The sequence below is a fragment of the Prionailurus bengalensis genome, chromosome A2, assembly GCF_016509475.1.
Source record: "Prionailurus bengalensis isolate Pbe53 chromosome A2, Fcat_Pben_1.1_paternal_pri, whole genome shotgun sequence".
Taxonomy (NCBI): Eukaryota; Metazoa; Chordata; class Mammalia; order Carnivora; family Felidae; genus Prionailurus; species Prionailurus bengalensis.
This window is the reverse complement of record NC_057348.1, coordinates 96,136,932-96,425,289: the sequence shown is the minus strand read 5'-3', so window position 1 is coordinate 96,425,289 and position 288,358 is coordinate 96,136,932. Positions and strand designations below refer to the sequence as shown.

At 36.9% G+C, this 288,358-nt stretch overlaps 1 protein-coding gene and 1 non-coding gene across 2 annotated transcripts; both read left to right on the top strand.

Moving 5' to 3' along the window:
• The first annotated feature begins 17,329 nt into the window (after nucleotides 1–17,329).
• Nucleotides 17,330–17,477, top strand: LOC122488890. Its single transcript, XR_006298780.1, has one exon. It is a non-coding gene; the product is annotated as a U4 spliceosomal RNA (small nuclear RNA).
• Nucleotides 17,478–122,045: 104,568 nt separating this feature from the next.
• CALCR (calcitonin receptor) lies at nucleotides 122,046–278,155 on the top strand. The gene is given in 14 exon segments (XM_043588866.1): nucleotides 122,046–122,256; nucleotides 216,442–216,522; nucleotides 223,370–223,526; nucleotides 225,420–225,530; nucleotides 231,957–232,069; nucleotides 234,929–235,024; nucleotides 241,949–241,989; nucleotides 243,105–243,231; nucleotides 259,493–259,646; nucleotides 264,999–265,059; nucleotides 265,166–265,232; nucleotides 267,574–267,792; nucleotides 268,486–268,527; nucleotides 276,096–278,155. Coding segments are annotated over 13 exon segments (1,497 nt in total). The 5' UTR covers nucleotides 122,046–122,256; nucleotides 216,442–216,471; the 3' UTR covers nucleotides 276,354–278,155.
• Nucleotides 278,156–288,358: the final 10,203 nt, after the last annotated feature.

The window sequence follows — 288,358 nt, the reverse complement described above, 5'->3', positions numbered from 1 at the left end:
GATTGAATTTTATTGTTTATCAATTTAAAATAAATTTTAATACCCCTCCTAAAATGTCTTCTTGAGTCATAAAATTGAATATATATTAATATATAGTGTTTCTTCCTAAGAGATTGAAAAATTCACTATCTTTAACCCGTTATTATTCTAACATTTCATATTACCAAAGAAAAGTAATAGGATTCTTGTCTTCCTATTATAAAGACATCCATGTGCCGAGCAGTGTTGCTAAAATAGTCTGTCAAAGGGATGGAGGGAGAAAAGAAGAGATGATATGTTTCTTGATAAATCTTTGCTGCTATATTTGTGGTTTTTCTGTAAGCAAGAGAGACTATCCTGGTAGTTTTCTGAATAGAGTTGTCTAACAAGAAGAATCAATGAAGCTATTGGCTGATTAATGAGCATGAAAACACAGAATGCTGCTATCTTTATTAACAGTGAAAAAGTGTAGACTTTAATAAATAGAGCAAAACACATATAGTGTGTACTCATTTTCTCTAGCCCTAACTCATTGTTCTCAGCCACCTACTTATATCTGCATAGTGATTAAAAATAAACTTTAATAAATAATACATAGGGGTTTTGGTGGGGTAGGAAATGAGGTTGTAATATTGTGGGATCAAATGGATTCAATCCTATAAGTAACATCTGATGTAATTAATGTTCATCTTTGAAACTGTCAGTGTCTCTGAGCCTAAGTCATTATCTACTTTACCCCCATCTGTTTCTATTTCTTTTATCCAAGAGAAGAAAATAAAATACCTTCATTTTAGGTGTGTTATGGATTTTATTAATTCCTCCCCAAAGTTACCAATGTTAATGGAACAGGCAACTCCATCAAGGTCTTAACCAGCTTGAAAGATACACATAAAATTATTTGGTCAAAAGAAAAATCATCAAAGTGAACACATACAAATCATATTCAACTGTTTCTCTACAATTAACATTCTGTTCTCAATCTCTTGCAACTCTTCTTTCCCCAAGCCCAGGTTCTATTGTTGTTGTGGCCATGGAAATACTAGGGATAAGAGGAATTGATAGAACAAAACTTAAAACTTAGAACATAGACTTTATATATAAGTATATATTCAAGTCTACAATATCTTTACTTTGTATCAGACCACTCTTGTTAACACAGTTACTCTAGAAACAAATATTATGATGACAAATTTTCTAAGTTGAATAATTTTCTGAGTACCTATGTTTTAAACTCTAAATTTAGTTTGATGAAGTAACATGAGGATTTATTAAAAGTTAACAACATGCTATTTTCTGCTTCTGTCTAATTCACTAAGAAGTGCCTGGAATATATTAAGAGTCCTGTTTATGATGAGTCCTGTTTAGCATCCAGAGCTAAAGGAGAGAAGATGTGTGGACCAGAAAGGAGGGAAACATAAGCTGCAATGGCCATGGGATAGGAGAGCAGATGAAGCCTTTAGGCCTAGGGGAAAACAGGGAGATTGGATAGCCAACCTAAAATCCAGTGTGCCCTACAGTGTTACCCTACCTTGAGTAAAAAACTCAAGTCTACAATTCCTTTGTCCCTCTACTCCTGAAATTACTGTTCACAACCTTCTTTCCCCAGCCTCCTCCTATCACAGATTCACTATCACCTCCCCTCACCACATAATTTTGTCCCCTCCCCTATCCAGTTCAATGTTTATGATAGTATACATTAAATGAAAAGATCAAATATTTGTCTATTAGAATAACATGTTTCTTTGATAGACAACTTTCAATAGGTTTCCCATAGAAACACTGTATTATTGCTATATTAATATAAAACTATATCATAGATATATTTAGACTTGGCTCCACCAAGAGATATAAATATCCTGTATAGTATTTTCCTCCAAAGAAAAATGTCTTCCAATTTCTGAACAATTAACAATCAAATTTTTGGAACCCTACCCATTGTTACAGTAGCTATTTCAGGTAGATATTTTTGTATCTAAGTTGTTTTCTTCATTACTGTAAATTTCTGGGCATGAGGGATAAAGGCTAAACCTTGTATTAGATTAGTAAGGAAGATATCAACTTTGTGCCATAAGCCAGGCTCTAGATAAAAGGCAATTAATCACCATCAATTGTTTATTACATACAAATTTGGCTGTGGTCTATGCTAGTCCCTTTCCTCTGGGAACTTAAAATCAAATACAGGCTATCTTAATAAAGCCTATAGAGGTCCATGAAACACATAAACTAAATAAGAAGTATTTATCAGTCAAAACATAAACTGATATAATGAGAGCTGATCTTCTCAGAATAATCCCTCAAGCACCCAAAAAGTTACAATGCATCCCCCTTGCAACAGTGAAGGGCTGAACCAGTGGCTCTCCCTGAAGCACTTAGCTTTGCCCACCTCCCAAATTGGGGAGGACTTTAATCTGTACCTACAGCACCAGGAACATCAAGGGTCCATTCCCAGTCATAACAATGCAACAGTGAGGTGAGTTTAACTCTGTTTTGACCCTCTCTCTATTCTATATAGTCATTCCAGACTTGGAATTTCACTTTCCATTTTGAAAATAAGGAATTCCTGGGGTGCCTGGGTGGCTCAGTTGGTTAAGCGTCCAACTTCAGCTCAGGTCATGATCTCATGGTTCGTGAGTTCAAGCCCTGCATCAGGCTCTGTGCTGACAGCTCAGAGCCTGGAGCCTGCTTTGGATTCTGTGTCTCCCTCTTTCTCTGCCCCTGCCCTGCTCATACTCTGTCTCTGTCTCTCAAAAAGTGAATAAACGTTAAAAAAAATTTTAAAATAAAATAAAGAAAATAAGGAATTCCTTCCATTGTGATATGTTGATTTGGTTAAAGGACATAAAGAAAATCAGGCCTCCCACAAATACATAATTGAAAAAGGGAGGAGTACTTCCGTAGCCTTTTTAAGATAAGTTGATACCCACCAAAACTTGATAAGTGGTACTGTCTTGAAGATTAGTTGCAATATGGAATCTAAAACTGTACCAATAAACTTATGTACTCTATCACATTAAACCCATTTGTCTATCTTAAATTTTGCATAGATCTTTTATTCATGCAAGCTTTGGTAACAGCACACATGGGTGATTTGGAAAATATTGGATCATTGAGTTATGCCGACCTTCTAAATACTGAAACATTTCACGGACGATATAAATACATTTCTTAATATCTCCAATAATCTTTTCAGTAAACTGTTTATGAATTGGGAAGCTGTCAAGTTCATGTTGGTAGATACAAATTTTCCAAAACTCTAATTCTCATTTAGAATGTCTAATTTTATCATTGGCAGTTTTCAGTAGTGTGCTATAGTGTGTGTTGTAGTTTGCAATAGTTTGTGAGACCCAATTATCTATGCTCAACTCTGTTCTGTGACATCAAGTTAGTAGTTTGAAATCAGCCATGCTGAGAGTTTTCACAGCACAGAAATTGGCTACCAATCTACAAAACTGGGATCTCTTTCTCTCACAGAGGGCTAGCTGTTGAACATTCATCAGGATATAACTGGTTGTTTTCCTTAAAGTGACAGGTTTACATTTTGTTGAAGATAAACTTTCTGCCAAATACCCTAAATTTGAATAATATTAGGTTGTCCGAAAGTTGTTATTAAAAAAAAGAAGTTTCATGAAAAAGTAATTCCTTCATCTTACAATTCAAACTATTGGGCAAATGCTTTTCCTCTGGACAATCAGGGTACTTTTTAGTACATGATATGCTTTATGCATATTTTCCCTCCTTTGAAACAAAATAATAAAAATTACATGTACTCAGTGTCAAAATGTAATAAAATTAATAATTTTTACTGCTTCATCAAAACATTCTTAAGGAGATGGAAGTTTTACCCACCTTGCTTTTCAATACTTAAGCAAATGTCAACATGGTGGAAAATGCAAGTAATATCTTAATATTTTTTTTGAAAATAGTTCTATGGCTTCTCTGAAAGCATCTCAGGATCTCCAGAATTCTACAGTATCTATGTTGAGCATCACTGAGCAAACTTTACTACCAATATACTATCACTTAAAAAGTCTAAAGAAGATAATGCCTAAACAAGGAAATATTGATATCAGATGATATCAGAGAAGAACTTAAGATGGAAGAAGGGGTTATGAAAAAATAAAATAAGACTGTGTTAAATGAAAGTAAATATGAAATTATAAGCTTGAAATAGTAATCATGTATATATTATACATGTATAATCATGTATATGTTGAGGGATTAAATAAGCAAAAGGGAATTATATAGCAAACTTTAATATATTATATATTCATGTGAATATGAATTCATATGAATATTCATGTGAATATGAATTCATATGAATCCAAATTCATATGAATATATATATTCATAATATATTATGAAAATAATATATTTAAAATTGTTGATTTGTTTTTTTTCTTTGACTTATTTTATTTTGCTTTTAAGTTTTTATTTAAATTCTAATTAGTTAACATACAGTGTTAACTAATTTCAGGTGTACAATACAGGTGTACAATACAGTGATTCAACATTTCCATACAACAGCAAGTGCTCATCACAGCAAGTGCACTCCTTCATCCCCATCACCTATTTTACCCATTCCCCACCCACCTCCTCTCTGGTAACAACCAGTTTGTTTTCTATAGTTAAGAGTGTGTTTCTTAATTTGCCTCCCTCTCTCTTTTTATTTTTCCTTTGCTCATTTGTTTTATTTCTTAAATTCCACATGTGAGTAAAATCACATGGTATTTGTCCTTCTCTGACTTACTTTGCTTAGCATAATACACTGTAGCTCCCTCCATGTTATTGCAAATGGCAAGATTTCATTCCTTTTTAAAGCTGAGCAATATTCCATTTACATATGTACCACATCTTCTTTATCCATTCATCAATCGATGGACACTTGCACTGCTTCCATAACTTGGCTATTGTAGATAATGCTGCTATAGACATCAGGGTCCATGTATCCTTTTGAACTAGCATTTTTATATTCTTTGGGTAAATACCTAGTAGTGCTATTGCTGGATCATAGGATAGTTCTATTTTTAACTTTTTGAGGAACCTCCATACTGTTTTCCAGAGTGACTGCATCAGTTTGCATTCCTACCAGCAGTGCAAGAGTGTTCCCCTTTCTCCACCTCCTCATCAACACCTGTTGTTTCTTCTGTTGTTGTTTAGCCATTCTAACAGGTATGGGGGTGGGGGGATATCTCATCATGGTCTTGATTTGCATTTCCCTGATGATCAATGATGTTGAGCATCTTTTCATGTGTCTATTGGCATCTGTATGTCTTCTTTGAAAAAAAGTCTATTCGTGTCTTCTGCCCATTTTTAGTTGGATTATTTGTTTTGGGGGTGTTCAGTTTTAGAAGTTCTTTATATATTTTGCCTGCTAGTGTTTTATCAGATATTTCATTTGCAAGCATCTCCTCCCATTCGATAGGCTGCCTTTTAGTTTTGTTGACTATTTCCTTTGCTGTGCAAAAGCTTTTTGTCTTGGTGAGTCCCAATAGTTGACTTTTGCTTTTTCCCTTGCCTCAGTAGACATATCTAGAAAGAAGTTGCTACAGCCAATGTCAAAGAGGTTATGGCTGTGTTCTCCTCTAGGATTTTTATAGTTTCAAGTCTCACAATTAGGTCTTTAATCCACTTGGAATTTATTTTTGTGTTTGCTGTGAGAAAATGGTGATCTAGTTTCATTATTTTGCATGTACCTGTCCAGTTTTCCCAGCATCATTTGTTGAAAAGACTAACTTTTTCTCCCATTGGATATTCTTTCCTGCTTTGTCAAAGATTAGTTGACCATATAGTTGTGGGTTAATTTCTGGGTTTTCTATTCTGTTCTATTGATCTATGTGTCTACTTTTTGTGTCAGCACCATACTGTTTTGATCAATACAGCTTTGTAATGGGACTTGAAGTTTGCAATTGTGATGCCTCCAGCTTTTTCTTTTTCAAGGTTGCTTTGGGAAATTGTTGATTTGTTTCAGAAAAGGAACAAGATATTAATTTAAACCATAGTAAGTTAAATATGAATGCTAAAATTTTCTAGGGAACCACTAAAATATTAGAAATAGTGTACACATCCTGCATTATACTTTGAATAGGCAAAAAACAAAAATTAAAAGAGAGAGTAAACTGAGAAAAGGGGACTGAAAAAGATCATAGCAATGTACCTAAGAAGTTTGTAATAAAAACTACTAAAAAATTCATAAACTTACCTTGTTAAAAGGGAAATATTGAGGATTTCTGCTTGTGTCTATGATAGATTAGTTTATAAAAACCAACCCTTCCATGGAGAATAATTGCTGGCTATAATAAAAATGAATAAACACCTATTTTAACACACCAGCGAGCAGCAAAGACACCCAGGGCTTAAGTAGCCCAGATTAGAGAGAATGGAGACATGCTAAGATGACCAAGATATTTTTTGCCCCTTTTCTCCTTGAAATATTTTGCCAGAAAGTAATTGTCAACCTAGAGATCTAGCAGAAAGCAGCAGCTTGAACCTTCAGGATACTCATAAGACTGAGGAGACAAATAGAATTTAATGCTACAAAGACAGTAAGAACTTGAGGGACCAAGATCCTGGAATTTAAGAAACTATAAAAAAAAAAAGCTGACATTCTGCATCGCTTTTCCTCTATTCTTCATAAGAGATCTAAAAGCTGAGAAACCAGTTCTCATGTGAAATTCTCCACCTTGACATCTATTTTCTTAAATATAGTAATCACAATTATTTTAAAGTTCATGTATGATATTTCCAAAACCTAGTTCACCTGTGCGTCTGTTTCTATTAACTGCTTTTCTTGTTTGTTTTTGATCACTTTTGTCACTTGGCTGGTCTCATACAATTTTATTTGAATACTGAGCACTGTGTATGTAATATTGTAGATTATCTGCTTGTTGCTCTTTTCCATCCAAGAGGATTTAATTTTCTTTTGTCAGTTAGTTAGAATAGGGCCACATCTTACTTCTGACAGAAACATTTGCATATTGTGAAAAGTTTTAATCAACAGAAATACTTAATTCTAAACTTCATATATCTAATAGCATAATTTAAAAAATATCAAACAAAAAATAAACAGAACAAGGAAAACAAATAATTCCACCGTTTAACAATCAGTAATTTATAGCTCAAGAAAACTAGTCCCAGTAAAAACAAAGACTGAACAAGAGGACTAAGTTTGAACTAATGAAAATTACAAACACTAAATCATGTGTAAGGAACTAGTACATGCTCCTTAAAAATATATTTTTTTAACTGAACCTAGAGCATTTACTAAAATGGCCGGGCTTGAGGCTGTTAGTCAAGTCTCAAAAAATGTCAATCCAACAGAGTATTTTCTTTTATCAGAATACAATTGAAACAGAAATCAATAACAAATATATCTTTAAAAACTACAAGTATTTGGACATTTTAAAACTTTCATAAATGATTCACAGGCAAGAAATGCATAAAAATTAGAAAAATATTCAGAGCTAAATAATGAGGAAAATAGAAAATCTCAATCTTCACATATCTAAAATGTGTGATGATTATTTTATATGTCATCTGGACTGGGCTAAAGGATGTTCAGATAGCTGGTAAAACATTACACCAGATGTGTCACTGAAGGTGTTTTCCAGAAGAGATTAAAGTTTGAATTGGTAAATTGGATAAAGCAGATAGCCCCCTCTACTATGAATGGATATCATCCAATCCATTCCTGACCTGAATAGAACAAAAAGGCAAAGAAAAGGTGAATTTGCTCTGTCTGCTTGATCTCAGTCATCCATATTCTACTGCTCTTGGATATCTGGTGCTTCTGGTTTTAGGGCTTTCAGACTCAAGATCACAAGAACTTATACCATCAACCCCTCCCCCAACACACACACAAACTTCTCAGGTTTCAGATTTACTGAGTGACACCTCTGACTTTCCTGGTTCTCTGCCTTACAGAGGCACTTATCCTGGGACTTTTCAGCCTCCATAATCAGGTGAATCAACTCTTTCCTAACATCTGTTATTCTGTTTCTCTAATATATTGTGGATTTCATCCAAAAAAATATGAGAAAGAAATTATACAGACTTCAATGCTCATGTAAAGGGGGAAAAAAAGGCTAAAAGTTAATGAAATAAGCTTCCAATTTAAGTTAGGAAACGCATAACAAAATAAACCAAAAGAAAGTAGAAAGAAGAAATAAATAAGACCTAATAAAATTAATGAAATAGAAAAAAAACATTAAATGAGTAAGATCAACAAAGCAAAAATCTCAAGCAATATTGATGAAGAAAAATAAAACACAAATAAAAATATTTAAAATGAAAAAGAGAATAAATTGTTACAGCAAAGATTTACAAAAGACAGTAAGAATACATTTGAAGTCTTAGATCAAAATACATTTCTAGGAAAAAATAAATATACTGAAATGAACTAAGCACAGAAGAGGAGAGCTCTTTTTTTAAAAAAAAAGTTTATTTATTCTGAGAGAGAGAGAGAGAAACCCTGCACACGTGTGGAGTTGGAGGATAGATGCAGAGAAAGAGAGAGAATCCTAAGCAGGCTCGATCTCAGGCACCCAGGAACCGTGAAATCATGACCCTGGACGAGATCAAGAGTCTGATGCTTAACCCATTAACCACCCAGGCACCCCAGAAAAGGAGAGTTCTAAAACATTTTTAAATATTGAATAAGTAGTTAGCATATACCCACAAATAAAATACCAGGTTCAGATGATTTTAAGGTGAATTCCAACCAAAATTCAAAGGCAGTTTTTTTCATTGTTACACAAAGTCTTCTAGAGGTTGTAAATGAAGGTACTTTTCACAACTCATTTTATTAGGTTAGTTAGCATTATCTATCAGAACTAGATAAAACTAGATCACAACCTTAAAAGAATAAAAAGATTACAAAAAAGGAATAAAAAAATTACAGACTAACCGCAATTGCGAACACAGATTTGAAGTCTAAATAAAATATATTAATAAATATAATTCATAAATGTGTTTTTTAAGCTGTATTTATTCCAGAAATGCAGATTTGAGCCAACCATAGAGAATCTACGTTATTCCTCACATTACATTATATGATCATCTCTATGGATTCAATTAAACATTTGTTTTTGTTAAAAATTCTTATCATACTAGGAATAGAATTTATTTCCTTAATCTGACAATGGATATCTTCAAAAAACCCAAAAACAAACAGGATATTGAATCAGAGCAAGATAAGTCTTGACACCACATCTAGTATTAGATGGCTCAAACGTACAGGAGAAGGCAGGTACCTATAAGGAATAGGAGGTAAGTAAAGCTAAATTATTTGTATTGATATCAATTGCCTACATGGAAACCTCAAAAGAATATATAGACAAACTATTAGAATTAATAGTAGAGTTCAGCAGGAGATTAGATATAAGATCAATATGTAAAAATCAATTACATTTTTATGCCAATAGCAAGGTATTAGAAAATGTAATTAAAACAAAAAATATGATTTTCAATAGCAACAAAGGCTATAAGGTATCTATGGTACCTAGGAATAAGCCTAACAAAAGATATTACAAGGACACTTCTGGAAGATATTAAAAACCTTGGGGAAAAAAAAAGGATAATCAGAGCATGGAGATGGAGCTGACAAAAGATGAGGCTGGGGATGTAGTCAGAACCAGATCATTATGGGATTTGGGGTCTTATTCAATGGTTGGAAATAATTCTGAGAGCAATGAGTATTCACTGAAAGAGTTTAAGTAAGGATAAACATGAACTGTCGGTCTGTAATGGTATGACTATATTGAAGAGGGTGATGTTTGGGATCGGAAAACAAACTAGGAGGCTTTTTGAGCTGTCCTGATGAGATTAAGGGTGATCCGAACTAGGCTGCCCAAAAGGCCCTTCCTGGTCTGGTCCTTACTGCCTCTCCAGCTTTATCCTTTATCAATGTCATCTTGTACTCCATGCTCTGTTAGTTCTTGCACCTTAATGAGCTCCACATGGTTTCTTCTACCTCCAGACCTGTTATGAAACCCTGTCTGCTGGGACACTTTCCAGACTACCTTTTCCTGACACTGGTCTGGGTAACAGTCATCTTTCAAATCTAAGCTTTGCTGCTATATCCAATTGAAAAACTTTCACTGCCCCTCCAAAGCTGAAGCAGTTTGTTCATACAATATTCTTTTCATACTTCGACTGTAACATCTGAAACAACGTATTTGAAATGGTCTCTTTATTCTGCCACCTCCCCTGTTGACTGAAAGCATCTCTAAGTCAGAAAGCTAAGTCTGATTCACCATTGTATATCTAGCAACTAACATACACGTGGGCTCAGAAAATATTTGCTGATGTGTGAGACTGAGAGACTGAGGTGGGGAGGGTGGGAGGGAGGGAAGGAAGGAAGGAAGGAAGGAAGGAAGGAAGGAAGGAAGGAAGGAAACCAGGCAAAAAGAAATTGTTTGATATTTCAAAAGGCCTTTTTCAGATCTCAAATAGAAGACTGGTGATAATTTTTTAGTGCCACTGCAAAATTTAATCCTGTCTGGAAAATGTAGCTAAAGTGGTATTTTGACCTGCACAATCTTAATCTTGGGTGGAAGAAGTGGTGGATATTGGCCTGAGTAAAGGTGCAAAGAAGAAGTTGGCAAACTATAACTGGTAGACTATAAATGGCCTTCTGTCTGCTTTGCAAATACAGTTATATTTGAATACCGTCACATTTATTCATTTATATATTGCCTACGACCACTTCCAGTTTACAACATCAGATGTTGTAATGTAGACCATATGCTCCACAATGTCTGAAATATTTACCACCTGGCTTTTTACAGAAAAACTTTGACAACTCCTGGTATAAACAGCCAGAGCTCAAATGATCAACTCAGAGATTCACAATTACAACTATCTCCTGATGACAGAATAACATAAAAAGAACCTCTGTTTTTTTTTTTCTCAAGTTCAGTCCTTGGTGTAGTGAATTGGTTCAGGCAAAGTGACAAAGCACCTTGAGGTAACAGATTACTTTGTAAAAAAAATTGACAGAAAGTGAGAGAGAAAACCACTGATGAGACTTAATAGTTGAATATCTTCCTGATATAGGAAAAGAAATCCTTTCTACTGATGTAAAATTGGGTGTCAGATGGAGTCATCATATCCAGCCTATGGTTTTCTCTTGTCATTTTAGAATATTTCTCATGCTTATGAAAAATAGGACTGGTAGTTCTAGAGGCTGCTTGATTTTTATTTTTAGAAAATACCTGATCTTGGCTGAGGCTACAGAACTCTTTTTATCAAAGTACTTCCTTTTACAAAGACTCAAAGAATATTTACCTTTTGTGGCTATGTCACATTTTAATCAACTACAGTCATTTCTCAAGGCAGGTTTCATTACATAAATATTTCCTTAAGAGATCTTGACTTAATTCAAATAAAAAGGCACTTTGAGGGGCGCCTGGGTGGCGCAGTCGGTTAAGCGTCCGACTTCAGCCAGGTCACGATCTCGCGGTCCGTGAGTTCGAGCCCCGCATCGGGCTCTGGGCTGATGGCTCAGAGCCTGGAGCCTGTTTCCGATTCTGTGTCTCCCTCTCTCTCTGCCTCTCCCCCGTTCATGCTCTGTCTCTCTCTGTCCCAAAAAAATAAATAAACGTTGAAAAAAAAAATTAAAAAAAAAAAAAAGGCACTTTGAGAATTTACATATTTTATTATGGCTATAAGTTACCATTTTTAAGAATTAATATAGAAGCCTAGGCTGATTTTAAGATCGGAAAAGTCACACTTAGTACTATTTATCAAAAATTGGAAAGTGATGACTCTAGAAATATGATACTGATTAGTTTTACTTGGATGCTTCAAAAAATAATTGAGCAAACCATCAATTAATCATTTTGCAGTTACATAAAAAATAACTCCCTGGAATAATAATTTTCATAGTTTTGTGATAAGCTATTCCTTTCAGCTGTCTTTCTAGAGCTACAAAATTATTTCTTTCAGTATTTCAACAAAAATGTTGGTATGTTTGGGGTGTTTTTTTTTTTAATGTTTATTTATTTATTTTGAGAGAGAGTGTGAGCAGAGGGAAGGGCAGAGAGAGAGGAAAGAGAGAATCCCACAGGGATTTGATCTCAGGAACCAACCGTGAGATCATGCCCTGAGCCAAAATCCAGAGTTGAAGCTTAATCCACTGAGCCATCCAGGTGCCCCAGTATGTTTGTTTTTTATTGGGCAGAATGTACTTCATTTGCACATGTATCTTTTTATATGCCTTAAGGTCTTCCTAAAAAGCTGTATATAAACAGAACTTATAGTAACATGTGTCAAGAATATATGACTCTTTTTTAATCTTAGAAATCCAGATTAAAATCCTAGTTCTTGTATTGTGTTTTAGGTGATTCCATGAGTTCTTTAATCTCTCTGAATTTTAGTTTCTTGTCTATAAAATGCGAATATTGATAGAATTTATCTCATAGAGTACTGTGAGGATTAAATGAGCTAATAAATGTAAAGCTATATCACATTGTCTTGAATATGAAAAATACTAAAAATATCTTAATATTATTATGCTACCTTCATTGGGAGAACTATCATATTTCAGCACCAGTAAAAGCTCTTTGGTAAAATCAGTTGTTATACCCATAAGCTTTCTCTTAGTTGACTGAGTTTTGGTTTTTGTGTTTGGTATTTAAGTTTTTTGTGTGTTTTGCTTTCTTGTTTTTAGTAAATTTGTGTTTCCTAGATGGATTTTCTTAAAGTGAGTAAGCTTTACCCAGCATTATTGGCAGACTGAGACTTGGACCATAATTACTTGGCATTAGCCTTTAATAGACATGGTGAACGTACATCACTCATGCCCCCAACCTCACTCTCCCACTTTGGGAAAGACATCATGAATCAATGACAACACTTCTTTTCCACCTGAGTTTTAAAACAAGTTCAAAATCCTCTCAATACATCACCCCTAGAAGATAAGAACAGTAGATCAAAGATAATATATGAGCTGAAATCTGGTTGGCATCCCTGATCTAGGAGATAGTGCCTACTAAACTCTCATTATCTGTATCCTTTATCCTCTAATACCTTCCATTACTTTCAGTTCTTCTCTTCCATGTCTATATTTTTATCTGCCTAAGTCTTGGGTTTACCAGTGATTGCCACTGACCCCATCATATCTAAAGTCCACTGCTAACACTGGCATTAAGATGTTGCTTATTGGATTTCTATATTACAACAAGCTGCCTAGAAAATCATAACTGCCCTTATACAGTTTACAGTCTACTAGATTACATAAACATTAATGAATTGTCACATTTAAAATCTTAAATTATAGTTGCATTAAGTATTAGGAAGAACAAATCTGTAAAAGAAGTCCTAACTAAATCTAGTGAGTCAGAAAGGGCTTCCCTAAGATAGTGATGTTTGTGCTGAGATGCAAAAGATGTATAGGACTTAAACAGCAAGTAGGAGTTAGTGAGAAGTAAAAATATTCCTGCTGAGATACCAGTATGAATGCAGATTTAGGGAGGAACTCAGTGTATTTAGAAAACTGACAAGGCCAGTGGTAGAAATGTGGGCTGAGGATGGGGGGGATATGGTTAGACAGGCAGGCAAGGGCTAAATCATTTAAGACCATTGGGAGTACATTAAGTATTTGTGACTTTGTGCTGCCTGGGTGGCTCAGTCTCTTAAGCATCTGACTGTGGCTCCAGTCATGATCTCGCAGTTCATGGGTTCGAGCCCCGCATCACGCTCTGTGCTGACAGTGTGAAGCCTGCTTCGAGTTTTTTGTCTCCCTCCCCTGCCCTTTCAAAAATAAATAAATATTAAAAAAAATTATTTGTGACTTCATCATAACAAGTTGAAAGCAATGAAAGGTTAACCAGGGGAACAACATGAGTAAGTTTGTGTTTTTAAATATTATTATTTAAAGATTATAAAGATTTTAAAGATTATTACTATCAAAACACTATTTAGTAGACTGATTATGTTGGCTAAGAATGCAGGCAGGAACTCCAAATGGGAGACTATTAGAGTAGCCCAAATAAGAAATTATATTAACAGATTATAGAAAGATATGGAGGAAGATGAAAGATATTTACGAGAGAAAATCAACAGGGCATTATATGTGACATATGATAGGTGAAGAAAAGGAAGATTATGGATGATACCTCAGTTTTCACTTATGGAATCAGGAGAATATGATGTCATTCACTAAGTTAAGAAACATTGCACAAGGATTAGGCTTGAGTGGAAGATGAGTTCAGTTCAGGCATATTTAGTTGACTATATATTTGAGGTGTTCAAGTGGTAATAAGCATGCAGTTGGAATGCTTATATCTGAAACTCTAGGAACTCTGACAAAGAGATAACTTTATTAGTCATTGACATATAAGGGTAATTTAAATTCTATGTGTGAAAATGATTTTCTACAAACAGCAAGTAGAAATTGGAAACAGAAATGGTCCCAAAATTCAGACTTGAGATCCCTGATATTGACAGGTCAGGTAAATGGAAAGAGGCCTATAGAAGAGGTGAAGTGTTTAAGGAATAGAAAGAGAACTCAAAAGGAAACCAGAAATATATAGTGTCATGGTGGTCCAGAAAAGACAGTGTTTCAGAAAAGAAAGTAAATTAAGACCATCAAATGCTACACTTGGTCTTAGCCAAAAGGCCGAGAAGCGGTAAGAACATCAAATGCTACTGAGGTAAATTAAAGTGAAGGTTTAGATTTAAACATGGAACTCACTGGGAGATCTTAAATGGGAGCTAACTGGGGTTGGAAACTAGAATAGCTGAAGGTTGTGTGATATGTGAGGAACTGGCCATGGGGAGCACCAAGAACAGAATTGTAGGAAGGAAGGAAGTTCAGGGAGTCTTGGTTTGTTTTTTCAGATGGGAAAGACTTGAACATATTCATACTCATGAGAAAGAGCCTATACAGTAGGAACATCTGAAAGTAAAGCTGAAATGTTTTTTCGTTTTTGAGAGAGAGACAGAGCACGAGCAGGGGAGGGGCAGAGAGAGGAGACACAGAAACTGAAGCAGCCTCCAGGCTTTGAGCTATCAGCACAGAGGCTGATGCGGGGCTCGAACTCACAAACCATGAGATCATGACCTGAACTGAAGTCAGACACTTGTGACTGAACCATCCAGGCACCCCTTGGAAGTACAGTTGAAAGGAGAGGTATTGGATAGCTAAAGGTTCCTGAAAAGGAAAAGGCCTGTGTGGAAGAGCCCAAGCAAAATTATAGAGAAACTGAAGCCTCTTCAAATTGGCAGAGATGGGGAGAGTGTTGGTGTGACCCTGCCTTCCCCTGTCAACAGGTATAAAGAGTTCTCCTCCTTAAAGCAATATAGCTTAGGCGCAAAGGCTATATAAAGGTTTACTTTATACAGATAGCTTTTATAAACCAGTACTTTCCTTTGGAGTTAAAAAGATATGCACCTTTGAAACTTGATTAGAGATAGAGATATTATGGAGGCAACTTAAACTGATTTCCTTGGGATGGAGAGAAAGAAAGATTATAAAACAAATTAATATTCACCTGAGCATAGGCATGGAATAGTATCACCCCACTGATTTTAGGAAAGCTGGGAGTCACATCATTACCTCTTAGCTACCATGCCAACACAGGACTGGCCTTAATGAGCACCACTGCATTGATGTGGATTTCACCAGCCCCTCATATCCTTTTTCCTATCTCATCTCAAAATAACTGACCACAGTATGTTTCAATTAGAAAAACCTTCAGTGATCTCACTACCAACTCATTTTCTGTAATAAAAATAGCCAGAAATTTAAGGACAAGAATAATAGGTTTTCACATAGTAATTCCAACACAGCCTCTGAAAAGAAAGTTCTCAAATATTTTGAATGCTAAGGACTTTTCTACTGTTTTCATGCAAAGGAATAAAGGTGAGACTTTCTACCTCCAAGAACCTGGCGACAGAAACTTCTCCCTTTTCCTTCTTCTGGAGTAAGTCTTCCTTCAATGTCTATTTAACACAAGAAAATGACATATTTAAACTACTTTACTACATTGTGGGGTATTCTCAGTAAGTAAATTAGGTATCTAACAGATAAGCAGTATCTCATTATTACATTCAGTCTGATGAAGTTAATGCATTAAATTAGGCTCTTAACTTGTCTTTGCTTTGGGCTTCAGTCTCTGGTCAGTTAAAACTCCTACCGATCCACTTACACATTTGTTCTTGATGGCTCAATCTTTGCTTCCTTCCCAGCTTGAGAGTGGTTGTTCAGTTACGTAGATCCTGACTTCTTAGTTCTATCCACTTGATTTCCAAGTAATTATAGATCTTTCTGCTTAGGTTGTTTACAAGTTACTTTTACCTTCATATTGAACTGTGGCTCTATGCATTCCCTAAGGAGTTATATACTCTCCATCCTCTCTATATATATTGCCTCTAATTTGAAAACTCAAATGCCTACAGAGACCCAGCAGGTATCATGGACAAGAGAACTGATTGAGGGGTAAGGCAAAAGAAGCCCAAGAGAGAGCAGAGAGAAAATGTCTCCTGTCTGTCTCTCTCATTTCTTGCAGGGCAAGCCTGAAAGCAAACTGCTTTGGCCATCTGGATTAGAATGACACCTATTTAAAGGAACTGTCTGAGAATGCTATCTGCCCAGAACTTTTAGAGTAACTTAGAGTCTCCAATGCAATGCAAAAACCCAGCTACTGGACCCAGCTACCTCATTTTCAGGAAACCTAGATTAAGCACTTGGGGTTATTTTCAGACAATCCTGTTCCTTGTATTATACCAGAGAAGTTCCACCTTCTTTCACTATAATTGGCCCCTTGAAAAGCAAATGTACATGTCGTATACAAATGTACAGACCCTAGGCACTTTACACATCCAAATCTCGTAATGAGATCTATGAAGTGCCAAGATAATTAAAATACACGTGCAATCTCCAAATTTCACCTATGAATTGTAGACTTTTCTTCTTGATAAACCTGCTAAAAATCCTATAGGCAAGTTATCAGATCTGAGTTTTAGGTTTTGACCTCCCTAAGTCTGCCTTGGGAATGGCAATGTGTGGTGGGCTGCTTCAAAGTCAGAAAGAGCCTTAATGGTACCCTAGTGACAGGTGGACATACCAGGTAGAAGTAGTACCTAGTATGCTTCCCCAGGAAAATATTCAGGACCTTAAAAAGGCAGTGGGGGACATTCTTCTAACAGAAATGTATGGTTCTAACCTTTTTTTGTTTTTGAGGGGCAACATGGTTCTTAAACTCAAAAAATCCAAAGATCATTTCTGGATCGTTTTCTATTGAAGTGGGCTCTGGATAAGATCCTTATGTGACTAAAACATTCTCCCATCCTGAGGCTCCTTTGTGGAACTCTTGAGCTCTGGACCAATTTATCAAAAGATGTGTTCTTCAGCTTTGCGCAGTGGCAGTATCGTAGCCAATGAGGTTTATACGAGGCGCGATTATTGCTAAAAGATGTGTTCTTCAGCTTCACAAACATCCTGCTCTGTCCTGAAAACCTCAGGGCAGGGGGGCGGGTTATGGTACTGGGCCATTTTTCAGGAGAAATAACTTCACACAGGATGGGAAGAGCCCAGTGTTGATGTTCTTCATATTATTGTGCATCAGAGTCATGTGAAAGGGTAAGTGATGGTAAATGTGCATTGGAGGTTGGCTGATTTTTCTTAGATTCATTTAATCAGTCAGAGATCCAAGAGAAAATGAATAGGATAACTTAGGATAATTTGATGAGAGTTTAATAAAAGACTTTTTTTTTTTTACAAAATATTGTCAGTATATAGGGAAACCAGAAGGGATAGTGCAGGACCCTGAGGCTAAGAAGGGCAAGGAGAATTTACCACCTTGAGCCTGAAGGCAGGCGAAGAAAAGGAACACTTGTTGGAATTAGGACAGAGCTAAGAAATGAGAGCCAGCTGTCAGAAGCTGAGACTTTAGAAGGAGAGACCTACCAAATCCCATAGAAAAGAGCTAGGGAAATAAATATCCTGACTTCACTTTCTCCCATGTCTCTCCTCCTTCCTTCTGGCCTCTTGCTTGTGCTACCAACGGGCAAAATCCAGTGTTCAATCTGAGTCCAGAAGACAAGGGCAGAGTATATCAGAGAATGGTGAAGAATGAATATGGAGAGGCAAGGAAAGATACCCAACAAACTCACCTACCTAGCAGGGGGAAAAGAAGTGAAGGATCAGTGAGGACCTACTACATATGAAGGGTCAGTGAGGACCAATACAACAAGGCTGGAATTATAATGCCCAAAAATGCTTCAGAGCATTGGCAATAAAATCAAAACTGCCAGAGCACATGGAACTACACATGACCTGCTTAGCCTTCTTCATACGAAAGGCTCCAGAAAACTGAGGTCTCCATTCCTTTTGCCTTTGCCAAATGGCCCTTCAGTTGACCACTTTGGTATTACCTGAACCGTACAAATCAGCACATATTAGTGACAGGTGTTTGATGGTACTTGGCTGTAAGAGGAATATCCAGAGGGAGTTGATTTCTTCACATTGATGACAGAAAAGAAAATCAGGTACACAGTGTGTGACTTTGTGACTATGGACAGTGACATATATTCTAATTTCTCTGTTTTGACATCATTCTTTTTCACCTATTATGCCACTGCTTACAAGTAATAATCAGTTGCACAACTTTATTCTTACATGAATGTTCAGTTTTCTAATTTTGAGGATCCTGGTTATTTTCAAGACATTTTCTCTTTCTTTTATTCTTTCTCTCCTCTACCTCTGGTGTTAAAAAGAAATGTTTCCTGAATTTCTGTCTTCAGAGAAAAATAGTGAGGGATGGGGCTGCCTAACCTTGGAAACTCTCAGAGCTTTCCTTTTCCATCTCATGACACCTCTCTTGTCTAACCTCTCAGAGTTCGCAGAAAATAAAATGACATAACAGATGAAGAACAACTTTTTTTCCCCTAACATTTTGTTTTATTCTTATGCCTCTTTACAGGTTTCTGTATTTTCTCACTATTTCTTTCAGGGAATTGGCTGGCTCCTATTTTATTTTTATTTGTAGGTGAAGAACTTATTTTAATATCTTATCTATTTGTATTGTGGTTAAAGAAAAGACCTACAAATATGAGCACATGTATGTGCTCACACATGTACATACAAACACACATTCACAGAGAAAAAATATGCAACCATTACTATTCTTTCTGACTGTTCGTGTATGAACGTTACTGGAAATGAAGCCAATGAATTCATATCTCGAAGCAATGGTGAGAAATAATGGCCCCTGACACCTTTAGGAGGAAAAAAATAATATAATTTGACAATAAATTCTCCTTAGGAAAGTAATGTTTTCTTTGAATTATTTTCTTAACTTTCTCTTCATGAAGGATCTAAGAGTACTTTGCTAAATACTGCTTTCCTTTGCACTACATAAAGTATAACCCTTTTAGAGAATTTTAAAGTTAATTTTCCACAATGCCCAAATTTAAAATATAAGTTACTTTGAATTGTAGAATTTCACTGTACATGTTATCTGTATAGTAATAGAAGAGAGTAATATACATTGAGTTCAATTTAATGATTACCAACTACAGTATTATTACATAGTTTACCTACACAAGTTAACTTTCATTAAAGACTGATATTTATAGGGGCGCCTGGGTGGCTCAGTCGGTTGCATGTCCAACTTCAGCTCGGGTCATGGTCCCACAGTTCATGAGTTCGAGACCCGCGTCAGACTCTGTGCTAACAAACAGCTCAGAGCCTGGAGCCTGCTTCAGATTCTGTATCTCTCTCTCTCTCCCCCTCCCCTGCTCATGCTCTGCCTCTCTCTGTCTCTCAAAAATAAATAAATGTTAAAAAAAAATTTAAAGGCTGATATTTATATTTTTATGCCGAATATATATACCTGAATCTTGAATACAGTGGCAAAGTACATCTTCCAAGGTCAGAAATTTCTCTACATAATAATATTTAGAGAGGCTCTTTAACTGGAACTCTTGTAGTCTACATCATCATTGAATACATATGCTGAAAAGATAACTATATTTGGTGTTCTCTACATTCAACACAGGCATAATTTTTATATAAAGTGATGTTTTGATGTCAAATTCCAATTCTTCCTCACCAGGGATTGGTGGAGCCCCTTGAGCAGTATACCTAAGAGCACGGTCACTTTTCTGAACAAATAAGGATTCCTTTTCATGTAGGCACTATTGACCTCCTCCTCATCTCTGTTAAGTCTGTCCTAGGATATGATCTTTTTATATCAGGTATCATTGCCATTTAGAATAAATTTTTAATCTTTGTTTATACACTTTCTTAAAGCTCACTTTCAGTATAGAAACTTTGTAACTTTCTTCCATTACATCCAAAATGTGTGCTTATGACCCATTACACTGACATTTTTTTTGTGTGATGAACAAATGCTGTTTTTCTCTTCTCTGCCCTGAATACTTTGTGTGCTAACCTATTTGAAAATTCCATGTTCTACTCAAAATTTCAAATATTTTATTGTAGGATCTAATTAAAAATTAGTCTCCACCTCACTTTCATCTTTACCAAATTGGTCAAAATTGTGAATGTCTTCTATTTGACACACAAACTCTTCTATAGTATCTCAGGGAAGTATTAGCATGTAAATTTTATATATTTAACATTAATATACATCAAACTGACAAATATGTGGAATAACAGCCTTCATTCCCTCTTTTGTATCCAAGGCCCAATGATCACAATATTTTTTCTGTTAGACCCAAATATCAACTCATCAGAGTTGTAAAATGAGACTTGTAAGTTATACTTACAATCCAGGTGGAATGGAAACACAGTCTGCCTTGAGAATATGACATTTGTGACAAGTATAACAAAAAATATTCCATGTTACTATAAATAGCATCTTGAGGGAAACAATTTGAAATAAAAATATGGGAAAGAATAATAGGAAGAAAAAGATTCACTTCTATTACCCCAATGGATCTGCTACAGAAGAAGACCACTTACTTCAGGCTAAAAATGCTATGTTAATTCAGTGTAATGAACCACCAATTTGGTCTAAAACTGCTTTGATTTAATGTGACTAAAGAAATATCATAGCTCATCACTCATTATGTCCAGAACTTAACATAGTACCTCATAGTGTATTTGTCAGTCATTTTTATCACTTCTGAGGTAATTGGTCTTCCTGCTTCCCTGATGACCACATGTTGTCAACTATAAACCAGTCCACTTCTTTTTTTTTAAGTTTATTTATTTATTTTTAAGAGAGAGAGAGAGGCAGAGGGAGAGAATCTCAAACAGACCCTATGCCATCAGTAAAGAGCCCAACGCAGTGCGCGAACCCACAAACTGTGAGATAATGACCTGAACCAAAATCAAGAGTCTGATGCTTAACCAACTGAGCCACGCAGGCACCTCTCTTCCATTTAATTAAACTTCTAATTAAACTATGACTTCTCCCAGAATTTAGAAACTCAAAGATCTAGGAGTCAGGAACTGGCCCAGAGATCTGTTGTGTCACAAACAAAAGGAAAGCATATTTTTCATTTAAAAATTATTGATTTCTTCATTAAATTGAGAAACTATGAAGGTTTTGTCACCACGTCAGCCACTTAAATGAAGTAGCTTATAACAAAGTGATATTACCAAAAACATCTAGAAGAGAAAGATAAAACACAAAAATTATGTGAATAGAAAGGAATTTCAAAAATATTAACTAATATCCTGAGATCTACTTTACTACTTAATCCTAAAAGTAAAACTCCAAATGATCAAACAGTTAATTGCATCCCAGAAAAGTAATTTTAATAATAGTGGTAGGAATAGAAAAGAATCTAGCATCCATCATGGTAAATTTCAAATTGGCATTTAAAGAAATGAAAATTATAAACCTACAAGTAGCTCAACTACACAAATACTTGAAAAGTAAAATAATAAAAAAATATGATAATTAATCAAAAGAAAACAAGGGTGGCGATATTAATGTCAGGCAAAGTAAAGTATAGATCAAGGAATATTACCAGGAATAGAAGAGGAGGTCATTTCATAATGATAAAGGAGTTGGTTCAACAAAATATAACAACTGTAAATATTTATGCACCTCATAAAATGCATAAAAATAAAGCAAAAACTAATAGAACCATAAGGAAAAATAGATCCACAATTACAGTTATGGCTATCAACCTTTTCCTAATAATTAATAGAATGAGGTGACTAAAATCAGTACCATATAAAAGACTCAGTTTGACTTAATTGACATAGAACATCCTACCCAATAACAGCTTAAAACACATTGAAAGTGTGCATGAAATATATACCAAATAGGCCATGTTCTAGGCCATAAAACATGTTCCAAAAATTTTTAAGTATTCATCTATGTTCTATAACTACAATGAAATTAAACTAGAACTCAGTACCAGAAAGAACACTGAAAAATACCCAACTATTTGGGAATTAAATAATACACCTTCAAATGTCTCATGGGTCAATGGGAAATCAAAATTTGGAAGTATTTCTGAACTGAATGAAAATGCAAACAAAACATATCACAATTTATGGGATGTCACTAAAACAGCACTTAGGGACTATATAGAATAAAGTTTCAAAACAATGACCACAACTTATACTATAGCAAATTAGAAAAAAGATGACCAAATAAAGTACAAAGTTAGCAGAAGAAAGAAAAAAAGAAAATAAAAATGGTAATCAATAAAATAGAAAATATAAAAATTATATAAATAATAAATGGAAGCAAAATCTGGCTCTTTAAGAATATAAATGAACTTTACAAACATCTATAAAGTTTAATTAGGAAAAATACTGAGAAGACACAATAAATAAGTGATATTAATACAGAGTCTGCAGTTATTCATTTTAAAAAAGGAAATACTGGGGTACCTGGTTGGCTCAGTTGGTTAAGTGTCTGGCTCTACTTTGGTTCAAGTCATGATCTCATGGTTTGTGAGTTCAAGCCCTGAACTGGGTTTTGTGCTAACAGTGGGGAGCCTGCTTGGGATTCTCTCTCTCTCCCTCTCTCTCTCTTCCCCTCTCCCACTCATGTTCTCTTTCTTTCTCAAAATAAATTTTTTTAAATAATAATAGATAAAAAAGTAAATATTAAAAACAACCTTATGTCAATAAATTCACCAAATTAGATGAAATAGACAAATACCTTGAAAATACAAACTACCAAAGCTCACTCACAAAGAAATAACCTAAGGGGTGCCTGGGTGGCTCAGTCAGTTGAGCATCCCATTTTGGCTCAGGTCATGATCTCTCACAGTTCATGGGTTCAAACCCGCGTCAGGCTGTGCTGACAACTCAGAGCATGGAGTATGCTTCAGATTCTGTGTGCCACCTCTCTCACTGTCCCTCCCCTGCTCAGGCGCTCTCTCTCCCTCTCTCTAAAAAATAAATATACACATTAAAAAAATTAAAATAAACCAAAGAAATAATGTAAATAGCCCTATACCTATAAAAGAAATTGGATTTGTAGTTTAAAATCTTCCTATAAAGGAAACTCCCAGCCCAGATGACTTTGCTGGTGAATTCTAATGAATATTTAAGAAATAAATAATATCTATTCTACACAAACTCTTTGATAAATTCAAGGAAGAGGAATATTTCCCTACTCATTCTAAGAGGCACAATTTACTCTGATAATCAAGAGCACACAAAGATTACACAAGTAAGAAACCTACAAACTAATAACCTGGATGAATACAGATGCAAAATCTAAACAAAAAGTTAGTAAATTGAGTTGTATAACATATGAAAATAGCAATACATCAGACCAAGTGTCATTTATCTGTGGAATGCAGAGTTGGTTTAACATTCAAAACTCAGTTAATGTAATTCATCATATTAACTAACTTAAAAAGAAAAACCATAGGGGCGCCTGGGTGGCGCAGTCGGTTAAGCGTCCGACTTCAGCCAGGTCACGATCTTGCGGTCCGTGAGTTCGAGCCCCGCGTCGGGCTCTGGGCTGACGGCTCAGAGCCTGGAGCCTGTTTCAGATTCTGTGTCTCCCTCTCTCTCTGCCCCTCCCCCGTTCATGCTCTGTCTCTCTCTGTCCCAAAAATAAATAAATGTTGAAAAAAAAAATTAAAAAAAAAAAAAAAAGAAAAACCATAGATAATTTCAATGGAAAATATCCACCTTATAGCCATAATAAAAACCTCCAGCAGTTAAGAAAAGAAGGGAACTTACTTATTCAGTCTGGTAAGAGGTATCTAAGAAAACCTTGCAGCTAACATCATACTTGATGTTTTTGCCCAGGATGAGGAATAAGACAAGAATGCTAGCTCTTGCCATTTTATTTAACACTGTGCTGGGGAGTCCAGCCAGTGTGATGACCACGAAATAGAAATAAAGGCTATCCAGACTGGAAAAGAAAAGGAAGGTGGTATTTATTCACAGACGACATGATCATCTATGCTGAAAACTTGGCAAGGATGAGGAGAAAGTAAAAGCTTCATTTACTGCTAATAGGAATATAAAATAAAAGTTTCTTTGAAAAACAGTTTGAAAGTTTCTCTAAAAGTTAAAAACAAACTCACCTATTATTAAGCAATTCCATTCCTAGGTATTTACCCAGGAAAAATGTAAGCATATGTCCAAAGACTTGCATGCAAATATTCCTAGCAGCATTACATATAACAGCCCCAAATAAGAAGCAATCCAGAGTTCATTAACTGGTGAATGGAAAAACAAAATGCATACCCCTACAGTGGAATATTATTCACCAATAAAAACAAACTATTGATATATACAACATGGATAAACCTCAAAACTATTATACGAAAAGAAAGAAGTTGTACATAAAATACTACATATTGTATGGCTCTACATTTACATGAAATGTTTAGAAAAGGCAAATCTACAGAAAGATGCCTGGGGCTAGGAGTGGGAGCCTTGATTAACTACAAACAGCCATGAGGAAACTTTTTGGAGGGATGGAAATATTCTAAAATTGTATCATGGTGATGGGTGCACAACTCTGTAAGTTTACTAAAAATTATTGAATTATATCGTTACAATGAGTGAATTTTATGGTATATAAGTTATACTTTAATACAACTGTGTTTTAAAAAAGCCAAAACCCAAAAGGGTTAGGAGTGCGAGGTTTAGATGAAATAGGCTTGCCAGTATATTTATAATTGTTGATGCTAGATGATGGACAATGTGGGTCCATTGTTCTATTCCTTTTACTTTTCTGTACATTTGAAATTTTTCAGATTAAAAAGTAAAACCAAAAAAAAAAGTAAATGATTAATATTTTGATCTATTGTGCAGCTTATTTCATACAGTTTGTGTGTTTTAGCATATGCTGTTCACACCCCTAAGTGCCCACATTCATTTTTAACCAATAGCTATGTTGACTTAAACTTCCTAACATTTCCTATTTAGGTCATTTATCATTCTTAATAAGTTGAAAGAGCCACTTTCAACTTCATTTCTCTCTTCAATTATAAATAAGCCAAATGCCTGATTTTCATTCATTTCAACATTCTTTTTCAATCAACTATGAGATTACTGAAGACTTGGGCACTGGACACTCCGTGCCAATGTCAAGAGAATGAAAACAAAGAAGCTGTTTTTCATATTGTTTCTAAGTTTCCTTCTTACTCTCGTTTTAGTCATTAACTAATAATTCTCTATGAAGTCATAATATGCCTTAAAGTAGTTTATATGTTTTTTCCATAAGAAAATTATAAACACTTGATGCTGCACTGGGAGTTCCTATGAACAAGTGTCTGGTTTCTCTCAGTTCTGCCAACATGGAGTGCCATCTTGAACAAGTAGTAATCTAACTTCTCTTTATCTGTGTCATCTCCTAGATGAGTATCACAATTCTTTGACTCTATTCCTCTTGCCTTGGAGATTGAATCCTAATCAATTTTTCTGGAGATATGACATTCATATCCAGGCTAAGTGTCACCATTTCTGAAGTCCTCCATGGTTTTTTTCTGCAATTAGAATTACTCATTCCTTCTGAATTTTAATAGGACTTTTATTAATATTCATCTTTAAATTTATCACACCGTGATTTGTATTATAAGAAGATGATTTCATGCCTATCTTTCCAGTGAGGATATAAACTCTTGGAAATATGTGACTTTGGACAAACTACATTCTGTTAATCTTTGAATCCCAAAGTTAGTATACTGATCTCTCAGAATGTTTGTTGAATTGAATTGGAGTTCATCTTGTCCAATGTTTACATTGGACAGATAAAGAAACTCAAGCTTAGACGAGGCAGTATTTCTTCACCTTTTCCACATCATGGCACAGGCAGAAAGTATTAACATTTACATAGTACACTCAGGTAATTGAATGAGGCTGCTCCAAGGAAGAAACTACTTCCCTGGAAGCTAAAGCAGCCCCAGGGATCCCACCCCCACCACCCTGCCTATCTCTGGACACTTCAAAGCCAAGCAGATCATGATCTCAACCTGGTTATAACCCACTCACAGTATACTTATGTGCCAAGGCCTATCAGGAGGCATAGAGGTTCTGGTTGTCTATCTCAAGGTCATGCAGCTTTCTAGCTTCAAATATTTTCCGTGTTCATCTGCAATTACATGTGCAATTAAATCTGGATAGCAATAAACTTATTACTGAATAGAACACTTTCTTTTTCATTCAGGTGGTGACCAACTTCTCCTGGCTTATTTCTATACAACACTGTGTGAACAAAATCATCTTAAGCTATGCTCTCCAAAATGCAAGTGGTATATTTTTGAACAAATACTGGGTTTTATCTTGTGTATCCCCAGATGCAATGGTTCTGTCCATTCTAGTTTCAGATCATGAACCCTTTACTTCATTAAAAAAGTAATAAATAAAAATGATCCTTTATGGTGGTGTTATATAAAGATGAATACTGTCCAGGCTGGATTCCTTTTTATACATTCATTATTACAATATATTTTTCTTACTTTAAAAGAAACTATAAATAAAATATTTTCTTGGGCCCTTAGGCACTGTGCCTAATGGAAAACTTGGCTCTGCCCAATCCATTAATGATTTCAGGCTTTGAAGTTCACCCACACAGGGACCCTTTAGTTAACCATCCCATGGGCTAATTTTCTGGGTGTCTCCAAGAGCAGAACAATTGGTCTTAGCAATGATTGGACAGAAAGGTAGCACAGTTGAATGTGTAAGCAAAGACTGAAATAATACATTCTAATAATCCCTACTTCATGGCATATTAATGTGTCCTTGGGTAAGTCCATTTAACTTAGCCTAATTACCTTTGTTTGTTCACTTAAAAATAACTCATGGAAGGCTAAATTGGAATACTTTGAATCATTATATAGGATTTCATATGGTGAATAAAGTTGCCTACCTGATTGCTACTGGGTTAACTGACATCTGTCACAGAAACTGAATACAAAATGTGAATTTACAGGCTGCATAGAATCTGATCTCTCATGCTTCCTAGTTCGTAATTATTTTCAACTGGAAAAGGCTCTCATGTTTTCCAGAGAGCGAGTGGCCCTGAATTAGTGTAAGGCATGATAAATCAAGAGGAACAGAGTAAGTGGATTAGTTCCTTGCTCTTAGTTGCAACCTGTAGACAGAAAACCCTTCTGTGCTTTTTCCTTTCCTGTGGCTTTTATTCAGAACTCTTTCTCATCAGCATGCCCAGGTGAAAATTTATGTTACGTGAGGATTTTCTTAGCTTTTTTTTTTTAATAGTTTATTGTCAAGTTAGCTAACATACAGTGTATACAGTGTAGTCTTGGCTTCAGTAGATTCCCTTGATTCATCACTTACATACAACACCCAGTGCTCATCCCAACAAGTGTCCTCCTCAATGCCCATCTCCCATTCTCCCTGTACCCCAAGCCCCCATCAACCCTCAGTTTGTACCCCAATATACTCTGTATTTAAGAGTCTCTTATGGTTTGCCTTGCTCTCTGTTTGTAACTTATTTTTCCTTCCCTTCCCCTGTGGTCTTCTGTTAAGTTTCTCAAATTCCACATATGAATGAAAACATATGCTGTCTGTCTTTTTCTGACTGACTTATTTCACTTAGCACAATACCCTCCAGTTCTATCCACATTATTGCAAATGGTGAGATTTCATTCTGTTTCATCACTGAGTAGTATTCCATCACTGTTTCATCACTGAATAGTATTTCATTGTGTGTGTATATATATGTATGTATATAAATGTATGTATATATTGTATATATACATACACCACATCTTCTTTATCCATTTCTCAGTTGATGGCCATTTGGGCTCTTTCCATACTTTGGCTATTACTGAAAGTGCTGCTATAAACATTGGGGTACATATGCCCCTATGAATCAGCACTCCTGTAGCCTTTGGATAAATCCCTAGTATTGCTATTGCTGGGTCGTAGAGTAGTTCTATTTTTAATTTTTTGAGGAATCTCCACACTGTTTTCCAGACTGGCTGCACCAGTTTGCATTCCCACCAGCAGTGCAAGAGTGTTCCCCTTTCTTCACATCCTCGCCAACATCTGTTGTTTCCTGAGTTGTTAATTTTAACCACTCTGACCACTGTGAGGTGGTATCTCAGTGTGGTTATGATTTGTATTTCCCAGATGATGAGTGATGTTGAGCATGTTTTCGTGTGTCTGCTAGCCATCTGGATGTCTTCTTTGGAAAAGTATCTACTCATGTCTTCTGCCCATTTCTTCACTGGATTATTTGTTTTTCGGGTGTTGACTTTGATAAGTTCTTTAGATTTTTGGATACTAACCCTTTATCTGATATGTCATTTGCAAATATCTTCTCCCATTCCGTTGGTTGCCTTTTAGTCTTGTTGATTGTTTCCTTTCCTGTGCAGAAGCTTTTTACCTTGATGAGGTCCCAGTAGTTCATTTTGCTTTTATTTTCCTTGCCTTTGGAGACATATCAAGTAAGAAGTTGCTGCAGCTGAAGTCGAAGAGGTTGTTGCCTGTTTTCTCCTCTAGGATTTTGATGGTTTCCTCTCTCACATTTAGGTCTTTCATCCATTTTGAATTTTTGTGTATGGTGTAAGAAAGTACTGCAGTTTATTCTTCTGCATATTGCTGCCCAGTTCTCCCAGCACCATTTGCTAAAGAGATTATCTTTGTTCCATTGGATACTCTTCCCTCCTTTTTCAAAGACTAGTTGGCCATACATTTGTGGGTCTATTTCTGGATTCTCTATTCTATTCCATTGGTCTATGTGTTTGGTTTTGTGCCAATACCATACTGTCTTGATGATTACAGCTTTGTAGTACAGGCTAAAGTCTGGGATTGTGATGCCTCCACCTTTGGTTTAGTAGTTTTCTGGTGCAGTCTTTCAGGTTTTCCATGTAGAGTGTCATGTCATCTGCAAAAAGTGAAAGTTTGACTTCTTTGCCAATTTGGATGCCTTTTATTTCATTTTGTTGTCTAATTGCTGAGGGCTAGGATTTCTCCCAACACTATGTTAAACAACAGTGGTAAGGGGCACCTGGGTGGCTCAGTCGGATAAGCTTCCAACTTCAGCTCAGGTCATGATCTCATAGTCCATGAGTTCGAGCCCCACATCGGGCTCTGTGCTGACAGTTCACAGTCTGGAGCCTGTTACGGATTCTGTCTCCCTCTCTCTCTGCCCCTCCCCTACTCACTTTCTGTCTCTCTTTCCCTCAAAAATAAATAAAAAATTTAAAAAATTAAAAAAAAAAACAATAGTGGTGAGAGTGGGCATCCCTGTCATGCTCCTGATCTCACGAGGAAAGCTCTCAATTTTTCCCCACTGAGGATGGTATTAGCAGTAGTCCTTTCATATATGGCTTTTATGATGTTAAGGTATGTTCCTTCTATACTGACTTTCTTGAGAGTTTTTATCAAGAAAGGATACTGTATTTTGTCAAAAGCTTTTTCTGCATCTATTGACAGGATCATATGGTTCTTATCCTTACTTCTATTAATGTGATGTGATGTATTACATTGATTGATTTCCAAATACTGAACCAGCCTTGCAGCCCAGGAATGAATCCCACTTGATAATGGTGAAAACTTCTTTTAATATACTGTTGAATTTGATTTGCTAATACCTTGTTGAGAACTTTTGCATCTATGTTCATCAGGGCTATTGGCCTGTAATTTTCCATTTTAGTGGGGTCTTTGTTTGGTTTGGGAATCAAGGTAATGCTGGCTTCATAGAATGAGTCCAGAAGCTTTCCTTCCATTTCTATTTTTTTGAACAGCTTAAGAAGAATAGGTATTAACTCTGCTTTACATGTCTGGTAGGATTCCACATGGCCCAGGACTCTTATTTGTTGGGAGAATTTTGATTACCAATTCAATTTCTCCACTGGTTATGGGTCTGTTCAAATTTTCTATTTCTTCCCGTTGGAGTTATGGTAGTGTGTGGGTGTCTAGGAATCCCTCTGGGATGCAACAAAGGCAGTCCTAAGAGGAAATTACATTGCATTCCAGGCCTATCTCAAGAAGCAAGAAAAATCCCAAATATAGAACCTAACCTCACACATAAAGGAACTAGAAACTCATCAACAAAAAATCCCAAAGCCAGCAGAAGAGGGCTATAATAAAGATTAGAGCAGAAATAAACAATGTAGAATCGAAACAAAAAACAAAAAACAAACAAACAAAAAGCAATAGGACAGATCAATGAAAATAAGAGCTGGTTTTTTGGAAAAAATCAACAAAATTGATAAGCCCCTAGCCAGACTTCTCAAAAAGAAAAGAGAGAGGCTCCAATTAGATGAAATCACGAATGAAATATGAGAGATCACAACCAACACCACAGAAATACAAACAATTATTAGAGAATACTATGAAAAATTATATGCCAACAAACCAGATTTTCTTACCTTCACTCAAATTCCATTCTGAAACATATTTCCAGGTGGGCTTAGATCTGATCAAATACTAAAAGTTTAGGCCCCAGATAGCTCTCTTTCTTGCATTCTTTGATATGCATAATAAGGTCAAATTACTGCTGCTAGTTTCATACATAAAGCACTAACCTCCACAAGGAATCTGATGATTACTAACTTTTACATCAGAAAGACTGAAGTATTTTATACCAGCATTTATCTCATTTATTTCAATAAATGAGCTGCTTTCCTTGGAGAATTCAGCACTCCTTCACTGTTGGGGTCTCAGAATGGGTGGTGTGGAATTAACGTTTTTTGTTTATGATAGAAAAATCTTAGTGACTTTTATAAGCCTTACATTTGTCAGAGATTGGGTGAATAAAATGTAGACAAAGGCATCCAATAGTTAAAGTTAAAAATGACAAGCACATTTATGATTCCTTTGGAAAAATCTGTTGCTTATACTATAATACTTAGCATTTTCAGTCTCTATTAGGATATTTACCATTTATTCAAAGTTTACTAAACATTGATAGTTTTAGAAATTTTTGAGGTTTAATCAAAATTACTGTGGTTATGAATATCTTAATTTCTGTCATTTTCTTTCTTGTATTCCAACTCCAGCCTCTAAGAGGCAATATTGGGAGCTACAGCAAAAAACAGGAGGCTGGATGCCATCCTCAGTTTACCTGACACCTTTGGTAAGTTATTCAGAAACACTGCAAAGCATTCTTGCTCCCCATATCATAATGTCCAGTGAGATTTTATTCCTAGTAGGTTTTAAATACCTGGAAGTAAAAGCCCTACATAAACACAAAGTGTCTGCATTTATATTTAGACTACATCATCATATATTCTTCATTTATTATTTCTTCTACTTGACTTTCATATATATTTCAGTGAGAGATTTGTATGGCACCTCATGGTATTTTAAAAATAAATATGCAAGAAAATACTGTATGGTTTACACTTCACTTTGTATTTGACTCATCAAGTCCTCAACTGAATTGATATGAGGTTCTACCCTTTTTTTGGTGATCAATTTTAGATGAGAAATGACAATAAAATCACCTTGGTCTCAGATGGAAGCCACAATTACCATTTCCTTCCTTATTGCACTTTCATTATGGCTACCTGTTCTCTAAAAATCTGTCAACATAACACCAAAATGTCATGAAAGAGAATACGACAGCTCTTTATTATTAGTTATTATTAGCTGTATCCCCATCCCCAACTCTTACAAATCTTATTAGTTGGTTGATTCCTCTACCCTTAATTTCATGTTTGGGTGGAGAAAAGATTATTGTATGTATTTTTCTTTTATTATTCTAACTACTTTCTTGTAATCCTAGTTTTAACATAGATTATATAATTGATTAGCTTTATGATATTTAAACAGACAACTAAGATTTCCTTCTCTCTCTTATCTCTTCGATTCTTCCTTAAGCAAATATGTTTATGTTGTTAATATAAACACTAATGTGCTAAGAAGTAAGTGTGGTGAATTTAATAATGGAAAAAACTCATGATGAGAGAATAAAAGAGATAATGCAGCAAGTTCCTTACTTTCTGAGGTCTGGTTTTTCAGATATGTGGGATTCGTATCTACCTTGTAGAATTGCTATGAAGATGAGAATGAATGTATTTAAATACCTAATTACAGTAACTGGACAGGATCAAGCCCTCAAAAATAGTAGCTCTGATTATCACATTTAGTAGTAGCATTATCAAAATCATTATTATTTCAGAGACCTTCTTAAGTAAATGAGTGAAATGAATCTCAGGGGAGATTGAAATGTGCCACCACCTGGCAAGTCTTCAGAGCCAAATTATGATTTGAGTACAATAAAATTTATGAAAGTCAAGAATCTTTGTAACTACATGTACCAGCCTTCTTTACTCCTGAGAAGTTCAGACATTTTTCCCAAGATTTTGGATACAATGAACAGAACTCTAAATATGGTGGTTTTTAAACAGTTAAAGCAATCACTCAATTACGATATCTTTTGGCCTTCTATTAAGGAAACTACAAGCAAGCATGTCACCTTGTCTTTTGTGCTTATTTTGTCTCCTTTATTTTTCATGAACTGCCTGGAGAAGGGCACTTTCAATTTTAGCCATTTATTATTCTGCAGTAATTTCTAAAACATTCATAGGAATACGTTTAAGAAACTGAATACAAGTGTGACTGAAGAAAGCAAGTAGGGTCATATCAGGACTCTTGGCTACGAGTGACAGAAACTCGAACAAGTTCTTATTTAAAAAAAAGATAATTTATTGGCTCTCTTAACTGGAAAATTTAAGAGCTGAATTTTGGAGTTGAGATTGTTATGGAAGAGAGAAAATTCTTATGGTGATTAAAAATGAGTATGAGAACCTGCATTAATATTGGAAAATAATTAGAAGCCAGTCAAAGTTTCTGCTGAAGAAAATAGGGTGGTCAAATTTAGAGGTATTTTTTTCAGTAAAGGAACAATGCATTTATTCAACAAGTAAAGATAATGCCCATGGCTGGACCATATCTGGTAGCCTTTCCACACAGACTTTCTGCCTTCTCCACCTTGCTACATGCATCAGGACTGATTCATATGAACTGGTCTTCCTTATCCTCTACTTTCTGATTTGTTCAACCAGTGTGAGGCACTGTCTGAAAGCCTGAGGGCAGAAGGAGAGCATTCAAGTCATTTACTCCTGCAGTTCCTCCCTCTCTGCCTTGGGTTGACTAAGGAAGGCTGTGTTCCTTGACCAAGACTTCAGCTTCTTTCAGATGGGTCTCTCCTACAGCGGGAAGTCTCAGAGGATTCCAATAAACATGTATTCCCTTTGTCCTCTCAAGCTTACAGGGGATGGCAGCTTTCTGCTTTTGCTAGCTTTTCAGTATTCTGCCATTCTTTATTGGTTTTCTTGAAACCTGGCTACATAATTGTTTAAAAAAAAAACAAACTGTTTTATTAAACTATTTTCAATAACCCTTTATGACTTTGTTATATTTTCCCTGCTGATTTCCTGTCTGATAAAGTAATTTATACCAGGCCTGGCCCCCGAAAAAGACCTTTTGTAAGTGGGTTGCTCTCCTTGGATGGATACACTAACCTTATTGTAAAGATGAGAGGATGGGCCTTATTGATCCCAATTCTTTATCTCTCTGCAACAGAATTGGGACAGCTGTACCCCTTGTCATGGACTCAAGGTGTGCAGAATAAACTTCCTCACCGCTTTATGAAAGTATATGATGCTTCAAAAGCATGGGCCATCGCTACTAAGGCCACAGTGGTTTTGTGGGTTACATGTTCATAATCTTAGATTGAAGATACCAGTATTACAGATCCTGCATATTCCCTCAAAGTTCAGGAAGTCTTTAATCTCTAGGAGACTTTAGCTAACAAAATCATTACTCCTAGATATCAGTTCAATAAAGCAAGAATTTTAAAAATTAAATGACTGTCTTTGCTCTATATGAAGAGCATCTAAGTATTCAAAACAAGATGAAATTTTCTGGCGGTCAATTATGTAGAAAAAAGTGAGTCACATTTCTCTGATAATGAGAGGAGAGTGATGTGAAGTAGGGAAGAGCCTAAAATCAGGCATAATGTCAACTTTGTTACAATCCTCACATTTATATTTAGTATAAATTTTATCAGGCAAAAACTTAATCTCTGTCATATCAGGTTATTATTTTATTTTATTTTTTAAAGTTTTGCTTCTTTTTTATTTTTTAATTTTTTTAATATGAAATTTATTGTCAAATTGGTTTCCATACAACATCCAGTGCTCATCCCAACAGATGCCCTCCTCAACGCCCATCACCCACTTTCCCCTCCCTCCCACCCCCCATCAACCCTCAGTTTATTCTCAGTTTTTAAGAGTCTTTTATAGTTTGCCTCCCTCCCTCTCTTTTTTTTTCTTCCGCTTCCCCTCCCCCATGGTCTTCTGTTAAGTTTCTCAGGATCCACATAAGAGTGAAAACATGGTATCTGTCTTTCCCTGTATGACTTATTTCACTTAGCATAACACTCTCCAGTTACATCCACATTGCTACAAAAAATGTTTCTTTATTTATTTATTTTGAGAGCGATCTGGCAAGCAAATGGAAAGGGGCAGAGAGATAGGGAGAGACAGAATCCCAAGCAGCCTCTGTACTCATAGGGTAAGGGGCTCAACGTGGGGCTCAATCTCATAAACAGTGAGATCATGACCTACGCCAAAATCAAGAGTCAGACACTCAACTTACTGAGTGTCTGAGTGACTGAGTTATTTTTTTTAACTGAGAATTTAAAGAACCTCTAAGTTTGCTTCTACCTTGTACACTTCAAATCTCTAAGACAGTTTTTAATTCTTTTTGAAATTTCTGCTCTCTCAGTAAAGAGGTCTTCCAAAGCCTCAGAAAGTTGGCGAAGTCAATCAGGACTTTAAACACAGTGTTCCAAGTAGGAAATGGAATATAAACACAGGCTGAGTATCTCAGTGACCTTTGAAATAGTGGCACCATGCTGGTTGCAAAGTAATATCATATCACAGCACTGTCAAGACCATGAAACAAGACATTTAAGGCTAAATGCCAACAAATGAAACAAATAATAAATTAAAAAAAGAAGAGCACTACTGAATAATCTGCACTGCATTCAATTCAGAATCCAAATGGAAAGTTTTGGTAGCTACAAACTTGTCACAAGCAATTCAACCTCATTCACAGAAGTATGAGCAGTCTATTGGCAGGACTGGAGAAAAACAAAACATTTCCTCTAGCATGCAAGTAGCTCCCAATATTGTTGGGAAACTCTGGGCTAACAGGGAAAAGACTACAAAAAACATGAAAAGTTAAGGGTCTTCATTTGCTAGAAAATGTGCCAACCTCCTTTATTAAAGGGAGATGGTTTGGTTAGGGCAAGTGTGCTGACCATCTGGGATCCATTAAGCCTGATCCTGAGGTGGATGCTTTCTTGCCCAAAGTTATAATGCATGGAGTTGGGCTACCAAAGGATTATAATGGGAAAGGGGGTTTGAAATGCTTATCAGGTGCCAAGATATAGAAAAAATGGGGGCCAGAGAACCACGAATATAGAAATGAAGAATGTTAGATTAAAATGGAGAAAATAGGAGAGAATGTGAACAAACTCTGGAGCTAGAAGGTCACTGCATGTGATAGACCCTGCCATCATATGTGTGCAGAACTCTGAGGTTAGGGGAAGGGATAAAGCAGTAAATATCACATCTTCCCACTGTCCAGGTTTTGAACAAGTTGAGAAATAAACTAATTCTGAATGGCAAATTATCACTTGTGTTAACCAGTGGCTAGATGGAGGACCTTTAGGTGGGATAGTGAAGTAGGATTGCCAATATTGGGCCCTGAATTAGCAGACAGGCACCCAGCTGCAAGCAATTCTAGACCAGTAAAGGCCTCCCTGCATTGTGGAAATTTGCCTAAGTAGTACTCACAGTGTGAAGAGTACAGAAGAACTTGTCTTGTTATAAGTAGGCTTGATCCCAGAGAGAGACAAATGGAGCTGAGCCAAGCCTATGTAGTTATCATACCCAAGTTTGTCACTCAGATAACTTACTCTACTTCCTCAGGGCAGAGTGAATAAAGGAGAGGAGAGAGATCTAGGTTATATTGATTGAGCTCCATCTACAGGAAGGAAACATTAGGAATAGGGGGAGGCACCTTTCCCACTGATAGGAAGTAACTGAGTTTGAATGAACTGGCTGGGGCCAATGTGGAAAGAGCTCAGAAAAATAGGGACATATCAGCCAGGGGAGGCAGAAGTCATAGTACTGTCTTCCAACACCTGGAAGGAAATAGTACCCATCCCAACCCAACCTCTAAGTAACTGAAACATTTTTAAGAACCTTGAAAACTGAGCCAAGGATGAAAGAAATTAACCCCAGAACTTTCATCTATGTATCCCCATAGCTATTGGGGCACCAACACTTCCCTGTAGTTGCTTGACACTTTATACTTTTCAAAATACTTCCACAAATTGTCATTTTGTTTATAACCATAATCATCCGTTTTGGAGAGGTTAGACTATTCATATTTTATAGAAAGGTACAGAGAACTAAAATGTCATTTTCTTGGAAGATATTTAGAAGAACTAAAACAAGAACATAGGTTTCCTAAAATTCTTATAACTAGAGTATGAAACTTCTGATTACTTGATGGTATAAGTAGCAGCTAACAAAGAAAACTAAGATATGTTTCTTAACATATTGGTCTTGGTCTCAGGGTATGAAAATTCAGATACCTAGAGTTTTAGACCAGGTCAAAGTTAGCAATAACCACCTTACATGGAAATCTTTGACCCATTCAGTCCATGAGGTAAAATATTACACAGTTTCATACGGAGGAAAAAAAGTTTTGTTTTTTGTAAACAAATCTATTAAAGATAGTTTTACAGATATTTTATTTCAGATTCCTTTTTTGCTAAACTCATGGTAATATAGAAAAATCTATATAACCATTCTTTTTAAAGGAAGAAGGACATTTGTGTGTAAGTCAGTCACTTACTTATGCTACATGAATAGTAAGTACTAGGCTCTATGCTAGGTGCTTATTTATACAAAGAAAAAAAAGGCTTGTCTAGTTGAGCATATTTAAGTCAGAGAAAAGGAAACATAGATCAATGCAATAAATTACTGCAGCTGAAATGATAAGGGGGTATAGAGCCTGCAATGGAAGCACAAAGAATAAAATAAACACAATTTATTTTAAAGTCTAAACTTTTAGAACTTTCCTTGGAGATTTTATATAATACATAAATTCTTTTCTACCAGAATTTTATCTTACAAATCTTATGGGAGCTGGGTTTACCCTACTTAGTTTGTAAATAAAGATGATTTATCTTTACCAACCATAAATATTTTGAGAAGAAAGTATAAATGATCGATATTAATTATAATTTCATGAATGATCACTTCAGCATTTCCCTGGTTATTACAGTATCAAGAAGCTGGGGATTAGGAGAGAAATACACTGGGATCCCAGAGCAGTTAGAATAATACAAGGACTGAATGATATGTTTCTGAGAGATACATGTTCCATTACCCTAGCTGAGAGTGACAAGTCCCTATAGAATCTCTGCACTGACCTGGCAATAAGCTAATAATTTAATGAATCCACAGGAAGAATCTACTTTTATGATTTTCTCTGTGCCTTCTAGGCTATTTTCACTGAAATGCAGGATGTCCCTAATCACATAGGATCCTATGGAAACAACTGATACTATGACAGAAATATTGAACTACCTTTCAAAAAACAAAATTTTTCTGGTACTTTCCACTCTTGCAAGACTCTTTATCTACGAAAACTTCTTTATAAAGGCTTATTCTGGATAGGAAAATGAGTCTGTGTTAGCTTGTCTAATGAAGCATTCTAAATCTCCCGTCAATTGAATAATTCATTCCATTCAAGCAGAGAAGATCCCATGTGGTCTTGTTTATCTTGTGATGGGAACATAAGCCATATTTATGACACAACTGTCCAGTTCTAAAGAACTCTGTTCTAAAAATATTCATCTCTGTCAATAGAGGACCCACCTTAGGGCACAATTATCCACAGTTTTATAAGGGCACTTTCATCATGATTCACTTTCTTGTCCAGTGGGTTTATACCCCACCTTTTTCTTTTTGAAATGAATAACCTGCCCAATTCTGTGTTTCTTAGAAACAACTGAGATATAAAAAGCAAGTAATTCATCTATTTGATTTCCTGAGTTTGGTAAAATTCTTGAGACAATCTTAGTCTTAGTGCTAACAAATATAAGGCAATGTAGGGGATGACACTGGCCCAGCCCCAGTGAGGTCACAAGTGATCCCACAAAGGCTGGTGGAGAAATATCTGTGGTAGAATGCATTCCTAGAAATGACAGGTCACTTGTCATACAGTTAGGACAGCATTAGGCTGTAGGTATAAAACTCTTGGTAGAAATGATTAGAAGCCTCAGAAAGGGCAGATAGAGAAGTAGAAGGAATTAAGTCACAGGTTTGATTTTGGGCATTCACGAACAGTTAGTCTCATAAGGTCAGATTTCACAGTACCCAAATAAAGGAACTTAATAAATAGGCAACAATCAGTGTTGGCTGATGATGAGAATAGGCTTTGAGGATAGAGCAAGCAGATAGAACAAGCCAACAGTAAAATTACTATAGGTAGTACTGAGTATACAGGTAGTATTGAGGTTAGCAGCGAGGGTTCCAGGAATGGAATTTCTGAGACAGGAGAGAGGAACTAGGAGGTCAACAAGTGTTACAGACTGGATGTACGTTTCCCCCCAAATTCATATATTGAAGGCATAATCCCTAGTGTGGCTGAATTTGGGGTAAGGAAGTAACTAAGATTAAATGAACTCATAGGGTAGAATCCTAATCCAACAGGATCAGTATCATAAGAAGAGACACCAGAGCTCATTCACACTTGCACTTATTCTCTCTCTCACTCCTTGTGCATACACAAAAAGGTGGTTGTCTCCAACTTAAGGAGAAAGCACTCACCAGACACCACCCTTACTGGCACATTGATCCTGGACTTCTCCAGAACTGTGAGAAAATAAGTTTCTATTGTTTAACCCAGCTAGGCTGTGGTATTTTGCTATGGCAGCCCAAGCAGACTAATGCGGCAGGCACTAGCAGGCCAAGAATTTTAGAAAGGGACTTAACATGATTTTAGGTTTAGTGAAACCTGTAAACTGAAGAATTTGATATTACTTTAGATTTTATACCTCTCAATAGGGTATAACCTGCAGGAGAGCAAGGACTTAGTCATTCACTATATCCTCCATTCACAGAACACAGCAGGTGCTTAAAAAATATTGGTTGAATGAATTTCACCTTACCAAAATTGGCCAGACATACAAAAAGGCCAATCGGAAACAAAAGCAGAGAATAAAATAGCTCTGAGTACAGCATTTTTCACATAAAAGACACTGGACTGATGTTGTACCCCAAACAGAGACAGTTGCAGAAGCCATTATAATGCCTTTTCCAAAGTTTCAGAATAAAAGTAATTCTCCAGACTACAAAACAAACTCCTCTGGGCCAATTTGGTTGTGTTTTGAAAGGCAAGAGATAGAAAATGCTGTTGATGAAAGGCAGGATGAACATAATGGACTTCATTTTTCCATTTTTCCAAGAAAATAACCACTGAGTGATCATGACCCAACACTGAAAAAAAAAGTGTGTGTGTTCTGCCTTCTCTGTATGTTTGTTTGTGTTTACATAACACATGTTTATGAAACACTTCATAATTTGCAGATTGTTTACTGATAAAGCAAAATGAAAAAAATACATATTATTAATATTGTGAATGCCATAGGCTATATGTACATGTAAAAGAATTTAATTTTTAAAAAAATTTTTTTTAACGTTTATTTATTTTTGAGACAGAGAGAGACAGAGCATGAACGGGGGAGGGTCAGAGAGAGGGAAACACAGAATCCAAAACAGGCTCCAGGCTCTGAGCTGTCAGCAAAGAGCCCAACGCAGGGCTTGAACTCACTGACCATGAGATCATGACCTGAGCCGAAGTCGGCCACTTAACCGGCTGAGCCACCCAGGCGCCCCCATGTAAAAGAATTTTATACAGAACTACAAGAGATAAGCAAATTCCACAATATAAACCCAATTTAAGCCACTATTTATGTCCTGTATACTTATATTCCATTAGTCAAAGCAAATCCTAAAGAGCAAGCCCAGAGTCAAGGAGCAACGACATTTTGCACACCAAGGAGCCATAGGGAGAAGGCACATGTGCAAGTGTATTATGGGGCAATAAAGTGTTGGAAACAATAATTCAGTTTAATACAATTGGTATTTTCTGACTTAATTTTTTTGAAAATCGTTATGATTAGTACTTATACTATAACAGTGTTATTTTACTTATTGTTGATTATTACAAATTAAACACATTTTAATAGTTACTTGGGGGAAAGAGGATTTCATTTTTTTTAAATATGTGGGAGTGTTATGTATATATTTCCAAATCAAGTCAATTGTTCATTACATGTTTTGTGCATACCTTCTCTTGCATCTCCTGAAGTGGCTTTTCTTCATCTTCTTCTAATACTTTAAAGACCAAAAGATTTCATTTCTGTATCATTGAATTTACCACTTTTATGGTAAATGATTTTTCTATTTTTTTAAGGTAGTTCTTCATTACAAAAATTACAAAAACAGTCTTCTATATAAATTTCTTTACAATAGCAGGCTTGCCTTTAACAAGCATATCTTTAAGTCATTCACCTGGGAATTTGGGGGGGCTATGATATGAGGTGGTAGTGGTCAAATTTTATATTTTTCCATATGAATTGCAATTGTACCAGTACCTTTTGTTGAAAAATCTGCATTTCTCCATGGATTTGTTATGCCATCTCCTCCATAGATCTAGTGCCCATTTACATGGGACATTTTTCTGGGCTATTTGTTTTGCCTATTGTTCTATTTCTTAAATATAATAATTTTGAGGGAAGATGGCGGCGTAGGAGGACGATTCTACCTACACCTGCCTAAATAACCCACAAAACCACCAGAAGACTAACAGAATGGAGTCTCCTGAGCCAAGTGCAGACGAGAGGCCCACGGAAGAGGGTAGGAAAGGCGGAGAGGCGGTGCGCGCTCCACGGACTGGCGGGAGGGAGCCAGGGCGAGGGGCAGCCCGCCGGTCAAGCAGAGCCCCCGAGTCTGGCTGCCAAAAGTGGAGGGGCCGGATGGAGTGTGTTCCAACAGCAAGAAGGACTTGACATCTGGAAGGTTATAAGCTAACAGCTCTGCTCGGAGAACGGGAGGGCTGGAGGACAACAACGGGAGGGAGAGTTGCTGAGCCCCGGACGACAGAGCTCAGCTTGGCGGGGAACAAAGGCGCTTGCCAGTGCCATCTCCCTCGCCCATCCCCCAGCCAAAATCCCAAAGGGAACCGGTTCCTGCCAGGGAACTTGCTTGCACCGTGCAAACACCCAATGCTGTGCTTCTGCGGATCCATCCTTCTGGCGGGTCTGACCCCCTCCTGGTGTCACAGGGCCCCTCCTGAAGAGGATCTCCGAAGGAAAAGCGAGCTGAGCCTGCCCCTCCTGCCCCTGTACACCTTGCCGATCCACCCCAGCTACTACGCCAGATCCCCAGCACCACAAGCCTGGCAGTGTGCAAGTAGCCCAGACGGGCCACGCCACCCCACAGTGAATCCCGCCCCTAGGAGAGGGGAAGAGAAGGCACACACCAGTCTGACTGTGGCCCCAGCTGTGGGCTGGGGGCAGACATCAGGTATGACTGCGGCCCCGCCCACCAACACAAGTTATTCAAGACAGCACAGGGGAAGTGCCCTGCAGTTCTGCACCACTCCAGGGACTATCCAAAATGACGAAATGGAAGAATTCCCCTCAGAAAAATGTCCAGGAAATAACAACAGCTAATGAACTGATCAAAAATGATTTAAACAATATAACAGAAAGTGAATTTAGAATAATAGTCATAAAATTAATCACTGGGCTTGAAAACAGTATAAAGGACAGCAGAGAATCTCTTGCTACAGAGATCAAGGGAATAAGGAACAGCCAGGAGAGCTAAAAAATGCTATCAATGAGCTGCAAAATAAAATGGAGACAACTACGGCTCAGATTGAAGAGGCAGAGGAGAGAATAGGTGAACTAGAAGATAAAATTATGGAAAAAGAAGAAGCTGAGAAAAAGAGATAAAAAAAATCCAGGAGTATGAGGGGAAAATTAGAGAACTAAGTGATGCACTAAAGAGAAATAATATACGCATAATTGGTATTCCAGAGGAGGAAGAGAGAGGGAAAGGTGCTGAAGGTGTACTTGAAGAAATAATAGCTGAGAACTTCCCGGATCTGGGGAAGGAAAAAGGCATTGAAATCCAAGAGGCACAGAGAACTCCCTTCAGACGTCACTTGAATCGATCTTCTGCACGACATATCATAGTGAAACTGGCAAAATACAAGGATAAAGAGAAAATTCTGAAAGCAGCTAGAGATAAACGTGCTCTAACATATAAAGGGAGACCTATAAGACTCGTGACCGATCTCTCTACTGAAACTTGGCAGGCCAGAAAGGAATGGCAGGAGATCTTCAATGTGATGAACAGAAAAAAATATGCAGCTGAGAATCCTTTATCCAGCAAGTCTGTCATTTAGATTAGAAGGAGAGATAAAGGTCTTCCCAAATAAACAAAAACTGAAGGAATTCGTCACCACTAAACTAGCCTTACAAGAGATCCTAAGGGGGATCCTGTGAGACAAAGTACCAGAGACATTGCTACAAGCATGAAACCTATGGACATCACAATGACTCTAAACCCATACCTTTCTATAATAACACTGAATGTAAATGGACTAAATGCACCAACCAAAAGACATAGGGTATCAGAATGGATAAAAAAACAAGACCCATCTATTTGCTATCTACAAGAGACTCATTTTAGACCTGAGGACACCTTCAAATTGAGAGTGAGGGGATGGAGAACTATTTATCATGTCACTGGAAGTCAAAAGAAAGCTGTAGTAGCCATACTTATATCAGACAAACTAGATTTTAAATTAAAGGCTGTAACAAGAGATGAAGAAGGGCATTATATAATAATCACAGGGTCTATCCATCAGGAAGAGCTAACAATTATAAATGTCTATGCGCCAAATACAGGAGCCCCCAAATATATAAAACAATTACTCACAAACATAAGCAACCTTATTGATAAGAATGTGGTAATTGCAGGGGACTTTAACACTCCACTTACAGAAATGGATAGATCATCTAGACACACGGTCAATAAAGAAACAAGGGCCCTGAATGATACATTGGATCAGATGGACTTGACAGATATATTTAGAACTCTGCATCCCAAAGCAACAGAATATACTTTCTTCTCAGGTGCACATGGAACATTCTCCAAGATAGATCACATACTGGGTCACAAAACAGCCCTTCGTAAGTATAAAAGACTTGAGATCATACCATGCATACTTTCAGACCACAGTGCTATGAAGCTTGAAATCAACCACAGGAAAAAGTCTGGACAACCTCCAAAAGCATGGAGGTTAAAGAACACCCTACTAAAGAATGAGTGGGTCAACCAGGCAATTAGAGAAGAAATTAAAAAATATATGGAAACAAATGAAAATGAAAATACAACAATCCAAATGCTTTGGGATACAGCAAAGGCAGTCCTGAGAGGAAAATACATTGCAATCCAGGCCTATCTCAAGAAACAAGAAAAATCCCAAATACAATATCTAACAGCACACCTAAAGGAAATAGAAGCAGAACAGCAAAGGCAGCCTAAATCCAGCAGAAGAGAAATAATAAAGATCAGAGCAGAAATAAACAATATAGAATCTAAAAAAACTGTAGAGCAGATCAACGAAACCAAGAGTTGGTTTTTTGAAAAAATAAACAAAATTGATAAACCTCCAGCCAGGCTTCTCAAAAAGAAAAGGGAGATGACCCAAATAGATAAAATCATGAATGAAAATGGAATTATTACAACAAATCCCTCAGAGATACAAGCAATTATCAGGGAATACTATGAAAAATTATATGCAAACAAACTGGACAACCTGGAAGAAATGGACAAATTCCTAAACACCCACATGCTTCCAAAACTTAATCAGGAGGAAATAGAAAGCTTGAACAGACCCATAACCAGCAAATAAATTGAATCAGTCATCAAAAATCTCCCAACAAATAAGAGTCCAGGACCAGATGGCTTCCCAGGGGAGTTCTACCAGACATTTAAAGCAGAGATAATACCTATCCTTCTCAAGCTATTCCAAAAAAAGAAAGGGAAGGAAAACTTCCAGACTCATTCTATGAAGCCAGTATTACTTTGATTTCTAAACAAGACAGAGACCCAGTAAAAAAAGAGAACTACAGACCAATATCCCTGATGAATATGGATGCAAAAATTCTAAATAAGATACTAGCAAATCGAATGCAACAGCATATAAAAAGAATTATTCACCATGATCAAGTGGGATTCATTCCTGGGATGCAGGGCTGGTTCAACATTCACAAATCAATCAACGTGATACATCACATTAATAAAAGAAAAGAGAAGAACCATATGATCCTGTCAATCGATGCAGAAAAGGCCTTTGACAAAATTCACCAAACTTTCTTAATAAAAACCCTCGAGAAAGTCGGGTAGAAAGAACGTACTTAAACATCATAAAAGCCATTTATGAAAATCCCACAGCTAACATCATCCTCAATGGGGAAATACTGAGAGCTTTTTCCCTGAGATCAGGAACACGACAGGGATGTCTACTCTCACCGCTGTTGTTTAACATAGTGTTGGAAGTTCTAGCATCAGCAATCAGACAACAAAAGGAAATCAAAGGCATCAAAATTGGCAAAGATGAAGTTAAGCTTTCACTTTTTGCAGATGACATGATATTATACATGGAAAATCCGATAGACTCCACCAGAAGTCTGCTAGAACTGATACATGAATTTAGCAAAGTTGCAGGATACAAAATCAATGTACAGAAATCGGTTGCATTCTTATACACTAATAATGAAGCAACTGAAAGACAAATAAAGAAACTGATCCCATTCACAATTGCACCAAGAAGCATGAAATACTGAGGAATAAATCTAACCAAAGATGTAAAAGATCTGTATGCTGAAAAGTATAGAAAGCTTATGAAGGAAATTGAAGAAGATATAAAGAAATGGAAAAACATTCCGTGCTCATGGATTGGAAGAATAAATATTGTCAAAATGTCAATACTACGCAAAGCTATCCACACATTCAATGCAATCCCAATCAAAATTGCACCAGCATTCTTCTCAAAACTAGAACAAGCAATCCTAAAATTTATATGGAACCACAAAAGGCCCCGAATAGCCAAAGGAATTTTGAAGAAGAAGACCAAAGCAGGACGCATCACAATCCCAGACTTTAGCCTCTACTACAAAGCTGTATCATCAAGACAGCATGGTATTGGCACAAAAACAGACACATAGACCAGTGGAATAGAATAGAAACCCCAGAACTAGACCCACAAACGTATGGCCAACTAATCTTTGACAAAGCAGGAAAGAACATCCGATGGAAAAAAGACAGTCTCTTTAACAAATGGTGCTGGGAGAACTGGACAGCAACATGCAGAAGGTTGAAACTAGACCACTTTCTCACACCATTCACAAAAATAAACTCAAAATGGATAAAGGGCCTGAATGTGAGACAGGAAACCATCAAAACCCTAGAGGAGAAAGCAGGAAAAGAACTCTCTGACCTCAGTCGTGGCAATTTCTTACTTGACACATCCCCAAAGGCAAGGGAATTAAAAGCAAAAATGAACTACTGGGACCTTATGAAGATAAAAAGCTTCTGCACAGCAAAGGAAACAACCAAAACTAAAAGGCAACCAATGGAATGGGAAAAGATATTTGCAAATGACATATCGGACAAAGGGCTAGTATCCAAAATCGATAAAGAGCTCACCAAACTCCATACCCAAAAAACAAATAACCCAGTGAAGAAATGGGCAGAAAACATGAATAGACACTTCTCTAAAGAAGACATCTGGATGGCCAACAGGCACATGAAAAGAATCTCAATGTCGCTCCTCATCAGGGAAATACAAATCAAAACCACACTCAGATATCACCTCACGCCAGTCAGAGTGGCCAAAATGAACAAATCAGGAGACTATAGATGCTGGAGAGGAGGTGGAGAAACGGGAACTCTTGCACTCTTGGTGGGAATGCAAATTGGTGCAGCCACTCTGGAAAACAGTGTGGAGGTTCCTCAAAAAATTAAAAATAGACCTACCCTATGACCCAGCAATAGCACTGCTAGGAATTTACCCAAGGGATACAGGAGTACTGATGCATAGGGGCACTTGTACCCCAATGTTCATAGCAGCACTCTCAACAATAGCCAAACTATGGAAACAGCCTACATGTCCATCAACTGATGAATGGATAAAGAAATTGTGGTTTATATACACAATAGAGTACTATGTGGCAATGAGAAAGAATGAAATATGGCCCTTTGTAGCAACACGGATGGAACTGGAGAGTGTTATGCTAAGTGAAATAAGCCATACAGAGAAAGACAGATACCATATGGTTTTACTCTTACGTGGATCCTGAGAAACTTAACAGAAACCCATGGGTGAGGGGAAGGAAAAAAAGAGGTCAGAGTGGGAGAGAGCCAAAGCATAAGAGACTCTTAAAAACTGAGAACAAACTGAGGGTTGATGGGGGGTGGGAGGGAGGGGAGGGTGGGTGATGGGTATTGAGGAGGGCACCTTTTGGGATGAGCACTGGGTGTTGTAATGGAAACCAACTTGACAATAAAATTCATATATTGAAAATAATAATAATAATAATTTTGATATCTAGTACAAGAAGTTCACCTACATTGGTGATAGGGAAACGTCACAAAATTCACTGTTCTTACTGAGATTCAACTGTTTTTCTTGAATACATGTCCCCAAATTGCTGCCCTTTAGTAAATTTCCAGAGTTCTGGTGAAGTGGATTATGAAAAATTTTGCTAGTATTCTACTGTTTTTGTAGACAAAGGGACTTCTGGAGGCCCTTACTCTGCCATTACTGCTGGCATCACTCTGATAAATAAATTTTTAAATATTGAATTTATATCCAACAATTTTGAATAACTCACCTACTAATCTTAACAATTTATCTATCAATACATTTGGAATGTCTATATGTACAATCATATTATTGGTGAATAGTGGCAATTTTATTTCATCTTTTGCATTCCTTATGTTTATTTTTTTTTCTCTTATGAGGACCTCTAATACAATGTTTAATAGAATAAAATAATCCCTTGTCTTGCTGACAATTTCAAAGCAAAACTTTCTGTTTGTGGTATTATGTATAATGTTGTTATAGATATTTTTATTTACATTAAAACCTCTACCAGATTAAGTAACTGCTCTTTTGCTCAGTTTTCTAAGATTTCTATGTTATATTAATACTGAGTTTATCTGCATGTATTGAAATGAAACTATAATCATTATTATCCTTTGAACTTTTAATGTGGTGAATCACACTGATTTTCTAATATTAAAACAAACTTTGATTTTTTAGACAAATCCAACATGGCTATAATTTCTTCTTTTTTTACATTTCTGGAGTATTTTTGCTAATATTTTGTGCAGAATTTTGCATCCCTTATTCATGATTGAAGTTGACCTGCAATCGTCCATCATCATTCTGTCCTTTTCAAATAGGGGTGGCATCAGTATTACACCAGACTTAATAAAGACTTGAGAAGTTTTTCACATTATCTGGAACATTTTGTGTAAACTGGAATGCCATCTTCCCTGAGAATTTTCATTCTGAGAAATTTCTCAGGAGAAATCCCTGAGAATTATTCACCTGAGAAATCACTGAATCCTGGATTCCCTTTGTGAAGCAATTTTTGATTGCTAGTCCAATTATTTAAATTCAAGTTCTTCATTTCTTCTTAGTTGGTTATGGTAGCTTATATTTCTCTACGAATTTATCCACTCTGTCTAAAATTTCAAATTTATAAGCATAATATTTTCCATAGAACATTGTTATAATTATTGACGTCTGTATCATTTATAATGATGCCACCTTTTTTATTCCTCATACTTGTGCCTCATACTTAAGTTAGGCTTTTTTCCCGAGAATCAACTTCTGTCCTTGCTGATATGTTCAACTGCAGTTTTATTTTTTATTTTATTAATTTGTCTTAATTTCCTTACTTTTACTAATTTTTAGTTATTATTCTAACATCATGAGGAAGATTTTAATTCTTTTAATACTATATGCACTAGAGGTTATTTTTCCTTTAAATACTACTCCTCAATGCATTTGAACATACATGTTTAAATTTATATGTTATCCAATATTTTGAGTAGTTTTCCAGCACAGATTTAATATGAATCACTTGGCCCACCATTTTGCCTAAAATAGAAACCAATACTCCTCTTTTATTGATGGAAACACTACATTGCTTCTGACTCATCCATTCTTAAAATTGTTTAAAAACATAGCATTCTCTCTTTCTCCAAATGGTTTTCATTTTTCCCAATGCCTATGATTTCAATAACTTACTATAGTCTATCTCTACTAAGTAATTAGCCCATTATATTTCTCTCATCCTACACAGTAGTCTTCCTTTCTGATCAATTTTATCCAGCAGCATGATCTTTGGCATCATTGCATAAAGGTCAGGAGATAATTTCCTTGTTCATATAAGTATCTTTAATATGTACAAATATTTTTGAATACTCACATCCAGAGTTTCAGTAATTCACATCATCTGTATTGTGAGACTTGATGTATTTAATTTTAAATATAGAGCTTCCTAGGTTTTCCTTCTTACTCAGATTTTTCAAATCACAAGCCATCATGCATGCTTACCTGAAAACCCAAAACAAAGCAATCGGAACAAATTTTAAAATCATTCTGAGCTAACAACACAATGAAATACAAATGACTTAAACTACCGAAAGCAACAGGACATTCATATGCTTATGATTTTAGTGATAGAAGAAGAATATGCCATATGAGAAGTAAAGAGAAACAGCTGAAATTTTAACAGTTGTATGTAGGCTAGTGTGACATACTAACATCCTAAGGAACCTCAGCTACAGACTGAATCTGTTAACACCTGCCATTTCCCTCAGATCTTCATGAAATATTCAGTAATACCAAATCCTGGGAATAGATAAGGGGAACTCAGGGAAATCCTCCTTAAGATGTGAGAAGTTTCCTGAATGTTCAAGGCAGCAACCTTCACAGGTGGGAGGTCAGGAAAAGGAAGATAAAAAAATACATATATATCAGTGGTACCTCACATTTTCAAATATCAAAGACTGGGGACACACCAGAAGTGTGGGAGAAACACATCCACAGCATTCTAGGTCTTCACAGAGTTGAGAGCAGCTGCTCTCTGCATGCCATGGTGAAACCTCGGGGCTCAATAAGATCTACCAAGGCCCAGAGAGCAAATGGGGTGATACTAGAAAGCAAGAACAAAACAAAAAATTCCACAGCTGTTCTAAACCCTAGCAGCTGGGATGTAAAGCAAAAAAAGATTTCCCACATTTACAAAAACTGGTAGCTCAATTGTAAAACAGGCCAATTTCCAGAATGTCACCATTGATCATATCCCAGATTGCCCTAAAGGAATGTCCTGATCTTAGGGTCAGATGTTTAAAGTCAATGGTGAAATAAATCAAAGCCACAGCAAAGCTGAGATCCAAATCATCTATAGATATTAATGATTTAGCCCACCTCTCTAGAAACCTGAAAGAAATAATGGGCCCATTCTGGAGGTAAATATGATTTACTTCTGTCTCTACGTATATTTTATACAAAATATCAGTATATAATAAAAAAGTATAGGGCACATGAAAAAGGAAGAAAATTAAACCATTATTCAAGAGAAGAAATAGTTCATAAATACAGGCCCAGAATTTTTCCAAGATGATGGAATTAATTGTTAGGGATTTTAAAAATACTTTTGATTCAAGTCCTATGGGATATAGTAAAAAAGGTAGATAGGATGTGTAAAGAGGTGGATAAATTAATCAGAGAGATGAAAGTTATAATTAAAGATAAATGGAAATATTCATGTTGAAAATTACTATGTGCAAAATGAAACATTTATTTAATGGATTTAACAGCAGAGAAAATCAGAAAACTTGAATGCAGATTATGTAAAGAGAATCCCAACTAAAACTCAACCATTTTTTTAAAGGGAACATAGCAAAATAATTACAAGTAATTGTGATCCCCCAAAAAGTGAAAGGATAAGGCAGAATAAACAGTTGAGATAATGGCTGAAAACTTTCAAAAACTGGTGACAGACATCAACCCATTGATTAAAAATTCTCAGTGCAGCAAACAGGATAAATACAAAGAAAATCAGCATAATCAAATTCCTGAAAATCAAAGGTAAAGAACAATTCTTAAAATTAGCCGTTAAGAAAAGGCTCAATATAAAAGAAGAAAAGAATATGAATGATGGATATCATTTTACCAGAAATGATACAGGTCAGATGACAATGGAATGATGTCTTTAAAGTACTAATTGAAAAAAAAAAAGATAAAATTGCCAAATGTAGAATTCTATCGCCTATGAAAACATTCTTTAACTATGAAAGCAGTATAAAGATGTTATCAAGGGGTACCTGGATGGCTCAGCTGGTTAAGCATCAGACTCTTGATTTCAGCTCAGGTCATGATTTCACAGTGCATGAGATGAATCCCCTCATTGGGCTTTGCACTGGCAGCATGGAATCTGCTTGGGATTCTTTCTCTCTCTCTCTCTCTCTCTCTCTCTCTCTCTCTCTCTCTCTCTTTCACTCTCTCTCTGTCCCTTCCTCACTCATGCTCTCTCCCTCTCTCTCTCTCAAAAATAAATAAATAGGGGGGCCTGGGTGGTTCAGTCAGTTAAGCATCCAACTTCGGCTCAGTTCATGATCTCACAGTTCCTGGGTTCAAGCTCCATGTCAGGCCCTGTGCTGACAGCTCAGAGCCTGGAGTCTCCTTCAAATTCTGTGTCTCCCTCTCTCTCTTCCCCTCTCCCACTCACATGATCTCTTTCTCTCTCTCAAAAATAAACATTAAATAAATAAATAAACTTAAAAAAAAAGATGTTATCAAGTTATCCAAGAACTAAGAAAATTTGTCTCCAGTAAATCCACATTCTTAAAAAAAAAAAAAAAAGGAAAGAAAGAAAAGAAAAGTAAAATAAGCGATTTAGGCTGAAAAGGATACCAGAGGAAATGCAAGGTCTTCAAGAAGGAATGAAAAGTAGCCAAAAGCATAGCTGAGTAAACATAAAACACTTTTAAAATTATCTTTCTTATATTTATTTTACATAATATTTATTCATTTTTTAAAGCCTTGATGCTTATTCAAAAATAGTGACAAAGATTTTTGGAGGTTAGAGTTTATGTAGAAGTAAATTATAATAATCCAAAAAAGAAAAAGTGGGGAAAATAAATAGAATCATACTATTATAATTTTTATAAGGTTCTTATTCATATCCTGATGTGGTACATTATTATTTAAAGTAGATTGTTACACTAAATGATTACTTTTGAAATTCTGAGATAAACCACTAAAATACAAAATACACATAATTAAAAACATCCATACAAGAGATAAAATGGGAATGAAAATGTTATTTGCCAAAAGAAGGCAAAAAAGGAGAAATAGAGAAACAAAATACAAATGAGATAAACAGGATACTTATCCCAACCATACTAATAATAAATGTAAATGGAATCACCATTCCAATTAAAAGACAGAGATTACTATGCTTAGGAGAAAAACAAGACCCTACTATATGCTGTTTACAAGAAATAAACTTTAAGTATAAGGGCACAGACTGGTTGAAAATAAAAGTATGGGGGCGCCTGGGTGGCGCAGTCGGTTGAGCGTCCGACTTCAGCCAGGTCACGATCTCACGGTCCGTGAGTTCGAGCCCCGCGTCGGGCTCTGGGCTGATGGCTCAGAGCCTGGAGCCTGTTTCTGATTCTGTGTCTCCCTCTCTCTCTGCCCCTCCCCCGTTCATGCTCTGTCTCTCTCTGTCCCCAAAAATAAATAAACGTTGAAAAAAAAAATTAAAAAAAAAAAAGTATGAAAAATACTCTCATGCAAACATTAGGCACAAGAATGCTCATATGACTGTACTACTTTCAGACAAAGCTATCTTCAAGACAAGAAAATTACTAGAAACAAAAATGGGCATTTGATAACAAACAATTTATCAAGAAAACATAAAATCCCAAACACCTAATTACAGCAGAGCTCCAAAATATATTAATCAAATATGACAAAACTTATGTAAGAAATAAATTCATAATCAAAGTGCAGAACTCTAGTAAACTTTTCTTAGTAAATATTAGAATAAGTAGACTAGAATAGTTAGTAAAAATATAGAAGATTTTTCCAAAAACTGTTAAACAATCTGACCCAGATTTGACAATTATAGAATACTACTCTCCATTGCAAACTCTACAACATGCATCTGGAACTTTCACTAAAACCATACAGTGGGTCTTAAATCAGTAAATATCAAGTAATTGTAATCTCACAGGGTACATTCTTAGACTACAACAGCTTTATATGCGAATTCAATAAATATATCTAGAAATATATTTATAATATATAGAAATTACACTTTTAATAAATAGAAATTATAATAAGTATGTATTTAAGTGACACATATTATTTAAAGTAATATTTAAGGAGCAAGTCCTAAAAACTAGTATTTCACTTGAAGAAACTGAAATAGAAAAATGAACCAAAAATAGTGAAAACTGAGAAACGGAAAGGTTGGTTTTCTGAAAAGATTAACCTAGGTAGAATGATTAAGAAAAAAATAGAAGAACTTCAAATTAGTATCAGAAATAAAAACATTAAAATGATAAATACATATTGTGGACAATAAAATAAAATCCAGATAAGTATAACACAACATCCAGCAAATAGATGGATTTCAAAAACATGTTAAATTAAAAAGCCAGGCATGGAAGAATATTTTCCAATAATTCCATTTAAATGAATTCTCTGGGCGCCTGGGTGGTTCAACTGGAAGAACATCCAACTTCGGCTCAGGTCATGATCTCATGGTTTGTGAGTTTGAACGGGGGTTAGGAGGGTTTGGGAGAAATGACTGAAAAGGTACATAAGAGAAATTTCTGGTGTGCTGGAAATGGCCTATATTTTGTTTTCTTTGGTGTTTACACAGGAGTATAAATTATTAAGCAATTAAGATATATGTATTTTATTCCTTGTTAACTTTACCTCAATTAAAAAAAAAAGGAGACCTTCCTTACTTGCATCCTAGTTTAGAAGAGAGACTGAACCCTGTCACTGCCTTACTTTTGATATCTTTATAATCCAATATTTCTCCTTTGCTTAGCTTTCTCTCAAGCCACTAGCCATATATATCCTCCCCAAATATGATTTTCCCTCTACAGAAGTTTTTCCCAAAGTTATTTGTACGTTCTGGAATACTATCCTCCTTGACCTATCTAAATTCTTCTGATTTCTCAAAGTTCAATTCTAACCCTCTTTGAGTCATGCCCATTTGTTCTTGCTGTTATTATTATTATGACTACTACTAATAATTATCACTTATTAGTATTTTACATGCTGTAACATGTATGTTTTACATGTTTAGTCACTTCTCCTAGCAATCATGAGAGATGTAATATTATCCACATCCCTATACAGTAAACTAATGGTCAAAAACAATTTGCAAAATATTGCAGAACAAGAAAGAAGCAGAGCCAAGAATGTCTAACTATGAGGACTGAACTCACAAGCCCATTGGACTACCTTCAATCATGTGCTTTCTTTTGGTCAGTACAAGTAAACACTTGAATATAGTGGGGCTTTTTTGTTGTTGCTGCTGTTCTCAAGAATAGTAACCAGGGCTATTGTTTCTCTAACTTCTCCTAAAATACTTAACATATTTGTAGTCACACACACAACTAGGGAAATAGTTGCTGACTGATTGAAAATGAAGTTATTGTCTCCAAAGTTCTGGGAGTAGATCTTTGACTAAGTAAATACAGAAAACAGCCACAATAATTATGGTTACAATAATGGGAGTTTTTGTTGATTTATGACTAAGCTGCTGCCAATACTATCACTTGGTTGGCATATCCTCCATAGGTTATACCATGATAATGATTAAAGCCAATCTCTTAAACATTAACATGAATATAGGATCATAGTTATTATCTATACAAATATTTGTTATTCATTAGAGCTATAATGAAAACATAGATAAATCATCGGGGTAGAAAGCTTTTAAGATAAAATTAAAGCTGGGGTGTTTCATTATACTTCCTTGTATTTAAAAAAAAAAAGTAACAAATGTTTCTTCTTGTAATTAGAGTTGGTTCTTGCCAAATTGGTTGAGTGGAAATCCCAGTCATCCTTTATTTCTTTGCTTAAAAGATAAATATTATCTTTCTGAATATCTCAAACTGTTCTTATTATCAGTGAATGCTCATTGTGTACAAGTTTTATCCACCCACCACTTCTCTTGTAATAAAAACTAATACATTTATTTGTCTTTCCCTTGCACTCTGACTTCCAAGTAGGCATGGCCACTGAGAGGCATACCAAAAGACTGGAGGCCAGGATAAAATCCAGAGTATTTCTATTCTTCTTCTCTTTCTATGTCTGGTGACATCTCTGGCAGGGGTCGCATATTTCCATCGTGTAGATTTCCACATGCCCCATGATTTTAATCCCTATAGAAAAATCTAGATTCTTGTCTCTGGTAATACCACCTACTCATCTTATGTCTCCAGCTCTAGGGTGGTGGTGCTATCCTGCTTTGTTAACCTTTACATTGCTTCACCTTCTGCTTTTTTGATATCTCAGTTTCTCTCTCTATTAAAAAAAAAAGTAAATAACCAGGTTGCATTAATTGTTCCCGCATTAAATCTCCCCTTTTGTGGGGCGCCTGGGTGGCGCAGTCGGTTAAGTGTCCGACTTCAGCCAGGTCACGATCTCGCGGTCCGTGAGTTCGAGCCCCGCGTCAGGCTCTGGGCTGATGGCTCGGAGCCTGGAGCCTGTTTCCGATTCTGTGTCTCCCTCTCTCTCTGCCCCTCCCCCGTTCATGCTCTATCTCTCTCTGTCCCCAAAATAAATAAATGTTGAAAAAAAAAATTTTTTTTAAATCTCCCCTTTTGAAAGACCTGGAGAGGTGTCTGTTTTCTTATTTGAACCTTGACTGACTGACACACACATTAACCATTCTCTTTAAAATGTGTATTACCTAGTACCTATATGTTATAGTAACACATTTCAAAAAATTCAAATGCAATAGCAAAAACTTCTCAGAAAACAAGTAAATAATTTATGAAAATCCTTTTATTTCCTGTCTTACTCATTCAAAATGTGATGACAGCAAATTAGTAGCAGCATGGAAGTCTGTCTCTATTCTTGTTGATAATACAAAGCTAAAAACCATACTCATGAACATGATAACACTAATTTCTCTGTTTTGCTGTTTCCTCCTTATATGAATTTGTTAGGTACACTTTAATTTCTGATTGGATTTCTTTAGGAACTTTAATTGGTATGTTTAACATAACAAATTATCGATTGATTATTAGCCAGAAGTCTTTCCTTAAATAAAATGAAATATACATATGTTTTATGTAGAGATGAAATTCAAAATAGGGCTTCAAAAGAGAAGTAGCCATACTTAGATGAATCAGGCTAATGCAGCATCTTTTTTTCCTATGGATTTATTAATAAATTAGCAAGCTCTGTTAATTTATGTAATTTTTTACAGCATGAATATATATTACTAAAATTTGTGCTTTTCTAAAATAATGTGTCATCGCTCTGTCTTGAGATAAGTCAGAATATATTTTGTTAAACCAAATGAAATTCAAGACTCAGTAGGTCTACTGTAGAACCATACCAAGAGGAGCCTTGACACAGATATCTGGAGCTACAATGAGTGATGTCTCTGTGTCATAGATATGTGACAATTCTTGGAAACCCAAAATTGAAGCTCCCTATATCAGCAATAGCAAATAAAAATGTTCTTTGTTTCTACTCTTCTGATATGAAGAGATGAGAGTAGCCACATTTCCCACCACAGCCAGCACATTCTCTGATAATCTGCCTAATGCACAGCAGCACTGTTAACCCAATAGCAAGTTAAATATCCACAAAGTGGGTCAGTGAAAAAAAGCCCTGAACCCACTGTTGCTATCTTTACTTGAACAACTCCATCGATGTCTTCTACTGACAACCCAAAAAAAGAAAGATAGCCTAACATGGACATAAGTGATGACTTGGAAAGAAGATTTAATGTCACTTAAGTAATGTGTGATCTTGGAAAACATACTTATCCTTTGGACCTGAGTTTATTCATCTATAGAGCAAAAAGTCTATAGCAGCTGAATTCCAAGTCCCTTTTACTTCTAATATCCTTCATTCTAGAATCTCCCATCTCCCTTTGTTTGAAATATTTTTTCCTTATTAACTGGCTAGATATATGCAAAGGAAAATAAGAATGAGACTCTCAAAGAGTTGTGCTATGGAAAAAACAAAATTGTGAGTATTTTGAAGAAGCCAGAACTAATATTAGTGGAAACACTAAAGGGATTTAAAAAAAAATGCTAAACCATGCAGAGAGAGAAATAGAGAGAGAGAGAGAGAGAGAGAGAGAGAGAGAGAGAGAGAGAGAGAGATTGAGAGAGGATATTGACTATAAGGAAATAAGGCTGAGTGGGGTGAGACTCAAAGTTGGTACTCAATTAGGGCACAAGCAAAAGGAAAAGCACCAAACAGAACCCAGTAAAAAGAAAGTAATAATTTTCTTGTGTCCTTTCTTAAGTACAAGGGGCAGTAAAGCTACCTACTTCATGTCAGTCTTCTGAGATAATGACAAATACATAAGATGATGACCTTTTATTTTTTTATATTTTCTTTATATTTTTTTAAAGTTTTTATTTAAATTCCAGTTAACATACACTGTAATATTAGTTTCAGGTGTACAATATAGTGATTCAACACTTCCATACAACACCCAGGGCTCAGGTACAAGTGCACTCCTTAATTCTATCACCTATTTATTATGTTAACTAACTGGAATTTAAATAGAAACTTAATTTTTTTTAAAAGACAATGACCTTTTAAACCAGAACCTACAGTGGCACAAACAACGTGGAATAGCTCCATTTCCTATTTAATAAGTATATACTCTTAGCCAGGGAGCATTTTCTTTTCTTTCCAGCCTAGTAGAAAGGAATTGCTTGAGCATCTCACAGTCAATCTCTAAAATATTTCCAGACTTTTCCCCCTCATTTTTTCATTTTATATCATTCCCAAGTAACTGGAAGTTAACCAGGGGGAAAATCCAATTTCTTATGTAGTTTCATTTAAAAACAGAAAACAGTTTATCAAGTTGAGTAGGTTCCTTTGTACGTTTTTACTCTATGAACAATTTATTCCTGAAGAGTAATTGAGAAGTAACTTGTGGGAAAGAATGTCACACAAAAAGATCTCTATATTTGGAGAGAAATTCACTTTGCAGTAGTGAGGGAAAATTGAGTTGCTCAGTATTTTGGTCAATGCACACAATTATAAAAAGTGTTATGGAAAAAACAAATAGCTTCTCAACTTTCTGGTACCAGTTCACTGTTTAATCTATAAAGTATTCTGTGTAACCTCAAAACTTTGGGGGTCTTATCTTCTCATCATACTATGGAGCAAGATACCCAGTTATTTTGTACATAAATGGAGGACTCAAGACTTTGAAAATAAAGTGGAGCTCCAAGATTCCAGTGGCAAAATGTGACTCTCACAGCATGTGACCATAAAGACCAAAGGAATTTTATATAGAATAAGTTATTATTTCCTCCCAAACCTCCCCCATCTCTTGACCGATCTACCAACCATGAATCTAGAAGAGAAAATGCCTGATCATTTAGAATCTGTCCCAGAAAGTTTGGAGTACTAACTAGTCCTGTAGGATCAGGGATTTTCGATGTTAGATACGATCATCAAAATAACAATTAAATATTTACATATTAAATATACTAAAATATAAAAATAACAAAAAAGCAACAATGATAGTTGTGTCATAATATCTAATACTTTAGAACTTACATATATTACCTAATTTAATTGTCACAACTTTCTTAAGTAGGTATTATTGTGGTACACATTTTATAAAAGAGGAAGGCAAGACTTGGAGAGATATATAGCACCTATGGGCATGGTTTACACTTTTTGGGGCTCACCCACTCTCATATTGCTAGATATTTTATCAATTATATTATACTGGAAATTATTTCATATGTTTAATGTTTTCTCTCAGAAGAAACGTTTCTGAGACTGTGGAACCAAGTTCTTCATTATTTCTTCATTCATTATTTTCAGAATAGTTTACAAAAATTTCTATACATGTTTATAGTGTTAAAATAATGCAAAATTTCCATTTCTGCTTTTTCAGCATATGTAATAAGTAGATGCTGTCTGAAAAGAGGTTGTGAGTTGTGCTGATAGTATATGAATAGAGATAAGCTGAATATATTCATAACTTAGTTACCAATCAGTTTATAACTCAACTGAAAGATACCAGCCATCATAGTGATTGACTTGTAAACCTCTTTGAGATATAACTCACATACCATACAACATGGTATGTTGTACTATTTAAAGTGTACAATTCAATATTTTTAGTATATTCACAGAATTATGCAATGATCTCAATCTATTTTAAAACATTTTGTCTTCCCCAAAAGAAATCCCATACCCATTAACAGTAAATAGCTGTTCCTCTCCAACCTCCCTCCTCTCCCTCCACCAGTCCTAAGCAACCACTATTTCACTTTATGTCTGTATAAATTTCCTATCCTGTACATTTCATATAAATGTAAATATGTAATCCATGATCTTTTATGACTGGATTTTCCTACTAAAAATATCGTAAAGATTCATCTATGTTGAATTATTGATTCACTATACTGTATACCTGAAACTAATATAACACTATAGATTAACTTACTGGTGTTTTAAAAATAAATAAATAAATAAATAAATAAATAAATAAATATTCATCTATGTTGTAACATGTATCAATACTTTCTTTTTATTGCAGAATAATATTCCATTGAATGGGTATACAACATTATATTTTCTCATTCACCAACTAATGGATATTTCAGTTGTTTCCACTTTTGACAATTATGAATTATGCTATTATAAATATTCTGTACAAAGTGACATAGGTTTTCATTTCTCTTGGATATATAACCAGGAGCAGAATTGCTAGGCTATATGGTAACTCTGTTTTTTAACTTTTTGAGGGACTGCCAAACTGTTTTTCATAGCAACTGCCATTTTACATTCCCATCAGCAACGTATGAGAACTTCAAATTCTTTATACCCTTGCCAAGAGTTATCATTATCTGTCTTTTTAATTAATGTAGCTGAGAATTTTTTCATATGCTTAATGGTCATTTATGTGTCTTCTTTGGAGAAATGTCTATTTAAATTTTTTGCCCATTTTAACAACTGCTATTTATTTTTTATTGAGGTAAAACTCACACAATATAAAATTAATCATTTCAAAGTGTATAGTTCAGTGTCATTTAGCACATTCATAATATAGTACAAGAATTATTTCTAATTCCCTCCCAAAAAGCAAATGTGTGACATAAATTATATTATTTGTATAAACTATGTAGACAAATTGGTACGGTATGTCTCAAGGCTCTAAGTGTGCAAAATATTCTTACCAGTCAGAGCATTTCATGAACTCAATTGAGAGTTGGCCGAAGGTCAATAATGAAAATAGGCCCTTCCTGGGAACATGCAAGAACTGAATAACAGCCCTGCTGGATTGATTCTTTCTCACACAATTATACACAAAATATATACATAATTCTTAAAACTCAATGATAAGGAAAAAAAAAAAACCTAATAAAAAGGGCAAAAAGCCCTAAACAAGCATTCAGTGAAGAAGATATATAAATGGCCAATAAGCACTGGAAAAGATGCTCATTATTTTTACTCATCATGGAAATGCAAATTAAACCACATGAGATACCACTAGACATGAAGAAAATAAAATAGAATTGAAAAGACTGACAATACCAAGTGTCAACTTGAATAAAGAACACTCTCAAGTCTCATATATTGCTGGTAGGATTGTAAAAAGGCACAGCCACTTTGGAAAATAGTTAATATACACTTAACATAACATTCAGCAATTCCTCTTTTAGTATTTACCCAAGAAAATTGAAATATATGCCAACACAAAGACTCAATTGTTCATAACAGGTTGTTCATAATAGCCCTAAACTGTCAACAATCCAAATATCCATCAACAGGTGAATAGGTTTACAAATTGTGGTATATTCTCACAAGGAAATCCTAGTCAGAAATGAAAAAGCTTGAACTTCAGATACAATACTGATACACACAACATCATAAATGAGTATTGAAAACACTCTGCTGAGCAAAAGAATCCAGCCATGACTGATAGTTTATGAAATTCTACAATAGGCAACCCGTCTATAATGTCAGATAAGATCAGTCATTGGCATCCTAAAGTTAAAGATGGGAGAGAAAGGTTGACTGAAAATACCAGAGAATTTTGAGAAGTAAAGAAAATGTTCTACCTTGATTAGAGTTATGGTTGTATACATTTGTCAAAACTTATCAAACAGAACCTTTAAAATGATTGTATTTTATGGTATGCAAATATATATACAAATACCTCACAAAACTAGATTTGTAAACAATGAAGCTGGGCCACTAGATTAATGCTTAATTCCATTTTACCACTTGTCTTCCAATTATATGAGTAAATGAATCTTCTTACTTTTAAACCAATTAGAATTGATCTTCTGTTACTTGATAGCATCTTTACTAATACATCTCATCAATTACTTAATATATAAACCTATTCATATAATCCCACTTTACCAATACATCTCATCAATCATTTAAGTAATATGTAAACGTATTCATATAATCCCATTATTTTATGTACAAAACTCATGTATATCAAACAATTCGGTTTTAAAAATAATTTTCATACACTTTCACAGTTTCAACTATATTTATACTTTAACCTACATTTTAACACATATTCAGTTCCTAACCAAAAATGATATCTCCTTTTAAAATTTAAAATTTTGCACTTTCTTTAAAAAATGGAATTTAGGGGTGCCTGGGTGGCTCAGTCGGTTAAGCGTCCGATTTCAGCTCAGGTCACGATCTCGCAGTCCGTGAGTTCAAGCCCCGCGTCGGGATCTGGGCTGATGGCTCAGAGCCTGGAACCTGCTTCCGATTCTGTGTCTCCCTCTCTCTCTGCCCCTCCCCTGTTCATGCTCTGTCTCTCTCTGTCTCAAAAATAAACGTTAAAAAATTTTTTTTAATAAAAATAAAAAAATAAAAAATGGAATTTAAACTAAATTAAAATCATTAATTGTTAAGTGGTATATATGTAAAATTTGCCTTTAAATAAATATTAGATACTTAACTAAAATATATATATATTATGAATTTCATGACATTCTGATCTGAAATTCTGTAATATTTTGACTTAAATATAAATATCCAAAAATATTAATTAAAAAAATTTCCAATATGTCAAAAAAGATTTTATATAGATAATGATGGATAGATGGATAAACAGAATTTTTTATGTTGATTTGTGGTATAGACAATGTAAATATTATGGAAAACATTACAGTCACAGGTTACTAAACATCACAGGTTACTACATTTAGTAGTTTTTTTCCCCCCTTCCTTGAATGCTAGTAAGTGATGAAATGACTAGAGCTCTCTCTTTTCACTCTTTCATCTAGTGCTCTTTGCTATCAATGACTAGCTTAAAGAAAGTAGTAAAATGACACACAAGATACAGATTGCATAATCAACCCAGGAATGATTCCCATATAAGGAGTGTCCATTTATTCCTAAATTGTTTTCTTCTTCTTTGTCTGCTTTTCCTCTGTATTTTTTCCCTAAAAACACTACACTGGAGAGTAGCAAAAAGACTGTCATTTTGTCACTTTATTTGGATCGGGTACCTACTTACATTTCAGCAATGTGTTAAACCACTTTGCAAACGAATCTTAGAAACTGCTTCTAAAGTGGTCCAATTTTAAGGGTGCCTGGGTGGCTCAGTCAGTTAAGCGTCCGACTTCAGCTCAGGTCATGATCTCACGGTTCGTGAGTTTGAACCCTGCATCAGGCTCTGTGCTGACAGCTCAGAGCCTGAAGCCTGCTTCAGAGTCTGCATCTCTGTCTCTCTCTGCCCCTCCCCTGCTCATTCCCTCTCTCTCTCTCTTTCAAAAATAAACATTAAAAAAAATAAATTTAAAGTGATCCAATTTTTATCTGAATAGCCATGGGATCATTTTATACTCTGGAATAAAAGTTGATTTTTTTTTCCTTTTTTATTAATTAATAGACTAAGCAGATACTCATGCCTGGCCAAACTAAGCTGCTTTATATTCTTCTTGTGTGATGCAGTAATGGTAATACTGAGTTCTAATTCAGTTGATTGGTATTATGAATTGAATTGTTTGTGTCTTCTCAAAATTCTTATGTTGAAAGCATAATGTCCAAGGTGAAAGTATTACAGAATTAGGAACTGGGGCCTTTGGAAGGAGATTAAATCTCTAAGAATGGAATAAGAGGCCTGACTGAGTTCCCTAGCCCTTCCGCCAGGTGAGGACACAGCTAGAAGCCAGCAGTATACAATCCAGAAGAGGGCCTTCACCAGGACCTGACCATCCCAACACTCTGATCTCAAATTGCCAACCTCCAGAATGGTGAGAAAGAAATTCCTGTTGTTTATAGTAAGCCACTCAGTCTGTGGTATTTTGTTACAGTGGCCAAACAAACGAAGACAGTTGGCATATTCCTACATCAATTCTCTCTTGCAGTGCTTTTGCAATAGAGCTCTCTACAAAAAGTCCATCTACACTAAATAAATAAATGAATTTGTTATTGCCCTATAATGTCTTTTTTCCCTTCAACAGGTGAAGGAAGAAAATTTTCTATATTCAGTAAAAACATGTTCTGAAATACAAGAATCTTACTAAATAAATATCTAATAAGTAGTACAGAACAATATGAGAAAATAGTGGTCAAAGCATGGGATTCCAAACCAGGCAGACTTGAGCTCAAAAGGGTTTTCCACTTAGCAGCAAAATTACCATGGAGACACTTAACCTCTCTAAGCTTTATTTCCCTAATCTATTAAATAGACAAATTAGAGTAATTATTAGGACAAAATTAAATTACAAATAAGAAAATGAAAATCTACTTAAGCAAAGTGAACAAAGTGACACATGTTAGTGTTCTATAAAAGATCACTTTTATTCTTAAAAATCACTGTTATTACTTGTATTATTTTTTCCAGGCCCTAATAATAACATTTTATTTTCATTATTTGCTAAACTATTGGAGCGCAAAGATAAGGCATCAGAAATGGTCTTGTGGGTTCACAGCCTACTGCAGAAACAAGACATGCTAATGGATGGTGAGAATATAGTGAGATTATCTCTGTCATGGTATGAAAAATGTGCCATGGTATTCCAAGGAAAAAATATATTATAGATTAGTTCTACCTCAGAGTAGGAGAAGGTGATAACTGTTTCAAAGATGACAGAAAAATTCTCATTACTGTTAGGACATTCAAGTTTCCTCATAAACTACCTGTATGGGTCTGTTAACATTTGAGTCTCCCATTTTCCACAATGACTACTTTAAACTTTATCCACCTCTCCTCACATTTATATTGTCTCCTCTCTACTCCACATCCTCAGCAGACAACAGGGCTTCATGGTTTTGGAGGAAATAGAAGCCATCAGGTTAGAATCCCATTAATTTCATTTTTCCTAATATGTGAATCTGTGTATACTAGAACCTAACAATACCCTTTCATTCCTGTCACACTGAAGGAACTTAACCTCCATGTGTACTTTGGATCTCATTTCCTTAGGAAACTGTTGCTGGATCCTTCAAGTTGGCTTTTAAATGTTAAGTGTCTCAAAAGAAAAGAAAGAAAGAAAGAAAGAAAGAAAAGAAAGAAAGAAAGAAAGAAAGAAAGAAAGAAAGAAAGAAAGAAAGAAAGAAAGAAAGAAAGAAAGAGAAAGGAAAAACAAACATCTCCAGCCACTTTCTGATTTTCTCCCCTTTACAACCGAACTTCTTTAAAGAGTTTTCTATGCTTAGTATTGCCTTTTCCTCACTCTCACTGTTCATCTTACTCTAGTCTGGTTTATGTCCCCATTGCTTCATAGAAATAGCTCTTTTAAAGGCAACCAATAAATTTCATTTGACTAATCCCAAGAGAAATATTTCTTACTTGACATCTGGGGAGCATGTGTAATATGCATGATGCTCTTTTCCTTGACACATTTGTTTTCTTGGCTTACAGGTCACAATGTTGCTTTTGTTTCCACAACTGATTACCTCCCTGTCTCCTGTGTGGGCTTACTGACCTCCACTTGACCATTAAATATTCAGATTCTTTAAGTTCCATCCTCTTCTCATGCCATAGTCACCATAAATGATGTCATCCATGCCCATGACTTTAATTACCACCAATATACCAATGAGCCCTATCCAACTGCAAACTTGGCATCTCCCATTAATTGTCTCAAAGGCACATCAAATTCTATACATCTAAAACCCAATTCATGTTCTCCACCGCTCACAACCACTTTATAATCTACTTAGCATGGTGGTGTTCCAATGTGTGACAAAGCATGAACAGTGATAAACCAAACACCTGCTTTAACTAACCCATTGTCCTTATCCCCCAATCTGTTACAAATCATACCTATTTTAGCTCCTGAATATCTCTTACTTTTGTTTTTCTCTATTTCCACTGCCACCCCCATAGTCCAAGCTACACTTTCTTCTCATTCCAATAACTATAATATCTTCTGTAGCCATTTTCTATTACCAAGTAACAAGTTATCATAGACTTAGTGTGTTGAAACACCACCAATCTATTAGTTCACAATTTTGTACATGAAAAGTCCAGGATAGGGCAAGAATAGATAGGTTCTCTGCTCATGGCATCAAAAAACTGAAATCAGGGTGTCAGGTAGGTTGAGTTCTTATCTGTGGGCTCCGAGGCGGGGGGGGGGGGGGGGAATCTACTTTGAAGCTCATTCTTGTTATTGGCAGAATTAAGTTCCTTGCAGTTATAGGACTGAGGTTCCTATTTCCTTGCTAGTGTCAGCCAGGGATTGCTCTCAGCTCCTTCATTCTTTTCCTTTCATCTTTAAGCCATCAATGGTACATAAAATCCTTCTTGTGCTTTGAATCTCTGACCTCCTCTTCTGCAACCTGCTGAAGAAAATTTCTGACTTTTAAGTGATTTTAAGTTCAGGTTGGACCCACACAGATAATCTACCTATTTAAGGTTAACATATTTGGGAACTTAATTCAAAATATCATCTAAATATCTTCATCTAAATAATTCATCTAAAATATCTTCAAAGGAGTATCAAGATTAGTATTTGACCGAACAACTAAGAGAAGGTATTTGGACACCAAGAACAAGAATCTTGAAGGCCATCTAAAATCCTGCCTACCATAGTTTCTATGCTTTTTATTATTCTCCTCTTACAGTTTACTTCAGCCAAAGTCATCATTCTATACCCCATACTTGACACTGAACACGCTCCATGGTTTGTTTGTTTATTTGTTTGCTTCTTTGGTTGGTTGTTTGGACGGGGTCATCTATGTAACATAAAATGGAAAGTAGAAATGTCTTTGAATAATTTTGATTAAAAAAGCATAATACAATTTACACACACATGGATGATAATCATCTAGCATAAGAGTCACCAGCAAGGAAGAATTGCATCAGGCCCAAACAAAATAGCCTCAAATATTAGACAACTCATTTTAGAATGACATGATAGTATAGGGCACTTGGGTGGCTCTGTTGGTGAAGTGCCCAACTCTTGATTTTGGCTTGGATCATGATCTCATGGTTCATGAATCTGAGTCCCATGTCAGGCTCTGTGCTGACAGTGTGGAACCTGCTTGTGATTCTCTCTCTCTCCCTCTCTCTCTCTCTCTCTCTCTCTCTCGGGAAAAAAAAAAAAACTTAAAAAGAATGACATGATAGTTCAATGATCTGAATTGTAAATCTAATTTGAGTATGTAAGTAGCCAGTCCTGGGAACCACCTTGGGAAACAGTTTATATAGACAATTCAGTGAAAGCTGAGTGGAAACCTGGTAGAATATATATATATATATATATATATAAAACAAAAAGAGGGCTGGGGTTTTGCAAAAATATAAAAATTCAAACATGCATATTAACAACTCTGTGATACTACAGATCTGTTACTTCTCTCACTGACACAGTTGCTTATGTCAGTGTAAGTAAATAATATATTCATTAGTTAAGCCATCAACCAATTGGTATGCTTGCAAAGACCACTTTTAAGATGAGAAAAAAATGGTTTACTTTCTTAGCAGGACAATTAATTGAAATGGAATTTTTGTGTTGTAGACAGCCAGTAGCTATATGGAATGGTTTTAATTGTTATGGTGACCAAGGACAGGAGGGCTGCCTGGCAAATGAGCTAGAAAATTTACTGTCAACAGAAGTAATGAAGTATGTATGTGCATAATATGGGAGGAACAACAAACAGCTTGTGATAAAATAGAAAACAACATGAAACTTGGGAGGCTAGAAAGGCATACTTGAAGTATATGGTGAAGAATCTCATTTTCCTTGACTACAGCAAAGGCTTTAGTATAGGCTGAAACTTGGGCAGCAGTGCAATGGTTTCAGAGATTCTCTATCTCTTAGCATGCAATAGCATCCTTTACAGAGGCTTCCTGGGTGCAGAAGGACATGCCATGGGGCCATGCTTTAGCAAAGAAACCACACCACTCTTTCTCTGCTCCACACTCATATTGCTTTACTTTTTTTTTTATGGGGGCAAGCTGAGCTAATCGTTGTAGAATTTGGGTCAAAATAAACTGCTTTGGCATCAAAACGTCCAATCTTAAGTGCTAGCTGCTCAGAAGAGTAGTATAAAAGCCAGGTGCCTACGCCTGGAGATACAGGCACTCTCTCCCACTGGGAATAGGAGACCTTAGTTCATTAGTTGAGTAAGCCAGAAAGATCATCTAAGATGCTAACAGAGAAATTCTGACTACATCTCCTCATACCATGCTAAAAGAAGTACTTTATTCTCCAGGTTGGGAGAAGCACTGGAGATTTTCCAAACAGATAACAGACATAATTGAGTCTGTGTTTAAAAAAATAACCAGCAACAACATGAGAGATAAATTTGGTAAGAGAATGTACACAAGACGTAGAGATACTACAAAATAAGCCAGACCATGAAATGGGCAAATATTCTGGAAAAAAAGAAGGATGGATTTTAGAGACATTCTAAATATCGAACAAAACTTTAACTTAGTCATCCTGATTTTCATTAAACCACTACTCAATCATCCAATCAGTATTCCCACATACACTCTTCTTGGATCTACACTTAGGCTTGTTGCTAGGACATTAATATCATTAACAACCCAAAGAATCTTCTGGAATTCTTCCACGCTTAATTCCTTAGACATCAACCTAGCCATGAAATATGCAAATAGAATATAGGTTTTATACAAAATAAACACTCAAGCAAAATATATATTAGTTAAAGCATTTCGAAAGCTGTATTTTTTTTAAATTTTTTATGTTTATTTTTGAGAGAGAGGGAGAGACAGAGCGTGAGCAGGGGAGGGACAGAGAGAGAGGGAGACACAGAATCCAAAGCAGGCTCCAGGCTCTGAGCTCTCAGCACAGAGCCCAACACGGGGCTCAAACTCACAAACCGCAAGATCATGACCTGAGCCGAAGTTGGATGCTCAGCTGACTGAGCCACCCAGGCGCCCCCAAAAGCTGTAAAGTATTAAACAAATGTAACAAATTCCTGATGCCTTATCTTCCCTAGGCAGATTCAACCCCACCTCTATCTGATCACCTAACCATGCAAATCTAGAGAATAAGATTAATCTACCCAGGGTCCTTTGACTTCCCTGAGTATCAGGATGGCCTTTCAGGTAGTCCAGAATATTGATCTTCATTGAATGATATTCCAACCTGGGATATTGTCCTTTGGTCATTTCTGCTTTCTCAGTAGCAAGAGACTGCTTACTCTTTCTGATCTATTGGTAGCCTCCTAATCTGCTGATAGAATCACAGATCATTCAATTCAATCCAAAGAATTTTTATTAAGCATTTACTATCTATGCAGCATGACATAGTAGACACAGTAGAAGAAGTCACAGTAACTGAGTGACTATTACTATCCCTAAGTAATCTCTAATCCAGTAAGGAAGATAGGCAATCAATTTAATGTACTGTCAAAAGTGAAAAAAATTAAAGTATATATAAAGTGCTATGGGGTATAAAGTAGATATCAAATTGTTAGCCTTTCTTTTCCGAATAGTAATTTTCCAGAAAGCCTTACCAAAAACTGACATCTGAATTTATTTCAGAGGCAATTCACACTGAAATAACATAAGTTGAAGAAAATAATGTAAGATCAGCTATTCCTAACATTATCAAAACCAAAATTTCCAAATATCTCTATATGAGAGTAGTTTTACTTTAATTTTACATTGTTTGGAAAACAGAATGACAAAAATTTTGCCTTTAGCTTTGTCAATATTTTACAAATTAAATTTTACATGTATCTATTAGGAAAAAATGCACTGCAAAAAAAGTCTTTTTAATGATTAAGGTATTTTCCTTTCATTTAATGGACATTTAAAATTAATTATTTTAATTTTACTAATCACAGGAGCATCTATTTATATTTGAAAAATCAAAGTACATGCATAAGAGCCACTTTCAGTTTAGAGAAAATATTTCATGCATTTAAGGATTTACATTTTCTTTGTTAACTCCAGTGACTTTACAGGCTCCCAGAGATTTGAAGTATATAACTTGAGAGTCACTGACCTCAGTGGCCTATAGTTCAGAAAAAGAATCAGAACCCTTTGGATCTCTGGGGCACTGAGAAAGAATTAGAAAGTGTATGGGAAGCTAGAATTGAATCAAGAACAATCATAGGTGTTTTATACTCAGGAAGTCTGTGTGACTGAGTTGTTGTATTTTTTTTCCCTTCATCTAAAGTAACATAAAATGTTAAAATTAGTGGGGACATTAACAATTTCCTTTCTTGGTTCTTCTTATTTTACAATGAGGAAACTGGAACTCAGAGAAGTCAAAATACTGCTAAGAGTTACTAGCCATATAATCAAAAGTATGACCTAGGTTGTTTTTTTTTTTTAATCTAAATATATTGTCTTATCCAATCCATTAAATTAAAGGAAAATACTATAATGATTAAAAAGATTGTAGTGCATTTTTTCCAGTAAATATATGTAAAGTTTAATTTGTGATTTATTGACCAAGCTAAAGGTAAATTTAAATGCTAATTATGTAGAAAAAACTGGTTATAAAGAATATAAAATCTATATTGATAATACTTTGCATACATATAAGTTTGTTTGGAAACTTGAAAACACAAATTGGTACATTATCCTTTCCAAGAATGGGAGCCCCAAATAAACCACAAACAAATTAAAGTTTGTTTCCTCCAAGAAAGATTTGTGTCTGAAAGATTTGTGAATTCACTGAGCATTTCAGGTCAGAATAATTATTCAGGAGAAGAAATATTGGACAGTACAGGGACTGACACTTCATCCCTATTTCTACAATAATTACTTGGCTTCATTTCCTAAAGTCTTAGATGAGGAGCTAATTTCCTGTCTGTTGTTCTGACTATAAATGAGATTGTCATTTGCTTCTGTTTAACTCTAATCAAAAGTAATAACCACTTAACTATGACTATTTAATCAAGTTTTGATCAAAATCACCTGTCACTGCCAATACCAATAATAGAATTTAAAATATATATTATATATGTATATTATACATACATTAGATAGATAGATAGAGAGAGAGAGAGAGAGAGAGAGAGAGAGAGAGAGAGAGATAGATTTATCCAGGATTCTATGTTGTGTTTCAAACAAGAAGTCCTACATTGTATTTCTTTAAAGAGCACTCATATGCTTTTACAGAATTGACCAATGGCAATTCTTTTTGTCACCAAGAGGCTAGTAATTCAAAGTTTAGGAGGGACAAGGCTTTTGCATCATGCAAAAGAGAAAGTTGGAACTGAGAACACTGCATAAAGATATGTCACTTGTTACAACACTGGGATGAGACTCTCCCTCCCCAATGCCATGAGACATTGGAACTATTGAATCAAGACTACAAAATAAGTATTTATTTTTTTTAATGTTTACTTGTTTTTGAGAGAGAGAGAGAGCAGGGGAGGGGCAGAGAGAGAGGGGGACAGAGGATTTGAAGTGGGCTCTATGCTGACAGCAGAGAGCCCAATGCAGGGCTCAGACTCATGGACCATGAGATCATGACCTGAGCCAAAGTCAGATGCATAACCAACAGAGCCACCCAGGTGCCCCTACAAAATAAATATTTAAAATAAAATTAAGATATAACTATTTGAAATAGAACAGAAAAAATGTAACAAAAATTATAAACATAATGAAAAGTTAAATCACAATAGGTACAGCTGACATAATAGTTATTAAATTAGAAACTAGATATTCAATTAGTCAGGTCTAGAAAATATTTTAAAAATTAGGAAATATAGAATGTATAAAGACAAAACCTATTATAAGTTAGTAAGAGTCCCACAAGGACTTGGCAGTGGGAAGAAAATGGCAGTGGAAAATAAACCAAAATAAAACAAAACAAAGCATAGCTTCATCAGGTAAAATTTCCAATAATCTTGAGTTTGGACCTGGAAAAGAAGATTATATAAAAGGGAAGTCATGGCAGTGTAAAAACTGAAGGCCAGAAAAAGCAAAATTCAGAGTATAAACTGCCCAAATCACTGCTAACTATAACACTATGAGAGATGGGATAGATCCCAAAGGAGACAGAGGAAAAGCTACAGAGACCACAAAAGGTATCTACTCTTGATTTAGGGCTACATACAAGAATGTCAACCAACTCCAAGCAAGATTTAAAAATAAAAATAAGAGCTCTTCTAGACACATCATACTCAAACCACTGATAGCCAAAAATAAAGGAAAATCTTAAAAGCAGGCACAGAAAAATGGTACATTATATGCAGAATAGCAATGTTTAAATAACATATAATTTATCAGAAGCTCTCAAAGACAAAAGACATTGAAATGACATATTTAAAGGCCTCAAGGAAAAAAGTTGTCAACTAATAATTTTATATCCAGGGAAGATAAACTCTAAGGATGAAAATGAAATGAATAAATTTTCATATAAATAAAAAATAGATTTTATAGCTCACAGAGTGTACTATAAGATATACTGAAGTAAAATAGTCTAGAAAGCAACTTGTGTGTACAGAAAAAAAAATAAACACAAATGGTAAAGATGTGAATATATATAAGTAAAGATACAAAAGATCAAATGACACCAAAAAACACAGAAACCTAAATAGTAGCTATGCGAGGAAATGGATGTGTTAACCTTCTTGTGGTAATCATTTTGCAATATATATGTATATCAAATTATCATGTTGTATATCTTAAACTTACACAATGTTATATGTCAATTATATTTCAATAAAGCTAGGGAAAAATAACCACATTAACCTAATTGCAAATTATTTAGGACTATGCTCAACAACTGAAAATGCATACTCTTTTCAAGTGCTCATAAAATGTACATGAAGATAGACCATACAATGGACCATAAAATAAATCTTAAAAATATTTTAAAAGATTAAAATTTTATACAATGTCTTCCCTGACCAAAATGGAATTAAATTACAAATCATGAAAATAATATATCTAGAAAAGTTCCAGATATCTAGAAATTGAACAATTTACATTTAAACAACTCATAGGTCAGAAAGAAATTACAAAGAAAATTAGAAAATATTTTGAACCATTGATAAAAGCACAACACATCAACATCTTTGGGATGCAGCTAAAGCAGTACTTAGAAGAAAATTTTAGTTATTAAATGCATATAGAAGAAAAGATCGCAAATCAATGACCTCTTCTCCACTAGAAACTAGTGAAAGAACAGCTAATTACACCAAAAGCAAACAGAAGGGAGAAAAAATAATAAACACAAAGGTAGAAACCAATGAAACTGAAAACAGAAAACTCATTAATAGAATCAATGAAACCAAAGTTTGTTCTTTAAAAAGAACAATTAGATTGAAGACCTCTATTAAGGCTTATCAGGAAAAAAGAAAACACAAATTATCTACCAGGCGTGAAAAAAAGGAAATCACTATAGATCTTGAGATGTTGTGAACAACTTTACACCAAGAAATAAATAAATGAACAAATCCCTTGAAAGCTTACTCAAGACAAAATACATAACCTTATAACCTGAATAAGTCTATACATATTAAAGAATGAAATCCATACCTGAAAACCTCACAAAGAAAATTTCAGGCCAAAAGAGGTTCACTGGTGAATTCTACAAAATATTTAAGGATGAAATATCAACTTTACATACCATCTTTCAGAAAACTGAATAGGAAGAAATATATCCCAACTTATTTTATGAGGTGAGATTTACTGTGATATCAAAAACAAGACAAAGATATCATAAGAAAAAATAACAATAGAACAATATCCCTCAAAAATATAAATGTAAAGAACAAATATAAAATACAAAAGTTCTTAGGAAAATTATAAAGGAACAGAGAGAATACAAATGAAAAGAAGCTGTTGGATTTCCAATTTCTACTGGAAGGAAGCAGGCTGATAAAATTATTCAGACACATGCACATGCTACCTTTCATAGAAAAGAAAATATGACTAAGAGGGTGAAACCAAGAATGGATTGAACAGAGCCAAGACCCTCCAGGCACAAATGAGAACTCAGGGGGCAGAGCAGAAACCCGTGAAGGATTATCTCTAAGTCTTTAAACCTAATCAAGGAACTGAGGCTAAAAAGTTGTCCTGGCCAAATTTCAGAACTGCATTGGATCAATGATTCCTTTTTATCTTCCATTTTTGCCCTTTCTGAATTGGAATGTCTATAACTATTAATGATACTCATCCCACAGTTGTATGCTGGGAATGTTGGGGTCATGTAAGTCTTCTCTGTAGTTTCACAGGTCCATAGACAAAGATTAATTATGCCCCAGGAGTTACACTTAATGGATTATACCCAAGAGCCTCATCTGCATATGATTTAGATGACTTAAATGTTGAGAGTTTGGCCTTTGTTGCTAATGAGATTTAGAAGAGATTCAGGATTTGAGCCAATGCTGTAATGGGGTGAGACTCTTAGAATTCTTAGGAGGCAATGAACGTATTATGCTTTTGGCAAGGGCTTGAATCTTTGGGGGCCAAATGGCAGAATTCTAGGATATCCCCCAAGAATTTCTACCCTCCCTGGTGTACATGCCCTGAATAATACTTGGGACCTTGAATATGATAGATTTTACTCCAGTGATTACATTATGTTATAGACAAACTTGACCTTAAGATAGGAAGATTATCCAGGTGGATAATCTGACCAAATCATATAAGCCATTAAAAGTAGAGTTTTTTTCAACTGGTCATAGAAGAGACGGTGAGGTTATCAAAGCATGAGAAGGATTTAAATTGTCATTGCTGGCTTGCAAATCAAGGTTATTAATATACCTTACCTGGATTGACAGAATATGGAAATGGGGGTGATAAAGAAGGAAGGGGAAGAAGGAAAATTATATGACCCAATTATATGTAAAAGTATGTGTTTGGGAGTATGAGTGAATGCACAAAAGATGAATTAAAAGATTAACTAAAATGTCAGCAGTAGTTATTTAGGGATGGTGAGATTTCGGGGGATCTTAACTTTCTCATATTTGTATATACCATTTGAATACTTTAGTGTAGAGATACATTACCTATTTAATACTGAATAAAATGGAACTGTTTTCACCATGAGGGGAATAAAATTTAAATATAATTGTTCAAAAGACAACGTACAAAACAGTGTGATATTACAAATAATAAAATAACATTGGAAGTAGAGAGGGGTTAAGATGAGAGACAGAGATTCTGTAAATAAATAAGAATAAAGTCAAACAACCAAAAGGAAAAAAAAAGGGCAAAGGCTAGGAGAAAAATTTTTCAGAAAAGCAAAAACTAATAGCAAATAAACATAGTGCAACATGCTGGTGATCACATAAATGCAAAATAAAACTACCATAAAATACAATTTCATACCTCCAGACTGGCAAAAAAAATAAATAAAAATAAAGTCTAATAATACCACATAGTTGATGAGACTATAGAATACAAACTCTCTTATGCATGTGTAGAGAAAGTGTAAGTTAAAGAACAATTAGGGGGTATCTGATAAATTTGAAGAAGCATTTCCTAGGATCTAGCAATTCTCTGTTAGAGGCCCTCACACATGTACACAAGGAGACATGTACACAAATGCCCATAGCAGCACTATTTGTCATGAAGACTAACTGTAAACAACCTACATGTTCTTGGGTTGAAGGCTGAATAAATAAGTTGCACTCTGCTCATCTATGTAAGAGTTGCATCAACATGGGTGAATCTCACAAAATTTAATTTGAATTAAAAAACAAGTTGTCAAAGGAAATATTGACCATGATACTGTTTATTATAAAACAGGCAGAATAACAATATATGTGGTAAAAACTTACATAAGAAGATAAACACTAAACTCTGGAGAATGACTGGAGAGGATAAATAGGAATGAAATCAGGATGGTATACATAGGGATTTCCAGAAATAGTTTCTTTAAAAATATATATTTTTATATCTATGTATATTTTATAGAGAGAAATATGACAAAATATTATGACTGACAAACCTGAGTGAAGGATAAATGATGATGATGAAGACAGAGAGCTCAATTTTTCATAATGTAGAAAATCTTGTAATACTACGAAAATGTATTCCAAACTTCTAATAATTTTTAAAATGGAAATACATTTAAAGTTATATAATGGCATATATTACTTGATAAAGCCTCACTTTATTTTACTAATTGAGGATAATCTATTATTACTGAACTGTCAAAGTTCTATTAGGGGTCATTTGTTTGATCATACTTTCACAAGGTATACGCTTAACAGTGGATCTATACTTAACAATTGATCAAACCAAGGCACATTTGAGCCAGTCATTTCAACTCTTTTCAAGATCAATACCAATCACTATAATATTGATTAGAGTACAAGGCTTGATATAGATTGTGAAGCTGGAGGAAAGGATTGGCTCAATCTGATTCCATAGCAAATACAGAAGTGGCCCAAGGGCTTAGGTGGATCCTGAGAAACTTAACAGAAACCCATGGGGGAGGGGAAGGAAAAAAAAAAAAAAAAGAGGTTAGAGTGGGAGAGAGCCAAAGCATAAGAGACTGTTAAAAACTGAGAACAAACTGAGGGTTGATGGGGGGTGGGAGGGAGGGGAGGGTGGGTGCTGGGTATTGAGGAGGGCACCTTTTGGGATGAGCACTGGGTGTTGTATGGAAACCAATTTGACAATAAACTTCATATATTGAAAAAAAAACAAATAAAGGTATAGGTAGGAAAAAAATTAATTAATTAAAAACACTAAAAAAGAAAACATGCAGAAGAAAATACATGATTTTCTAAAGTGCCTATATATCATTCCACTCTACTAGTAGAGAAAATAGTTCTAATAAGACCCATAAAACATATGCCCTAGTAAAATTATATATTTAATGTTAACATGAAAATATCTTCAAGTAAATAATGCCAGGTACATATGTGTTATGTACATGTAATTGTACACATGTAAAACATTTATAGAAAGATAAAAGAGGAAAGATAAAGATAAAAAAAGAAAAAGAAGTGGCCCAAGGGAAGTGAGACAGCAAAATCCTTCTAATGTATCAGATGAATTAAATTAATTTAGATTCCTATTCTTCAACTTTTTTTTAATCCTCTACTTCTAGGAAAAAGTTTTGGTTTTAATTCTGCCTTTATGGGGTCAAAAATGACTACATTATTCCTGAAGGTTTCCTGTACCCATTTTCCAAAGAGCAGTTCCAATCTATTTAGACAATACAATAACAGGGATGTAGGTTTCTATGCTGAATTAAGAACTGGAATGGGAATTCCAGAGAAGGAAATTTGGTAGACTCAGATAGTTGCATGCAAAGGTAGAAAACTGTAATATAGTGAAATTTTATAACATAAACCATAATATTACACTCTAATATATATCTTCTGGAAATCTGAAAGCTCTCATAATGAATAGATACTTTTAAATACCCCATGACATATGAAAATGTTTATTTCCATATGATTATGATTCATTACTAGAATTGGAATGCATCAACAATATAACTGTAATATGCAAAGGAAAAGACAGTGTGCTTTTATGGGCATTTTAAGTTCAATAAAGATATTACTTTTCGGACTTCTTTTATTATCTTCTTAAGCCAATCCCCATATTGCCACATGTAATTGTGGAATGCAGTATATTGGTAGTTAGCTAAGAAGAGTGAAATAACATAATCTGGGTATTCAAAGTAGCAGAATTCTGACTATCCAGCAAAGCAAATGCCTCTATTATTCTGCTTACAAGTAATGCCATCCAACTCAAATAACAGAGTTATACAAAATATCTGTTATTATATGAAGTATAGCAATCAGCCTTCAGAATAAAGAAGGGCAAAAGTCTTTTTGAAAACATCTTTTCACCCCCTAAGTAGGGGAAAGAGATACAATATCCCAACGGAGCTCTCACCAGCTAAGCCTCCGCACAGCAGTGTGGGAGAGGTAACCTGATCACGCCTGCGAAGGAAAAGATGTAGATCACATTATTCATGGATACCACCTGCTGGTAGACATGCGGCGTTGCTACACAGAGAAGGGCACAGAGGGGAAATACACACAGAAATGGAAAGACTAGATTATACCGAATAGAGAAAGAATATTTAGGAAAAAAAGTGATGAAATTGAGTAGGCTTTATAGCAAGCTGGTGACAACATCTCATTCCTTCAAGAACTTTTCTAACAAATTTCTGAGTTTTAACTTTGAAACATCTGTGACGTGTAGCAATTGGCTCTACTTTACAATTTTGTAACAACTAATAATTACACATAAATCTAAGATTTATAGGCTATTAATTCTTACATTGAGAGAAATGACTCTCAAAGGGGACTATTTTGCTCCCCTTGCTCCCACTGGGAAATTTGTCACTGTCTGAAGAAAATTGTTGTTTTCACAATGGGGGGGCAGGGGGAGGAGGGTATGCTGTGTTAATGACATCTAGTGACTGGAGGCCAGGGATACTGCTAAATGGGACAGCCCCCCACTACAACAAAGTACAATCCAGCCCAAAACAAAAACAGAGTCAAACTTGAGAAATCCTGACCTAAAGGAACCAATTCAAAAATTAAAATACAGAAAAAAAGCCTTCTGGCTTTTATTTTATTTAATAAACATTTACATAGTGCTTACTATGCATCCAGTGCTCTTCTAAAAGCTTTACAAGCATTAACATATTTTGTTATCATAACAATTCTAAGAGGTAAAGATTAATAGCCCCATTTCTAAAATGGGGAAACTGAAACACAAAGAGGTTAAATAGCTTGTGCAAGTCGTCATGACTAGCAAATGCTAGTTATAATTTGAATCTAGGGACCCTGGTTCCACAGTCCATTTCCTAAACTATGAAACTATGCTGATCACCTTTCAGTGGACATATTCTTTCAATACAAGAAGATGCCCAAAAATAGGTTGCCATTCCAATGATTTTCCTGCCCACCATCTTCTGCTATAACCTGATGAAGTCAATGTATTGTCAGTCACTGCAATCTTTGTATCCCTGTTTCAAGGAAGTAGGGTGGTATAGTGGGGGGTGGGGGAGGAAGTCCTCTGGGTTTTAAAATTTTAAAGATCTGAGTTCAAACTCTACCCCTATCCCTTAACTCTATAGCCTTCATCAACTTTCTAAACCTTAGTTTCCTTCCTGTAAAATAGAATTATTAGTACTTGCAGACTGTTTGCAAGAAATAGAATTATGTGCTATGCAAACACATAGAAGACTCTGATAGCCATAATCGCCAAAAAAAATGGTTAATATCATTATTTTTTCTATTTAATAGACCAGAATTCCTTACTAATATCCAACTGATTCCACATTCCCTTATATTTCTCTATCTCCCTGCCCATTCAAATCTGAATGTCTAATTCTAGAAAGATTTTGACACTCCTAGTATGTCCCACTAAATGAAGCTAATAATTGCATTTCCTTGCCTATGTAATAATTGAAGTCATTAAGAAGATGCATATAGAAGTACTGGTTTTGTCTTTCCAGTCTCTTGAACAAATATTTCTTTATTCACCTTGTTGCTATGTTGATTTCTTCATTTTAGCCAGTTCAGATACAAATTCATGTCTCTTATTCCTTTATCTGAAGCAAGACAGCTCTCTGGTCTCAGATAGTAAATAACATTATAAATGGTTCAATTTGTGTTTACAATGTCAAATATGACTCATTAGATTGCCACTGGTAGAAGACACACTCAAGCTAGCTTGGGAAGAAAAAGAGTTTATGTATGAATTCCTACCACTGGAAAGTTCAGAAATGTAGCTAAGCCCTGAGGTTTCAAGCGTGGTTAAACAGAGGACACTGCCTCTTTGGCCATCTCTCCGAACCTTATGTAAAGCCAGTAGGCTTTCTCTTTGGTTTCGTCAGAATGGACAGGATTATCAATGGTTACCCTTATCAATGTTGCCCACTTACAGACTAGTAGCTTTTGTTTTATTTTGCTTTGTTTTTTCTTGTTTTGTTTTGTTTTGTGACACTTCCTTACTATCTCTGGCTGGAACTTCCCTGACAGTCTTGGATTAGCCTGAATAGTTTATCACTGAACAATCAGTGGCCAGGCAGTCAGGTTACTTTGATTTGCCTGGCCTATGCCATGTTCCCTATCCTTCAATAGCCAGAAAGGGGAGAGCTTTCCTCACATGATGACAAAAAAGTTTCCAACAAGAAATAAAAGTTCCATCACTAGAGGAGATTGTAGACATATGCCGTCTACTATAGTGACCAAAGTATTCAAGCTTGGTTTATAAGGAAACAAGGTTTGGTTCTGTATTTTCATTTACTAAATTCCTAAATCAGGGTTATTTTTCATGTTCTCATTCTCTCGTCTTGAGAATTTATCTTGATCCAAAGGATCAAATGTTATAGAAGTACTTAAAGAGCATTACTGAGAAAAATATATTTAACCACTAGGACTGGGCTAACACTGACAGCAGGAACGGGAATGGTTGGTAACCTTGTTGCCTAGAACAGCATAGGATTTTTAAAATATAATGACAGGTAAAAGTTGTGTCCAGATGAGCAGTTGCCATCTGAGAAGTTTAGTAAGACAAGAGAAGAGCAAAATGAAATACCTGTGTTGGCAGGCATTAGTAATAAGACTAAACAAGTGCAAATACCCATCCCACCTCTACTTGACCATTTTCTAGAATCTGGCGGCGACAATGGCTATAGTAATAGAGGAAAATCTATAGTACAGAGAGCCAGGTTATAGAAGGAGGTTATAGAGAGAACTTTCTGTGACGTAACCCACAGGGTGGGTTAGGCGACATTCTTTCAACTTTCAACTTTTCCCCTTAAGGGAAGATATAATCACCAGCTTTTATTAATTAGCATAATAAATAAATGAATGACAATCCCTATTTGCAACAGTAAAGGAAAACTAGTCTTTCAAATTCTCTACTTTGACAATATCATCCTGGAGGCCTCCTTCCCCCCCCCCCACTCTATTTTCAAGATCTGAAAACTATTCTCCCACTCCCTATCCAATAACAGAATTAGAAGTGACTGAGGATGACTAACAACCCAGGCTAGAGGACAGACTTTTCAGAAGGAAACCAAAAAGTTAAAAATCACAGAGTAGCTCTAGGGGCTGACAGAAAGAAGGGTGATGAGGAGAATATAAAACTAATAATGCAAGCCAGAAGACAAGAGCATGGGGACAAGCTGAATATGTGAGAGAAACCACTTTTAAATATCCATCATCCTGTGACTTCTGTGTATGTTGGAATATGACATTTGAACCTGAAGTAGACTATTCTACTTAGGCATTTTCAGGATCCCCTGCACGTGTTAGCTAAGAGTAGGATGGTTTTGTGATGGATTTAGCCCCTCTCGAGGAAGCATAGATCTAGGGTAGGATGGTTTGTGATGGATTTAGCCCCTCTCGAGGTAGCATAGATCTAGGGTGACACATTCACTTAAGACAAGTTTATTGAAAACCTACTATACATATGCTAGGGTCTGTTTCAGCACCAGGAATATACAAATAATACAATACATTCCTTATAGAAGATAGTGACAGCTTCTTCAACAGTAGAATGAAAAAAAGAAAGAAGGGATGAGACAACAGAGAGAAGAGCATTTTGAAAGTAATACATGAACTCTATATTTTAGGAGCTGGGAAACTGGGAATATGTTAAATAAAGGACTCAAGTAATTAGAAATAGAATAAGACTTGTTGTAAATAGCTGTTTAAAATCTAAGAATAAAGCAGAAGCCCAGGTACTAGAACTAAAGAGCCAGGGTCAAATCAGAACTAACAATAAAACTGACTTGATCTTTAGTGCCCTAGGCACAGATCTATATTTTCTAAAGGCTATTCCCTGATAATACAGGGCATATCTCAGAACCTAAAGATGGAGATGGACCCACAGGTGATGATGATCATATACAAGAGGAATAAAGTTATAGAGACAGTTATTAAGAAGTTTCTTACAACTAGAGAATGAATAGATACCTATTCACTTGGGTTCTTCTTTGATACTTCTTATCTAGGATACCAAGAATTTTGAAATATTAGTCCTGGTGATCACAGGGGTGAAACCTGAAATTCTTCATCAAATTCCTATTTTTCTTAGAGCATTACTTGTAAAGCATTTCAATGGAATTAACACAAATGGCAGAGACTGTGTGTGTGTGTGTGTGTGTGTGTATGTATATATATATATATATATATATATATATATATATATATATGCCCTTTGTTGGTTCTGATGGCCCAGCTCAAAGTGACCTTCCTTAAGCATGAGAATTTTGTATTGCAGTTATTATTTATCCATATTTGCATAATTTGTGTTGTTATTATAAAGTTTACACCCCCCCCCCAAATACTTCAGGGGCAGCTATACACTATTTTATCATGCAGCTTTGGGTACTACTGAAACCCTGCCATATGCCACCAAGGAAACAGACTCAGTTTGAAAAGCTAAAGAAAATTATGTTTTGATGTCCAAGGGAATCTGTACAATGGCTACATTTGGATAATGTTACTACATGATGCTCCCCCTCTACCCTTTGCCCACCACATGATATGATCATTTTAAATATTCCTCAGAAGTTCATGTCACATACAGTTGTATTGGACACTGATTCTACTGGTTTAAACAAACTCCTTTTTTTTAAAAATTTTTTTTAACGTTTATTTATTTTCGAGACAGAGAGAGACAGAGCATGAATGGGGGAGGGTCAGAGAGAGGGAGACACAGAATCTGAAACAGGCTCCAGGCTCCAAGCTGTCAGCACAGAGCCCGATGCGGGGCTCGAACTCAAGGACAGTGAGGTCAAGCGTCGAAATACGACGCTTACCCGACTGAGCCACCCAGGCGGGCCTAAACAAACTCCTTCTTAAGAGGATTTTGAATCTATTTCGATAATAAGTAAACTCTTTTCTGTTAGAGTTACGCTACAAATTTAAGGCATAACTTCCAGGAAAATAAACAAAACCATCTTGTAATCCTGAAGGACACATGGTTCTACTGGGATAAATTTTATGAGGAATGCTTTGAGGAAAACGTGTGTTTTTGTCAATTATTAATTTATAAGATTGACTTACATTTTGTATCCCATACTGTTGAAAGAAGACTATAACTGATACTGTGTAACCTCAAGGCACTTTGCCTTCAGCTTCTAAATATACCACAATGCCTGAATTTCCCTGTCTTGTTTATAATAATGATTCCTTAAAAGCCAAGAGATAAGAAAACCATTTTGACAGATGCTGGGCTTTTTTGTAACAAATATTTAATGGAATGATCTCTCAAGGTGGTCTTACTTCTTGCAAAATTTGTCCTTCACTTTCTTGACTCTTTAAATTGGAGGCTAAGAGACAGCAATAGACCAATAATTCCCACAATTTCAAGTTTTGAAAAATTATGAAAATACATTATGCATGGCACACAGCTTACTTATTTCACTTATGAAACATATCTGTAACATTTCATGGAGTCAGTGTGATATACTTCTTTAATAATGCAATCATTTTATTATAAGTCTTGGTCATGGAGAAAGTTGGGACACAATACCCATAATATGATAAACTTCTCACAGACTGTCACAACACTTCCCTTATCCTATTTGTTTCAGAAATGAAGACGACCCTTCTGGTACAGATTCACAAGAAGCAAAGGTTAAGATTATAATTTTTCTCAAAATCCATTGAAGTTTCAGGTAGGAATTGGATACAACGTGCAGATGTAGGAGTTTCCTGTTCAAGATGGCTACGGAAGAGGATACGGAATTCACCTTCTCCTATGAACACACTGAATCTGCAACTACGCAAGGAACTACTTTTCTGAGAAAACAAACAAACAAACAAACTACTGACTGGCTGAGCCGCTCCTAGCATCAGGCAAAAGAGAGAAGGTTCATATCAAAGCAGGTAGGAGAGGCTGAGGCACAATCTCACCATAAACCCCAAGATCATTTGTACCATCCCCCCTACTTCCTATCCGAGACCCAGAGTGGGGAGAGAAACCCCACAACTTCTCACTGAGGTGCGAAAGGTTTTAATCCCACACCCGACACCCCCAACTTTTAAGACCTGCACGAGAGACCGGATCCCCCAAATATCTAGTTTTGAAAACCAACGGAGCTCGAGTCCACAAGACCCACTGGCCTATAAGTGACCTGGGCTCTTAAAGGGCCCGCACTCAGACTCACCGGCTTCAGGACCCGGTGTGTGAGCTGCCGATCCAGGGGTGCGCAGACTTTGTGGGGGAGAGGCTCATCTGCTTCTCTGGGAGCGTTGGCCTGAGGGTCAGACGTCTGATTTGTACACTTTGGGGGGGTCTGCCGGGTTGCTCTCCAGGGACAGAGGCTGGCGGGCGCCATTTTTGAGCTCTCCCTCCTCCTTACTCCAGCCTCGAGCATTCTCTTTTTTTTTTTTTAACCCCAGATTTTTTTTTTTTTCCTTTTCTCTCTCTGTCTCTCATTTTTTCTTTTTTCTTTTCTTGCAGTTGCCATCGCTAAGCTATGCCTCTGCCTCATTCCAGCCGGTGGGCGCCATTTTCATGCTCGCTGGCTTGCTGTCTCTGCCACATTCCAGAATGCCACTGTCCCTGGAGGGGAACTTTTATTCGCATCTCGTGTCGTGGTCTTTATGGTGCCCGCTGCGGCCCAGGGGATACCCGTTGCTCTCCTGGCTCTGATGGCCAGAGGGGGTTGTATTCCTAGGTCTCGCGGGACTGTAACCATCCGAGAGAAAGTTCTCGGCAGGCCACCACCCCCAGGGCACTGCACAGCCTGAAACACATCCCGTCTTTCTGTGGCAAAGGCCTTTCTTCGTGTCCTGGAGCTTTGGCCTAAGGATCAGGCTTCTGTTCTGAAACACACACTCCGCCCCCTTCAGAGCCTATGAGCGTAAATGTGGGGTGGGGGGGCACTGCGTCTTTAGGCTCTCTCTGCCTCCACGCAGCTTGCCGCTGTCTCCCAGCCCAGAGCTTATACACTGGCCTGGAGACCGGATTTTTATTTTTTACAACTACCGCCCAGGAATCCCTCTAGATCGCCTGGCACATCTGCTTGCAGTCGAACGGACTGTATACACTTGCATAATTTAAAGTTGCTGCCTGAGTGTCTGGCTTTGAACCACATACCATAATGTAGCGTATTAAAAACACTCTAAGAAAAATATCTTCCCCACTCTCATTAGCAGTCCTTGACTTCTTCATTTAGGCTACCCGCCAGTCCTTGTCCACATTCATTTTCAGAATATGTATTGACTTTAATCTTCTAATATTATAATTTTAAAGTACAATATTTGTCTTAGAAAAGATCTCTCAAAGAGCTATGCATAATTTTTACCAAACATGGCATTACTTTCTAATATATATGTCACGAATAACTATAAATATCATAGGTTACCCTCCTTCTGTGTCTGGTGCTCTCCTGCAATATTAAGTGGACTGACTTTGCTAATCAGTGCCCATCAAAATAAATATTTTATATTTATTTCTTGAATTCTGCTTATCAAACTTCACAGATATAGTCAGCGGTTTCCCGTGATATATTAAGAACAATTGTCTTTATGTGAAAACAAACAAATTTCTAACTTCAGAATCTCTGCATGTATTTCCCATAACATTTGAGGATCTTTTAAAATCTTTTAAGGGGTGCCTGGGTGGCTCAGTCGGTTAAGCATCCGACTTCGGTTAAGCGTCAGACTTGAGCTCAGGTCATTATCTCCCCATTTGTGGGTTTAAGACCCACATGGGGCTCTGTGCTGACAGCTCAGAGCCTGGAGCCTGCTTGGGATTCTGTATCTCCCTCTCTCTCTACCCCTCCCGTGCTCATACTCTCTCTCTCTCTCTCTCTCAAAAATAAACATTAAAAAAATAAATAAAATCTATTTTTAATCCTGTGATTAAAACTTTGCTGAGTATAGTATTAATACCTCTCCACAATAATTAAATCTAAAGTAACTTTGCTTTTTAAAACATACCACTAGCTCTTCCATTACTGTAGGCTTAATGATTGTAGTCTTAAGGTAACTTAAGGTAACATTAAAAATTTCTTTTAGTAAGCCATACCTGATACCTTTGTGAACATTTAATTTTTTTTTTTTTAACTTGGAGGCAGGGTAAGGGATTGGTGACTTCTGTGATCATTTGCATCAGATTAATTCTTCAAGTAAATGAATTAACCTTATCATTAAATTTTTTTAAAATGCACTTTGTGGTCTTGACTGTGTAAATTACACATACCACATTATAGCACCTTAGAAAACTCTAAATAAGAAAAATAATCTTCCACACTCACGCCAGCAACCCTTGACTTTTTCATTTGCACCATTCTCCACATCATTTTAGGAAGTCACAGAATGGTGAACCATGCAGGCTCTATGGCAGGAATATAAAGAAGTTATTTTTCATCATACCTCTTTGCATTATTCTGCCCAAACTTTATGAACACATCTTTTAATTTTTTTTTCTGAAGCTGTTTTTATTTATTTATTTGTTTGCTTATTTATTTATTTTTATTCTCAAGTTAGTTACCATGCAGTGTAGTTTTGGCTTTAGAAGTAGAACCCGGTCAGTGATTCATCTCCTACATATGACACCCATTGCTCTTCCTGAAAAGTGCCCTCCTTAATGCTTTTCACCTACTTAACCGCCCCCCTATCAACCCTCAGCTTGTTCTCTGCATTTAAGAGTCTCTTATGATTTACCTCCCTCTTTGTTTTCATCTTATTGTTTTTATTTAAAGAAATCTGTTGCCATTAATGAAGCTTACTTAGGACAGGTCCTCACCATTGGTTAATATCCATGCCCTCATCCAGTGTGTCTCATTTTTCCTGGTCCCGCATTTAATATCCTATTTAGATGTGTTTTTTTTAATAAGATGGTTTGGGGACAGAGTGCAGGGACAAACAGGACCAATGCCTTTTCAGTGATTGTCATTTTCCCCCTTATATTGTGAAGAAAAGTTCTTTGTTTAAAGGAAGTTAATTTCATCTTTCCTGATCTAGACTATATTGGAAGGGAAGGGAGAGTTATGAAGGAAGACAATTATTGTTATATTTATTTATTAGAGTAACCGTGATATCTGCTAATCCTTTCTAAGTTGAAAATCTATTTAGATTTTAAACAAGTTCAACAATAACTCTTTATGCCATCCTTAAAAAATTATACAGCAGACGTAAATATTCTAATATTCACAACAATCTAATGAGGTAGATACTATTATTAATCCCATTTTGCAGATAAGGAGGCTGAGGCAGAGAAGGTTAGACAATTTTCCCAATGCAAGCAATCTGGCTCCGCAGTCTATGGATTTAATCATTGCACATATTTTCTCTTTATATGATTAACATTGTCCACCTTATCCTCACATCTCACTTATACATCCACAGGACTTATTTTAGAATTTTCTAAAAATCTTGAGCTAAAAAAAATCAAAGATCATTTTCAGTATTCTAGACTTTAAAAAGAATTTCAGGCAAATGTGAGTCAACTTCCAAGTTTTTGAGACAAGATCAAGGAGATTGATCATGTATAGCATAGTGTTTTTCATTTAATTATAGTCCTATACATGGTTCAACAGACGAGGAATTAAACTAGAAGTGAGACGATCCAGCCCTAGCTTTGGTGCTGCCCCTGGATATCTGTGTTAGTTGAGATAAGTCACTTTATTTTTAAATTAGTTTTTTAATCTGATAAAAAAAATTCTGAACAAAAATATATGTTTTGCAGCTTTAGCTGGATCCAGTTTACCACTGGATTCAAATATTTTGATGATGAACACAGGTCTTTCCCAAGCACAATAAGATGCTGACGTCTCTCTTTACAGGCCAACTGCCAGCATTGTGTAGTACTGGAGAGTTTCCTTTGCCTTCTAACTTCCTGCCCTTCTTCCCTGGCCCCAATTTTCCATGGTCTTATGCTTGGTGAAGGTTATATCCACCTCAGGGTCATGTCTCTGAGTTCTGCTGTGCCCCCAGCCACCAGCAGCCTACTTCCTTGTACTTCCTTGCACTTGATAAGGGCTGCATGCACCTTGAGGCTTATCCCTTAGCCTTCTTTCCTGGTACCTAGCATTCACACACCATTGCTGTGTTTCTCTGAAGGTTCCATGGGAAAGAATTTGTGGCTATGTGTGGACTTGTTTTGTGACTGAGATTCTCAAAAATCTAAGTGCTCATTTCCATCTACATATAGCCATTAAAGTACATTTAAAATTTTGACTGTTTCTCCTTATCTTCATCTATATGAAGCTGCTCCCACCATGACCCTAGGGAGGACCCTAGGAGGACCCTAGGGAGGAGCAGGCATAGACATTTTCTCCCCTTAAAAGTGATAAATTACTTTCTGGAATTTAGCTCATTTGTATTTCTTTACATTTTCAGCTCTCTGAAGAGTTTCTGAAAGACTATAATTTTATAGTAGCTTACATGGCATGTTTTTGATATTAAGGATAGTAATGATGGTCTCTATCAATGGTCTACATCAGGAACTGATTTTGGATAGGAAAATTTTCCCTGCTATATATAGCATGACCTTGCTCCACAGTGCTGGGATGCAATTCTTCTATTGAGGCTCACTAGAGACTCCACTCATTACATAGTTTGACAGTATATCCCTGGTGCAAGACTATAAATTCTTGTTCATCTCAAGTGAACGTGAATGCTTCCAATCCACTTTTTTGATTGTGATTGTAAGAAACACTCCTATCAGATCAGCAGTCTCATACAATGTGCCAGAAACTGTACTGATCTAGTTTAATAAATATATCATATCTTGCATAGCAACTATAATGGGGGCTACCACTTTGTTAAGTTTTCAGAAGTGTACCATTATTCACCATGGTCCATTTTGGTTTCTGCAGAGGCAATATCTACATTCTTTATTTTTTTGCAAGGAGCACTAATCTCTGCCATTCTACCTAGGATGCTTCTGATTTACTATCTTGCATGAGGGGATGAGATTTCAGGGGCTTTCACATGGCCTTTCCTACTCTAATGGATATGATTCCAAAGGTCAAGGATTCAGTAGGGAAGTTCTATCAACTGCTAAATATATCCATCCTTTTAAGCACATAAATATTAGATAAATAACCACAGGTAGTTCAGTGGACGCAATGAATCCAACGTCAAATGGACTTAGGCCATGACTCTATTTTGCACATGGTCTCAGTACACTTTACTCAAACAAGAGAGTTGTCATAGCTTTGATGTGCTCCAGATGCAGTCTCTGAGACAAGGTGAATTGATTATATATTGCTGTGCAATAAAATATTAGCAGTTTAAAACAATAAGCATTTATTAGCTTACATAATTTCTGAGAGTCAGGAATGCCAAAGTGGCTTAGCTGTGTGATTCTAGGTTAGGACCTCTCAAAAGGTTGCAATCAATATGTTTGCTGGGACTGAAGTCATCTAAAAGCATGATTGGGCCAGAGGATCTGCTTCTGTGATGACTGATTCACATGGCTGTTTGTAGGAGACCTCAGCTCCTTGTCATATGGACCTCTCTATAGAGCTATTTGAGCATTCACATAACATGGCAGCTAGCTTCCTCCAGAACAAGTGATTAAAAGGAAGCAGTAAGGAGTACTTTTACCCCTACATACAACACATCATTTTAACTATATCTTATTAGTTAGAAACTAGTTACTAAGTCTAGGTGAATTAAGGGAGGGAATTTGGTTCCACCTCTTAGAAAAGGTGTTTAAGAGTTATGGAAATATTTTAAAACTGCTACAAAAGGATTTTAGCGGAAATAGTTTAATTGGAAGACAGTCCTAGGAAATGCCAAAAGAAGATAAGAAAGTGAGACAGAAATAGAGAAGGAAAAGATCCAATAAAGGGTGTATTATCAAGTAAGTTACCATTGTAGGCAACTGAAGTGTAACAACACTGAGAAACATATCTTAGAGTTTTCTTCCCCAAGGTGTGAGAGAACAGAGTATTTATACAACAACTCTCACCAATCATTGGTTGACACACATCATGTACGTTCACAATTCACATCCAGAACTAGTTACTGACCCCAATCAACTTTAAGGGAACAAAGTTGCCACGAAGTGCATTTCTGCCATCTTCCAAGAAGAGAAGCATCTGCCTGAAACAGAGGCTAACTGAATATCGGTGAACCTAACTGGTGATGACCACAGCTATTAAAGATCAAAGCCTAATCCTAAAGAAAGCAGGGCCCAGAGTTTTTGCCACACTGAAAGACTAGAGAGATAATGGCATTGTAGGGTTGATCCTGAGGGAAGCAGATAATAAAGTTTAAACTTGGAGTTCACAGGACCTGAGGGAAAAACATCAGATCTGGGTGTTTCCCTATCCCCCTGTCACCTCTATCAGTGAATCAGAGAATGCCTGATCCAACACCTACAGATTGATTATTATCATCCTAGCACTCACTACATGTTCCCCATATAATTAACCATACTATCTATTCATACCATTAAGTTATAGGGCCCTTAACCCACAGCTGCCTTCATTGCCAACAGAAGAAGCAATGCCTGCAACTGTACTGAGTCTCTACTGAACTCCCCAGGAATATGATACCTATTTTCTATAACCAAATGTACATCCTTGATAATTATAGAGGAAATGATATTAAGGAATGGAAGAGTCCTCAGCCATTGCACTTGGAAAGAACCAGAAAGTGAAGAAAAGTATCTCCATTTTTTGCCCCCTTTCTGCTAATCAGTATATCTGGTTAATGTGATTCCCCATTTCCCACACCACACTAGATATCTAAAAATGTAGCATATGGAGGAAGTACGTGTGTTAAGCTTCTAATAATTTCATTCATTTCCACTACTACTAGTAGAGTATCTTTCAAATGAAATGTGAAGATACAGGCCTTCTGTGATCATTAAAGATTTCATTACACTTTCCATGAGGTTGACATTGCTAACCCCAGTGCCTTGCTCAATTCAAATGAATGTAATTATATTTTGTCTCAGTTCACTTTTTTTGAATTTGTAATCTCAGAGGGAAAATTATTTCTTCTTTTCCACCCATTGGGCAATGATTTTGTGCATTTTTAGAGAGTTCCTATGTTTGTCAGTCACTTCAAATTTCACATAGAAGTCTTGACTTGTAACCAAGAGAAAAAGAAAATATGTAGAGCATTTCTTTAAAGAAGCCATAATTTAGCAGTGTTGCCAAATTGCGTCAACGTATTCAGCATTGGGTTTTTGTATGAATAGACATATATTACTAGCCTCCATTACCATAGAAATACTCATCAAAATACAGTCAAAGATAGCACATTTCTCTAATATGGGAAACTGGGAATATTAACCAAAGATCTAGCAGGTCCAGGGCACATATTCCTCTAATCAAAACAGAATTAAATCTTTGGAACAGAGTAATGGGACTAGACAGAAAACAGATTACTATTTTTTTAATTTTTTTTTTCAACGTTTATTTATTTTTGGGACAGAGAGAGACAGAGCATGAATGGGGGAGGGGCAGAGAGAGAGGGAGACACAGAATCGGAAACAGGCTCCAGGCTCTGAGCTGTCAGCCCAGAGTCCGACGCGGGGCTCGAACTCCCGGACCGTGAGATCGTGACCTGGCTGAAGTCGGACGCTTAACCGACTGCGCCACCCAGGCGCCCCTATTACTATTTTTTTAATTTATTTATTTTGAGAGAGAGAGAGACAGCACAAGTTGGGGGAGAGGGGCAAGAGAGAGAACCCCAAATAGGCTCCATGCTGTGAGTGCAGAGCCCGATATGGGGCTGAAGTGGGGCATGTGAGATCATGACCTGAGCCAAAACCAAGAGTCAGATGCTTAACCAACTGAGCCACCCAGGTGCCCTGAGAACAGATTATTTTTAACTACTTCATGACTTAACCTCAGAGTTTTTAGGTTTTGTCCAACTAGAAGTTTCCTAGAGACTTCTGAGAAAACAGAATTCATATTAGTCCATACTCTCCCTCATTTATTCCTCACACCATTATTTCATTTTAAATATTGTTCATCACAGTTAGGGATGATAATTCTGTGTCCTAGTTTATGACATACGGCATATAAAGGGGAGATAAGGAAGATAAGGAGATAAGGAATTTGAAGATTAGATTAACCACAGAAATTTTGCTTTCATCTGTCATTAAATTCATCTTTTGTTTACATTATATTGATAGGTATTCTCTTGTCTGCTTCCTGAAAACCCTCTCAAGACCAGAACTGCTTAGAAGTATAATTTGGTGACGTGTTTCTAAAATTGGCTCTAGAGCCCTTGTTGAAAATATTGTAAATATCCCTTGCATGGGTCAACTTCTTTTTTTTTTTAAGTTTGTAGTGAGTACATAGAAAGGGGAGATATTGGAAATATATAAGCATCACAGTCTGGGCTCTGACCAATCAGAATGGTTGTTATGACCAATGTTACACTGGTCACAATCAGTGCACCTATATCTGTACCATCTTCATGATCATGCAGTCTGAAGAGAGGGTTCACCAGTACAAATTGTTAGGATGTAGGAATAATAAAGAAGGCATATATAAATAGATAAAGATAGATATATAGATACAGATAAATATAGATAGATATATAGATATAGATAGATATAGATTTTAATATCTCAGCAAAGTTCATATAAATGTAGAATTAAAAAGAATAGTAACAGGGGCACCTGAGTAGCTCAGTCGGTTCAGCATCCAATTTCAGCTTAGGTCATGATTTCACGGTTTGTGAGTTTGGGCTCCACATCGGGCTCTCTGATGTCAGTACAGAACCTCCCTCTCTCTCTGCCTCTCCCCACTAGCTCTCTCTCTCAAAAATAAACATTAAGAAAAAATATTTTTTAAAAGTATAGTAACGTATTAAAATTCACATTCTCTTGCCAAAAAGAAACAGCGAAAGAAAAAATGTTTTATAATTATTAACATGGAAATAACATGGTCATCATTTCTAGTTCTCTTAAAATTTATGTTAAAAGACTTTATTTTGTATGCAATACATATACCAGTGAATTAATGTCCCATATCAGTAATCATTTCTCTATCAGATAACTGGATTTACATAGAGATGAGTTTCAGGTGAAAACTGATTTTGGTTTATTGCTAGCAATAGATAATTTGGTGAAGTCTCCAACTATGCAAAAGGGCCACCCATGATGAAAAGGACTCATTAATGCCTCCTGAATGGTGCATGAGAAGCTTAGTACTTCTGAAAAACTATCCAAATTTCAAAATAGAAAAAATAAGGTGACCCTGGAGGAATAAGATATATTTTCAAGTTATTTCAAAAGAATAAATGCCCTAAGCTTTCTTTTGTGTACTCAAAATAAAAAGAATACGTAGAATTTTTAAACCTTTACATTGGATAAAACAGGTCATAAGATTGCAAATAAAAAACGAACAAGAAATAAAAATGGTCACTTAGTAAACTCTAGGCAGTTTAAATTCTTGTTTGAGAAAGTAACCACAATTTCTCATTTGACCTTCCATCACTTTCAGTCATTCTCCAGACATATACAAGAAGAGAATATGCTTTGTCTAAAAGGGAATTTCACTTTGTGAGATCCTGAACAACTTATGCTATATTCGATAGGCATGTAGAAGACAGAATGTGTATATTCTGAGATAATGGAATATTTCATTTTCTTTCTTCCTTGGTAACTTTGATAGAACTCTGGTGTATCAAACTCTTTACAAACAGGAAACTAATATTTACAACACTCTTGCCACTTACGTATGTGTCTATCCAGCTAAGTAGACAATTGTTTTGAATCACTGAACCTTCATAAGGCATAACATTTATGGAATCATATTGCTATGAAATGCTATTTTTCGAGATTTTTTTTTACCACAACTCGGTAAAAAATACATTTTTCTCCATGGTCCAGTAAACATACACAGTGAAAGCTAATATTGTCTATTCTGTTGTAGTTGGGTCACTCTTAAGCTGCTATATTTTATATTTCAATTTTAATTGCTTGTTGTCAGTTAAGCGTCTGACTCTTGATTTTGGCTCAGGTTGTGATCTCAGGGTCGGGAGATTGGGCCCCCACATCAGGTTCTGTGCTGAGCTTGGGGCCTGCTCGGGATTCTCTCTCTCTCCCTCTGTCCCTCCCCCCCCCAAATTTAAAACAAAACAAACACTAATTTCTTGTCTAGACCTTACTAAATTGATATTGAAACCCATCTATGGCTTGTGTTCGTCGATTGGGGAAACACTGCTCTAAAGATCTCAAAATATTAGCTAGAAATTTGTTCTAAATGGGAAGAAATCAAGAAAAGGAGCTCTCTCATAGAGATGATGAATTCTCTTTAAAGAAAATCAAAAACAAAACACTCTTTCCTCTAAGATAATTTACGAGGCCAAGTGAGCTAGGTGTGTTTCAGGCACACGGACATGTCTAACTCTGTGCCATTTGACAATCTCTAAAGCTTGGTGGCAAAAGTCCAGAACACCACAATGTTGTGAGAACTCTACAGTACTACACTTGAATTCACCATGCGATTCCTCTTTATTGCTTCCACAGATGAAGTTATGCATTAAACACAGAAGGGCCAAAAGAAGCAATTGACTCTGCCTGGAAAAAGGCCATGAGGAAGAATAAGGGGAATCTTAAGGTCTGTGAAATGCCAGTATGAACCTGATATTGTGACATTATTATCAACATTGTGATATTAATGTCAGTGTCAAATAGGATGAGTGTTATAGATGGTTGATGAAGGCAAGATGAATCTCATAGTTCTATAAGCCTATCAGGACATACTTAGTACTATCTTTATGACAAAAAAGTATTTGGAGCATCTTTGTAGTGCCTAAAATTGGTTAGTATTTATTTAATTTGAATTTGCCTTTGCTTTTTTCTAATGTTCTACTCTATTCCAATACCACAAGTTCCTAGGCATGCTGCTGCTTCTGTTATATGTGTGTGTGTGTATTATTCTGTGTGTATTCTGTTATATGTGTGTGTGTGTGTATATTATTCTTAATTACAAATTAAATGTTATGGCCCCTGATGCCCTTCAAAAGAAAAAAACATGCACAGAAGACAGTGTTTTTCTTCTCTTCATAAAGAAAAGGCAACAAAACAGCATGATTAGATTTTACCCTCATTTGAAAATTTTTTTTTCTGGGAAAAATATGATTTGTAGGGTCAGTGTAAGGATTTGGTGGCATTGTTTATTTGATATTGTCCACTGTCTGGCATTATGCATTACCTGACTATGGATTACATTCTAGTAAAAAGGGAGTAGAGGGATCAACTTTTTAGAACTACATTATCCTTTTCAAGCTTTTTAAGTTTTCATGCATATTGAGGAGAGAGCTTTAGATCCCCAAAGGTTAAATGCACCCATATTAAATAAAGAGAGTCTCTTCTTTCTGGTAGGCTTAATGTAAAGAGAGGAAAGACCAAGAGACAAGAAAATTCAATAATATAAGCCATTCTGAATACAATGTGTCCAGTCATTCTAAACAAATACATTTGATACACATTCAAATTCTAATCAACTGAATACAGTTATGCGAATACCAGGATCATCTTGTTGCACAAAGTCTTATGCTCTCTTTGGCATAAACTAGGAAAGTATAAAAAAGAAGGCACATACACATAGATGAATAGGATATGAATGTACCCTCATCTCTCAGTAAGATACAGAAACCAGATCACTTTGCTGTTTTCTTAAGTCTTTTAGTACACTGTCTCTGTTAGAAATATGATTTACTTGCAATTAAAATTTTTATATCTAATAGGGTGTAATTTGGTCAAATCAACCCAAAGCACATTTTAAATAACTACTTATTCAACAAGTAACTTGATATTTATCTTATACCCTCTCTTATCTAAATTTTTATTAGCCATTTGAATGAAAGCTACTTATTTATTGTAATAATATTGGAATTAATCTGGATAAAAATATGTATTTAGATGTGAATTTATACCTTAAATATATGTATTCAATGGTGTATGTGTGTGTGACTTTCACTTTTTTTTAGTGTAAAATGAGCAATCTTTAAAGATATCATTAGCAATTCTAATATTGCTGAAGTTAAATCTTCTCAATAGTAATATTGAGAGTCTTAGAGTTAACTGGATATTGAAAACAAACTTAATTACTTTAGTCTTAAAAGAGTCCCTACATCATTTCTCACAAAGACATTGCAAGTCATGTGTGACTTAGTTCCAAATACTATAGGTCTATATTATTAATCTTTGAATGCCAGACCAAAAATTAGAATTAAAAATCTCCCAACAGCAAACCTTTATCTTTCATCATTAGCAAATATTTATGATATAAGCTTGGTAGAATATCTAAGTTTGCTACCTGTTAAAATAGTTTGCTTAAATTATAGAAGTTTTGCTCATTTCCTTAGACTATATAAAGTATACTCTTTATTAGTATCATAGGGCATCCATTGTATAAGAAACATTAATACACATGTGCCATTTGCTATAAATGATCCATCGTCAAGGAGCTCTGTTCAGACATTTCCATGTGGCCTCTAAGAAGGCCTGCTTTCTAAAATTCTGTCTTTCCTGGTTTGTCTTTCTTTGGGACTGAGAATGGAATTTCAGTGCACTGGAGTGGCAGATTCTGGGAAGATGGAGGCATTGACCAAATCAGCGCTCATAGCCTGCTTTGGCTCGAAGCTGTTTGGGTCCGTGGAGTTAGGAAAAAGGACTCCTTCACACAGCCCAGGCTAGAATTCTTAGATTTTGAGACAAAACTCTAGTTACTATAAAATAACACATTGCCTACTTTGTATCCTTTGTGTTTGGATTCCTTTTGGGAGCTGAACGGGGACTAGGGGGTGTTGGACTAAATGCTATGTTTAGCACTGAGCCCTAACACTATACATTATTCCAGTAAAACAGCAAGAACATGCCTAGGAAGAGACATTGGAGAACAAGTTACAATGTAGACAGATTCCTGTACCAGAAGTGGCTTGTTTTTAGACCTCAAAATGAAAGTATACTTTTCTAATATTAATAGCCTTGGGGATCCAGAAAATTCTGGGATTTTAGGTGTTAAACCATATAATAACTTTCTGTTTGAATGTCACTTGGAGGGAGTAGGCATGTGGCCAGGGCCAGAACTAAGATTTGCTTATGGGGAATACAGGGGACTTACTTTTAAGCCTCACACCAAAGGGGAAGCTGTTGTTCTTGTGATCCAAATCCCACAAGGAGTCAGCCAAACTCTTGCTAAATTCTCAATGGGTATTGAAGGTTGGAATTTGTTTCTAAGGTCAAGGTGGCTTCAGTCCAGACAAAGAACATTGGTTAGTGTGGAGGATTTTGTCAACCTGACTTATTTTGTTTTGGTTTCCCCTATTTGTTGATTTAAAAAAAAATAGTCCTGTGAACTTTCATATTTCCATATGGGAAGTCAGGTTGTGTTCCAATTAGAAAAGAAGATATAGTAGGGAAAAATATTGTGGTAAAATAAAAATGTTTTTTTCATTCATCCAACAAACATTAATTGAGCACCTAGTATGTGTTAAAGTAGAAAATCCATTCTCAGTCCAAGAGAGTTGAGATGAATTCAGGAAATGAGAAGACAGGAGTTTGGGAGACGTGAAGGAGTAGTGTTACAGCGTGAGGCAGATGATATAGTGCTTCTGATTTGGCCCTGAGGAGCCAGTCTCCTGGGGGAAGTATCTAGGAGCACCGATTTTGACGGCAGAGACTTGAGGCTTCTTCAGGCTTCCAAAAGATTGTAGGGAAGGGCAGACAATAGTACACTTTAATCTCTTATTGTGAGATTTCTCTCAAATATCTCTCAACATCTGGAAGATCGACAGCCTGGAAAAGCTGTAACTAAGGGACTATCTATATATTTTCTATGTTTCTGCAGTCTACTTTATTTCTTAAAATAATGTTAATGCTCTTTGACCTATCAACTTCAGTCAGGACCTAGATTTTAATATGCACTGGTGTGGGGAGATTCCTTTGCTTGGAGATTATTACTGTGTAAAAGAATCAGCATTTAAAGTATAAGTTGCTACTCTTAGATTTCAGGGTCTCATTGGATTCTGGGGATATTTACAGTTAAATCAGTGCTATAGTCTTGTGTTGTATTGACATTCTGGCACCTAAAAAAAAGTTAGACTGTATGAGAAACTGGTCATGTTAGTTAACTATCCCTACACAACAAACAACCCCCAAACAACTTTTATTTGATCGTGACCCTGGTTTGGGAATTTAGGCAGAGCTATCTGGGATGGCTTGTTTCTATTCCATGTGGTAGCAGCTGGGCTCATTCATGTGTCTGTGGTCAGTTGGCAGCTGGGCCAGACTCTGGCTGGTCCTGGATGGCCTCACTCACACGTATAGAAAGCAGTTGGCTTGGACTCTCAGCAGAGGTGCTTCAGTTCTTTCCTGCATGACCTCCTCATATGGCTAATTCAGACTTCCTCACTCAGTGGCTGGATTTCAAGGTGTGACGGCCCAATGCATAAATGCTCATCAAGCCTCGGCTTGTACCACATATGCTAATGTTTAATGGAACAAAGTAAGTCATGAGGACAACTCCAGAATAATATGGAAAGGAACACACATGGGCATGGTGGTTAGAGGCATGACTTATTGGGAGCCGTTAAAATAACAATATAATTATCACAGTTGTGGTGGGAATAATCCCTCTTCAGTGATGGCAAAGAACCCCTATTCGTTCTGTGCAAAATGACATGGGCTAAACACACACACACGCACATACACACACATTCACACATTCAGGTAAGCAAGAATCTTCTAGGTAGGGCTGAATAGAATAAGAAGAAATGTTGAAGAATAAAACTTTGAGTTATCATTCCATCGTGAGAAAAAGAGTGATCCATTTGTGAGCAAATTTCTCCTTAGCAGACAAATGTAGGAAAGTTCATTTGTCCTTACTTGTGGAAGTAGGCATTTTCTTAATAACTAAAGGAGTTTGATTGCATTATTTGGCCTATAGTATCTGTATCACAATGTATACCACTGTCTGGTGAATGTGACTGGATGGCAAGAAGAATTATTCAAAACAGGAAAGAGAAGAGATGGCCAATTCTTGATTTGATGTCACCTTAGAGTTAACCTAATGTTTTATCTTGACTGATTGCAGAAACTTCTCGAATTGCAAAAGATTTGAAGGTGTGGTGGTTTAAAATACGTACACATATTCTTTGATAGCCTTTCCTTCAAGTGACAGAGTTTTATTTCCCTCCTCTTTAGTCTGGGCTGGATTTAGTGACTCACTACTGATGAATGGCAGAAGTGACATTTTGCGATGTGCAAGATTAGGACATAAAAGACATTTTGTCTTTCTCCTCTTGGATCACACACTCTGAAGGAAGCAGCTGCCATGTCATAAGAACTCTCAAAGAGTTCTATAGAAAGGTCTATGTGGTGAGGGACTGGGCCTACAGCCAATAGCTATGTGAGGAGGCCATCATGGAAATGGATATCCCAACTCCAGCCAGAGCCTTCAAATGACTGTCACGCTGCCTGATAAGGTTGAGTGCAACCTTCTAAGAAACTCTGAACCAGAACTGCCTAGCTTAGACTTTCCCAGATTCCTATCTCCCAGAAACTGTGGGAGATAATAAATATTTGTTGTTTTAAAACTGGTAAATTTGGGGGTAATTTGTTATACAACAATAGAGTACAGAGAAGCTGAACTGCTTCTATCAGTAATCCCAGATGCACAAAAATTAGTGAAAGTGCTCAAGAAAATAACCACATGATGTAGGTAGGACTCACTGATGTTTGTTGACATCTTCCCCTAGGAGAGACCTTAGCTAATTATAGACTTGATCTTTAACTCCAGAAATGAACAGAAGAATGAACATACTGGCAGCATTTTTGGCTTATAGAGAAACTCCTCCTCAACCCCTCTCCTCCTTACTGTGCTTCAATGATGAATCAAACTTTGATGAAAAGTACTGTACCACCAAGAAAGTACATGTACTACACTGAATTTCTGGGGGAGGGAACACTGGTTAATAAATCTCGCACAGAGAGGGGTGGCCCCATTTAGATAATTCCCATGAGGCCGAGGCGGTGACAAGCCTGGGGCCACTGCCACAGAAAAGGGCCACACAATCTTTTTCTTTCTACTCTTTTTCTCTTGTATCCATAAGTCTGAGAGAAGTCCAGAACTTGTTTTCCTTCAAAATACAAACAAACAAACTCTAGCTATCTCTTTCTCTCTCCTCCCTCTGTTCTTCCTGCAAACTAGACTTGGGCTCTTGTTCCACCAGGAGAACACCTAGAATGGACTCCTTGGACTCCATTCTAGGCAACAGAGACAAATATCGATCTTTCATCTCTCATTCTCTCACTCTCTTTCTCGCTCTCTTTAACTGCTTTTTTCTCAAACACAAGCACAGGTGTTGCCATCAGTAGGAAGATCCTAGATTCCAACAGGGGTCTATCTTAAGGGGAAGTAGCCTACCATGCATGAGGAAAAAGAGCTTTTCTGTGAAGCCCAATCTACCTATTATAGCTTTACGTTGGGTTCTAAAGCAAAAACCCCAACCAAGAATGAAGCATTACTTTGCCTTCTTTCTGTGTATGTGTGTGTGTGTGTTTGTGTGTGTGTGTGTGTGTGTGTGTGTGTGTGTGTTTGTGTGTATTTTATGTGGGGGGAGGGGAGCTTTCAAGGAAAGAGGCAGAAGCAGGGGTTAGATGTTTGCTGGTTCTAAGTGACCAGGTCTTTAAAATTCACATACAACTAAGTGAAGTGTGGGAACTGTTTGTTTGCATTAATTGGGGGATCAAGTTAAGAAACAGAAACAGTGTCATCAGCCTAGACAATGTGGTTGTCAAATAGTCAGGCTAATAATGCTCTGTAAAATGTGAGGAAATACAGAATTATTCAAGCAGGAATTGGGCACTGTGAGACCAGGCAGTGTCAAGTTCAAAGTAAGGCACATTGGAAATAGCAATTTAACAACCTTTATCCCGATTTTGTAGTTTCCATACCCAACTCCTATTTTTTGAGGAGGCTGTTTTGCCTGAGTATGAACTGTGGAATTGGATCACAACTGATAAGCTGTGAAATAATTTAACCACTTGGAGAAAGAAGAATAAAAAAGACCTAGAGTTATCACTGTCATGACAGCTTAACAAAATCTTCTGTTTGGTGTGAAAAGAACTTTAAAAAGCAAAACTCTAGTCAGTCTAAAGTGAATATTATATATTAAAAGTATTCTTTGCATGTCTGGTATATGCTAAATTCATTATATGATTATCTCATTTAATTTTCATTAAAAATGATTGTGAGGGTAGCGCTATTATCATTCCTATTTTACAGATAAGGAAACCAAGGCTTAAAGAATTTAAATGTGTTGGTGATGATCACATGAAGAGTCAGGAGGCATATCTATGTACAGTGACCCCAGAATGTCCATTCCTAACCACCTCACTCGAATAGGAAAGAACCCTGAAAATACTGAAGTACTATTAAATACTGCCAGATTTCACTCATGGGAATACTTAAGACCTAATGATTTCAAAGGAGAAAAATGAAGAATACTTATTTACTAAGTCTTTTCCTGGCTACCAGCCTGGTAATATTAAGAGAGTCTGTCTGTCTCTCTCTCGATTTCTCTTATTGCTAACATCATAGATTATAGGAATTTCCACATTTTCTCTCTGACTCAAAGCGGGGCATCCAGGAGATATTCTTTGTGTAGCTCAAAATTGCTACCTTCTTCCACATTCAAAAAGGTCTCAGGTCACTGTGGTCATTGTCCTGACTAACATTTCCCAGCATCCAAGAAAAAATCTATACGCTGCACCCATCGTTGTTGTCCAGGGAAGCCGTTGTAAAATGCTCTTCTCTTACCTGCATCACTGAACAGATGGTTTTCCTATCCAGGTCAACTGTTCTGGTATTGAATCCACAAGATAACATTGCTCGGAGACCTCAGATTTGAGCAGGAATATCAGTGACATCTGCTGTTTGACTCAGTATTATTTCCTCCTTACTTTAGAACTCTGATATTGAGCCTGAGGGAGCTAGTTAGACAATCTTGAGTATCACCTCACCGTGACAAAATGAAAGTGTACTTTCTTCATGTCATGAAGATATTTCTTCCCTAAGCCTTATGATAATCAAGGAAAGTTGAGCAGGGCTGACTGTCAGCCTCCAGAATTGGTACTGGTTTTCTCAGGAACCAGGCTGCTTGGTACCTCATGAAAATGGCCCCTGGCAAGTCCACTAACCAACCCTCAGAACATGCCCAGATAAAACTGAATCTGCAAGAAACAGAGTTAGGGTATTATTCTAGCATTTCTGGATATGCTGTGAGAGACTCATCATACTCAGTCATGGGATGGCCAGTTTATTATATAACCTATTCAAGTGTCTACTTTTAAAATGCCTGCTCTACCTAGGTATCAAATAGTTTACGATAATATTGTTAAGTTTTTTTTTTTATGATTAAACCAAAAGCTCAATAATTCTATATAAATTACAATATTTATATTTAGGAAATCTTCCAATTTCATTTCACTACTAAAATATTTTAGGAAATTATAATATTGTCAATGTATTTGTGTGTCAATTAAAGTGTAAATATCATGCCAGTAGAGGACATGTCTAGTCATAGAAGCAGCCTTGATAAGATCTTGGTTCAGAAAGAAGCCACTAGAATGAGCCTTCTTTGTTACGCAAATAAGAGGTAATAACTAAGCATATTGCAAGGCAAGTTAGTGTGGGAAGAATGTAAAATAACCTTTTTTAAATTAATTCTGGCTGTCTTTTCTGACATCCCCAGTATGCACAGCTCACCAATGAGAAGAATGGACAACAAGCATAAGAAATATAACAGCCTTTGGGAAAGAAGAATTTGAGAACCTAACCTCTGCTCTCCAAGACTCAAATTAAGGAAATTAGCAGAACAGACTGAATTGCCCTCTCTGAGGTCCACTGGCAGAAATGGATTCTAAAGGTCCCCAAAAGGAGTGAACCCAGTGGGAAAGGGCAGTTTGGACTGTTGACATGGAACCTTGGGGTTCCCAGGAAATAGGCCAGGGCTGGTTATAGCACAGTGAGTCTGCAGCAGGAAGCCCTTTGGGATCCAACTAGCTTGCTTTAGGAAAAAATGGTTGAGCGTGTCAGTTATTCTAACTCAAGACCTCTCAGTACTGTGGTCACCACAGGGCTGGCAAGGGCATCTCTACAGAGTGGAACTAACATTCTCAGTCTTGCGTGTGACCTATCATGAACAGTGTCACGAGGTGCAACAAGAAGCAATAACAAGAGTAGACTCATGAACTTCCAGTTGTCTCTCAGTCTGGCATTTGAAAATAGGATTGAAATTTCACTCTATTAGAACTGAGTAAATCCTAAGGTTTTCAGGCAAATTTAATGTCAAACAATGCAAAAACACCTAATGTTCTTCCAGCAATTAAGAACTTTGGAAACATTAGCTATTAATTTAATTTATAATAGAATTATTTATACATATATCCCCCCAGTTGATGAAAAATACTTATATTGGCTTTTCTGCTTACCTGTCTTCCTGTCCCAGCTGCCTCACTCTTGTTCCTCAGAATCATCTCCCAAATGAACCACCTATACCCAAGTGTTTGCCTCAAGTTCTGCTTTGGAGAGAATATAAACTAAGACAAGGACTTTGAGAAGCATCAGTGAGATAAACAAATTCCGAAGAGGGACAAAAACTTGAGCAGGAGCAAAAAGTGGAATAGAGGATGCTACTAAAAGCATATAAGTAGACTGGCATGGCTCTAACACAGGCTTTGGAGTAATGCAATGGTGAAGAGTCCACTAGATAGAAAAATTTTGTGAGAACTCAGGCTAGAAAATTCCAAACTGTAGAGTGATTTCCATGTCAAGCTGAAGAGTTTGGACATGATTTTTTAAACATAATTATTCATAGCAGGTTTTTGAGTAGTGAAATGGCATGTTCAGATTATCTATTTCAGGAAGACAGTTACAACGGAAGTATGGAGGACAGAGAAAACTGGAGAAATAGAAAGACAAGTTAAGAGACTACCTCAGTGTCCCAGGTGAGAAAAAAAAATGAGGCATTGAACTAAGTTGTGGTGATAGAAGGGAAAAGGAGGGTAAATATTTGAGAGATATTTAAGAGATAGAATCAGCTGGAAGGTGGTATAATGTGATGGCTAATGGTGAAAACCCTTGAGTCCCAGGGCCCAAAGTTCAATCCTGTCTCCATCACTGCCCAGGTGTTGCTTGGGGCAGGATCTCAAACTTTCTAAGCCCTGGTTTCTTCATATGTAGTATAGGGATATTAATAGTAAATACCTAATACAGGTATTGAGTATTAATTGAAATAATGTTGAGTTCTTGGCACAGTGTCTGGCAGACCATCATCATCAACATCAACACCATCATTATCATTATCATCGTCACTGACTGACTATAGAAAGTTTAAAAAACACTCAAAAAGTTAATATTTCTCTTTGGTCAAAAGGACTAATTTTTTTTTTTTCAGAATGCGTTTTTGGAGCACTACATCAGCATAGTAAAATATAAAATGATTTCTGTCTATATCTCCTCCCAGAAAACCTTGAAGTCAAGTGTTATTATTCCAGCTGAGATTCATGTAAAAGTAATGACTTGCCTAAGGTTACACAGGCTACAAGTTGCAGGACCAAGATTTGAACCATGATCTCTTAATGCCAGTGGCATGTCTTTTTTTTTTTTTTTGGAGAGAGAGACAGAGAGACCGCATGCATGTGGGCAGGGAGAGGGGCAGGGGGGAGGGAGGGAGAGAGAGAGAGAGAGAAAGAGTTTGAGAGAGAATCCCAAGCAGGCTCCATGCTCAGTGCAGAGCCCAATGCAGGACTCGATCTCACAACCCTAAGATCATGACCTGAGCTGAAATCAAGAGTCAGATGCTCAACCAACTGATGCCCCTATTGTCATGTCTTGATCAACTAACCCAGATATGCCTCTGGGTACTAGCATGTACATGTTCTATAGGATATGTGAAGATAGGAGTTTCCCTTTCTATAGCAGTCATTTATGAAGAGCCTATTCTGTTACCAGAAAGTCTCCTAGAGGATCACTAGATAAGATACTGTACTTGTTCTGAAGACCACCACAGGGATCATTTGGATGGGAAGGATATTGAACAGCTACAATTTCTTGTGGTATCTTGGTTAATTTTCTCAGTAAGTCAGTGAGGTAAAGATGTTCATCATTATTTTCCAGATGAGGAAATCTAGGCTGAGAGAAATTGATCTACTTACCTATAATCACAAGAGCAAATGATAAAGCTGAGATGTGGACCTTGAGTTGCATGATTCTACATCTCATACTTTTTCAGAGTTTGAGATCTTAGAGATGTAGTGTTTCCAGGAAAATGCAAATTTTATTTATTTTTTTTTTCTGAAATTTATTGACAAATTGGTTTCCATACAACACCCAGTGCTCATCCCAAAAGGTGCCCTCCTCAATACCCATCACCCACCCTCTCCTCCCTCCCACCCCCCATCAACCCTCAGTTTGTTCTCAGTTTTTAACAGTCTCTTATGCTTTGGCTCTCTCCCATTCTAACCTCTTTTTTTTTTTTTTCCTTCCCCTCTCCCATGGGTTCCTGTTAAGTTTCTCAGGATCCACATAAGAGTGAGACCATATGGTATCTGTCTTTCTCTGTATGGCTTATTTCACTTAGCATCACACTCTCCAGTTCCATCCACGTTGCTACAAAAGGCCATATTTCATTTTTTTCTCATTGCCATGTAATATTCCATTGTGTATATAAACCACAATTTCTTTATCCATTCATCAGTTGATGGACATTTAGGCTCTTTCCATAATTTGGCTATTGTTGAGAGTGCTGCTATGAACATTGGGGTACAAGTGGCCCTATGCATCAGTGCTCCTGTATCCCTTGGATAAATTCCTAGCAGTGCTATTGCTGGGTCATAGGGTAGGTCTATTTTTAATTTTCTGAGGAACCTCCACACTGCTTTCCAGAGCGGCTGCACCAATTTGCATTCCCACCAACAGTGCAAGAGGGTTCCCGTTTCTCCACATCCTCTCCAGCATCTATAGTCTCCTGATTTGTTCATTTTGGCCACTCTGACTGGCGTGAGGTGATACCTGAGTGTGGTTTTGATTTGTATTTCCCTGATAAGGAGCGACGCTGAACATCTTTTCATGTGCCTGTTGGCCATCCGGATGTCTTCTTTAGAGAAGTGTCTATTTATGTTTTCTGCCCAGGAAAATGCAAATTTTAAAGATGCATTTAGATGAATAGAGACCAAAGCAGAGTAGAGACTGAGGACCTTGGAATTGAAGATACCAAAAATTGATGAAAGTAGATCAGAAAGTAGATGACGAAAGTCCAGAGGATAAAGGCAGAAGTTGTCATGGAAGTCAACTGACCTGGATCAAGCACTGGTTATTGAAAACATAGGGACAGGGTCTGTGTGACATAGGGTAGTGTATTCAATTAGAAGGTAGACAGGTTTGGCAAAGAGTTTTATAAGTGGATATTGTGATTTGAAAGAGGAATTATTTTTCTTGATGACAGGGTAATAACTTCCTAAAAAGTTAAGGATTTCTTGCCATGATACTTTTAACCAATCCTTTTTTCTTTTTTTTTCTTTAAATTTTTTTTCCAACGTTTATTTATTTTTGGGACAGAGAGAGACAAAGCATGAACGGGGGAGGGGCAGAGAGAGAGGGAGACACAGAATCGGAAACAAGCTCCAGGCTCGGAGCCATCAGCCCAGAGCCCGACGCGGGGCTCGAACTCACGGACCGCAAGATCGTGACCTGGCTGAAGTCGGACACTTAACCGACTGCGCCACCCAGGCGCCCCAACCAATCCTTTTTTCTGAAGTAAGTAATCTTACAGATTATACTGTACTGAATTTCTGCCATTGGGAAACAAGAACCTATATTGTTTTGTAAATTGAATTATTTTCTGAAAGCACTAATTTGGAGAACCATATACTACAAATTCATATAATTGGCTTGAAAATTAGTAATTTTCTTATATTTTATATTAAAATAACAGTGTGCTGGTACATTGACTGTGACAGCATTGCTAATTGTCTTCCTCCAAATCTATTCTTTCCATTCACCCTTCGTAACAGAACCCAATTCTTTTTGGGTTACAGCATTACTAGCTAAAAGATGACATGTTGCACATTTTCTTGTGAAAAAGTATTGCTCAAGTCAATGAGATGTGAGCAGAAGACTTGTGTCAGACTTCTGAGAAACTATAGGTTGCCTCTGAAGACTCTAAGGATGACAGAGTGGCAAGACAAAGGGAGATTAGATTGTTGATAATCCTGGAGTCACCACATGCCAGGGGCTCCTACCTCTAGACACCTCTAGAAGTGACGTAGGACTTTCCTTGTGTGTCAAGCTCCTATTCTTTTGGGTTTTCCCATTTTATATGACCAAATCTGATTCTAATCAATATAGGGCTAATTAAATCGAACCATCATCAACTTAAGTTGTCATTAAATGTTAGGTAATTTTACGTTAAAACTGAGGTAAATAATGAAAAGTAGATGATTCAAGCAATTAAAATTTATAAATGGAGTTTATAGCTGAGTTTGGTCCATGAGTATCAATATAATAATTATTTGAAAGCTGATCTAGGAGGAATGAGTCAAAGTTAGGTGATAATAGATAAAAATTGTCTTGAATTTCTTCCACATTCCTAGTATTACACACATGGAGCATAAGGAACAAAGACAACAAAGGGTTTGGACTATTTCCATACATAATTACTGTTCTTATGATGAAAGGAGAATATTCAAATGCAATATGTGCATTTGAATGCAGGGATTCATTTTCATCTCCAATTTGCACTGAAGTATCTATACTTTTCTATTAAATTATTTTGTTGAAGAAAATGTGCCATTTCTAAAGGTAATATGATTTCTTAAATATAAATCTTAGAATATTCCACTATACATGCAATTAATAATAAAAGAAGTAGATTGTGGAAAAGTTATGAATATGCTCGCTAAAATCTCTTCTCAAAATTTTGCTATAATTTGGCTGTAATTTTTCTGTTTTATCATCTATGTGGTGTTCCTCACCTGACTGCATAATTCCAGACTGAAAAAATGTATCAAGAGGTGTTGATCACAGGATAGGGTACTTCCAGAAGAAAGGAGAGAAGGAAAAGGAAGGCCATGGAACATTACTAAGTGGGACAGCAGGCATAGTTTTAAAATCTTCTTGTTAATTGAGAGAATGAAAAAATAATAAGAGATAGAATGTAGATAATCAGGCTCCACTTTTGCCAGGGAATGGGGAAGGGAATTCAAAATGGCAAGTCTTGGCAAAAAAAGGAACAGATCCATTTAAAGTGTCACACTGATCTGAAAGTATCACTTGTATACTCATTTTATCTTGTTTTATTCTTTATTGCAGACTAATTTATCTAACCCCACAACCTCAATCATCACTTGCTTACAGATGAGTCTCAAATGTCCATCTCCAGGCATCACTTCTGCCCTAAATTCTAGATCTGAATACTGTTTTTCTCAAATGAATGTCAGATAGGCATCAATAATCCCAAGACATTAAAAATGGAAAGTAACTATTTCCCCTGCCCTATTCCCAACTACATGCCCTTTACCTTCATTGATGTCATCACCTCTACTACCCCTTTTTACCTACTATCTCCCTCATCCCCAAATAGACTTATTCTAGCAAGGTTCTTTTTATTTATTTCCTCCATTTCATTGTCTTTGCTAATGATCTGAATTGGCCAGCATCACCCCAATCTCTCAGACCACTGGACATCCTTATAACTGGACTCCATCCTTCCTGGCCCTTTTCCTTCAAGTGAAGACAATTTATTTTCTAAAACCCAGATCTGATCATACATAACCTCCTTAAAAGCCTTCAATGACAATCCATCCCTTACCACCTTTATATTTTTACCTTCTGTCATTTATTTCCCATGACCTTATGCTCCAATGACATGAAGCAATTCACATTTCCTCAAATAAGATATGCACTTGGGGCCTTTATGACTTGCCTGGTGCTCTTTCCACTGCATGATATACCTTTACTTCGCTGCTGTTCATATTACATCTGTGGCACCTTCTTTGTGCTTCCTTGTCAGAATGAATTGTTTTCTCCTTTGTGCTCTTAAAGCATTTCATACACACCTCTATTAACACGTTTATAGTTTGTATGGTACTTAATTTTTTACTTCCTTTTCCACCACTAGACTGTGAGTTCTGTGAGAGCATAGATCTTATTTTATCCATTTTTATATCCTTACTAAGATAGCACCCTATCTTGTACATAGTAGGTGTTTGATTTTTCCAAGTTGATGTAAAATATACTGTCACGTTACCCAAATAAAAGTTGGTTTTTGTTTTATACGTTTTCCTCTCTCCCTGAAAAAACAATTATCTATTACTTTAGTTTTATTCTCAAAAGGTAATGACTTGAAATGAGCAGGTAATCAAACCTGGAGATACTCATACTATTCCATTTACACAGCACATTTTAAGTTCACCATAGTGCTTAATAATCACCCTAATTATTTATTAAAATTTAACTCTCTTTTCCAGTTAATTAAACTTGCATTTGGTAAAGCTATCCAATTTTGGCAGATAAGCAGCTTTTCTGTGCATATGTATATGTGTTAAAGGCTGACTGGATACAATTTTTATAGCAGTAGAAGTCTTCAAATTTCTCTTCCTACTTAAATACATGGCAACATCACTTCTTTAATATAGGAAGGCTCTCCCAAGGAAACAATGAGATCTATTACCTCTAAAGGGGTAAATCTTAAATAATTTAGAGAGTTGTTATTTTTTTCCTTTATATATCCCATGCTTATAGACTAAAAACCCTTTAAAAAAAACAAACACATAAATATCAAAATTCGATACAATGGGTTTTGGTCCTCCTAAATAATTTACCCTACTATGAGTAAATGATCTGGATTTTATCCTAACAACAACAAAACTCAGAGCCCTTATTACTTCAGACATTCCTATCTCAGAAATACACTAATTCCAACACAGTGTGGTCCTTTTCTAGGAGAAATTTGCCTTCCTCTCTGTTTTTGGATGCAGGTGCTATTTTTGGAGTACACAAGCAGAGGCAGACACATTTTACAGATGTGCAGAGTCTCTGGAACTGCTGACATGATTCTGGAGCTTCAATCACAAAAATATCACACTCCAGTAGGAGTCAATCTCCTTGTGCACCATTCTGTAAGTGGCTTCCTCTGGACATCCAAATTGGAATGGCGTTGAAAGTCGATTACAAATTCTTTTTTTTAAAGAGGGCTATATATTTTTTTGTTTTTTAAATATTTTTTATTCTACACTTATAGAATATTGTAAACATACCAAGGAAATACAGAACATAACTTGGCCTTTCTGATAACCATCATCTACATTTGACAGGTGTTAATATTTTGCCACAATTTACTTCAGATTTTTTAAGGAAATCAAACTGTTTGATATCCTAACTCCCACTCCCCATCCTTTCTCTCTCTCCATCATCTAAGTGATAATACACAAAATAGTGGTATATCTAATTTATCGATGTACCTTAATGTAATACAAATATAAAGGACTTTTTTTAACTAAGGACTTGACAACACACACACACACAAAAATGGATTCATTTAAATTTGTGAAACCATATTCTAGAGTCTAGAGCAGGAGTTGGCAAACTTTTTAGGTAAACAGGCAAGATAGTAAATATTTCAGGTCTCTGTTGCAACTGCTCAACTCTGCTTTTGTAGTGCAAAAGCATCCATGGACAACATACAAATGAGTGAGCATGGCTGTGTTCCCATATAAATTTATTTACAAAAATAAGTGGCAGGCCAGATTTGAATCATAGGCTAAACCATAGTTTAGTTCAAACCATAGACCTAAAATACTAATACAGAGACTAATACACAGACCCCTGTACTAGACAGCCTAGATTGAACTATTTAATTTTATTAAAGTTACCTAAAACACAATTATATCTAGAATAAGCCGTAAATAATATTCACTGTGGTTCTTATAATAACTACTCCAGAAGAGATAAAAATTATTTCCAATATCCATTCTCCCCTTCTTTTATGGTGACGTAATTTTTAGTACATGGTGGTCTGGAATAAAGATTGATTTCCCCATAAGATTTTCCCATGGTTCTTTGTCGTTTGTGGCCATATGACCAAGTTGAACCCAATGAACTATCAATACAGGAGTCACATGGCAGCATCTGTGAACTTTCCTTAAAAGAGAGCTGGCACACACCCTTTGATACATTTCCCTATGCTTCTGCATCCTGCTATTTGAAATGTGGTTGCAACCACTGGAACTCTGTTTTAGCTCATGAGGATATGAGCCTCACTGTAGGAATGAGAGAGCAACAAACTGGAAGAAACCCAGATCCTTGGGAACTTGGTAAGGACAGGTCCTATTAGCCATATTATCCCTCAAATGCCCTTCTCAATATACTTTTTGATGAGAGAAATAAATTTTAATATAATTAATCATAATTATTTGGGGTTTGTGCAGCCATACCTACTTCCTACTGATCTAACTTTCAGGCCTATTTAGTAGGCAGTAGGCATCCTCAGGTCTACCCAACATCAATATCCTTGTCTAACAGAGTCTCCTCCCTACACATCTAGATTCTGCATTGCTCACTTCTCTTCACCATGGAACCAGCCTAGGGATTGATCATATTTACCTACTTTAGGAAGTTATACAAAATACAAAAAGAAGTATCAATCGCCTCTCAATAGCTGTTCAAACCGTAGACCTAAAATACTAACACAGAGACTTTAGCCTTTTTATTTCTCTAATTCTGATTGATAACAATATCTATAGCAGACTCAAAAGGTAAAAATTTCGGTGTGCTTTGTTCTAAATGCTTGAGCCTGTTACTCTGAATAACAAACTTCCTTTAGCTGTAATGTCAAGTGTTGTTTCTACACATACCCTGACATAATGGCAGTTGATGTTGTTACTTAGGCTGCCATGGTTGTGACTGGGGAGAAAAAAAAATGAGATTCCAGACTGGGAAAAACCTGAAAGGAGTTACCCCAATATATACAAACCATGTAATCTATACTTTGAACTTCCTATCATATGCCACCCTAGATATAGCATCCTAAGTTTAGAATAATTCACTTCATCTCTGTTTTTATGTAAAACACTTTTATTCGTCAGATCCTAGATGATGACTGGAGGAGGTAAGTTGCAAAGAGAATTACAATCCCAATTTAAATGTAATTTAAAATAGGAAAAAGATAAGCAGATACAATTAATATTTCTAACATGGAAAAACTACTAGGGAGAAAAGAACCAGAATGTTAATGTTGCTTATCTCTGACTGGTGAAGTTATAGGTGATTTATTTCTTCCTTTTTATTTTCTAAATATTCTACAAAAAACATTTACTACTTTTGAAAACAGAAAAAAAAATGTATGACTCAAGTTCCTGAAAAACTCGATTAAATAAAGAAAACACATAGAATAAAAAATATGAGAAAAATCAACATGGCACAGCAATTAAGAGCAAATAATAGATCAACAGTTCTCATTTATTTGCATTAAAAGAAGACAACAAAGATACAGCTCCCCTAAAGAGAAAATGGCCCAATGTTCAATATCTCTTTGGTTGGTTTTGGAACACCTGGGCAATTTGCCTTCCATATAGTCTCTTCTCTCAGCCTTTGAACCTCAGTTTCCTCCTCTGTAAAATTGTATACATCCCTCAGAGCTGCAGAGAGGACTGAGAATTGTGAAAGCACCTGGATTTCAATTTCTAGCAGATGAATAATCAATTCCTATCATTGTAATAGCAGATGTTAAATCAATTCATGAAATGCTATGTGAGTGCACACTGAGCATCAGTGCTGTGTGGGAAAGAAAGATAAATGGGGAAGTCTCCCTGCACCCAAGAATGTCACAATTGAGTGAGAGGGATAAGACATATACACAAATAGTTACAATGCAGTGTTCCTCATAAGAGAGAAACAAAGCACAATAAAGCTGAGGGGCAAATTAAAAGTTTTACAGGGTAAGAGTATTCCAGTGTAAAGATACAAAGAAACATTCTGATAACGGAAATGAAAATTATGAATTCTAGAGTTGGCTGTCCCAGAAACTGTGTGACCCAGGACAGGGTTACAAACCCTTTCTTAGTTTCAGATTCATCATTTTTCCTATTAGGAGGATTTTCCCAGAAGATCTTTAAAGTAACTTCTGCTTTTATAACAAACACTGATATAGTATTTCATGCAAGAACTGATCTAATTTCTTCATAGCTACAGATAGTGTGTGTGTGATATATAGTGAAAGGGTGTATATATATAATTCTCTTATAAACCTTAAAATATGAATGCAATTATTATTAGTCTCTTTTTTTCTGCTGAGGAACTGAAGCACAGAAAGATAAACTGCCTAAAGTCACATGACTAAGAATCAAAACCAGGCACTCCCCAGTCAATACCATCTGAGGGAAGCCTTGAAAGATTTTTAGGCTTCTATAAGAAGTAATGAAAACAGGAGTACTTTTCAGAATGGAAACTCACCATGTTGCAAAAGCAGAGAAGTTGATGAGCAAGAGAGCTTTAGGGAGGCAGCATGTGATTCCAGGAAGAGTATACCCTTGAATCTAAATACAAGAGTTAGAATATTTATTCATGGGGCGCCTGGGTGGCGCAGTCGGTTAAGCATCCGACTTCAGCCAGGTCATGATCTCGCGGTCCGGGAGTTCGACCCCCGCGTCAGGCTCTGGGCTGATGGCTCAGAGCCTGGAGCCTGTTTCCGATTCTGTGTTTCCCTCTCTCTCTGCCCCTCCCACGTTCATGCTCTGTCTCTCTCTCTGTCCCCAAAATAAATAAAAACGTTGAAGAAAAAAAAATTAAAAAAAAAAAAGAATATTTATTCATTTTGTGACAGTAATAAATTTACTTCAGTACTTTAAGCTTTAATTATCTGTAACTTAAGGATAACAGCATGTATCTTGGAGGGTTCAAATGAAGATCAAATAAGATAATGCATGTAAAATACTAAACACAGTACCTGGCACATGGCAAGTACCTAATAAACTGAAACTATTGCTACTAATGGGTGGATAGCCTACTTTGGCCAAAACATATTGGGATCAAGTGAGAACCGGATAATGATTGGCAACAAAGGTAGTTAAGATACAACTTGGGAAGATCTTCAATATCTGACCAGGAAGTTTGGATTTTTTATGGAGTCATTTAAAGTTTTTAAGGAGCGAATTTTGTATGTCTACAGTCAATAGTAAACTTGTTTGAGTTTCATGAGCACTCACGTGGTGGGCAGGAGGAAGAGGGTATTGAGAGAGGATCCCAGGCTAAATAATAAAAATGTATGGAAAAGAATCCAAATCCATTTACAAGGACACTGGCTCAGACCTCCCTGTTTACAGGATTGTTGAATTTTCTGGATAGAAAGATACATTATTATATTCTGAAAGTGTCAATTTCTAAAAGGCTGAAATTATAGAAAGGAATTTTTAAATAGGAAATGATTGAACTGCCTTTATTCATTTATCATCTAAAGGTCAATGTCAAATCTACAACTTCTCATTTTGAGCAAATAAAGATGTGTCCAGAGGGGAAAAAAGACAGAAAATAAAACATGAACTAAATAAAAAGAAAAAAAGTCTGAATTCAACCTGGTTGGACAATCAGAAGCTGAGAATGAATGTGGAGTCAGGCAATTCCACCAATGAAGAATCAACATGTTTGTTGAATATGGGCTGTACGCCTTACATTTTGCTAAAGGCTTCACATGCTTTGTTTTGATTAATCCCTACAGCATACTCACAGATAAGTGTTTTATTTATCACCATTTTTCAAATGAGAAAACTGAGGCTCAGAAACAGTAATTTGTCAAGTATACAGAGGTGTTAAAGAGTTTGAACCAGGACTGAAAACCAATCTTTGCTGTTCTATTATTTAGTGCAAACTGTTGACACCACTCTCAGGACCACTTCTGTGTACATCTTCACCACCACCACCATCACCATCATAACCCCGAGCAACACTGCCATCACCATCGTGACTACAACCATTACTTACTTCCATTTCATTCAACATTACTGCTACTGTAATGACTACAAACAGTATGCCCACAACCACCCTCACCACCAGTACCACCACTGATACTAAGCACCTTCACCAGCAATACTCTCTTCTTCTCTAAGGAAGGCTAGTTTCTTTAGACCAAGTACCCCTCCAGAAGAAATCATTTTTATTCATAAAATTCGTATTCATAAAATCTCCCAAGAATAAATTTTTTTCTCAGATTTCTCCTACATGAGGAGCATGTCCTCATCAACAACACTCCCTTCCCAGGACAACTGTCCTTAGTATTTTTACTACAAATAGTTGTTACAATATTTTGATATCAAGAAGACAAGGCCATACAGTAATGTATTTATTATAGGTAAAAATATTTCTAAATTTTAAAAGAATAAAGTTTATAAGATGAAGGGCATATTTAAGGGAGATGATTCTAAAGCCATACTACTTAAAGAACGATCTGTAAACCAGCATCATGGGCATGAGAGCCTGTTGGAAATGCAGAGTCTCAGGTCCTTGATCTGATAAATCAGAATCTGCATTTTAACAGGAGCCCCAGGTGATCTATAACACATTAAAATTTGAGAAGCCCTGCCTTAAATTCCTTAATCAAATCTGTCATTCTGCATATAAGAGTGGGTGATTTTTGTCCATTTTTTGAAGAGCTCACTCGGACTCTAAGAAACACAGAAACATTTATTTTTAAATAATAGTATACAGCTTTTTAAAAAAGCTAAGACTCTAGCTGGCTGATCACTGAGTGATGGAAATGAAAACAAATATTCTTCTTAGAAAGGGGAGGGCAGGCTGCAACAAGGAGAAATTTTGAGTATATGCGAAAGCAGTATCAGAAAAGGGTTAAAAAAGTAAAATATGAACAGTTATTTGAAAGAAATAATAACATAGAGAAAACATTCTTTAAATAGAACAGAAATAAAGAGGACATGGGAAAATGCTGCCCCCCTTTGAAGTAAAAAAGGGAAAGCTGGTAAAAGCTGATGCTAAAGTGGCAGAGGCTGTTAATGAGGTTATAAAGACAAGTTTTTCACTCCCTCCCCCTCTGTATATAATAATCTGCACTCAAATTAGTACTCTGTAGTCAATTTTTAAGAACAACAACCTCAGTGACTAGGGTAGTTTAAGAATCACCCCAGGGATGAAATACCTGATCTCGTGTCTCCTTCATCTCTGTTAACCCTTGCTCCTAGTTACGCTCTTTCTCTTTATGCTGAAACACATCTTTAACTGCTTAGTTTCCACCTTTGAAACTTGCGCGCTCCCTAGTTATCATCTTCTTCTGTGAATAACATATGTAATTAAAATCAGTTTTTGAAGTATGTATAGATTCCTGCCATAGGTCTATCCTTTAGAATCAGGATTTCAGGAAATTAGAGAGACCTACCTAATGTAAAGCGGTCCACCGAATTCTTCATCCTTTAGAAACCGGTGTCTCTGTTGTCTACCTCTGTCTTTTCCCACTACCCAGGATGGGTGCTGGTGTGGCAGCAGATTCCAAATTCTATAAAAAACATTGTCATATGTTTAAGGCCTCAACTTTAGCAACTGGGTCAATTGTTTCTTTCCCTGTTTTTATTTTGCCTTTAAAATGTCTTTTCTCAATGTTTTATACTGATTCCATTTGATTTTCTACCTTTCAAATGCCATGGCCAACCAAATTATCATCACAATAACATTTTTGCTTAAACTATGAACTGGAAAGAATTTGTTATAAATGGTTAAACACCATATCCAAAGAAAAGTTGTGTGGACAATATAGTCTACGTTACATGATTTCATTCATATATATTTACCATGTAATTTGAAAATATCACCTCTTATTTTATACTAAAAAAGGAAAATTCTATTTCTGGGGCACATAAAGCTCTGTGTGTCTAACACTTAGTCTGTTAGTGCCAGAGTATTAGATTTCAGAGAGACGATAACTAGTAAAAACAAATCTCTTCCCAGGCAGAATTAATCCCCTCTCTTCTGAGCTCCCAGGGCACTGGAACATACTTCTGCTGTAGATCTTTGAATTATTATTAATTGTTTAAATGGTTTGACTCCCCTTTTAGACTATACTGTGCCTGGAAGGCAAAAATCCACTGCAATTCAGATGGCTAAGTGTTCAGTTTGTGGTTGGCCGAAACAGGAATTATTTATTGAAAGATTTTTTGGCTGTCATTTAAAAATATGTGAATCTGTATAGAATCGCCTATTAAAACAATCTTATGCCTCACTGTTTTTAATCAATAAATACATATATCTGTCCTGAGTAACTACAGAATCAAGGCCAGTCAAATATAATATTAGTATTTATATAATGAGTATATATATACTGCCTATATTAGAATCATTTCGTAGCATCAAATCATTTAACCCATTAAGCATCAGTCTCTGTGTCTGTACAATAGGGATCATAACTGTACCTACCTCACAGAATTACAAAGAGATAATGCATTAAAATGCTTAACACAATGCCTGCCATATAATAAGTGGTAGGTGTTCAATAAAGCAAAATCAATAAAGCTATTGATTTTTAATCAGAAAATGGAAATCTAAATATAGTAGATATTAAAGACAAGTTTTTCTTTAGTTCTGAGGCAAGTTGTATATTTTCTTGTATTTTAGCACTCTGCCAACATATCCTGAGACGATGCAAGCCAAAAGGCTACTGCCATCTGAGGGTCCTCTCCTAATTTAACTTCATATGGACCAGCCCCAAAAGTACTGAAAATTACCACTACCTGTTCCACTTAGTACAAGAAAAATACCTCCTATCTCCCAGATTCCTGATGACAGGCTAAATATGACTAAATTACAGAGCACGCTTGATAAAGACACACACACACACACACACACACACACTCACAAAATGAGTAGATTCCAGATCCTAGGGGTGTTTACTTTCATTAAGGGGGGGGGGGTCAAAACAGCACTGTGTGGGAATTTTACAAGGGAACTCAGAATGACTGGCTCCTTCTCATTCACATCACAGCTCAAGGAAGGCCTTCCCTCAGCTTCCTAGGGCATCACTAACCCATGCCTGTCTTTCAGTCCCCTGTCCATAATCTTTATAGCATTGTCAGTATCTGAAATCAACAACTTATTTCTTATTTTGTATATTATCTATTTCCATCCTTCCACTAGAATGTGAACTTTTTAATTATTCATTATTTTATTTTATTAAGTGATTTAATGAATGGATACATGCAATGATATGCTTCTGCAGTTTTTCTCCCGTTCCTGAGTTTCTCTCTAGAACTCTCTTTAGAAACTAGAAAATATCTGGATATTTCCTAACTTCATCGAAGATGGAAGTTCATTTCCACTGCTACTACTGAATGGTGTATGCCCCTGCCATCCCTTCCAATTCCAAGTTATTTATTCATAAAATTAACAGTTAACCCAGGTGAAATTTATGTATGTATACAATCTAGAAAGACATTTCCTAGTTTAAGCAGAGTTTTGTTTTTTTTTTTCAGCCAGGAGACATATCCTGTAGGGAAACAAAACTGTTACACCCTTTGAAAGATGAAAAGGGAAGAGAGACATGCAAGTGCATCATCTTCTCTTTCTGGAAAAGAGGTGGAAGATTGAAGCAGGAGACTACCCTCAAGAGAGCTTGATCATCCAGTGGAAGTTCATATGGTTTCAAAAGAAAAATATTTATTTTTCACCAAGGTAAATTATTATTCTCTCTATCAGGATGAAATCTGTAAATCTGTGAAGGGTAATATATAAAAGATAGTCACCAACTGTTGTCTATTTGGAAAGAGGCTACAAGAGGAAAAGACAAATGTCCTCAAATAGATTATGGGCTCCTTGAGAATACAGGCTGCAATTTATATTTTTGGGTCTGCCATGAATGACTACCCCAAGGTGTTGTGACATATGATAATATTAAACATGCACTAAATTCCCTCCACATATGTATGAGGGATTGGGCTGTATTTCAATGCAAGGAAAAATTCCTGAGTAGGGAGTTACCCAAAGCTAGAAATTGGGTTCCTGAGAGAGGCCAGAAATTTTTCTTTAAATTTATTTTCAAAAGAGGAGAAACCCGAATTCAGTTATCCTGACAAATGATCTTTTCCCCCAAATATAACAAATCACATGCATTTTTTCTATGTATGACTTTTCTCAGTCCCTCCAAAATGTGACCTTCCCATACATTACCATATTTAACAAGAACAGGTTGTAGTTGAGTTAGCTTTTAATCTTCCTTCTACTCACTGCAATTAAAAAGTTTCATGATTTTATAGAAAAGTTACACCATTCAAGAACCATAAGTGGTATGAAAGTGATACGGTCTGAACCCTGGTTTTGCAGATGAGTAAACCTTGTTTTGGAAAGTCAGAATTGAGAGAGGTCACGCAACCTTTCTACAGTTAGTGGAGGACTTCACTTCCCTCAGCAACGAGAATGGAGGGTTTGAGGACTGAAGTGCAGTTTGCATCTAAAGGCTGTTCTTTAGTATCCAAACATGGGATATAATATCTACAACAGGATCCTCCATAAATTAATATCTGCCTAAAACGGGGTTGGGGGGATTTTTTTAAAAAGGAGCAGAAGGGGCAAAGTCTCATTAAGACAGAATTTTAAAGTCGTAAGTGAACAGTGAAAATACCTGAAGTGTGTGTTACCACATTTTAAGATGCTTATTCCCTGAATGTCCCTTTGATGAACTAATTTCATTTAAAGACTTATTTGCAAATATAAGGTATTCTATTGGAAGAGTGGCTTATTATAATCAAGTACCTTAAGATACTTTTGATTGTGAGTCACAGAAATACACTCTACTTTGCCTATCTGTACACATACACGTACTTAGTAGAAAACTAAGTTTCAAGAAACTGTGCTCACACTTGTCACAGGAGATAAATATAATTTTGTATTCTTTTCCACTTCATTTTTAAAATATAGCCTGTGCCAACTACACTGACTTCAGAACTAATAGTTCTCATAGCATTTCCAAAAATGCTGCCAATTACTCTTATTAGACTATCCCCGGGTTAATACTTAACCCTCCGAGGGTTTCTACAGTGTTTCTACATAGGAAATATTTTGATAGTGGTAAGACAGCAGCAGAGTTAAATTTCTGTAAATCACCAGTGCTTCTAACAGGTGCAAACCCCTTTGGTGTTCAATAAACGTCTGTTGCTGACAAAGTTAATTTCATCTTCTTGGAAGACCAGAGGGTCACATCTTTGATCCCACTTCTACCATTCACCTTCCCTGAAATCCTCTGCCCACAGAAAACTCCTTTTTCTCTATCTAATATTGTCTCTAATAAAATTAGTATTTTGCTCATTCTAGGTCTTGGATGCTTATCCAACACTCAGCTTAAGGTTTTATAACATACGTATGCCATTTTTCTCACTGATTTTCAGACTTCCATCTCTAAGTTATGGTTGAGGGCTGTGTCCCACACATCTTCAGTAGCTTTACCAAACCAAGCCAGACTTATTCTCAGAATACTGGTTGTCAATCAGTGATGTAGGATGTCCTAGGATTAGCCTCCAACAGAAAAGTCTCTGTGCTTGCTTTGTCACACAATGCAGAGGACAGCAACACCCTCCACTCCAGAAAAATCTCCCTGATTTAATGTTATTTCCATGGTTTGGGTACAATGAGGAAATTCTCGGTGGTTGGTCCCCACCAATTGACGATAGGAGATACACAAACAACTTTAATAATTTTCTGCTTGTTTGCACTAAAAAAAAGGTAATTAATGTTCTGAAAGAGAATTCTTAAGGGAGGACATGGTCAGGTGTCAGCTGGTTAGTAGCAGCTGGGATACAGAAATCTATTATTGAACCCAGGACAGATGTCAAAGCACAGAATGAATATTCTTATCTAAATCCTGAATTCATAAGGTTTCTTGTATAGGTTTTAATTTTTGTCATTGTGTGTGTGTGTGTGTGTGTGTGTGTGTGCGTTTCTCTGCAAGATACTTCTCCCATTGCCTGGGTTCCTTTCCTAGTCACATTTTTTACTGCTAACATCATTCCCGCTTAGATAACTGGAATGAAGGGATTGTAGAATATTCCCCTGCAGTGGGGCTGTGCTGTAGGGTTTGAATACATGGTGAGTCACACAGCCCTCTGGGTCACCAGACTGGAGGTGGCAAGGAAGAAGTGGGGGGGGGGGTGGCTATGAAGGGAAAAGAGAGCCCGGAAAAACAAAACCTCTGGAAAGTTTAGTGGGATAGCTGATCTGCCCCGGACTCCGTCTTCTATTGGGTCCCCTGAGAGCCCCCAAACCCAAGATACAGGGGTCCCTGAAGTCTTCCTGAGATGGAGAGTGCAAGCTCAAAATAGGATAGAGACACACACATCTTTTGCCTATCTATAGTGACTAACCTCTCCAGCATAGGGATCGGAGAACGAACGGATGGGTGTAGGTTGCAGTCCCATTCACAGAGCACCTCTGCCTCCTGAGTGTTTAGGAGAAACTCGAACTACCCGGGAAAGTGTGCTGTATTGCCGTCTGGCTTTCTTCCCGTCCTCTTATGTTGTTGTTACCATCATTTCTTTGCCGAGCACCTGGTAACCTGGACGGTGTACTGCCACCTTGCAGTCCCGGGACTCGCGAGATGCCGCTTTCTTAGCCCAACACCCCTTCAACAGAGTTAGGAAAAAAGTGTCCGCTGCTGCCTTGCTCTACCCAGAGGTGGGCTAAAGGATGTTAAGGGCTGTGTGTCCTTGGAACCAACTTGCCCGCCTCCCAGGGCGCACCAGCCAGCCAGGTTTGCGCTGTGCCTGGAATCGGATTGTCCCGGGCTCCTCCTCGCATCCAGGGCTTTAGGAGGGAAGAGAGAGGAGTCGCAGTCCCCAACACCAAGTCTGGCACTCCGAACCCCGTCTTCCAACGCCGTCCTCACTGCGGTCACTCACCCTAGGTTACTGTGCCCACCATCAGTCCCCTACGAGGAGGGCGCTGTTCCCCCAAATCCAGCTTGCGCCCCCAGCTCCGGACAGCTACCCAACTCCGAACGCTCTCCCAGGGTTTGCCGGACCCCGGTGGCTCCTCTTGTCACGTCCTGTCTCCCGGCTCTTTTTCTTGCCTCCTCTCAGCACCCCAGCTCCTCGCCAACCGTTTTCCCACTGATCCTCATCCCACTTTCACTACCTCGCCCACTACCGACCCTCTCTCCACGGGCTCCCAGGTGGTGCTGTCCCCCGAGTACTGGTTTAAGGAGCCAGGGCGGCATGGTCTCTAGGTGTAGGTCCTTTTAGAAACTCACCTCCCTCCGGAATTTGCATCTCCCGGGAAGGGACAAGGCTCCCAGAAAGCTGCCTCCGGGGACAAGCTACGAATCTCCCACCCAGACTGTCGCCCCCCTCCCCATTCCTCCCTACCCAAGGTCTAACTCGAGTTCCCCTCCTGCTCCCCGTGTTCACGCCGCGTTTTAGTCTCCGGGACTCGTGGGGTGAGCCCCAGCCCGGACTGGAGCAAGGCAGCTGCCGCGGGCGTAGCCCCACTTGTGGGCCGGGGCGAGAGGGGCTGGCACCGAGGCGCTCGTAGCTCTCCTGCTCGCCCCTCCCTCTCCAGGGACTGGAGGGGGCTGGCGGGGGCGGGAGGGCTTGCGGGCGGGGTTGGGGGGGGCTGGCGCTCATCAATTCCGCTGCCACCTCCTTTGCAGCCTGGGGGGAGGCGGGCGGGGGTGGGGCGGGAGCGCGGGCGAGGATAAGACTCTTAAGTCGGGAGAAGTTTGCGCACAGCTCACAGCTGGGCGAGGGAAGGAAGGCGCCCGGAAGGTGAGCCTCCTGGACTTTGGGGAGATGGAAACAACGCATGGGGAAAAAGCAGTTACCTTTTAGCCCATAATACAAGCTGGGTCTAGGTTTAAACCATCAGTTAAGGCAGAAGTAAAGTGTCAGGGAATCGGGAGGGAGGGCAGGAGGAGGGCTGAGGACTAACGCAGTTTGCTCTCTCCTCAAACTAGGAAAGCCAGCCCCCCAGACAACTGGGTGGGCTGCGCCGCGCGGCTCGCGGACCTTCCGGGGTTGGAGAGGTGCGCACCCCGTGCACCTCACCCTGAGGCTGACATCTCCTGCTCAGGAGATGGGCGCTGTAGCTTGAGTTCCTGAGTCTCTGGAGCCACCACCTGCGAATGCCCTTCGCTTCTACTGAGCTGTGCCCAGCAGCCCTGTGAGACTATTCCAGGTAAGGAGGGTCTGGGAATGAACGGGACTTAAAGCTTTGGGATGTTCCCGGGGATGGTTAGCAGTGGAAGGGCACAAGGTACCTTGTTTTTTGATTGCAAAACTGCAGTTTGATTGTGGTGCTTTGAGGTTCAAATGTAGGGTCAGCTTTAGTCTCAGTCGTCTCACTTTACCCTTGATTAGAGAAAAGAGGGTTGTCCTGGGAAGGTGCTACAACTTAGGATTTCATATTGCAGGCTCCTCTAAATTTTTTGTGACTTTCACTATGTTGCTAATATCAATTTTCTCTCAAAAGTTTTATTTTCCAACTTACTGGGTATGAAAATTACGGGGCTGAGGGTTGTGGATTTTTTCCAAAAGGTGTTTATTAACTAACAAACAGATAATATCGGCATCTATGTGATGTGTCATCGTTGTTCTGGATATTGGAAATGTGTACAGTGGTGAATGGCGTTGCTTGTTAAGTCATGTTTTACAGAGAATTATTTTCCAACAATCATTTATGCATAGCAGCCATTCTTCACACCTATTAGGAAAAATATGTTGTGTGCGTAGTTTCCAAAAGGGTACTCTTTTTTCATGATGCTCTTTCCAAGCCTGGGTGAAAGACATCAAGAAAAACTCTAACAGATGAATTCTTCTTCCCCAAGCAGTCATTTTCCTTGAGGTACAAGGAAATCCAATCAAAGTCAAACTCCAACAATCCAGTTCGATTTTTAACCCATTATTCAGGCTTTACCTTGCAAATATGCCTAAGAAAAGTTCTACCTGAAAGCTTTACCTAATATTATATGGTGTATGCGAGACTAGGAGGCAGGGTTCCATTTGCCGATCTTCGGGAGACCCCGACAATTTCGTGGCTCTAGTTAGCCTAAACCAAGACATCTGTTCAAGGCTATTTGTTGAAATTATTGGGTGATGGAAAGTGAAATGCTCAAAAGAAATCAAAGTGTGACCATGTAGTTACTGAAAGTAATCTTTAAATAGCAGAGTGTCTAAGTTTGAGTGTGTTTTAAATGGTAGGAGAAAGCAAATATTTTATACATTTGGGCCACTTTGGCTTACCACTAAAGATAGAGTTGGAATGCTTTTAGTGTTGTGGGATTTGTAGAGTATAATTTGTAATAGCATGTTGCTAGCCTACTATGTGTTCAGTTAAAGAACTCAGCTTATAAAAGTAGAAAGTGCTGGTTCTCTACACTGACATTATGAAAGGAACTAAGGTGATTAGATTTGCAAACATCTTTAGTTTAAGTCAGTATTCTCAGTGGGCACTATTTCTACTCAATATTTTAACATAGCTGAAAACATCCATCAGCCAGGATTTGTTTTGGTTCAATGCCTCTAATCTACAGTTAATTTTGGGAACTATAGCCATAAGAATAATATTCAGTCATATTGTAAAATGCTCTAAGATTATTTATTGACCACACCAATACACTGAGTAAACATGAAATCCTTATTATAACTTATTCACAAGAACACATAAATAATCTTAGAGTTGTATTGTTTCATGATTCTTGGAGTTGAAGAAAATTACCTGATATAAATACGGCTTTGGTTTCCCATTTTGTTATGTATTTGAATTCCAGATAATGAATGATGATGGATGTATAAAGGTAGCATTTGTTTCAATCAGTTAAAGAAATGGAGCTAAATCTTAGTATAGTGGTATTGTGGCAACTGTGTTCTTGGTGAACTTCTCAGACTCTTTAAATGTTGACATGAATGAAGATATTATCTACTGTTGTGTTTTACTGCAGTAAAAATGAAATGGAAATAGGAGATGTGATATTTTCAGTGATAACCTAAACCAGTGTTCTCAACTCAGGCTGCAAATTAGAATCAATGGGAGAGCTTTCAAAAGAATAAGGTTATCTAGACCCTTCCCCAAACCAATTAAATCAGAATATCTGAGGAAGGGTCCACTTTTTTTTTTATGTGATTTAATGTGAAGCCCTGACTGGGAACCACTGTTTGAGATGGTTCCTGTCAAATTTGGTAGAGCCCGTTAATTTTGGAGGTTCTTGGTGAAAATAAATGCCGTATGTTCTACTGTCGGTTGAATCTTTTTTTCTTTAAAAACTATATCTAATTTGATTTCCCAATTAGAAGAAAAAGAGGTTGTTTTCCCTGATGGTAGATGTTTAAACCATAATAGCTTCCGGGAAAAACATGTTTTTTTCTCCAGAAAACAAGCTATTGAGTTTGAAGCTTACCTGACCATCCAGAAAATGTTTTCGTAAATTAGCTCTAGCTTGGAAAGATATTGGAAATAATGCTTTAAGAAACATAGAATTTGTTTTCATTTTTTAAAAGACCTGAATGATGTGTCATGTGCAAATATATACCCTTTGAAAGGAGAGAAGGAGGAAAATAGTACCATTGTCTTTGGCACACCAACTAACATATCCCAGGTGCCAACTATGTTCTAGCATTTTCACATAAATTACTTTATTTAAGGCTCACAAGAGCTTTGTGAGGTACCAGCTATTATTTGGATTTTGCATATGAGGAAATTAAGGACCCATTAGGTTAATGAACTTGCTCAAAGCCACAAACCATGTAAATTTAACACAAACCAAGGTCTTCTTATTCTCAGTTCAAAATGTAATAAAAGATATATTTACAAACATTTCTTAAAAATTAAAGGCAGCAGTTTTTTTAAAAAGCAATATTGGTTAAGAGCACAGATTCTAGAATGGCTATGCTTGTGTTTTATGCCTGGCTCCATCATTTTCTAAGAAGCTGTAGGATTCCAGGCAAGTAATCTAACCTCCCCATGCCTTAATTTCCTTTGTAAAAGATTTCTCTAATGACAATTAAACAAATTAATATTTGTAAGTCACGGTGGGTAGGTGCCTGGTGCACAGTAGGTTCTATGTAAGTGTTATACTTTTTTAAATGTCATTCATTAAAAAATATTTTTGATTATTTGTTATATGTCAAGCATTGCATTAAACCTGAAGATACATAAACAAATACGTCATATCCCTATCCTCAAGGATTTTGTGTCCAATAAAGAATGACCAATACATAAGTAATCATTTCATTCTGGTATGAGAGTTTCTTCCAGTTTAATTATAATCAAAAGCATTATTTTATGTGACAACTTTGTGCTTTTCAATGTTAATATGATCTTCCAGAGCTCCATATAATAAGGTTAAAATCAATTGATAATAGGTTATGTTGTCACAATTGTTTTCAATTCTATCAAAACATAGGAGCCAGTATTAATGTATGTTTCTGGCTTTACTTTATGAGTTTAGAAAACTGGTCATATGGAAATGTTTGGGGTCTCTAGAATTTTATGTTAGACGTGAATAAGTTGGAGACAAAGAATTGGTAGAAAATGTCATCAGAATATATTCCTCAATACTTCTAAATGCTATTTTTTTGGATTGGTATTCTGAAAAGAGTGTTATCTGATTGGAATGTAGTTTGTTTTGTTTTAAGAATAATAATTTTAGGGGAGGAAGAGTTGATCAAAGAGTAGAGTTAAAGGTCTCTAACACCAAGCTGGCTTGGCAAGAATATGTATATGTCATCAGAACTGGCTATGCTTCTTCCACTATGCCTGTGGCTCTATGCCACTGCCCTGTGTCACTTCACACGATACCTCCAGGGTACCTGTGAATACCTCACCGGTCTAAGATTCTGTCCTCATTCAAATGAAAAGTCCCCCTTTATTAAAAATAGTCTATAAATTGGTATTCTTTGTAAAAGAAGAACACAGTACTCTAAACCTAAGGAGATATTTCTCAAAGAAATAAAGTACCTAGCTCGGTGAAATATTTTCTGTTTTTGTAATCAATATTTAACCATTCTATCTCATTGAAATGTCTGTTGCAAATGTATGTCTTCTTCTCTCTTATCAAGTCTCAAGGGTACCCCCAGTTTTTCCTATGGATGTTGCATTTTTCTTCCTTCTGCTTTCACTGCCGCCCCTTTATTTTGAGCATTTATTATTTTTAACAAAATAATTAAATATTCTCCTAATATTCAGTTACATTCAGACTCCTTGATGCATTCAGTGTTATATAATAGGGTCAGACTTATTTTCTAAGCTCCCATTTTGTCACCTTCTGTTCAGAATTATTCAGCGATTGCTGAGGGACCATAAGACTTAGAACCCTCTCTTCAGCTAGGCATTTAAGATGTTTCATGATATAGTCCCATTTTATCTTTCCTATTCAAGTTGGAAACCACAACAATTCCCTAATTCCAGTTCTGAAGCCATAATGATGCTGCAAAAATTGACTCCAGGTTTGGAGTCCATCCTTCACTTTCAACCCTTGTGCCCTCACCTCTCAATCTCAGTTTATATTCTGTTGCCTCAAAATCGAGGTTTGTAGTTGGGGGGGGGGGACTTTACATCAGTGGTTCAGTGGTGAAGCTGTATTGCTTTGCATTTTGTTTCTTTCCACAGCCCTGGTCTTCATCCCTGCCTTTTACTTGTCTTACATAGTTCAGAATCCGGCATTTCAAATCTTACCTTCCTCCATCCTGCAAAATGTCTTAGTCATTCTCCTGTAACGCATTCAACAAATTTCCATCCTTAAAGCTTTGCTCATATTTTTAAACTCAGTACATATTTACTAAATGCCTATTATGTCCTAGTTGGGGGATTTTGTGACAGGTTACAGCTCCGGGCTTCCTGGGAACTGCAGGACACAGATATATCAACAGATAGTTACACCATCGTGTGGTAAGTACTCCAATAAAGAAATGCTATGAATGTTGTGGAAGCAGGGAGGAACAGAAGTGAGCGGAGCATCAGAAAAGCTTTCTGAGGGAGGTGACCCTAAAGGGGATATCATCCGGCATTGATATGACAAGACAGAAGAAGCCGAATAAGGAGGGGAAGAGACGAAGTGTGCTATAGGCAGGACACAAGACTCTAAAAAGCTCTGGAGGTTTAAAACAACATGGTGATTTCAGGAAGTCATGGGTATTTGGGTTGGTGCTGGGGAGGTCAGCAGAGCAGGGATCATCAAGTGGCTTATGTGCCTGTCTCATTAAAGGATTTGCATTTTATCATGAAGACAATGGGGTTTCTCGAAGGAGTTAAAGTAGGGGACTGAAATAAGCAGATCTGTGGTTCTGGTAGATCACAGCAGCCAGAAGATAGGAGAGATTAGGTCGGAGGAGCAATGAATATAAATTAACTGGAAACCTGGAGCCTTATTGCAGTTATAGAGGGGAGAAATAGTTAGGGTCACCTTGTGGGAGATAGAAAAGAAGAGAAAACAGGAGATTATTGTAGGGATAGCTTTGTGGAAATGGGCAAATGGTAGAAACTGGAAGTGAGATGAATGAGGGAGAGAGCTGATAGTATGATCAATTCTAAGTGTCTTTCACAGATAATTGGAGAGATGGGTGTCTTTCATGTGGTCTGGACAAGGAATATTTTAGGGACAGAAGATAAAGAATTTAATTTGGAATGTGATGCATTTGACTTACCCATGTGATGATGTCCAGTAGAAGTAGATACAGAAATTTGTGACTTGAGAAAGACTTCTGTATTAGAGATATGGATTAGGAAGATGTAAGTGTATCTATTTCAGCTGATAGTATAAGAAGGGACGATTTCTCCTTTGGAGAAGTAAAAACTGAAAAGAAAGAAGAAGGAAAAAAAAGACAGAAAATTTTGAAGAAAAGAAAAACATCTAAGACACAATCCTGAGAACCAGGTTTTTTGTTTGTTTGTTTGGGTTTTTTTTAGGGGACAAGAGTCTGCAAAAAAGATAGAGATAAAAGGCTAGATGAAAGGAAGAAACACAAGAGAAAGTGATTTTGTGGAAGCCAGGGAGAAAAAAAGTGGGCACCACAAGTAAATCAAGTGGGTAAGAAGTGAGAGATCACAGTTGGATTTAATTAAGAGCAATTTCAGTAGTGGGTTGAGGAATAAAGGAGAAGCAAGGAAATTGAGACACTGAGGGTCCACAATAATTTCAATCAGTTTGACATGAACTCCTTGCTTTATTTCCCTTCTTTGAAATTTTACAGTCCCCTAGAGTTTCACTTAAATGCTGCTTCCTTCTTTTGGCCTTACCTGGATGGCCAACCCTCTCCCACCCCCCCACCCCCCACCAAGGCAAGATGTAGTATCACACCTTGATATCTCTTTCCTTAGAGCTTCTAGGAAGTACCATGCATGCTCCTATGTATGTGTCTGTGTATAAAGTATTCTTCCCTTTTGTCTCTCATTCATTGAAATGAACTCTTTATTATAACAGTGTATTGGGTGGGGGGTAAAGAGGGTAACCCCTACCCTCTGGGACTACAATTTAGAAAACCCAATTATTTCAGTATCCAAATATTTCTCAGAATGGAGACTCAGAAGTTGTATGGGTGAATCTTTCAGGGAAAAATACCACTTTTGAGGCACAGGTTATACCACTTTATACTTGTCTTCTGGCACTTTATCTCCCTTTTCTGTTGCAGAGATCTGTTAATTTTTCTTATTTTCTTACTCGATTAAAAAGGACAGAGTCATCCGTTTATCCTGTATTCCACAGCACACAGAGGAGACTTTCTCTTCTCTCACTGAAATGAGTTAAACTAACCTAAATGTTGCCATAGATATGGTGCTTTTTTTCCCTGAAATTATTTTTGTCACATTAAGCCTTAAATTTTTCCTCTTTTAAGGTATCAACTAGCTGATACCCCAGAGATTTCAGTCCCTTCTCTCTGGTATGCTGCAAATCAGTAATCCATCCCACATTTCTTACACCGGTACTGTTATTTCCAGCTTCAATCGGTGTTGACTTGAAGAGCCAACTCTATTTTCTTTAGTGAGCATTTAATACATAGCTTACATATTCAGGGGGACCTGGGTGGCTCAGTTGGTTAAGTGACCGACTCTCGGTTTTGGTTCAGGTCATGATCTCATGCCCTGCATCATGCTGTCTACTGTCAGTGCAGAACCTGCTTCAGATCCTCCGTCTCCCTCTCTCTCTGCCCCTTCCCTGCTCTCTCTCTCTCTCTCTCTCTCTCTCTCAGAAATAAGTAAAAAACATTTGTAAAAAACATAGCTTACTTATTCAGAACATAGCATTCATTCTAAGCATGCAGAATTGTTTTCCACTGGCCCCCTCACACTTTCTTAATCACAAAGCATATACCTCTACATCTCCCGTGCCTCTTGCACCAGGCTGAAGCTACTTAGGTGATATTTATACCTCTGTAGGCAGGGGCGAAAAATGGGACTTCCCTTCTCATATTCCCAGTGTGGATCAAAGCCCTGGAAACAATTAATCTTAAATTATTTGAATAACTGATTGTCACCAAGTTAGTATCTCTGGGAATTTAGGAATATAACTAAAGTAACAACAAAAACAGCCTACTACAACTCGTTGAACCCTGACTGTGTGCTGCATTCAGCAATGCTCAGTCATTATCATGACAATCATATGGGATATTATTAAGCCCATTTCACGAAGACAGACTCAGAAAGCTTACGTGACTCACCAAGGTTCATGCATCTCCAAAGCATCAGGGCTAGAACTCAAACCTAAGATCACCTAATGCCAAAAAACTATGCTGCCCTACTGCAGACAAATGACATTTTGATGGTGATTTGGACATTTTTTTTAATTATAATTTGTCTATATTAATTGTATTGAATGATCAGAACCTTCAATAACAGAAATAGGAGCCCTTGTCAACATGGACTTTTAAGTCAGTATCTCTGGAGGCTTTATGCTCAGCTTTCCAGTCCAGTGGGGCTGCCGGGTCTGTGGCTATCATCCTGACAACCAAGACCCAGCCTTTTGGAAAACCCCACAATAGTCCAGGCTCGTGCTCTGTGAAAAAGGGAACATTCTAGATAGCTACACACATAAGCAGGAACCCCCTGCACTGCGATGAAAATGTGAAATGTGATATGTTCTAGGATTTTAGGCTTTCTTGTCTGACCCAAACCTATTTCTATGAAGTAGCTGTTAATTTATTACAAACAGAGATGAATTTGGTGTCAGCCAAATATGATAGCTATATTTATCCTCTTCTGGAGCCCAAAAGGAATGGCACTTATCCCAGAACTATCCTAAGGAAAAAAAAAATCTCCTTGATAATAAAAATTTTTAAAGGAAAGTTCTGCTATTTGAGGAAGTTGCCTCTCGAGCAGGGGGCTCACAAAGTCAACCAGGGCAATAAGGGCAAAGGGAAAGGCAAATGGCACCATTGCCAAGTTTGAATTTCAGATGGACATGACTCATACATGAATTAACCCAAACTTCAGCATAATTATTTGTTTCCAACCTTAAGTCCGACAGAATTCTTGCAGGCACGAAGGGTGTATTGTGGAAAACGTCCATGTTTACAGACATTGAGATGGGATCTCTTTACCCCAAGATTCAAAGAAATTCATGACACAAAGAACACAATAATGCAAATTGCTTTAGCACCTCCTTCCCTGGGCCTACTACAGGGCTAAAAGGTCAGGACAATATTAGAACACTTTTTCATTCCTAACATCATATAGACTGCAAAGATGGCATTAAGGCAAAAAATCCCAGCAAAGTGGTGAGCGATCATTGTTGCTCGAGGGTCAATTCAAGGAAAAGCAAGAATTTGCTGGGGTGCTTTTCTTCCCATTCAGAATGAAAATAATTTTATTGCATCCAGTGAGGAAAACGTATATTCTTGCAAATTAGATATGTTATTTTAGTAAATAGAAGTTCAATGAGAAACTTCGCATTTCTTACCTACTAAAATATTAAGACTCTGGGCAAATTTGAGGAGTAGCAACTTGGAATCAGCAAATATCAAAACTGCAAGTTAGAGCCTCATTGAACTGCATTTTAATTTGTTAAAGAGGCATTCCTGGTATTTCAGGTAATGTCATACATTTTCTTGGTAACTAATATTGTATCCTTATTATTAATAAGAGGTCCAATGCTTTCATTAAAGAGGAGACCTCTTTCATTAAAGAGGAATATGCAATGGCATATTTCCCCATCAGTAGGTGACAGTGCTGCCTTGAGAACTCCAGTCTTCAGACTCCAAGTCCAGTGCTCTTCTTGAAGAGTCTGCAGAATTGCAGGGAGTTGTGAACATTTGCAAAAAAAAAAAAAAATTGCATGAATGTCCTTATATTAGATAACCACGAGGCCAGTTGAACACATAAGTAACAGTGGCCCTGAACTACACTGCATAAGACGCTGTCTCTTATGTCCCTTTTCTTCTCTTAGCTCCCCAAGCACCTCCACTCACAGTATTCCCATTTATTGCAGAAGCCCGCTTTCCTAACAAAAATCCCCATTGCTTGAATCTTTCCACAATCTCCCTCTCAGCTCCTTTTTTGCTTGCCAAAATCAATTGCTTTCCTCTTACCCTCTTCCTATAAACACTGCTCCCTGCAGGTAATATTGTAGTGGAATAAACCTTTATTCCCTTCAGGAAAAAAAAAAAGTATATTTGCATTATCAACGATTTAGGAGCTAATTCTTAAACCTGGCATTTCCTGTTGTGTGTTCTCCAATCAAATCATTTTGGATCTTTGTTCCCAAACTTGAAACTTTATGCCACACATCAGCTTGTTGAAAACTGTGAGAAGTGGGCTTCGTTGCGTATCCACCGCCTGTAATGTAGCCCCCACACCATCAGCTCTTGCCGGGGCCATCCCAACAGCCTCCTATGTGGCCTGCTCACTAGCCCTTGGGCCTCTCCTGACACATTCTCTGCTCAGCACCCAAAATGAGCTCCTCAAATGTAACCCAGATTCGGTTTCTCCTCTGTCCATAACAGCTTCCGGGGACACCTGAACCCATGCTCACACTCATCACCTTGGCCTCCAGTTCCTGTGTGTGACTTGGCAGCCACAGCCTATGAGCCCAGCCTCATCTACTGGGACCACTCACTCCACCACGCTGATCTTGATCCATTCACTGGAAGGCACTATACCCTTTCCCCCTCATGCCCTCGCACGTGCCCTTCCCCCTGTCCGGGATGTTCTTTTCACCCACTGGCACATGGCTGGCTGCTTCTCTTACTTCAGGCCTTAGCTTAACAACGCTCACTCCCTGGAGAGTCCCGCTATAGTCCCTGCACTTTCTAAAGTATGTGTTGTCCTACTAATCTCTTATCTCAGCTCTTTGCTTATTTCCTTCATAATAGTCAATACAGTTTGTAAGCATTTTATTTTTGTGTCTGTTTCTTTTAGTTTTCTATCACCTACATTAGAATATAAATTCCACAAGGTCTGTCTTGTTGACACTTTTAATTCCCAGCGCGCTAAATAAATATCTATGTAACAAATTGAAGGAGTACATCCGTTTAATCTTGTCCCATCCACAGCATTTCTCAATTTATGTGACTATAAGACCCTTTTATGGTACACTGCCTCTTGATATCTGGCTGAAAATCTTTGGAAAATCTGCCTTTCTGAAAGAAAGTGAAGATAATAGCAGGAATTTTAAGTACTAACACAAGTGTGACTTGGGGGCAGGTGTGCCTTTTTGATAAGATTCAAATATCCCCTTAGATGCAACTTTTCATAGTAGGATTGACCACCTGGTGTCATATTCATGAGTTTAAAGGGGGCTAACACCTGCTAAGGTAAAACCGTACCCACTCTTGTAAAAGCTAATTTTAATCTATATCACCCTTGGAGGATACGGGGCTTTTAAGAATCGAATCACTTTTATAAGTTATCATAACTGTATCTATAGTTCTTAGCCTCTTTTGAATCTGCAGTTTTAACCAACTACATTTTTCACCTGTCTGCCTTATTGCCGGTATATCAAAATAAGTATTTCTAAGTAAGAACTTTTCACAAATTATTTGGCTCAAATGAGGTTTTTTTAAATAAGTATTTCAAGTTACAGTATGCAAAACTAGCTGGAGTAAGAACACTCCATCAATATAAACAACTTGTACATGGGAAACTCTTAGAAATTAAGTTATGGTGTTGGAATTGACCAGACCATACTCTAAACAGAGCCCAATGTGAAATTTTGATCAGTCTCAGACTCCCAGCAGTGTAATTTCCTGTTTTTAAGAAAAGTATGTTTTAACAACTTTCAAGGATACTTAGATAAAAAATAGATTTATTGAAATATTTTAATAATGGTGATAATGGTAGTAATAATAATAGTAACACTTACATAGAACTTACTTTGAGCCAGTGATAATAATAGATATTAATATATTTAATCTTCACAGCAACCCTCTCAGGTAGGTATTATAATTATTCTCTTTACACAATGAAGAAACTAAAGCACAGAGAGGTAAGTAACCTATGGGAGAAGACGCAGCTTAATCCACGACAGATTTGGAAAGGAACCAAGGAGGTCTGGCTCCTGAGAGTAAGTAAATGCTAAAAGGGAAATGTATTTATTATAAATTTATGTTAAAAGCTTAACAGCCAAAATTTGTTATTATGACATAAAATGTCTTTCAATTTTGCATTTTTGCATGTCTTTCAGCAGCAGATCCACAGATTTCTTTTTCTTGGAAAATTAAAAGAATTAAATAGTGGTTTTCCTAATTTGTTCTAAATATTAATCTCCATAGCTGTCATGAGATGTACCCATGCTAATAGTATTCCACTCTGCCCTGTGGTTTACAAGAAGAGGAAATTGTACTTTGCCAAGTTGACACCTCATTCATGAAAAGCAGAGTCAAATTCAAAAAGTTAATCTGTTTTTATTCTTTTAAAGGTGCAATTTCTGCTGCAAAAATGCAAAACACAACTCTTAACAAGACATGGTTTTAAGTAGAATTTCAAAACTATATTTTGATTACTTCCATGGAAATTAGTCAGAAACCCATGATATATATGGTCTTAATGATGTGGGGGGAAAAAGTGGTCTAAAAATGGCAAGTACAAATACATTGAATTTTAATTAGTCTAAAAATGGTCAAGTTTCCTATTCACTCACTTGGAGATGATAAACTTTCCAAGATCTATTTTGGAGCATGCCAAGTCTTTTCCATGTGCTCTAAGCGGTCTCATTTCCCTACGCGGTGACTATGTCAGCACTCTGAGTACTCGTGCAGTGGGGGAGATCTGATCAGATACCCGAGGGAAAATCTGTGTGCGCTTCCGTGTTCAGGATGCTCAGCTGCTCACAAGGGATTTCTATTTACCATCTCTGATCCCTTTTAATTTATTTACCATATCTGAGGTTATTTTATTTTCTAATATTATAGTTCTCTTATTTACTGCTGTGAAATTTTTCATGCAGTGTATTGTGTAATGCGTTTTACTCTAAAGCTTCCCCCCCCCCCCCACTGTTACAGCTCATTTTAAGAATAATGAAAGAAAGAATTGGAAAACATGTGTGTCAGGGATATTTCACAGAATATTGATCTAGAACCTAACTGCTTTGCATTAGATTATCCAATTTCCCTGTGAATCAAGTAGTTTTTCCAGCAGTAAGTTATCATTTCAGAGGCCAGGAAATGAATGCATCACAAAGTGAGAAGCTTTTATCCTTCAAAGTTGTAGAAAAGTGTAATCAAATTCATGGAGAAAAAGAATAAAAGAAAAAAATGTGTATATAGCACAAGGAGATACTTTGTTTTACTTCAATCTAATGGGAAAAGAAAATCTACTCTTAGCATTTCTTGTGTCAATTTGATGTGATGCTATATTCTTTTTTTAAAATTTTTATTTATGTATTTCCTTTAAAGAAAGCTCTACGCCCAACATGGGGCTTAAAATTCATGACCCCGAGATCAAGAGTTCCATGCTCTACTGACTGAGCCAGCCAGGCACCCCTGTGACTCTATATTCTAAGCACTCAAGAAAAAAAAAAACAAAAACAAAACAAACAAACAAACAAAAAAAACGAACACTTCAGGATCTTCTTTGCCCTCTATAATCTCAAAATATTACAGAATAATATTTATATTGTCCTCAGTAATGCAAAATACCCTCTTAGGATGGGGGGGAAAAGCCCTTGGACTTTAACACAGAAACACATCTTGAATGCTTTTGAAAATTGATCAGTTCTCTAACAGAAAAGGATAGGCCACCATTCTGTTCAGTTTAGGTAACCTTCAAACAAGTAAATTAGTAAAATCAATTTAGCAGAAGCCCAAAGGTTCATAAACACTGCATTATAGAATTCATTTAGACCCTGCCTAAAATTTTCCCTTCCAGAAAGCCAAAGTTGACACACTGAGAAAGGTTATGATTCAGAGCAGACTGACTGATAACATGTTGAACCTCGAAAGATGAGACAGAGCCTACTTTCTTTGCTACTTCTCTCTTGATTTAAGGCATGAATTTTTCTAAGCTCCTACCCCCTAACCCCCAGCCCCATGCTATCTCTTAGCATAATGAGAATAATACACCTGAGCTCTTCTTCATATTTGTTAAAAGGTCCCACCTGAAAGATTCAGGAGAAAACATCTAGTTTTAATACACCAAGGTTTGCAATAAAAGTTCTCTCTCGCCATCAGCTTTACATTCCCAGCCTTCATTCGGATATTTAAGTTCTACTCATGTTAATTTATGTTAATCCATAATTTACTAGTGCATTTGAGGAAGTTTCAAAAGAATATAGCACCTCCCTGTCACGTTTCCTCTTCTCAGTCACTTGTATGTCATCTTCTCAAACAACCTTGTACCATTCGCTACTCCTTTAGTACACACGTTTTTATAGATGATTAGAGCAGATCTTAGAGGTTATAATCCAACTCCTCCATCATATAAATGAAGAAATAAAGGAGACAAAACTTCTCCAGTGTCACACAGGTATATCGGTTCCATCCCATGCTGCATTAAACAATTTTATATTGAATATATACCTCTATTGAATAGAGAGATATGTGCTAGGAAATAAGATACTCTTCATTGAGGAACCAAGATTATAGCAACATAGGCTGAGTTAATTTCTCCTTTTGAATCTGTCACTGTCCAGAATCTCAGACCCTATATTTAAAAAAGAAAGGTCAGGATACAGACATAACCACCATGGTGACTAGTGGGCATTAGGTAGGGAGATGTAGGCAATAGGGCAATGTATGGGAGATATACAGCACCTTGGGTGACTCCCTGAGTTGTCCAGGCTGATGGACACCTAAAAAAAAGACTTAGGTAGGAAAGAAAGAAAGCTTATCTGGTCTTACCATTACTCATTGTATCCAAACTAGAGATTTTTGTTGTAAAACCTTCATTTTGTTTTCTTTCCTCTTCATAATAGTTATTTAAAAATATTTTTTATGTTTATTTATTTTGAGAGAGTGAGAGAGAGAGAGCACGAGCAGTGGGGAGGTGTGGCAGGGAGAGGGGGGTCTGAAACAGGCTCTGTAATGACAGCAGAGAGCCCGACGCGGAGCTCGAACTCACGAACTGTTTAGATCATGACCTGAACCAAAATCAAGAATCAGACGCTTAAACAACTGAGCGACTGAGCCACCCCGGAGCCCCTCCTCTTCATAATACTTTACGCAGAGCTCCAAAATAGACATCACTGAATTTTTAAGTGACAATCATGCATGTGATTTGCTTTTAGGATTTCTCAGTGTATTTGTTTAAAAACTTTCCCAAGGTGATATGTTGCTGAAATTACCTTCAGATGCACTCAGGACTTTGAGGGACAAATGAATGGGAGAGGTAGCATGAGAGAGGGATTGGGTGGAGCCTGGGACAGAGTTCCAAATAGGGCACCAAAGAGGGGCTTGGAGGAGCCAAAGGCAGTTTGACAACTGTGAATGCACTAAGAGAGCAAAGAGGGGAAATGTTACAAGAAATAGCAGGGACCACCACTTATTGGGCTTCTGGTATATGCCAGTCTGTGTACAAACATGCATCATCTCATTTAGGCTCCACAATCACCCTGCAAGCTAGTTATTTTTATCTCTGCTTTGCAGATGGGAAAACTGAAAATCAAAGAAGCCAAATAAATTAATAATAAGAAATAAGAATAAAATAATTATAATAGTTAATAATATGTGAACAGTAAGTTACTTTTAAAACTTACATTTTTGAGGGCTAATTAGGTTGAGTCATGGACAAATAATCCCATTTATTTTTCATAATAATCACAGGCATTCTTATTATACCCATTTTACCTACGGAGACAGGTGAGGCTTAGGGACTTAAAGGTGATATATCTCAAAGCAGAGGCAGGATTTAGGCCTAAACCGCCTAACTTTGGAGCACGTGGTTTGGATTGCTGTTCAGAACTACTAAAAACAGAGCATGCATTCTCACCCAGGTTTGTTTGCTACCTGTCCATGATTTTTCCACGTCCCACGTAGCCTTTAAAATGATGGTCTTCAAATAGGGCCTGATGGCCCATGCTGATCCATGGTGGAGTTTCACTGTCTGGCAGCAAAATAAAAAGATCAAAGACAATGTCAAGAGTTTCTCCCGACACGATGTGTGTTTGATTTAAAGGACTGCACTTTGTTCTGAGATTACATTCTTCCTTTACTGGAGCAAAAATATCCCTTCTTTTTATCTAATGATGACGGTAATTGATGATAGATTTTTTTAAAAACATACTTTATTTTAAAATTATACATGTGTCGACCCTAAGTTGCCAACTTCACATCAGGGACAATGGGCAAGGAATTGTATGTATTCATAAAATTTTAAATTTGGGGGTCTTTTAAAAAAGCATGCTGCTAGGGAATGGAGGATGGTTCACAAAGCAAACTACAAATTAGCCCAAGACTAACCCTTATGCTGGTGAGTATCACTTTATAGTTGTTTAGGAATTTACAAGGAAGCATGTCACACTTAAAATTGCCAGTGTATATCGGGGCGTCTCAGTTAAGCGTCTGACTTCAGACCAGATCATGATTTCGCAGTTAGTGAGTTCAAGGCCCACATCAGGCTCTGTACTGACAGCTCGGAGCCTGGAGCCTGCTTCAGGTTCTGTGTCTCCCTCTCTCTCTGCCCCTCCCCCACTAGCACTGTCTCCCTCTGTCTCTCAAAAATAAATAAACTTTAAAAAATATTTTAAAAAATTGCCAGTGTATAAATATATTTTTATAGAATATATTTATAAATATATTTATAAATTTATTTTTATAGAATAGCACGTTCCATAGAGAAAACACCTGAGCTTTGGTGGACTAGTGTGTATACAATCTAAGAAATGCTTTCCTATTCAGCATCTCATGTGATCTGTACTCAAACTTCCAGAAACCAGTATTACTGTAACAGGAAGGCTGTTGTCCTTAGAGTACACAATAGGATATACTACTTACTAGTATTGTTTGGCCTCTCTTAGCCTCAACTTCCTTTAAGAAAGGAATTATTTCAATCCCCAAGGACTATCTCATGGATTTTAGATAAAGTAGGAAAAGTGCCACACATGGTATAAAGCATATAGCAGTTCATAACTGCTATCTATTCTTATAATTATTATGATATTCATTTTATAGATGAGAAAACTATAACTCAGATTAAAATGAGCCAAAGTAGCTCATCTAGTTAAGTAGTTAAGTGATGGATTTGGGCTTGCACCCACTTCTATCCATATCCCAAGGCTTCTTTTGGTTACTTCCCACCCACAATTCTGTGTGAATCTCAAACCTTCTATTCACTATCTCACACCACGACTCCAGTAATAGTAAAAACCTGAGAAATCCCTTTGATTTGAATGTGCCTCCATCATTCCGTAGATGATGCTGTCCATATGGACACAGCACATAAACTTCTCAGAAAGAGATTCAGATAAAATTTAAAGCGATTAATTGTAGGGGTGCCTGGGTGGCTCAGTTGGTTAAGCATCCGACTTCCACTTGGGTCATGATCTCACGATTTGTGGGTTTGAGCCCCATGTCAGGCTTTGTGCTGACAGCTCAGAGCCTGGAGCCTGCTTTGGATTCTGTGTCTCCCTCGGTCTCTGCCCCTCCCCTGCTCGTGCTCTGTCTCTCCCTCTCTCCAAAATAAAAATGAACATTACAAAAATGATTTATTGTCATATCAGTCCAAAAAAATTAATATTAAAACAAATACAAGTCGGAATGGAAATTGTAAAGATCACCAGATGCTATGAAAATTAAGACCCTGGAGCGCATAAAGGAGGCAGTAGCTAAAGATCGTCAGTTTAATGGGAAGATAAAATTTGAAAGTGGACCCGTAATTTTTATATCTATAAAAAAGGGCTCATTGTGTGACTAGAGCTCACCAGCAGATATGTTTTCCTAGATTACAAGACACTGGTAGTCAGTGTGCTGTTTGTTTGTTTGTTTGTTTTTTATTTAAATTACCCGAAGAGTGATTTCATCTCCCTAGGATACAATATGGTCACTGGAAGATTAAAAGAAGTGGGCATCTCACTGATTCCTTAGTCGAAAAAGCATTGTTTTCATTATAATCCTAAAGAATAAGAAGTTTCTGTCTTTTTAAAGAGAAAGGAGAAGTATGATATATTTTTGTCCTCAGAGGCCAGCAAATGAGGAAGGAAAGCCAATTCCTTTTCTTTTCTTTCAGAGGGATTTTCTCTTAATATAGCAAACTCTGGAGTTCCATCTCTTGTTTTGAGTTCATCAGAAATCTGGATCTTAAATGGCTGCTTCTAATATATTCAGAGACAAGTGTAGACTGCCTATACACTGTGTTGTGAGAAGGCATACCTTGAGCTTAAAGAATGTGACAGTTATTAAGTTTCATGTCTTTCTGGGATTTAGGGTGCAAATTTGCAGCAGAGAGCTTGTCATGTGGTGTGTCAGGCACCAGACAGGGAGGGACAATGACAAGGCTGAATCTCCAAAGGGGAAGTTTAGAGCTATACAAGAGACAGGGACACCAGCGAGAGTACCTGACTGCAGGAGATAATGTTTGAGAATCTTCCTGCAGCAATTTATGAAAATGGCTTGAAAATATTTATATTCAAAGGCCAACATATTTCTCTTAAAAATTAACTTTGTGGGGCGCCTGGGTGGCTCAGTCGGTTGAGCGTCCAACTTCTGCTCAGGTCATGATCTCGCGGTCCGTGAGTTCGAGGCCCGCGTCGGGCTCTGGCCTGATGGCTCAGAGCCTGGAGCCTGCTTCAGATTCTGTGTCTCCCTCTCTCTCTGCCCCTCCCCTGTTCATGCTCTGTCTCTCTCTGTCCCAAAAATAAATAAACGTTAAAAAAAATTTAACTTTGTTCCATTGAAAGGAATGACTAGAAATACTCAAAATCTTTTTTTTAACTACCTGAGTATCTTGCCAGCAACTCACCACCACTCCCAAAGTGAAAAGGGGAGAGAGAACATCTAGTTTGGGTCTTTCAGTTTATTTCAGGTAATGGAAATATTTTAGATGAAATAATCAACTTGACTTATAATGCCAGTAAATCATTTTGCTAAGCCATGAAAGGCAAAGGCCCCACTTTGTACATAACCCACGTGGATGTGAAAGGCACTTCTTTTTTTGTTTGTTTCTACTCTCAATCACCTTTTCTTTGCCTTTTTTTTTCAGTGAAAATGCTGAAGATCCACTTTCTTTGTAAATTTCTTTTCAAATTTCTTTACCAAACAATACAGTATTATTAACCATAGTCATCATACTTTATGTTAGAAGACACTTCTCAGTAGGCAAGCTATGGAAAACCACTTCAGCCTAGTTTTACTGAACAGCAATCATGGGAACTGATTTGTTGTCTCAGGGGCTGGGGGTGGGGAGCAGAAAAGTTTTGACTTATTAGTATCCAGTTAAACAGTTCTGCCCTATGAACTGTGTGCATGCATCTTGCTAAGAAGGAGGCACTGTACAAAGTGCCTAACTTGCCTACCAAGTTTTTTTTAATTTTTTAAAGTTTATTTATTTTTGAGAGAGAGAGAGAGAGAGAGAGAGAGAGAGAGCGCACGAGCAGGGGAGGGGCAGAGAGAGGGAGAGACACAGAATCCAAAGCAGGATCCAGGCTCTGAGCTGTTAGCACAGAGCCTGTCATGGGTCTCGAACTCACAGACCACAAGATCATGACCCGAGCTTAAGTTGGACACTTAACTGACTGAGCCACCCACGCGCCCCGCCTACCAATTTTTAAAATTACAGTTTGGGGCGCCTGGGTGGCGCAGTCGGTTAAGCGTCCGACTTCAGCCAGGTCACGATCTCGCGGTCCGTGAGTTCGAGCCCCGCGTCGGGCTCTGGGCTGATGGCTCAGAGCCTGGAGCCTGTTTCCGATTCTGTGTCTCCCTCTCTCTCTGCCCCTCCCCCGTTCATGCTCTGTCTCTCTCTGTCCCAAAAATAAATAAACGTTGAAAAAAAAATTAAAAAAAAAAAATTACAGTTTACTGCCAGTCTTACCATATTTTCTCAAATAATTTGTCTCAACTTCTCATGTATCCTCATGACATGGAAGGTGTTGACAGGGACAAGGATTTTATTCGTTGCCAGATTTTTTAACCCTCCATCTTCCCTTCTTAATTGCACTGAAACAGTAGTTCTCAAACTTCAACCAGCAACAGAATCACTTGGGAGGCCTTGCTAAAACACAGATTGCTGGCCCCACCCTAGAGTTTCTGATTCAATCTATGATGGGGCCCCCAAATTTGCATTTCTAGAAAGTTGCCAGATGATACTGATACTGTTGGTCTAGCTATCAAGCTCACAAACACCTCTCAGGTATCCATTGCAATAGACTCTCCTCCCCATCCCTTGTACAGTTCTAGAGTTTTCAGTTTGACTACTTCATGCCCCTGTCTATCTGGCCCTACATCAGCCTGAGCATTTCCCTGGCCACTCACTGTCAGCAAAGCACCAACAATATGCAGTTGTATTTTGAGGGAAGCATTTCAGATGCTTTGCCTCTTTGCTGCCCATGTTTTTCATATTTTCTTTCCTTCTAATATTTCCAGTACTTTCTGTCCAGTATTTCCAAATTCATATCAGAAACACCTGGGTGAATAGGAAAAATGAGTTGTTTTCTCACTTATTTTTCTTTATTCCAGCTAAATGTTGATTAATGTAATAAAGATAAACCATCTTTATTTAAAAGATTATCAAGAACAGAAGGACATGTGAAATCTGCCCTACCCTCTGAACATCTCTCCAGAGTCTTTGAGAGATACAGAAAGAACCTGAAGCTCTATTTATTTCAAATGGCAGTCTTCTAGCTCACTAAAGGTGAAAGTTCCAGGAAGTAGCTGTTTGTTTTTCCTAAAACAAATAGCAGAGTAAATCATGTCCTTTTAACTAGTACAATTAAATAAACAATTGCCAAACCTTGGTATACAAAGAAATAAAGATCCTACCAATATAACTGCTTTTAAAACTACTATAGCTGGTACAATAATTACATGGAAAGTCAGAATTGCTTTATTTATTTCTAAAAATTAGATATAGGACAGTAGTTACAAAGGTGTTTATATTTTTGTTTTATGTTTTTTGTATTTAACAATACAAAAGTTTTTTTAAAAGGCATAAAAAATGAATGGGTGTAAAAAAGACTACTAGATTTAAGTTTGTTTATTCAAATCACACATATTGAGTGCCTACCCTGGGCTAGGTGTCGTTTCAGTCAAAGAAGATACAGAAGTGAAAAACAAGGCCATGCCTCTCTGAAAGCATTCTAATGCAGAAGATAGATGATAAATAAATATAACCAAAAGATTAAAAAGAGTTAGGGTCTGGGGCGCCTGGGTGGCGCAGTCGGTTAAGTGTCCGACTTCAGCCAGGTCACGATCTCGCGGTCCGTGAGTTCGAGCCCCGCGTCGGGCTCTGGGCTGATGGCTCAGAGCCTGGAGCCTGTTTCTGATTCTGTGTCTCCCTCTCTCTCTGCCCCTCCCCCGTTCATGCTCTGTCTCTCTCTGTCCCAAAAATAAATAAAAACGTTGAAAAAAAATTAAAAAAAAAAAAAAAGAGTTAGGGTCTTGGCCTTACCTAGGGTCAAAACGTACCATGAAACAAGCAGCTAAAATATGATGGTGTTGATATGGAAAAGGATAGGTAAATGGAATAGAATAAAGAGTGCAGAAATACCCTGGAATTTGGTGGATGATGACATCTGCATTTCAATTCAGTGGTGAAATGATGAGAAATTCAAAATACGTAACTACTTTGCACCATGCTCTGAAGCAAATACTGATGTATTTCAGGTCTAAGTGTAAACATTAAAACTGTAAATGTACTTAGAGGAATTAAAGACGATATATTTGCTCATAATCTAGGTATTGCTAAGCATTATACAAAACCCAAAAGCCCCAAAACAGGAGAAGGTGAAAGATTTTACTATATCTAAATACAAAATTTCCATAAAGTGGTAATTTCTGAGAATAAAATTATAAGTCAGCTAATAACATGGAAAAAGTATTTGCAACATAGGAAACAAATGATATTTATTGTATGCACACTGTACCAAGCACCATCTTAAAAGTTAATAAACATTGTATTATTTTTAAGACTCACGAAAGACTTATCATGTATGTAGTCTTATTACCCTCATTTTACATATAAACAGACTGAAAATTGAAGACTTTAGACAAAATTTCAACATCATCTAGTAAGAAGGAAACAAAACTGAAACTTAAATTCAGATCTCCTTTACTCCAGAGTTTGTTAGTAAACATTGAGATACAAAGAGCTCCTATAAACCTAAAAGAAAAAAAAAAGATAACTCAATTTTTTAAAAATGACAATAGGTTATAAATCCATGGAAGATGAACCAATGGAAGTCATTATAATAAGGCATTCAAGGAAAAGCAGGCGATTTAGTATTACTTGTCAAAATTACAAATGCTCATATGCTTTGGCCCAGCATTTCTATTTATTATCTACCATAGAGAAATGAGGATCTTTCTGAACATTTCCTTCAGTATTTCTGTAATTTTCTTTGCAGTATTTGTAATACTTCAAAGGTTGGTACTCCCTAAATACCAATCCATAGGGAATAATTAAATGTATTATGGCATACCTACATTATGCAGTGCTATATAATATAGCCGTTAAAAAATAATGAAGTAGATTTATATGCACTGACATGGAAAGTGTTCATCATATACTAAAAGAAAAAAAGAAGTTTCAAGAGAATATATCTAGATACATAAATAGATCCTGTTTTGTAAGATTATACATTTTACTCACATCTTTGTGCACAGAAAAGTATCCAGAATTATAAACTTCAAATTGTTAATGGTTTCTACATCTGAGCCAGCATGTTGGAAAATTAGGATGGTTATGAGGGAGAACTTTAACTTACATATTTTAAAAACAAATTTTAATTAAAAAGTGAAGAACAGGGTTATCTGGGTGGCCCAGTCAACTGAGCGTCCATCTCTTGATTTCTGCTCAGGTCGTGATCCCAGGGTTGTGGGATCAAGTCCCATGTCAGGCTTTGTGCTAAGCATGGAGACTGCTTAGGATTGTCTCTCTCCCTCTGCCTCTCTCCTTCTCTCATGCTCTCTAAAATAATTTTTGTAAGTAAAGAACTTATCAAAGACATTCCAAGTAAAACAACATAGACCATTTCTTCTTGTACAGGATGTCTGAATGCAAAGAAAATATTTCCCATTTATATCTGACTCAAGGATTTCAATACCCTTGAGTGCCACGCTTTAGTTTCATACTTTTTCAAGCCACTGATAATAAAAGCCATCCAAATTCCATTTCCGTGTTCATCCTTCATCCCTACTCTGCTGTCTTAAAGCAAAAACTTACCCTGAAAAAAAAACAACAACTAATTTAAGTACCCCCAAATATCTTGGTGACTTAAGGATAGTCTTAATGGATTCAGAAAGAATTATGTGCCCATGTTCATTTTTTAATTGTTTGCAGGATGTAGTATTTGCTTAAGGTAAGCTATGCAGTATGAAACATAGGCTCCTAGTATTTGGTCACTTCTGTTTCACAGATCAATGTTATTCTTCTCACGATTGGTGAAAAGGACCTCAGTGAGTACAGGATGTTTTAATTAGATTAAAATTGAGCAGAAATATTTGTTCACTCATAAATGAGATAAGACTCCTCTGTCTACCAGTAGGCCTTCAGTTTGTCTCTTTGCTGTCCAGTTCTTATTTATTAAGGCCCATTTTTAAAGCTAAGATTTCAGACTTGTTGTGAGCTTGAGTTATCTTGAGTTTCTACCTATTTTAATAAACCTATGATAAGCTCAATGCTATGCTTAATCTGTGCCACTTTGGCATAATCATTGACCTGTATCAAACTATTTAACAAGTTTGGAATACAGTATTTCCCCTTTGATAAATGTCTATCCCTTCAAAACCCCCCGAAGGGAGACATTATTCTAAACACTTGCGTTTAATGTGCTCCATAAGTGATTTTTGCTGTTTAAACCACTATCAAATTTATTTGGGGCTACAGCCCTAGTCCCATCTTGGCTATTCCAAATGACCCCAGGAGTATGCAGGCCTGTCATTTCTTCTTCACAACCAGTTTGAGGATAATAAATTGGTCTTTCCGTAGCCCACCCACAGTCCCCAAGGGCCCTGAGTTAACGATGTCTGCTTTGCTTTGGAGCACGGAGGGTATGGGGCATTGCTGGAGCCTAATCAAATCAAAATCCTCTCTGACTGTCAAGTTCCTGACCTTCTATTCATTCAGAAGTTTCTCTAGCCCCATGCAGAGTATTGACACCTGGGTAACAGTTCTATTTGGCATTCTCTGCCATCTGGCTAGGACCTGCCTGCACAGTTCCCACTAGCCCTTGAGACCTAACAAGGCGGGACCTGGAAGTTATCCATAATCACAAGACCCCTCAGCACAGTTAAATACAGAGACTCTGGAGTCAATGATTCTAAGATCAAGTCCTAGCTTTGCCTGTTACTGGCAACATGGCCTGAGGCAGACAATTTAACCTTCCTATACCTCGTTTTTTCCATTCATTTAATAGGGACATTAATTCCTACCCCTCAGAGTTATTGTGTCAATAAAGACTGAGTGAGCAAGGCTCTTAGCACAGTGCCTGGTACAGAATAAATGCTCAAATAGTAATGATATCATGTATTTTATAAAATGACATGTACCTCTAATATATTTGGCCCGGCAATTGGACTATCACTAGCTCTGCCTTCAGAATTCTGCCACTTGTCCTATCCCTGCAGCTGAGACTTCCCTTTGGAACAGACTGCTTAGCTATGCTAGAAATAGCCTGCTGCTACTTGATCTTAAACTTTCTGCTCTTCCATAAAGTGTTTCTTAGCTGCAATCACTGGCGGGGACTGGGACCCATATGGGATTATTCCTCTCAGGGCAGAGAGGACAGAATGGCTAAACTTTCTGCTCTTCCCAACAGACTATCGTTCTCTCACACCCCTCACTCCCCTAGGTTTGGCTATCTTGTTCTTAGAACAGGTCAATGATAAAGCTCAATCTCCTTTTGGAAACAAATCATGACAGGGTCATCTTCAATAATTCAGACCACTCACGGCATCTAACTTGGGTCTCTTTTGATCTCTTTGTATTTTGATTTTGTTTGCTTGAGGAAAGTTTGCATCCATAAGATGGTTTTTTCATTTCTAAAGAATAGGAACAGGTCTCTTCTAGCAAGTGTTGAAAACCTTTCTTTCCAATCCCTAAAAAGTAGAATATCACGAGAAATAAATACACTGTCAAACTGTAGTAGAATTGATGCCTCTCACAAAGCACAAAAACACATTTTATATACCAATATTAATAATGGTTTATTAAAAATGCACATCTTTGCATATGAAAAATAAAGAGATGAAACCAATATCTTGTGGCAATTTGCCAAAGCCACCATGAAAAATATCACACTAAAGCAGCAAGTGGAGTGGATGTGTCAAACTGGTTTGTCTTTGGATCCTGACAAGTTTTACAGGTAAAGTTTAGATTCAAACATCATGAAAACATGAACAAAATAGGTTTCTTCTCACTTGTCTGCTCTAGAGCTCTGTGTTGAAAAGGATGCTGAGGTACCATCTAGGCACAGTGGCACTGAGTGTCGTGCTAGAAGATTAATGTCTGTCATGGCTGTAGGAGTGGCAAGTGATAGGATTTGTACCACATAGTTACCACATTTGTATCTCCTAGTTACCTGCTTGATTTTGGATCATACATATATTCCCTTTTTGTAGTCAAGGATGGTGTCATTTTCTAGAAAGGGAGGCTGCACTGACATTGGGGGGGCAGGGCAACAATGATTCTGAACCAGGCAATATTCAAAACACTTCACATTGTATTCACTCATTGACCTAATACAATAGCCCAAAAAGTACATTCTGCTATTAACTCCATTTTACAAACGGGGACACTGAGGCACAGAAAAACATCAGTAATTTGCCCAAGGCAATGCAGCTAATAATGAGCAAAACTCATTGGCAACGCTGTCAGGAAGTCTGCTTCCACACTCTGTCCTTATTACTATATTAATATGCCTCCAAAGCTTTTTTGTGCAAAAAATACTAGTAAATTTTCATAAACATCTTTCTACATCATGAATTTTGTAATCTTAGCATCATAGAATCTCAGTGTGGGAAGAGATCTTACTGGTTATCTGGACTAACTCCCACCTGTTAAAAGATCCAGTCCCTAGGACCCAGTCCTGTCTCAGTATCTCCATGTTCTTCCCTTACTGAACAGTTCCCCAAACTCTTTGATATATTGAGCCAAAACCTTCCCTGGGAGTCACACCTTTGACCCTACTTGTGTTCTCTATGGAGCAAACAAACCAATCTACACACTCTTCCACAGAATGGCAGTCAACATCTTGTCAGTGAAGTCTCTCCACCATGAGTGAGTGAAATTTGATAAGCAAAGAGGCAAACTTTAAAAACAACCCATAATTTAGTGAAAGTCCATTTTATTTAAAAGCTTTCTCCCTCTAAACCAATACTGTACATTTCAAAACAAGAAGAAGGTGGTTAAAGTTTATATTTCTACTCAGTAGCTAAAAATGGTGGACACTTTTTGCTATTACCAGAGAAATGGAACTTTTTTGGTTTTTCCCAAAGTTGTGATATTCCACTGAATATGATCCACCATGTCCAACTGGACAAAAGTAATCCCTTTTTTATTGGGGGTGGGGTGCTCTCTAGGGAGGGGAGCTCTACTCGAGCATTCCTTCTTATGATGTCCCTCAATTGCTTGTTGTTTGAGAGTCGCAGATTCTTTTTGATATAAAAAACTATTCATGTGCTTTACTACATGTATGAAAATAATGCTAATTATCAAAGATTAACTTTGAAATTAATGTAGTTATGTCCTTCTAAGAGGATGGAAACAGAGATAATTACAAAGATGTGGCTTAGTATAAAGAATTAATATCAAATCTGATCGACCCATACTTCAGGCCATGAAAGTGACTTTCTAAAGATAGGCCTGAATGAAATATAGCTAATCAATTGATTCACAAAGGTCAAACCTTGACGTTGGTTTTGTTGAAGTCATACTCACATGCCTATTCACATACATACCAATGGAGCTGAATCTTAGTTTTAAAATTACTTATATGTAAGCCCTGAAACAGTGCAGTCTTGCACAGGGAATCAAATCAACAATCAGGACACCTGGGTTCTAGTTCGTTCTGCCAATAGGTTTTGTGACTTTGGGTAACATGCTTATTGAGCACCTGTTTGGCTTTGAGAAATTGAGCTGGGTATTTTACCTCAGGTAATCTTCATAGCCATTTTGTAAGTTAGGTAATACATTTACTCTGTACAAATGAGGGAATTAAAACCCCAAGAGGCTAATTAACAATGGCCAAGATCATCCAGCTGGAAAAATGACAAAGCTAGGGTTTGACACAGCCATTTTCTACATTGAACTGTTTCCATCACTTAACCTCCTGCGTCTTAGTTTACTTCTTTAAAGAAGTGAGGTCTGTGTGCTCTCTATATCCTTTGTAACTTTGACATTCTTTGATTTTAGTATAAATATTTAAATATGATGTCCTATTCTATTGTTATTTTTATCCACTTCACTGCTAGCTGGCCTTTTTCTTAATTTGTATTATCTGTATTAAACTTTTATTTCAAGCATATTATGTAATTTTATGTAATTTCTATTTGAGTTGGCTAAATATACCATATCATCATGATTTAATTTTACCTTTGTTATATCTGTAAAATAAAGTTAAATATTGTAGAATTTGACACCTGCAGCTTCAAGCTACCGGCACACTTTGCTGAAAGCAGAGGTGCTGGCACCTTCTGTGCCCTCCACCCAGGAGATGCCATTCCACCAGCATGGTCCAGTATTTGTTTTCCCAAAGGGGAGTTGGGGGGGGGGGGCGGGGGGCGTGGATAGAAGTGCCTACAACCTTTTGCCAAGCTCCACTTTCACTGTCACTTTTGGCCTGATGCCTAAAAATAAAGTTGTTATTGTTTATGTGGGAATGGATCCAAACTAGCTGGCACCAAAAAGTCACTGCAGAAGTTACTGTGTTGTTGTTGTTGTTGTTGTTGTTGTTGTTGTTGTTGTTGTTTGAACATTAAAGGACTGATTCTGAGCATAGGAATCACATTAGCAAAACAGCCTTCAGCAACAAATGGGAAGGTATCTTGTTGTCAAATGAGTTGGAAAAGTTTGCCTGCATATATCCCAGAGCTTTATTCCTGCCAAAGAATTTCAGAAGCCTTACTGCTGAAATACACATTTCAAGCTCTTGAGCACATTCTTGGGAGTCAACAAGTTGTCCAGTAGGTGGCAGAGTGTTAACACTCTGTTAATGGCATTTCGTGTTGAAAGAAATTATCTTCAATTTGGTTGAGAAACAATCTCAGAGAGGACTTGCTTTATATTTATGATGTTAAAACATACATGCACAATATTTATTTCATTTTTGGGACACATTTCAAGATTAAAATAATTTTTGAGCTTATGTATCATGTTTGGGGTGTGTGTGTTAACTTTATACTCATTCATTATACCTTCTTCCTCCAAATATTTATAATATACACTTCTAATTATTTTTCATTAGAAATAATTAGAATCAGATACAGGTTGAAAATGGATTTTGTAAATATTTCAAGTAGGTTTTTTGCCATCTTTAATCCATCCAGATATTATACTTACTTAAATACCCTTTCCCAGTTGTCCCAGGTCCCATATCTCATTTTCTTTTTTTTTTTTTTTTTTTTTTTTTAGATTTTTTTTTTTCAACGTTTATTTATTTTTGGGACAGAGAGAGACAGAGCATGAACGGGGGTGGGGCAGAGAGAGAGGGAGACACAGAATCGGAAACAGGCTCCAGGCTCTGAGCCATCAGCCCAGAGCCTGATGCGGGGCTCGAACTCACGGACCGCGAGATCGTGACCTGGCTGAAGTCGGACGCTCAACCGACTGCGCCATCCAGGCGCCCCTCATTTTCTCATGTGTATTTAACCCAAATGGAAATTCTTGATTACAATAAATATAAATTCTAAAGATACGAAAATCCACCAACCCTGATCAAATTGACAAATTTCTACACTAATTTGTCTTTAAAGAGAAAATAAAACCACATGGTACACTATTTAGGAAACCCTGTCTAACCAAGTCATTATTTTGAGGAATAAAGCTGATTAAATGCTCTGTACTGGGAAAAATAAAAAAGTTTTCACCACACATTTTGACATATTGCTGTATTTAGCTAAAGTGCAACAAATGATGAACTCTATAATTGTGTTCTGAAGCAAATCATTGAATTTAATTATGTTGCCAGTCCGATCTTTCCAGTAGATAAGATTTTTAGTGATTAAAACTGAATTGCCTATTTGCCCTATTTAAAGCACTGTTCCATCAGCAGCATGTGGAAGTTTGGGACAGATTAGTTCCCAGATAGACCCTCTTGAATGTACTTGTCATTGTAATAATATTTAAACACTGCTCATGGTCTTTACATCTCAATTGAGTTACAAATATAACTGCATTAGCTTTGCATTTCCCATTAACTTGACTTAATAAGGTCTTCAGCAAGCCTTCAATCTGCAGAGGGTTTATCTAGTCAGATGGTCTGAATGAATTCTAAGATCAACCTCTTAATTTTTTTACTTTGATCTTTTCATCTTAATACCCTAACCACAAATCTTGACCTAAAATTATTCTCCTGGGAAACTTTCTATGACAAATAGTGGATACCTTCAGCCTTCAGAGTAATTATCTTCATATTATCTAATGTCAGTTTCCTGAGCTGGGTATTTTAAATGGTCCACAAGCTGGGAACGCTTAAGAAACAAACTGAAAAATTCAGTCATTGAGAAGATATCATTCTTATCTACCAGATTTCCCTTTTCTCTCTCCACCTTTCCTAGTTGAAAGGGGGATAGAACTGAGAGTTATGAGAATTACCTAAAAAAAGTTATTGCCCTTAAATTAAAGAGCAAGAGGTCTGAGAGTATTTTATCATCATTCAGTCTCTAACACTGATGTAAATCTCCAGGTGAATCATAGTGCTCATGTCTTACCTCATTGTACACTGGAGACAGAGCAGCAGGTAGTTTAATTAAAGTTAGAATATTAAAAGTAACTTTTTGGCTGGATGATATTATTGTAAATGTTTTAGACATTAAATTGGTTACATCAAACTGCACATTTCTTACAATGAATCATTGGCAAATGTGGTGAGGTTTACCAAAAGCAAGCCTTGTGTTCCCTAGGTAGAAGAAGACTCCAAAGTGGTCTAAACATTTAGAATACCTGCTGCCCCCTGGAGCAAACTTCCCACCCCAGAGTCTACTAAATCCTTCTTGTTCTTGCATATCAAATAAAAGGGCTGATCATACCACCAATTATTACATAAACAAGTTCTAAGACTGTACCACCACATGAGGTTGAAGGCTAGATTATTTGTTTCTTTTTAGTTACAGGTTTTGAGTCAGGAAGGACCTCTTTGAACTCCTGGTCTCCCAAGTGGAGTTGTTTACCATATGAATTCTTCAAGTGCTCTTCAAAGTTTACTATGGCAGCGAGGGAATGGCCCAGGCCTTAGCTGCAGCCAACTTCTACCAAAGCAACTCAGCCTTTTATCCTCCACATGGAATTCCATCTGAATAAAGAGCTAAACAGCTAAAATAATAAATGAATTTCATCTAACCCCTTCATTGTGAACATGAAAAAATGAAGGCACAAAAAGACCAAGTGATCAGCCTGTCATTCTTCCTTGTATATAGGTAGAAATTTAACAAGTGGAACTTCTGCATCATTTTTGTTTGTCATATGCTTTAACTCATATTTCCATTTCACTTTCTGAAATTAAGGAAATAATTCAAACCCAAAAAAAGTAACACTTTTTTTTACTTGAAAATAATTTTTACTTGAAAATTTTGATAATCACATCATTATGATTCCCTGAAGAAGGAAAAAAAACATGTACAAATTTAAATCTTAATAAGAGTCCCGGGGAATAAAAATTTAATATACACACATGAAAATAATTTCTTCTGGATTGAATTATAATTATAATTATTATCAGTTTACAGTTGTACAAGACAACATGAATATATCATGAATTTTAATAATTACTAAATATCTAAAGTAAAGTATTGAAAATGCCTCTCTTTATGAGATGGATGAAGTACTTTGTGGGGTTTCACTTTTCTGTTTTTTTGTTTTTCTAATTATTTCATATATCCATGGGTAAAGATTATATATTGATAGAAGTATACAGATTTCAGCATCAGTTCTATTTGTATTTTTGGTTTTTCTAACTGAAGTGCTGAGAAAATTTATTTACATTAGAAAGCAGATGGGCTAGAGGAGTTTTACTATAGTTAGGTCCCTTAGTTCTTTGAATTCTTCCCAGTTATAAGTCAAAAATCACATGATAATTGATCGTTAAATTAAGAATTATGTCTAATCATTTTTCAGCTTTACTTACTTAGATCCTCTTACAACTTTGTGGAAAGCTAAGGACTCCACCTGACTTGCAAAAAGATTTGTTAGTTAATCACTGTACCTAATGGTTAGTTATAGCCATTCGCTCTACCAACACCACACCAATATTTGGAGCCAGGAAGGTTCTTTATATCCCAAAAGATGCACAAGAGATGGGTATCAGGTGGCCTTTGTGTTTTGTTTGTTCATTTATTCTTTTGTCAAGTGGGAGAAGGCTGTTTATGAAAAGAGGTTAGAGAAAAAACTTGGCACACTTAAGACAAATTCGAAGGCCTACTGGTCTTAGGAAAGAGTTCATGTAGAGATTGAGAATGTAGAAATTTGCACTCAGTTACTTGTAGGCGCTCTACCTTGGGAAGTGTTCCCATCACCAAGTTATGTGTGTAGTCATTTGAAGACCACTTAGAGAAGCCTCAGGATGAGCAATGTTCTAGAGCCAGAGGAATATGCCCATGAAATAGCCATTTGTTCTCAAACTTAGCCATCAGGGCAATTCCAAAATTTTGTAGAAGCAAATTTTCCCTCACATAGTGTTGTAAGGCCTTGATAAGATGGTACACCTGAGAACCCACAGGACAGAGGTCAAATGGATCCAGAAATGGCTGATTCCAACTCATTAAGTTATTGGGACCAGTTACTTGCTTTGAATACTAAGGGGTGACTTTTCAAATATAATGAAACATGATTTAAGGCACTGGTAGTTTTAAGGATGAAAAAAGTAAGCTAGTTAACATGGTAATAACTGACATTTTAAAAAATGTTTTAATGTTTATTTATTTTTGACAGAGAGAGAGAGAGAGAGAGGGAGACACAGAGGTAGAGAGACAAAGTGCGAGCAGGAGACGGGCAGAGAGAGAGGGAGACACAGAATCTGAAGCAGGATCCAGGCTCTGAGCTGTCAGCACAGAGCCCAACCTGGGGCCCAAACCCACGAACTGCAAGATCATGACCTGAGCCGAAGTCACTTAACCCACTGAGCCACCCAGGCACCCCAGAGCTGACATTTTAAAAATGCAATTTACTTAGTACACTCCATCTATTTCTTTCTATACCCAAAGAGTTTTCTGCATTCAGGGGTTAGAGATCAACAAAGAAGTAGTGCTATCTATCCTACTGGATAAAACAGAAACTTCAAAAGGAAGTATGCTCCATAAGTTAACACACACTGTCCTCGTGTTGCACTAGCTGTGTGCCGTACCTGCCAGCCAGAGTATGCAAACTCATCCTTTTAAGCCACTTTGGCCCAATGCCTCAAGAGTAGAGTTCCCCTAAGCCACATAACCATTCCTGAGGGGTCTGTACCATGAGATTGGGGTCTTTTTCCTTGCATCCTGGAAGTCGCTAAAGTCAAATGGGAGAATTTCCATCCCCGTTCGGCACTTTCTTCTCTGGGGGCTAGCAGACTTGTGCTTCCAAGAGCTCATTTTACCGCTCTGTGAGCCAAGAGCATGAAAGCATGCATACGAGCTTATCCTGATGAAGAGAACCCAAATCTGAATCCAATCCTGCTCCACTCTAGGAGTATACTGTACATTAGAAGTCACTCAGCTTCAGGACAAATCCTGGAGACCCACCCTGACAAGATCTGCGGCCAGACTGCCTGGGTTTGATTTCCAGCCTCTGCCATTTAAAAAGTGTGTGGCTTCAGATAAATTACTTAGCTTTTCTATAAATCAGTAACTCATCTGCAAAATGGAGATCATAATAATAGCATCTGCCTCATGGTTCTTACAAGAGAAAAGATAATAAGTCACATAAATAATATGACTATATAAACTATCACTCAAACTGGTACACTTTTGTGAGTGAACAGGGATGTTATTAATAATTACATCAGGACAACAGGAATAAACCAGGACTTTGCTGGGAAATCCAGAATGTAGGGGGTTGCTCTATCATAAAACCCCTAGCATGATGCCTGAAGTCTTCTTAGAATGCACTATTAATATGTACTACTAAATTGCCTGAGGGATTATGGTCAAAAAATATCTGAGAATATGGCATTTTCTTCCACATTAGTATTTCAGAGTTTGTTCTTTTGCAGCAGTGTTTTGTTTTGTTTTGTTTTGTTTTGTTTCAACAAAGGGAAAGAAAGTGTGCTCAAATGTATATGTTTAGGAGGGTTCCTTACCATTGTTTCACTTATTTAGCCCCTACTCTCACTTTTTTCAAGAGAAATACAAGCATAGAGTGTAGCAAGGAGGCTCCTTGTGTTTGTTCCAATCCACACCCTTGTCTGATGATGAAAGAGGGGTGATACGAGGTCGGTCCCACACCAGCAGCAGGACTAAGGCTTAGTTTCAGGAAGTTGACAGTTATTTTTATTTAGATTTTAAAAATTAAAAACACTGTGTCAAAAATCTAGCAAAAATAATTGGTAATAGAAGCAAAAAAATTCCAGACTCAGAAGTCCCATGAAGTCATCTCTATACCTCTTGCCAGCATAGGGTCTTTTAAAAACATGTTCTCAAGGTCCTGGCCAGCCTAGCATCAGCTGCCTCAAAGATGGGGCTTCCATCATTTCTTTGGCAAAACATCATCAAAATTGAGCAGGCAAGGTCTTCAGACCTGGATTTCTCAGTTCAGTATAATCCCCATACTAGGAGATACCACATTAAGTGTCTGTCAAATGCAATTTCTTAACCAAACATTGCCTCGTTTGAGCCTGCACATCTAGAAGCAGACTTTACACTTCATAGTTCAAATTCTTTTAATACTAACCATCAAAATTACCTCACCCGTCTAAATCTAAATTTAACAAGCTGGCACTCTCCACTTGGCAAGAGGACAGGATATCTAGTTATGTGACATAAAAAGCAACAGCATACATGAAAGTCACATTTTACTGAGGGGCCTAATAGGTTCCTTTCTTCTTGGTAATAATATCAGGGCCTCCCAGTTTACAAAGTAAGCCAAAATACATTATCTCATGGGCATTTTATTCTTTCAGTTCCACCAATTTAACACGCAGCAGGTCCAGCCTCGTGCACGGACCAGCCTAAAGAGAAAGCACAGACAGCAGTATCACACAGCATGTTTTCAGCCCTTCTCTGGCAGGCCAGGGACAGTGTGGGACAGCTCGCGAGAAGATGAGTTCATGTTCAGCCCTGGGAAAGCTGCACAGCAGCCTTTCCTGCTGCTCTGCATGAAATGAGCCATGAGCGGCATGAAATCACTGACCACAGGTGTAGAGATTCACAGTGACATAAATATCTTTGCTGTTTCGCAGTTGGAGGAAGGCTGTGGGAAGATTTACCACAAGCTCCTCCTGGCCAAGCCTGCCTTTATGAAGAAATGGTCATTCGGGGCACACTGTTACCAGGGAGCTTGAGGAGTCATCCCAACTTCCAGCTAAAAGACTCGTGAAAAAGAATTAGAGAAAGGTGAACACTTATCTCAAGCCATCCTAAGGAAAAGAACACAAGAAAAATAATCACAAACTATAAAACTGATAGGTATGTTGGACAACAAAGTCTTGAGATCTTCTATGTGTTAAAAAAAAAAACTCCATAAACAAAAATTTATATAGAAAAATAAAGGCAAAATTGTAATCTGTATGACAAATTATTAGCAATAAAACTATATAAAGTGTTTCAAAATTCTTTCAAAAAGGAGTTAAACTGATGAAAATATGCAAAACAAGGGAAAGCAAATCATCAAACGGGGGGAAATGTCTTAAAGTATGTGAAATTCACTAATGAGATATATGTAAATTAATATAAGAAATATATGTGCCATACTTGCCCATAAAACTGGAACAGTTTTTTAAAAATTATAACATCCAGCCTTAACTGGGATGTGAACAGGGGAGATTCTATACCATCATATTTCAGTTTTCAACCCTTCTTGCATTTTATGTGGTATCAGACCATACTTTATTGATCTACTTTACTTATTCATTTCTGCATCGTTTTATTTAGTTTATTATCAATGTAAGCAGGATATAATTGGATTTGATAACGAAATTAAAAGTTAGTCTTTTTTAATGGAGAAATATAACTATGTTTATCGTCATAATTGGCATGATTGATCATAAATTTTGCTATAAATTTTCCAGTTTCCCTCTACTCTGCTGTTTCTTTTGTTGTTATGTAGCCTATGTTTTGTTTAGTTTTAATTTCTATCAAAATTTAAAATTTGGAAGTCATATAGCAATTATTATCACATGTAAATATTACTAATTGCTAATTGTGATAATGATAAACCACTAACAGAAAAAAATAACCAATAATAAAAAATACTAAATATAATAGGTTTAACAATTTGGTAGAATATTTTGTAATTATTAACATTTTTTAAAATTTTGGCATAAAAAATCTCACAATATAATCAAAACTTGACAAAAAAGCTAATAGAGTATGATCCCAAATTTATATGTGTGTATAGATATTATACTGTTTATATAAAAGAGAGTGAGAGATGAATACATCAAAATGGTAACAATGATTGTCACCTATTTATCAGTTATGGATATTTTTTCTCTACTACATTTAGAAAACTTTTCCAAATACATGTAATGAGTTCATACTATATTTATAATCCCAAAATAACCACTAAAGTGAATTTTAAATTGCTTATCACTGAACTTCTTATAAAGTTAAAACAACAGAAACTCTTCTAATACAGATTATCAGGATTAATTAGAAGTCCAGAGACCCAGTTTACAATGCATGGTCCAAGCCAAGCCCTTTATTTTTTTTAATTATTTTTTAATTATTTTTTTAAATATATTTTTTAAAATATTTATTTGAGAGAGAGAGACAGGGGCACAAGCAGAGGAGGGGCAGAGAGAGACAGAGACAGAATCTGAAACAGGCTCCAGGCTCTGAACTGTCAGCACAGAGCCCAATACTGGGCTTGAACCCAGGATCCTTGAGATCATGACCTGAGCCAAAGTTGGATGCTTAACCAACTGAGCCACCCAGGTGCCCCTAAGCCAAGCCCTTTAAGAAGGATGGCTAGTTCCAGCCACACATTAAGCTTGATATTTGTGGATGGACAAACGGATGGAATGGAACTTGTCCTGCAATCTGCCAAACTGTTCTCGTATGTTTGTGTACAAAGCACAACCTTGAGATGTCCTGTAGCCCGTAGATTATCTAACATATACCAAAAGAACATAAAACAAAACACTCCAGCAGCTGATTTTTTAATTACAAAACTATGTGATATATTGTTCTGAAGTCGATATTTAATGCAAATGAAGCAGTGAATGTATCTTCCCCAGTTTCTATCACTTAATTTCAATTCTATTGCTCTTTTATCTTGAAAAGAATTCAGTGCTCAGTTTCGTGTTTCATTTACAAAGCCATAATTTGATTTTCTTACTTTGGAGTTTATAATCCAATTTGTATCTATTGTTCAGCCCACTGGAGTGAATTTGCATGGCAATCATAGGTACAAATTATAAACTCAAAACACATCTGAAGTTTTACAGTCTTTATAAGGCTACAGTGAGTTTTAATGCCAAATCACTTGTCATTTTTCTTAATGAAATAGAATTTTTTGCTACCAGTATTGAACTATTTTTTATTGAATCCTTCCTGATTGATTATAAATGGAGAAAGAGAAGTTGAACTAACTTGATTTATAGAGAAATGCTAATATTTATATATTCCTATTCTCTGTTATACCACTTAAATATAATGAATACATAAATCTTTAGAGTTGTCTTAAAGTTTGGGCATAGTTTGAAAACAGGACAGTTGGGGATAAAACAATACAAATTGTTTAAAAGGAACAAGAAAAAGTAGAGTTTACTGGGCATTTAAAATAAATTGATTACCATTGGGTACTAAATTTGCATCCAATTTTCCTGTAAGTAAATACAAATAAAGAAACACACTGAGTTACATAAAGACTAAAATACTTAGGAAATACATTGACAAAGATAAACTATTTACTGGCTCTCAATTCAAACAAAATTTGATCATGTTACCCATGTATGAAAAATGTTAGGCATCAGCACAAAATACTTTCAACCGACTTTACCAAAGACAGAGTGACTGTATTTAAGTAGAACCTTCATACAAGAGAACCATAACCATATCCTAACAGTTGACTCCTGTGTTCCTACTTAATGTACTCATGTAGCTTTTTCACAGGTACTGAAGACTCACCAAGTCCAAAATTGAGCTACCTGCCCCTCAAATCCTGTTGAATTAATCAGTGTTTTTATTTCACACAACAGACTCATTTGCAGTCACCTTAACAAGGAGTATTTTGTTGGAAGGATCATAGGGCAGCTTAGAGAAACTGAAAGCAGCTACTAGAGAATAATCCTGCCTTTCCCCCTCACTCTAGGGATGAAACTGGGCATTGAAAGCTTTAAAGAAGCCTGGCAGTACTTTCTATCTAGCTCTCATCTCTGCTGCTCTCTGCTCATCTGCTTCATTTCACTGTAAATCTGTGATGTCCATGGCAGAAGACAGTTGTCCCACAGATCCTTTTTTTTTTAATTTACATCCAAATTAGCATGTAGTGCAACAATAATTTCAGGAGTAGATTCCTTAGTGCCCCTTACCCATTTAGCCCGTCCCCCCTCCCACAACCCCTCCTGTAACCCTCAGTTTGTTCTCCATATTTTTTTTTTTTTAATTTTTTTTTTTTCAACGTTTATTTATTTTTGGAACAGAGAGAGACAGAGCATGAACGGGGGAGGGGCAGAGAGAGAGGGAGACACAGAATCGGAAACAGGCTCCAGGCTCTGAGCCATCAGCCCAGAGCCCGACGCGGGGCTCAAACTCACGGACCGCGAGATCGTGACCTGGCTGAAGTCGGACGCTTAACCGACTGCGCCACCCAGGCGCCCCTGTTCTCCATATTTAAGAGTCTCTTATGTTTTGTCCCCTTCCTGTTTTTTATGATTTTTGCTTCCCTTTCCTTGTGTTCATCTGTTCTGTGTCTTAAGGTCCTCGTATGAGTGAAGTTATATGATGTTTATCTTTCTCTGACTGACTAATTTCACTTAGCATAATACCCTCTAGTTCCATCCACGTAGTTGCAAATGGCAAGATTTCATTCTTTTTGATTGCCGAGTACTCCATGGTGTGTGTGTGTGTGTGTGTGTGTGTGTACATTTTCTTTATCCATTTCATCCATCAATGGATGTTTGGGCTTCTTCCAAACTTTGGCTATTGTTGATAGTGCTGCTATAAACATGGGGGTGCATGTGTCCCTTCAAAACAGCACATCTGTATCCCGTGGATAAATGCCTAGTAGTGCTTCCACAGATCTTTGACATGGGGCTTCCATTTCAGGCCATGAAAAGATATGGACTGCCTCTTTCTTCTTACTCTCTAGAATCTTGTCATAGGAAGGCACCTTTCAGTTCCCAGAGCACACCATGCTCTCTCCCTATTATAGTCTTTGCCATGGAACTGCTCCCCCTTTTCCTCACTCAGGATCCTTTGCCTTGCTAACTCTCAGGTATCCTTGGGTTTTCAACCTAAAAATCATTTCCTCTACCTCCTCCCTTACTTCTTAGACCATTCATTCATTCATTCATTCAACAAATATTTACTGAGTACCTACTATGTGTCACACAGCACTGGGTACTGGATAAACCCTGGTCCCTTCCTTCATGGAGCTTATAGTCTATGAGGAATATATAAGTATGCCTTATGATAAATACCATAGAGGAAAGCAATAAGATAAGAATAATAGGAGGACCTCAGGTGGTCAAAGAACGTCTACCTGAGGAAGTGTTATTTCAACTGAGTTCTCAGAAGAACAAGAAGTCAGGGTTCTGATCCAAAGGACTTAGAATACGTACCAGCTCCATAGTACATTTAAAGAATTGAAAGAAGGCCAGTGTCCCTGAAAACACTGAGAACATGAACTAGAAGAGTGGCCATGATAGAAAATGAGATCAACACCCCCCCCCCCATTCAAAAGGTGGTAGAACATAAGGGAACAATTAGTAATCTGCACACTAGATTTGCCTGCAGGCACATTTTGTTTGGTAGAGGTTTTGATTATCTTTTTGTAAAAGGTAATATATTAGGCAGGGCAGCACTCCACACTCCACACTTACATCAGGCCAGATTCAGACATTTATGCTACTTTGCCAGTCCCCAGGATTCAATTTGGAAGGTGCTGGAAACAATTGAATTGGCTGTTGCACATTCTGTTTCTGTGGATATGCAGAAACACCTAGTGCAATGTTTAAAATCTTTGAGGTTCTAATAGAGTGGAATGAGCTGAATGGAATCCTGGAGCTATAGAATTCAGCTCAAGATGGTAATGAGAACTGCAGTGGCCTTATTGAAGGCTGGCCGTTTTATTTCTCTGGATAGTAAATGCTCTCAAATTATTTATATAAGGAGATAACGGGGCGCCTGGGTGGCTCAGTCGGTTAAGTGTCCAACTTTGGCTCAGGTCATGATCTCATGGTTTGTGGGTTCGAGCCCTGCATGGGGTTCTGTGCTGACAGCTCAGAGCCTGCTTCGGATTCTGTGTCTCCCTCTTTCTCTGCCCCTCCCCCCACTCATGCGCTGTCTCTTGTCTCAAAAATAAATAAACATTAAAAAAATTATAAAGAGATAACTTAAAGGAAATGCTCTTAAATTTTTCTTTCAATCTCATACATATGTTCTTGAGATTGATTACTGATTTTTTTCCTTCTTTTCATACAAGGTTTCCATATCCTTATGATTAGCCACATCTGCTGCCTTTACTTGTTTTAGTAAAATTCTAATTCAGGATGTAGTCTCTGCATCTAATCTAGACAAATAATATATTTTTAATAATACCTGAGCCAATGTCTGTCAAATTTTTAAAGCTAAGTCTAACATACCTCAGCTAAGTGATAACTTTTCCTATAAAACACTTGAATACAAATAATAATATTACTTTCAGGATTATAGCTAATTATACTTTTTAAGAACAGATAGTATTCATAGCTCTATGTGTATCCTGTGTAATATTTTTCTTTATCAATGAAATTCCTATAATTTCCCCTTATTGTTCCTCCATGAGATTTAGTGACATCTGGGATTGTTTGTGACCATTCACTATCAATGATCAGTTGCATTTTTTGGAAAAAAATATTGCCCGATGATAAAAAAAATAAAAAACAGACCACAATGTTTTGTTATATCTAATAATTAAATCTTGGCAAAAATATTTGAGAAATACCCTAAAATGACGGTTGTCAGTTACAAGTGAAAACAAAGAAAATGACACCAATTCAGACACTTAAAATGGTCAGAATTAAAACTGAGCTGAATTGGAAGCTCAAATTGAGTTATACAAAACTATTCTAACTTAATTATATAAAGGACATAGATACCCTGTTTTTTGTTTTTCTTCATAATTAGAATTAAAAGACATAGTGAAATTCTTAGGGGTTCTGTGGTCTTTCTTTCTTTTTTTATTTAAGAGATTATTTTTAAGTAATCTCTGTACCCAGCATGGGGCTTGAACTCACTACCTCCAGACCAAGAGTCACATGCTCCACTGACTGATGCAGCTGGGTGCCCCATTCTGTGGTCTTTCTTTGATGACATTCTTTGCATTCTTTTGGTGTGCATGCGATATCTGATAAGGCAGGAGCAAATAGAATGAAGGTGTAACTCTATACCTAAGCTGTAGCCTAACTATACATTAAGCTCCCTGGGGAGGTACTTGTCAGTGCACTGTGATGTTGCACTTCAGTAAAGTCAAACATAGTAAATGCTTTCCTCTGCTGCACTGAAAGGGATTTTTAAGTTAGTAATGGCCAAAATATTTAGCCAGAGCTCTAAATTACACCTATATACTCTATCTTTTCAAAAGACTCAGTTAAAATTGCAGCTATTCTACTTTGGGGGTGACGCCTTAATTTACATGGGCAAAGAACCCAGAGACATTTCACTAAATATCAGGCATTCTGCTATACATTCTAACATTTCCTTGCTTCTTGTCTCCCTTCTAAAAGATGATGGCTTCTCAGAAAGCTTCATAAAGGTCGGCGCAAGCTTAATCAACACTTCCCAACCTTAATTTATTTCAGTTTAATGTGGAAGACAAACTCTTGGCTGTCCTGTTTGGCTGATTATTTTTCTCCCTTTAAATGCAAATCACTGAGATGGCAAAGCAAAAATTTAACCCCGAGTTTGGTTTTCATGGTTAATAACATGTAATGACGTATACTCAGAAAATTTATTAACTGTAATACATTGAAAAAGAATGGAACCTTTTAAGTACAGACTGTGTCCACACGGCTAAGAAATGTCATGATTCCATTATAGAAGTGTTTTCAGAAATATGTTTGATTCTGAAAGTTATGAAAACATATTAAACATACAAAAATGTTTCAAAATTTATTTATGTGCCACAGAAAAAGGTGACCATAAATTGCTTCCTAATGGAACACTATGATATTGTTGTATACAATACATGAGTAACATGTACTCAGTTGTGGCAATAGGAAGACCAGCTTATAATGCCAAATCATAATAGAAATCTTAAAGTGGCATACAAAAACAGAAAGTGGCCCATTTACCTATTTCTTTCTATTATATGTAAGTTTTTTTTTCAGATTTGAAAACTTCCAGGCATAATTTGTGGTTTATACAACTTTAATAAGCATTCATAAGTTTGTTATGCAATGTTACCACCTTTCTACTGCTAGCTTTCTACCCTGCTCATGGTCCTCCAAGGTTGAAATCATGGTATCCGTCCCACTCTGATCTCATTGGAATTGGGGGTCCTCTCCCAAGGGTGTTTCAAGGTTGTTGGAAGAATTTAATTTCCTGGTATTGTAAGATAAGTATTCCTGTTTTCTCAGTGGTTATAGGATTGAATTCCTGACTTTCTTGCTAGTTATAGGCCAGAGACCCCTCTTTACTCCTAGAAGCTGCCAGAAGTTCCCTGCCATGTGGCCCCTGTCTTCAGCCCTTGTATTCTTACACTTTCTGATTTCAGGAAGGCCCAGTTCCTTTAAAGACTCTTCTGAATAACTCAGGCCCACCCAGGAAATCTTCCATTTGATTAAATCAAAGTCAGCAGATTTGAAACCTTCCTTATATTTGCAAAAACTCTTCACTCCTGTCATATAACACAGTCTGATCATGGGAGTGGATTAGAATATATTCACAGTCCCGCTCACACTTAAGGGGCATGTATTCAAGTGGGACAGTGGGACAGTACACCAGGGGGGCAAGATTCTTGGGGGTCATCTTAGAGTTTTGCCTACAACATGCCACAAGGGGCCAACACTACCAAGAAATCAAATAAGTAACTCTGAGTACTTGCTATATTCCAGCATTATTCTATGCATTTTTTTCTGTTAATTCATTTTGAAGCAACAATTCTATGGAGGAAATTCTCTTATTATTCTTGTTTTACATATAAGAAAGCTGAGCCTTTTAGAGGCATTCACTAACTTGCCCAAGAACACACAACAAGCGAGTATCAGAGTTGAGATGTAATCCTACGTAAGATGTGTTTGATCCCAGAGACCTGTGCCATGAAGAAATGACTCACTGGATGTGAGAGAGTGAAAGAGTACATTGTCATAGACTTTTAAGGAAAATTACTGATTTCAGAGGCACATTTCTTTCTTTAATCATGAGTTTATCAACCAATAAAGATTTATTAAGTTCCTTACTTCCTGGGACACTGGGCTGAGCAATCAGTAGTTATATAGATCTGTACTAGATCCTTGTCCTCAAAAGCTCATGATCAAAATATGAAATATAATATACAACAATATTATTAACTATGTTTACCATATTGCTGAGGGTAAATCTTAAAAGTTCCCTTTACGTTCTGAACTTAAAAGTTCAGAAAAAACAGAAGAGTTTTTTTCAGAAGAAAAAGAAATGGTAACTATGAATGGCTATACATGTTAACTAGACATTGTGGTGATTATTTCACAATGTATACAAATATTAAATCACTATGCTGTTGAAATTAATATAATGTTATATATCAATTATATCTCAGTTAAAAATGGGAGAAATAAGATAACCATATGCCTCCCCTAAATAGCAATTAAGATCTTGAATAACTAAAACATAATACACTTGCCAAACAGGTGGTACAATCAATAAGTGTAGATCATTATGAAGTAAAAATTTCACAGAACACTTTAGAAAAACAATGGGACTTTGATGCAAGTGATTGGGTTTTCATAAATCCTTATGCTGGGGATTTAAATGAACGTTTTATATATAAAAGATAATTATCTAGGGAGTCTTTATAACACAACAACATGTTGTAACATGTTGTAAACTAAATAAAGTATGTAAGGTCTCTAAGTTCAAATTCTTCTAGGAACTAAGAAACATAAAACCTGGAGAGGGCACAGAGTGGAGAGTCTTCATCTGAGGATCCCAGACTCTCAAGGAGTCTTTCTCAGAGTGTGGTACACGCTTCATACATCTGTGTCACTTAGAGTTTGTTAAAATGCAGATACTAAATCTCTTCTCAGTTGTACTCAGTTAATATCGGAGAGAGTTGGGTGGCACTTGGATGCTCAGTTGGTTATGTGTCCAACTCTTGATTGTAGCTCAGGGCTTGATCTCAGGGTCATGAGTTCAAGCTCCATATTGGACTCCACACTGAGCATGAAGCCTACTTTAAAAAAAAAGAATATCTTAGAGAGTTGGTCCGAAGAACCCACTATTTGAACAACCTGAGGACATTCTTATCTCAGTAACTGCTCTCCTGAAGGGTGTACATACAGGCTATGAGGCAGAGCATATCCTGAAACAGCACACAAAGTCGTGAACACTTGTGCCTATCTGCCTGGCGTGAAGCTCCTTGGCTGCCTTCAGATTCTCAAAAGGGTCTCTGATCAAAAAAATATTAAGAATCACTAGAATACAGGAAAGAGGGATAAATCATTTTAAAGAAAGAGAAACAGGATGTTTTCCATGTGAAGGGGATCAGAACTGTCTAGCCCAGGATAGAACACTAACCTCAGGGTGGATCTTAGCATGCAACGATCTTAAATGGATGATAATGCTGACCACATGCTCACCACCTCTATTGAAGAATAAGTATCATAATACAAGAGGAATTGAGACAGGAAATAAACACTTTTCACGCTTAAAATGCTGGGAATACCCCAGAGGGTAGGGGTATAAACTAGATAGTCGCCCATCCAGAAAGTCAGACACACTAAAAGATTGATGATTTGGGTCTGTCTGCTTTTTCAACCAAAAATAGAATTATGCATTTTTGGCTCCTTTTGTTATGACAGTAACCACAATGGTCCTAATAAAGAGAGAGACTTTATGACTTTTAAGGTATTTTGAATGTTTAGGTTTATTAAAAATTAAATTTTAAGTCAGTCTCTTATTATATTTTCTGTGTCCTTCATTAATTATCCATTATCATAGCAAAATGATCACTGCTACAATTTAGTGGATCAGTTAGTGATATTTTAAAAGGCATGTGTTGGGCATATATCACCTGGCTAATTTTCTACTAGAAAAATATGGGAAAAGTTTTATATTTAATAGCACCCATTCTAAATAAAGTAAGTGTACATTTATCAGTGGCATACTATAAAGTGTCTTGGGCTTTGGCTAAAACAGTCCCATAATAACTAGTCAGCTCCATTAATTTGGTAAGAATAAAATTTATCAAACATGTTGTTTGCCCTTATGCAAGAGAATAAAAATATTGATTTTTCATTCAGATGATTTAAATATATATATTTTTAAAAAGTGATTCATAGAATGATAAAGTTTCATGATTGATATAAGAATTATTTTTATTAATTTTTAAAATAAAATTACTAAAACAATGATCAAATAATAAGCTAATTACCTTCTTAGTAGACTAACCTTAAGCTCGTAGTAGGAAAAAAAAATGGAGAAGATATTGTCACTGTTAAAATGAAAAGCTATGGAATTCTACAGAGTTTAAGAAAAGGATAAGGGATGTATAGTTATATCTATAAGTTTTCATTTATGCTTTAGAATGTTTGAAATGTAATTTCATTTAACTGTATTAATATCTAAGAGAGAAGTTGAAAACTGGAATGAAAAGTGGAAAATGTCTGATATAGAACTAGACTAATAAAACCCTATACTCGATGATACACAAACACCCAGGACCCTATCCACTGCAGCATAGCAAAGGGGCAATAATAACTCATCGTGCAACTTGAGTTCTACTCTGACTTCCACCACCAGTAGAAGTCTTCATCTGTTTGTCTTCATCTGTTCTGATACACTGTGGTTCTATTGAGTAACCCAATGAGCACTTTCCCCTTCAAAGTGCCCAATTACAGTTTTCTTCTCCAAAGCACTAAACATATTAGAAGGTGTTGTCAATGAGGGAAATTCATTTTAGCCTGAAACCTGGAACAGAACTTAAGAGGAAAGATCTTTTTTTACCTCACTGAGCTTTGCATTACTTACGGCTTAAAAAATGTTTTATAAATGTTCATTTGAAATGAAGAAAATTATTTCACAGCATTTTCTTAATATCAGTGTATTTCTCTCACTTATTTCAATAGACCTTCAAACTTACAAAAAAGTCACAAAGGCACCTTGGGTGGCTCATTCGGTTAAGCTTCCGATTCTTGGTTTCAGCTCAGATCATGATCTCATGGCTTTGTGGGTTCGAGCCCCACATGAGGATCTGTGCTGGCAGTGCAGAGCCTGCTTGGGATTCTCTCTCTCTCTCTCTCTCTGCCCCTTCTCCACTTGCACTGTCTCTGTCTCTCTCAAAATAAATTTTAAAACTTTAAAAAATGGCATTTATTTAACAATAATACTATTGTTTAATCCACAGTCCATATTTAAATTCCATTACTAATTTTTAATATCAAGAATTACCCAAAAGAAACTTTATGAAAATATACTAAAACATAAAGAAGTCAATAAACTTATTTTTTTAAGGCTTTCCTCTTAGGAAAAAAAAAAAGAGAGAAAAGATGATGCTCTTTACCATTCTCTAAAATTTTTAGAGATGTCACTTTTTCCATAATGGAATAAGAGCTCAAACTTTTCTATAAGGTCTCTGGTTTTTCTTTCCAAAACCAGTTAACCAGCAAACATTAACCTTTTTTAAATAGAAATGCATGGCATAATAAGATAGATCTCTTTAAGCTGATCAATAGAGCAGGAACAAAATTAATGCCCAGGACTGGTGACAAAGTATGCCACTCACTTCCATGAAATAGCATGTGTCTGTCTGGGGGCAGAAAGCATTTAGTGCAGAAAACAGCTATCAGGATTTATTTTGCACTTTAAAAATGTTCTTATACTTCTTCCGTGCACTCACAGCTTAAAATCGATGACTAGAAGTGAGAAGAAACTTCTGGATAGCCTCACCCATTAACTCATTCCTTCTTAGATAGAATAGAAAAATGCTAACATGAGTGCTAGCTGAACAGAGTTCAGGCTGTTTTGGTAGTTCCAAAAGTCCCATACTGTAGCTCAGTCTGCATTGAACTTCATAATTAGGTCAGAGAAATGATCACACTGCCTCTTAGGCCAAGAGCAAGTGCTTAAATAGTATTTACAGCCCTGAGTAGATAAGCCAAGTTTATTTACTTCTGGTTTTCAATATGAAATTCTTTCCATTTTGAAATTCTTTGGCAATTTTCTGTATATCTCAAGTGAAAACTACTGAGCCAAAGAGGGATATTTTTTGGTCTTTGTGAGAACATTAATTCAGTCATTCACTCATTCAAAAGCTGTAGACTTTAGCTTACTGATGGAAGCAGCAGCAAGATAATAGTTACCTGTATATTAGTTTTCAGTTTATAAGACTTTTAGCATACATAATGTCAAATGATCCTCATACTTACTGCTATAAGACAAAGGTTCTCAATGTCTCCATTTCACAAGAAACTGCTTAAGTGCTTACAAAATAAAATGTTAAACAAGACAGCCCTGTGCACTTAAGGAATTCAAGGTTACAGGTAAAATACTCAGCTAGGTGGAATTTTCATTAAATATAAAGAATAAAATGTGCACTTCAAAGTTGTTTGGTATGAATTATCTAGATTTCAGTTATACAACTGTTACCAGGGTCTCATATAAGTCATATATTATGATTAGAAGAAATGCTGATCATACTTAGAAAAATAGAGCATAAGTACAGAGTTAAAAATTATAGGCCAGAAAGATTCAATGATAGTGAAGCTTACACTCATTTTCCTGAATATTCACATGAATAATTATGGGAGAATTATTGTGAATAGCCATAAAATAATCTGTAAGTAATGTTGAGCAGCAATATAGTTTACTGAGTTAAGATTAGCGTAACAGCTCTATCATTGACTGAGTTAGTAATATTGGGCAAGTTTTTAATTCTCTGATTCTGTCTTCTCATCTGTAAGATAGGGGTAGTAAACAGTCTCTCCCTTGGTTTTTATATAGATTGAGACGCTATGTATAAAATACCTAGTATAACTCAGTAAATGTTATCTCTTTTGTATGAGTATCCAAACAGTTCTATATGGGGTTATTTATATATTTCTAAACACTGTATGCTCTCTGGACTTGGATAAAGGTAAATATTTCTTGTAATGTCTGTATCTGTCTTCAGTAAAGCCTTCTGATATAATTTTACTGAAAAATGAGGGAGGAAGAGACAATATAATGAAACTTGTTTCCCAAAAATATTATCCTCCATTCTGCAACCACTGTTACATGTGAGTTTAATACTTCCTCATTATCACTCTAAGAAATTCAAACTTTTCATAAGAAATGTTTTTTTTATACCATAATTTGTAAAACTTTGGAGTTTTGTTGGGAGGGATGCTAACATGCATGGAAACAGAAATAATGTCTCCCTACATTTGCATCTTTATTCAAAAGAATGATAGTTATTTTTTAATGTTTATTTATTTTTGAGAGAGAGAGAGCACATGCATGAGTGTGCTGGCAACAAGCAGGGGAGGGGCAGAGAGAAAGGGAGAGAAAATCTCAAGCAGGATCCACAGTCAGTGCAGAACCCAATGCTGGGCTCAACCTCATGAACCGTGAGACCATGACCTGAGCCAAAACCAAAAGTCAGATGCTTAATCCACTGAGCCACCCAGGTGCTCCTAAAGAATGATAGTTATTTTTGAATGAGTCAGGTTTGCAATCTCTGAGCAAATCTGTGCACTTGGGACCAAACAGATCATATCATATGAGGCAGCATGGGTTAGTGGGAAGCAAATGGGCTTTGGAAGTAGATTCCCCTAGTTTACAAATCCCAGTTCATCCATTTACTCCCTGTGCAACTTGGAGCATGCTTTTCAACTATGCTCAGCATTGCTTTCTACTCTTTCAACAGAAACTACTAATTCATACTTTTTAGGACTGTGGAAAAATTAGAGGTATTTTGCAACGTGTGCCAAACATTTGATAGATGTCTAGTAAATCATGTTTCTTGGTTTTATTTTTAGCTATTTTGATACATAATTTTATGACCTTGACAAAATGTTCATAGTTAGCTTTTTCTTTTATATCATTCTTTTAAAAGTAGCATCTTCAAAATCATCCCTCTGTTAGATAAAGGGATCTTTTGTTCACCCGTGGTACTTGATTTGTTTTCTACTTGAAAGCAGGTCTCTAGGAAGATAAGAGTATACCAGCAGCTAAATAAACATCAGGAAGGTCAAAGCAGACTGCTCCTGAACTCGTGAGCCATGACCTCCAGATTTATTTCTCAAAGAAATAACATAGCAAAAAAAAAAAAAAAAAAAAAAAAAAGAGAAAGAAAGTATTTTCTGACTTTACTGGGCAAGGAGGAAAAAGACTTTAAAATGCTAATAGCTTATCTTTGTACACAATTCCAGATGTACTTGGCCACTAAACCTGTGAGCAAAGGACTCTATCTTTCCACTCTCCTTCAGAGTAAACCCACAGTGAAAGGATGAAATGAACAGTTCTTCATTTCAGTGTGTCTACCCACTCTGACTTCCCAATCCATGTTTAAGCATCCAACAATGCCAAGTCTTTTTGATCTTTTTTTCAGTATCGTCCCTCATTGAAACCTTACCTCTGATGTTTCATTAACACAAAAAACCTAAAAACCAAGAGCAGCTTAATGCTTTTTAGCACGCTGGGCTTTGCATTTCAAGAGAAGTCAAAGGCCAATATTTCAATTGAAAACATGAAGCATAATTTGTTTAAAAAAAATGTCAGGCTTTTGGAGGAAAGGGTGGCAGATTAGGAAGATGATTAGAACTTCCTGCAAAAATGAAGTCATATTGGATTATTGGTGCCAAGCGATCTCTTGGGCATTTTGGTTAATTTGGGAAAAATGAAAATGTCTATCAGACATACTTTTGGCTTATTCAAAATGAAAATCACATAACTGAGTCCCATGGGAAAAAAAGTATTCTTCAATTTAGATTACCTATTTTAATAAAATAAGAATAAAAATGAGAAAATCAGTACTACTTTTATCCTCTAAAATGTTAGTTCCTGGGCGACATTTAGAGAAGTATCATCTATAATCCCTCAGATTTCTTAAGACGTGTTTCTGGGTATTGTCCCACTTCATACTTGTCCTGGGAGCACCATTATCATCCTTGTTTTGTGAAACCTCAGAAAAGAAAAGTAGTTAAGGTTGAATAGGTAGTTATCAGCAGAACTGAGGCTAGAATTAATTTATCTTATTCAGTGGACTGTTTACTGAATGCCTATTGTGAGCCGGGTCACCTACCATTCAGTGCTGCTTGGCCTCCCTCATTATTATTGCAGGCTTTCATCTCTGTCTGGCCTTGGTATGGCAGAGCAAAAGGGATTATACAACCTTCATTACACTAATGCCATGAGTTGACCAAAGAGGGAATGGGCTTTGGTTTCTCCAATTTGCATTGTACCCACAAAGCTCAGGAGCCCTAGTCTATACTGGGTGATCCCCCTGTGGGTTAGATTGCGTGTCCCTAAGAAACAGAAACAACAACAACAACAAAAACACCAAAGTTCTTCTCCCTTTGGAGGCTTTTATTCTGTAATCTTTCTTTGAACAGAAAGGTACTATTTGACATTGGCAAAACTAACTAAAGGAGTTGATAGTTAACCAACTGGAACGTATGATCATGTTCTTCCTAAATTTAAGGCCAGCCCTAATTTTAACCATGATCCAAACAAGTCTTGGTTCTCTGTGGCTCTTGTATATACCAGAGTCATATGAAGGAAAGCCAGAGTGCCATTTTTCCCACTGGTTTGGCAGTATGTTGATCTTTTGTAAAGCATACCAGCCAAATAAATTGATCTCACATCTAGTTTGCCAAGTATTTCTGCATTTACCAGGAAATGGGAAATTATCTTTCACACCAATGACATTGAATTCTCCTATCTTTCCTGAGATTTTTCTGCTTTGGACATGAGCAATCAAAGCTCTGTGATATGGATAAAATTCCTGCGAAATCCTTTGGGTCTTTTGGCAAAGAAGCACCTCTGCCGTTTGTTTTTATTCTAAAGAATTGCGTCCATAGGCCACAATCTGTCTACCATTCCAAAACGTAGCCAGATGGACTGTTAGCGGGTCTGTTCTAATTTGGGAACCATTCCAGCTCTGAAATAAAGTGCCTTAATAATTTTGTTCCATGTGTATCAGCCATTGACTGAGGTTTTGGCCCACCACAAAGAGCAATTACACAGCTTTTTCATTACTATCATTATCCATCTGTAAAGCGTCCTGTCAAACTACATTCTCTGCTGCTTGAGGTCTTTTTTAACCTAGCCTCCTGAATATTATTCTATTCTGCCTAAGGTAAAAGGAGACCCAGCAAATAGCAACATATGCAACAGAAGGACTTATAAAGATAGATTAGTGACCAGTGGATAATGGAAGCGTCTGTGAAAAACTAACAAGAGTTCCCTTCCTGTCTTCAGCAACAACCCAACCTTGGAGCTAAACCCATCCAACACACACATAATCTCTTCAGGGCTTGTGGGGAAAGCTATTTATTACAGAGCCTGCACGTGCCTTTAGATAGACTTAATCATGCGGTATCTTTCCTGAAATTGAGGAGGGAAGTTTCGAAGTAATGAGAACATTGGTTATTTTACCGCTACTTTATTTTATTCATATCACACAGTTGTGATAATTATTTCTACATGGCTATCTACAGAGCTGATATTGAGAATATTTAATAGTGACCATACCAACAAAACGCATATTCTTCTTATAGTTCATATAAGTTATTTTTTAACATCTCAGAAATAATGATATTTTTAATTTGGTGTGAGTGTTAACAGCATTATGAATTTTGTTGATTTATTTATTCAGTGTATTAAATATCCCTCAGCTATAATTTAAAAACTTCTGTGGTAATTTGTTGATGATGATTTCATCAGATTAAAATTTTAGCTACACATTGAATTTTGATTAACACTTTGGCCACCATATTTTGGAGTTGTTTCAATTATCCTAAAACTAGAGGAGTCCTTTTTTCTGTTTGTTTTTAAGCTTCCAATAGCAGTGGCTTTCACAGTTGGCACTGTTGACCTGGAAACCAGTATAAAGAATGAACAGAATAAAAGAAATAAGGATTAAGAGAATATAAATATAATTGTATGGACACACATATTTCATACTGCCAGTTCTGGAATTGCCTTGAAGAGTATATGAAACTAAACTCAAGGAAAAGAAATATTTTTCATATTGCCTCCCTAGATTGGTAATTTGCTAATGTCTCCATCTTTCAAGATGTTGGGTTTTTTTCTTCACTTCTATTTTGTGATGTGTAAAGGTAATGTGTGATTGGAGGAAATACCCTGAAGTCATAGGGCATGCGAGAAGGACACATGGAACACCAAAGGTGATAATTTGGCATCTCAGATCCCTTCCAATTTGCAAAGCACATTGCAAAAGCAACTCCATCTAGGTTCCCACACTAACTTCCATCCCACCATTGCCTACAGCAAATTCCTCATACAGTAAAGTCATATTACCATCCATATAGTGCTACGTCTATAAATTATTAATTCAAATACATTAATTCTAATGAATTCAAAATGAAGAAATTAAAAATAAGAATTAAACATCCTGTCCATGACCAAATAGTGTTTTATAATTTAAATATAATACAAATTGTAATAATACTTTAATTTTTACATTCCACTGTGTTCTCTCTGGAGAGCCCTTTATCCAGGCACCTCCAAGGAGCTTACAGCAGGGGTTCTCAAATTTTCACTTGTATGGGAATCATCTGAAGGGTTTATAAAAGCACTAATTGCTAGGCCTCATCACCAGTTTCTGGCTCAGTAGGTCTGGGGTGGGGCCAAAGAATTTGCATTTCTAACAAGCTCCCAAGTGATGAAGATAATGCTGGTCCAGGGACTACACTTGAAGAACCACTGGCTAAAAGAACCATCCATCCTGCCAGGATTGGATTTTCCATCAATCAGCCATTTTGAAAGCTCTCATATGAGTAAAGACTTTATTTTTTCCCAGCTTTATTGAGATATAATTGACATATAACATCGTATAAGTTTAACATGGATAATATGTTAATTAACGAGCAAAGAATTTATATAAGAATCGAGTAAAGTTAGAGTACTGATAGGAGATGCTCTGAATAGCATCTAATACTATGTTTCTGGAGATTCAGAGGTTCTTTTCCTAGATGGTGCTGCTCTCCTCAATCAAAGAAGTTAACCACCAAACACCTGTGTGACTAATTGCCATCTGTGCTCTCTGGAACCTTGCTAATAGAAGAACATGTCAGAGATCTTTAATGAATTTCAAAATGCACTGCTTGTGGATGATCTTAAGCACTTTTTATGTCAAGGAAATTATGGACCTCCTGTCTAATGTATTATATGAATCCAAAGAAATGAAACTGAGCCAACTCTTTTATGTGATGTGGCATTAAAGTTAATTAAAAGGTGGGAATAAAGTCTATAGTTACATAATCTACACAGGTTTCTAGAATGAAAAACCTGGTCCACCTGCTGAGTCCCCCATTTGGTATAGCAGTTAGGGACTGGGGAGTATTCCCCACTGGCAGGAAAGCACATATCTAATGTTTCTATGAAAATGGAATTGGTCATAGCTTAAACTAAGCAAAAATCTGAATATTTTGATTTATAAATTTACAACTTCTGTCTGCCACTGACTGCCACTGAGGATCACTGTATTTCCCCAGTTACATAATGAGGGAAAATTATGTTGACCTGCTCCATAGTTTTGTGAGAACACTTTTAATAGAAAAAAGCTCCTTTCTAGAACTTTCTAGAATGTAAATAATGGTCAAAGTACTCATCACTGTATCTTTGTTCAATTTGATTAACCAATTTATGTGAAAGTTCATGCTGTAAAACAAGAGTACTGATAGAGAGTAGTGAAAGAAAAAAAAAGGAACTATGTTTTACATGTAGAGGGTTTTGCTATTATAATGGAAGTATATATTGAACTGTTGATCTAAGAGGAAAATTTTGTCTTCATATATATTAATGTTAATTTTACTGTCTTTACAATGACTAAGTATTTTAGTGTGGTAATCACTGACTTTGCCCACACCTTCATCTTTTTTCCACAGATTCATTCATTCATTAAACAAATACCTCGCGTTCTATCTGAACTGTGGTTGGATCTGTGCCTTGACCCTATGTTTTAATCAAAGTTATATATGTCCCATATACAAAATATTCAAACATGAAGTTAAAAGAAATTAAAGAAGACACATGAAGATACCTGGCATTTATGGGATAAGTGATTTAAAAATACATGAAAAATCAGATCAAATGTGAAGTTTTGTTGTTCTTCAAATTGTTGCTTTACTTTGAAACTCTGTGAAATCATACTTATATCTTTATCATATATCTACTTATCAAATTTTATTCACTTAACAGAGTCATCCATGCATGCAATAGGCATTAAAATAAACTAATTTTCCTATAATCATATTCCAGGCCAGTGCCTACAACTATGAAACACAACATTACTCCACAAGGAATTGAAGATCATGGTTTTCTACAGAAATAAAGTCAAACATTCCTATTTCACAAAATCTTCAGTAAAGTGGGTTAAATATCGCATATCAGTTTCAGCCTAAGTTAGTGAAATCGGAAGCCTTATTCAGAGCAAGTATTTTAGGGTAAAATAAAACATTAGTATTATAGAACTCTGGATAGAAAGTTTCAGTGTAGCTTTTCCTTAGGGTTTAATTTGTTAAGGGCTAAATATGAGTAAAATACATTTCTAATTATTTTCCCATTAGATATTTTCAAAGAAAACAATCAGTTTTGATATATCTATACTGAGAATACTATTTTAGAACGTATTTCTATTACATCATAAATTTTAAAATTTGCCAAGCCAGCTATTTGACAGAATAAGGAAGATATGTTATTGTGTGAATGTGAAGTTCTGCTAACAGCTTTAGAGCTACTTTTGTATATGGCGACTCCTTATAATAAAAATATATTTCATAATACAAACCCAAATTTGGGGAAAAGAGAGCAGTCATGAATAATAGATATTTTTCTCAAAACTCTTTTATTCTGATTCATAGTTTTATGATTTTGTAGCAATTTAGTTCATCTTGTATCAAAAGATGTCTAACAAATACAAAAGATGTATTCTGGGAATGAATGACCCAAGCTAGAATTTTGGTATCTTATGCTTGTTCATAAATTTATACTGTCAAACAGATACTCTCTGTCTACTCTTTAGAAAAAGTTTTGTTTAAGTCATAAGGAACTATGTTGTTGAATAAACTTCTAAAACTCACATAGTTAAAAGAACTAACATCTTGTATTATCTCTCTATTGACAAATACATGGAATAATTTTATTTCTTTTTGGAATAATTTGCTGTTTAAACTATATGATCTGCCTAATTGAAATAGATTTTAATAAGTTATCATCTTACATTATTTTGTATCCTCTAGATATCCTGAAAGTCTTATTAACATTCTTTATGACCATTCTTAAATAACCCATACACAAATCTAACTGCTTCAAAATACTCTTTATCTTGTCTTTGAGTCAATATCAGTAACACTTTTTCCCCTTCTTTACACTGTTCTGTAAAGTACTGATCATTTATTTCTAAAGGACAATAATAGTGTGATGAATTGATACAAACAAAAGAATAAATGCTATAGGAGGTGGTGTCTCTACCATGCTCTGCTATTGTTTACCAGTGTCATCTTGGGGAAAATTGCTTCATCACTCAGGATCCATGTTTTCTCATCTAACCAAACAAAAAACAATCCAATTCACATAGACATATGCTAAAGGCTCTTTCTGTATTTTACTGCCAGTGAATCTTTTTGGAATGGTGGTTTCTAATCTTTATATTGACTCCTCATCACAATAGTTCATTGAGAAATATACATTGATTCTAATCACATTTCATCTGCCCTAGTTTATTTCCTATGTCTAGAATTGACAATGAAAGCAAAAAAGTGAATTCCAAGTTTGCTTACATGTTCCACTAAGATTAAGCACTGATTTTTTTTGTATACACAATAATTCTTTTCCAAAGAGCATTCAGTCACTTTTATTTTATTTTAATTTTTTAAATGTTTATTTATTTTTGAAAGAGAGAGAGAGAGAGACAGAATGTGAGTGGGGGAGGGGCAGAGAAAGAGGGAGACAGAATTCGAAGTAGGCTCCAGGCTCTGAGTTGCCAACATGGGCTCAGATCATGACCTGAGCTGAAGTTGGACTCTTAACCAACTGAGCCACCCAGGCACCCCAGTACTCAGTCACTTTTAAATTAACTTAATATGAAACAAGTCTCTAAAACATAAAAAAAAAATATCCAAAAGAAATATTGAAACCACTACGGAAATATTCTATAGTCAAAGAAATAATCTGAAAGGAAGTTGATACTCATTCTGCAGTGCATGTAAAGAAGTGTTTAAAAACACTTGTAATAAAGATGTTTCTGAGGAAGGAAGGAAGGAAGGAAGGAAGGAAGGAAGGAAGGAAGGAAGGGAGGGAGGAGAGAAGGAAGGAAGGAAGCGAGGGAGGGGAGAAGGAAGGAAGGAAGGAAGGAGAGAAGGAAGGAAGGAGAGAAGGAAGGAAGGAGAGAAGGAAGGAAGGAAGGAAGGAAGGAAGGAGAGAAGGAAGGAAGGAAGGAGAGAAGGAAGGAAGGAAGGAGAGAAGGAAGGAAGGAAGGAAGGAAGGAAGGAAGGAAGGAAGGAAGGAAGGGAGGAAAGAAGGAAGGCAGGAAAGGAGAAAGGAAGGAAGGAAAACAACCTAAGGATTAACACTGATTGACTATTGTCAGTCTAATTCCTTACTGGCCTAAATTCCTAAACTTTCAAATTAACAAGCTTGTTGACTTAAATCAAAGCCTTGGTATCAATGAGTATAATGTGGTACTCATAACAGAAGAGATAACTTGCCATCTGGCAAAGCAGACCCAAAACTTGAGTTCCTGGTTCCTGGTTCCTGGTTCCTCTTGCTTTGTGTCTGGCAAACACACTATGATCTGTTTCTACATCATCTTTTGGTCTGAACCTTAATTTGACAAGCTCTCTACCTTTGATAGGATACTAATTTCATGTTATTAGTTTGAATATAGTTCTGAGAAATCCAACCAGGTAGCTTCTGAGATAGCTTACAAATCCCTAGTAGCCTAGCAATTTCTATTATACTAAATCCAGATTCTGTAAGAAAGTCAAATAACCAGAGGGGCACCTGGGTGGCTTAGTTGGTTAAGCATCTGACTTCAGCTCAGGTTGTGATCTCATGGTTTGTGGATTCGGGCCCACATTGGGCTCTGTGCTGACAGCTCAGAGCCTGGAGTCTGCTTCAGATTCTGTGTCTCCCTCTCTCTGTGACCCTTCCCCGCTCAAGCTCTGTCCCTCAAAATTGAATAAATGGTACAAACATTTTTTTAATTAAAAAAATTAAAACAGAAAGTCAAATAACTGGAGAAAAGTAGAGCAGAGAGTCAGTGTTAAAAGGTCATGTTTTTCAATATTTTTTCAATTGGTCAAATTTAGAAGATAGGAATGTATAGAATGAAAAAGATAGAAATATTTAAGTGATTTCTAAAAGATTATTATGACAAAAAAATTAGAATTTTCTACTTAATTGAAGCCAAGAAAAGAAAAAACTTCAGCCTCAAAATCTGAGATTACTATTTGGCCACAAAATTTTCCCAGTAATGATAATTATAATTAACATACACGAAGCACTTTCTATGTGTTTGGACACTTCTGTACAAGCATTAATTCTTTTAATTTTCCAAACAACCCTATATGGTGAATGTTTATATTAGACTTTTATTTTTAAAGATGACGAGACTGATGCAGAGGTTAATATGACTTGCCCTAAAAATTTCAGTTTTATAGTGGAAACCAGTAGGGACACAAAATTCACTTTATTTAAAATATACTTTACTGTGAGTGCCTTTGGAATTAATTTTCTAAAAAAAGCACGTAGTCTCATTATCTACTTAGGGATAGTGTGTTAAAGATACAGCTATCTATAAAAATTATACATGCTCTCACACACATACCTTATTTTCATTTATTTAAATTTTGTTTGTCTAATAGTTTGATAATTCTGTGAGACCAATTGCATATATGAGCTCCTTGGGAGAGGAGAACACAATCAGTAAGTTTGGGGAATGACTTGGAATTAAATTTGCTTACTTAGTACTAGAAAGCATTTTTTTCCTTAAGCAGAAATAAACTTAATAAATAAAATATATAAGATGTAATTTGATAACTTGGAAGAGGAAATTATAAATATGTGTTCAAAAACTAAATTAGAAAAAATAGACCAAAATATGGTAGGTGGTTGTATTGGGGTGGTGGGACTCTAGCCAATTTTCTTCATTCTACATATATTTTCCATTTTGTTTAATGGATGATTGTTTCCTCTACGATGAAAGACATTCAAGTATGAAAATATGAAATGTAATTACAGGTTGCTATAATCAGAGTCTTAGAGGTATAAATATATTATCTAAAATAAATTTCTATAAAATAAGGGCATCCATTACAGAAATTTCTAGGTTTTAATATGCATATTTGTTAGATTTGAGATCTTAGAAACAAACTACTTCAAAAGGAAACCTACCTCATTATCAAAATATTAGATACTGGAGCTAGATATTGGATTTTTAATACCTACTTATTGAAAACTTCTTTATATTGATCTAAATTTTATTTCACTGTTGTGGTTTAGGCTTAAAAATACAGGCACAATCTCTAGGTTTAAAAAAGCAATCAAAGGGAATGTTTCGCCCATTGATTTTTGAAGTGTTGCTTCATGCAAGGCACTCTGCTAATCCCTAATTGGGGCTTGCCACGACCAGTAAAATATGCGTCCTACACTCAAAGAGCTCCCAGTATAGTTGAAGTCATGAGACATATACCCACATAAAAGTTGGGAAAAAAAATTGAAGATATAGAGTGATAGACTTGGATTCATTGGTTCATTCGGCAAACATTATTGAGTACCTAGGAGGTAATGGGATACAGTGGTCAACAGGATGCAGTCTCTGCCATAAATAACATCATAGTCACTTAGAGGAGCTAGATGAGAAATCCAGTGATTATGAGACAAATATACTCATTTATCCATCCTTTTATTTCTAGTTCATTTTTAAAGCTTTCACTAAGCACTCTTTGTGCAGCACCAAAACAACAACAAAAACAAAAGTGAGGGCTATAGAACCATGTCAAAATTAAGTCCATATGGAGGGAAATTTACTGTGTAGAATGAAGTAGGCAACTGTTTGTATTTGAAACTATTGGAGAGAAAATTCAAAGCAGTTTTTCTAGATTTTAAGTGATAAAAAAGGATATAGATTAAGAACCTGATTAAGCCGGGGGCACATTCATGGATGAAGTATTCTCTAGCATTCATTTTAACAAATAACTTTTAAATTGCCATGTTCTATTACATTTCAAAGAGATCACTATTGGGAAGCAACATTTTTAGTAATGCTAATTTAAAACATTAACATTAATAATGTAATGACTGAGTCATCTCCATTTTCTTAACCTATTTTACACAAACAAAACAAGAATAAACTAATTAAAAATAAGTTGATGATGCTCTATCCTTTGTTTTTTGCCTCCAAAAGTTTTGCAAGTGGCATAAGAAAGCACACTTTTTAAAAAGTTTGCTGATATTTACTTAAATACTGGTCCCTTTTCTTAATCACTCGCATCTTCACAACCACAGGAGAGCACAAAACAAGATAAGATGCTGGAGTTAAAAGAAGTGTGGGCCTCGGGCAGCTTCAGGGCTCTTTCTGGCTAGGCCTTAGGTCAACGTGTGATCTTGCTCAGACCTCTCAATCTCCTTGTGACTCAGTTCACTCAGCTTCAAAATGGGAAAATCTGAAGGAAATTGTAAAAAGAATTGCCCTTCTGCTTTATAATACTTCAGTTTCATAAGGTATATCTTCGACTACCAAAAATTTACTTGAAAAGGGCAACAGTCTTTCCCTCCTTAACTCTCTCCTTCCCTCTTTATCTTTCTATCTCTGTTGCTCTTTCTCTTTCTGCCTTTCAGTCTCTACATGTACACACACATCTTTCACATATAAATACATACACACATGCATATATATCAGTAAAAACAAAGCCATAAACATATTTGAGGCTTATTTCTGATGCATGTTCTATTTTCTCATTTCTTGTAATGCTTGGAATATCTCCTCAAAGAAAATTTAAGCCTTCTGATGTCAGTTTTTAAATGCTTTCTGTGAATGCCACCGTCTTTAGTTAAATCTCCAAAGTTTTGATAATTCATCAAAGTGCACATACCTAGTTGTCCTATTTCCTCAAGGTCCCTTGGTATATACATGTTAACTTAATGATCAATAATCTGTCTTGACTCTTTTTAACGACTTGGACTTGAGATCTGTTTTTTTAACCCTTAAAAAATTTTTTTTAATGTTTATTCATTTTTGAGAGACAGAGAGAGACAGATCATGAGTGGGGGAGGAGTACAGAGAGAGGGAGACAGAATCCAAAGCAGGCTTCAGGCTCTGAGCTGTCAGTACAGAGCCTGACGTGGGACTTGAACCCAGAACCGTGAGATTATGACCTGAGCTGAAGAATCATTGCCCTAGACGGTCATTTTATGGGGCATCTGGGTGGCTCAGTCAGTTAAGCATTAGACTCTTGGTTTCAGCTCAAGTCATGATCTCATGGTTCATGAGTTCAAGTCCAGCATCGGGCTTTGCTCTGACAGCCTGGAGCCTGCTTGGGATTCTGTCTCCCTCTCTCTCTGCCCCTCCCCCACTTGTTCTGTATCTCTCTCATAAAATAAATTACAAAACAATAAGCTTAAAAATAATAAAACTATAAAAAAATAAAAACAATAAAATTATATTGGTGATAGATACCAATTTTTTAAATTAAGCTAATTTATATTAAAGCAATCAGATGATTATGACAATATAAAGAATTCTAGATAATATGACAACTACGTTTATAGAGCTTAAATTCATAGAACAGAGGAAAAGATTGGTATGTATGAGTGAAGACTGAAAGTCTTTAAAGTCTATAGAAAAGGTCTTCATATAAGACTCTAAAACACCTACAAGATTATGAGTAGCAGTTAATGAGCATAAATCACTATTTATTTAGCATGATTTAAGCTTTTTATTATAAAATCAGCATGATCATTATCTAAAAGTTAAATAATACAAGGGCACCTGGGTGGCTCAGTCAGTTGAGCATCTGACTTTGGTTCACGTCATGATCTCACAGTTAGTGAGTTTGAGCCCCACATTGGGCTTTCTGCTGTCAGCCTGTCAGCACAGAGCCCACATCAGATCCTCTGTTCTCCTCTCTCTGCCCCTCCCCACTTGCACTCTCTCAAAAATAAACAAACATTAAAAATAAAAAATAAGGGGCACCTAGGTGGCTCAGTCATCTAACCGGCCAACTTCAACTCAGGTCATGGTCTCACGGTTCATGGGTTTGAGCCCTGTGTCTGGCTCTGTGCTAACAGCTTAAGCCTGAAGACTGTTTCAGATTCTGTGTCTCCCTTTCTCATTGCTCTGCCCCTACTTGCGCTCTGCCTCTCTCTCTCTCTTTCAAAAATAAACATTTAAAAATTAATTAATTAATTAAAAATTAAAATATAAAAGTTAAATAATACTAAAGATTTACATAAAAATAAAAGTATTATTTCTCTCAATTCTATAACTCAGCTCCCCAGAACAATCCACTGCAAGCAATTCCTGCCTTGTATCCTTCCAGATACTTTTTTTGGTAAATGCAAATATATGTTTATGCTAAATGAGATCAAATAAAAACACTGTTATATAGATTTTTTTTTAGCTTAGTGCATCTTGAGGATCTTTCCATATTATCCCATAGAGAGTGATCTCATTCTTTTTGATAGTTAATGCTCCATTTCATGGATGAAAAACAATTATTCTAGACTGTTTCCAAACTCATCTGTTTCAAAAACTGCTGTAACCAAACATCCTTGTATGCTCTACACGTGCTAGTGTATTTCTTGAAGTGGTTAACCCTACAGAAGAATTCCTGAAACTAGATGGGTTGAATTTTTATAGTTATTGCCCTTCAAAAATATTGCACCCCTACACTCCCACCAACTAAGAAAAGTGCCGGATAATACCAATGCTGGATAATAAGGCATTTTAGTCTTTGCTGAACCAACAGGTGAGAAAATTCTTCACATTAATTTGCACTTATTTAATTATGAATGAAGTTAATGAATTACTAATGAGTTAAGTGTTTCTTTAATTATGAGTGGAGTTTTACCATATTTGAGTTGGTCATTTGTATTCTATTTTGTCCATTTTTATTGAGTTTTTCATCTTATTCATTTTGTTCTTTGTTTTTGTTAAAGGTCTAGATCATTTTCTATCACATATGTTGTGAATATTTTCCCCAGTTCCTGATTTATGAGTTGCTTATTTATGCTTTGCTGTGTATATGTGGTGTTATAAAGAAATTTTAAATTTCTATCTTGTCCGAATTACCAGTCTTATTTTTTATGCCTCCTGAGTTTGATATGTTTGGAGGGTTTTTCCTATTCCATGATTATAAAAATATTTGTATTTTTAACTACTATTTTCACTGTTTCATGTTTTTAGCTTTACTTGTTTTATTTATCTAAAATTTATTTAGATAGGGGCACCTGGGTGGCGTAGTCGGTTAAGCGTCCGACTTCAGCCAGGTCACGATCTCGCGGTCCGTGAGTTCGAGCCCCGCGTCAGGCTCTGGGCTGATGGCTCGGAGCCTGGAGCCTGTTTCTGATTCTGTGTCTCCCTCTCTCTCTCTGCCCCTCCCCCGTTCATGCTCTGTCTCTCTCTGTCCCAAAAATAAATAAAAACGTTGAAAAAAAAATTTTTTAATTTATTTAGATATAGGGAATAAAGAAGAAACCCAGAGTTTTTTCCCCCCCAATGGCTTTGCAGTGGTTCCAGCGCCATTTATGAAGTAATCCATCTTTTCCCTACCAAATAACATGCCACCTTTACCCTATAATAAATTCCCATGAGGAGCTGGGCTTATTTCTGGGTATTCTATATAGTTAGACTGAACAAATCCCTTTTAAAGTTCTCCTTGGGTCAGTATTTTACTCAACAAGGTTTTCTTATCTTGGATAGAAAATATATCCTCATTATAGCTATAAGATAGAAGGTAATCCTAAGAGGTCGATGAGTCAGGCTGCCTTCACAATAACTATGTACAGAGAAGTATGGTGTATGTGTGTTTTATATCTCAAATCCTTAAAATGTTAGTAGCTTGAATAGAAGAATAATTTAAAGTTGGCTTTTTGCCATATAGTTTCAACTGTTCTTAGTTCTTCATCATGTAATCTTTCAGAATTCTAAAAAGATGGCAGCATTGTTATGAATTATTAGACTATATTTAAAAAAGTCTTTTTGAAAAATAGAAATAGTAATAATGTATGTACAGTAATCATTCATAGTTTATAATATATCATTATTTAATCTCCCCAGTTATGTGAAGAGGCATGATAATTATTAATATCATCTGAATTTTATAGGATTGAGACCTGTCTTAGAGATACAAGTCATTAACCCATTAGCTATATGTGGCTAGCAAATAACAAAAAGAGATCTCAAATCAAACCCAGATCTTTTCAGAGTAATAATACAAAGCTCTTTCCAGTACTTCAAATTTTCCAAGGTTAGAAGCATTTTCAGAGTTTGACCTTTGTGCCTGGCACTATGATAAGGCATTGGGTGGTAGAGAAAAACCTTCAGTTCTGTCTTCCCATGTGAAGGTAGAATGACGTGTGCAGCCCCTTATAAGCTAGCGGAGGCAAAGCTGTGAATAATGGCTTATCTTGATACCCTCTTGGCAAGTTTTTAGTATCCTCTTCTCAAACACCAGCCATTTCATGTTCTCCTGATTCTAATGGGCAGAAGACATCCCCATGTCCTGCCCAAGCCTGTCCTCCTTGGACTTACTCTCATGCTCTGATTCCAAATTCCTCTTTATTATCAATGCTATCATTTTACAGCTCTGCATGTTAAAGTGGTCTCCAGAAACCCATGATAATTTAAGAGTGATGCAACATTTGGGGCCATTTATACTTTATGAAAGACTTCTAGTAATTGATTATTACTTTTTTGCTATAAAATAAATATATAGTTCCTTTTGGAAAATAGGCACATTATGGGAAATTTCACCCATCCTTCTTTAATAAGAGATAAACAATCTTAATCTTTGTGTATCCACACACATATATACGTGTATGAAGAACAAAAAAGAAAATAGGCCTCCGAGTGGAAAGATCTAGGTTTTAGTACTGTCTTTGGCATTTATAAGTTGGGCGATAATGGCTATATTTAGCCTTTATATATATGGTAAAACAGGAGCAATTTCCATTTATCTAAGCCTCATTTTCTTATCTATACAATAATTATATTTCCATTTGCTGTCCCCATTAAGTGTTGTTGTGAAGTACAATTAAGATCATGTATGTAGAAATCAGTTGCAAAATATAATGTGTAAGATTCAAAGATTCAGAGCAATGCATTCTTAGGGATGCTAATCTTCGTATGAATCCTGTTTGTACCTTTCTGGTCTCTGTTGATGTGAAGGATTTACTCTTGGTACATAAAATTATTGAGATTGGCACAAGCAAATGTGTTAATTATTCCACAGAAACATTGGGCCTTTAAAATAAAAATTCCATCATAACATATAATAACAAAGAAGTTTTCCATACCTTCCCTTGCACTATAAGTTAACCAATAGTTTATTCTCATCATGTCAAAGGTAGACATAGCTCCCCTAAGATAGGTCCTTTTTGTCTTGGCCACAACTGGAACTTACTAATTTTTTTATTAGGCCAGTATCACAGCAGAAACAACGCAGTCAGCAAACAGGGTGGAACAGATTAGATCTATAAGATGTCAGTATCATTTTCTCTGTTTTCAAGGCAAATGAAATCTCTCATGCCTTAGTTTCAATGACTAAGACAAGAAGCTGACCTTGTGGGTAGAGGTCAAGTGCAATTTGATAAGGACCTTGGTCTCAAAATATATTAAAGATCAGAACATCATATAAATGACTAGGATGAAGTTTCCTAAGCTGTTATAAGAACTAGAGAATGTCAAGTTTCAAGGAACCTTAGATATCAGCTAATCAAGCCCTTTCATTTTATAGATGAGAAACAAGAACAGTGTATTGATTAGCCTGAGATGGTATAGGTAGAGTAAGTGGTAAAACCAGGACAAAAGTATGGATCAGTAATATCACTTGCATATCAATATTTGTAATTCCAGTAATTATTTATACTTTTTAAGGTGCCTTCTAATTTTACTTATAAATACTACTTCATGAGTACTTAGGGCACTCCCTAAAATGCTTTCTCCATCTTCCCAGGATATAGAACTGGTTCCACATATGGATTATACACTCAAAGGAAGCTTTCCATAGAGAGGAAGAAGAGGGATAGGAATGCTGTGATTCCATGGTTTTCATTAATTCTTTATTTCTCCTTATCTTTATTTTTTTTAATTTTTTTTTTCTCAACTTTTTTTATTTATTTTTGGGACAGAGAGAGACAGAGCATGAACAGGGGAGGGGCAGAGAGAGAGGGAGACACAGAATCTGAAACAGGCTCCAGGCTCCGAGCCATCAGCCCAGAGCCTGACGCGGGGCTCGAACTCACGGACCGCGAGACCGTGACCTGGCTGAAGTCGGACGCTTAACCGACTGCGCCACCCAGGCGCCCCAATTTCTCCTTATCTTTAATTGGAAAGGTCTTTGCTCATTTGATTTGAGGATGTCTAGAGCAACATGCCTTAATATTGATGTTCTCAGGACATACCATGTCAATTACTCCTTCTTCTCTTCTTAATCTCTCTGTGCCTCATTTTTTAAAAATCTGCAAAATGGGAGTGCGGTAGTACCTACCCCATCAATTACTGTGAGAAGTAAGTGAGACAACATATGTAAATTTTGAACATTGTTAACACATAGCAAATTCTAGTAACATTAGCTATTATTTTCACCATTGTTATTGTTATTTGCTAAATCCTTTCTTCAGTGTAAGATACCACTTTTTTAAAAATCTTGTTGAGGGGGGCTAGGGGCAGAGATAGAGGGAGAGAGAATCCCAAGCAAGCTCCACACTGTTAGCACAGAGCCCAATGCAGGGCTTGATCTCATGAACTTAGAGATTATGACCTGAGCTGAAATCAAGAGTCAGACACTCAACCCACTGAGCTTCCCACGTGCCCCAGGGATACCACTTTTTAAGGTAGGAGAGTGATTCATAAGGCACGTAGAAAAATCTGGCCATATAGCTTCAATAGAATATCTGAGATTAGTTTAAAAGGCTGATCTAACTGTAGAATAATTTTAAGATCCCATTGAAATTTGCTCCTTATCATTACAATGACATAAGATGGTATAAATAATAGTATGTTTATGAACAGAACTTTTCTTTTTAATGTGTAAAATTTTACATTCAGCTATGAAAGGAAAAAATTTACTAGGATATGTAAAAACAATTCTGTAAACGTGTTAATCTCTCCTAATAATCTTACTGCACAAAGAGATAAAGATTATTATCTCAATTTTATATGCTTTCTAAGGACTTTCTACTTCTCTGATTGTATCTGGGCCTTTTCTCCCTGACTTATTAGGCTTTCTAGAGGCTACATTCTTAAATTATAGTTTATTCTCAAAGAGAAATGAAACAGGCTCAGGTCACAATAAAAATGTGTCTATATACTGAATGCTTATTGCATGTCAAATGTTTTATGGACCCAACCTCCTTGAAGTTCACATTAACACTGCAAGACAGGCATTATGAGCCCCATTTTTCAAATAAGAAAATGGAGCCTCAGAGAGATTGACTGACTTTCCCAAGGTCACACAGCTCATAAATGCCATAGCAAAGATTCAACCTTAGCTTGATCATTTCATGATGCCATGCAGAAATTTTGAAAAGTTTTATTGAAAAAACAACATTCCAGAAAATACTACCTTTTAATACTACCTTCTACATATATAGAAATATTAAGAATAAAATGTAAGTGAGCAATTCAAATGAATAGAAATATAAAAGGAAATAGCTTTTAAACCAGCTGTTCTGTAAGAAACCTGTGATTCTATATTGCAGTATTCAACAGAGTATCCCAGCAAATAAATACATATATACTTTTACACTGAGCAGATGTGGTTACAAAGATTTTTTTTCCATTTAACGTGTATTAACATGAATGATCAGTTTGTTCTTTCTTGAAAGTAAATAATTTTTTCACATCTTCTGTGGAATATCTGAGACTTCTAATGGTCTTTTGGGATTACTCATACCCCAATTTCCCTGAAAGCAGTGCCACTTTAACACCATCTCAGAAGCACCACTCAGAAGGTGGGGAGTCAGGATACATATGCACGTGAAGGAAAGTCTTGGGGTTTTCTGGAGCACAGAGCATTGTGGGGGAGCAGCCTCTGTGTCTGGATTTGGGAATGGACATGTATTTGGAGAGCAGTAATGGTCACTCCTGGCCTCCGTGGATCCTCTGATTTGCCTTAAATATTTTGTTTGTTACAGGGCAGTTTTTACTGCCTGATTACCGTTAGATGCCAGTTCCTAAGTGCAGCAATCATATGTTGGAATGAAAGCAGTTATCATAAATTATGTCAGTGTTATCATTTATCAAGGAAAAAAATTTTATGAGCGCTATTTAGAACCGGATAATTTTCTCTGGAATCCTATGATACTCCTATGATTCTCTGGAATCCTATGATACTCTTGTGTATGTAAGGGGCAGGTGCTGCCAAACTGCATGGAGCCCTTTAAGAATTGCTGAAGAGCCTTTTCCACTCTGAGAGCTGCTTTTTAATTAGACTTTTCATGTTGTCTGTATAAGTCATAGTAATTCATACCATCAAAAACATAATTATCTTAAATATTTTCGGATCCCCAGCTGGATTTAATTAAGCAAGAGGGTACCTCCATGTTTATACTCACCAAATGGTTGTCAATCCCATGTAAATTTCACAAAAAGTCTCATGTCATGTATACTTTTAAGGCTCTGGATTACTTTTATTACAAATTGTGGTGCCATAAAACAAAAGAAATGCTTTTTTAAAATGAAACCATTTTGAGGTATCGTAAAAATGAAAACATGGGCCTGTAGAGTCAGAAAAACTTAAGTCTGAACTTAGACTCTGCGTCTTACTAAATGGAAGACTTTGAACAAATCTCTTAATCTCTCTGGGATGCAGTTTCTTCCTTGATAAAATGAAGATGCCATGGCCAAACAGGGTTGTTGGGGAGGTAATTAGCATGATGCCTGTCCATATTAGGTCTCAAACGATTTTGAGTTTAAGGTGATCATTTGCAGTACCCTATAACTCCTCCCCAATCTCACTCCATTCCCTTCCCACTCAGAAGCAACTATTATTTTTATTCTAAAATGTCTACTTATTATTTCCATGATTTTCTTAATCACATGTGTTTGTGTCCTTAAGCAATAAAAATTTTCTTCTGCCTCACATATTTTTACACTTACTCTTCTCAGCTTAAGGTCACCTCCTCCATGAAGTTTCCCCCAACCCCCCAGGCTCCACCCTGACTGTCCCCGCCTTTCCCCAACTCATTGTCTGAAAATAGAACCCTGTCACTTTCCCAGTTGACACTCTAGTGGCTCCCCAGTTCTCTTGGTCCAGGCATAGAGACTAAGGGTTCATGCAACATAAGCAACCTGCAGTGTGATTCCTAACTTTTCTGAAAAGACTGATCACAGCTCCCTTGGGAAAGCCCTGCTACTCTTGATGGATGCCTCCTATTGGAAGGTCTTAACTCATGGAAAATGTGGAGCAGAGAAATGCAGACCTACTCTGAAGTCAAAATATATTTTCAGGGGAAGACACATTTTTATATCATCCATGTAAATAACTATGAATACTCATGACTCTACTTTGAGTTCCACTATGATGACTGAAATAATATTTAAAAAATGCCCTTGCTTACAGACAGGGAAATTTATAGGGAGAAAAAAACAACTCAAAGACTTTAGAAAAGATTTTTGATTTGATTTTGTTTGTTTTAAGATCTAGATCATTCTAATGCATCTCTGAAAACCCCTTCTATATTAAAAAATTAGTAAAAGTATTATAAATACAATGCCGCATTAATATGATTATAGGGAGGCTTTAAGTCAAACAAGTGATGTAGGGAAACTATATTTTTATGTATTCAGCCTATATGTATTCACATTTTCTAATTAGAATTTAATATTACTACTTTTATCTTAGAGATTTTTTAGTTTTGTATTTAAACTTTCATTATATACTGATGTCATATACATAATTTACTTGATGCTGAGTCCTTAGGAACATAGTCTACAAATGTAACACTGTTCCTGGAATAATAAGATTCACTTGATGGGATGATTTCCATTGAGGAAATAGACTGGGAACTTCTGTATTTGGCAGAAAGTTAATCTCCAAATGTGAGTGTTCCAAATGTTGCTTTGACCGAAGTCTTTAGAAAGAAAATAAAGCCAGTTTCTGCTTTGAAAGCAGTTGACCTCCAAAGTTTTAGATTGATTCTAAATTGGAATTTTTTGCTGAGTTGTCTTGAAAGTTTTTTCATTTTGTTTTGTTTTTGTCATATGTACAGAAAGGTCCAAAAGGACCTAGGGCATTAGTTTATTTATATGATATGAGGTTAGGAATCCTGTTAGCTCTTAAATACACCATTAGGATCTTCTCTTACCCTGATAACATTATCATATTTCTAATAACTTGAGTCTCAGAGTTGCCAGCAACTCTTGAGAGAATGGCTCCCCATATTAGATCTTCAGAAATGTGCAAGATAAGACTTCATGATTTCCTACCTGAAAATGAATATTATTGGGACAATTTAAGAGATTTGGGGAAAAGAATTTTGCCTAGGCATCTTATAGGATTCCTCTCTGCCATGCTTTAATCTGAACCAACAGGGTACCATTGTGCCTTGCTCTGCCCTGACCTCAGTCTCACATCTCCCAAGAGCCAGTCCAACTCCTAGAACCAAAACTTTATTCTCTCTCGCTAAAACCAGGTTTTCTTTTAAGCGAAAACATTCAGTCTAATTTGATGAAGGTCATATTTCCCGGGCTGGTGGTTCTGAGAATGACAAATTGATGCTCACTTACCTGGCATAGATCTTCATTATGGTTTAGCTGAGTCACAGCCTCACAGCATGGTATTTTCTTTAGTGTCATAGTTCATTTCTGCCACACAGGATTTTTAACATAGAAGTTGGGTTTTCTGTGATCAAGAAAGAGGAATCATATGATTTTCACATAATTTTCTTCCCTTAAATTAACTATTTCCTTCATTTAAGGATCATTTTGTTTCTAAAAATAAAAAAGACACCCAATGCCTCCAGACAGAGAAGTTCCCTTTTCCTTCTTCTGTTTCTCATCAGGTAGAGATCTCAGGAAGAGTGAAAAGAGAAGAGTAGAATGAGGAGCTACAAGTTAAATTTAGATCTAGCCAGACTTCTCCCCAGGAACTTAAGGGTATGTTTCCTTGCCACACCTGCCCCCCCCCCCCCCCCCCCCCCCCCGTGAATCAGAGTCTTGAAGGAGAGGCCAGGAAACTAGTGTGCTTTTAAAGTTCCCCCGTGTGATTCCAATCTCTATCCAGGCTTGAGAAGCCCTGGAGTTTCTGATCACAAAACAATATTGAATACTTCTTGTGTCCCCCACACCTTGCATTTGCTACTACATATTACTTGTGTGACTTTTAATATTGTCTATACTGTTTGTTTTTTTTTATCTGAAGGTGGTGAGTAATGACGACTGGTCTATTTTTTGTTTTTCACAATGAATACCACAAGCAAAAACATTTACCTTCCATATAGCATTTTGTTCTGTTTGAGGATGTTGTAAATGTGCACCATTGTGTTTAGGGTGATCAATATATTGATTCCCGTCCACTCACTCTGTCACAGTTACTAAGTACTAAAGTATTTAGATAATGGCTATTATATAATTTTATTTTTAAAATAAAATTCATTCATTCAACAAATATCCATTGGGTATATCTCTTGATACTCCCTTATTTAGAATGCCTCCATCACAGAATCTTGGATGCTAAGGCTAAAAAGGATCTATTCTGATATTCCCAAATAGAATATGGAAAAACTGAGACCCAGAGGGTACTGTAACTTATTCAAGACTAGTTACACTAGACTAAAACATTTAGTTAGTGGCAGAGCTAAAAATAAACACAAATACTCTTACTTAATCTTATACCTGAAGTCCTTGAGCCATATTTTAATATGGCTATCTACTGTTGCACAAAAAATTACTCTAACATTTAGTAGCTTAAAACAATAAACGTAATTTGTTTTATCTCACCATTTCTCTGAGCTAGTAATTTAGACCAGGCATAGTGAGAACACCTTGACTTTGTTCCTTGATGTTTGGGGCTTTAGTGGAAGATTTATAGGTAGGGGGCTAGACTCATCTGAAGGTTATTTCCTTACATGTATGGCATCTGATGCTCATACTGTTGATCAGAACACCCATACTTGGCCCTTCTATGTGTTATGGCCTGGGTTCCTTACAACATGGTGTCTGGGTCCAAGAGAAAGTGGCTCAATAAAAAGAGAGAGCCAAGGGAAAATAGCTGAGTTGGATAGTCATAAAGAGTTATTCTGCCACACTCTGAAAGTCAGGTCAGTTACTGTGGTACCCAGATTCAAGAGGAGGGACTATAGCCCCCCCCCCAACCTCTTGGAAGAGTGTCCACATCACATTGTAAGAAGATAATGTGGGATTATATACCTATCAGAGCCACCATCTTTGGGAGAAAACAATCTGCCTCAAGTCAGAGATTATTTATGGGAGCCTGGTACAAGTTGAAAAACATGGCTATCACTTTTTATATAAATAAGGCAAGAGAACAGAACTCCATCAAGAATGTATCTCTGAAAAGCCTAAAGAAAATCATGCTTAAACAATATATCCCCTTAAAAAACCCACATACACACTATATATACCTCCTACAATTAGTGTTCTGATTTTATGCTCTAGCTTCATGCTCTGGCTTATTAATGCTGTGTACGTGATGGTAGTAAGACAATGAACAAATTTTCTTTTTATTATTTTCCACAGCACTTGGAAAATTAGAGGGACTTCAGTCCCATATATGGACTCTCAAGAAGTCAGGAAAAAATTACAATATATCTGGGCAATTGAGTGGAGTAAGGCAACTAAATGTCTCCTGGAGCCTAGAACTTTCCCCTCCCAAGCATATATTTTACAACTTCCTCTTTCTTTCTCTGTATCTTTATACAGAATGTAGCTCTGAGAGGGAATTGCTTGTGCCTTTCTCACTCACAGTTGCATTTCTAGTGCCAGCATAGCCCTTAGCACAATATGTATGTATGTTGATATATGTCAACATATATATGTCAATATATATATTGAATCATTTAATCTTTCATCAGAAACATTACAGAGTGTGTACATGCTGAAAAATATCAAGACTTCTTTTTATTATCATTGTAATTTTTCCAACGGTTTATTCATGGGAGAGAAGTAGAACTTTACTGGGTTTATTTCCAATATGAATAAGTAAGTTCATAGTCCAAACCCACAAGAAACTTATTATATAAAGGTATATTAGAAACATCTCTCATTACTTTAGAATATTAAAAATATATATCTGAATGTTGAAAGATAGGAATCATTGACAAACTCTAAACCCAATAGGATATTATTTTCCACTGTGATTAATGCAAAATAACCAGAAAAGTTAAAACATTTTAAATCATCTAAAATTTGATTTCATGATAGAAAACCTTAGTCTTACTTTTTATTTTTTAAACTTACCACAATGACACCTTGTTTTTGAAAATAGTCTGTTTTTTTCAGCCTGACTGTTGCTGATATAGTTGGGCAAATACCAACATAATTTAGTAGATTCAAATACTTTTTACATGCTATTACCAATCTTAGTTACTGACTCAGGGAGCCACTGCTAACTATCTCTCATACTACATATAATAACTTAAATACATGCATAAAGACAGTATTAAAAAATAAGATGAAAAACCTCTCTAATCCTTTCAATTTAATGTCAAAGTTATTTTGTTGTATAGGTCTCAAAGGAAGAACATCCTTATTAATTCAGCCTTTCTAACCACTAAACAAGTAGGTGGTCTAAGTCCTTTTTGAAAGTTCTATTAATTTACTTTGGAAATCATTTTCTAGTATTTTTAGAATTTAAAACATAGTCCTTGAATTAAAAATGAAGCTGGGACAGAGTCCTTGATTCAAGTATAATTAATTGAATAACCCTTAAGTCAAACCCCAACTGAAGAGCCCTTTAAAACTAACTTAATTCTGAAATACATCCCCAAAGAAGTACATGTATAAGTTTTTCTTGATGGTATAATATTATAAACACAATGTTGAAAGATTTATATGTTACTCAATCATGATAACTTAAATATTATATCCTATAAAAATGAAAATCTTGGATCATATCAAATGTTTCTTCTCACCTATTTATTAGAGTTCCCTATAATTATGGTGTATTTAAATTTTAGTGGCCTGTTTGGGAAAATATCTGGTGTTGTTCGTCTATAAATGAAGATCACAAGGCTTTTTAGATGGTTCATGAACTTCTTTCTTGTAGCATTGATGCTTATGAACTTTTGGTCTATAATCACCGCCTGCACTTTCATTCTTAGCATGAACTAATGACATACTTTTCCTGTCAGTATATAATGAGTACACATACACATACATGCAGTGCAAGGCATAAATGGTGGGACATTATTCTTAAACTTGTTCGCCACTCAAGTTATCCATAAACTGAAAATGTGAGAACCACCTATCCATGTAATATCTAATTCCTAGTTTGTCTGAAATTTTCCCTTCACTAATTGATTTAATCTCTCCTGGCACCTATTTTGGCATAATATAGTTGCAGTCTATTTGAAATTAATTCTCCAAATACGCCTAACTGCTGAGTGCACAGGTTATGTCGGTCATTTTGTGGGTAATGAAAGTAGAAAAGTCGTAGCCAGTTTTTTTCTGTATTGAGTACCTAGTTTGTTTAATTTTGAGCAAGGGAGCAGGAAAGAGGAACCCAAATTCTCAACCTTTAACCCAGCTCTGTGGAAATTAAAATCAGGGAGACATAGTCACTGGGTACAGGGACTGTAAGATCTGAAAGATCTGATATTGAATCCCAGATCTGCCACTTCCTCACCTGCAAACCTCCCCTTTTAGGGTTGTTGAGTGGATTAATTTAGGTGATGAGAATAACTACTTTGAGCACTGCTCTAGGCACACAGTTATTATCTTACAAATAGCTCATCACAAGGGCAGCACTCTACATGTAATGCACTGGATGGACTTTTCATTTCATATTGGGTTAATTAAAAATATTTCAATGACCCTACCCACTAGACCATTCAACTACTATTTATAGTCATGACTTTTATTTTGTTTTATTGCTACATGAAAACCCACTGTCCATAGAATCAGAATTAAGATTTAAATTCAGTTAAATTGCGTCAAAAACACTTGCATTTAATGCTTTAATTTTGTCCATTTCAATTGGAGTTAAAAAAGGCCACCCTCCTTTGTCCATCCATCTACCTTCTAACAGCCACACTTCCAGTATATCCAACCAGAAAGTATATTACATTTTGCTTTGATTTTTTCCTCTCTTTTATTAACTAATTACATTGGAGATCTGCTCTTGGTAAAATACCCAATATATATGTCATAATTCTCTTATGTCTATATTTGTGCAGTACATGTCCACCTATCTTTGTGTATATACCACACGACAATCCAGGTTTTAACTATATGTAGTATCAATGCTTCCATAAGATTCTATGAGGGTATCTTATGACATATTGTAGACTGGCTCGTGTAGACTAGCACGAGTTAACCAGAAATTCAAGATTTGGTAGCTTGGGAACATCAATTTTTCTACATGAAAAGTGAGAAGAGGTAGTCAGCCTCATCTTGTCTATGTGAACAATTGCACAAGGGAATGCAGACTCTATCAACCTGATTCCAGTCCTGTACAATGGTGTAGGGGATGGTTTCTTTGGTTTCTTCCACTTTTGTTTCTCAGTAGTTGCTCCTTTTCTTGTGACCTGATTCCCAACTTTCAGGCTGTCTAAAAACCCCAATATTAAGGCCCCAAAAGAGGCCACCTTACCTGACTGTGTCCCCTGACCCTTTTAATCCTAGCTTACTACCTCCCACCCACTGCCCTGCCAGCTGGTTGTCCTTTTGGAATGCTGCTGTTACATTACTAATTTCTCAGTCACCTTATAACAGCTTAATGTGCCCCCTTTCTACCACTTCCTCACACCATTAGTATATTCACTATGTGTGTTCGACAAAGAAGTGTTCTGCTTTCCCTCTAATTACACTCAGGCTGCTTACTCTTCATTCTCACTAAATTAACCCTAATTTGGCTCATTGGGACTTTATACTTTTCTAATTATTAGCCACATCCTGAAGGAGAAGTTCTTGCCTAGGAGATTAAGCTAGGATGCTGAGACTCTCCAGACCTTACGCCTCAAACTCGAACTAAAGTGGGAAAAACCAATCACCATAGACAACTCTTTGGCCAAGTGATTTAACAAACAGCTGAGCTCGCTGGATATTTGGTAGCATGTAGTCATAACAACAGAGTCCTGTTTCTTTTCTACCGGGCTATTTAGCAATTTTCTTCTGTAGTGCAGAGATTTATTCAATTTTTTTTTAACATTTGTTTATTATATTATTGAGAGAGAGGGACAGAGCATGAGTGCGGGAGGGGCAGAGAAAGAGAGAGACACAGAATCCGAAGCAGGCTCCAGGCTCTGAGCTTCCAGCACAGAGCCTGATGCGGGGCTCAAACTCACAAACTGCAAGATCATGACCTGAGCCAAAGTCAGATGCTCAACCGACTGAGCCACCCAGGTGCCCCCCTCTGTGACTGCTCTTAAAGCCACTACGAGTTGGTATATAGCCCTAAGTGTGCCCCCAAGAAACACGTCTCTAGGAGAATATGGATAAGAATCTGTGAAATTGGGGGCGACTGGGTGGCTCAGTCGGTTGAGCGTCCGATTTCGGCTCAGGTCATGATCTCACAGTTTGTGAGTTCGAGCCCCATGTCGGGCTCTGTGCTGACAGCAAGGAGCCTAATGGCCTCATGAAATTTTAATTACCTTCTTAAAAGGCCTAGCTCCAAATATAGTCATATTCTGGAGCACTAGGGGTTAGAACTTCAACATAAGCATCTTAGGGGAACACAGTTTGGCCCCATGATGTGTGTGTTTTGTGTAATCTAATCCCAACTCCCTTTTCCAGCCCCATGGCTCCCTGTAGCTCACAGGAGTCAAATTCATCACATTCCCCCACATGATAGGACTCCACATATTGCTTTAGTCTAACTGAGAGCTCTTCCTTCCTCTGCTTGGTAAACTCCCACTCTTCTGTCACAACTAATTCAACCTACATTATTTCAGGAATCTTCTGTTACCCATGCTAGGTGCATTTATTCTCCCAGTCCTCTTATTGTCTGTTACCTCAACTTCACTTCAAGTTTCATGTTGGTAAGGATCTCATATATTTTTGTTTACTGTATTTCCAAGGTCTAGCACATGATTTGGCACAAAATATAAAAGCTCAACAAATACAATTTTTTGTTTGAATGAAATGACTCCCAGAGTTTACTGTGTTCACAAACACAAATGACCAAGCAAACAAAATCAGCATAAGGAAATGATGTACCTTTCAGACTTTCTAAAATCCTAAGTAAGAAATCAAAGACTTAACAAAGAAATCTCTAGTTGTGACCAAAATCTGGTATCTGCCCCATAATGATATACTTTATTTAGTTCCCACACAGGCAATACATCTGTAATAATTGTTGGTAAGGTTATTTATGACCTCTGGCCATTTGACTTGTTTCTGTTGAAAATCTTATTATCCGTTTGTCTTATGATTCAGTTTTGTTTTATGCTTTTTCTTTTTGCCTTTTTATGATAATTTCAGCACTCACCAGTGATATGCTTATTAAGTGGGCAAAAGCACCCCAGTGAAGCATTTCAATGGCGCAGCACTGTTTGTGATGGTAGTTCAAGGCAGCTGTCACTGCACTTTCACGAGGAACCTCACAACGTAGACAAGGAAAAGAGAAGAGCTATTAAAATAGCGAATAGCCCTGATTCAACATCCTCTATTTCTTGGCCACATTCTGGAGCTATCCAGGAATGGATGTCCTCATGATTCATTCCAAACAATTCTGTAATGAAATAAGGGCATCTGCTTCTCTCTAAGCAGTGTCATTAGACTGAGTTTTCATTGTTTGGCTTGCTGCCCTCCAGAGGGAAGAAGTAATCTTGCCCCAAAAGGAGAGAGATAAGGACAAAATGTGTATCCTCTAGGCCCTATGATCCTGACCACTGTTTGGACCACAGGAATTTTCTAAAGAAATTGTGGTTTATATACACAATGGAATACTACTTGACAATGAGAAAGAATGAAATATGGCCTTTTGTAGCAACATGGATGGAACTGGAGAGTGTTATGCTAAGTGAAGTAAGTCATACAGAGAAAGACAGATACCATATGTTTTCACTCTTATGTGGATCCTGAGAAACTTAACAGAAGACCATGGGGAAGGGGAAGGAAAAAAAAAAAAAGAAAGAAAGTTAGAGAGGGAGGGAGCCAAACCATAAGAGACTCTTAAAAACTGAGAATAAATTGAGGGTTGATGGGGGTGGGAGGGAGGGGAGGGTAGGTGATGAGCAATGAGGAGGGCACTTGTTGGGATGAACACTGGGTATTGTATGGAAACCAATTTGACAATAAATTTCATATTTAAAAATTCAAGCAGAAGTAAATATATAAAAAAGAAAAGAAGGGGCGCGTGGGTGGCACAGTCGGTTAAGCGTCCGACTTCAGCCAAGTCACGATCTCGCGGTCCGGGAGTTCGAGCCCCGCGTCGGGCTCTGGGCTGATGGCTCAGAGCCTGGAGCCTGTTTCCGATTCTGTGTCTCCCTCTCTCTCTGCCCCTCCCCCGTTCATGCTCTGTCTCTCTCTGTCCCAAAAATAAATAAACGTTGAAAAAAAAATGTTAAAAAAAAAGAAAAGAAAACATTTGAAAAAAAGATCTCTGTTTAAGCATAAGCAATCTGTTTCCTCCTTCTTTCATCTCTGATTGCTGAGTACTGCCATGCTTAATACTCGATTCTCTATTCATCATTCTCCTCCTTCATAGAGTTGTAGGGTTATTGGACTTAGAGAGCTTATAGTGCACTTTCTCATTTTACACAGCCCTGGTCCTTATCTCACCATATTCCCATAAGTAGCCAACAGCAGGGCTGGGACTTGAATCCATATCTCCAAACTGGCACTTGTTATTTCCCGGCAGCGACACCCCAGCCAGTTACTTTATCCTCCTCCACCATGTCAGTGATGAACTCTAAATGATACCAGTCATTCAGAGCTTCTTTTTTTTTTTCTGGTGTCTTTTTACTATTTTTTATTTTTCATTGTGGTGAAATACACAAAACATAAAATTCACCATCTTGACCATTTTTAAGTACACAGTTCAGTGGCAATTAGTAAATTCATCTTGTATAACCATCACCACTATCCATCCCCAGAAGTTTTATTATCCTGCACAACTGAAGCTGTGTGCCCATTGAACAGTAACCTCCCCACCTGCCCCCATTCCCACTGAGATGGTTTTGATTTGCATTTCCCTCATGATTAATGATGTTGAGCGTCTTTTCATATGCTTAGTGGCCATTTGCATTTTTTCTTTGGAGACATTTGTATTCAGGTCTTTTGCTTATTTTTTTTTTTCAACGTTTTATTTATTTTTGGGACAGAGAGAGACAGAGCATGAACGGGGGAGGGGCAGAGAGAGGGGGAGACACAGAATCAGAAGCAGACTCCAGGCTCTGAGCCATCAGCCCAGAGCCTGACGCGGGGCTCGAACTCACGGACCGCGAGATCGTGACCTGGCTGAAGTCGGACGCTTAACCGACTGCGCCACCCAGGCGCCCCTTTTGCTTATTTTTTAATGTAGTTTTTTTGTGGTGTCCTTGAGGTTTTTTGATGGGGGGGGGGTAGTTTTTTGATAAATTATACAACACCTCTCTCTTCCTGAGAAATGTTACACTAAAAAAATGCCATTTGAAGATATAGCAGGGGTGGAATTTACACAGAGTTGCCGAGGGGGCATATTTTTTTGGTCAAATATATATCACAAGCCTAGTCATTGAACATTTTTATCTCTTCTTTGGTCTTAAAACCATAAAGATTGTGGTAGATATAGAGGCCTATCTTATTTACAAGTATTATTTGAGTGTCTGCCCAAAATGGCAGATCACAGATTTCACACACAGTGGGAGAAAGGAAAAGATATTGCTGAACAGAGAAAATAATATGTGGTTAAAGAATTCCTGCTGGCATTGTTTGAGTACCAGATATTGCTGAGGTTAGATATTGTAACTATCTTATGGTCTATTACTCTACAGCTGGGTGGTACCTTTATTTCAAGCACAGATGTTGCAAATTTTAACTATTTTTAGCTACATTTAAGTAATGTTATCATAGTGTTTATTAGGAAAGGCAATTACGAAATGTGAGATAGGATATGTTGTTTTTTTCCCCTGCTGGTGGGAATTCCAAAGAAGCAAAACAGCAATAAGAAGTAAAATGGAAAACTTGGACAGTTTTCTATAATATCACTGAACATGTTCCATCTTTGTGTGTATTTTGTTGGGAGTTGTTTTTATGGGTATATTATGACTGTTCTTCATTGGCCACTGAGATTCATTTCCCTTTATAGTTTAGTAATTACATTTGTGAAATATATTTTTAACAGCTAATCACCACCAGGGTACTCTTAAGAGATGTAATTAGAAAGACCATCAGACATTCTGTCTTAAACGTATTGCTAATTTAGTACTAACTCATTTTTTTTATTGCAACTTGCTGTTGATATCATGAATGAAGCTTTAATTATAGAAAATGGACCTCTCTGAAATGGCACTCTCTTGTTTTAAGTGCCCTCTTTTAAACTGTGGGGTATTCCTTATTGGGGATTATTGTCAAACATTTTTTTAAGTATTCTTCCAGTTACCGGAAGACAGATTAAAAGCAGGGCCACACAATTAAGGTGAGAGGAATATAACTTTCCCTCCCCTTCTGTAAGTCTTTCTTATTCTATTCTCCAAAGCTACACCACAGGGAACATTCCTATTAGCAATACCAAATAAAACCCGGAACAAAGGCAAGTTGGTTTATTCTGTCTCTTCTTTTTTTCCCTTTTCTATATTTCAAAAACAATTCCTATATATTGTAAACATTAGAAAATGCATATAAGCAAAAGAAAATCACCTGCGATCCCACCTCCTGGAGAGATTTTAGTATCATCTTTGCCACTTACTCAGCTGTGGAAATTTGTGCAGTTTTCGTGGGTACGTGTGTGTATGTATGTTTCTAACTATTCACTTTCTCTTTACTCAGGAAAGAATTGTTTGTTCCTGATACATTGAATTCGGGCTTCATGTTGTGACTTGCTTAGGTCAATGGGATGTGAGTGAGTGTTGTGTCTTCCCCCACCTAAGCAAAGCTTGAAATGCCATTTTGTAGTTTGGCTCCTCTGGCAAGACAACCTCCTGCCAGGAGAACAGCATGCTCCAGATCAGTGCTGCTCCTTCAGTCTTGGTCACAGGAAAACAAGTCATGTGACACAGATCCACAGAGGGAGGTTCAGCTGCCCGGTAGCTCCATGTCACTTGAACAAAAAATAAAGATCTGACCTCTCCAGCCACTAAGATTTGAGGGTTGGTTGTTACACAGCAAATCTGACTAATATTTTACCAAGCCCCCTAAGACTCAGTTTCCATAGCTACAGGATTACAGTAACAATGATAATATCTAAGGCAACTGAAAGGACTCAGGAAGATAATACATTGATAGTGCTTTCTGCATAAAGGAATTCAGAAAATTAATTTTATTGTATTCTTCAAGCCTTTTTTTCTGTGCACATATATATATTTACAAAAATAAGGTGATACTGGGCATTTAATCTGTAGTCCTTTCTTAAAGTGTTAATGTAATAAATACCTATCTGTGTAATAAGATAATTAAATATTCTAATAAGATAATTAAATATTCTAATACACAATTTTTAATGTCTGTGTGGTGTTCCATAGGGTAGATGGACCAAAGTTTATTTCACGAATCCATTATTTCGAGCATTTAGATTACTTCCAAATTCCACTACAGTAGACAATATTATAATGAATATTTCTATAATTAAATTTGAGTCAATTTATTTTTTAATTTTCTTTTAATGCTTATTTTTGAGAGAGAGAGAGCACACACAAGCAGGGGAGAGGCAGAAAGAGAGGGAGGCACAGAATCTGAAGTAGGCTCCAGGCTCTGAGCTGTCAGCACAGAGCCTGACACAGGGATTGAACCCACAGACTGTGAGATCATTACCTGAACTGAAGTTTGATGCTTAACCGACTGAACCACCTAGGGGCTCAAGTTTGAGCCAATTTATGATTATATCTTGAGAAGAAAAAAAAAAACCTCTGTCAAAGGGTCTATATGTTTTAAGGATTTTGACACATACTGCAAAGCTGTTAAAGTTTACAAACTTATGCAGTTAATAAAGCAGAATTTTGCCGGAAGATAGTTATATTTTCCTATTACTATAATGCTTATAGTATTTAAGATTTACTGTGGTAAAATCCCATCAAGAAATTATGTTAAAATGCATGAACCCTTATGTTGCAGTATTTTTTCCTACTTCTACTGAATTATTTTAGCCAAAAAAATACATATTCTGACTTGTTCTCTAAGTCTCTAATATTTATGTTGATACAAGGAAAAAATGTGCTGTCTGAGCATGATATTATCATTGCTCTTAAACCAGGTGCTGTTGAATTTTATGTCTTTGATAGTATTGTATAAAAATAGCAAGGCACATTTTGCCATAGGACTCATATACATGACAATCAAATTCTTCTATACTGTCTTCTTTTAATAAAATAGAACTTTCGGGGCGCCTGGGTGGCGCAGTCGGTTAAGCGTCCGACTTCAGCCAGGTCACGATCTCACGGTCCGGGAGTTCGAGCCCCGCGTCAGGCTCTGGGCTGATGGCTCAGAGCCTGGAGCCTGTTTCTGATTCTGTGTCTCCCTCTCTCTCTGCCCCTCCCCCGTTCATGCTCTGTCTCTCTCTGTCCCAAAAATAAAATAAAATAAAATAAAATAAAATAAAATAAAATAAAATAAATAAAATAGAACTTTTGTTATTTTATTTTTCAAGAAACACTGATTTTTTTGAGTTTATTTATTTATTTTGAGAGAGAGAGAGAGCACAAGAGGGGGAGAGTCAGAAAAAGAAAGAGAGGATTCCAAGCAGGTTCCGTGCTGTCAGTGCTGAACCCAACATGGGGCCTGATCCCACCAACTGTGAGACCCTGTCCTGACCTGAAACCAAGAGTCAGATGCTTAACCGGCTGAGCCACCCAGAAGCCCCAAGAAACACTGATTTTTAATTAAAAAATAACTTTAAAGACATTTCTGAATGACTGTGATAAATATCCTGGTCTTAAGTATAAATCAAGGAAACAATTCCTAGGCTATGTTTCCATTTGTGCTATTGATTTTGTTTCCTGTTCTGGTAAATATTGTCAGCCCATGGGCTCATGTGGTTTACCTTTGTGTCAACTAGGTATATGTATGTATTGATGAGTGTGGTGGGTGAGCTTGTGCACTTTACAGTGATGTTTGCTACCCATTTCAAGTGGTGAATTTGTTATATACACAAAACTCCATGAGAAGCATCTCTGTTCTAGGGAGACAAATTAGAATTGAACTGCAGTTAAACCAGTGCCATGAACTATGAACATCCATGGCATTTAACAAAGTATTAACTGATGACAATATAAGCAAACTACTCATAAAAGTATTACTTTTTATGTTTGAAAATTCCTTTGTTATGTGTTTGTTTTAATGGGCTTCTGTTTACACCTTTCTAAATTATTTCAGTATTTTACTTGCCAATGCTTAATTAAGCTGACTCTAAAACAGCAGTTGATATGGACCAGATGGAAACATTTGGCTGGCTCTATTTCCCACAGTTCTTTGGTTTAGGAGAGCCCAGGGATCAACATTAGCCTCACCACTGATACTGGGTTAAGAAGATCCTTGATGAATTGAGTATTTTGGTTTTGATCTTAATTATCTTTGGTTGTATAGACTCTGCATTTAATTCTAACAGAAGGAGAAAAATATAGCACTGCATTTTTAAATTACCTATTGTAGGCATATTGAAGCAGTTAATCAAGGAGCATTAGTTGTAATCTAGCCCAGTATTCACCTTGGTGGCCAACTCCAGAATTAGCACGATTCCACAGAGAGCAACTTTGAAACTGACATTGAAGCACTTGTGAATAATTGCTTCAATACAGTTAAGTTAGAAAAAAGAATATAAATAATTTACATCTGTCTTTAAGCAACAATCATTTCAAAGTATGATTATTATTTTACATGCATGATTTAGATAAAATTCAATATAGTCAATACAGTCGACCTAAGAAAATAACATTTGTCTAATGTTTTTAAAATGAATAGTCATAAATCTCTTAATGCCTTTTAGATTTGGTCCTTGTTGGAAGCTTTTGGTGGTTATAATGGATTGCTAACGAAAGCTCAGAATCCTCATTGGCCCATAACCCTTCAACAAGGAAGGTTCATAAAGAGACCCTAAATGGAAATGTATTGTCATTATTTGGAATTAATTATAAAAAAATGTATGATAAATTAGAATTCTATAAAAATACAAAGTAAAATACGTATTAACCAAGAGAAAGAATGAAATATATTTAACATGTTTAACACTCTTCAAATTGTTAATTTAAGAGACAATAAATCCTTACCAAACTTCTATATTTTTTCCAAAGTAAAACTTTACATACTTTTTAAAGCACAGATGATTCTCCTTTAAAAAGAAAAATTGTTGAGGGGCGCCTGAGTGGCTCAGTCAGTTAAGCATCCCAACTTCGGCTCAGGTCATGATCTCATGGTTCATGAGGTTGAGCCCTGCATCAGGCTATCTGCTGTCAGCACAGGGCCCTCTTAGAATCTTCTGTCCCCTCTCTCTCTCTGCCCCTCCCCTGCTCATGCTCTCTCTCTGTCTCAAAAATAAATACACATTCTGAGGGTTACTGGAGGGTTTGTGGGAGGGGGGATGGGCTAAATGGGTAAGGGGCACTAAGGAATCTACTCTGAAATCGTTGCACTATATGCTAACTAATTTGGATGTAAATGAAAAAAAAATTTTTTTCAATAAATATTAGCCATTATAAAAATCAAAATACACATTTAAAAAAATAAAAAGAAAAATTACTGACAACTTATTTTCAAAGTGCCATTGCCTAATACTGATTTTAAATGTACGTATTTCTAGAATCAGTGTGAAATATGAAAAGAACATAGTTCGAAGAACCGTTTTCAAATTTTTGTCTCTGCCCCTCATTGACTATGAGATCGTAATATAGTCACCTAACACCTGCAAACCTTTGTTTCCTTATGCATAAAGCGGAGATAACGCTTATTTGCATTTAATATGAGGATAATGTAATAAATAGAATTACCTGGCTCTTCGTATGCACTCAATTCATTTTAGTTTCCTTCCTTCCTTTCCCAACCACCAGTTTTTTCTTAAAAAAAAAAAAAAGTCCATTTTAAGACATGTTTTAATTTAGCTAAAGACTACTATATATGTAGCAACAAGCCCCTGAGGATAAAAGTTTTTATTTACTGGGGCGCCTGGGTGACTCGGTCGGTTAAGTAGGTGTCCGACTCTCAGTTTCGGCTTAGGTCATGATCTCACAGTTTCATGAGTTAGATCCCCACATCGGGCTCTGCCCTGGCAATGCGGAGCCGGCTCGGGATTCTCTCTCTCTCCCTCTCTCTCTGCCCCTCCCCTACTCATGCTGTCTCTATCTTACTCAAAATAAATAAACTTTAAAAAAATTTTAAAAACTTTTTCTTGATAAAACTTTAGGTTCCCTCTATATCTTTGCAGTGTTTCCTTTAGCTACTCTCACTGAATGCAAACCACCAAAGGGCAGCAGGAAGTATAAAGATCTGTCATAGAAATTCAGTCAGAGATTGGGAAAATACAAATAGGGATTACTTATGGATAGAGATTATCTGGATATCTCCCGGACACATTCTGAATTCACTGAACTTGTCTCCATGATTCTCAGTTATCATCCCATCTATATCCCCAAATCAAATCACATGCATTAAGATCACTTCTTTGGTGTTCCTAATTAAATGTATGATCGGCTAAGTCTTATTTCATGGACCATAATTTCTTTACATGTATAATTTTTAAAAAATGAATTGGCAAAGTGAATCATATGCAAGTTTCTTTAATAAAGAAAGGACCATTCTTTCTTCAATAAAGCAGGTTGCAAAATGTTGGCATCTTCTGAAATATTAAATTGCCACACTGAAATTGACTTTGACACCATAATTTTAGACAAAAATCCCTTAGATCAGGGCCTTGAATGTTAGCTGTTAGGGTCATGGTGGGAAACAACTGCTATAATGAAGACTATCTGCATCATCATGGCTGACATTGAGGGTTCCAGCTTGGCTGACCATCCCTGATGTCATTAATCCCACTTAATCTGTTTTTCAAGGGAATCCAGCTAATTTTACAGAAACTTTTGAACCGCTTACACAGCCATGCAATGCAAAAAAGATAATTTCCTAGGCACTCAAATTTCAGGGAAATGGACCCTTAAATAATTTAATAGGAAGAAAAAGAAAGCTTTGTAATGATTAAATTATATTTGATAGTACTTTTCTCTGTTAGTAAATATATGCTACTGGAATTGGAAAAACAGGAGCAGGCTTGCCCCTTGTAAGATTCTCAGTGAAATATCTTTGTGTGGAATCTCAGAAATGGTGAGAGGATTGGGAAACATGTATAAATAAAGGGGGTACATAAGAGTAGCTTCCACTCAGGCATTCTCTGTAGTACATAATGGCTCATAAGAGCAAAAAGTGCATCTGACTCATATATTTAATGAGTGAATTTATAACTAAGTGCTCTCTGCCTCATTCCACTTCACCTCCATTTCTGTAAACACAAACATACAGAGACACATGTATAATGAACACCAAGGTTATGCAGAGGGGAAGAAAGTGGACAACTCCAGGGCTGGTGAGCACTGGCACAACAGAGTCTGCGGTTAACAGCGAGCAAATGTTCTGATCAGTGGATGTTTAAGTGGCAGCCATTGTTACGCATTTTGAATAACACCACAGGATAGATATTCCTTTATATAACCCACTTTATTCAGGCCTAAACATCTTCTACCCTAATATATCCTTGAAATCAGAACCAAACAGAATTCTTGAAGGTGATTAAGAGAAACCAAAATGATCAAGAGGATGATTGTGGTTGTTGTTTACTTCTATCCCAGCGAGACTAGGCCTTACAGGCTTTATGGGCAGAAGGTTGAAACCAACAAGGGAAAACCTTTGGTGTGAGGCAAGGTAGTAGTTTCGAGCACACACTAGTCTGGGAATATGATAAGGGTTTAACTAGACCTTTTCCACTAACCTTCTTTCAGTAGGTTTTCATGAGCTCACCTGTACAATGAGAGGTTTGGAAAATTTAAATTCTAAAATCTCTTTCAGTTCTAGCATCCAATGAAATCAGGTTTATCTTTTTCTGAAAGAAGATTTGGTCAAAAGTGTGTGTATAAGGGCCCAATAATGTATATGTAAGGACTAAATCATAAACCCACAAGTTCAAATTCCTATTGGTATTTATAGAATAGTTTGATGTGTGTACGACATTGACTTCTACATAAATTTTTTTAAATGTTTTATTTATTTTTAAGACAGAGAGAGCACGAGCAGGGGAGGGGCAGAGAGAGAGGGAGACACAGAATCTGAAGCAGGCTCCAGGCTCTGAGCTGTGAGCACAGAGCCCAACGCGGGGCTTGAACTCACAAACTGTGAGATCATGGCCTAAGCCGAAGTCGGACGCTTAACCAGCTGAGCCACCCAGGCGCCCCAGATTCTATATAAATATTTTAAAGTTTGACTTAAAAGAGTTTATAATTTGAATTGACCAGTGCAGTGCCTCTCAGGATGTCTCCTGGATAAGAGAGGATACTTTTCATATATCAGTAGTTGTGAAAATGCACTTTCAAAACAAAGCACCAACATATTTTTTTAATTGACTATATTCCCTATGCTGTAATAGCACCAATATACTTAACTCAGTCATCTATTCAGGTGAGTTGCAGTAATCCAGACAAGTTGTGGCAAAGTTCTGTCATTTCTATTCCAATATAATAAAGAAATGCTAGTAAGTCTTCTGCTAATAAAGAAAGAGCAACACACCTTTCATTCACTGAAATTAGTGGAAGTCAACTAATAGCTAAGCTTGCCTGTTCAGTCCTAGAGTGTTAATTGCACATTATTATTGGTAAATGTAATTAGTAACAAGAGCTAACTTAAATGAATTTAGTTAAATGATGCAGGACTTCTCAGAACCTTTAGTATCCTAACATCAACCTAATGCTTTTTCCAGAAAAGAGCACATAATATTCCACATTTCTCCAACTTTGTCCTAGTGAATTACTCTTTCCCTTTTTCATTATTAAATGAGTGGTCATAGGTATCATATTTTGGAGAACACAAAGTGGAAAATGCTGTTTTTGTTTATTTTCTATTGGAGGGTCAAATAGACCCAATATGTATCTAATTACTACGCTTTCTCTTTCTTCAAAATATATTTTTTATATTTTGTTGTAGCTCAACTTAGAGCCACTGTTGGAGTGAGAAGAACCCTTAATTATAGCTCTATTGTCTAATTTATAGATAATGAAATTTATGTCCAGACAGGTGCAGTAACATGCTTAAGAGTCACATGATGAGTTTGAGGTTATTCTAGGATTAGACTCTGGATTCCTTATTCCTTAGCCCAAGATCTTTTTTCCATTACACTGTACTGACTTCTCTTCCCATATTCACCATAGGTGATCTCACAGAACCCATAAGACTATAAGGTTATGAGCTTATACAGAAGCAGTGAATATATTAATTACAACCAGGTGCATTTTAGGTTCTCCATATAGAAGACCCTGCTGACAACTCCAATTTCATTTGTCCAAAGCTGAGTTTATTCCTTTCATGTCAGATGGCAGTACATAGGTAACGACCAAGAACATGAACTTCACAATCAGCCCAATTAGAGTTTCCTCAATACATTTAATGATTCCCACATCCTTGACTTTGCTCATGCTGACGCTTTAGACTGGACTGTTTTTCTTCCAACCTCTCACATATTGAAGTTAAACTTTATCTTGAGATGGTATTAAGACACACATAATAAGTGCATGATGTGTTTTTAACTAAGTTGATTTGAACCAGTCAGTTCTTATCTCTCCTTTCTCTATCATGACTGCCATTGGAGATCCAGTACCATGAGGTCACAATGCCACTTCCTCAAATTAGTCTTAATTAACCAAATCCTGCCTGATTATTCATTAATAATATCCATTTGAGTAATGGCACACTTTTGAACTACACGTGATTTTGAACCATTTCTCCAAGATTTCCCACTGATTAATGTTGCCTAGCCAACTGCTTAGAGGCAATCTATCTTTTTCATTCAATATATGCTTATTGAACACTTATTATGTCAGATCATTGACAAGAGTCAAAGATAAAGTCATTTTTTTTCAATGTGACATCATTTTTATTCTGCTTCCCTTCTCATCTAGATGCTTTTGCATGATGTGCCAACCAGTTTACCAAAAACAGCTCCACTGCAGAGAGTGCCAGTTTTTACTACCTAAACTTGGAGCTTAGAGTTAGATGAGCACTTTAAACTCATGATGAAGAGCAAGAAGTCAGTCTGTTTTGCTGAATATGTCAACATAAATAATGACATGAAGGAATGACATAATGACAACACTATGTCTTGGCAAGCTGCCTAGAGTAATGAAGAATGATTTTCTAGTAGGTCACATAATAAAGGAGTTATCCAAACAGAAGGCATTGCTGAGGCAACAAACCAGTATACCCTGTGGTTTCACAAAATTTATTTACCTGTTCACTTGGACTATATCTATATAAACATATTAGATAGATCTTTTTTCAAAAGAAATGTCAAATTTCAAATTTGAAACAGATTCTAGGCCTTCGGTGACAAAAGGCTACAGCTATTTTGAGATAAGCAGTGCCTGTCTCTTCTCTTTCCTGCTATATGCCCATACCCTCATCCTACTTGTTCTCATAGCCAGGGTATTAGAGGAGAGGTTCTTAACAAATAATGCTCCAAAGGAGCAATTGCCTCTGAGATGCCTTTTATAGCTTTGGGCTTTGTACCAAGGCTGGGGAATATTTAAGACCTCAGAAATTCCACTTTTGCTCCATGGAGAAGAAAAAAAGAAAATTTTAAGTAAAAGGGCAGCTCTTTCTCATGACTTGCAAACTTAATAGACTATGGTGGGTTAGAAATTGCCATTGAGCCAAAAGAGCATTTTCCAAAGTATATGCTGTAGATGGGTTAATAATTGTTATTGCCAAAAACATTTTTTTCATAGTCAAATGAGTTTGGAGAATGAAGACTGAAAGTCAGACTAGTGTTTTTGGTACAAGAAAATTAGGTACTTTAAAGTGCTAATGTCTATGGTAGATCTCTAAGAATAATATAGGAAATGCTTAATTTCCCTAAACATTTTTGGCCATGGAAACTTTATTTTATGCTGCTTCTCATGGGATTACTGCTATTCTATGGAATACACTTTTGGAAATGCTGATCTATGAGAATAGACACATTATTTTCAGACAGTGACATTTCATATTCTTTCCACAAAAAAATAAATAAATAAAAATATAAAAAATAAATAAAAATAAAAAAAACTGTACATGTCAAGGAAATTTGTTCTCCTTAAATGAAGATTATTCAATCACCATCATTGAATTAGTGATTTAGACTCTGTGTATTAATAGAAGTGGTTTCCACTGACCAACTCATCCCTGCAACAAAGGAATACAGTCTTCTAGAGAAGAGATTAGTGTTGAGTGTTCATTTGTGGATTCAAAGTAGTGCAGATTGTATTGTCTCACCCATTAATTGAACCAGTGTCCAGGGTTATTTCATTTACATGTTCTAAGTCCAGCTCCACAATCAAGCTTTTAGACTCCACATTCATCTGGTTTATATATGGGGCTCCCACAAGAGCTTTTGTTAAAAAAAAAAGTGGTTAAAAGACATGTTGGAAACCATTATCCTAAGAAGACTGCTGGACAGATCCAGTGGAATCCATAAGCTTCGCATATGAGAGTGTGTTCTTCTCCTAGTCAAGGAGGATTGGCTAAGGAGTCTTTCTATAGACAGGAAACTGACATAGAGATGAAGCTCCTTGCCCAAAACAAAAGAAATAATAAAAGTAAAATTAGGGCCCCCTGGGTGGCTCAGTTGGTTAAACATCTCTTAGTTTCGGCTCAGATCATGATCTCACAGTTTGTGAGATCAAGCCCTGCTTGGGATTCTGTCTCTCCCTCTCTCTCTGCCTCTACCCTGCATTCTCTCTCTCTCTCTAAATCACTAAAGAAATATTAGGGGCGCCTGGGTGACTCAGTCGGTTAAGCTTCCTATTTCAGCTCAGGTCATGATCTCACGGTTCGTGAGTTTGAGCCCTGTGTCGGGCTCTGTGCTGACAGCTCAGCTCCTGAAGCCTGCTTCAGATTCTGTGTCTCCCTCTCTCTCTGCCCCTCCCCCACTCACACTCTGTCTCTCTGTCTCTGAAAAATAAATAAAACATTTAAAAAAATTTTTTTTAAAGAAACATAAAAAAAATTAAAAGCAGAAATTAGAATCTCTTGGTTCTCCAACTAGGGCTCTTTGGGGAGATAATAATGCTTCCTGCCTTACCAAAATCTGGTAAAATTTCATCCCTTAAACTAAGCAACCAACATTTACTGAGCACTTACAATGTTACTGACTCCTTTCTAGGTTCTTGGGTTACAAAAATGAGTAAAGTCCTTGCTGTACAGAAGGAATAGGGAAAACATTAAGAAGTAAACAAATCAATAATCTAATTTCAAAGTTAAGCTTTGTTCTGGTTTTCTCTGAGTCATCTTCCAGGTATACCAGATCACAGGTTACCTGTCTGATCACAGGTTACCTGTCTCATCTGTACCCATTCCAAATTAAACGTTTCCAAGTTGCATTTTTGTCTCCATTAGCTGCTGTTTGCCTGATTTTGTCTTTTCCTGTTTGGGTGCAGGTTTAACTCTCTAAGCCTTAGGTCAAAACTGTTTTCCTCATGATCATTGAATTCTGAATCCTGCCTTTTGGAAATTCCACATTAGTCTTTCCCTAGATTCCACCCTGCAATCTATCCATCCTTTAATCATCTATTCAACTAAGCTATAGACTTAGGTTTTCCACGTCCATCATTCTTTTTAACTCCTCTTCATTCTCTCTCTCTCTCTCTCTCTCTCTCTCTCTCTCTCTCTCTCTCTTCCCTTGGAAGAATCTCAGCAAAGGTGAATTACTTCATTTTTTATTCTGATTCTGCTCTTCTTTGCCATGTTTTTCTCCCTTAAATTCATAAATCCCTGTCTTTCTTCACAACTCTACTTATATGTTATTTCTCTCCTCTTCACACATCATCATGAAATACTTCTCTCAAAGAGAGGCATATCTGCAAAGTACTGTTTAACCTTGAACAATTACAAGTGATCTTTCCTGACTAGAGGCAGATTCGGTACAGTCCAGATCTGCTATAGAGTTGCACATGAGAAATTTGTTATAGTCCACAATAATGCAAGAGTATTTAAAATTATAGACATGTATTTAAAATTATAGACATGTCCAATTAATAGGAGAAAGGAAAGGACTTTGTTTCTTGGCTAAACCCCTCTGTCATTTCCGAACATTCACCCTCAGATCCATGTCCTTACTATTTTCGTTCGCTTTAGTTGGTCGTGGGACAATTGTAAAAGCAGTGTGTGGGGCTTTGAAACCATGGGGCTCCCCTTTCCTACAGCAAAATGTGCAGCCTCATTCACCTTCCGGGGGACAGTTCTCCCACAGCCTCTAATGCTCCTCATGGTAATGATACTGTTGAGCGAAAACCTAGCAACTTATACTTTATAACATATCAAATGACATCAAATATATGACATGGATAGAACAAGCCAATTAACTCCCTAATCACCCATATTCACCTTCATAGAGAAGCTGACTTCTCACTGTGCGTAGCTCTCACATTTAGAATTAATGAGTAGGACTTTCATCTGAAGAAGAGATCTGACTTTTAATTCTGGCACTCACACATCTTTTCTCTCAGAGGCCAAATCATAGGGCTACCATTAATAGCAGACTTTAAAAAATCAATGTATGTCTATGATTTCCTTCTTAAAAAAAAAAAAAGCAGGATCTAGTTAAGCAAAGCTGCGTTAATTTCATGAGTACACACAGTACATTTCAAAAGTCCTGCCTTTCAGCCCAGGAAATAAGACTCATCCAAGATTCTGGTAGTAATATTTTTAATTAAAGGAGAATACAAATCAAAAGTTCTTTTTCTTTCACCTACTTCCCCTTCCTGAATTTCTTCATTATCTAACTTTGTATCCAAGCTAGCAATCTGAGAGACAACTTTAGTTTCTTCTTCTTTATTTCTCAGCACAATCATATTGGTGCTTCTTGCTATAATAGGGCCATATATTTTAGTCCTAGTTGAGGGTTTTATTCGTTTACTTAAAGTTTGTAGGGAATCACTCAAAGAAGATACAATTACACTCATTTTAATATAGACAATGGGTTGGAGAGATCAAGACTTAAAGTAGGGAAACATCCTGAGGCTGTTTTGGGGTCCTGATGAGAAAGACAGAGTCCTGTACTAAGGCAGTGGAGAAGGGTGGACATGTCTGAAAAGATACCAAACACAGATAGAATTGGAGTCCTGGAGACTAGATGTTGGGTACGAGGAAGTGCGCAGAATCAAGGATGATTTGGGTTTCTCCTTTGGACAATTCATGGATAATTATGCAAGTCACTGACACGGGAATGCAAGGAATTGGAGAGGGAAAATGATATACAGTATTCAGATTTGTTAATGTGGTCATGTAGAGAAGATGCAGTTTTTAAAAATCACAGAGTTCTATGCTTCCTTTGATTCATTGGACCACTAACCCCCATCATTATCAATAATAATAATAATCATGTGTAAGTGATTATGTGAAGTGTGAGAGATAAAGATAGCTAAAACGTAATTCTTATCTGAAAGGGGTTTAGCATCAGGCAAGGTTGTCAGGTTACGTATATACCTACATGAAAACATATAGCTGGCATATAAAGTGCCGAAAGGATGGTTTGGGTAATAAATTTCCTAGGGACTCAGACCCTAATTTTCTAGCTGTATTTTCACTTCCTGAGGAGCTCTAAGCTCCAGCTAAATTAAACTATTGGATTCCTTATTCTTCAGCTACCCCTAAATTTGCCTATCTTCATATCTTGTTTTCATCTGCTTTCACTGCCTATAGGCCTTGCTTTTCTTTTTTTTTTTTTTTTTTCAACGTTTATTTATTTTTGGGACAGAGAGAGACAGAGCATGAATGGGGGAGGGGCAGAGAGAGAGGGAGACACAGAATCGGAAACAGGCTCCAGGCTCTGAGCCATCAGCCCAGAGCCTGACACGGGGCTCAAACTCACGGACCGCGAGATCGTGACCTGGCTGAAGTCGGACGCTTAACCGACTGCGCCACCCAGGCGCCCCTAGGTCTTGCTTTTCAAAATCCTATTCAGTCAAAATACAAATCCTGCCCTGGTTCCCCTATTCAGAAGCTCTCCCTTTTATGAAGCTCTGTATTTGTACCATTTTTTGATCATTTTACCCATTTTATGTTATAGTTGTGTTAGCACACGTCTTGTATCATTCATACCTAGTGTATTGCACAGACACCCCAATGCTCAGTTTCTTGTAATGGGACCATGTCTCATCCAGCTCACCCATGTATGTTTTTAATTTACTAGTGGACTTGAGGTAAACCACAAGCCATAAATAATAATCCGCATATAGGATGACACTTGAAAATTATACTTTACATTCTCAGTTTCCTGTAGTACTGATATGTAAATGGAATACAACTTTTGCTCTTTGGGGAGCAAGTGTATTAGGTAGACAGTGCAGATACTAACATACCTAGCAGAATATGTAAGTGTAAGATATATGATGTGATCATAGCCACTCACCCCTAGGTGAAATACAGTTTTCATGCAAATCCCACTGATGAAAAATATACATATATACTTTTTTGCTCTTTTATTATCTTTCCTTGTGTAAAATTATCTGCAGTCATGAAAAACTGATATTTGTGACAGCAGCATGTTTCTGACGATTACATGCTTTTGGGTAGGAATGGTGAGCTGTTAGGTGACATACTCAGTCCTTGCTGTGGAAGAAATTTATTTTTAATAGCAACTTGAAGCTTCTAGAAAATTTTGTAGGAAAGAAAAATATTTTGACATATTCTATCCTTGCTATTGAAGAAATTTATTCTTAATAGCAACTTGAAGCTTGTAGAAAATTCTGTAGGAAAGGAAAATACTCAAGGCTCTAAATAAGACTGCTTAAATAAAAGTTGCCTTAAATTACCTAGGTGATCCTTTACAAATCATTGATTGTATTTGTTCATGTCTAATGAAGTGATTTCTTTCTGGATGTTTCCATTGAAATTTTCAACAGTTCTACTGACACCACATGTTAACTGAAGCCCACATTGATTGCTCTTGATTTCTCTGAATCCTATATTTTGATCCTGATATGTAAAGGTGGCTCTGGAATTTCTTAATAGGAGGACTTTAGACAACAATCAGACACCAGTCCTTCCTGGCTGAAAGGAAGGGCAATGGAACATGCAACTGCATTTGCATCACAAGCATATTGTTTACTTACATGAATTTATTTAGAATGTCTTGGGACATGATCGTCTCCAAGTCAAACTGAAAGACAAGAAAAAGAAATTGACTGTAGTCAGTATTAAACCTATATTAATGTAAATGTCTTTGTTACTTTTATATTTTTCTAGGACTTAGAAGATCATCTTCAAAAACCAAAAATGAAGTTCACACTGACCCGCCGGTGCTTGGTACTCTTCATCTTCCTAAATGTAAGTAAAACATTATTTAAGCCACGTTAATCAAGAATGCTGACACAGAGCATGTGATTGAGTAGACGCTCACACAGGGAGAGGTCTTGCCAAAACTACATTCCACAAGCCAAAACTATCATTTCCTTGATACTTTGTTAACAGATCCCCCCCCCAAACTTTCACAATTTAGATTTGTGTTATAGTTCACTGAAAAATGTGAGCTTTGTTTATAAAAATTTAGCGTTAACTTGAGACATCTCCACATTATCTTGGAAATTAACATCAAAGGCTAATAATGTCCTTTGATAAAATGTTTTTCATCTTAGACATGTGGATCTGAACCAGTTTCTAGGCTTCTGTCTTTTTCAAACATCTGAACTCTTTCAGTCTGGCTATTGATTTTAAATGCATTTCTCATAAAAAAAATTTTTTTAAAAAACTAAGAATCTTAGGTCTTAACATACCAATGTCATTCCATAACTCTTTCTCTAGCCTTGTAAATCATGCCCAATTTCTGTAATTTTGTATTGTTTTTTTCCTAAATGGTTAGCAAGTAGTCAGAACTGCAATTATCTTAGAAAATACTACCAGTGCCTGCCTATTTATTTGTGTTAACTTTGTTAACTCCCCATCACATCAACTTCCATAGCACATGAAAGAGAGATGAGTAAATTTTACATAAACAAATTGGGAGTTGTATTGATCCTTATCCTGGCCAATGAATTATACCTGGCAATAAAATTCAGTCAATAACTGATCCTATTATACTCAGGCAAACAAAACTAGTCCAGGGTTCCAGGATTTACATACATTGTTAATTAATGTGTCGTCATGGGCTTACAAGTTTGTATAAACCGTTTCTCTTAACATTATTCAGGGAAAAATATCACTAATATTCCATAAACATAAATCTTATTTTTAAGGACATTTTTATTTTGTAATGTTATACATCAAATAAGTGGTTTATGGGTATGATTGTCAATGTAGTCCTTTTGCATCTACTTGGAAATTAAGTATAGTCTATTTTATTATGTAAACGTATCATGTTATAATTTTTAGATAAAATACAACATAATTTGCTAAAAGTAATCTGGTATTTGGAAATGCAGGTAACTTCATGCCATTGTAAATATAATAAAAACACTGGAACAAGAATATTGTAGAAATTATTAGCACATTTTATTTTGTCTGTAAATGCTCAAGCTTTATATGAGATTCTATAGCTACAGAAATATTGGTATATTCTATTCGTGATTGATATTGTTATTTTTATAGCTTAAATTAAATCCTATGTGATCAGTTGTATGTAAATATCTCCAAATAATTTTATTTTATAAAGCATATAATTATATTAAACATTGACAGAAGAAAAACTAAAGTAACTTTAACTAGATATAAGACAGTTTGAGTGTTTCTACCTTTTCTATTATAAAGACTACAGATAATTTGTGGTGTGCTAAAAAACTAAAGTAGATCAATTCTATTCAAAACTTTTACAAAATTCAAAGATTAAAATAATTTCATATATTTGAGCCATGGGCAGAAATATTTTATGGTTTGTGGGCATCTCTTTACTAGTAAACATACTGTACAGGGCACTTAAGTGGCTTTGTGCTCTCTTTCCTGTGATAAACAGAAATTTGCTTCTCTGTCTTGTATTTGGATCATATATTTGATTTGGAGGATTCTTCCATAAAAAAAAGTTTTGATATGTGAGTTTCCTTCTAAAACACACATTGTGTTCCACACTGATACTCCTTCAAGAAAAGTAAATTATTTTAAAAAGTGGTACTGATTTTAATTACTATAAAATATTACTTTTTTATACATTATTGTGAAAAATCACTGCCAGTATATTTGTTGAATTCTACCAACCTGATTTCTAAATGGTCTTTAAAGTATCAGTTTGGGTCACCACATTTCATGAGCCTCAATTTACATCAATCAAAACCACCTACTCATTTCCTCTCCCTTATCTGTAATAGTGCAATTGGCTTAGAATAGTGCTTGGCACATAGTGAGTTCTAAAAAAAAAAAGGTAGTGATGATGATAATTATAGCAACAATGATGAAGACAGAAAAACTAGATTCTTCTGAGAAGCATTCGTTGTTGGTAACTTATCTGGATTCCCCTATTTGGTTGGCATTTATCATTATGGAGCAGTTTTATTGTTTAAATAATGCTTAAGTAGAAAAAACATAGGATACCAACCATCTGATTCTACCTGGAAGAACCAGGTTAACACTTTACAAAGCTCTGTTTTATCCTTTATTATTTTGAAAAGTATAAGTAACTGAAAACTACAAACAATTCCAACATGTACATTGTCAGTATTAAGGATGGTGATGTCAAAATCCTGCTCGTTATATCAAGTTGTGGATTCTGGAATCATGTTCCTTTTAGACAAATTCTGTCTGTGGCAATAAATAGGAATCTCTCCCTTCAGCACTGTAGCATGAGTTCCCATATTCATTACGTTTGAACCACTGCAGTGATGCACCATTTCTTAAAGCTCTACACAGAATGGTCCTGTAATTGTTTTGTCTCTGTGCTTCTAGAAACCAAGAAGTAGGAAGACTGTCTTACATCAAAGTAGGAATTGCTTGAGTACATGTCCACTCAAACCAGATTGCTTTCCACTGGACTCCATGATTAGTGTGCACCAAACCTCCTAGAATGTGAGCCCCATGGGGGCAGGGACCTTGCCAGTCTTGTTCACTGCTGAATCTCCAGTACCTAGAACAGTAACTGGCATGGGGGAAGCAAAGTATTTATTAACTGAAAGAACAACGGTGTTTCAGCTACGGACTGCAGGTATTGGTGGCAGCTTGGTGGTCGTATGTGTGGCGCCATTTACTTGAACCTTTAGGAGTGACATCACATATACGGCGGCTAAACTGCTGCATAGGACAACAATTAAGAGGTTGTTTTTTGTTTTGCTTTGGGAGAATCATATAAGATGGCTTGTATGAAAAACTTTGAACATGAATCCTTATCCAGAACATCAATGTGCCCTTAATATCTCATCTCTATCTTCATTTGAGCATAAAATATTTATGTGCCAAAATGTATAATATAAACATAATACTTATGATAACTAAAATATTTTTAAGTGTTTCACATTGCTTGGTAGTCTTATCTAATCACTACTGCTTCTTTTTTGTCTCTATATTGCTGAAAATTATGCCACCTCACTAGCCATTTTTATTGGTACAAAATCACCAGCAAAACCTTTCTATGTTCATGAGCTTTATGAAGTTTGTATATGTATTATTTTTAAGCAGTAGTAATTCCATTATTAGAATTATATATATAATCATTATCTGTCTATATCTTCATATCTGTTATATATACATATATGACAGAATGCCTCAAATATATGTTATTTTCAGAAGAAAGTCACTGAAGCATTCAGTTACCACTGCAAACATTCTATAGTCATTGCTCACACACCAAGCAGACAAGGAGTAGACTCAGATTACTATGTCTCATCTATGACAGAAGTTGTAATTTCTCATTCCTTCAGTGTTGAAACAATCTCTTTGGAACCAGGCTCCAAACCAAGTTCACTGGAGTTTGTTTCAATATTGCAAGAATGGTAAGATTGATGCTCCTATCATCTACATGAAATACACATGCTCTTTCAGATGGTCATATCTACACTGTTATAGATGTTAAAACTTATTTAAAACAAATCATGCTATAATTGAAAACACAAGTACCAGGCTTTCCTATTGGTATCCTTGCACATAATGACTCCCCATGGCTTACAAGAATTTCCAACTAGTGCAGGAACATTTATTAATTGGTTGCCCAATCCATTAAAGATAGAATTCAGAATGTTACTTTTGGAAAGAATGCCAAACTTAAACAGGATGCTCCCTAACATCTAAAACATCTAGTATAAATGACAGAAAATATTTATATCGGACATCAGATTCCAGCTTCTAATTTCATTTGAATATGGTGAGAAAATTACCCATAAATAAATAATATATCAAATGACAATTCTCACATCAATTAAAGATTCTAAGAATAGAGCTACAAAGAATCTAAAATAGATGCATAAGGTTAACCTATAATTGATATCTCTTATTGTGGAGATACAATGATCTATTAAAGACCATGGTTATGTGATCTTTAGTCAGATTGTTAAAACACACACAGCCACATGCATTCATACAAATGTAGGCTAGTATAATCCACAACGAAGCCTTTAATGTGAAATCTATTAAAAATATGTATTTTTTACTCCCAAACCACATTCCAATTCCTGAAGGAATACTGAGCATTCAATTATTAATGATTCTTTACATTTCACAGTTCCTGGTGTCAGGAAATATTTTATGTTGATCTTTCTTGCTAGACTGTAAGCTCCATGAGGGCAGGATCTATGTTTATTTTACTCAGCACTAGCATAATGCTTGGCTGATAAAGTTCAATGACTATTTGCTGATTGGTTGATCTTAAAACCAGTAGGGAAGGATCATATGACAACAGAATGGTGTTCAACTATGTTGGTAAAGGATTTGTACATTTGAAATAATTTCTGTGAGTTCATTAATGTCTCTTTTTTTTCTGTCATACATTCAAGAAGCATTAAAATTAGAAACAATCCTAATATCTAAAGAGTAGTATCAACTATACCAACAGTAAGTGTCCATCTAGAGTTATCACAGTATGTAATAAGTATTCACCCTCTTCTGTTTGCAAGCAATTTCTACTCAGATGCCTTGCTGGCACCTTCAAAACAAGAACAAAAGAGGGGCGCCTGGGTGGCGCAGTCGGTTGAGCGTCCGACTTCAGCCAGGTCACGATCTCGCGGTCCGGGAGTTCGAGCCCCGCGTCAGGCTCTGGGCTGATGGCTCGGAGCCTGGAGCCTGTTTCCGATTCTGTGTCTCCCTCTCTCTCTGCCCCTCCCCCGTTCATGCTCTGTCTCTCTCTGTCCCAAAAATAAATAAACGTTGAAAAAAAAATTAAAAAAAAAAACAAAAAAAAAAAACAAGAACAAAAGAGAACTTACATTCTTCCCCCTAGTAACTTCTCCCTTCTCAAGTATTCCCATTCTTGTCCATTATGTAGGTTAAAATACCTGAGCTATTTGACTATTACTGTTCTCCGGTCCTTATATTCAAATATATGTTTTTATTATCTGAGAAAGTGCTGAGGGTTGTGCTTCCCTGTTCCCTCACGCAGTGCTCTAGTCCATGCCTTCAGCTTCCTGGCTCCCTCCCCAGCTCTGATCTGTGAACATCTGATGCCCACCACATGAATTTTACTAACATTTTCCTTTCACAAACTTCACTGGTCAAAAGCCTACAGTACATCTTTAATTTATTGTCATGTTTTAATGATATTAGCTAAAATGTATTGAGCCTTTCATTGCAGTAGGCATTTTGTATTTGTTTTCTCAGGGCTCTATATTATCTTATTTTCCTTGATTCCATTTCTTACTAACCCCCAAATATGCTTCTCTCCAGGAACAATGGTTTCCTTACTGTGTCTCATACATGCCATTTCCTACCTTTGGGACCTATACGCATTCCTTTCCCTTCATTCAGAAAGCCTTCCCTCTCCTCTCTGCCTATGTAGACACTGCATATACTCAAAGTCCAGTTGAAATTCTACCTTGCATCTGTAATGGTAACTGACTATTCTTGCACCATGCCCTCTGTACACTCTGAATTTTTATTGTATTATGCATTGTACAATTTAGCATCTAGTGACATGCTGATAGGAAAGCATGCCGCATCCACACAATGACATACACTGGAAAACAGTGTGGTTACACTCTGAGTAGCCTGAGGTATACAGGTCAACTTAATAAAAATGAGTTTGTTTTAGAGACTGTGAGGAATAGAGAAAAGTATGCAACACTGTTTCTGGCATGAATACAGTTGGGGAAACTTCAATCTTAGAATAATTTAGACAGAATAAGGCCAAATAAAAAAATGTGTTTAACAGGTGTGATAGAAAGAGAGCAACTTCCTAACTTCAGAAGAAGAAAAAGCCAGTGCAGGCTGAAGCTTGCAGTCCTCTCTGAACAAGTCTCTATGCAGAACATGGGTATAGAATCACAGATTCAAGCACCACCAAAAACATCATGGCCACAAAAGAAATTGAAATCTGTATAAACATGACTTAGGATGATTTGTCAGTCTGTGATCATGACCAGTGACAGCCTGTACCAAAAGTGAAGAAGCACTAAGAGAAGTATTTAAGATTTGCACTGATTTCCAGCAGTAAAAATAAATTATCCTGTGTAGGTCATCTGCTGAAGAAGCCTATTTAAAGATATTAAAGCCAATTATCCAATGCAGAGTATCTCAGAAGAACAGATTTTGTCTGTTCTGTGACTACCTGGAGTGAATTTTTGGGAGTGCACGTAATCTAAGCACAAATAAAAATCAGCTGAAAGAATCTAATATAAAAGTTTACTTATTGCACTAATATATCTATTTTTAATAACATGATTCATGATTATTAGAAGTTCCAAAGAAGGCAAAGTTGATTTAATATTGGTATTTTTTGGAAATCAGGTTATTTGTTTTGTTTACCTCTAAACTTAACAGTGATAACAAAATTAAAACAATCTTATATGATAAAGAGGTGCATGAGTTTGAGTGGGGGCTATACATTTTCAGTAGTGAATGGAAAGAATGCATATATGAAATCTGTAGGTAGAATTTGTAGATGAAATATAAATACACTTTTCAGTTATGAAGAAAAATATTCCACTTGGAGACCATATATAATTGTTGCTCGTGGAAGGAAAATGTTTTCAAACTTTTTGACTGTCTCATTTATTTCTGTATACACCGGTTCCTGCTCTCTATAAGTGACTGATTTTTCTTTTTAATACAGCACCCAACCCCAATTCTTCCTGCCACTTCAAATGACACCTATCCTCCAAATATGAAGTCCGAGCCATTTCTCTACGTCCTAGGACGTAAGAAAATGACGGATGCGCAGTACAAATGCTATGACCGCATGCAGCAGTTACCCCCATACCAAGGAGAAGGTAAGAAGAAAGATGTATGCAAATATGTTTCAAACAACATTAAAGGTTTTTTGCTTCAGTGGGTAAATATGTGTTGACTAGTTTTAATATGCCAGCAGTTTTAACGGTGGTTTTCAAACTATGGTATGCTTGTATATTTCATGCTGGACACATGCCTACTTTCTTTGCTCAAGTCCACCCAACTGGTTTTGGGCTAACATCTACACTTATGACAAAATTGCTACAATAACTCAGTATTCACACCTAGCAAGGAGGAACAATGCAGAATGAAGTGAGGGAGAAGAATTGGAAAATGATAGGAAGGGAATGGGAAAATGGTGGGCAGAGAATTTGCCTCAAGTGAATCCTGTCAAAATCCTGTCTTGTTTTGGGTTAATTAGGCAGTATCTTCCCTTAACTGTCAATTCGTTGGCAACTAGTGCTATTCCTTCTCCTTTTCTAGCCCTAGTTCCCAGAGAAATTAGAAAAAAGCTATCTCCTAGGCAGGCATTGTTTATCTGTCACCTTCTCTAGAATGCTCTATGTGACTGTTCAAATATTTTCAGGGCCAAGCCTATTCTCTTAGCCATAGAGAGCTATGTGATGGCCAAGCATTACTACATCCATTTCAGTTCTCTTCCCTGTCCCCTAAAACATTTGAAAAGACCCAACAAGATCTTGTACACCCTTGTATATTCTAAGATAACACCGCTTGGTGTGTGTGTTGGGGGTGAGGCAGAATATCAGTTAACTATATTCTATTACTACACATGGTTTGCCTTTAAATAGTTAAATTTCTACTTAATTTCTACTTCCTATTTTTAGAATATTTCTTTTAAACAGAACTCAAGACAGTAGAAAGATAGATACATGTTCTTCTTCGGTCTCCAGTAGTTTCAGTGTTTTTTAAGAAACTGAAAAGTCATTAGATGCAATTCTGCCCAAAGAAGAAATCATTTCTTCTGAAGCAAGTGAAACAATAGAAACACAACATTTATTTTCAGAGACCAAGCGAGAGCAGACTCCTTCATTCACTTCAGTCTTAACCATTTTGGGAGGCTGAACTTTTGTGCTATGATCATTCTTTTAAGATTTCTTTTCTTTTTTCTGTTTTTTTTTCTTTTTTTCTTTTCCTTCCTTCTTTTCTTTCTTTCCTTCTTTCCTTTTTTCCTCCTTCCTTCCTTTTTTTTTTGTTCTTGGACTGCCTTCAAAGCCTGAGGCTTATTCTTTTGAATAGCTTTATAGAGGTCAATCTTTACATTTTAGGGTAGATTAAATTTTGAAAGCAGTGAGACACCACTAAGACCCAATGCTGATAAATACATAAACTACTCAAACTGAGCATTATTTTAGCTACTAACAAAGTGTGATTCTAAAATAATAAGACTAGATTTCTGTGTGACCTGTTAACTGTGTACAAATGCATCTCCCACAGGAATTTTGAACAATTGAATTTTAAACCCTTGGATTAAGAATAGAACTATTCAAGGCAACCCCTTTGAAGGTTAATGGCTAGTAGGATCCATATGTTACAAAAACATATAGTTTTTTCAAGGTAAGCCTCTGATCCAGGGGTGATACTGCATATACCTTTCACAAGATTTCTTTGCAGCATTTCTGGAGACATTTTCAAGGAAAGATTTTAGAGGAAAGATTCCATACAGATGACATGTATGTCTTTTGAGGAGCAAATGGAGAAAACCCTCTAAAAATGTAAACTCTATTAAGAGTTGGTAAAGTTAATATCTTTATTTTGTTGCTGTTGCTGTTCTTTTTAATATTTCCATATGCATGTCCAGAGCTCCAAAATAACCATCTATTAAATAGATAGATCCTGTTTAACACTGTCAAATCCCTGCTGATGATTCTGCAACCTTTTCCAAGTACAGTGTTAATTTCTTTCTGAATAATCAGGTCCGTATTGCAACCGTACCTGGGATGGATGGCTGTGCTGGGATGATACACCGGCTGGAGTACTGTCCCATCAATACTGCCCAGATTATTTTCCAGACTTCGATCCATCAGGTAAAATATTTCTTTTTATTTCACATTTTGCTTCGCTTTTAGAATTTTCATGGTTCTGAAAAGAAAATCAGATATAAAAGATATCTATCTAATCATACTCTGTGTGTTTCAGCATTTTCTGAAGAATTTTCTTACTTGAAATATTACCCAGTTGCACAAATATTACAAGCTCTCCTTATTTTTTAAGTCGCATTACTGGTCAGTTGTGTACATTAGGTCTTAAATTCTAAATAAAAGTTAAATTTTTATATATTTTAAATATTTGTTATTAAATTTCAGTAAAATTTTAAATTAATTTTTTAAAACTGAAGTTTTACTTAAATGTGGTTGTTCTTAAGTTTTCAATTGTGTCACATTTAGCAACTTATGCAAATGCTTGGTCTAGAGTTCGGGTCTACTGGGCTGATATAGCATGCACAATGGAAATTTGATATAACACTGAAAGTTATATAGGGGCATCTGATGGCTCAGCCGGTTAAGTGTCCGAGTTCTGCTCAGGTCATGATCTCACGGTTCGTGAGTTCAAGCCCCATGTCAGGCTCTGTGCTGACAGCTCAGAGCCTGGAGGCTGCTTCAGATTCTGTGTCTCCTTCTCTCTTTGCCCCTCCCCTGCTCTCTCTCCCTCTGACTCAAAAATAAATAAACATTAAAAAAATTTAAAAAAAGAGAGTTATATAAAACTGTCATGTCTAAAGGAAAATAAACCAGACGGTGGTAACTCTAGACATCTACTAGATTTCTGTTCCAACAGTAGATTATTAAAATATGTTCAGTAAATAAGACTAATGCTGTTATAATGGATCATACTAATACCCAGCTCCATGCCCTGCACAACATAAGCAGTCAATAAATGTGTGTTAAGTAAATGAGTGACACCAAATTAATTTTAGTTATAAAAGTAACACAGGAATACTTTTCATTGAGTGTCATTTTTAACTTTTCAAAACATTTTCATATATATTATCTCATTTTATACTCACACAATATTTGACACAAAATTGCAAGTGTACCAAGTCCCTAGAGCTCTTACCTAACCCTCTCTTTGTAAGTAAATGCAGGGGCACCTGGGTGGCTCAGTAGATTAAGCATCTGACTTCAGCTCAGGTGATGATCTCACAGTTTGTGGGTTTGAGCCCCATGTCAGGCTCTGTGCTAAAAGCTCTGAGCCTGGAGTCTGCTTCAGATTCTGTGTCTCCCTCTCTCTTATATATATATAATACATATAAGTAAGTGCAACAGTCTTGGAAAAGCATTTGGGAAGCAATATTTCTAAGTCTCCATACAAACTTGTGCAGATTGAAGTACCTTTAGAACCTTCTAAGGAAGACATGTTTTTTCTTCAGGCCTTAATCTAGCCACACTGGTGTAACTGGAAGTTGGGTCAGGATGCTTAGGCAGGATAAAGGTCGAGGAGTACCAGCTACCAAGTGGAGTGAGAAGCCAGAGGGCTGACAAGATGTATCTCTGAACTGTCAGCTATCCAAATAAATTGGAGATCTGGAATCCAAGATGCTCTGGTAGTTAGTGGTCAGGAGCAGTGCAAGTAATGTGTAAAGAGATGTTTGAGTTTGTATAACAGCCTCAATCCAGAGACTAGCTACATGGGGATCAGGGGAATGGATTTGGGTAGGTGTTAGCAATGAGTGATTCTCAACTTAGCTAAGAACCTAGGAAACTTAAAAAAATCCTGATGCCTGGTACCACACCAGATATTCTTAAATAATTAGTTTGGAGCATAACCTGGGCATGATCTTTTAAAGTTCTGCTTGTGATTAAATGTATAGCCAAGATGAAAATGTGTTAAATAATAAAGAGAGTCCAGTTAAGAAAGTGGCTGGTACCAGGAAAGCTCAACCAATACACTAAGTAGCTGTGCCCATGGGAGGGAGAGCCCAGTATCCGACGAGACTGTACCAGAGGAGTAAAAAGCAGTAGCCACCTAGCTTCAGGGACTGCAGGTGTTGGGGCCAGAAAAATTCTGTTCCAAAACACTAGATAGAAAATCTGCCCTAATGAAATACTATATGGGATTAACATACTGAAAAGGGAGTATAAATCTTAGTTATAAAAGAGACCCATATGCTGAAACTAAGCTACAGACACACGATTTAAATCCCAGTTAACAGGTGAGGTTTGTGCCTGAGAGCAGAGTGTGCCTGGGTGTGCCTGAGTCCCAGTCTGCTGACTGTGTTTAAGTGGCTCTAGGTGTTGAACTGGCTGGCTGGGAGTCAGGGCCCCAGGTAGTCAGTTCATTCGGTCTCAAGCTCCTGTTCCCTTTTAACAAGATGTGATAGAACACAGTAATCCCTCCACACCTCACAGTGCCGATTTTCCTCAGTGTCCTTTTGGGAGTGGTTCAGTGGAAGAGAGTTGGAATATTCAGTGAGTGGAAGGGAATGCCAAGGTCCTGACAGGAAGGATCTTCATTGAACTAGCATTTTGAAGGGAGGAATCAGTGTTTGTTTCATGCTTAAGAGATTATGTATGAAAAAACCAACCTTAACTTTCAAATTTTTCCAAGAGTTGTTTGGTCAGAGTTTCTATCACCTTTTGGGATCAACCAGCCCATCTGTTTCCCTTTACTCACTGATAAAGAATGGCAAGAGGTTACTGCTGCACAGACCGAAAGTGAGATCATCAGTTAAGATAGAAACAACAGTCAAATGGTAAAATCTAGTCAAGAAAGTCTCTGGAATCCAGATTAGAGCAGAGAAATTAGTCTGTCCCTGTATCAATGTTTGAGAGATGCTTTTCGTGCATCTAGCAAGGATGAGATCCAAAGTTCTACCCCAGTAAGACAGAGATAGTGAAAATGAGATTACAGGGGACTACTTTAAAAACCAGTTCAGGCCAGCCACTGCTGAAAATTCTCATTGTGAAAAGAGGAAGGGCTTAGTGCTGTGCCCCTGCTCAGCACTACATTCCTGTAAACTCTAACTAAATGCTATTTGATGATAATCTTTCCATCTTTTATTGACTCTTCCCAGTAAATGATGCTTCATTAATCTTGACTTGACAACTACATTAGAAGTAACTTGATTGGCACAAAGAGCTTTTCTGCAACTGAGACTACAAGGCCAGTTCCAAAGCAGCAATGGGCTCTTGCCAAAATGGCTATACTTACTGACTAAAAGGCAAGTTTTTGGTCAGCAAAACAGGGATTTCCAGGCATAGATCCATCTTATCAGCCTGGTTTGTAGAAAGAACCCTCTCAACGGGGAGACAAATCCACTTCAAAAGAAAAACACATGTTAAAAATACCTATTTCACCAAACATAAATTCTTTAGGATTTTACCATTGACCCAAAGCTACACCTTGATGATAAACAAAACAGTTTCATGAAATGACAGAGATTTCATTTTAGACAAAGTGCTTGGTAAAAGACAGGTCATGAGAGAGTGAATAACAGCACTGAAATTCAAAAGAGGCTGGTGGCCTGAAGGAATATGCTAGAATGTAAAAAGCAGATTTACAAGGAGGTGCTTAAGGCCCTGATCTTAATGTCACTCAGTCAACATTAATGGCACAGCGCCAAGATGGTCAACATGATTTAGGACAATGATTCTCAACCCTGATACCCTTTGGAATTGGTGAGCTTTTTAAAAATGCTAATGCCTGGTTACCTCTCCAGTTAATCAAGTTTGAATCTCTGGAGATTGGAGCTGAGCATCTGTAAAACCTCCATATGAATCTAAAGTGAAATAAGCATGCTGCCCTCTTCATGGGGCAGTCCAAACTTAAAATATTTTAGGGAAATACCAGTATCACAGCACATGCAGAGTGGCTCCAGACTATGAAGGGACAGCAAACTGTGTAGTGTGAGTAAATAGGGATGTTTGGTTTGGAAAGGGAAGTTAGAGTAGACATATCCTTTCTTTGAATATTGAAAGACTTGCCAGGTGGGGAGGACAAGTTCTTATAGCTGTAACAGGTAGAACCAAGAAATGCTTAGATCCAGACTTTAGTGACATCAAAACAAAATAATATTTCCTACAGTCTTGTCCATGATTGGAATGGACTTCTTGAGGAGGAACACCCCTCCCTCCTCCATAGAATATATTTTGCCTTACATAGCTAAATAACGTTGTTAAAACAGATTGTATTTATTTTGATAAAGTAATAAGCTAGTTTCTGACAATATAATAAAGATAAGATGCTGCATTGCAAGCCACTTTTCTAAAAATTGCAAGAAGCTTCAACAAATAGCATTAGCAAAATCATTGACCAATTGTCAATATCAATTTTTCTATGCTGATTAGTGCTAACCCTTTTTTGAAATATTGTTGGTGTCCAGTGGTGATTCTTTTTTTTTTTTTGAATGTTTATTTATTTTTGAGAGAGAGAGAGAGAGAGAGAAAATGAGGAGGGCAGGGGCAGAAAGAGAGGTAGACACAGAATCCAAAGCCAACTCTGAGCTGTCAGCGCAGAGCCCAACACGGGGCTCAAACTCACAAACCGTGAGATCATGACCTGAGCAGAAGTTGGACACTTAACCAACTGAGCCACCCAGGCACCCCTCAGTGGTGATTCTTTATATAGTTTTTGTCCAATGGCTATCTCAGAAAATTTACAATTAAAAATTCTTCCATTTAACTTTCTAACAAATTTACATTAAGCAATGATGAGTCTCATAGGTTGCTTGAAAACATCTTTTGCTTGCAGAATGTGTTTTTTCATCCACTTGAAATAATTGTTAGAGTAGACATACAAACAAATCTACAATTTTAAGCTTGAATCTTGTTTAATTTGATATCAGCTGTTTCAGTTCTATAATTAAAAATTTTTAATTTCCCTTAAAATCTGCCAAAGATAAAAGAATTCTCATACTAGCTCTTAGCATATTGATTGACTAACCATAACTACTGATAGAAAACTATTTTAAATATTGAGATCTCAGTGATGTTTCAGACAAATAAGGTTTTTTTTTTACATGAATTGTTTTCTTAGTATTTAAAACAATAACAGTTTCCTCCAAATATTAGTATGTGATTCAGACTCCCACATCCTGGGCTAAAAAAAAAAACCCAAAAGTGATACAATAAAAGGTCTATCCACAGGTGGGACAGCTCTTTGCCTTTGCCAATGAAGAAAAATGCTTCAAAAATATTTTTCCCAGGAAATTATCAAAAATCAAAATTTTGTAAGGGTTCTAAATACACTGGTAAAACCTATTTGCATATTATACCAATTTGAGGTTGCTTTATGATATCTAAGGCAATAAGTGCATTGCAGAGGTACTCTGGAGAACTAGAGGAAGTCAGAATAACTCAGATTAAATTTGGCAAGTGCATTCATTTCAATGTGCATTTGTTCATTATTTTCTATTTTATTTAACTCAATATAATTTTTTCTTCCATTTGTATAGCCAATCAGATTAGATTTTAAATTCTATCTTACAGTCAACAAATTATTTATGATTCTTTGGGTCACTGAATGGAGTGTAGATAACTTGCCCACAAAACTATGAGCCTTAATACAGAGTTAACTAGCTGCACAATAGCTTTGGAATCAAGCAGACCAGACCTGGATTTGACCCCTGGCCTTCCTACTTGCTAGCCATAGATGGGGAATTTACTCAACCTATCTGAGCCTCAGTTTCCTCATATGTACAATGGGAAGACCAACACCCATCTTAAAGGGTCATTATTAACATTTAAGAAAATAATTCTGCAAAGTGCTTAGCACAGTGCCTGGCCCATAGCAAGGTGGAGATCTTTAAAATGCCAATCCAGCCAAATCAGCAAATTTCACTATCACCTGAGAGATGGTTAAGGAAGTAAATAGCGAAGGCTAAATCTATACATCCCTAGTATGCCCTCTGTGGGATAAAGAGATGATTTAAATGAAATATTTTTGAGCACAAAAATTATTTCTTGATACACCTCTTAGTTTTGGACTTCTTTGTTCTCTTGGATTTAACTATATGAAATTGCCAATATTTGACCATCTGACTCACAAAAATTGTGGTTTCATACAGTCAACCTAATAAATAAATATTGCATGTAAATGAAGATGTGGTCTTGCTCTTCTCATATAGTTTCTATCTAAAATCAGAAATGTAATGTGGCTTTAAAAAAATACGAGGTACAGTATAGGTAGCACTTTTTAGTGCAACCGACCTGACATTAAATCCTAGCTGACCCACTATCCAGTGACTTTTCAAACTCTATAACCTCTCTCACTCTCTGCTTCCTGTTTACAAAATGGAGACATAGCAACATCCGTTTTATATGGCTTCGCTGATGATAAAATGAGACAACTCATGCTAAAACATTGTGCATAATACATCTTCATGATGGTCTCCATTGACCTATATTCACATTCAAGTTACATAAAGTGATTAACATTGTGGCATGGCTTTTAAGCTTTATTTTTCCTTCTTGGTAGTTTGAGATAATAATGTAATAATTGTGTTTCCTTAACAGAAAAGGTTACAAAATACTGTGATGAGAAAGGGGTTTGGTATAAACATCCTGAGAACAATCGAACCTGGTCCAACTATACTATGTGTAATGCTTTCACTCCTGAGAAACTGAAGGTAGGTTCTATTTCAAATTTCAGTATTGGGTGAGAATGCCATTATTTTTACATAGAAATATATGCATCACTATGAAACACCTGCTACCAAGATGCCAACCTATTTTATAGAAGGAAATCAGATAACGGCCTGTAAGTTTCTAGGGACTCTATGAAGTAGTATTAGAAAAAAATGACATTCTACTTCTTGTTTTGATACCTGGTGTCAAAGAGTTCCATGCGCATATAGAATCAGGCCATTTATAATGAGGCAAATAGTGTCCATGGGAAAGATGATGGGATTCCCCATTCAGACATTAGGCAGCATTTCCAGGGACTCTCTAAGATGTCTCTTCTGTGAGAAAAATTCCAAAATTAGAGATTTTTCCTCAAGCCACAAAGTGACAGTTTCCCCTCTTCCCTGCCCCCAAGATGCCAGTTAGAGTTTTACTATCAGGGCTTGAAGGAACCCTTAGAAAGGGGCTGCCCATCAGCCTGTAGATACAGGTGTGGCAGTTTAGGTTATTTTCAGTGGAACTACTTTTGTCTTACTGCCTGTTAAATATTTTTAGTATCATCTCTGCTTGGATACATTTAAGCCAATGGGAAAAACCCAGATACTTACTCTCCAAATGCATGAGAAATCTGAAAAAAAATCACTAAACCCACAATCAGCCTCCTCTTTCCCACTGAGCTGGGAGAAACAGGCAGTGTTTAACCACACAGCAGTAGAAATCTTTTGTTTCCTTCAAAGATAGGCCTGCATGCTAAATAATTACTGAGTTGGAAGCTAAAAGCTCATCAGTGCTTCTGTTTGCTACAGTGAAGATTTAGGAGTATAGAAAATTTTCCTTTTATTAAAAACAAAACAACAGCAAAAAACAAACAAGATGAACAGGTAGCCTTGAGACCAGTTGACTAGAGACCAGAAGGACATCTTGTCACAGGCGTAGGCTGGGGGCACCAACACTGGTTACCGCTTTACAAATTACATAGTCGCCTCTGAGAATTAGACGCATGTCTACATCCTAATGGAGAGCTATTCACGTAATAAGGTCTGACTGAGATGACATGTCACCAAATAAGGAATACCTGAATGAGTGTTAATTATGATTTTACAGGAAAAAAACTGTAATCCTGTTAACTCAATTTTTATAAGGAGTACATATCCAAGTAAGTAGTTCTTCAGGCTGCCATATTTGACCTTCTCATTCTAGCCACATCTGAGATAGAAAGAAAGGATTTTAAGAGTAAATGTTCCCCTCTGGGCACCTAACATAATGATTGAAATTCTTTGAACAAATCTTCCATCTACATACAGGCAAAAAAATTTTTTTTTTGTTTTGAAGAAAGAATCTTAGAATTTATTTAAAAAAAAAAGCACTTCTCAGTCTTAAGAATGACATCAAGAATGGCAACTAAATTATGAGCTGTTGGTTTAATCTTAGACAACTTTATTTCAAAAGAATAAATATTTTTTAAAGTAGTCTGGAGGCAACTGAAAGAAAATCAATTATATAAAATTTTCTTAGAAATAAAAATATACAGAGATAAAAATAAAATAGTGACAGAGGATGGGGCATGAGCATATATCTAAATTAAAAACAGTACTTTCAATGACAAGGGGATTCTACATGGTGAACTATTTAAAAGGAAGAACTCTTAGAAAATGCCACTCCTGGTTTTGTCTAGTGGTAAAGTGAAAAAAATAGCCAGAAAATGAATTGGTGGGAGAAAAGACAGCAGCTGAGTATCTGTTTTTTTGCAAAGATTCCTAAATACTTCCTAAGAAGGGGCTTATAGGCTATTTTGAAGTCTTTATCATAAGTTCTAGATATAAACCAACGACTCCAACCTTAATTATCATTTCTGCAAAGATAAAAAGCATTCTGTTAGGAGAGTAGTATCAATGAAAATGGCAAATAATATGCAAATGCTCGGTCAAGTGGTGAACAGCCACAATTCAGGAGATGTTGATTAGTTCATTTTGAAATTCAAACTCCTAGAAAAGCAATATTTGTTTCTGTCCAGCAATAATGCATTTAACCAAACAAAGGACTCTGCATGCTTTGAGAGCCTGTTAGTGGAATCAGTACTTCAATATCAGGCTCTTCACGAGTAAAGTGACAAGAATCAAATGCAGAAGGGTCATGATTTGTACATAAATGCCACATTCTACCAGGAATTAAAAAACTTCACAGAAATTATCCAACTTATTTATACTGCGTTTGTATTGTGTGTTCTATTGATTACTAAGTGGTGTCAGCGTTTGCTTTATGTTTATGTGGTTTGAACTGATATTATTAGGTGAATAGAAATTACAAATTGTTTTATCTCTCTGACTTGAGCTCTGGACCTATATGATATTACACCCGTTTTCTTGTGGTTAGTGTTTACCTAGATCATCATCTCCCCATCCTTTTATGTCCAGTATTTCTGTATCCCAGTATTTAATTATTTTTCTTATAAGTAGTATGTAATTATTTTAAAAATCATTTAGTTTGACCAAATTATTTTACAGATAAAAACTACTGAGATCTAGAGGGGTGAAGTGGCTGACTTATGAGAGTCACACAAAGACTTAATCACTAATACTCTGAGTAAAGAACAGCTCTGATGAATCCAGTCTTACATTCTTCCCACCACATCATGCAAATTCTAGTATAACTGATAATCTTATATTATTTAACCTGTTAACCCCAAATATTATAATTCAATATAATTTCTGTGAAATATGTTATAATTTTAGATTTTTTTAAAGGAGAACAATTGTTGAATTACACTTATATTAAAAATAGAAACTATTTTCCCTCCTCTATTATCACTTATTTGCCTGTTTATTTTTATAACTGTTTCATTGTTGTTGCTGTTGTTCTTGCAGAACGCATATGTCCTGTACTACTTGGCTATTGTGGGTCATTCTTTGTCGATTTTCACCTTGGTGATTTCGCTGGGGATTTTCGTGTTTTTCAAGTAAGTACCCTCATAGCATCTGCTTTTTATTTTCTTATTTAAGGTACTGAAATGAATGGTTAACTCTGCAAGAGTTGGGGGAAGGTGATCTTCTGCAAATCACAAGAGAAATGCACCACCAAGAGTCATGAAGTAGCAAGGAAAATAAAATTAATTAAAACCATTTTTAATCCTATCTCTGAGAAAAATAAGGTGGAATCGTATAATTCTCAAAGGCAATATGCCTTTCCCAAAATGAAACAGTCCTGTGAGCCCATAGGTATCCTGTTAACATGTTAAAGGCTCCACTTACCATTGCTAAGGTTGCAGGAAGTATTGAGGAGAGGCTCTTCTTCCTTCTTTTACCCCCATCCTAAAATATGGAGGTCATGGCCAGAAGTTCAAATGCACCTTGCCTAATTATGAGCTGTATCACAGGTGGGTTTGGCCAGTGGAGAAGTGTGGCTACTGAGGCCATGATAGTGTTTAGTCAGAGAAGGAAGGTAAGGCTCCCTTCTGGCCTTGACTCACTCATCCAAGACCAAGGAAAATCTCTGGAAGAAGAGTCAAGTGTCAGTATTTTGCCCTTGCAAACCTGGCATCATCCACCACAGTTATCTCCTAAGACACTGTGAGGAGTAAAATCCCAATGAGGTTTCTATGCCAAGGCTGTGTCTATGTACTTGATTGCATTATATATGACAAAACATTGGTATAACTACTGATTTTGTATTACTGGAGAATTTGAAACTTTAAATCTGTTTTTTTCAGGAATGACTTCATAATGCATGTGAGATAGTAATGTAAGTTAAAGTCAGTTCTAGAAACATCCTAAATTTAGTGTAGTTTCTTTAAATCAAAGGCAGGAGGTGCTACGTTACCCTTTCATGAGAATTCTAATTTCTACATTACAGGGCTGTCTCCTTCAACTAATACTTTTTTTAGTTGCAGTGGTATTATATAAATGGTAAAGAAAAGCTCCTTCATAGGCTCAGACTACAAATAATCCTCCACACTTTACAGATATCATTATGTAACTAAATATACAGTGATTCATATATAGTATAACGGAATCTTAATTTGATTTTTGTTAAAATAATATCATGATAATACTAAAGAAGCCTAACCCAAGGGGGGAATCACCTGAAAACACACCCTTAACACAACTACTATTATTTTTTTCCTTGATCCTTTTTAATCTTTGCCTTTATCTTATACCATTATCATATTATGTCTATATCTTATATAGTCAAGATTCTTATTCTGACAAAGGAACATAATTGAATAGCAATTTTTTGTTAACTGCATAATAATAATTAAATAACAATAAATAAATAATAAATTAAATAAACAGAATGAGCTCTTTCCATATATGGTTTAACAGGAGAAAGATATAAACAAAGCAATAAGACATAAGGGATCAATTACTAGAATTAGAATAGAAGAGTATTTTCAATTATAATGATCAGAATATAACAGAGTAAACACACAGCATGATTAATCTTGGAATGTCTATTCATTTTTCAACTGCACTTGACCACGGTGAATAAATACATCATCATGGCTCCCATACAACTTTGATTAAAAAGTCTGTCACTAAAAGTCTCACCTTTAAAATTTTTAATGTAACCATAAAAAATTGAAGGAAAAAGCCCCCAAGTTTGTAATGGTGAAACTAATAAGTGTATTCAGGAGTTTAAAGATAAAAAATGTCCAGGGAACATTTCTTACTTCTTTATTTCTCCAGTCACTTAAATAAGTGATAGGATGTGAGAGCCAAATCAGCAAAGAAAATAGCAGTATTCTTTCAACACTCATTGCTGTATTAAGCCACTGAAGATGGGTGTTTAAAAGTACAGCACAGGGGCACCTGGGTGGCACAGTCGGTTAAGCATCTGACTTCAGCCAGGTCACGATCTCGCGGTCCGTGAGTTCGAGCCCCACGTCAGGCTCTGGGCTGATGGCTCAGAGCCTGGGGCCTGTTTCCGATTCTGTGTCTCCCTCTCTCTCTGCCCCTCCCCTGTTCATGCTCTGTCTCTCTCTGTCCCAAAAATAAATAAACGTTGAAAAAAAAATTTAAAAAAAAAAGTACAGCACATAAGTAAAGTAAAATACTTCTCAACTCCAGTTAGACCCAGAACACAATTAATCTCGCTGAACCCATGAGAGAATTTGGGGGCAGGTTGATTAGAAAGCACCTAATATTGTCCTACTATCTCTCAGTTCCAAAAGCCTACCAAACAGCAACTTTAATCTTGGGAGGAAAACCAGCTCTTATGGATTTATAATCTGAGTGTGATAATGGGGAGACATAAACCGAAATAGCTTGTTCTCCAAAGCACATACAACAAGAGACAAATAGGATATGAAAAACACACATGCTGAGATATCAAATATTCAGATCTAAAAGCAGTCACACATGATTTTTATACTTGTTCTTAATTTTATCTTAAACCTGCTCAAACTAAAAATATCCAGGGCATTTGTGTTTTTTCTTAAAATTAAAGTATGTTTCTGAATCTTCAGATTTTTTTCTTTACATTTGCATTTCATAAATATTAAAAGAAGGTAATTCTGATCTATCATTGGATTTTATCTTTTAATTAGCAACATTTTCCCCAAATTGTTCTCAATGTTCAACATCACCCTTAAGGTCTCTACTTCATATTACAGTGGAAGCTTCTGTGATTTATGAGTTTAAGATGCATCATCTTGTGTAAACCTGAGCAAAAAAAAAAAATCATAATTCCCTCGCTTAATTCCACATTCCCAGGGTTGAGTTATTTTGCAAAATCCAAACAATCAATTTCATAAAAATTTCATGAAACCAAAATGAGAAGTTACACCCAGCCCCACTTTTCAGACCTAATGCCCCATTCATAATCATCCCATTGAAACTCACTCTCAACTCATCAAATGTGCCTTATAGGATCTATAAAAAGGAATAACCCTGCAGGTGTTCTCCTCAAACCAGCAGGCTAAGAAAGCCTGCAGAGGAATTTAAAGTCACTAAATACACGGGAGGCTGTGGAACTGCCAATACGTTGCTGCTAAAAATCTGGGAAATTACTCATATATACTCATTTTCTTTGCAGGAAAATTAGTTAGGAGCAACAGTATGGAGAGGGATTAAATAGAAACATCAAATTTATTCAGCAAGACTCCTCACTACTACATGCCAATAGTAAATGTCAACAAGAGAGTTAAGATGAAGATACCCCGAGGGGAGACAGGCTTGAGAAAGCCACATAAGTGGACATTTATTTGTGTGCATTTCCTGACCATTTTAAGCAAGTTTGCAATAAAATTCACTTATCCCATCAGTTCCAGTTAGAATTATCAATTGACATTTCTGTGGAAGAATCCTAAATTACTAAATATCTAACTCTTTTTTCTCAGGAAAGCACAGTAATAGAACATTCATTATCATCCATTTTAACTGCTTGATACTCATGCCTTACTTACTGTTAAATTTTGAATATTAATTACTCTTGCCTGAAAGTTAATAGAGATATATGTTGGAAGATGGGGGGGGTGTCTTTATTGCATTACATTGTCTACATTACATTACATTGGCCATATCAGCACAAAAGGAGGTTTTCCACTGGGACCTTCCAGAAGCAATACTGATTCCTCTCTACTCATCAGCATTCACTATTATTCTGTCACATCTACATAGTGGATGGATAGATAACACTTTATCTTCTATAGCATCCACTATGATACATCTCCAGCTGCCTTCCTATTGCTCCAAAGAAACCACTAAATCAATGGCACCAAAGATAACCTCCTTTCTCCCAACCCACCCTTGACACAACAGGACTCAAAAGATAACTGCCAGTCATATCATGGTAAACTGTTCACTCATAGAATAGTGGTAATAGGAAAAGAAGCAAGAATTATGATCAAAAGGGAGTTCCTTAAGGATAAAGATTTTGTGCTAAATCCAAAGGTATAAAGTCTCTTGTCAGAGGGGAAAGATATAAAGAGTATTGGGTTTCAAATTCTTCTAGGAGTTTTTTAATTTTTTTTTTCAACGTTTATTTATTTTTGGGACAGAGAGAGACAGAGCATGAATGGGGGAGGGGCAGAGAGAGAGGGAGACACAGAATCGGAAACAGGCTCCAGGCTCTGAGCCATCAGCCCAGAGCTTGACGCAGGGCTTGAACTCACGGACCGCGAGATCGTGACCTGGCTGAAGTCGGACGCTTAACCGACTGCGCCACCCAGGCGCCCCATCAAATTCTTCTAGGAGTTTTAATGCAGTCCATTCCACGATTCCCTCCCATTCTCCTTACTTGTCTGGTCTATTGTGAACAAAATATGATAGCCAGGTAAGGAAAAATTTAGCATTACACTGAGAGATATGACTCCTTGTACTAATCACAACAGTTATTCCAATGCACATTTTCTCATGCATCAGTAAATTCAAAACAACTTTTACTTTTTTTATTGCTTGCATCTTTCCTCATTTACTTTGAATGTGACTGTAATTACACTGTCTTATAAAGGACTGAACACTGCTCTTCCTTATCCTCTGATATCAGACTGTTTTATGCAATATGCAAAACTCAATGCAAATATAAATGCTTTCTCATATGACTAAAAGCTCCCCAAGAGCACACCCATACATACATAGGGTCCCAATTATTTGAAACAAATAGTGTGGCAGATTTACCCCAAGTAAGCTAAAACCATGAAAATAACATCTAGCTTTAGTCTTAAAGTATGACATCTTGAGATTCATACCTAGGTAAATCATTATCTCTTCCTCACATTTGAGTGACACTTTGGGCCAAGACAGACGTCAATTATGTTCTCTTATCCTCCTGCTATTAGAGAATCTATAGTACTTAGGGTTCCTTGTCTTGCAAAGAGTAAGCAATGTTCTGTCTATCTAAATAACTGTTTCTTTTAATCAAGAGGAATGAAGTATAGCTAACATCAGGGTTGTGCTATTTTCTACTTAAGACCTTTCAGATCTGACAGATCATGTTCATTCAAGCAACAAGATATTTGCATTGAGAACAATTGAGCGCATAATTACTCATGTTAAGTTCAGTTACCCTCTTTAGCATCCTATACCTCTCCTTCAGAACAGTAATCATAATAAGAGTAAATAAACAGTTATTTAGCATATAAGGTCTCTGAAGGCAGAGGCTGTTTTGTTCATCCATATATCCCTAGCATCTACCAAAGGTCTGAACCATATGGTAATGTATGTTGGATTTTTAAATGGGTACACAGTGATATGTGTTAGATTACTGAAGGAATTTTAATAAATTTAAAGTAACTCTAACTTGCTTCAAAAAGCTGAGTTTAAATGTTGTCAAGTAAGTGTAATAAAATTTTTTTAAACTCAATAAGCAGAAATTATATTGAAACTTTAAGACACAAACTCTTATTATATACTAGTCATATTCTTCCTTTGGAGTCTAATAGTTTATCCAGCTTTAAACCTTCATTTTCTCATTATATAATTAACAACGTACCACATACAGGTTTTAGCTACTGTTGAACAACAGCATAATGTCCAATATTAGGTAGTTAATACCTATAGTAATGTTCAGTATGAACATATGTTCATATGTTCAGTATGAACATATGTTCAGTATGATTCAAAGTATAACATATTACACAATCTAGCACTTAATGTAATTAATTCTCTGATATACTGGAAAACTATTTACTGGCCACTGCTTGAAGAAGGAAATTGCTCTTATGTAAAGATTTTTAATTAAAAAACATGAGGGGCGCCTGGGTGGCTCAGTCGGTTGGGCGGCCGACTTCGGCTCAGGTCATGATCTCGCGGTCCGTGAGTTCGAGCCCCGCGTCAGGCTCTGTGCTGACAGCTCAGAGCCTGGAGCCTGTTTCAGATTCTGTGTCTCCCTCTCTCTGACCCTCCCCCATTCATGCTCTGTCTCTCTCTGTCTCAAAAATAAATAAACGTTAAAAAAAATTAAAAATAAAAAAGTTCAAAGAACTTTAAAAAATAAAAATAAAAATAAATAAATAAAAATAAAAAACATAAGTATCAAGCCCTACAAGGTGTCAAACACTGTTCTAGGTGCACAAAACAAATCCTTTAGCAATCCCACTCTAGTGAAAGAAATGGAGAAAATAACAGGCAATAAACAAATATATGATATGTCAGAAGGTGGTCTTAAGAGAAAAAAATAATAAAGTAAGGATAAAAGGGCCAGGGAGTAATAAGCTAGAAGTAGAGGAAGTCGATTTTTGGTTTACACAGAAGATTGAGCATTAACCAGTCCTTTAAACTAATGTTGTATATCAGCATATTATTGAACTCTACCTGATCAGAAGAAAACCAGGCATGAGAACAGTGGCACTGTGTGATGCATTTATCCATACTCTTTAGTTCTGGATAATGCCAAGTGTCGTTGGTTTAAGCCAGGCAGAATCCAGTAATGAGGCCACAGATATTTGCCCCCCAGTGAGAAGAATTATGAAATGCAATTATGACTATATGGAAAATGGCAGGTCACAGGTTTAATGTACCAGTTGCAATATTGAAGAGTTTATGCAGTATAAATGGGTATGATGTCTCCCATAAGTAATTTTTTTCTTTTTAAAGCCTTAAATTTGCAACCTACTTTTATAGTACTATTATAAAACCAATTAGGTTTGGTTTATTTAACAGAGTTTTCTGCTGTCAAATAAAGTAGTACAGGGGTGTGTTTGTGTGTGTGTGTGTGTGTGTGTGTGTGTGTGTGTGTGTGCACATGCGTGTGTTTAAGTTCTTCTCTAAGCCCTTCCTGGATATAAAGTTCTGCATTCTATCCCTGCTCAGCAAGTTGAAAAATTTAAGATATTCTGTGTTAACTATTTACTAATGGTTGTGCTTCCTGAATGTTGAAAGATGTAGTTACAATAATCAAAATATGTTTTAACAGATGCCCTTATTACTTAAATCGACTTTTTACAACAGATAATTGCATTTTCTTTTGATTCGAAATTTAGGAAAGCATTGTTAAGTAAAGCCAGACCATTCTCATATTTCATCTTTCCCCAGAATTTCCTTTTCAAAATTCCTGGAATCCTAACTTTATTCCATGAATTAGGAATAATTACTATGATCAGTCATTGGCATCATTAATTGAATGTTTTAGATTTTCACATTATGCTAAATGTTTTTTGACTGGATCAGTTATGGTAAATGCAAGATTTTTATTCCTCTTGGATAATCATTCCAATTTTGTTATAGCCATCCTGCAGGACTCTCTCCATTTGCATCAAAAAGTGGAATAGGATATCCAAACTAATGTATATTTATGTGATCATTCACACAAATACGTATGTACAAGCTTATGAAATGGAGGAGAAAGGAATGAAAATTCCAACAAATTGTTTAGTGTCCAAAAGGTGGGAAATGGCTATGCCAACAAGCAGTGGCAGGTGGATGGGTTTCATCAGATCCAAACCACAATATGCCTTATAATGAGATCAAATTTGAGCCTATGTAGAATTCTGTGCCTGTGTCTGAGCTCCACCATCAGGAGGATGTGGAAAGGGAGAACCACAGAGTTGGTTCCAGTTGGAATATGAGAAATACGAAGATGTTAGAAAAAATAGCAAAAGGGAAGAATGACGGAGACTTAATAAAGTCTGTGTCTGTGATGGGTCAAGGACACAGATTCAGTACTTTGTCAAGGGAAGCCTTGGTTCTGACTTCATGCTCTGTTATCCCATTTGCCACACAATTTCTGCCCGGTTACATCAATGAATATTCGACTTTTCATCTGAAGCACACTCCAAACCCTAATGGTTTCTCTTGTAAGAGTCCTTCTCTTAATTAATTTCACGACATTTGGTATAATTAAAAGTGATTTTATCACTCACTCTTTCAGTTATTGTATGAAGTCACCCTGAGGACTGAAAACTATGAGCTACCGTGACTAGAAAACTGTTCTTAAAAATCAGGCAGAAAAGTAGTTATGAGTCTTAAAGATGGGACCAGTCTCACTTATTTCTATATGTCTCTCATCTATTGCTAAAGGAAATAATACAAATATTACCAAAAAAAATTTTTTTCCAGGTATGTCAATATTTTTGGCACCGGTTAATGCTGTTACTTTTTCCTCCAGGAACCTTGGCTGCCAAAGGGTTACTCTGCACAAGAACATGTTTCTGACTTATATTCTGAATTCTATGATTATCATCATCCACCTGGTTGAAGTAGTACCCAATGGAGAGCTTGTGAGAAGGGACCCGGTAAACACTGCATGATTTGCTTTTGATTTGTTCTTAAGGATGTAGTACACATGAAGAGTGAACATGGTGCTATTATGTTTAACTGAAGCAACTGTTTACATGTGTGATCATATTTACTTCTACAGTTGAGTTTCGCATCAACCATGACATATCATTTCTATATAGTTATTGGAAGTAATTGCTATATGCAGTAGTAAAGGGCTGGGAATAATTCAGTCATAACCAAACAAGAATTATACAACAAATCTTGAGTTTTTACTACGAATTAAAAATTTATTCACATCTATGGGAAGTTTACTGAGCACATCTTGTGAACGTGGGCAATTTGAGGTGTACTAAGGCAATGCCCCAGTGTGTCACTAATGGGTTACAGGTGTCCTTAAAAGTAATTCCCCTTAGCATCCTGACACCAGGCTGGGCTTGCGCCAGTCAATTTAGCTATGGGTTGCTATGCATTTACTCCAGTAACCCACATAAATACTGTCATATTCTATGTCTGCATAACTTGAAAAAGGTTTAAATACCCCTAACTCACTCACTCTCAGCTCCCAATCTCTGCCGCCGATCCCTATTAACAGAGCTCAGCCATAAACCAGAAGGCAAGGAGGCCAGGATGGAGTTGTACAGATGTGTTTCTCTGGGCCCAGGGCAGTGGGATCAGGGTGGAGAGTGCATTTGAGAGCATGAACAGAAGCTATCCAGCCCACAGTAAATGACCAAGGGATATTTTTATTTTTGTTTCTCTGCTTAACTGTGTTATGCAAGCATCTGTAGATAGCCTCATCTTTCAAAAGTGGCATTTGACAGTTCTGCCAACCCAAAGACAAAAATGCGTGAAATCTGCCCAGAGCATGCATCCTGTGTGACAGTGGCATGGCATGGGAAAGCAGCTTAATTTGGCTTCTAATGAATCCACAGTGTTAATAAGTTTTGCAGTGCGAATATATCCAGAAAGGTATGATGGTCCATCTCTTAAGATCATGGCATCTGTTATCTGAGACAGTCTTATCTTACCTACAGAATGTGACCCAATGGGCTCATCTTGATGAGTTTACTTTTTGAATGTCAACTGATTTTAATAAAAATAATTTCATTTCCTTTAGTCTTCCCAAGACCCCAGGAAAGGATGGATATTATTCTCATTACTAACTGAATAAATTGAGGCTCAGTGAAGGGATGTGTCCTCTGTACTGTGGTTAGTTAGAGATGGGATTCAAACCCAGACCTGTCTCACACAAATCCCATCCTCTCTCCTATATACCACATGGAGCTCTTGATTAATTTCCTTAAGAAGATGTGTTCTTAAAGAAATAGTTTCAGCCATTCCCAAGTGGTAATTGCCCATAATTGGGCACGTATACTATGTTTCATTAGGGAAGCTGACACCTACTAAAATGTAAAAGCAATTAACTAAGCATCTCTCATCAGAAAAGCTCAAATTTTTGGTTTCCCATACAACATTAAGTGTGGAAATCCTGACAAATTACAGTCTGTATGGAGTAGGCCTGGAAATGGCACTTTAGTCACTAAATAATCATGGGAGCAACACTCAGTCACGTTATGAAGTATTGTAAATTCTTGAGTAACCTCTGTCCCATCTCTCTTGTGAGGGTTTCATACCTCTGTATCATTCCACCATCCCTCTCTCTGGCTCCTAGGGTGAAGGGGGCTTCTCATCCATTGTGAAATCATACTAAACCTATTATCTTCCTGAAATAGTCTAAATTCAGGATTTTTCTGAATTCACTATTGAATTACAGAAGCCATTTAACCTTATCCATCAACGAGAAAAATAAAAACTGCCCTGCTTACTTCCAAGAACTTGTCCTGGAGTCCCAAAAGTAGCACAAAGCTTTAATTTTTTAAGCTTTATTTTCTTCATTTCAAGAGTGGGGGGTGGGGGGTGGAGAGAGAGCACACATGCGCACATGAGCATGGAAGGGACAGAAAGAGAGGGAGAGAATCCCAAGCAGGCTCCATGCTGTCAGCACAGAGCCAAACACAGGGCTTGATCCCATGAACTGTGAGATGATGACCTGAACCTAAATCAAGAGTCAGATGCTCAATTGACTGATCCACCAAGATGCCCTGAAGCAGAAAACTTTTAAAAATTCCCAAAGGCACAGTATTGCAAATGATCGCTCACACAGTTGCTGCTAACTCTTGCCCTATAACTGACTTCCTAGGTCTCTGCACTTGGCTTCCCTGGTCCATTTATTAGTCTATTCATGGCTCTTAACAGTGGATGTTTTCAGTTTCATAGGCTACTTTAGGGGCACACATGTCTATCTGCTCTGCCGGTTACCATGCATAGGCTGCCTCCTAGCCAACAAGTCAGCCCAGCTCTGCCTTGCAGCTTCTCTCTTGCCTAGAAACCTATAATAAAGCCTATAAGCAGATGTTTAGGGACCCAGTTCAACAGCTCATCTCCTGGGAGAATGTGTGAGCATAGGAGAGCCAGAGAAATTAACAGGAAGCTTTCTTCTGGTACGGAGGAGTGAGGGTGGCTCCTTTGCACACATTAGGCAATCTCAAAATGACATAAGTTTGAAAAATGGAAAGAAGTTTATCTTTATGACATGACTAGCACCTGGTTCTGCCAATCAATATATTGTTAACCTAACAGACTTATTATTTTTAGCTATGCAAGAATAAACTTCCTAGGGAAAAATTGTAAAATCTTGAAAGGCAGAATTTAATCCAATCAATCAAGTGTTGTCGATCGCCCAAAACTCGAATTTTAGTCTTCAAGCTGAACTACATTCATAGAATTGGGGGAAGATGGCTATTTATGACGTCTTCTTCACAATGCCTAGGAATAGACTAAGCCTCATATGGAAACAGCTTCCTATGTATTGCAACCAAACATGTGGGGTTCAGTCCTTTTTTTACCTATTTCCAAGTGTTTGTGGGGTTTCTTAATGGAGAACACAGGAGCAAAAAGTCTGGGTGAAAAAGAAGCCTCCTCTCCTCTGAGGTTAGACAAAATGAGAATAAGCCACCAATAACAAGCCACTGACAGTGGGAAACAGGGAACATCATAATGTGTGAACACAATGTGCCCTCTTTCACATTTCCAAAAGTCTGTTTCTTCCATAAAACAAAATTTGGAAATTCATGCCCTTTACCAAATATATATAAATAGTGTAGACTAAGCACAAATGACTACAACAACAAAAATTAATTCATGTTTGTAAATTGTGAAGCATACACTTGCCCCCCCCCCCCAAAAAACTAGGTCATTTGGTTTTAGTACGTTTTCTGTTTGAAAATAGTCATTGTTTTTCAGTGAGATCTTATTAAATCTTTTCTCCAACTCTCTGTATGCAAAACTTGGGGCTGCTCTGTCTAAGCAAAGTTCAAGAAAGGGCAAGAAACAACCTTCAAGTAGACATGTCTTCTATGTTATTTATTCATCCTTGAAACTGCTTATTTAGTATTTCCAAGAGAGACAACAGTCTTGAAATCTGTGCTGTAGCTCACCTTGAAAACACATATTCCGTCATTAATGCACTCAGAGAAGCCCAATTTCTTAAGTATTGTTTCCCATCCAAAGACAATGAAATTGAATTGCAGTTGCAGCTATAAATTCAGGAATTGAGAAGGGAGAAATTTTCCCTATTGTGATATATTTACATTTACAGGGGATAAACAAGAACTAGGAGAAGTTTGACTAGGAAAGCCCCATCTTTCCTAAGAATAAAGTTCTTCACTGCTTAAAAAGGCAGAAAAAATATCATCCAAACACCGAGAATCAGGTCATCAATATATTAGTAAGTCACATGCAAAATTGTATATTTAAATGTTACTTTAAATGAATCATTTGAAATATTGCATTTTTCTTGAAAGAGTGACATTCCAGAAAACATTAGATTATGGTTATCCATAGCCAAGAAGAGTGGAGATAATAAAAGCCCAAGAATAGACCCCCCCAAAAAAAATTTTTAAAAGCACAAGAAATGTTTGAAAAAAAGAAGTTATTGGACATTGCCAATTACATATATCTATTGAAATCACAACTAACATAAAAAAATAACCACAGTCATAAAGTATATTTGCCAGCATTCCATTTATCTGTGATTCAGGTGTATGTCTCCTTTAAAAAAAAACAACAACAACAAAATATGTAATTTTTAAACCCACTTTTTCTCTTAAGCAAACTAAAAGCAGAGTTGTAGATTATTTTTTCATCCTGACCCAATTCTCAGGTCACTGAATCAGCAGTTAAGAGGCAAAAAGATTTTCCTTCCCAGTGCCCAAGGGAATATATTAAAAAGAAAGTTATTTCTTGTAAAAGGAGGCTGCATCATCCCAAATGCTGTTGCACTACTTCTAGAAGAGTTTATTTCGTTGGGGGCAAAAGCAAACAATGTTCTCACTCCTCAGTAGGGAATCCCTATGGACTTGCAGCCCCTTTCCCATCAAAGTAGCTAGTTTCTTTCCTTGGAATTTTTTTGGTTAGGCAGATTCTCTCCTGTAAAACCAAGGGTGAGAATTTCATTCCTTGACATTCTTTTTTTAAAAGTTAAACTCAAAATAACTCATGGCACAAATAAGGGCTGAATAGAGCCTCAGTTTATTGAGTGATGTGAAAATTGCCCATTGTCATTTGTGTCATTTGAGTATTTCATTTCCATAATACCTAAAATTTCATTTTCTTGTTCCATCTGCTTATTTGATGATCTTCATGTAGAGTCAGGAGGCAGAATTAAAAGCATTGTTCTTACTGCATCTAAAGGAAGCTGGCAGCATACTTGTCATTTTCTAGGAAGAAATGTCTCTCTGAACTTTTTATCTGGGTCTGAAAGGGACAATACAGGGAGATTAGTTTTTACTGGGAATCTGGGCATTTTGCACTTCAAAAGCCAAAATAATCGAGACACATTTTCTATAGCCTCTTATATAAGCAAAGTCTGAAAATCAAAGTGGATTTCTTCTAATTCTAATTTGTTCAGGACAGTTGAGCCACCAGACTATGTCAGAACTTCATCATAGTCACAGAAAGATAGGTTTGGAATGATTGCCGAGATCTAAGGCACCAGAGACAGCTGAAACCCTGGGTGGAAACTAGAACCCTCCTACCCAGCCCAGAGGAGACTGGTGTAAGGGAGGGCATCTCCATGTGAGAGAGGTGACAGGGACAGCAGAGTTTTTGAGATGAGAGATCAATGCAGGTAAAACTAGATTGGAATTATCAAGCTTAGTAGCCTGTGGAAGAAATTAGATTGGGAATGAAAAAGTATGATGGATTTGAGGGATGATGCAGAGAGCTGTTGCCAAGATGTGGTAATGAAATGAAATATCCTACTCTGGTCATTTATGCCATTTTGTTTTACTTACACATCAAACCAATAAATGATATTTTAACCAAGATTATATGGTTTCCCACATGGGTTTGAAGCATTTACTGCTAAAATGGCTATAAACATCAACCCAACCTCCAGTTTCTCTCATCTGGCCAATCTGGGTGGTTCCTCTGCACAGGAAATCAGTAACTTACAAATGGTACCTTGTGATGTGGTTTGTGTAGCAAGGCTTCATGTCAACATTTACAGCTAGTTTCCCCTGCTTTGAGAAGGTTATCATGCATTTTATGCAGAACTTCTTATAGATTTTATTCTCAAAAGCTTTTAGTTGAGATAGAACCACTCTGTTGGTTGTATGAAGGAGTTTGTACATTGAACCAACCCTGTTGGTTCATCGCTAGAATCGCTGTGCTTAGCTGGATTGCTCCAAATTGGTCTTGCTGATCTTAGAGGATCTCAAATCCTATAGTTCTTCTACTTACTTAGAGATTATTCTGTAATGTTGAGCAATTTACTGAAACCCACTTTCCTAATGTGTAAAGTGGAGATAATGATAGCACCTTCCTCATAGAGTTGTGTGTGAGGGTTAAATGAACTGATACACTTAAAATGCTCAAAACCAGGCTGGCACATAACAACTGTCAAATGTTATCTATTATTACTTATATTATAGTTGTTACCACAGTCATGAGGCCTTAAGTACTTGTCATTTTTTAACTCTGCACCTAGTTTCATTTCTGTGTTACATAGCATAGGAGATTGGAAACACAGAGCATTTGTAAATTTTGCTTAAATCCAAAAGGACTAAGTGTAAAAGCCAAATGCAAAAAAATACTTAGAGGTTAGTAAGTCAGAAATAACCAAAAGGGCGGTGGTCTGAGAAAATGAAACTAACTCAGTCATGGCTTGAGAACTTCTAGTGAAGAGTGACATAATATCCTCATTATATATATCATATAGAGAAAGACCCTTGAGCGTAGCAAGCTGTTAATTTGTTTTCCTTCGTCACATTCCTAACAGGCTTTTTTTTTTCCATCATGTGTGTATCCTGCTTTTCTGTTTACTATGGCTTTGTTTTCTGAATACTTCCAGAACACTTCCTTTGCCAATGTGTGGGTCATCTTCCAATGTACTTATCTTAGATGGGACTTTTATCTCCAGTGCTTTTTCCCCCCTAAACACACTGAATCATGACTATAGTTCCACAGATTCAAGCTCATTTTCTCTGAAGCTTTATCAGAAATCAGCTCAGAATTGCATGACAGACTCGCATTTAATTGAAAATGTTACATCCTGAAATTCCTCTGCAGAAAGATTGTGGTACTTCCTTACAAAGTTATTTAATGCTGATTTTCTGACTGGGGGATTCTTCTCCTTCATTCAGCTAGCTTTAAAGACTGTACAAGTTGACAGTTTTCAAGTTGATATGAGTGCCTTTTTGCTCCTCCATTTATCAACTGCACTGGCATCTTGACAAAAAGTACTGTAATTTCTCCTCATGAGGTTTTAGTATACATGTGACTCTAGGTCGGGACTTCTCCCACTGCATTGTGAGTCTCCTGGAACATAGATAATTAGGATTATCGGCACTGGAAGGCCAGCAAGTAAGTAAAACAGGAGTAAGATACTGAGGAAATTACATCTATACCCTAAATCCATTCAAAGAGGGGCCCATGGAAAAACAGCATCAGGATCCCCAGATACTTGATAGAAATGCAGAATTTCGGGTCCTATGTTAGACCCTCGGAATCATAATCTCTATTAGTAGGGCCCAACAACATGCGTTTTAACAACCCCTCCCAGCGCTTTTTGATGCATGCTAAAATTTGAGAAAATCACCCCCACAGGAAGATCACCACTGTATACTCTTTTATTATTTACATTTGAACTGAACCTATTTTGGAGGGGTGCACTATAAGAGGCATTCAGGAACTCATACCCATACCTTTTCGACTTCAATATCAAGGAGTAGATTAGAGGGAATTTTCAAGCTTGTAAGATATATGAAGGGATAAAGAGGAAAAATTAAGCAATATTCCTTTTCTAGTTCTCCATGTATCAAAATCACCCTCTCACTTCAAGAGAAGAGAGCTGGGAAAATTACCAGCTTAAACGAATGTCAGTCTTATTTGATCCATCCTCCCTGGTAGACAAACAAAACTTTGCCCACAAATTCACAGCACTGTTCACTCCAGTTCCAAATAATTCAGGGAAGATCAGGGAGATGAGCCTCCATTTCCCAAAAGTTTGTGCCCACACAAGACAGAATGATCTACAAGAGGCAGAACAAGCCAGAGATGCAGTGCCAGCTGGTGCCCTGTTGACGTACATATATATGTTGGCCAGCTCTTCCTGGAACATTCAGAGAAGAACAGAAATGTGATTTCTAGAAACCTATCAGACTCCAACAAAATTAACTAGAAGATCAGAATCCTTTTTGTTTTGGCTTTTAGATGTGGTTAGCCTATTTCTCTCCCACAAAGATTTTCTTCTCTGCATTTTTACTCATCACTCCTTCCCATCTCCTACTTCTTCTGGATGGTTTCACCCCAGTTTTCATCTGTGACCAGTTCTGGTTGTCTGTGTGGAAGTGGCTAGAACACAGACAAAGTTCTAATCCAGGGAGCCATTCACAGGAGACTGCATTGCCCCTACAGGTCTGACTCCTGTCTCCCAAGGAAGCCCCACATTGACTCTGAAAGTATAAAATCCCTCTTCCAATGGCCCTGGGCCCAATATGACATGTTTCCCTGCAGAAAGCAGAAGCAGACCTTTCCAGTATTTCCTGATCCACACATCCAAAGACATCCTCAAATGACAAAAAAAAAGTTCTACAGAGAAGTTGCCCTGAAAAAAGTAATCAAAAATCACCCTCCTGGGAAGATACTGAGACCTTGACTATTTAGAAATATCATTTAGAAATAAAAATACCTGGGTCTCCTGAGTGACTCGGTCAGTTAAGCATCCGACTTCAGCTCAGGTCCTGATGTCGCAATATGTGAGTTCGAGTCCCACAATGGGCTCTGTGCTGTTAGCATGGAGCCTGCTTTGGATCCTCTGTCCTTCTCTCTCTGCCCTTCTCCTACTCTCATTCTCTCTTTCCCTCTCTCCCTCCCTCCCTTTCTCTCTCTCTCTCTCTCTCAAAAATATAAATAAATAAATAAATAAATAAATAAATAAATAAATAAATAAACATTAAAAAAAAAAAGAAATGAAACACCTCAGAAAAGAAAATTTGCACTCCTGTGATAGAGCAAAGTAAATGCTAGTTTGAAAAGCAGACATATTATAGGCAGGAAAAACCTCAGGTAAAAACAAGAAGGTGAAAATCTTCACTGAAACCTGAAATTTGAAGACATGAGGGGTCAGGCCAGATGTAAGCTACCTTTAAAATAAATAATTTATATCACATTCTAGAGACACATTCTCATTTCTCCCTCTAAATTTTGCACATTTGGAATGCAATTCCATGGTTGATAGGTTGGGGAAACAGAAGACATGTCTAATAGCACAAAATAATCAGTCACCTAATAAAGAAATTGATTTAAAGAATACGAAGTTTTACTTAGAGATTTACAAATTATTCTCCTTAAAATGAAAGCCTAAAGAGAGAAGCAGTATAGTGGAGTTGTATCATAGTAGGGGTGTTGGGTATTAACATTAGCCTATTAAAATAAAATTCTCAAATCATCAAATTACGCTCCAAAATCCCTTAATTCATCTGTCAAGTACAACATACGTTCCTGTACAGAAATGCTTATGCACATGAAAGTTTGAGGACACTTTGGGTTGTTTTTCTGGTCATCTTTCTCTGCTGGGAACTCATTCCTTGCTTAAAAATAGCTTCCAGAACGATAAGGGACCACTTACAAAAGGGAGACAATGGCAGTGATAAATAACATCACTAATTTTCCGCTAAGCCTTTTTGGAAACTTTATAGCACTGATATTGCTTTAGAAGGAAAGAAGAGCAATAGGAAAGATGAGAAAAGTAAGTCCTTGACTCTAAAAATGTAAAATAATTTACCTTTCTTTGATTATATACCAAAACATTCACATATCTCATTCTCCCATAATATGTCTCAACACAAATCCACAACTTCAAATGATTAAGTAAGGGAAATAAAATGCTTCTCAACATCCCTCATCTCATCAGATCCAATAATCTCCCATTTTGTTTTGGTCCTATAACTGGGTAAAATAATGTTTACAATGAATGAGAAATAAACACATACTTCCAATCATATCACAGAGAATGGGAACATTTGTAAATTTTTTCACATAAAACTAAAAGCTAATTATGAAAACCCTTCTTCAATAATAATACTTTAAAACTATCCTGAAATCAGGGGTCCCTGGGTGGTTCAGTTGGTTGAGCATCCAACTTTGGCTCAGGTCATGATCTCACTGTTGGTGAGTTTGAGCCCCGAGTCGGGCTCTGTGCTAACAGCTCAGAGCCTGAAGTCTGCTTCAGATTCTGTGTCTCCCTCTCTCTCTCTGCTCCTCCCCTACCTGCGCTCTGTCTCTCAAAACATAAATAAACATTAAAAAAATTTTTTTTAAATTTTTGTAATGCTTTATTTTTTGAGAGAGAGAGTGAGACAGTGTGAGTGGGGGAGGGCCAGAGAGAGGGAGACAGAATCCAAAGCAGGCTCCAGGCTCTGAGCCATCAGCACAGAGCCCGACGCGGGGCTCGAACCCACGAACCGTTAGATCATGACCTGAGATGAAGTCGGATGCTTAACAGACTGAGCCACCCAGGCGCCCTCCCAAATTTTTTTTAATAATAAAAAAATAAAAATAATAAAACTATCCTGAAATCAAAATTCTTTCTCAAAGTTGGGGGTAGACTGATGAAGTGCCCATAAAGTAGAACCTTTTTCAGTCATTTGAGAGCATGTTTTCTCTTGATTTTGTGTTTTCTAAAGAAATGCTGTTTGGAATGGTGGGGTGGGGAGAAAAGACTGAGTATATTTGACCCAGACAAAAGCCTGTTTTCTTTTAATTGAAATGATAAGGGAAGCAGCAAAAGACATACTTTTAAATAGGTCTCATAGAAAGATGGCCATTGTAGAAAAATGTTTCAATTGCATCCATAAATAGTACTTCAATGGAGAGCATCCCTCTTAATGTCACACGCAACTCAATTTAGCTGATAAATAAGTCTTGCATTTCTCCCTTATGAGAAAAACAAGTGACTATGGATTTTAATAAGCTCAAAGGCCTTGAAAAGTTCTGGATGATTTACATGTAGTATAGATAACTGAAAATTGTGAACCATTGTTAAAGAGTAACAAGCAGTTATATTACCAAAACTAAACTACTGCGTTTATAGGTAACTGTATTTTTAAATACATTATTGAAACATTATCTCAAGACTGGGAACATATTAAGATAAACTGCAAATCGTGATGAAAGGTAGCGTTTTCAGAAAGAATTTGTGTGCCCAGTTTGAAGATCTCTGTTGTACCAGAGCTAATGGGTATAAATGACAGGGAATAGTTGACCTTGGGGATGCTACCTTCTAAAAATCCCAAAACTTAGAAGAACATCACAGGTTCAGGAGGGCGCCCCACACCCCGCCAGGGATCCCACCCAGCATTGTAAGTTTTCTATTGGTATCAATAGCCTGACCCCTGCAGACATTTGCAAGAACCCTAGGTCTGTTAGGAAAAAAGGACCCTGGAATTTATTTGTTAAATCTTGATTAAGCAGCTCTTGTTTGGGCACTTGAGAAATAAATTAGGAATTGAAATACTTTCAGATGAACAACATTATAAACACTATCCAAAGCCATATTCATTTAGATTTAATTAGCACCTACTGCTCACCTACTGTATAAGTATTACTGGGTTTAAATTCTGTGGGTAGAGATAGAAAAAACAGCAGAGACAAAAAGATGATCAGGCAGACACATATTTAACAGTAATTACATGTTTACTCAATATGTAATCTAAATGACCACTGAGTAAAATTTAATAAAAGATTAACCTGGTAAATTTAACCAATATAGGCCACAAATCCTTCTTATTCAGGGTTTTTTTTTTTTTAATGTCTTTTCCTTCAAGCAAATTATCTAGAGATTGCTTATCGATTCCTCTTCCCTGGCTCAAGTAAATATAACTTTGCACCCTTCCTTCTGTGCTAAAATGAACTGATGAGAAAACATTTTTAGAAGCTTCAGGGAAATATAAATAATCATGCTTAATCGCTCAAAATCACTCTGAACCTACTGCAAACGTTATTTCTACTTTAAAACACGACTTAGGAATAAACTTGCCAACTTCGACTTGACAGAGTTAATATAGAAGCTGAACCTATTCACCTGATATTCCATTTTATCAATGAAAGAGAGAAATTCCAAGTATTTTTTTTGTAAAAGAGGAGAGTTTTTGGTCACATATAAAATGTATTATGAGAATGAAGTATGCGTTGGCTTGGCCCTTGCCAAAGGTTTCCAGTGGACAAACCTTACCTTTGGCAGCCCTTCCCTGGCCCTTCAAGACACTAAGTTTCTTGGAAGTAGGATCTGTGTTTGGCAGCTGTAATCTTCCAGCCTAATGCCTTCCTCCAGCACAAGAGTAATAAGCATTTGTTATGCCACATTCCAAATCTGCACCTCCTAGTATCCTCCACCCTCCTTCCCTTTCATTTCTTCAATTCTTCTACTCTAAATTTTCTATAAATGATAGGATTAAAATGTGCAATCCTTTCCAGAGGTGTGACATTTTAATAAGGAAAACAATCGTAAGCTAAAGAAATGAAATTATGTGGCATTTCAGACATCATGAAGATGGTGGAATAAGTTCTCAGAGGCAAGATGATATTCCCTAGCTCCCTTTTAGACCTGGTAACATACCCATAGGGGAAATGGTATCAGGAATGGTTCGTGGTAGATTTTTCAATGGCTTAAAGGTAGGATATAGGTTGTGACCCACTGTTGCTTGCATTGCTTCCATGGAGCAATAGCTGATTTCCTTTCTACTTCTCAACCCAAAGCCCTTCCCCTGTCCCAGCACAATAGAACATCTCAAAAACACTGACTACCTGTTGTAAGGTTGGTCTTTTCTAAAACAACAACAAAAAATTCCAAAGCAGTTTTCATATGGAGGCATTCTTTCCCCCGTTGAATGGTTCTTAAACACACTGACACACAATATTTCCCATGCTATACATATGGGAAGAATTTTCTTAAGTGTGTTGAAAGATAAAATTGGAGGGGCGCGTGAGTGGCTCAGTGGTTTAAGCCTCTGATTCTTGGTTTCGGCTCAGGTCATGATCTCTCTGTTCATGGGACAGAGCCCTGTGGTCAGGCTCTGCACTGACAGCATGGAGCCTACTTGGGATTCTCTCTCTCTCTCTCTCTCTCTCTCTCTCTCTCTCTCTCTCTCTCTCTCAGAATAAATAAATAAACATAAAAAAAGAAAGATACAATTGGAACAAAATCCACAATTGAGTATCTTCTATAGGATTTTGAGGCTGACTTAATTTATTAGACTAAAGAAAATTTCTGCTCTGCAATTCCATTTTTAATCACAGTACTATAAAATATCTTCATGCTATTTGATGGGAAACATAGATTTGTCTGATGAGTATACCCAATTAAGAAAACTGTAGGATCTGTTCCCTTGATAGTGACATTATTGCTCAACAAATTTTATGTTCTATTGAATTATGAGCAGATAATGACACTAAATGGTGATAACAGTTTATCTGAAGCCAAAGCAGATACTATTGCTTTTATTTCTTAGAATGCATATCATTCACAGTAGAATTATCTCTTTGTAGTCCATATTAATGAAGAAAACAAAATAGAAAATAATTCACAAATTCCACACATTTCTGGCTTGGAACATTTGTTGTATTACTTGGGAGTGATCTAGTTATATTTGAATATAGATTATGTCTTGCAGTTTTGGAAATCATTAACCAAAATTATAGTATTGTGACCACAGCCTGAAAAAATAGCCAAAAAGCTATTTAGCTTATTTGAGCTCAGAGTGAATCTTTTAATACCTCATTCTGCTAAGCAGAAAACTATCCCAGAATGATGTGAAGCACTAACCCTCAGCAGAAGCCCTGTCTGTCTGTTGAATACCTGGTTCACCCCATCCTTGAGGGAAAGGTTATAATCAAGTCAGAGATAATATGACTACACCTTATTCATCTTGATATTCACAGAGTTAGTATAGTTCCTGGCTCATATTAGGTGCTCTGTAAATGTTTGTGGAATGCAACAGAATGACCTTGAATATCTCAGGCACATGATTCTTCACTAGGAACTTACATTAGAAACTCCTAAAATATTTTGAAAATACAGAAGGGAGATGAGGTCTGGTTATGCATATTTTGTAAGTGTCCCCCAGGTGATACAGATAAACAACCCTAGTTATGAACCACTGACCTAAGTGGTGACCAATTTTATAAAATTTTAATAATCAACTTCATCACCTAGATATATCCAATCATGTCCATGATACATTGGGGAGGGGGAAATAATAGACTGGTCATTTTCAGAATTTTTGTGAACTTTTGAGCCATTTGCCCTCCAAAGAATATCTTACCCTGAACCCAAATATAATTGATCCTCATTATTGACAGATCCATATTTGCAAATTTGCCTACTTGCTAAAATTTATTTATAAGTCCAAAATCCATATTCTCAGTGCTTTCGTGGCCATTTACAGATATGCACGGAGTAGCAAAAAAACACTGAGCCACTTGATGTACACATTCCCAGCTGAGGTTGAACAAGGCAACACTCTGTCTTCTTATTTCATCTCTCATAGCATAAATGTCCTTTTCATGGTCTATTTAAATGCCATGTTTTTCACACTTTGTTGCTTTTGTTGGGTGATTTCACTGCTTAAAATAGCCCCCAAGCATAGTGCCAAAGTGTTGTCATATTCCTAAGTACAAGTTGGCTGTGATACACCTTACAGAAAAAATAGGTATGCTAGATGAGTTTCCCTCAGGCAGAAGTTATAGTGCTGTTGGTCATAAGTTCAATGTTAACAAATCAAGAATATATATTTGTCTTTAAACAGAAACATATAAAACAAAGTTAGATATTGATTGGCTGATGAAAATATTTTGACCAGAGGCTTGTAGGAACCTAACCCTGTGTTTCCCCTAGGAGCAATGGCACAGCATTTGCTAAATCAGTTTTTGCAGCAACTTTATAGAACATAACTAGCTGTGAGTAATGAGAATTGACTGTATGTAAAATCTGAAGCCAAAGCTGCTGTGGATGACACAGAACCACATCTTTGCACAGGGCTGTCATATTCATCCTCTTCCTCTCCCTTCCTCCACAAGTGGTGGCTGACAAAACATCTCCACTGGAATTATTGACCCAGAAGGTATAGGGCTTTTAAATAAGAGTAGTGAGAGTCAACTGAATTTCTTATTTCAAATATATGTTTGAGTCTCGTGTGCATATAGCAAGTATTTGCGTAGCAAATACAAACTAATATAAAATTAAATAATTCTAATCAGGAAGCCATTCAGATGGAAAAAAAAAGCCAGTGCCTTCCTAAGCCAAATATTAATTACTTTTGGGTTACCTGATGTTTTGAATTCTCTGCATTACTGTTCCACTTTGGACAGAATCAGAAGTTGCTTCTATCTCTGAAAATGCAGTATTTGCCTTTTTGTGGACCCAGCTGGCTTTTCCCTATGTTCTATGAGTCCCAAAAGGACTGAGCACATTGGATTGTCAGTAAATAAATTATTACTGCTATGCATTAAATAGAAACGTGTAGTCCTAAGAAGGTTACTATAGTACTGACAGTCATGCTATGACTACCTTACTTAGTGAAAAAAGGCCCAAAATTGGTCAGATTCAAAATGCGATATGTAAAGCAGGGCATTTGGTAAAATAATAATGCAGATAATCATCTCTAATGCCCCAAGTCTTAAATGCTAAATGTTGTTGTTGCCATTGTTGTTAGAGAGAGTTAAACACCACTAAATACTCTAGGTATTTAGGTATCTAGGGTAGTGTTCCTCAGCCAGGGGCATTTTCCTCTATTTGGTAATGTCTGGAGACATTTTTGATTTCATGAATGGGTGGAGGATGCTACTGGAATCTAGTGGACAGAGGTCACTCCACTAGAGTGACTAAATACCCAAATAACGCATAACGCATAGGACAGCGCCAGCACAACCAAAAATCATCCAGTCCAGAATATCTGTGGTGCCAAGATGAAAAGCCCTATTCTAAAGGTGACTATGAAATAATTTAGGGTATTCTGTTATTCAGTTGAAGCAATGATTATTTCTCTACAGACAACACTATGTAGCTGCTCTGATTCCCCCAGAGGTATGGCTCCTACATCTGCACTGAGTACTAAATAAGATTGCTATCCTAATCTCTGTGCACCAAACGTTTGGATCTCAATATAGAAGCTAAGCCTCCCATATGAAAACAAAATCACTCACATCATTTGGGTTCAGCATAGTTCCTGGCTCATTTTTGAGAAATGTATCACTTGGTTCTCTCCTCTGTATTGCTAACGAGACCTCATCAACAGATCAGTGAACTTTAGGAACATCATTAACAAGTTCTGGGTTATTTGCCTCATTGGCCACAGAAAAAGGGCCATAAATGCCATGTGAAAAAGCCTTGGATGCTCTCAAAAATTATAGGCCTCAGAAACATTGCAGGGAAATCAACCTCTCTAGTCTATATAAGTCACCAGTATGTAATAGGAAAAGAGCATTTTGAGGAGTAGGCTTCCATCGCCCTGGATGGCTGTTTACCTGTAATACTACTGCTCTGCACACTATCATTCTGACTTGTGGATATAGAGGGTGGCGCGTGTCCACAGATCCTTGGGGAGACGCCCTGCAGACTGAATGTTAATACTTTGGCTCATTTTCGCATTTACCCTCTGTTCACTGTCAGACCGTTGCCAGTGTCTTCCACTGACTTTCTCCATTTCTTTCTGACAGCTGAGCTGCAAGATTTTGCACTTTTTTCACCAGTACATGATGGCATGCAACTACTTCTGGATGCTCTGTGAGGGAATCTACCTGCACACACTCATCGTGGTGGCTGTGTTCACTGAGGAGCAACACCTGCGTTGGTATTATCTCTTGGGCTGGGGTATGTATTTTTTCCAGCCACCTTCCCTTCTGTCTGCATATTTACAATCTTCTTCTACTCTTGGTCTCAGAGAAGAGTTAGGGGCCTAGGTCTTGTGAGGAATGGTGGGACACAGGTGGGGGCAGGAGTTCAGTCTCCAAGAGAGCTCGGTAGAAGCCCATTAACAAGTTCATATGGACTGTGGCCAGCACAGGGGTCAGTGCAGAGAAGGAAGAGTATGATTATGTGTTTCTGTGGGAACAGACCAGCTAACAGACAGACAAACATGCTCTGATTGAGAGATATGATTAGATCCTCCCTTCAGTTTTATTTATCACCTGTTTGTAGAGAGTCTCATATTTTGAGTTCTGTATCTCCTCCATCCAGGCACTACTCCCCTTCCTCAAAAACATTCCTTCTTAGCAATCCATCAACAACTCCTCCAGTAAAAAGTCAGGTAGAAGAGCCCCACTGAACAATAGACACAAATAATTTCATGGGACTCCAAGGGGAGCCACCTGACACCACAGTGCATGGCAATGGCTTTGAAAAGCCTCTGGTTGATTGCTTAAACCATGGTCACTTCTGTACATATTGACTAAGGGTGCTGAGGTCCATGAGGCTACTCTAAAATTTCTCCCCTTCACCAAGTATGCTAAGGTATGACTCATTCTGGTGGAAGGAAACTAGGTAGGTAGTGAGGCAGGAAGAGGGAAAAAGCTTTGGGACAATAACTCATGCAGTGCTATCAAAAAAAGACACATCCTGTGAACCTCCCAGACCAGAGGAGGATCCTGACTGTAGAGCTCAAGGCTTACTCTTATTCTCCACTAATAGGGTGACGATGGCTGTTGGAGCAGGGGCTATGGATTGTCCTCAATTAAACCTGCCCTTTAATGCAGCATTTTGGGGGACCCCTAAAAATATTGATAAGAGAGGAAAAATTTAATGAGGAGAGAAGATAATCCAAAGGCTTTCTAAAAACATGACCCTTTGTATTTAAACCCCTACTCAACAGGCATTGTCACCAATGTATGGAAATGTGTCTGGGAAGTCATATAAGTGACCTAAAATCTTCTATAATCTACACCAGGACTGGCCCTATGCAATATTTGTTTCTATAACACCCTCCCCAATAGGAGTATATGGACTTTAACAAAACACATGACCCAAAACCAATGGAATAAGTCTATAATGGTGAATTAGTAGGGCAGATATTTGGGCAGTCTCATTGTTGAGCTAATAATGCTATGACACTTTGGTTGCAAGTAACAGAGAATACAATTTTCTAATTTAAACAAAAAGAGAGAAATTATCAGAATCTAGAGTACTTCATGGAAGTCAAGATCTGAAACACAGCTCAGCTACTGAACGAACTATACACTGAGACCAGAAGACCAGGAACACTCTTCCTCTCTTTTGTCTCTTTTTTTCTAAGTATATGTTTTAACACTTCTCTTTGTCTACAGAACATAGATCACAGGGTCTCTGCTCCCCCAGTCCTCGTGGTAAACACAAGCCACCCCAAATTTTCCCGAGCTCGCATTTTTCTGTTCCAGGTACACAGAAACTCTAGATAGATGTTCGTCTCTAAGTCCCAATTGTGAATAGCAGGACAAGAAAATCTGATTGGTTCAGCTGAAGTTAGGGGGCCAGCCATGGTTCAATAAAGCATGGTCAAAGACTTTGAAAGGGATATTAATCACATAGTGCAGACATGTCTGGGGATGGTGACCCATCCAGAAAAAATGGGAGAGGGGTTTTTTTGAACTAGAAAGCCCATATAGAATACACCCCAAACCACCTCATCTTGTGGGCTACTCCTTCATGCTCCCCTCATTCTGTGACTTACAAAATCCAGAAAGATTAAAAAGAAAGTTTGTGACTATCCTGTCAGTCCCACATCAAGTGCTAGGTTCTCTTACTCTTCCTTGTTCTCAAAACAGGTCAGAATACAAAGGTCAAAATAGCCTTTTATTATGTTTTTCTTTTAGCTGTGTCCTTCCACAGAAGGCTGATCTTACCTTTCCCTGACCTTCTCAGCCTCACACATACCTTGTCAGAGATTTCTAATCCTCCAAAGATGATCATACCAGGAATCAACTGGATACAGTTTAATGCCCCCAGAAGAAATTCTGATCACAATAGTAATGATTGGTGCTGGTCAGATAGATGCCTTCCAACTGAAGACCTGAAAATAACATCACACTCCCAGCCTGCCACACACACACACACACACACACACACACACACACGCACACACCATTTCTGTCTGATGTATTTTACTTATTTCCAATGACATAAAATTTATGGCATATTTCTTGTACTGGTTTTGACTATTCAAAAACATCTATCTGCCATACTCAGAAAATTTTCCATGGAAGCAAAAGGCTATAAATTTATTCTTGCCCGTGACATTCAGCAGAGATGAGGGCACCCTGGAAGGAACAATTTATAACTACTCTTTCCATACTGATGCATTGTGAATTAGTTATAAAACTTTTGACATCATCAGAGACAGCTTGATGAAGACATCTGCTTAACACGCATAAACAATTCAAGGGGAAAAAGGAACAAGCTGTTCAGCTGTATCAAAAAGAAAGGAATAAATATAAGTAAAATGTTTATGGAATACCTTAACCTTTCTTAATCAGAAAATACTTAAAACTTTATCAGAATGATTGAAGTGGAATCCTAAGGAACACTGCACTCAGTAAGGTAAGCATAGAATCATCAATTTAAAAGCATGAGGATTTGCACTTCCCCATAGATAGATGTTTGGAAAGACAGATAGTCAACCAATAAAGTTCTAAAGTGTAATTATTTTTTAGCATGCCAGACATAAATCTATCTTTCTCTCCCCCTACACACACACACACACACACACACACACACTCCATAATTCCACCAAACTCTTTACCATCTCTAAGAACAAAATTGAGAGACAACCATGATGATGCATTTTAAAGCAATAGTTCTGTCTTAGAACTTTAGCAAGTATTATCTTTGGTCGGGGTAAAACAAGTAAAAATGCAACTGAAATGACTTCTCCAGAAAAATAGTGTCACAGAATCTTTAAAGAATTTAATGGAGCAGAGAAGGCATTTCCACTGGATATTACTTTTATTGTCCTTTTGAAATTATTTCACACCTAAACAGTATGATAGATCCCAAATTTTACAATGCCATGAAATAAGGCATAACCTGTGCTTTGAAAAGAGTATGAAAGTGGAACAGCGAAGATTTAGCTCCAGAAAGCTATGTCCTCAGACCTAACTTTGTTTCCAGGTGACGCACACCCCATCCATTCATTTCAGCTGTGAATAATATTACCACTCCAGGATCTGGAACAGATCCTAAAAATCATAAGAGACATAATGAACATCACCCTCTGGGAGAAAAGTACCTGGTAGTACAGTTCTCTACAAAAGAAAGTGAAAGAATGCTTCTTTTGGTGGTTACTCCCTTACAAATCTGCACAGGGCCACTTACTAGTTGACTTCTCTCAAATTGAAGCAGTTTCAAATAGTGAAGTTTAGCTCTCAGAAAAGTCACTTATTTTTCAACCCTCTTCAAATTGATTCTTCGCCTTGCTGGTTCTCCTCTTGTTATAAATCAAAGAAGGAATTCCCCCCATGGACTTTTACAATGAACACACAGAATTTATCTAGTTCCCTAGAAAAAGAATCCTAGGAAGAAAGGATTATTTTTACTCTCACCAACTTTAGTGGAAGGAAGGGTTGTTACAGCTCTTGGGGCCCTGGGGGATGAGAGGAAGAGGAAGGAGAAAACAAACTGCATAAAAGAGACATCAGTGGCTAAAGCAAGGCAAAGAGCACCAGGAATCAGCAGATATGGGGTCTATGCTCCTCTGTACACTAAGGAACACATTTTCCTCTCTCCAAAATGATGTGGTGAGAGTGAGATCTCCATATGCTTCTTCTGCTGTTTAATTCTAAAACGTAAGTTTCAGAATAAATCCAGAGAATGAATTTCTGTTTTTAAAACCCAAGTGGGGAAATGCTATGTTATAACTGCTGTGAATAAAATACAACTATATTTTGTGCAAATAGTCTAACTCAAAGTTCTCCCAGGTCAAGCATTTAATCAGTAGCCCTATTGAATTATATGCTTCATGGGTTAAGGAGCTGAGGCTGTTTTTGCATATAACTCACAGAAAATAAAAGTGTGGAGGTCTAGGGGCACCTGGGTGGCTTGGTCAGTTGAGCATTCTACTTCAGTTCAAGTCATGATCTCGCAGTTCCTGAGTTTGAATCCCATATTGGGCTCTGTGCTGACAGCTCAGAGCCTGGAGCCTGCTTTGGATTCTGTCTCTCTCTCTCTCTCTCTCTCTCTCTCTCTCTCTCTCTCTCTCTGCCTCTCCCCTGGCCACACTCTTGTCTCTCTCCCTCAAAAACAAGCATTCTTTAAAAATTAAAAAAAGTGTGGAGGTCTAACCCACTTCTCAGATACATTTCTTAATCTGATGATAATTTTAAAAAGTCTTCCCACAAATGTCTCAACCAAATCAAACAATATTCTGTTGGGCAGGGGTAGCTCTGAGGAAAAAAAAAATTTGTTTTACAAGAATTACAACTTTATTCTAGATTACACTGATAGAATGAAAAATGATTTTGAAAACATGTACCCTGACAGAATGCATTGCCAGTCACGACCTCCATTGTTCCATTTATAAATTCAAAGTTGTTTTTTATTAGCCCTTCAAGTTTAGTCAGGGAAGTGGATGGTAAGCTGCCTTAATAAGGGTTCTGCAGCTAGAACTTACAGAGGGTAGGGAATGCAGTACTGCTCTGAAGTATTCTTACAGAAAGAAAACATGATCAATGCATGTAATATAAACAGACAAAAACACAAGAAACCTACAAAAACCACTATGAACATCATCGAGGCGTTCAGAGCAATCAGGTGATTGCCTCCATAAGCTGTCCCAGGTCACTTCCCTCCATGGTGACCCAACTCCTCTCTATAGCAGAATCCAGTTCACACTCAGTGAAGAGCTTTCTGGTCTCAGCTAATAGTCGTCACCATCATCATCATCACCACCACAAACAACAATGACATAATAGTCATAGTGAGAGTAATAATGTACCTACCATCTTGGATAATTCATACAAGGTTTTTAATTACCTAGAAATGCTCTTAACCAAACTCTGAAAACACATGATGTTCTAACCAAGAGCATTTTTATCTGGTTTGACCAACAATACTTTGTGCAAAAACATCAGGGAAAAATTTGACAGAGACATTAAAATTTGCCACTGTTTTTGAAAATAAACTACCATTTTCCATGCAACCTTACTTGTAGCTTATGACAAGACACCAGGTGTGATTTCTGCTTTCTCACATTTTTAGGGTTCCCACTGGTGCCGACCACTATCCATGCTATTACTCGGGCGCTGTACTTCAATGATAAGTAAGTATTTTGATGGTTTTTAAGTGAACATATTTGTAAATAAAATGCATTTATATTCATGTATTCCCTCCCTCCTTATTTTTTTTTTATTTTTTATTTTTTTTAGCTGCTGGCTGAGTGTGGAAACCCATTTGCTTTACATCATCCACGGCCCCGTCATGGCAGCACTGGTGGTGAGAATTGCTTTTTTATTTATTTTGTTATTGTTGTTGAGAATTGCTTTTTAAATCCATTATTAAGTGTTACCTCTTTGAGAGGATTTCTGTAAAGACGGATCTATGTAGCATGTGTATTCGAACTTCAAAATTAGGCTAATTTAATGATAATCTATAGTGAGATAATCTGTAACAACTTTATTTGAGGGTCTTCAAATGAAAAAAATAACATTTAACACAACTGGGGAAAGGGCATAAGTTCATTTTTACACCCACAATAACAAAAATATAGCTTTCAATGCTACAACTTTGCTTTAAACAATTCTATAACTAAATGGTTCTAGTTAAAAGTAAAGATCAAGGGGCTGAGGAATGATAAAAAATGTTTCTGATAAAGAAAGTGAAAAACCGCAGAGTCCATCTGCACCTTTTCCCCTGGTCTCTGCCAAACAAAACCATCTTTCATTTCATCTTTGGCACATGAGCCATCATTGGAACTCCCTCTCAGCAGACACTTAACGTATTTCAGGCACTTCTCATACGCTGCCATGCTGTTTCTAACAGCAACCCTTCAAAAAGCAACCCTTACTCAGTAGGAAAACTAGACCCAAAGATGCAAGTAAACTCACCCCAAATCACATAGGCTAGTAAGAAGTTGGGGTAGTGGAGAATATGACCATCTGCATCTATTTCCAAGCTCTTTGTTTCTACCCAACGTTTACTATATGGTGACCAGTGTCAGAACCACCAAATTTAATATTTAGACATTAGTTTTCCCACCAACCTCAAAGACAGTGTTTTCCTGGGGTACGAATGAGAAAAATAAAAACAGTCTGAGTCACACACCATGTTCTGCTCCCATACTGAAGAAGTATTCATTAGTAACCAGTGTCTCTAGTCCAAGGCCAATTTCTTCTGCCCTCCTCCAGAGCAGTGATGTACTTACCAGCCTGACAGTCCTCACAAAGACCCACTGATGTAGGTCTTGAATATTTCCAACCCCTCGTAAGAGTTTATTTGTTAATAAAGGTCTCTCTCCTTTACTGAATTTTTTGGGGGTAATCATGTTACTTCTCTTCCAGGTTGAAGAATCATTCTAATCATTTAAAAATAAATCATTAATTAAATTTTAAAAACAACTTTGGTTTCAAAACTAATCATCATAGCCAAAAGTAGTTTGGCACCCACTAGAATGGCTAATATTAAAAAGAGTGACCATACCAAGTGTTGGCAAGGGTGGAGAACAACTGGAATTCTCATCTAGGGCTGGAGGGAACATATAATGGAGCCACCTCTTTGAAAAATAGTTTGGCAGTTTCTTATAAAGTTAAATACATGCTTACCATGTCAACAGGCAGTTCTCCTCCTGGGTACTTGTTCAAGAGAACCGAAAACATATGTCCACACAAAGACTTGTATGAAAATATTCATTGCATGCTTATTCATAATAGTCAAATTGTGGAAACCATGCCAATTTCCATCAACAGTAGATCGAATAAACAAATTATCTGTATTACCCATATAATAGAGTACTACTCAGCAATAAAAATGAATGAAATGTTAATATATCCAACATGCATGAATCTCACAGATAATATGTCAAAGCAAAGAAGCCAGACACACACAAAAAAAGTACATACTATATAATACTCCACTTCTATGCTAATAGAAATTAGTGGTTGCTTGAGGTGGAGGGGAGGGGGTTGTTGACCACAAAGGAGCAGGAGAGAACTTCCTGGGGTGATGAAAATGCTCTTTTCGTTTGGAGTCATTGTTACACAGGTGCATACCTTTCTCTAAACTTCTGGAATGTAAACTTAAAATCTCCATTTTACTGAATGTGCATTATACCTCAATGAAGTGATTGTCTTTAAAAGATGTTATGAAAGAGAAAAGAAGGCTGGGTTCACTGTCTCCACTACAAATACTTTACAAATAAATGTCTCGGTCCTCATTTCAGCCTTGGTTAAGTAGTCTTGCCTACAGGGAAAATCTTCATAATGCAATGACCAAAAAGGAAGATCGAAAAGTGTCATCTATGATGCTCCTTTGTAAAAACGTAAAAACCAAAGTAAAGAATAAACCACCCTCCTTAGAATTGAACCTAATATATTTACATATGCAGGAATAATATTTTCTCATTTGGAAAAAAAAAAAGAAATGTTAATTCAGGTCTGAAAAGGGTCTGGTCATACTGATGTTCCCAGCAATGCTTAGCAAATTATACCATGTCACAGGCCATCCCTCATGTCCTGCAGAGGTCACATCTGCTCCCAGGAATAAACAAGAACTGAGGAAAGTGGGCACCCTTCAGTAGTACTGACATAGATGATTTCTTCAAAACATCATATCTTTGCAGGTCAATTTCTTCTTCCTGCTCAACATTGTCCGCGTGCTTGTGAGCAAACTGAGGGAAACCCAAGAGGCGGAATCGCATATGTACCTGAAGGCTGTGAGGGCCACCCTGATCCTGGTGCCCCTGCTGGGAATCCAGTTTGTTGTCTTTCCCTGGAGGCCATCCAACAAGATGCTTGGGAAGATCTATGATTACCTGATGCACTCTCTGATCCATTTCCAGGTAAAGAAGCCAATAGTGTATTTACTCAACTACTTGCTCAGCTAGTTGACATAAGGTGAACCATTTTCTAGGCCTCATATATGATTAGAAGGACCTTTTCAAATATATGCAACCTGGAAGGGATACAGCTTCTGTCTTTCTCACTGCCTGTTTCCCCTTTTTTTGAATCCCAAAACTGAAGAAGGAAATAGGGGGAGTATGAGCTTTGAGAACAAATCTTCCTAAGGACAAATATTTGTCCAGGGATGGGCCCACTGCACAGTACTGAGGACAGAACTTCTATTCCCACCATCCTTTCAACCTTTCCTTCCCCTCTCCAGTATTTTGAGGGCCACATTTGTTTTTCCTTCATGAAGGGGAGTTTTGAAGATCAACATCACCAATGTCAGTCAGTTTCCCAACCTGGATTTCTATCATCATAGTCCCCAATGCCAAGAAAACACAGGGTAGAGAAGCACATGTTTATATCAGTATGAAATTCCTCCACTGGACCCCAAGCTGGAAGCTATATCCCTTTAAAATGGAATATTCTTGTAATAAAACACTGGATATGAGTGCTGTAATTGTCTTTTCTTGAGCCTTCACTTGCTGTTGCAACAGTGAAATGTTCCTCTCCAGGCTATTTATATTGATTCCTAAATAACATAATGCACACAAAAATAACTTCAATTCTATTTTTCCTCCTTTTTTAAGGGATTCTTCGTTGCCGTGATTTACTGCTTCTGCAACAACGAGGTAAGCATGCATTTCACATAATACCATCACTCATTTATATACAGCCAGCACTTTACAGTTCCCAAAGGATTTCTGTACACATTTCATTTGCTCTCACTTCTACAGTTGACCTCGCAGGGTTTCATGACTTGAGGGATCATGTTTTTTCCATTACTTGAAGCTGCATCTTATCTGTGTTTCTATGGTACAATTGCAGATACTATCCAGACGGGCAGCTAAGTTCTGATTTCCTTGGATGGCACCTTAAGTTAGTGAGTTCCTTGAGCAGGAATAGTGAAAGCTATTCTGGATTCCCATAGTAGGAGAAGTCATGCTCCCATTCCTTTGGAAAACCCAACTGCTTACTAGAGCAAAACCAATATCCAGCCAATTTGTCCTGCTTCATCACTTTTTTTTTTCCCATTGTCTGGTGCCGGTGTCATATCACTTATTTGACATTTTGAAAACAACCCTGAAGTTAAGACTCAAAAAGCATTCTCAAATAAGTAATTTATTATCTGAATATTTAGATCAGTAAAATCTAGAGATCCATATGGCCAGTGTTTTCAGGGGTGGGGGGAGTTAGTCAGAGTTCCCTTTCTTCCAATGAATCTCTCCCGGGACCCCAACTGTAAAGCATAAAAATGTCCCTGCTTACTGTCCCTGGGAAAGCAAACTGGTGGAACCACTGTGGAAAAACAGTATGGTGGCTCCTTGGAAAATTAAAAATATAAATATCATATAATCCAGTAATTCTACTACTGGCTATTTACCCAAAGAAAACGAAAACACTAATTCAAAGAGATAAGTGCAACCTTAAGTTTATAGCAGCATTATTTACAATAGCCAAGATATGGAAGCAGCCTGAGTATCCATTGATGGATGAATGGATAAAGAAGATCTGGCATATACATACAATGGAATATTACTCAGGCATAAAAAAGAATGAAATCCTGCCAACACATATGTTAATTATACTTGAATTTAAAAAAAAGTGGAGCTGCTTAAACTTGTACCACAGAATATCCAGGGCTTCAAGAAACATGGTTTGTAAGCTCCCTCATTTTTTAGGTGAGAAGTCTACACTCCAGGAAGAACATGTGACTCGCACAATGTCACAGTCATAGTTGTATATTGTATAACGGTGACTAGAACCCAAATTTCCTGATTCTTAATTAAATGAACTGCATCTTCCACTGCTCTATAATATGTCTAGGATTCCTCCCTGGAGATTTGTTGGTGTATGTTCTCTAGTTATATACCACATGAATTTTAATGCACAATTATTTTTTATAATTTTACATTAATTCCTATTAAGAATAATTCTATATCAAGGCAAATCAGATTTTGTTAAGAGATAAACAAAAATACTATTTTTCTATTACAAACGAGAATGGTTTTCTAACCATAATCAATTAATATTTAATTGATTCTCCATTCTTTATTTCTTCAGTTAAATAGTGAGCACCTATAATATTTTGCTGTTTTGTGACCTATTATTTATCTCCGACCTCGACATTGCATTGTGGGATTTTTGTCATTCTCATTCTCCTTTTTAATTGGTACATTTTATTCCTCCCTTCGTCCATTCATCCATAAACTCATTCCTTCATTCAACAAAAATATATTATGTATTCACTATTGTTATGGGCTAGACTGAAGGCCTGGGTTAGAAATGAAAAGACATCTTTCTGCTGCCAGCTGTTAAAGTGTCTCTCTTCCTTTTTGTTTTGTTTTGTTTTGTTTTGTTTTGTTTTGTTTTGTTTTGTTGTTGTTCATTTGTTTGAAGAATAGCAAAAACTAATAAAAAAATAAATAGGGCTTAGGTCACCTTATCTTTAATCAGTTTCTGTGAATGTATGTCTCTGTCTTCTGAGTTGTTACAGGTGCCATACAAAATAAGTTTTCCCATCTAAAGCAATACCCATATAGGGCTAATATAAAAACCATATTCAGAAGGGGCATGCCTTGAAAACATTAGAGGATTGCATGCGTTTGTAAAAATACCTCAGTACTTACTATGTTTTAACCATGATGCTGTCTTGGGAGTGTCAGGCATAGAAAGCAAGCCGAGGAGTGCCCCTGAACAATTGAATGTTTCTAGTTCATTTGAGTATGTTATCTCTGCTTTTTGAAGTAAAGAAACTGTCTCCATTTTAATTAAGATTCTCTTACCAGGAGAAGCTACAAGTGTGACATTTCTAATAAGATAGAAATTGTTTACTGTGTCAAATGTAATGTCACAGCCCCATGAATTTTAGGCCTGTGGATCTCAGCAAGGCCCTCTGTGAACAACCTGAAACACAGGCAGGGCACTTGAACCTGCAGGAAATTCTTGCAGCTGCATTTGAGACAGAGTTGGGATTGGGCTTTTGCCTACCAGAATGTTAAGAGATTTCCGGGGTTAATATGTCAGTTAGATTGTGAAGATTGAGGTTTTCGTTTTTATTTTTTATCTGTATGTTATCAGCGATGACTGTTATGCAAATGGATCAGATAGGATGAAAAGACTAGAAGCAGGAAAGGAATTTGGAGAATTACAGTAGTAGGAATCAGGAGGTAACCATGAGAGCATGCTTATGGATCAAATAGTTCCTACAAGTCTTCCAAGAGTGTGGACATTGACCATCCAACTTCAATAAATTATTAACTATCTAAGGCACCTCAAAAAGATGATCATAGCTATAAAGATACTCAAATGTTTCCAAGCCACAGCTTAAAAATTGAGAGAGCACTAACAACACAGTGAATGTTCTCCCTTTTTGATGTTTCTTGCTATTGTCCATGCATTATGGCTAAAATAGTTTGTAGATCAAACTAGCATGATCAGGAAGATTTCGGTTTAAGATTGGAGTGTGTGAAAACTGACATTATGCTAGCACCCCCTGTTGAAACTCATGGTGGCTCCCCTCACTACTGAGGACCCTAGAGATCATTTTACTCTGTAGTCTCCTTGACCAGGCCCTGACCCTGTTCTGATTACACCAGTTTTCTGAGGAGCCACCTGAGGAGCCTGGGAAGTCAGCCTCCTTTCTTCACACTGAGAAGGGCCTGTGAATCTGTCTTCAGCTAATGTCATAGCCACTGCTCAGGCACCAAGTTGGACATGGTACCAAGCCAAATGTGGGACTTCTTTGTGGGGCTATCAATTTCTAGAACTGTGCTCTCAAAATCATAAGAGCAATATTTATTATATTGGGGTGTTTCTGTTATTCCTGCTTTCTTTCTTCTCCCCATGTCCCCAGGTATTTCCCCCATGAAGGGGAAATGCAAGGTCCTTTGTGTCTCTGTATCTCTCTCTTCTCTTCCTCTGGGGCTTAGAAGGGTTTTGGGCTCCCCACTCCCCTTCCTGTCTGCAAGGAACTCTCCCTATGTCACATCCTGTGTGTTCTCTGTACTATGGCTTTTAGTAAAATTCTGTTTTCAGAGCAGTAAGGCTTTCACTTCAATGCAAAGGTAAGCTTTTCTATTTAGAAATTCTCTCACTCCATAAAACCTGGTTTTCAAAGCTTGTCCTTCTAGAGACTCAAGAAAGTCAGCTTGGAGACTCAAAGCTAAGCAATGATTTTTCTTGTTGTTTTTCCAGACCAGTGTTCTCAAACTTAAGTGTGCATCAGAATCACCTGGAAAATTTGTTAAAACACAGAGTGGTTGGCCCCAACCAGAAGAGTTTCCTATTTAGTAGGACAAGAATGGGGCCTGAGAATTTGCATTTATAACCATTTTCCAGGTGATGCTGATGCTGCTGATCAGAGAATACACTTGGTGAACGTACTCTAGACAAAATCTAATTTGTTCTTCAAGCAACGAATGACCTTCACTTAATGAATGAGAGGGTTGTAGGGTAATGTTATTTAAGAAACACAATAGTTAAATATTTTCAAAAATATTAACCTTATTATGGATGATATTTATTTATTTCTGTCTTCTAGAACAGGGAAGCTTCCCCAAACATAGGAAAGTAGGTAGTGAAAGGGAATTAGAAAACCTTGATCTTATAATCTTGCAGTACCCAATTACCTCAAACTGTAAAACATGTAAATTCTATAAGATAAAGACTAGTAAAGATAATGCTCCCAAAGGATGAAAAAAATATCAGTGGCAACTTTATGAATAATATTCAGAAGTCCCCCTCAGCATCTAATTAACAGGATTTAATAGAGATCCAGCTTCAAAAAGTCATATAAAAGCATTTAAAGCATATACTTTTTAACTTCCCAGTGGATTTAAAGTGTTTTTAAAATTCATGATTTTTAATCTTAAATTTAGATGGCAGCAGGTCTATTCAGTTGTGGCATCAACAAGGGAAGACATGAGGGAGGAGTTTTGAAAATCTTTTCATCCATTGAATCAAAACTCCCTGGGAGAAATCCCACCTTCCATTCAACAGTATATAACTGCTGGTGCTTATACTGAATTTAAGCAAAACAAAGGCCACAGATAAAAGCATTTAAGTCCAACCATGAAGATTGCAACCTGATTTTCTTTTTCACAAATGTAGAAACTGAGGCCCAAATGTACCAGCCTTATACAGATGGTTAATAATAGAGCCAGGTGCAATAATTATGTCTTCAAACCCTCAGTCCAGGGCTCTATTTTTAAAGGTGGCAATAAATAAATTGATATAATTAGGGAAAATGTAAAGTGATCTGTGTTAATTGCTTTTAGAATGAGTGATGAATTTATACAATTCAAACTTTGTATATTTATCCCATTGGCCTCTTCTAACATTTCTGATGCTTTTCAGGAGCAATGAAAAGTCTCCCTGTTTTTTTCAATCAGATTCAATGCCCTTATTCTTGTGATCAAAGCAGCATCAAGCCTAACCTGTGGTATTGTAGGAGATAATTGCCCTATTAAACTATAATTATTCAAGTGTCTTTTACATCCTGTTAAGGGCCTATTCTTATATGTGTGGTTTACAAATTGAAGCAGATTGTCATCTTCACACAAAAGAACAGGTTTATAATTCAGGAATGCAATTATAGAAGGCTATGAACATTTCTGTAATAATAATATTAAAAACATGAAATGGGTCTCAAACCCTTTGGCCTCATTTACGCAGGGTACTTCATTAAAATGCATGAGCACTCCAAAGGGGATTATTTTAAAAGAACAGGTGAGGAAAAACAAAGACTTTTTTTTTTTTTTGTCTGCTGGCACTTTTACAAACTCACTCTAAACTTACACTGTCTGCCTTGGATACCTCTAAATATTGGTGTAAGTTTTAGCTATAAAGACAATGTTGGTATTTGAGAGATGCTGAATCCACAGAAACTATCAGTTCCCTTTGTCTGGGGACATCGCTTCTCCAAAAATATGCTGAAACAATGTATTTCCTATTTCCTCAACAGGGTATTTGATGGTTCCTAGATTATGAACCTGGCATTTAAAACATTTAAGGACCTAGACTTAATAGACACTACACACACACACACACACACACACACACACACACACACACAGGAGGAGAGGGAGACATACCAAGCATTATAATATAATGTAGCAAGAGCAATAATGAATGGAGAATAAGTGCAACAAGAGCACAGAAGAGACTCCTAACTCTGTATTAGGGGGTTAAGAAAAGTTTCCAGGGAAACAGAATTGAGTCCTGAAAACACAAGTTTTGGTGTTAGTGAAGGGTGGGGGGAGGGGCATTCCAGTCAGAGGGAACACAGTGAATAGAGGCCTGATGGGAAGAAACCATATAGCTGGTGGAGAGAGACCAGCAGTTTAATATTGGAGAATCAGGGTCAGAGCAATAAGTGGCTTAAAACCACTTTGGCAGAGAGATGAGCCAACTCAGGCAAACGCAGTAGAATGATGGATGGGAATCTTCCACTTCTGCCTGATGGCAGCTCTGTTCCTGGTGTCTGAGTGCTCTTACGGGACCCGAATCCCTTCTATCTGTGCTTGGCCGAGTGACTGAAATGGAGGCATTTTTGGTAAATAGCTAAAGGACAAACCCACGAGGCCAAGATTTCAGGTCACCTAGGGTGTGGACTGAATTCCTTCTGAAAAGAATAACCGTGATCAAGTTCAGCCTATCTGGAGCATGTCTCCCTACTGCTATTTTGAATGGCACTAGCTGAGTGCAGGAAACCATAGTGTGTGAAGGAGTATATCGTTTCAATTAGAAATAAACGGACCTAATCTTTCAGGCTTCGTCTTCTCTTTGTGTCTTGACCTCTAGACAGAAATGTCTCAGAGGGTTAACAAACTAGTCAATACTCAGTTATTCAGCACTGTCCTAACTGCTTTTCTTCTTTACTGTTCTGTTCTTCCTCACCTGTACCTCTTCCATGGCTCCAATCCTTCCTTTTCTCTCTCTCTATATATTACAGCTGACATTTGTACCTCTTCTACTGATTTGCTTACAACCATAGAAGGCAAAACACTTACATGAATCAGTTTTCAACCAGCAAATAGCCTTAATAAAGAGCTAGGTCTTTATTAAGTGCTAGATAATATTAAGAGAGACACTTGACTCTCTCAAATCCAGCCACATTGACTGGGAAATCCTTGGAGATGGTGGGTATAGGAGGGGAGTCAACGTGGGGACAGAACAGGAGAAAAAGTAGGGAATACTGCTGCTATGCACCAGCACCATACTAGGTGATTTAAATAACCCCAATAAATCTTACTCATAACTCTGAATTAGTGTCATGATCTCCTTTTTACAAAGGAGAAAAGCCTAAGAAAGAAAACAACAACAACAACAACCATGGAGTCAACAAACTGGAACTCAAACCCAAAGAGCACAGTCTTTGGAGCATATGTGTAAGCACTGTATGCTAGAAGACAACAGAAAAGATTAACTTAACTACTAAATTGAATTCAGTTCTGTAGAAAGCAGAGCTAGGGAAGCAACACTATCATCTGTGTTGTTTTCAGCTATGCTTACTGTAATTTTCATATTTAGAACTTTCTGACTTTAGCACCTTCTCCCTTGTGCTCAAGATAGAGTTTATCATATTTATAAAGTATGTTTGATGAGTTTATTTACATACTAGAAGTTTCTCAATAGAAAGAGATTGAAATTTTATTCTTAAAAGCTTGTCACTCCATTGACCAGAGTTTTACCTCGCACATCTGCTCTCAAGCCATGTTGGAGAAAGGAAAATCAACAGTATGAAGTCATTATCATAAAACCCAGAACTGTGCAATGGTTTCCATCATGACCAATAATGTGTAGGTTTAGATGAAAGTTTCTGCCTTACCAGAGGTGGTAGCAGATAAAAAATTCTCAAAATCTTTTCCTCTGATATGACATGTATACCATATTGGGTATGAAACCAAGTCAAATTTCATTGATTGGGTAGAAGAGCTAAAGAACAGACTTTTACTCATAAGAGCAAATGACCTTGCCAGTGGTAGCTTAGGCAAGCAACTCACTTCTCCAGTTTGTAAATTCTTCTGCCAAGATGGTATGTTCCCCAACCAGAGCATATCCTGCACAGTCCTTTGGATCAGAATTACGATTCGATCTCCTTTAACCTCTGATGAGCTCCTAGAATTGTGCCCACTCATAAACAGCTCAGGTCCTTTCTGACAATTATACGAAAACAAGGTCGCCTTTTCTCTTCCAGGTCCAAACCACCGTGAAGCGCCACTGGGCCCAATTCAAAACCCAGTGGGATCAGCGCTGGGGGAGCAGGAACCCCCGCCGCTCTGCTGCCAACGCTGCAGCCGCTGCTGCAGCCGCTGCCGCAGCCGCAGCTGAAGCCGGAGACATCCCGGTTTACATCTGCCATCAGGAGCCGAGGAACGAAGCCGCCAACAACCTGGGCGAGGAGGGTGCGGAGGTCATCGCTTTGGAGATCATTGAGCAAGAGTCATCCGCTTGAATGTGAAGCTTACATCGTGATCACTGAGCCTTCATTTCCTGGGAGACAGACAGACCATGTGTTTAAAGTGATCCCCATCCTCCCAGGAGCTGAGCATATCATTCGTGAAGAATTATTAAGTGAATTTGTCCATAGTAAATCTGGAGAAAGTTATCCTTGGTACTATTGCTGTGGGAGACAGTCTAGGAATGGGGTCTCCCACTGCATCACTTGTGATCTCCATCTTTCATCTAGGACCGAGATGCAGATGTCATAGTAATGCAAGCAAAGTATCCAAGAGAAACACAACTAAATTGACCTAGTTCAGAAACAGGGTGCTCCTTGTTAATCTTGAGCCATTTATAACTTTGAAAAATCAAAATCACGGTCACTATTTTTCTTTTTAACTCTAGACTTTGAATTAGAATATTTCTGTATTTGGCTATGAATCTGATTTTTAATTTTTTTATTTCAACCAATTCCAATATTACTCAGATGTTTTACCATCCACACAATGTAAACCGCACAAATTACATGACCTCTGCAAGACCGAGTGGCTTTCTAATATAGAGATGACTAAGAATGTCGGGGGACAGACTTGCATTTGGCAGAAAGGTGTAATGCTCTGAATGAAAAAGAAGTTTAGAGTCAATTTGCTCAAAACATTAGATGGGCCACCTTGTTAATTGGTTTATTAATATCGTACACTCAGTTTGGTTTTGGATAATCTTGTCCACCGAACAGGTCTACCTGCTGAAGGAGCTGGCCTTCATGTTGAATATGCTTTGGTCCTTGACATTTATACACTGGGAGGTCACAAAGAATCCATCACTAAATTTTTCACAAAAACTGCCAAAAATATAATTTCTAGTGGAAGAGAATATTCTCTTTAAAGAGAGTTTTCCACTTTCCTAAGCTCCAGGATTTATAAAGCAAATCACTCTAAGGTTTATAAAGCAGATTACCTCTTGCCCTTGGGTGCTATCTAGCAGTAAAAGATAAATTTGTTTAAGACTGGTAATTAAAAGACTCCATATAAATCCATTAACTGCCTTCCACCCAGCTTCAAAGCTTAACAAGATCTCCGACTTTTCCGGGAAGATTCAGTAGGGCTAATTAGAAATCAGTTTGTAGTTGACCTCTTGTTTGCTGCTATTAGCAAGACAGGAGGAGGACAAGTAACTGCTACAAGTTTGACCATCCACCAGTTCATTTAAAATGAAAGTAGAGGTTCTTCTGAAAACCCAATATTATATTCCCATGTCTCTCTTCACTTCCTCAGTATAAAATCCTTAAAAATCCCTGAATAAACCAGTTATCATTGCTGGCACCTGAAATTCATTTGTGAATTTGCAACAGTAATCCGAGTCACCATCATTTAGTTTTGTGCTAAATGAAGAGATCCACCAAAACCCTCCAAATCTCAAGTCTCATCTATGTCCTTGATGCCACTGCCTTTCAGAGGTGATCTAGTTGTGGGAAAACAAAAAGTTGATTTGTTCTGGTTACATATTTAGTGCACCCGAAGAAAAATTATATTCCTTCAGTGAAAATGTATTTTGGATACTAAAGTGGCTTAAGTCTCCTTTACTGAATGTAAAGGAGGAACTGAAAAGAAGGTATTTTTTCAATCACAGTGTTTATGTAGTGGTGTTCCTATTTTCGTTTACAAACATGGAAAACAGAGTATTTGAGGCAGCTCTAGTACAAATGTGATAAAATATTGCTAAATATTCTAGACATTATTGTGCTATTATAGTACGGGCTGAAAAACAACACAGCTTTCCGTAGAATTGTACACAGTGCCAAAATGATGTGAAATGCTTACGCTATGTATATCTATAAATTAATACAGAGTATGTTAAAAGCAAAAAGATGTATATGTGCCTATTTTTCTAAAGAAATATATTCCTCATCTTTCATTACATTCATCTTGTCTCCTGCTCATTCCATGTTCAGTTTTGTGGGTTTTTTTGTTTTTTTGTTTGTTTGTTTTTCATTTCAGCCATGGGCTGCTAACATCCCATTTAGTTTGTGTTACAAGAGGGGGAAAGATAATCCAAAAGCATAGGTTAGAAAACTTATGTGCAAAAACATCGAGATTATTGCCTTTATCAGTGTGATCATCTAACATCTTCAATTTGACTATAAATTCCAAAGTACAGCTCTCATTCCCTTGATAATACAAAAACCACACACACCCTTTGATCTATATTGCATAAGTTTGGGAAGCACAGCAAAGAAATCTAGGCCAAAAGTATCAAATCCTTTTATTGTTCTTGACTTTTTTTTTTTTTTTTTCATTATTCTGGGACCAGACTTGAAACTGTCCAATATCACATCAGATCATTAGAATTGTTACGATCATTGATTTTTAATATAGTTTGGGAGAGAGACTAAGGCAGGATAAAAGGCAACTAAGTACATGTCATTAGAATGCACAAAGGCCACCATTGGAAAGGTTTTCATATCTGGAAAGCATGAAATGGAAAGATGAGGATGAAATTAGAACTGTGACAGACTAATAATGGGGAACAGGAGCCATCTGTAGGTTCTGTGCAGTTCAACTATTGTCCTCATAAGAGCTGGAGAACTTTTTCAGAAAAGATACATAAGGGCTATATCTTACTCTTTGTGTCCCAATAGGCAATACAGATGAATATTATTACCCTTGAGATCTTGAAAAACAAAAGGAATTTTCCATCATACCATAAAACCTGATTCTTCAGCAGGCAACCTGAACTCAGGTGGTCAGCTGCCCACCTGCTTTGACCCCTACTACAAAAAGATCCCAAATAGGCCTTTGGGTACACATAGATATCATGGTTCTTAAAAGAGGAAAGATGTTGAGAAAGAAATAACAGAAATGCTATTGTCATGAGGCTCCAGCCTTTCTCATTCATTCCTTCATTCATTATCATTGATTCAACAGGCATTTCACACACCTTCCATTTAACTCTATGACAAATATTTATTTATCATAGTTATCATGGCAAAGTTTCTCTGCAGTGGTGACTGCTTCTTTCCTGGGTCAATGGTACGTATTAAAACCTGCCAAGTCAACCATGACCCTAAAACCATAACCATGGATATCTTTGGGGTGGGAGAACAACGGGACAAATGTGGTTGGAACTGGTAGCTGAATGTGACCTTTCCTCCTTATTAGTACTGGGCAGGACAGCTCAAGTTACAAGAAACATTCTCAGAACAAGTTCTCTGCATAAATACCTAGCAAGGACTCATTTTCTCAAGAACCAGGTCTAAAACAGTGATTCTTCCATTGGCTAGACTTCTTATTGGGGAGTTAACACTTCAGAGTTTCAAATAAGCATATTCATGAAGAGAGAAAATCAGAAGCCATATTTAGAAAAGCAAGCAGATAAATTCAGAAGGAAGGTCCATTTGTTATTTTGAAAGAGTAGACAAGATGCCTCCCTCTTACATAAAATTGATTTTACTGAACTAATCCATAGATACCTTGTGTGTATGTGCAGCAGTGGGGCAAACATGGGGTAACAATAACTAGAAGCATAAAAGAAAGAATGATAATGTGTGCTTGTGAGAGTCAAGCAAGGTAGAAAACCGACATTTGAAAATGAAGAACTATCTTTCTGATTATTTCTGTTCTTCTGGATATAGAATTTACATGTGTTTAATACCTATGAATAATATGAAGCCTCAAAGGAGAGAAAACACAGTTCAACTTGGGAAGATTTTCTAACATCATATATTATTGCCCCATTGAGATTAGTGAGCATCTCTGAAAGATTTCAGAGATTTTTTATTATCTTAAGCATTGACCAGCCAGTCTCTTAGGTCACTGATCAGTGTCCATTTCCTCCCCTCACAGAAATTCAATACCTTCTCTCTAACTTTCCAGAAATGCTTTCACTGAGACTCAAACTGTGCCCCAGCTCTTGGCTGACTGACCAGCAATGCCACTGCATGTCCCTGTAATCTCCTTTACTGAAGAGACTTCCTATTTTATTTGGAGAAATTGCTTCCAAATAAAATCTCAGAGTATTACAAGTGAAGCGCTGAATAGAAATTCAGTAAAACCAGTTGAGATGTCTTTAATGAGGGGAGGGGAAAAATATGTTCAAAATATAATGTCAGGAAATCTGTCTCCATCCACTCCTGCCAGACTGGCTAATCAAAGCTAGTGCACCAGTCTCACACAGAGACCCTGCACCTAAACATACACCCAGCTGCAAACTCTTGAAATGTGTGCACAGCAGGGTGAGTGGTTACTCCCAGGGCTGCAAGCATTTCCCTGCTGTGCCCATGCATTACAGCTTCTGCATGCTGTCATCACAAGAGGGTTATTGTCATGGGGGCTTAATGTTATGGAGAACATTCCTTGCATAGAGATGATTTAAGAAGAAAAGAATAAAGAGTGGAGGCTGGGTGGCTCAGTCAGTTGAGCTCATTCAGTTGAGCATCCACCTTTTGATTTTGGCTCAGGTCATGATCCCAGGGTTGTGGGACTGAGCCCCATGTTGGGCTCCACACTGAGCATGGAGTCTGCTTGAGATTCTCTCTCTGTCTCCCTCTGCCCCTCTCTGCTTACACGGTCTCTCTCGCTCTCAAATAAATAAAATGAAAAAAAAGAAGAAGAAGAAGAAGAAGAAGAAGAAGAAGGACAAGAACAAGAAGAAAAGAAAGGAACACCAATCACTGAAAAACTATAGTCAATATGAACAGATTTATGGGGTGCCTGAGTGGCTCAGTAGGTTGAGTGTCCAACTCTTGATTTCAACTCAGGTCATGACCTCACAGTTCGTGGGATCAAAGCCCTGTGGTAGGCTCTGTGCTGACAGCATGGGGCTTGCTTGGGATTCTCACTCTCTCCCTCTCTCTTCCCCACCCCTGCTCGTGCACACACACTCTCTCTCTCTCCCTCTCCCTCTCTCTCTCTCTCTCTCAAAAAAAAAAAAAAAAAGAAGAAGAATAGACTTACAGACATTAGCTTACCTACTCTTTGTAACAACTGAACCTGTTTTTAACCCCATTTTAGTGATGAGAAAGCTAAGTGAAAAAGAAGTTAAATCATGCATCCACCACAGTCACCTGATTAGTAAGTGGCCAGGCTAGGATCTGAATCCAGAGTGCCCAGTGCCTTTGCTTTTTAAATGGTTGTCTTGGTTGGCCCTACTGCACCATCCTACACTTACCAAAGTAAGACTCTTTCCCTCTTAACTCTACCAGATTGTTGTCTCCTGTTGATTGAGAGGATGGATACAGTTCACAATATGTATCTTCTTTGGTCCAAAATTAATTCATGGTCCACAGATTCCTTCAAATATGAGTGGATTTTAGATGAAGTGCATATTTCTATAGTTCAAAGGGTTTCTTTCTATAGTGATGACTTCTTTTTCTATCCAGAGATTTTTTCACATACAGTGCTGGTTTGGTGCTTTTCCATTTCAGAAATTTGGGAGACAAAACATGCTTTGGGAAACTCTCAGTGACACACCAGGCCTAACTTGAGGTCTGCAGACTGTTTGTAGGCAGACTTCCATGTACTGATTTTCAAGAATGGAGGCCTGAACTGACAGGACAGTAAAGACCATGAACATACATTCACCCATAGAACTCAGTGCTAGGTGATGAAGGGAGGCAAAGAGTGGGGAAGATAGAGGCATGGGGAACTATAGGGTCAGCCAAGAGGGCAAACTAGTTAGGGGGGCTGCTGGCTCCAACTCCAGACATCAACCCTGGAGAAGCTACAGAAACAGAGGGGACACATGCATTTCAGGAATTAGTATTTAATGGTGGGGGGAGAAAAAGGAAAAGGAAAAAAAATAAAAATGAAACTCTAGGCTTCTCAAATGAGTGTATATTTTGAGGAAGGGGGGAGAGCAGTCTAGAGAACAGCTGGAGGCCACTGCAATAAAGAATAGGAGAGAGGAAAGAGTTTTATTATGTTCTGGTCTTCAACTTCTCATCACTCTGGGACATCACCTGCAGCAATAGCCCCCCTGCGGGTACCAGTGTCCACAGAACACTCTCAGGGCAGCACAAAAGCCCTAAAGGAGTAAGGAGTTCATGAAAACAAATAAGTATGCACTAAGCAGCCAAACTGGGCATTCACTCCTGCCCTTCCTTCTTCTCCAACACCACAAGACTGACAGGTTATAACAGGGGGGTGGGGTGGGATGAGGGGCAGTGACCAGGTATAAGTTGTCCGGGTAGAGTAGCAGCACAGGAAAGTATCTAGGATACTCCAAGGTGACTAGATCTTTACCCTGGGGCTTACTCCCTCCATTCTCCTTAAATTCACCAGGATCCACAAAGCCATGACTTGGTCTTTGGCTACTCCCCAAAAGACATTAGAGACTATTTACTCCAAAAACAGGAACTCCTTGGCCAAGACAATTAGACATCTCAGGAATACAACCATTCCAAAGGAAGGCCAACAAACTGAACAAAGTATACAATAAACCAGAGTGATTAGGAAATGCTGATGAAAAATTCCAAATAAGCTTGAAAACATATATTGATGGGCATAAATAAAGATTATCAGCAATACAGAAAGAAACAAGAAATAATATAAAAGAACCCAGGGGAAAACTATTTATGAAAAATACAATAGCTGAAATAAATAACTCTACATGCAATAATTGAAATGAATAACAGTTAATTAGTAAGATGGACATTAGTAAGTAAGAGGATCTGACTAGGAATCTCCCCCAAAGGATGCAGTAAAGAATAAAGAGATAGAAAATAGAAAAGAAAAACTGAGATACAGAGGTAGAAGTGCCAATGTTAGACAACAGGAATCCCAGAAGGAGACCAAAAACATATAATGGGGAAGAGGAAATATATTTTTTTAATTCTCCAAAATTAAAGAAAGATAAGAGACCTCAGATAAGAAAAGTTAAATATTAACAAATAAATACCCCAAACTAAAATCCGGATTGATGTTGACAAGATTGGGACAAGATCAACATGATATTCAAACAAGCTAAAGCTTTTTTTCTTTTATTGGTGCTCTGTGAAGGGGCAGGGAGGATAAAGATTGGGATAAGTAAGAACGCAATATGGGTAAATAAACATGAGTATGGGTCTCTAAATGTATGAAATAGTCATAATATAACATTATAATAAAGTGGTTGTGGTCACCAATTAATAACAGAGAATCTCATATTAGATTTAAAAAAATAAAGCCTCACAATGTGACACACACAAGACAAAAAGAAAACAAAAGTTTGGAAATGGGTGGGAAAAGTTATGCTAGGGAAATATAAACCCAGAGAAATGTGGGGTCATCTCTTAATATCGGACTAAATAGAATTCAAAACAAAAAATCATAAAGAACAGAAAGAAAATTATGTACTAATAAAAGAAATAATTGCACAAGAAGATTATAACCATCATAAACTCATATGTACCCTAAAATACAGCTTCAAAATACATCAATACTGAAAGAACTTCAGGAAGAAATAGTTGTAGTTGATGATTTTAACACACCTGCTTCGGAATCTGATAGGTGAAGCAAATATTACAAGTGTTACAAAAATATCTGGAAAATATAACTACCCAAACTCAACCTATTGAAAATATATTAACTATGCTCAACAAACAGGAAACCTGCATTCTTTTTGAGTATAGACAGAATGTTTACAAAAATAGCCATCTTTAAGATCATAAAGAAAATCTGTATTCATTCCAAATGATTAATACCATTCAGAAGATCTCAAACCATAAAGCAATATAATTAGAAATTAATAACAAAGTTATAGGTTGAGCAGTCTGATGTTGGAAATAATAAATATTTTACTATAACGTCTTAAAAATTATAGAATGGTGACTGACTTATATTAGTATCATATTACTTTTAAATTTATGAGACATACCTAAAGCAGTTCTTTGAAGGACACTTAAACTTTTTTTTTTTTCCAACCTAAATTAGTTATTTAAGACACCTCCTGCCTTGAGCAAAGGGATGGAAGATCAGTACATTGGTCATCATTTGATACAAGTAAGGAAGGTGAGCATAAGGTCCCATATACTTTTCTAGCCCGTGTGCAGAGTCATGGTCCAAACAAGTGCTGTGGTCCCCACTGGGTAATGGGAAGGACACTTAAACTTTAGACACATTTATCCAAGAAGAAATAAGAGGGTGAGCTGCAGAATGAAAGCAAAACAACATAAGAAGGAAAATGTTATGTGAGAAAGTCCCTTGAGGCAATGGTATTTTCCATGTACTCTATCAGGCAAGATATCTCAGAATTCATGCCCCACAAAGGTTTATAGACCAAATTAAGATTGCTCAAATCATGCAGTTTTTTTTAATCAACTGAAAACACTCAATCAGAAATTTAGAGAAGAAGATCTTAGGATAGAGTACAGCAAAATAGACTAACCATACTACCTGAATCCTTAGTGTTTGCATTTCTTCTCTGGGCCATATATTCCCATAGATATGAAGACCAGAGTTGAGGTTTGAGCAGTGAGGCACAGAAGAGAAAAGATGCCTAGAGCCAACATATGGTACTTGATCTACCAGACAGATGTAAGACTAAGTACTCATGGCTACAACTGTAGCTTCCAATTACCATAATTAACAGCTATGGGTTTTATCTTCTTTTCTTGGGCAGAGGACAACAGGAACTACAATGTCACCGTTGATGGCATATTTAATCTCATGACCACTGAATGTCTTAGAAGCCTAATGTATATGTACAGTATCATTAATACTGGGGTTTGTATGCCTTGGTACCTTTAGTGATCTTAAATACTTGGTGCCTTGTCGTCCCTCCATATCTTATAGTCTATGTTAAATACACATATGCTCCATTCAAATTATTCTACATCTAATATAGCTCACAGGTTACTAATCTACTTATTATTCATACTTCTCATTTACTTTCTTTGTCTTCTATAGCAGAATTAAATGTTCTAAATAACTCATCACACATGTACTTCAAGGGATATAGGTTTCAAAGCAGAAGTCAATTAAAAAAAAGAACAAAAAAGAGAAGGACAACAAACCCAAATATTTAGTTCTTCAAAAAAAATTATTAAAGAAAAAGGCCTCTAATGAGACTGATCAAGAAAAAAAGAGGATAGGATGCTTTTACTGTAAAAATACATAATAGGGTTGCCTGGGTGGCTCAGTTGATTAACTGTCCAACTTTGGCTCAGGTCATGATCTCAGGGTTCATGAGTTTGAGCCCTAAATCAAGCTGTGCACTAACAGCTCAGAGCCTGGAGCCTGCTTCAGATTCTGTGTCTCCCTCTCTCTCTGCCCCTCCCCTGCTTATACTCTGTCTCTCTTTCTCTCGCTCAAAAATAAATATTTAAAAAAATTTTAAAATACATAATAAAATGATGAATAATTAGGACACCACAGAGATTATAAAAGCAATAAGAGCATTAAAATTTCTGTATGCTATACAACCATATGCTAATACATTTGAAAACTTAGATGAAACTAAATATCTAGAAAATATATATATAAATGGGAGAAATTGGACACAAAAAGCAGAAAACTTCAATAAACTAGTCAAACACCAGTCTTAGATGGTTTTATGGATAAGTCCCATCAAATTTGTTGAGGAATTGTTAATTTCTGCCACAAAATATTTTCCAGATATACAAGATTTTCCAGAATATATAACAAAGGTGATACCACAAATCAGGGGGAAATAACGATTTGTTTAATAGATGGTATTGGAAAAACTGGATCACAACATAGAGAAAAATAAAATTGGATCACTTCTTAAGAGTCCAGGGATATTAAATTTCTAATGATATAAGGTAAATATATGCATTTATAAGGCACCTGGGTGGCTCAGTCAGTTAAGCATCTGACTCTTAATTTTGGCTCAGGTCATGATCTCACGGTTCATAGGATTGAGCCCTGTGTCAGGCTCTGTGCTAACAAGATGGAGCCTGCTTGGAACTCTCGCTCTCCCTCGCTCTCTGCCCCTCTCCCACCCTTGCAGGCACACATGTGCTCCCATGCTCTCTCTCTCAAAATAAATAAACTTAAAAATACATATGCATATATATGTATGCATATATATGTATGCAAAAAGAATATGTAAACAAATAGCTTGATGGCAGGGAAATATTTCTTAAACAAATAGCATAAACCAAAAGGCAAAAAAAAAAAAAAAAAAGAATTTGTTTACATTAAAGATACCTAACCAACAAGAAACAGTGTTCCTTATTAAATAGATATCTTTAATTGGCAAATGATAGGAAGCAAGATAACACTGATTTAATAACTAGAACATAAAAAGAACTTTCACAAATCAACAAGAAAAATATTGGCATGGGATATGCACAAGCAGGTTACTGAAGAGGTCATCCAAAAAGTTAAAAAGTATATGCAGATATGCACAAAATCCTTAGTTAGCAGAAAAGTGCTCACTAAAACAATAATGCCACTATTAGTATGGGAACATGACTATTTCCAGGGGGAACCACCACGGTCTGTACCTCATCTTGTGAGAGAAGGGAAACAAAGTGGGCATTATTTTTTACTGATTCAAAAGTTTCACAGACGAGGGGTACCTGGATGGATCAGTCAGTTGAGTGTCCAACTCTTGATTTTGGCCTAGGTCATGATTCCTGGGTTGTGGGATCCAGCCCTGCATCAGACTCTGTACTGAGCATGGAGCCTGCTTAAAATTCTCTCTCTTTCTCCCGCTGCCTCTCTCCCCTGCTTCCACTCTCTGTCTCTAAAATAAGAATAGGATAGGATAGTATAGGATAGGATAGGATGATAGAATAATAATAAGTAAATAAATAAAAAAATTTTAGAGGCAGAGCCAAGATGGCGGAACAGCATAGAAGTTTTTTTGTGTGTCTCGTGTCCATGAAATACAGCCAGACCAACACTAAACCATCTTACACACCTAGAAAACTGATTTGAGGATTAACACAACAATCTGCACAACCTGAACCACAGAATTCAGCAGGTACATGGCACGCAGAGGTGAACTTGGGGAGAGAGAAGCCAGTGGCAGGCAGGGAGCCACTTTTGCAGGTGGAGAGAGGACAGAGACTGGGGGGATGGGGAAGAATATAGGAAAAGCACCCCTCCCCAATAGCAGTTGGAGAGAAAGTAGAAAATTGGAAACAGCCCCAGGGACTAAACTAAAAAGGGAGAAAGGAGAAAGGAGAGGGTTTAAATTCCATTAAGACTGTAAACAAGGGGAGCTTAAAGTCTGCAACTCCGCAGCTCCATACCTGGCAGTGCTCTGGTGGGAAGGGCGAATCCCCAGGAACGGAGTGGGGTCCGAGAGGTTCTCAGTCCACACGGGGAAAAGCGGTTTCACTGATGGAAGGACATTTGGTGGAGACTGTCCCAGCAGACCCCAGAAAATGGCCACATTCGCTGGTGCTGGAACAAGGCCATTAAGGGTGAAGCCTGGTGCCAGATGTGTGTTGTGATTTTCCATAATCCCTGAAAAGCTGCTGTTACACTATCTCGCGAACTTTTTCTGTGGTGGGCTGGCACCTGGCGGCAGTCTTTAGGTACCAGCAGCAGCAGGGTCCCACAAACATTCCTGGGTGCAGCCGACATTCGGCCATTGCTTGGAGAGACCCTCCCACAGAGGGGCTGAATGGGTCAAAGCTGCAGTCCTTCACAAGTAAGGGGCTGGGGAAAACAGCCACATCGGAGACAAAACTTGGGAGAGAGGTACTGCCTGGGGCTTGGTCACGAACAGTGAAGAAGTGGGGAGTGGACAAAAGCTGAAGACAGAGGATAGGTATGTGATTGCTGATCAGGGAGAACAGAATTCGGATACTGGAGCCTGGGTAGCTGGGTGACGCCATTTTTTTACCACTCCCGCACATGCTCATAGTACTACAAGCACCTGCAACAATCCACCACAGTAGGCTAGCAGCGCCATCTGGTGGAGAATGGAGCCATTACACTGAGCCCCGCCCAAATAGGCCAACCTCTCTCTTCAAGAACACAAGTCTCACCACCTACTTAGTTTATGGACTATAAAGTGCTACATAATCTGACTTCTAGGGGAAAACGAAGTAATTTCAGTCCTATT